The 210896-nt window shown below is 41.1% G+C and overlaps 2 protein-coding genes across 20 annotated transcripts; both read left to right on the forward strand.

Annotated features, from left to right (window-relative positions):
- The first annotated feature begins 35808 nt into the window (after positions 1-35808).
- On the forward strand, positions 35809-165732 carry PLEKHA6 (pleckstrin homology domain containing A6). 19 transcript variants are annotated; one of them, XM_072137562.1, is made up of 29 exons: positions 35809-36040; positions 64332-64466; positions 114920-114991; positions 115072-115180; positions 116189-116290; positions 118557-118629; positions 119213-119313; positions 121509-121684; positions 122394-122810; positions 123350-123836; positions 125520-125606; positions 129149-129202; positions 132396-132473; positions 133340-133408; positions 133527-133607; positions 150276-150425; positions 150710-150805; positions 150885-150996; positions 151469-151608; positions 152188-152325; positions 157378-157507; positions 157592-157701; positions 159033-159215; positions 159303-159467; positions 159680-159697; positions 159925-160058; positions 161578-161720; positions 163248-163404; positions 164550-165732. In XM_072137562.1, exons 4-28 carry the CDS (start codon positions 115079-115081, stop codon positions 163394-163396), a joined length of 3495 nt encoding a protein of 1164 aa, XP_071993663.1. In that variant the 5' UTR covers positions 35809-36040; positions 64332-64466; positions 114920-114991; positions 115072-115078; the 3' UTR covers positions 163397-163404; positions 164550-165732. The 19 variants fall into 19 exon arrangements, 18 of the variants coding, with proteins under 18 accessions (XP_071993663.1, XP_071993665.1, XP_071993664.1 ...); XM_072137564.1 differs by lacking the exon at positions 64332-64466; XM_072137563.1 differs by lacking the exons at positions 35809-36040; positions 64332-64466 and adding an exon at positions 91023-91187.
- A 5927-nt stretch (positions 165733-171659) lies between these two features.
- On the forward strand, positions 171660-178279 carry GOLT1A (golgi transport 1A). Its single transcript, XM_072133128.1, has 5 exons — positions 171660-171752; positions 173220-173311; positions 173399-173577; positions 176845-176908; positions 178141-178279. The coding sequence occupies exons 1-5, from the start codon at positions 171728-171730 to the stop codon at positions 178180-178182; spliced, it is 402 nt and encodes a 133-aa protein (XP_071989229.1). The 5' UTR covers positions 171660-171727; the 3' UTR covers positions 178183-178279.
- The last annotated feature ends 32617 nt before the right edge of the window (positions 178280-210896 follow it).

Raw genomic sequence — 210896 nt, forward strand, 5'->3', positions numbered from 1 at the left:
TTTGTTTCTAGGTGCTATGGATCCAGAGATATTCAGGTTTAAAGTGAGAATATCAGGTGCCATTTTTATATATAAATATCTCCGTTTTCCTACATTTTAGAAACACAAATTTAGATTCCTATAAAAGAGGAGACTCTCTTCTTTCATAGGAAAAAAGGAGTGAGGTTCTATGAGTCACAGAACCAGAGATACAGCCCCCTGAAGTGTCTCCCCCATCTCCAGATTCTTAGCCATCAGGCTGCAGGGAGCATTTGCTGCACACAGGAGCTGCTGCACCTCACAGATAATGGAAATATTCACTTTATATGTTACTAGTACTACATTTTGAGAAGGGATAATATCAACTAATATTCATGTTTTTAACCCTTCTCTATGCAAATCTAAGAACACACTTTGGGCCACATGTATCAATCGTTTTTTTCTGTTGTTTTTGCGCCTTTTCATTCAGGCGCACCGTTTTTGTGCCATTTTTGCGACTAAATGCCAAACTAGCTGCGCAGCAAAAATAACCAGCTTTCCCTCATTTATCCTAGCAATCCAGATGTTTTGATGCGCCTAATGATATTCATCACTTGCGACTTTTCATTTAGGCGCAAAAACACTCCAGCCCGAAGCTGGCGTTAACTGAGAAGAAAGCACTGAGCCCCTTTGCAGAACAGCTAATTTCTAGCAGCAGAGCTCATCCAGACACTGCAGACACTAGAACAGATCATACAGACATGAGATACTCTGCAGACACTAGTACATATAATACAGACATTAGATACTCTGCAGACACTAGTACAGATAATACAGACATGAGATACTCTGCAGACACTAGTACAGATAATACAGACATGAGATACTCTGCAGACAGGAGCTGCAGACTCTATTTACAGTTCATCACCTTCTATTTAGAAAACATTCTGCAGAATCCTGAGCTCAAAGCAAGAGAGAAGAGAACGTTACAGAATGTTGCACATAGTACTGACAAGTGTCCCCAGTGTAATTCTGCACAGTATCACCAGTGTGTCTGAGGGGGATACTGTGCAGAATTACAGGGGTGCAGCAGGAGACCAGCATTGGGGATCCCCTCCAGGAGAAGCCCCTGCTGAGGAGATCACTGGGTGCAGGGTGTCACACACCTGGGTGCTGCTGTGAGTGTTATCTTCATTCTGGGCTGTGGGAGAAGCAGAGAGGAGCTTGTAGCAGGATCACATGTAAGTGCCTGAATCTAACATTGCGCCTAAACTGCGCCTAAACTGTGTTAAAGTAAAGTGATTAATAAGAGGCAGGAAATTACCTTATCACAGATGGTTGTAGCTTGTGATAATTCTGGAAAACAGTGCGCCAGAATTTAGGCGCAACTACTACACCTATGCGCACAAAAGTAATAAATGTGGCCCTTTCTCTCTTATTCCCTTTTATTTTGTGATAGTTATTTTTTGTTGGGAAAATTGACTGATACGATGAACATTCAATCCTCTTTGCTTAATGTGACTACACTGCGACCAGAACATGTCCATAAAGTTATATGTAACACCAAAAACACACACATGTCCTGGAATAAAGTTTTTATTTCCCACCATCCTCCATTATTTACACCTATGTTATGACGTTCTCACTCTCATTCTTATGAAGCGCGGAGGGTTCTGTTATTGTGCGGATAATACAATGGCGCACATCTAAAAGTGACTTTTATTATCTCATTAGCTTGGTTTATGGATATATAGTTATTTATTTGGGTTACCATTGTGTAAGGAACAGACAATGATACATCTGTGTGAATTTTCTGCAGTTCCCTTTGCTGCATATTTTGGTGAATACTGTATATTGGAGTGGGGTAGGTATGCTCTCCTCACATCTTACTGTTTTAGGAAAGTATATTTTCTTTATATAAGTATCTGGATTTGTACATACAGGCGGTCCCCTACTTAAGGACACCCGACTTACAGACAACCCATAGTTACAGACAGACCCCTCTGACCTCTGGTGACCTCTCTGGACACATTACTATAGTCCCAGGTTGCAATGATCAGCTGTAAGGTGTCTGTAATCAGGGGCGTAACTACAGCGGTAGCAGCCATAGCAGCCGCTATGGGGCCCGCAGTGTCAGGGGGCCCCGTCATCTGACCTGACACAGTAAAGAATGGAGGATGCGCACCATTATATCTATATTGTACTGCACATGTCCAGCATAATATGTATATAACATATACTGTGATGTATATATGCATTATCTGTGATGTGTATATGGTGTCTGTCTACACTGTATGTGAGTATGTTGCATATGGCACTGTATGTATGTGTATATGGACTTGAGTGTATTTATATGTGTGAGTATGCTAATATGTATATTTTTTAAATGGGAAGGGAGGGCCCCATACAGTAGCCTGCTAGGGGGCCCTGTCACTCCTAGTTACGCCACTGTCTGTAATGAAGCTTTATTGATAATCCTTGGTCCAATTACAGCAAAAAATGTTTAAACCCCAATTGTCACTGGGGCCAAAATTCTTTTTGTCTGGTTCTACAATTATAAAATATACAGTTTCGACTTACATACAAATTCAACTTAAGAACAAACCTCCAGACCCTATCTTGTACGTAACCCGGGGACTGCCTGTATTTTAGAGGAAATTTTGAATGTTAATTGCCAAATGCATCGCCTGGTTGTCTGCTTTCAAAATTCTATAGGTTTTATGGCGCCTTTACTTTTTATTCTGTTTTATTGATATATTTTGCAGGTTGTGACTGTCTAAAAATGTCTAGCTGAAAAGCAGATATCTAGTTATTACAGTTTTAGTGATATTATGTGGATTTATTCATGTGAACATATCAATAGGGCACATTTGTGAACTCTACAAATGTCCTTGTTTGGATTTTTTGCCATCAAAGTCAAATTTTAAGTATTTTTAATAAAATGTTTCAATTTGAATCAAAATTGCATGAAGGCGCCTATGTCTATAAAATCTTTGATGCAATTTTGAAAATGGGGCAAGTGTCTGCTTTCAGAAAATATCGGTCCCTCTCCCCAATGGGCCTCACAGTCTAATCAACCTACCAGTAATTTTTTGGAGTGTGGGAGGAAACCGGAGGACCCGGAGGAAACCCACGCAGACACAGAGAGAACATACAAAATCTTTGCAGATGTTGACTAGCGCTGCAAGGCTGTAGTGCTAATCACGGAGCCAACATGCTGCCCATAAATCTCCCTATCATTTATCTATCTCCTATAAAATTCTCCCATATTACAGTTTGTTTTACCATACTAAAGGAGCCCCTTGCTGACTGTGACTGGTCATAAAATAGTTTTATTTTGGGGCCCCACTTTTAGTTTTGCCCAGGGCCCCACTTTGTCTAGAACCGGCCCTGACGGGCTGAGCCCTCTTCATACAGAGATGGGCTTTGCTGCATGTTGAAGCAAAGACCTATCGCTAACACCCACGGTCGGTGCTTGCACCACAAGTCTCACCAGCCACTGAAGAGACTCATCGTGCCAATCAGAAAGTGTCCAAAACTCCTGCTGTAAAGAGTAAAGTACCATTGGTGTAGACGGCACTACAAGTACCAGAAATCACTTTTGTTAGTCCACCATTGCTATTTGTACCAAGTGCTGTTGGAGTATGGCCTTCCTCCACGTTTTGTCCAGTGGCTACAGGTCCTCTATAAGGAGACAATGAGCCAGCCTTTAGTTAATGGTCACCCTGGAGACCCTTCCCGGATCATAGGGGGCTGTGTGGGGGCACATTACTTACTGGGGGGCTGGCTGTGTGGGGACATTACTTACCGGGGGGCTGTGTGAGCACATTACTTACCGGGGGGCTGTGTGAGCACATTACTTACTGGGGGGGCTGTGTGGGCACATTACTTACTGGGGGGGCTGTGTGGGCACATTACTTACTGGGGGGGCTGCGTGGGCAAATTACTTACTGGGGGGCTGTGTGGGAGATATTACTTACTGGGGGGCTGTGTGGGGGATATTACTTACTGGGGGGCTGTGTGGGGGATATTACTTACTGGGGGGCTGTGTGGGCACATTACTTACTGGGGGGGCTGTGTGGGCACATTACTTACTGGGGGGGCTGTGTGGGCAAATTACTTACTGGGGGGCTATGTGGGAGATATTACTTACTGGGAGGCTGTGTGGGCACATTACTTACTGGGGGGCTGTGTGGGGCACATTACTTACTGGGGGGGGCTGTGTGAGGCACATTACTTACTGGGGGGCTGTGTGAGGCACATTACTTACTGGGGGGCTGTGTGGGCACATTACTTACTGGGGGGGGGGCTGTGTGGGGCACATTACTTCCTGGGTGGCTGTGTGGGGCAAATTACTTACTGGGGGGGGGGGGGGGGCTGTGTGGGAGATATTACTTACTGGGGGGCTGTGTGGGGGACATTACTTTCTGGGGGGCTGTGTGGGCACATTACTTACTGGGGGGGCAGTGTGTGGCAGTGTGTATACAGGGGGAGGGGGGCAGTGTGTATACAGGAGGAGTGGGGGGCAGTGTGTATACAGGGGTAGGGGGGGGGCAGTGTGTATACAGGGGGGGGGACAGAGTGTATACAGGAGGGGGGGGCAATGTGTACACGGGGATGGGAGGGGCAGTGTGACTACTAGAGGGCGGCCCATATGACACTGTGTACAACATTGTGGTGCAGGGAAACCCTGTACGTGTTTCATGTAGGGTGAAGGAGTTGCTAAAGACGGACATTGCATGTGATCCTGGTAATACAGGGTTAACTCCAGCAGACTCTGTGTGCACTGTGGCTGAAGGGAATGGCTCTCCTATGTGTGACCCTGAGGGCGCGTTCACACGCTCCGCAGAGGAGACTCTTCTCCAATGTCACCAGGCCGGCTAACCCCCCACCACAGAGGATGAACTCTGTAAGGATTAGATACACTGGCCCAGAACAAGACATTCCCTCCAAACTCTACATTGGAAGAGATCTACTGAAGGACTTTATGGGGTTTGAAACTTCTGACATCTATACCCTGATCCATGTTCCCTCCAGCAGGATATTTGATATCAGCTTCAAACTTCAGTACAATCTGGACTTGTTCTGGAGCATCTGTAACGACACCAAAAATAATGAGATCTGGGAACATCTACAGGGGATCCCACTGTCCAAACCAGCCACCATCTTATTCCAGTCTGAGGTGGTGGCTCTGAAGGATCTGGAGCTCTGGCTGAGTGGACAGTGTATGGTGAGGAGTAACCCAGTCAATATCTATGTTTAGGAGGATCTCTGGAATGGAGGCCACACTGTGAGGATCACTCTGCTGTGCCACAATGGTGTTACTAGACATCTGCCTCATTCTTTCTATCTGGGATCAGACAGGGGGATTTGCTTCTACCGTGGGCAGCTACGTCTATGCCATAGATGTGGGGGCAGACCTCGCTATATACTGTTCCCGTATGAAGTGCTCCTTATGTGGACAACTGGGAGATGTGAAGGAGGAATGTACAGGACAGGATTTCTGTAACCTGTGCTCCCAGTGTGGGCATACTTTCCGTGAGTGTCCACAGGTTTAACACTATAATGAGTCTTCAGAGACCAGTGAGGATGCAAAGGCACAATAACATAGCGAAAGGTAAAGGAATAGGAAACCAAACAGAACTTTTAAATATGGACATTGTCCACAACTTTCAAATTCTCTGTTGCTCCAGGAATTTGAAACAGCGGGACCATCCAGTAAAGGAAGAAACCTGGATAAACTGAAACTTCATAATACCGAATGGACTTTCAGATTGGAGACAGTAAATCCAAAGGGAATCAATGACCATATACCTTTTCCTGTCTCACTGACTGACAGACTGACCTATCTTGTTATATAGGGCACTGTTGTTGTTCTGTAAGTACATGCCCATCCACACCCAAATGTACTGGACATGTGATCCAGAATTCTTCATAGACTAACAACATGCCAAGTGCTAATCACATGACTCACAGCCCCAGCCGAGTCAGTGCTGGCGCAGTGATGAAGTGTGTCTCAGTAGATTGGTGGATCTTCCACTTCCATAGCAGTGACTGGCGCCCCCGATAGCGGTTCGGAGGGGGGGGGGCAATCGCCGAGCTGACCGTGGCATTTAACGGGTTACACATCCGCGATCGGAGCCCACTCCAATCGCGGGTGTTACACTGGGGTGCCGGCTATTAGTTACAGCCATCACCCCGTGTTTCCCGATGTCGGTTCGGCTCTGATCCATAGCCGAGCCGGCATCAGCTCCATGGCGGATATATCTGCCACTGAGCGCTAAGGGGTTAACACCTCAGTTGCTGCAGAACATCATACCACAAACCTCAACTGCTGCAGAACCTTATAATACACATCTCAGCATAGAACGCTGGTACGGAGTGAAGACACCGCTGGGCTGGAACCCTGGAAGGCACAGCAGAAGCAAAGGAAGGCAGGAAGTCACCACTGGGCTGGAACCCTGGACGGCACAGCAGGAGCACAGTCGTACGGGAATGGACCACAGGATACGGACCACAGGACCACCGGACACGGACCACCGGACACGGACAGGAATAGGACCTTGGGATACCCACAGGAGGATTTCACTTCAGTGGGAAGACTTGCAGATCCGGCAGGGAGAGAAGGGGGCTGCCGGGTTATATAGGAAACCTGGATGTGACCAGCGTCAATCGGAAGGACGCTGGCCCTATAAGTTCTGAGAAGTCAGCGCACGCGCGCGGCCTAGAAGGCAGGATAGGTAAGTCCGAGGATGGGGCAGACACGGCACCACTGAGAGGAGTGCGGGTGTGCCCGCGATCCGTGACCAGGATCGTGGGGACACCTGTGACAGTACCCCCCTTAGGGGCCTCCCTCCTCTTCTTCTTCGGTCCTCTGCCAGAGCATCTGTAGAGGAGAGCCTGGGCAAGTGGTGTCTTGTCGGAAGATAACTGTAAAGGAACTGGTGACTTACCAGCGAAGTCCGAAAAAGTCAGGATGGTTGGTGGAGAAGAAGTGCATCTTGGGTGGCATTCTGATCCCCAACTCAGGATCTCACTAGTTCTCCAGTCGAGGACTGGGGCATAGAGTTGTAGCCATGGAAGACCTAGCAGAAGAGATGAGGTGGAACGTGGCAGGACGTAGAAGGAGAGTGTTTCTCTATGACAAACTCCAACCTGGAGAAGGACTGACTTAGGGCAGTACTGGACCAGATCAGGCAACATTCGTCCATCAATGGAGGATATGGATAAAGGGTTCTTGGGGGGAACCACCGGAATGTGATGCCGGGAGACCAGGGCGGCATCCACAAAATTCCCTGCAGTCAAGGAATGCTGGGACTTGCAATGGAGCATTGTTACCAACACTGAGGTGTACGGGCACTATAAAGTGTAGAGATCCCGTATTCTCAGATCCCGATCCCGTATAGGGAAGTTTGTCCTAGAACTCCAAAGTGTTGGTGTCTCATAGACGTTGAAGGACGGATAGGACACATCCCGATGAGATGCTGGGGACTGTTACAGTAAAGGCAAAGGTTCTCCTGGAGACGTCTGGAACGTTCCTCAACGGTGAGACGGGTACTGTCGACTTGTATAGATTCCAATTCAGACTGTGCAGCTGTGCAGCTCCGTGAACCGCAAGTCTATCCGAGTGGCCAGAGTGATGAGACCACTCAGAGTAGCACCAAGATCATGTGCAGCCAGTGCGTCTTTTACCTTGGAAGATAGTCCTTTCTTGAATGCTGCTGACAAGGAGATTCATCATTCCAGGAGAGCTCATGGTGCGGAACTTGATGGCATATTCGCCCACGAACAGGTCTCCTTGGCGCAAAGTCAGCAGCGCCACCTCAGCTGAGGAGGCTAAAGCAGGCTCCTCAAATACAGACCGAAATTCAGCCAGGAAGGCAGCAAGGGTGGCCGCGACTGGGTCACCCTTGTCCCATAGAGAAGCAGCTCAGGCCAGGGCCTCCCCGGAGAGTAGACAGAGGACAAACGCCACCTTGGAACGTTCAGTGGTGAACTGGGATGGCATTAGTTCAATGTGAAGTGAGCACTGGGAAACAAAACTCCGGCACAATTTGGGGTTGCCATAAAATTGGTCAGGCATAGTAAGCCTGATTTTTGGCTCTGCTGCCGGAGGAGATGCCAGGGTGGAGGGAGGGGGATCAGGAGCAGATGTAGAAGCCTGTTGCTGGGAGTCGACCAGCTGTTGAAGTTTGGAGGCAACTTTGCCTAGTAGTTCCCCATGATAAGCAATTTGCTGGGACTGCTGGTCAACAATACTGGAGAGCTAAGCCAGAAGGCGGTGTGGTTCCTTGGCAAAGTCGGACTCCTTGGCGGGATCCATCTTACTGTCACGGTTCGTGAGGGGCGAACCGTCTGAGAGTCTCTTTGGGAAGAGTCTGTGGACCCTCTGGACCCCTGCAGGTATGAGACCCGCAGTGGCAAATGCAGGAAACAGTCACAACCTGAGATGACAGCAAAAACGCAGAGGAGCACAGATAACACTGGTACAGAGTGAACACACCGCTGGGCTGGAACCCTGGAAAGCACGGCAGGAGCACAGTCGTATGGGAACGGACCACAAGATATGGACCACAGGATATGGACTACAGGATACGGACCACCGGACACGGAACACCGGATACAGGACCACTGGATACAGGACCACCGGATACATGACCCCGAGATACACACAGGAATGGGACCTTGGGATACACACAGGAACGGGACCTCGGGATACACACAGGAGGCTTTCACTTCAGTGGGAAGGCTTGAAGATCCGGCAGGGAGAGAAGGGGGGTGCCGAGTTATATAGGAAACCCGGAAGTGACCAGCGCCAATGGGAAGGACGCTGGCCCTTTAAGTTCTGAGAAGTCAGCGCGCGTGCGCCCTAGCAGCCAAAGCGCACAGCCTAGAAGGCAGGATGTGTGCGGCCTGCAAACCGGAACCCGGAGCGCTACCAGGAGCCAGGATAGGTAAGTCTGGGTCCGAGGATGGGGCAGACACGGCGCCACAGAGAGGAGCCCGGGTGTGTCCATGATCCGTAACCAGGATCGCGGGGACACCTGTGACACCATTATAGAAGAGAAGAATAGAAACTGAATATAGATAGTGAGCTGAAATTCTTCCACCCTCCATTCCCCATAGTGTTACATGTATAAACGGTCTCCATTTGCCCTCCATTCTTCATAGGGTTATCACTCTACCGGGCGTAATTTTCCACTATGCTCTTCTGTTATAGAAGAGCATAACAGAAACTATAAATATAAGGTTAACGGAAGTTCTGCACTAGTTTTGATAAATGTGGGACATAGGGTAAATTTATGATAGAGGAGATAGAAAGCACCTGTAAGATAGTTAGCCATGCCACCTATATAGGAAGAGTAGCTTCTTGAACTTCAAAGACATTTAAAATGGGGCAGATCTTCAGCAATTTTTCTCACTAGATAGTACTGCTAGACAGTCAGGTGAACTAATGCATCACCTATTTAATCATGCCCACAGAAGAAGACATTTTGTCGAAACCCAGGGTTGGGCATGGATGACCAGGCTGACACATCTATTTGGTTGTAATGCATTTTTAACTTCGGTTAAAGGGGGTTTCCGCTTTAAGCACATTGTAGCAAATAATTTATATTGTTTGTGTAATGAAAAGTTACAAAATTTTCCAATATACCATATATACTATACTACACTCACCGGCCACTTTATTAGGTACACCATGCTAGTAACGGGTTGGACCCCCTTTTGCCTTCAGAACTGCCTCAATTCTTCGTGGCATAGATTCAACTAGGTGCTGGAAGCATTCCTCAGAGATTTTGGTCCATATTGACATGATGGCATCACACAGTTGCCGCAGATTTGTCGGCTGCACATCCATGATGCGAATCTCCCGTTCCACCACATCCCAAAGATGCTCTATTGGATTAAGATCTGGTGACTGTGGAGGCCATTTGAGTACAGTGAACTCATTGTCATGTTCAAGAAACCAGTCTGAGATGATTTCAGCTTTATGACATGGCGCATTATCCTGCTGAAAGTAGCCATCAGATGTTGGGTACATTGTGGTCATAAAGGGATGGACATGGTCAGCAACAATACTCAGGTAGGCTGTGGCGTTGCAACGATGCTCAATTGGTACCAAGGGGCCCAAAGAGTGCCAAGAAAATATTCCCCACACCATGACACCACCACCACCAGCCTGAACCGTTGATACAAGGCAGGATGGATCCATGCTTTCATGTTGTTGACGCCAAATTCTGACCCTACCATCTGAATGTCGCAGCAGAAATAGAGACTCATCAGACCAGGCAACGTTTTTCCAATCTTCTACTGTCCAATTTCAATGAGTTGCAAATTGTAGCCTCAGTTTCCTGTTCTTAGCTGAAAGGAGTGGCACCCGGTGTGGTCTTCTGCTGCTGTAGCCCATCTGCCTCAAAGTTCGACGTACTGTGCATTCAGAGATGCTCTTCTGCCTACCTTGGTTGTAACGGGTGGCAATTTGAGTCACTGTTGCCTTTCTATCAGCTCGAACCAGTCTGCCCATTCTCCTCTGACCTCTGGCATCAACAAGGCATTTCCGCCCACAGAACTGACGCTCACTGGATGTTTTTTCTTTTTCGGACCATTCTCTGTAAACCCTAGAGATGGTTGTGCGTGAAAATCCCAGTAGATCAGCAGTTTCTGAAATAATCAGACCAGCCCTTCTGGCACCAACAACCATGCCACGTTCAAAGGCACTCAAATCACCTTTCATCCCCATACTGATTATCGGTTTGAACTGCAGGAGATTGTCTTGACCATGTCTACATGCCTAAATGCACTGAGTTGCCGCCATGTGATTGGCTGATTAGAAATTAAGTGTTAACGAGCAGTTGGACAGGTGTACTTAATAAAGTGGCCATTGAGTGTATATGACAAAAAATGTGCTGAAAAACCATAATTTGGCTTATACTCAAGTCAATGAAAAAAAACCTTTGTACTCAACTTTTCGACGCCCCCCGCCGGTCCTCTTCTATCTTCATCTCCGTCTTTAGCTCCCCACGCGGTCCCGTCACACACACCATGACGTCAGCCCATTGCAAACATAGTGGGGCACATTTACTAAGGGTCCGCAGCCGCAAATCCGTCGGGTTTTTCCCGAATATTTCCTCTTTGCGCTGTATTTCACGGGATTGTGGCGCACGCGATCGATTTTTGGCGCAGTCGCGCCGACTTTCACGCGACAGAAATCGGGGGCGTGGCCACCGGCCAACCCGAAGGATTCGGAAAAATCGCGGCATTTAAAAAGCCATTTGTGTCGCAAAATCAAGCACTCACATACACCAGAAAAAAGGAGGTGAACTCCGGCGGACCTCAGCGCAGCAGCGACACCTGGTGAATATCGGAGCACGGACCTTAGTGAATCCCGGCAGAACCTGAATCAGCGCCGGAGAACCCGCCGCTGGGTCGCAACTGGACCGGGTAAGTAAATGTGCCCCAGTGTGTGCGCCGTCATCGGCACACACTATGATGTCAGGAAGCGGCTTAAGTGGTGTTTGTGCGATGGGATCAAAAAGTGATCAAAGGTTGTACAAACCCCAAAATTGGAGCAATGAAAATGTTGTCCGCCCTGCAAAAGTTGACAATTTACATAGCTCCATACGGCAAAGTATGAACAAGTTATTAGCGTCAGAATATGACAAAATGAAGAAATGTTTTTTTGCATGAATGGTTTAAATGTTTTAAAACCTACTCAAACTACATAAATCCTATATAAACTTGGTATAAACTTCCTACAGAAATAATAAGAAAATGTATTTGTAAAGCATTGCGGAATAGGTTGGCGCTATATAAATTAAGATTATAATTATTATTATGAAAATGTCTCCTAAGCATTTTTTTCCCGCTTCCCAGTACACTGCATGGAAAATGAAATAATGAAATAATGCCGCTAAGAAGTACACCTACATAATTACCACTATTATACCACTATTTAGAAGGGGCAACTACATGCATACCTTATTCAGTCATACTGCATATATACACACACATACATACAATATCAATATATCATATACAGACATACAGCATATGCACCAATACCCCACTGTGGGTCCCATAGCAGCTGCTACCCCTGTAGTTACGCCCCTGACTATAGATTCCTATCTTCCACTGTCACTAATACCTGTTTTCAACAGTTTTCTCTTTTAATTCAAGAATTTCCCATATTTTTACAAATAATGTTGATGATAATAATGATGTAGCTATATGGAGCATCATTATCTCTCTGTATGAATATAACTATAATTCTCTACTAACCGGTAGTTTTTATTCTGTTTGGAGAAAACATTTTGAAAATTTCAAGTTATTATAGTTTCTAGATTGGCCACATGGGGGAACCAGTTTCCACTGTATGTTTGATATGCGATAAAGGGTAACCTAGGACATTGTAATAACCAAGATATGTCCTTTCCATAAACTCCCCTACATTTAGTATGATTGCCAAGACAGAAGCAATATTAAAAAAACAGTTTTTGCAAGTATTATTATTATCTACAGATCAATAAAATCTATCAACGATAACTTTTGGTTTCAACCCTTAGAAAATAGGCATTGTACTCTCTGTGTGGTATGCCTGCATTTGTAACTTTGTAACACAAACAATCATAGAAGCATAGCACTTTTTTAGGCTTTCACTGTCACGGCTGCTCCTGTGACCCAGGATCCACTACCTCTGACCCTGACATTCACCAAGGCTATCAAGACTGTCCATTTTGTCACATATCCCTCAACCCATCATCTAAAGTAAATTTTCTTTCTCTCTTGATTTTTCCCATTTTGTTTAGCCCCACACATGTTGAAGCATAACATACACACACACTTTTTTCTTTGCATTAAAACAGAAGAAAATGATAATAGTGGTTGGATTAGTTGGCTTATATATATACTTCTATAAGTAAATTCTTAGATAGTGTAGAGGTGTATAAACGTTATCACTCCGAGGGCCACATTGTCTTGCTCCTCAACTTCAAGGGGCTGTAACCTAGAAGCACCAACAACCATAGTACAGCCCAAATATCACCTAATAAACCAAATACTGCATTTGTGCAATAACTAATACAGACACAAGAGCAGACTATAAATACAGTGCACAAACCAGACAATAATTATCATGGAGATTGTCCAAAGCAGATGATAATAGAGACCGACCCCCCCCCCCCCCCCCCCCAGAGAAGAAGTTTAATGCAGGATACCCCAAAACAGACATATAACATGAGAGGTCCCTAGAGCAGACGTATAATATGAAGAATTCCAACGATACCTGTATCATACTGCTGGATTCTTCCTAACCTGAGATATATCTGATATATATAAAAATAGATTCATATTCAGCTAATTCTGATGTGGGTGAGCACTTCCTGGTTGTGACATCAGCTCACCCCACTAAACCCAAAAGAGAGCATGTTTGTAATTGGCGCATCTGAGTCTTGTTTTCTGCAAAAAAAAAAATTGTACTTCATAGTGACTGTATTTAATATTCCATGCAATTTACTGGGAGGCGGGAAAAAAATTCCAAATGCAGTGAAAATGGTGATAAACGTGTTTGCGCCAAATTCTTTCAGTCTTGGATTTTACATCTTTCACCGTGCGCCCCAAATGACATGTCTACTTCATTCTTTGGTTTGTGTTAACCCTGTGGGAGATATATTTCTCTACAGATGTGCAACACCCTCGCCGATGCAATGGCGAGGGAGTGTTTGCGAATATGTCCCACCTGCATGTAATCACATCACACTACATGGTCCTTATAGGACATAGGGGATATTGCAGTGGTGAATCCTGCCTGGCAAGGCAGAAGTTAATCTGTGTATGATGTAAAATCTATCATCCAATGTCTTGTGTTACATCCTGTCCTCTGTAAGCTGAGATGTGATTGGAGGAGCAGCCACCACCTGACCAAAGGGAAGTAATAAAACCCCCTGGCCAGGAATGTTCTAGGTCTCAGATCTCAGAGCAGTCTCTCTCAGGAGAGGGATCAGATCAGTTTAGTCTGAGCTCAGCTCAGATCAGGAAGACTTATAGCTCAGTGAGTGAGTGAGTAATCTCAGTCTAGCCCATACCAGAGCAGGAAGAGCCTAGCCCCTGCCTCTGAAGAGTGGAGCATGAAGACTAGAGTTAGTATAGTGAGGAAAGGGGTATCATCTTACCTTTAAAGGTGATACCTGAAGCCCTACAGGACAAGCTAAAGCTTCCTACCAGGACACAGCTGCCCCCCCAGCCTGCCCTCTACATCCAGGCTGGTGAACTATCTCCTGAGGCTCCCTCCAAAAGCATCTCAGCACTCCATCTACCTGTTAAAGGCACGTTGCTGCGGTTCCTGCCGGTTCAAATAAAGAACTGTAAGTTGTTTTCTTCAACTTCTGTCTCCGTCTGGTCCCTGCTAATACGGCTGCCTTCATCACCGGCACCCTGTCCATCACCCAGAGACTCACACTCGGAACATTAAGGGGTTGCCCCAGGGAGATCCGCTATAGCAGCCTCTCCCTCATCATTTCTTGCCAACACCACCCTGCTGGAGACCTGCCAGGCTGTAGGACAGCCCTCCGGTTCCCCATACCAAGCACCGTGACACTAGCGTGTCAACCGCCAGCCACTCAGGTACTGCGGGCCCCGGCTGACTCCAGGCCCCGAGAAAAGGCTAGGCCCCGGTGGGGGATGTTGCAGATGCTATTTTGTCCAACCGGAGACCATCTTGTCTTGGCCGGGGGTCATGTTGTCCACCCAGAAGCTATATTGTTAAATGGGGGGCATTATTCTATCTATGTGGAGCTGGCAGACGGCATAAATTCTATGTATGGGCAGGGAGCATTATTGATATATTGGGCTGGCAGGGGGCATTATTGATATCTGGGGCTGGCAGGGGGCATTATTGATATCTGGAGCTGGCAGGGGGCATTATTGATATCTGGGGCTGGCAGGGGGCATTACTGATATCTGGGGCAGGCAGGGACATTAATTATATGTCTGGGGCGGGGGGGGGGGCATTATTGATATCTGGGGCAGGCAGGGGCATTAATTATATGTCTGGGGCGGGGGGGGGGCATTATTCTATATCTGGGGCTGGCAGGGGGCATCAATTATATGTCTGGGGCGGGGAGGGGGTGCATTATTCTATGTCTGGGGCAGGCAGGGGCAGTAATTATATGTCTGGGGCGGGGGGGACATTATTCTATATATGGGGCTGGCAGGGGGCATCAATTATATGTCTGGGGTGGGGGGGTGCATTATTCTATGTCTGGGGCAGGCAGGGGCATTAATTATATGTCTGGGGCGGGGGGGACATTATTCTATATCTGGGGCTGGCAGGGGGCATTAATTATATGTCTGGGGCAGGGCATTATGCCATGTCTGGGGCTGGCAGGGGGTATTAATTATATGTCTGGGGCAGACAGGGGGCATTAATTATATTTCTGGGGCGGGCTGGGCACATTATTCTATGTCGGGCAAGCATGGGGCATTAATTATATGTCTGGGGCGGGCTGGGCACATTATTCAATGTCTGGGGTAGACTGGAGGCATAAATTCTATGTCTGGGGTAGGCTGGGGGCATAAATTCTATGTCGTCCGGGGTAGGCTGGGGCCATTAATTCTATATTCCTGTACATAGGAGGCAGTATCAATCTACTCTTTCTCCGTATTGCACATGTATGGCACAGGGGAAAGTTATATAAGGCTGATCGGGTTGTGTGTTTGCATCATTTACTGATCGACAGGTCACATTCTTTGCACATTAGATTCACTTACTAGCAAAAGATGTTCTTGTTTTGCATTAAGGCCATCTACCAACAATTTGTCTGTTATAACCCCACCCACATTATCTGACCACACCTACTTGTTTTGAGTCCGCCCATAAAATGGGGCCACTTTTATAGTTTTTTCCAGGGCCATTTTAAATTCCCAGTCCGCCCCTGGGAGAGGGGGATGGTGTGGAGGAGAAGAAGAATGCATGAGGAGACACAGGTACACAAGCAGCTGCCCCTCTCTCCCTGGGACCCACCACAGGCTGCACTGCCAGGTAACGTAAAATGAACTATTATAAAATACTGAAATTAGTCAAATGCTGATAAAGGCATTTTTAAAAGCAGCATAGCATAGGCTATTGAAACCTGTAACCAGCTGATCATGATATTGCTGCTGAAAGGTTCTCTTTAACCCCTTACCGACAAAAAAAAATTATAATAAAAAAACCTAAAAACTCAAATCATCCCCCTTTCCCTAGAACTGATATAAATATAAATAAACAGTTAAAATGATAAACACATTGGGGCAAATTTACTTACCCGGTCCATTCGCGTTCCAGCGGCGGCTTCTCCGCTCTGGATTCGGGTCCGGCCGGGATTTAATAAGGTAGTTCTTCCGCCGTCCACCAGGTGGCGCTGCTGCGCTGAAAGTAAACTCATCGCGCCGGAATGCACCGAGCTGGACCAGGTGAAGGTAAGCGGTCCTTATGCGACACATTTTCGGGTTTTAAATGCGGCGGTTTTTCCGAATACGTCGGGTTTTCGTTCGGCCACGCCCCCCGATTTCCGTCGCGCGCATGCCAGCGCCGATGCGCCACAATCCGATCGCGTGCGCCAAAATCCCGGGGCAATTTAAGTACAAGCGGCGCAAAACGGAAATATTCGGGTAACACGTCGGGAAAACGCGAATCGGGCCCTTAATAAATGACCCCCACTAGGTATCACCGCATCCGAAAATGCCCGATCTATCAAAATATGATAACGGTTTTTCACTGCGTTTAACGGAAAATCGTGCCCAAAGTCGAAAATGGCACTTTTTGCCATTTAAAAAAAAAATGACAAATTCTATAAAAAGTGATCAAAAGGTCGCACGGACCTAAAAATGATAACATTGTAAATGTCATCAAAATCTGCAAAAAACGACACCTCCCTCCGTACACCAATGTATACAAAAATGTAATTAGCCCCAGAAGATGGAAAAATCCCCCAAAATTTTTTTGTACAGGTTTTAATTTTTTTTAAATGTATGAAAACATTATAAAACCTATACAAATGTGGTATCCCCATAATTGTACCGACCCAAAGAATAAAGTAGATATGTCATTTGGGGCGTACAGTGAAATCCGTAAAATCTAAGCCTACAAGAATACGGCACTATTGCGGTTTTTTTACCAATTTCACTGCATTTGGAATTTTTTTCCCACTTCCCAGTACACGGCATGGAATATTAAATACCACCATTTTGAAGTGTAATTTGTTACGCAGAAAATAAGCCATAACAGAGCTCTGTACATGGAAAAATAAAAAAAGTTATAGATTTTTGAAGGTGGGGAGTGAAAAATGAAAAAGCAAGAACTAAAAAAGGCTGCGGCGTTAAGGGGTTAAGGATTTCCTGCCACCATTTGATAGCCAAAGGGTTCCTTGTATCTGTTCTTGTGCCACTAGGAGGCAACAACTTACATGCTGTCCTGAAGACAATTTTGTATTCTTCTATTACAATAACACTGTTATTAAAGTATCATCATGGATTGTTGCTCCAATCTTTATTGTATTCTTTGCACATAGATACCTACTAGCAAAAGCACTCCCCAAATTTTAATATAAGTCTATTTGCATTTATTTTCTAAAATGTCTTATGGCTTAATTGGGCTTATTTACTAGGGGTCCGGGGATCTCACTTTCGTCTGGTTTTCCGACGTTTTCGGGATTTGCCCCCCTGGGGTTTTAACTGGGGATTGTGTTGCACGTGATCGGATTTGCAACAGAAATTGGGGGGCGTGCCGTTGGACGATCTAAATGATTCAGACTAAACGCGAGGTTAAACATTCAAATTGTGTCGCAAGATCAAGCACTTAACATGCACCAGGAAAAAGAAGGTAAACTCCTGAGCCGGGAAGCGACACATGCAGGATATCAAATGCAGATTAAAGGAAGAAGCGGCACTCACCAATCCAGTGAAAATGTCTTCTTTATTCACGTAAAGTGGTACACAGGGAGGCATGCAGTGCCGCAGAGCCGACGGGCCCTGCAATACAACAATACCTGCAATACAACAATTTAAATGGTACACGGGTACTTGAACAAGTACATCTATCCTTTTTACATGTAAGAGTGACGCAGGCAAAAGCAGGTAAGGGAGGGGAGGATCGGGGAGGGAAGGGGAGGGGAAAAGAAAGAATAAGAGGGAGAGAGATAGGAAGAAAAGGAGAGGAAATAGAAGAGGAACAATACCTATAGGAGACGAATACAGTATCATACAAGTGAATAAAATACGAGTGTGTGATGCACATACACCTGTCATATTAAAAGCACATAATAGGGAGACATCTTTAAAACTTTGTATATGCAGTTGTGGTTAAGGAAACATCATCACATGATCAATTTACAAGAACACCTTTAGTTCATTGCGGTCATTCAGACCGGAGGGTCCCAAATCTCATAATGCACCTACTTTCTCATCGCAAAAGATTAAGGGAGCGATCGCCTCCTTCTGGGCCATGTTCTATTCTCTCTATGCCAGCAAATTTTAGCACGTCCGCATCTCCATCGTGCTGTAACTTAACGTGTCCGATGAGGCGGGGGCAACCCACCCCAGTGGTGATTGACCTCCTATGCTCCTATGCTATCCAGGTGAAGAGGCTCCTGACAGTTTTACCAATATAGTATCTTTTGCATGGGCAGAATACAACGTATACAACAAAAGTGGACCTACATGATATGAAGCCGACTGAGTGAACCCTCCAAAGGTAACATGTTTCATTTGGCTGTTAAAGTGGCAGTACCGACATGATCCGCACTTGTAGTTCCCTTTTGGGTGTCCCCTTTTGGAGCCAATTCTCGCGGGGGGAGGTGTATCTGCTATTAACTAGCTTGTCCCGTAGTGTGATGCATTTTCTAAATGTCACTATAGGTCTACCGATAGTCAGTCCCTTCAATTGGGGGTCTTGTTCCAAGATATGCCAATGTTTGTTTATGGCTTTACGGATAACTGTCTCGCATATAGCGACCCTCAAAACAGGCCAAAAAGAGATTGGCAAGGGTGCAGGCGACGGGGGTACCCATGGCCGTGCCAGTATTCTGGACGAACCATCTGCCGTCAAAAGTAAAGGCATTGTTAGATAGCAGGTAAAAAGGAAAAGTTGCCAGCTCACCTCCCCATCAGGCGTCGAGTCCGGCACGAGCCACCCTTCTGCTGGGGTACAGCAATAGCGAGAGGAAAGGAATGCACGATCCAGCCAGGCTCCAAACACCGAAAATTTCTTTATTTAGTGCATATTCATGAATCTAACACTCCACTCAGATAGATAGATAGATAAAATTACCTACGCGATTCGGACAGTTACCCTGTCTTTAGTCATGGCTACATTACAAAAGCATGATCGCACATTTAAAGCCCAGTAGAAACAAAGGCACCTCCCCTCCCTCAACACCCCAATCACTTCCTTTACCGCCCACAAACAATAAAACATGAAACATGGCAATAGGACATAATATTCATAGCCGACATTTAGTGTTACATCGATCACTAACCGGGTTAAAAAATGCCTACAAAACACCATGTCTTGTCTTACAAATTTAAGCGATCCATCTGGAAGAATGAGGCAGTCCCGGCGCCATAGATAGATCGTATTCGGTCATGTGACTTGGATAACGTGACAGGCCCGGATCACATGGTCCTGTCACGTGTCATACTTTGGGTTGCTTGGTAACCCGTGAATGCGTTAGTCTGGTTGAGAGTCCCGGACATAAAAAACTGTATACCAGGCAAAGGAGTTTTTTTGGGAGGCGGAGGGACCGGGGCGAGGAGGAATCCTGTCGGCACCGCAGCGGAGATCCCGGACAAGGACCACAGGAAACACAGGAGGTACAGGCGGCATCGGCGAGGATCCTCGCGGCGCAGCCGAGAAAACTCCCCCGGACGTCAAGGTAGGTGTCAGTAGATCTGGGGCAAATAAAGTAAAGTAAAGTAAAATAAACAATGTTAGAATATCAGGGGAATACAAACTGATAAAACCAACAATTAGGTAATTGAGAATTTAAAAGAAAATTTTTAAACGAAAGAACATGGACAATGAACCGCAAATGATACTAGCCAGACTGCAATTATTGGGAGCAGTGCTAGCCACGTATCATTTTGGCATGAAATACATCAGAGCTTAGGCATATCATAGAATTAATAGTGATACATTAATTCCCTTCTCATATTGAGACCTTGTGGGTAGCAAGTTTCCAAGGAAAAAATCCAGAAGGCCTCTCTATTGGCCAAACGGGCTGCCATGTCGCCGCCCCTAATGTTCACATGAACCTTTTCTATGGCATAAGCTGTAAGTGATCGAACATCCCCATTATGAATTGTAACAAAATGTTATGATGCACCAGATAGATTCCGGCCCGTAGGGTTCGTGATATCCCGTACATGTTCCAAAAGTCTAATTTTGAACTTGCCGGAAGTGTGTCCAACGTACATGAGATTGCACATAGTGCAGTGTATGATATACACTACATTATCTGAATTGCAGTTCAAAAATTTTTTAATAACAAATTTCTTCGTGCCATCACTTGAGGAGAAAATTTTCTTTTTGTTTTCTACAAATTTACAAGTTTGACAACGGGTGGCTCCACATTTAAAGAAACCCTGGGTGGAAAGCCAAGTTGGTTTGGGTTGTGTGGAGAACAGGGAAGGGGATAGTAGATTCCCCAGGCTTTGGCCTCTCCTAGAAACTATCTGACAACCATTTTTGAGGATTTTCTCAAGTATAGGGTCTGTTTTCAATAAGGGGATATGTTGGTTCACAATATTAGAGATGGCTTTAAACTGGGGGCTAAACTGCAGGACCAGCGTAGGGGTATAGGAAGACGGAATTCCTATTACGGTTATGGCTTGAGTCATCAGAGTGTTGTGGGTGTATGAGTTTATGCCTGTTTCTATTAAGGACTCTATTGTAAGCTCTCTCCAATGTCCAGTTTGGGTAACCCCTACTCCTTAACCTGTTGCATACTAGTGATGCCTCCTTATGAAAGAGAGAAATATTGCTACAATTTATCCTCACCCTTGTCAACTCCCCTGCAGGAATGGCCTGGATGGTATGGGGTGGGTGTTGGGATTTGGCATGTAAGATTGTTTTGCCCGCCGTAGGTTTGCGACAGGTTTTGGTGATGATGTTTGTGCCGCTAACGCCATGTAGGGATAAATCAAGGAACGAAATATCATTTGGGTGAGTAGCATATGTGAAGCTCAGATTGAACATGTTGTTATTAAGGTAGTCGATAAAGAGTGGTATGGCAGGTACATCGCCGCGCCAGACGATCAAAATATTATCAATGTACCTGCCATACCACTCGATGCAGTCCAGAAAGGGATTGTAGGGGGAGTAGATTGTGAGTTCCTCCCACCACAACATTGTAAGATTGGCCAAAGATGGGGAAAATTTGGCCCCCATGCTTACCCCTTTTGTCTGTAGGTAAAAGATATTGTCAAACATAAAAAAATTGTGCGTAATCAGAAATCTTCGTTGGGGATCCGGTGGTACCTATAATTCATGGTCTCCCGAAAACTCACAAAGGGGTCATACCACCCCCCATGCGTCCGATTGTGTCGAGCATCGGGTCCTTGAGCGAGAATCTGTGTAGTTGGCTCGATTGGGTACTACAACCCTTGGTACGACGAGCCCCAGGTTTTCTCCAGGACTCACGCGATGTCCTCCAATAATTGGACAAGATTTGTTGGGGAGACGATTTCCATTGGCTGAGCTGTGATGGGGTATCATTATATACCTCCATCCCCCACAACGTTGCCCTTAGGGCACTCCAATTTCACTTAGACAAATATACTGTATATACGTATCAAAGAGTTTGTCATTATGACTTGCCATTTTCTGATTACGCACAATTTTTTTATGTTTGACAATGTCTTTTACCTACAGACAAAAGGGGTAAGCATGGGGGCCAAATTTTCCCCATCTTTGGCCAATCTTACAATGTCGTGGTGGGAGGAACTCACAATCTACTCCTCCGACAATCCCTTTCTGGATTGCAGTGGTATGGCAGGTACATTGACGATATTTTGATCGTCTGGCGCAGCAATGCGCCTGCCATACCACTCTTTATCGACTACCTTAAAAACAACATGTTCAATTTGAGCTTCACATTTGCTACTCACCCAAATGATATTTCATGATTTATCTCTACATGGCGTTAGCGGCACAAACATCATCACCAAAACCTACCGCAAACCTACACCCGTCCCATACCATCCAGGCCATTCCTGTAGGGGAGTTAACAAGGGTGAGGAGAAATTGTAGCAATATTTCTCTCTTTCATAAGGAGGCATCACTAGTATGCAACAGGTTAAGGAGTAGGGGTTACCCAAATTGGACATTGGAGAGAGCTTACAATAGAGCCCTTAATAGAAACAGGCATAACCTCATACACCCACAACACTCTGATGACTCAAGCCATAACCGTAATAGGAATTCTGACTCTTCCTATACCCCTACGCTGGTTCTGCAGTTTAGCCCCCAGTTTAAAGCCATCTCTAATATTGTGAACCAACATATCCCCTTATTGAAAACAGACCCTATACTTTAGAACATCCTCAAAAATGGTTGTCGGATAGTTTCTAGGAGAGGCCAAAGCCTGGGGAACCAACTTGGCTTTCCACCCAGGGTTTCTTTAAATGTGGAGCCACCCGTTGTCAAACTTGTAAATTTGTAGAAAACAAAAAGAAAATTTTCTCCTCAAGTGATGGCACGAAGAAATTTGTTATTAAAAAATTTTGAACTGCAATTCAGATAATGTAGTGTATATCATACACTGCACTATGTGCAATCTCATGTACGTTGGACACACTTCCAGCAAGTTCAAAATTAGACTTTTGGAACATGTACGGGATATCACGAACCCTACGGGCCGGAATCTATCTGGTGCATCATAACATTTTGTTACAATTCATAATGGGGATGTTCGATCACTTACCGCTTATGCCATAGAAAAGGTTCATGTGAACATTAGGGGCGGCAACATGGCAGCCCGTTTGACCAATAGAGAGGCCTTCTGGATTTTTTCCTTGGAAACTTGCTACCCACAAGGTCTCAATATGAGAAGGGAATTAATGTATCACTATTAATTCTATGATATGCCGGTCTCCTAAGCTCTGATGTATTTCATGCTAAAATGATACGTGGCTAGCACTGCTCCCAGTTAATGCAGCCTGGCTAGTATCATTTGCGGTTCATTGTCCATGTTCTTTCGTTTAAAAATTTTCTTTTAAATTCTCAATTACCTAATTGTTGGTTTTATCAGTTTGCATTTCCCTGATATTCTAACATTGTTTATTTTACTTTACTTTATTTGCCCCAGATCTACTGACACCTACCTTGACGTCCGGGGGAGTTTTCTCGGCTGCGCCGCGAGGATCCTCGCCGATGCCATCTGAACCTCGTTGTTTCCTGAGTTCTCATCCGGGATCTCCGCTGCGGTGCCGACAGGATTCCTCCTCGCCCCGGTCCCTCCGCCTCCCAAAAAAAACTCCTTTGCCTGGTATACAGTTTTCTATGTCCGGGACTCTCAACCAGACTAACGCATTCACGGGTTACCAAGCAACCCAAAGCGTGACACGTGACAGGACCATGTGATCCAGGCCTGTCACGTGATCCAAGTCACATGACCGAATACGATCTATCTATGGCGCCGGGACTGCCTCATTCTTCCAGATGGATCGCTTAAATTTGTAAGACAAGACATGATGTTTTGTAGGCATTTTTAACCCGGTTAGCGACCGATGTACCACTAAATGTTGGATATGAATATTATGTCCTATTGCCATGTTTCATGTTTTAATGTTTGTGGGCGGTAACGGAAGTGATTGGGGTGTTGGGGGTGGGGAGGTGCCTTTGTTTGTACTGGGCTTTAAATGTGTGATCATGCTTTTGTAATGTAGCCATGACTAAAGACAGGGTAACTGTCCGAAACGCGTAGGCAATTTTATCTATCTATCTGAGTGGAGTGTTAGATTCATGAATATGCACTAAATAAAGAAATTTTCAGTGTTTGGAGCCTGGCTGGACCGTGCATTCCTTTCCTCTCGCTATTGCTGTACCCCAGCAGAAGGGTGGCTCGTGCTGGACTCGACGCCTGATGGGGAGGTGAGCTGGCAACTTTTCCTTTTTACCTGCTATCTAACAATGCCTTTACTTTTGATGGCAGATGGTTTGTCCAGAATACTGGCACGGCCATGGGTACCCCCGTCGCCTGCACCCTTGCCAATCTCTTTTTGGCCTGTTTTGAGGGTCGCTATATATTTTCTCTGGGCAACCCGTATGCTGTGAGAATAAAGGCATTGCACAGATATGTGGACGACATCTCCATTGTATGGGAAGGTTCAGAACAATCTTTCTTTGAATTTACAACATACCTAAATCAGGTGAATCAGATGAATATGAAATTCACAGCTGTTTTCAGGGGAACTGAACTGGAGTTTCTGGATGTTAAGGTGCGGGTGAAGGATGGTGGACTATGTACTTCAGCTTTCAGGAAGCCGACAGCTACCAATTCACTTCTCCATTACAATAGTTATCACCCCCAACACACAAAGGAAGGCTTACCTTACAGCCAATTTCGGCGACTCAGAAGACTTAATAGTGAGGACACACATTTCCATACACAAGCAGCAGAACTTACGACTAGACTCATGGATTGTGGATACCTCTTACCCCTAATAAAGAGAGCCCTGGACAGAGCAAAAAAAAGTACCCCGGGGTAACCTTATTAAGACCAGGAGTGGGTCACATCAGAATAGTAGTGATAAAAAAGATAGACGTTTTGTCTCCTCCTTTGATTATAACCCCTGCGAGACAGTTATCCGTAAAGCCATAAACAAACATTGGCATATCTTGGAACAAGACCCCCAATTGAAGGGACTGACTATCGGTAGACCTATAGTGACATTTAGAAAATGCATCACACTACGGGACAAGCTAGTTAATAGCAGATATTCCTCCCGCCGCGAGAATTCTCTCCAAAAGGGGACACCCAAAGGGAACTACAAGTGCGGATCATGTCGTTACTGCCACTTTAACAGCCAAATGAAACATGTTACCTTTCGAGGGTTCACTCAGTCGGTTAACAGCTTCATATCATGTAGGTCCACTTTTGTTGTATACGTGGTATTCTGCCCATGCAAAAGATACTATATTGGTAAAACTGTCAGGAGCCTCTTCACCCGATTTAGGGAGCATAGGAGGTCAATCACCACTGGGGTGGGTTGCCCCCGCCTCATCGGACACGTTAAGTTACAGCACAATGGAGATGCGGACGTGCTAAAATTTGCTGGCATAGAGAGAAGAGATTATGGCCCAGAAGGAGGCGATCGCTCCCTTAATCTTTTGCGACGAGAAAGTAGGTGCATTATGAGATTTGGGGCCATGGGACCCTCCGGTCTGAATGACCGCAATGAACTAAAGGTGTTCTTGTAAATTGATCATGTGATGATGTTTCCTTAACCACAACTGCATATACAAAGTTTTAAAGATGTCTCCCTATTATGTGGTTTTAATATGACAGGTGTGTGTGCATCACACACTCGTATTTTATTCACTTGTATGATACTGTATTCGTCTCCTATAGGTATTGTTCCACTTCTATTCCCTCTCCTTTTCTTCCTATCTCTCTACCTCTTATTCTTTCTTTTCCCCTCCCCTTCCGTCCCCGATCTTCCCCTACCTTACCTGCTTTTGCCTGCGTCACTCTTACATGTAAAAAGGATAGATGTACTAGTTCAAGTACCCGTGTACCATTTAAATTGTTGTATTGCAGGTAACTTAGGAGCATTTTTCGGTGTTATTTACAGCACTTACCTTTTAAGATTGTTTGTATTCAACATGATGACGCACGCCTATCTTCCATTTCATATCCGGTGGAACGCGCGCATGCATAGTCACTGCCTTGAGAAAGCGCCGAGCGGCGTGAAACGGCCCGTCATCTCTGCGGCACTGCGTGCCTCCCTGTGTACCACTTTCCGTGCATTTGGACCCCTGTATTGTTCTCAGAAGCTGAAGCACAACCACAGTGATCGCTACTACATCCTCATCTCCCCACTACCTTTTTAGCCGTGACATGCTGTTCGGCCCATATATTGACTGTGCCTGCACCGTTTCTGCTCTTATTCTTTGACATGCAGGAAATCGGGTGCATGATCTTAGTGAATCGGCGCACAGTGCATTATGATTGGAACAATGCACTTTGGGTGAACTCCTCCGAACGGGTAAGTAAATGTGCCCCAATGTATCTATCCTCCTATAGTTTGTCAGGGTCAGGGGTAGTGGATCCATTGAACCACCGCAATTGATGAAGTAAGCCAACACCTGCAGCGGAGTCGCACCAGGTTTTCATCAGAAACTGCCGCAAAGCGGTTTGGACTTGCTGCAGCTGGATACCACCAGGTCGCTTCACAGGTGCAATTTTGTCTGTGGTGGCCGCCAAGGCAAAGTACAGATTCATGGGCAGGCAGGAGGTCAGGATAGGCGGCACAGGATCGGAGTCACGCACAAGGAAGAAGAACAAAGTCAGGAACGGGAATCAATGTCATAACGGGAAATCACAATAAGCACAAGAACAACGGGTAGGAAGCTTTATCAAAGGCACAAGGCACAAAGATCTGGCAGGGAACACAGGAAGGGGCCGACAATTTATCAGGAAAAGCCAGCTGGAAGGTGAAGGTGAGTTAGCCTGCATCCGGGCCCCCGCGTCACAGGGAGGCACACGGGTATGCCTGTGACCCGGGACACAGTTATAGTTGAGGAAAGAAGAGGGTATAAATGCTATTTTGGAAAGAGGAACAGATAGTACAGCAACCCGATGTGTGTTTGTTTCCAGAGAGTCAAGTATAGGGTGGAGAGAATATTAGTAAATAGAGGAGATAATTGCCTGTAATTAGCAGGAATGGCGTGTCCTAGTGAGGTATAAAACACCCCAAAGTGATATGCAAGGTGAGGATACAAGCCTTTAGTGTCAGATGTCATTTACCACAGAAGACAACACATTATAGAGATCACTTATCACTAAGTCATCAAGTCTTTGAGGTAACATACAGTAAAATGAATACGAAGGCTTGTGACTAAGTTTTGATGCAGAGGACACTATACAGGAATTGGGTGGAGTGAGATTTTAAATTGAAAACATTACTGTTGTAAAATCTCATTCTATTTAAATGAAGAGGTTTGAATACAGATTAGAATGTATTATAATTTTCATCTTGACACATAATTTATTGTTTAGTTCTGTGTAATGACAGTGTTACTTAGGTATTGATGGTGTCTTATTATGAAGCCCCAAATATTTAATATGCAGTTGTTCACCATTTTCAGCTTTGTCTCTTATGGAAATGTTTTCTATAAGATTTTGTCATTTGCCATATAATTTGAGGAGCATTAATGGGGGTCAGACACTTGTGAGGGGGTCATGTACCAATATCTATTTTAGTTAATCATAAAGTGCTTGGTTGAGGTTTGTTTAACAACAAACCTACTCAACCATACCTTTATGCCGGTATGGACCTTACATTTGTGCTCTTGGGCACAGTCAAGCTGGAACAGAAAAGGGTCCAACTGTATCCACAAAACTGTAAACAATGTCCAAAATGTCTTTTTAGTATAAACATTTCTTTTTACTTGAACTAAAGGGTCAAGGTCAAAATCTTGAAAAATAACCGCAATATAACCCCTCATTATGCCTCTTCCATCAAATTTGGCAGGTGATACATTGACCCGGGCTTATTATAGGGTTGGCATCTACAGCGAAAGCCCTGGGTTCCTCACCAATGAGCAGGAGGAGGCGGCCCCAACATCCTGCATGACCTGTCTCCTGCCACAAAATCAGCAGGGTGGACTACAGGGGAGTCCCTTAGAAACAGGGAGTGATACACACCCTCTGCTATCCTAGTTCCTGGTCTTGGAACTGGTTGCGGTGACTCATCTGTGTAGTAGGCTTGATTCTAGTACCATATCTATGTAGTAATCTTGATTCTGGTAGTGTATCTTTGTAGTAAGCTTGGTTCTGGTACAATATCTATGTAGTAATCTTGGTTCTGCTGCCATATCTACTGTATGTAATAAGCTTGGTTCAGGTGTTGCATCCATATAGTCAGACTTCTTTTGGTACTGTACCAATATATATTTTTTAATTATGTTATAGTTCATATGCAAAATAAATGGTTAAATATCTGTTTTTGTGCACTAAACATCAGATCATCTAAAACTGTTGGGGGGACCCACAGTTTCTTTAGAGCCCAGGGCCCATGAGTCTTAACCTCATGTTTGGTGTAGTTGCATAAGATAGGAAAATAATGTGTGATGGGTGGGGGCCCCAATATTCCTAGTGGCAGTCCTGGTCACTGAAATGGGGTGCAGCTTCATGCAGAAATCTACTCATGTTTTGTGGCCCATGTAAAGGTGCCTATTATAACCCAACTATTTATCAGCATATTTGCATTCCACTTTTAGACATCTCTTAAAAGAAAATCAAATGAATAAATCATGTGTTCATTGCCATAAAAATGTGTCCAATTATAGTTCTGTTCTCAGCTGGGAAGGAGTCCATGTTAATCATAGGGAGAGCTTGGGCTGGTGACTTGGAAAACTCTTTTTTGGTTAATCTATTAATAATGTAGTATGAGGCTGACCATAGCGGTTGTATGCGATTACAGTTGTTATAACAAGACTGTGAGAAAGTAAGAGGTGTTGTGTGGGAAAACCGCTATCTGTCTTACAGGCAGATAAAATGCAGGCGGTAAAAGCCCTGGATTTGTCTGCAGTAATATAGTAAGCAGGAATAGTCTTTTTGGTCCATGTTGGCCTAGCTAACATGGACACATTGGTAATATCCGTACTGGGCCTGCTTATTATGGAGTAGGGGTAGGCTGGTAGTGGGACTCCTACTCCACCCGGGCTTCGGTCCTGGGCTTTTGTATAGCCCACAGGTGTGGTTCCTAGGCCTCGTTAGAGCTTGATTTAGTCTGCAGGCCAGAAGCAGTAGGGGAAGGCACTACCTGGAGAGCTGAAGGCTGGACCATGTTCACACAGCAAAGGTAACTCAGTTCCTCCCGATATTCTGCTGGCCAAGAGCGTGTGCCAGGCAGCCTGGTACCCGTATAGTTAGGTGCTATAATTGTATTAGGCAGTGCCCAGCCGGGCAGGGTTTATTTTTGGTGTTTTGCATGTGCCTAAGCCAAGACTGAATTTTGTGTTTTGTCAAGGAAGTGTGAATAAACACTTGATTTTTTTTGGATGTTAACCCTGCGTGTGTCCCTGCTTCCTGCACTGCTACAAAGCATCTACCATAGCAATTCCCCACAGAGACATTGAAAAGTAGAAGCTCCCTTTGTTAATAGCACAGGTAAATCAAGAATCAGAGAAAAAAGTAGTGTGTCACTGACATGATTTGATTCAAAAAACATAACAAATTTTATTAATATTAAACACTGAACACAAACATGCATATAAAATCAATTAAAACTGTACCAAAGTACATACAATTGTCTACCATGTTATGCACTATGGTCGGTGCAAAAACAAGATCCCTCCTGAATGGGTGGTATCCACCCAAAACCACCCCTAAACAATGAAAAGACACATATAAAGTGCAAGTGCATCTGTCAAGCTGCCATGGAAGTAAGGGTTAAGTGAATTAATGCCTACAATGTAAACATGGTAAAAAGTCGATAAAGGTAGAAGGCAAACCCTAGTACATATAACAAGTGACCTGGCAAACAAACCAGAGAAATAGCAGCATGCAGGCGGGGTGGTGGAATGATCAGGAGGTGGAGGCCTCCCCACACGTTACGTCTCCAACTGGAGACTTCCTCAGGGGTAAAGATGCCCCCTGTGTTGCTAGGCTCCCCTTATATACCCCCCATATTGCACTCACCCTCAGCTGTAGGAACCAGACGTTTGAATCAGGCGCCATGTCCATCAGAGACCGGAAGTCTCCGGGTTAGTCACATGGCTCGCGTCACTGAAAACCGGAAGTGACGGGTATCACATGATCGCAAGTGAGTATGAAAACCGGAAGTGACGGGTGTCACATGATCGCAAGTGAGTATGAAAACCGGAAGTGACGGGTGTCACATGATCGCAAGTTAGTATGGTTGCTAGGTAACCAAGAGCTACTATGCAGCGCTTGGTTAGTCACATAGAAAAGAAGTGGCGCAACATAGAAGAAGACGCTTATTACATGAAATTCAATATTGTAAATAAAACTCATCTAAGTATAGTACTATTTATAAGAATGAGATGATATATATATAATTCATAATAATAGCACAGGTAAACACAACATGTGCATATAAAAAAATTCTGACCTACCTGTTTCAATTAAATGTATGGCTCAGAAAAAAGCAGGACAAATACAATGATGTAAGCTACATCAACCCTCACAAACCCTGAAAGAGATACTGGGTAAGAGGAAAGGTCCATCTGATTCAGGTTAAACATCAAACAACTCTTTTGAATAATGTATCTGGACTTTATTGCAGAACAAACTCCTGTAACAATTCAAGAGCAAATCAATGAAACTGTATAATGCCATATGTCTGATAAGAACCCAATGCTCCATTGTTGTTGGAAACCAAAACAGTTTTTTATGTTTGTATTGACACTGTAGTGTTTAAAATAATAAAAACTATATATATATATATATATATATATATATATATATATATATATATATATAGAAAAGGAGAAGTCCAAGGCAGCACAACCTGTTTGTCTGGGTGCAGGATCTGTATATCCGTGGCAAGGATCCGGTAATATATTCAAGGAAGGCAGCAGCACTCCAGTAGGTGAATTAAATCAGGGTGATCTTTATTTCAGATGCGACGTTTCATGCTTGAAAAAGGTGGATACACCGAAACGTCGCATCTGAAATAAAGATCACCCTGATTTAATTCACCTACTGGAGTGCTGCTGCCTTCCTTGAATATATATATATATATATATATATATATATATATATATATATATACATACATGTGTTGATAAATGGGAACAAACACCTGCCACAGGTATTGGACAGAGCATCTTCTATGACCTTCTATAAAAGCAGGAAAACATACCTCTAGGCTGTCTCAGTCTTCCACTCAGGTATTATAGTGGCGCTCACCGATGGGAGCCGCTAGGGATTCTCCTAGCACTCGTGATTCCCCCTGGCATACAGAAATAATAATAATGTCTGGTGCTATGAACTGTGCATTGGTACACCTCCAATATCTGTACATTTGGACTCTACATCAATCCAATATACGCATCAGGGTGGGATTATGTGGTGGTGTTTTGTGTTAGGGTACAGTCATTGTTACTGCCCTTGTAAGAGCACGAGTTTCTCACAGTGGGTGAGAGGGCAGCTGGATTTAGCATCAACCCCCCCCCCCATCCTTCAATGGTTTAACAAGAAGCTGGTAAATACATTATATTTTTCTGCTTTTAAGCAAGGGGATAGAAGCAGCTCCGTCTGATACATGTGACCAGCCCTTGTTTATGTTCCCGTTTATTAACACATGGCCCACATTTATCAAAACTAGTAAAGTCTGTACTATGTGCAGTTTGCCTGTGCAGTTTGCAGAGTGCGCCAGACACGCAGGGGGTCATTTACTAAGGGCCCGATTCGCGTTTTCCCGACGTGTTACCTGAATATTTCCGATTTGCGCCGATTTCCCCTGAATTGCCCTGGGTTTTTGGCGCACGCGATTGGATTGTGGCGCATTGCCGCTGGCATGCACGCGACGGAAAACGGGGGGCGTGGCCGAACGAAAACCTGACGGATTCGGAAAAACCGCCGCATTTTTAAAAAAAAATCTGTCGCGGAGCTTGCACTTACCTTCACTCAGCCCGGCTCGGTTAACTCCAGTGCGTTCAGACGCTTTTCAGCGCTGCAGCGCCACCTGGTTGGCGGCGGAGGAACTACCTTAATGAATCCCGGCCGGACCCGAATCCAGCGCAGAGAATGCGCAGCTGGATCGCGAATGGACCGGGTAAGTAAATCTGCCCCGCGGTCTTCATTAATCTGGTGCACCCTGCACTGATCGGGAAGTGTGCACTATTTCCTTTCTGGTGCACTTTATTTATGCTGCAGAATTGTGACGCAGACAGAATTGTGGCGCACGTCAGTAATAAGTGTAGCCCTTTCTGCCTTGTTGGACATGTGCCACCACAACACAAAACTGGTGCAGACACTTTATAAATATATGTACAAGCAGAAAACTGTTGCAAACACTTTAATAAATGTTGGCCTCAGTGTTTGCAAATGAGAATTTTGTTTTTGAAAATACATCATGATTGCTGTTCTATGTGCTAAAGGAATAAAATGTGATCTTAATCTGCAGCTTTCATTCCCAGATACTGCCTGTATGTTCAGTTTTAAAACACACAGAAACACAATGATCAAATGATGTGTTTTAAAAGATGATAAATTTATTTTAACATTGACACCAGAATAATCGTTCTAACTGCTTTAGAGACAAATGAGGGCCTTCTTAAAAAGAGGGACTTCTTCTCATCCCATTTGCATATGACTTTGGAGGTGATTCTATTTTTATACAGGTGAACAGGCAAGTTTTAGGCACATGGTAAAAGAAAGGACATGTTCTATCTTTTCCCCATGTACAGAGTGCAGGTGTGAGGCACTGTATCGCTCTGTGTGCCTATTGCCATCTATGGGGGCCATATATATGTCCCCTATAAGTTTGTGTGAATTCGGCCCAAGTGTAATATAAAAAGTAGTATAAACGAAAATGACAAAAACTTTGTCAAGATATCAGTGCTATAAGTTACACGTTCAAAGATTGCAGTACCTCTTTACTATGTATGCATGAGAACTTCTCCCTGTGCCAGGCAATGCCAGAATATATGTCTAATTCTCCTGTATCTAATCTTATATGGCTGCTGACAGACAAATAATTTTGTCAATATGAAATAGGAAGAGGCTTATGTTAAAGTGACATAACTAGTTATGCCAAACAAGTTTTTCCAACATGGGTAATACATGCCATTTCACTCAGTCACAGAATCACACCCAGCAGACTGGAACATTTTGCTGTCACTGAGATATTAATCAGAATGAATTGTATTTATAGATCAAAATGTCTTTGTGTATTAAGACCATATATGGTAGTATATTAAATTTGATTTGTCCTGTGATTGTAAAAGTTTCAGGTATTGAACCAGCGACCTTTGGCCTTTCTAGTCAGTTCTCTACCACTGTGCTTTGCAGCCTGATTGTTTTACACCTGTCTTGTTGTTGCTGTTGTTTCTGCATTATCTGCTGGTGTTTTTAGGTCTCAGGTGTGTTCATTTGTATTATCCTATCAGGAGTAGTTGTGGTTCATTTAAGTATTCAGTATTGTCATTCAGTATTTGCTAGGTATTGTTATTGTTGTATCTGCAGCTTATTCCTGGCTATGTTCTGTAGGAATAGCTATACTTACTAAGTAGCTTGTCTCTTTGATTGTGGTGAGAGATTCTGTAAAGAATCCCCCTGCCAATGTGCAGACAGAGGAGTGTTGCGAATAAGCCCCTCAGTCTGTGTCTCTCCCAGCAGGTGAGCCTGCACAACTCACCTCAGGGATTTTACAGTCATATAGAGGTCATTTGCAGTTGTAGACCCTGCCTGTACAGCAAGGGTTAAGATATGTAATGAAGTTATCCAATGATATTCTTCCATGTGAACTGGAGTGTACTTGGAGAGTGAGCCACCACCTGACCAGGGTTAAACAAAACCCCAGGACAGGAAGGGGCAAGGTCTTTTAGGCCAAAGCTCTCACCACATGAGCAGCTCTAAGGCCCCAGGTCCTGACAGAGGAGCACGTCTTGGAATCCAGCTCTCCTAGAGAGCACACCTTGCAGATTGTCAGTGACCAGAGACATAGTGTGACGCACACCTTCAGTGCTACACACAGAACACCCAGGACAAAGCTGCAGCTTCCATATCTGGACACTGCACCGGGCTGGTGAATCTACTCCTGAGGATCACTCTCCATGAACACTCCAGTAATCCGGAATCTCCAACAATCCTGCATCTGTAACACTATGATCCGGCCCTGGCAACAATAGGGAAGAACCTGCACTGTGACTGTGATCGCTCACTGTCATCTTTTGTATCTTTTTTGGTGAATAAGCTAATCTCATTTAATTGGAGTGCTGCTTCCTTGGATTCCTCATTTGTAGCACATTATGACATTAATAATCAGAGAGTCAAAAATAAGCTCATGAAGGTGACACTTCAATTCAGTGGCCTGTCACTAGCATGTGACATTCTGGTTCTGATGAAAGGTACTGTGGTTTTCCTGCTGGATGATCTTATTTTTTCTTTCACTTCTCTGTATATTTTTTGAGTAGCTGTCCAAATGAAAAATATAAATAACAGGATTTTTTGAAAATGAATTCCATAGTTAATAATCCAGGGTGTCCTGATAAATGGAAGAGGATAAATATCCAAAGGTATGTCTAGATGATTTTCTGGGCCATTGAATGGTTTATACTTTTGGACTGTCTCAAATGACTTCTGGGAGAGCTATTTTCTGCAACCTGCATGGCTCTGCCATAACAAATTTAGTATGGATCCATGGTGTATTTCCTATATCTGAACTGTCCTAAGAGGAAGATGATTATTTCGTAAAAACTTGCCTTTGGCCTGTGCTGCATGCCAAAGTTCTAAACTATGTGCCTCAACATCACATCCATAGACACCACTTTGGCCCATCCACTCTGCTGTAAATATAGCAGATTCTCCTTATGCTGTCCTTACTCCATTGAAAATGCTGACAAAAGGACAGCTGAAGACTGACATCATGTAATGGGCAGCTGTGAAATAGTGATGGGTCGTTCGCGAACGAGGCGCCACAAAGAGACGGCTCATTTGCGTGAACGGCGTGAGCCAGCTCGCTAAACCCTGCCCCTAAACGGCTCACCACGCTCCTTTTAACCCAATTAAATCAGGTTAAAAGTGGAGTGGTGTGGGGTGACTAGCTGGTTTGCGACTCCCGATTATATATTTAATAGGGAGCCGTTCTGGAGCCAGAAGAGCCGGCTCTTCTTAGTCAGCGTAGCCTAATGAGCCAGATCACTAAGAAGAGCCGATATACTCCTTCAATAAATCCTAATGATAGAAGATATGATAGACTCCACAGCCCTGACTGTCAATGCGTCAGCATATTTTATAAACAGGACACCATTGTATATGATTAAAATATCTTGCATGCTTGTAAGATGCAGGAATGTAAACACACAGCCTGACATACAGGTGTCTGTATTTCATGCTCTGCCAGTCTTGCATAGTTAGGATGGTTTATTGCTTCTTACTTCATCCCTGATATTTTTTTTAGCTTTTGTCATTTCATTTCTGTCATCCTTATGCTTGAATGAGAGTCAGGACACTCTCTAGGCCTGTGCTTTCCTTTTGTTTTTTTTTCACAAGCCACAGAAAATAAATGCAGATGTTTTCTTTATTTACCAATATGGCAGATTCTGCTCTCAGGATAGAGATGATGATGATGTACACTACAGTCCACTGATGCATTCTGCAATGCACCAGGAACATTTGAGATCTAGATACAGCAATGTAAATATATTATGAAATCATAAGCAATTCTGTATTATAAACAGTTAAAATAATCCAGGTTTATACTGATTATACATTAATGCACATTCTTAGAGACATCAGCAATCATTCTAATGATATATTTTTTTATTCTTAGAATAGAAGTCAATATTTCCTTTCTATACAGTTTCATCTGTAATGTGATAGGCAGGGGGTTAAATCTTCTCACTCTGCCTGACAGACTAGGGTCACGTGGAAGGATTTAAAACCCCAGGGATGCTGCGAGCATGCTCAATGCACACTCAGTATACAGCCAGCTCAATGTAACCTCTGTATACAGCACCAACCTGCATCTGGGGGAACTCAGTGGAGGCACACTATATTGCAGGGGAGAAAGGAATGCAGCAGAACATAGCAAGGGAAGGATTCTAATTCACCATCCATTTTCTAAATGGAGATTAGGAATGGATTCCATGGAAAAATACATAGCACATCAGCACTACTTTGGAGGATGAAAGGTAAGGTGTCTTGTTAGCATGCCGTGCATTGTATTGGGGATATCATATAATGGAATATTGGTCTTTGGTGACAGTGACATATTATATTGCATTCTAATCTGGGTCACTGAGATTGCACCACCTGCTTCTATCTCCTCCTTATTGACATGCAGTGAATTAAGTCTCATTTCCCTGCTAAGCTTACAATCCCTGCAGAGCGGCAGTAGAACATTATTATTTTCCAGTGCACATTTCTGAGCGTGTTATCTGCTTGGCTTTAGTCCCTGCATCTCTTTCTCTCCCCTTCCTCCCTTCCTCATGCTCTCACCCTGGTCATATTCTCCATCATCACTCATCCCCCACCCCTCTCCTATCCTTCCAACATCCTCTCTTCTCACCCTTTCCCAATGTCTTCACCCAGTAGTTGATTACATTACATTATATTTCCTCAGATTTAGCTGCATAATTCATGGCGTTTATAAAAAAAATTATAGCGTTCATTTCTAAAGACACAGACTTTGCTGGTGTGCTGTGGACAGGGCTTAGATTCTTGCTAAATCCAATCTCTAGAATTACAGTGCGCAGCAGTTGCCTGTAATGTAGCAGCTATGCCTCCATTCATTGTGTGTAATTATTTTTTATTATTGTCTATTATAGTAACAATAGAGAGCAGGCCATTGGTTTCTCCTCTCACTAAATAGTACAGGCTTACAGTACGTGCAGCAATGCTGGAGGAGTACACATAGGTGGCTTCCAAATATAGCTGCAGCTTTATAAGAGTGGGTTTATTTCATGTATACAGTTACTATTGCTAATTTTGTCCATGACATTGCTTGCGTCCTTTTTAAAAGCAATAATAATAGTTGAACCTAACCTATGTGTTAGTAATAAGTTCTATCTGTTATATCAGTTATCTTAGATCTTGACTATTAGATGACACAATGTTTTATCATACTGAGCCAGTGGCAGGCCTGCCTGCATTCCATTCATGTTAAAAATTCATTCCATTCAATCTTACATTATAAAACATTATTAAAAATAGCTATATCCATACTATAAAGAATAAAGTCAATTTTCTATTCCAGCACATACAATTTATGTCCATGTATTACAGTATCTGTGTAGTGTTTTTTACCTTTTTTCTACGCCTAAACAGAACCCATATACATTGGTTAAAAAATAGTTCAATTGTTGAAAAATTGACTAGTGAACCATTATTATGCCAAAGAAGCCATAACAAGTTACTGTATGCATGTCTTGAATTATTCAAACTTTCTACATATTTTGCAGAAATTAGTAGTCCAATGTGTACATGAGGAGTAACACTGATTCTGGTCATTGGGGCAGATTTATCAAGCTGTCTGAAAGTCAGAATATTTCTAGTTGGCAACCAATCACAGCTCAGCTTTCATTTTACCACTGCTCATGAATATTTTAAAGGGGAGCTGTGATTGGTTGCCATGGGCAACTAGAAATATTCTGACTTTCAGACAGCTTGATAAATCTGCCCCATTATGTGACTTGTTATCTTTGTGTTGCCACAATTCATCTCTGCAGCTTGTCTGTGAGTTTGCAGTGCACTATATATATATATATATATATATATATATATATATATATCTCACTTGCTTGGCCCAAGTTAAAAATGATATATTTACTTACCATTCTATGGCCCCTAGTTCCAGCAGTTGCTGTTATTATGAGTTTTTCTATGAGTTACTTTCTGATCTTCTAGACTCCCTCTTTGGGCTCCTGTACATATAAGATACCTATGTGTTTTGAACCAGCTGGTTCTTATTCATGGTACCATAAATAAGAACCAGCCAGTTCGAAAGATGTAGGTCTAGTCCAGTGTTACCATGATGTCTCAACAGCTTTTTTAACGATTATGAAAATAAAGTTTTGATGCTTTTAATGGGAGTGTCACAGCCTGCCACATTTTTTGGGTAAACCACTAACATGTGCACCTTGCCCCAACTGGTGCTCTCTAGATGCAAGCAAGGTATGTGAGTGCGTTTGGACTTTGTACCTATCTATCCAACTCCCTCATATACATACACAATCAGCTCAGCCAACTGTGCATGTGTAATAAATAGACAATGCTACTGCCAGAAATGTCTGAAAGAGGCTTATCTTCTGAGAACAAAAGGATTGGAAAGTTAAATTCCAGTCTGGCTAATTCTCTTCCAACATTTGCCACTTAGTTGGGATGCCACGTGCAAGGTTGGGTAATTTTCAATTAATGTATATAAGGGCATAGTTCTACAGAACATTCAGAGCGCACACTATGCAGGATTGGCCTTTGCAACTCACACTTAAGAATGTTTGTTTGGAAATGCAATTTTATTTTAAAGGGGAAGTTCTTAAATATTTACTATTACAATATTAGTAGAAATAAGTAGAGCTAAAAGTTTGGAATAAATTACTAATGAATTCTGGAGTTAATCCAATGTAGCAAATATTAGTCCAGTAATCCTCTGTTTCCTGTGCATGTTTGTTTCATGAATATCACAATAAGATCTAAGTCAAGAGAAGTTAAGCATCCATCATACCACATATCTCAGGGAAAGAATGAAAGGCTACTTTAAATATGTATGCATGTGCATGAGCAATTAATATTCACCCATTAAGGTTGCATGTAAAGCTGGCAGATCACATCATTTTAGTGTGGCACATTAGTATAGCTGAAAGGTGACTATATGCTAGGTATAATATATATTAATAGATAAATAGATTGCATATATGTTTATTTACTAAAAAGATAGTGTACTGTTGTTAACAACCTTTATCAGTGTAACATGGAAGTGATATGCTTAAACAGCTTCTTTTCTTTGGAGCTCATCACCTCTATGTCCCTGAGGACCTGAAAGCCAGTAATGAACTAGTCACATACACTTCCTACCTGTGCCAAATGTAGGATCTTATTACTCACAGTGGGAATGCAGCCAAATCTTTGCTACCATTTACAGTATTCTGCAAAAACAGACAGCACATACGTTAATAGTTGATTCAATAATAGGCCAACTTTATTAAATCACTGTTACACTGCGTTTTAAACGCTTGTACTAATGTGTATGACTGATGTCCCAGGCGCATGTTTTAGCCGTGAAAATGACATGTAGTAGGCTGCAGATGCAGACTGAGTTTTAATTATTAAAAATAAACACAAAGGGCTTGATGATGTCTGTAAATCTAATTCTGGCAACCCTGATATTACAAGCTATTGGTAATTTATGAGGTTTAATACTCAGCATGTGTATTCAGATTTATCAAGCTGGTCTATCAAGTTCATTTATAATTCATGCAATTGTTTAAAAGATTTTATTTCTTTTATCACTATGTTGTATAGTTGATGTGGCATAAAGCTTCGTATGCAGTCTTGTGCTTCAGCTATAATCAGACAAGCACTATGGCACATTGCCTTTGCCTACTTGGCCTACAGCCGTGCTACATTTTTGCCCAGTGCAATCAGCACGGTGCCAGGGCTCTCTTCCGGGCACAGGGAGGTGGCTGACAGGGACATTCTGTGACCTGATAGGTGTCATGGCAACAGTATAACGATTATTATTCCTGTCTGTGCTAAATGATAAGACATTATAAAAGCCAAGGAGATCAGGAGAAAAGGGAGGGCCTGGGAACAGAGATAGAAGGGAGGGGAAGGAAGCTTTAGAGTCTAGTGAAAAAACAGTGATGTCCCAGTATAAGCAACGTTTTATATCGTTTCATACGCACCTCTCTACATAAACCTGCTACTTAAATGGTTAATCCTAACAATGAAACAGCCTATAAATGACTAGCTCTACAGATCCCTGTGCTGTCACATTTAGGTTCCTTTATCTCGTTATTGTTGCTTTTGGCGTCACAGGATGTTGTTCTGTGATTGGCTGCCAGTGGTTATTATTGTCTTTTTATCACTGTTGCTAATGTAAATTCCATGGGTTTCACCTTCCCCGCAGTCCAAAGGGCGGTAACATCTGTCTCATATGTTTCCATGGTAACTGTGGTGACCATATTGAGAAAGCTAAGGAGAGAATGAGGAAGCAAAAAAAGAAAGAGGGGTCATAAATGGGGCAGCATCCATTTGTATCTTTCATGTATATGTACTATTTATATAAATCCTGTATGCAATCCTGTAATGATATTATAGATTTATAAAAGATAATTTTTTGCGATAGGTGACAATTTTAGGATTTGAGAAAAGGAATTTCTGCTTACATAATTTTTAGGTGACATATAAATATTTAATTCATTAGCTAATTGTATTGTTGTTTGTACATTGTGGTGGCCAGGAGGGGTTGTTTGTACATTGTGGTGGCCAGGAGGGGTTGTTTGTACATTGTGGTGGACAGGAGGTGTGTGCAGGAAAATCATCTTTTGCTTGTGCCTCTATTAGTAAAGCAAATAATGCCCCATTAATGTAGCATGCCATAATGCGTTCTACTGTTATGTAGCTTCCATGCAGAATAAGTAACATCTCCTCTGAGTTATGGAATGCCACAAGGCTCTTGTTAAATTCAAGTTATTATATCTGGCTTGTCTGGCTTGTTTTTGGACAAGCACCCAACTTTGCTGCAGTGCATGTGTTGCTCCACTGCAAATCTTTTGTTTGTCCATACAGCAGTTTACCACTACATTTTGGCATACATCCATTTAGCCAAAATAATAACAATTTCAAAATTGCACCCGTGTTTTAACCCCTGTGAAATAATGAAAGGGTTAACAAACTTCATAAAAGTTGTGTTACATACGTTGAGGTTTGCCGTTTCTAAAATGGATTAATTTATGGGGTTTTACAATGTGACTTGATAGCTGATCCCTCAAAAGTATGATTTTGCATTTTTTTAATGAAAGGCATTAAAAAACATGTCAACATAAAGCAAACATTGGGTAAATTTTAGTTATCAAGTTATTTTGGTGTTATGACAATGTGTCAGAAAAGTTGAAATTTTAGAATTTCGAAATTTGAGAATTTATTACAATTTTTGCCAAATGTCCGTTATTTTCAAAAAAGCAAAACATATAACCCAAATTGTTTAACTACGTAACATAAGTGCAATGTGACACGAGAAAACAATCTCAAAATCACCTGGAAATGTTAAAGCGTTACAAAGTTTCAGAGGAGGGTGCCTTCTGCACCACATTTTGAGAGATTTATTTTTTTACTCTTTCCTTCCTTCTAAATGTTGTGAGCATGGACACTTCAAACCTCTTCAAAACAAAATGATTATTGTGCAATGTAATACTCCCACCGATCAGTTGATAGTAGCAACAGTGGAACCAGAAATTAGAACCAGACTGCTCCATACATCCTGATTACAGAAATTCAGCTTCAATTCAATAAATGCTGCTGATATCAGCTGAATGATGGGTGGTGTCATGTGTTGGTACCACAACAATATAAAATTGTTCATAAAGATAGGCACTCCCTACAGTCAAACCCTAGAAATGGTAGGATGATACAGTATTCAAATTATAGTTCCATAGAATCCTAGTGCGGTGCCAATAGAGTAAAACTACTACAATTGTTTTAGCAGAAACCAGCAACACTGTAGCAAATATGTGATTTACTAAAGTGAACAAATGATCCAAGTTATACCATGTAATTAGGGGACTATTGGAATAAGTACTGTACCACCACAATGAAGGTGTTGCCTACTGTTTTGATTTCAGCAGAATTGTCTAGGAACTTGCAAAACTTATGCAGGTCAATAATCATGTCAAAAAGTACATCATGAAAATTGTTCATGCATTTTTGCAATCAGACCTGAAAAAATTAGAAATATGCTGTTGGTCAATGGAAGTTCATACATTTCACCTGCTATTGATTACAAACAAAGTGTTGTTACAGCTTCTTTAGACACAAGTATCTGGAGCTTGTCTTGTTTGACATTATTTTCTACACAGTTGTGCTATTTGGTCATTTGGGACATGTAGGCAGAAGAACCAGTCACTTAGTTCAGAGATGGCTCTTCTGAAAGTAGGCATGTAAAAAATGTTATCTGTCTGGCGTCTTCTTATAATGGCTTACTGCAGCGATAGGTTACAAAACTGACCTGGAATAAAAGGTTTTTGATGGCTGTCATTACTTGCAGACAATGCAGCTGATATTTTTTGAAATAATGGGGTTCTTTGTCACAGAGCTACCAGATTTTCATACTTTTGAACTTCATCTCCCACCCAATTATGTTTTTTATTATATTGGATGGAGTAATTGTTTTTGTCTACAATTATATCAATAAATTATTGCACATTCATATCTTATTAGAAGAGGAGATAGGAAACTAGTGAATAGATCAGCTCTCTACTGCAGAAGTATACTGGTATTTTACAGACACTTGAAAATCAACATGGAAAGAACGAGTGTAAGCAATCAACTTTGTGCAACTGATTGTGAAATTATGTCCTAGGTTGGCCATACATAGGCATTGGAAATGTAAATTTCATTAATTATTTTTCGTTTGCGATTACTCAGTAAAAGTTTACATTTGAGCAACAAAACTATAAGTTCACTTGAAAAATGGACAACCAGTCTGTGGCCAACCCTGGGCCTACCTTGATCAGCAGGGGCATAACTACAGCAATAGCTGGTGGCAGTTTATTGGTTTGATTTATTGTTGTGCCATATCCGGAGGTTATGTGACAACACTAAATCACTTCCTGCGCCTCTCAGAACCTGTGCGTTCTGGTAGTGTCTATAAAAGGTTAATTAATTGTACTTGCATACCCCTCATGGGTCCGCAACATCAGGTTTTCCTTTACATCAGCCTTTGGTTGTCATCTGTAAAGCTTGATTGTGTCACGAAAAAGTGATATAGTGGTGTATAGCCATAAACAGTGTGGTAGTGATTCTAAGCACATTAGTCGGACACATACATTAAATTAAAAGTTGGTGACCATGCTAAATGTAAGTAGACAGCTTACAGGTTAAGTGGGCTCATTCAAAGAGCTGTGTCATGCTGTCAAAAGCTTGAATATACAATATGGAAAGCTACCCTTATAAACAGGTCTGCCCTGTTTTTCGTCATATAGGTGTGGTCTGGGATCTAAGATACTGAACCCTACTGATCACCACTATTAAGTGACCCCAGTACTCTAATAGCTCTGTGTGACACTTCCATTCCCATCAACTTCTCATAATATTACTCAAGAAAAATAAGATTAGATCCTTAACCCCTTCAGGAATGAGCCTATTTTGGCCTCAAGGACGCAGCACCATTTTTTATATCTGCCATGTGTCACTATAAGTGGTTATAACTTTGGAACATTTTTGATCATTTCTAAATTATATACTTTTTACACAGATAGTCATACTACGCAAATAACTTCACAACTTAGATTTCCCAAACATCTGCTTTATGTTGGCGTGGTTTTTAAAGCATCCACTGATTTTTCTAGGATATTATGAGACTTAGATTTTGGGTGCGATTTTTAAAATGTTTTGTAAAACCACCAAAACCTATATTTAGTGGCACATACTTAGCTTTCAAGTAACTTTGAGAGGTCTAAATAATAGTAAAACCCCATAAATTACCCCATTAAGGAAACTACACACCTCACTGTATGAAAAACACTTCTAAATCCTGACATTTACATCACCAGCTCTCTTAAAGGGAGCCTGTCATCAGGAGTCCTTTTTCTTGCTCCCCCATGTCCCCACAGAGAATAATGTACACAGTGCCAAAGACTTTTTATAGTAAAACTAACTTTTATCTGAGAAAATAAAAGTTTCTCGGGGACACGGCTCTGCATACAGAAAGGTAAACTTTTATCTAACGTACTGTATATACTTGTGTACAAGCCAAGTTTTTCAGCACAAAAAAATGTTATCTGCTTGCTGGCGCATACTATTACCTCAGCAGCGGCTGCGTCCTGGCTGCTGGCTGTTACAGAAGACAGAATAGGAGCTGTGGGCAAGACAGAAGAGGAGGGGGCTGGGTGGGCTGGCTGCATGATACAGGGGGTTGGGTGGGCTGGCTGTATATTACAGGGTCTGGCTGTATACTACAGGGTGCTGGCTGGGCTGGCTGTATACTACAGTGGGACGGGTGGGCTGGCTGTATACTACAGGGGGCTGGCTGTATACTACAGGGGGCTGGCTGTATACTACAGGAGGCTAATATATACTACTGGGAGCTGGGTGGGCTGGCTGTATACTACTGGGGGCTTGCTGGCTATATACTAGGAGGCTGTGACCATTGCATTTCCCACCCTCGGCGTATACTCAAGTAAATAGGTTTTCCCAGTTTTTGGTGGTAAAATTAGGGGTCTTGGCGTATACTCGGGTCGGCTTATATTTGGTATCCCTGTGATCACACCGACCCAAAGAATAAAGTACACATGTCATTTGGGGTGCACAGTGAAAGCCGTAAAATCCAAGCTCACAAGAAAATGGCGTTTTTTTCACCATTTTCACTGTATTTGGAATTTTTTTCCTGCTTCCCAGTACACAACATGGAAAATTAAATACCATCACTATGAAGTGCAATTTGTTACGCAGAAAACAAGCCATCACAGAGCTCTTCACGTGGAAAAATAAAAAAGTTATAGATATTTGAAGGGGGGGGGGAATGAAAAATGGAAGTAAAAAAACTAGAAAGGGCCTTGTCGTTAATGGGTTAGAGGAAATCTACTATCAGCTATACAGATGGTAGACTCCTATACTCGCTAATCTGTCATCTTAAATGCTTTTTATAACATTATATAGTATTCATATTGCTGAAATATGAACTTATACTCTATATGCAGGGCCAAAAATGTATTCACACCCTGTATACTTTAATTGTAGCCCCTCCTGTCCTGATATTGCTCAGACTGCCGGTGACGTCACCCGGGGGTGGGACGGGACCAGCTACAATTAAAATATATAGGGTGTGAATAAATTTTATGTCCTTTACGGGCTTATTATTTGTGAGAAGAGTAGTTATCTGTCTTATTTTGGGGTGCGTAACATTTTTTAATCACTTTTTAGAGCATTTTTAAGTGAAGGGTATTGATGAAAAATCGTCTTTTTCAGAAAGTTTTTCAGGAATTTTTCAAAGCATTCACTATGCAGGTCCAAAGGTCTTACGGTTGTGGTGATACCAAACGTGTGGGTTTTGTTTGTGTATTTGTGTTTTTTATATTTTATTAGGTTTTTCAATGGGAATGTGTTATTTTACAAACTTTAACTTTATTTTTTTTATTAAATGTTTTTCCACTTTCTTTAACTTTATTTTACTTTTTATGGACCAGCTCTGATCGCTGGTTCAAATCCAAAGCTACAATTCTTGTACTCAGAGTAGGGAAAGTAGACAGGTTGCCTGCTGCAGGGCCTGGAAAGTAGGCAGGGACAGAGGATGTTGATGAATTCAAGACCTGCATCTCTATCTCTCTCTTGACAATTAATTTACAATAATGTATATCCAGCATGATGTGAACACAAGCATTAAACATACAAAGTCCGCCAGAGAACTGGTGCACAGTCCTTAGTAAATGTACCCCATAGTCTTTGCACAAAGCAATGATTCCTGTCTCAGATGAACCAGAAAATTTCCATGCACAAAAAATAAGTGTTTATTCGAACAGATGTAAACAAAACAACTCCTCATTTTTCATATTTAAGAATCAAGTGCTGCACTTGTGGGTTACCAGATGTATATCATCATAATTCCACGAAAGAAAATGCAGTGTACTGCTGACATGTGCTGACTGTCTACCAATGATGCACTGGATTCATTTCCTTTTTATGGCATCCAATGTCTATGGATTATGCAGTGTTGTAAACTGCCAGCACTGGTTTAATGAGGTTGTCACACAGAATAAATGAAACCTTCATTATCTTAATCAGTACAGTCTTTTATACAAGAGGATTTTGGGTAGTAGGAGGGCAACCCATATTTAAAGAGACTTTATTTACATATCTTCCCAAGCTACTAATTAACAAATGATCGTCTTGGTGGGTTCCCAGAGCAGACTCTCCCTGAAGGCATCATCTTACTTAACAGGAAATAGTGTTCAAAGTCCAATATCTGATATGTTTCCTTTATGGCAATGACATAATGGCTCTCAGCCATATAACATTCTTTACAATTGTATATTTTGTGACTTTGCACTTGCTATTGACTGAACTTTGTTTTATTCATTTTTAATGCAGGATCATAGTCGAAAAGTGGTGTTTAGCTTTCTTCAGTTGCTACCCTTTGCCTGATATCATTGTTTGCCGATACACCTTGCATTTGCACAGACAAGACCCCTCCCCCATTTTATCTTTATGAACTTTTCGATAAACATGAAAGTTGATAACAGAAAACTGCACAAGAACAGCGTAAAGAAGTCTAGACAAGGAATTGTTAGCAAGGTAAAATGAGTAAGGGGTGGAATATGGAAAAGGGTATGTTTTCTCCACGTAAGATATGCGCTTGGTAGGTTTTCACATTCAGACTCTGTCAGTAAATATTTAGAAAAATTCATGTGTAGTAATTGTCATGCATAGCGTGTAAGAATGTAGAATGAAATAGTAATAATATAAATCAGCTTTCCGCTTACCATGCCGTAGGCAAATTATATAGCTGAATAGTCAGTAAAGGTTACAAGTCAAAGACCTGTATTCCTAATTAGACAAATTTATCCTGAAAATTTCAAGCTTTCTACATTTCTGAGAGTTGTTTTTCTCACCTGTCCTTGTAATAGTTGTATATAAAAACATAGCAATTTTTAGAAATTTAATTGCTAGTAAATAGCAAGGAAAAGGTTTCATCTTAGAAATGGTCACATATAGAGCTATATAGATGCTATATTATTCTACCACTGTATTTTTATATTTTGATTTGCTTTTATCTTTTTAAATTATTATGGAGCAGCTCCAGAGATCTGCTTCAGAGCAAGCACCTGGAAACAAAAGATCCATTCCATCCATAGTGTAGAGTATAGGAAATATAAGCCTAGATGTTTCCATCACCTATTATTATTAACTAGCTTTATAACTGACATTAACTTTCACTGAAATATAACCTACCCCTGTTGCAGCCAATCATTTGCCCTGGGGTATACAGTACATGACGGCAGAGGGCAACGACTGTTCATACAATGCAATGCATATGGGCAACACTGTAGTCAAGAAATTCACTCCAGGATTGGCGTAGTGCCGTACAATTTCAGCACCTGATCTGACAGATTAACCCCACCTATAAACTTTTTGTAAGCCAGGATGCAGTCTGGCTTGGGGGCAGACGTGGTGGTACCTCGTACAGGGGTGATGGTCCTGCAGTCTGCAAAAATAAGGACATCCCTCTTGACAAACACCATGTTCTCATTAGAGAGTGCCTCAATGTGCCCCTTTCTAAGTGGCTGCTTAATAAAAGAGGCAGGCCTCTTCTTTATTTGTGTACAGTGCCACACACTACTATGCCTTTGGAATTGACGGATTGAAATAGTGGAATGCTGGGGTGTATGCCTCAACAAACTTAGTACCAAAATTGTTGAGGATAGGCCTCAGTTTTTATATGATGGTTCCCTTTGAGACGGGCACTATGAATTATCATTGTAGTGCAAAAATGTCAGAATGGCCTCAAAGCGTGTTTGCGTCATCACTGTGTGGTATATTGGAGTGTTCTAGAAATATCACCACTCCAATACTTATTATTATATAATACAATTATACAATGCCCATATGTAGCACAAGACCCCAAAACTTCTTCTTCTCTATTGCATCTACAGGGGTCCACCTATCAAATGATGAAGTGGGGTTTTGTGCCAGAAATTGTTGGGCGGACAAATTAGTTTGGGACACCATAAGATTTGTCAGATCTTCAGAGAAAGACATTGACCAGCTCATTGCAACAATCGCAACAATCGTGGAGGGGGAGAAGGACCAGGAGGGGAGATGGTGTGCTGTCACAGACAGCAGCCATCTCCCCAGTACACTGCCAGCACTGAAGTGCAGGCATGTGATTGCATGCTCTGCACAGATCTGACAGGTTGGTCTGCACAGATGAACTGCCAGATCGGTCAGGGTGGTGCCATTATGGCACATCCATTATGGGGCACCAGAGGAGGATTGGTGCTCAGTGGCGTAACTACCGCCGTAGCAGCCATAGCGGTTGCTACGGGGCCCGTGAGGTCCATGGGCCTGTGCTCCCGGGCCCAGACTGTGGTGCCTCTTCACTTAAAAGATCCACCAGAAGAAGGGAGTGCGGGTTCTGGTCTCCGCGCCGCTGCATAAATTGTACTGCAGGGAGCAGAAGAGGAGGCACAGGTCCGCGGGGCTGTCTGGACGCTGGAGTTCATGCAGACGCCGCTCCTCCTCCCCAGGGTACGGGCCCGCGCGATACCCACTGTGTCCCCCAGTGCCCGCACAGCAGCAGCAAGGCGCGGGCTGCTCCCTGCCATAGCGTCTAATTATAGCGCTGCTGAACCGACAGGGCCCAGAGGAACGACAGCCACACAGCGCGCAGCACAGGCCGACCAGGCCCCAGAAGAAGGAAGATACTGAAAAGCGATCATCGATCAGTCAGGAGGCTGCAGAGAAGATACATCTTCTGGTAAGTATATATATATGTGTGTGTATTTATGTGTATGCTGTATGAGTATATATGCTGTAAATGTGTGTGTATATTATGTATGGTGTGTAAATACTATATCTATGTGTGTATGGTTTGTATATGTGTGTGTATATGATGTATGGTGTGTATATACTGTTTGTATGTCTGTATATGCGTACGTATTTTATGTATGGTATGTATATACTATATTTCTGTGTGTATGGTGTGTATATACTGTATGTATGTCTGTATATACTGTATATGCGTGTATATATGATGTATGGTGTGTATATAATATATGTATGTGTCTATGGTGTGTATATACTGTATGTATGTCTGTATATGCTGTATATGTTTGTGTATATGATGCATGTTGTGTGTACATACTAGATGTATGTGTGTATGGTGTATATATCCTGTATGTATGTCTGTTTATGCTGTATGTGTGTGTATATGATGCATATTGTGCATAAACGTATGCGTGCCTATGCTATATGTATATGTATGCACTATGTGTGAATATGGTGTGTTTATCACTGTATGTATATATATATATATATACACACACACAGACAGTAATAAATATAATGTAAATATAAATAGGGTTTGCATGTCTAACTATATTATGTATATATACTATATGGAGAAGATTTATAATAGCTTCTATGCCAGTTTTCTGGCGTAGAAGCAGTGACATAATCGCAAATGCTTGCGCAATGCAAGAATTTGCTATTAAAATTATGAATATGCCACATGTTGTGGAGGGGGCACAGAGGGGCATGGTGGCCTGTGTATTAATCTACCTCTGTATTTATAATGTATATGTGCTATACATAATGTGTTTATATAATGTGTATTTAACGTACTTGTAAATGTATTGATGTGTATATACTTTATGTGTGTGAATATAATGTAGGTATGTGTATATATATATATATATATATAAATGTATGTATGTATATATATATATATATATATATATATATATATATATTTAGTGTGATATATAAATGTGCATAATTTTACAAATATATTTATATATTTTTTTTAAGGGGAAGGGGGGCCCCATGCAGTGATCTGCTATGGGGCCCAGCCTCTTATAGTTATGCCACTGTTGGTGCTGTATAGTACAGCACCGATCCCCAACCCCTCTCATATTTTCATACGGCCATAGTGGGCGAAAGCAGCTGAATTTCTGCAATTGGACGATCTGCATTGACCGGTCAATTGCGGCAATTGTGTACACTTCCTCTGTTGAGATGGGGTTAATAGAACTGTGGATGAGGAAACCTCTTACTATGGTGGTAGTATTCTGTCTTTACTAATTAGTATTAACCACTCCACAGCCATGTTATTTAGTTACAATATGGTGCCATTATTTGGCCACTGTACTACTGCATTAACATGTTAATACTAGAAGGAAACTAGACATAATGTATTTTCATAAAGTCAAGAGTTTGTAATTTGGTGAAAATTATTTTTGTTTCTGACCATCTATCCCCAATAGGTATGCTAGTTAATTTAAACAGTATATAAACTTTCTATTTGTCTATTCATCAATATCTTTAGTTTGGTGTGTGCATTTTATATTTTTTACCACTTTTACTTTATGAACCTGATCTGATTAGTTTAAAATTCTCCTTGATTAATAAATAGCTTTTATTCCACACCACGATCCAGGCACAGAAGGACTGTACTTTAGACTTGGATCCAGGACAGTTCATAAGCTAAGGCGTTAGGGACAGTGTTTCAAAAGACATGTGTTTATTAATATTAATACTATCAATGTGGAGTTTAATAAAAACATAAAAATTTGCAATGCTTTTCTTGTAAAGTAGTCAGGTGAATTCTTTTGGGTAGTCAACCAGGAAGAACATGTTCTTTTGGCATACAGAATTTCTTGTCAGCCCCCAAAGGGATCATTAATTGATTACTGTTTGTGAGATCTGACACAACATAGTAAGCAATCTGCCAATCTAGTACTGTATTGTACTAAGAATGCTGTCAGAGTCAGCTGTGACCCGAGATCACACCTCCACCAGTCTTCAAAGTTGAATCAATGACATTCCAAAAAATCATTATGATTAAATTTCTACTTTTCTGTGTTGTAAATTTCCAATAGAAATGAAATTTCCACATAGTCCTCGGTGTAACATGCCTGGAGCACCTGAACCTTATTAGCATAATTTTAAAAACAAGTTTTTTGCCGAAATCACTGAATTTTAACAAGATAATGGGGCAGATTTATCTAGCTGTCTGAAAGTCAGAATATTTCTAGTTGCCCATGGCAACCAATCACAGCTTAGCTTTCATTTTACCAGTGCTCATGAATATTTTAAAGGGGAGCTTTGATTGGTTGCCATGGGCAACTAGAAATATTCTGACTTTCAGACAGCTTGATAAATCTGCCCTAATATCTTGCCTTAGCATGTCTGTACCTACCCAAAAGTATATGTGGTTTAAAAAGCTGTTTTTTGGGTAACACAGTACTACAGTACTACTCCTTTTCCCTAGCACATAGAATAAAAATCTGAAATAGGGTGACTTGATGCTCATGGTATATCACCTATTACACCTAGCAAGCTTTACTTGAGTATGCTTGTGTATTGGTATCTATATTTATATGATGTACTAATTCTTTATATATAAGTGTTTGTTTCTCTGGGTGTGTACTGCGTACTAGTTGAGTATGACAAGATTCCAACTTTCCTTTTATAAATTTGTCAGGCTCACCCCATCCCCCACCCACACAAATACATTCTGTCTTGTAATCTGGCATAGACCATTTCAAATTGTTTTGTATTAACTATTCAAGATCCTATTTTATCATAACTACTGTATGTGTATGCATAGCCATACAAATTCATATCTAAATGCCACCTTTTTTACAAGCTTTCCAGTAGGACATAAACAATGTGATGACTTGTCCACACTTGTAAGTGCTGGAGTTGCTTATCTCACTCTGTCATTCCTTCAATTGCTCACTCTATGGTTTTGGGAGGTGTTTTCAAAGTGTCACTGATCAAACCTACAGCAAGATCAGAGCTTTCTGTAACACTGGGAGGATCAGCATGTGTGTCAGGATTTATGGCCTAAGCTGATTTATGATACACTTTGACACCTGGTCTTTCCAGACTCAAGAACATGGCGCCTCCTTAGCTACAAATGTACAATTTAGCAGTGGAAATGTTGTGCTTTTATACAACACAGTTAGAATAGCAAGATAAATAAATGCAATTAAAATTACTTTGGCTGCTGTCAAAGGATTGGACCCCCCAGTATGTGGCCAAGGGGTTTCCAATCCACATCAGAAGCCCCTCACAAGCAGGAGAATCTCTGTTCCGCACATCAGAAAATACATTGGGAATACTTGGTGCCCAAATAATTATTAACCCAAGGATCATTCCCCACAACTTCTCATACAGTAGCACAGTTGCTTTGTCAGTATCTTGAGAAGACCATATTTTTTAAAAATTTAACACACCTGACCTGTTTTCTGTCACATTTGATCTATGGATGTTGCCGAACATCTAATACATTTGTTTAGTTAATTCCACCAAAATCAGAGTCTCTGGACAACCATTAGGGCAGGGGTCCCCAAACTGGGGCCCGCAGACCGTTTCTATGTGGCCCCCTGTCGCATCCGGCCTCCGGCAGTTGGGCGGGTGCCTCCGTCCGTCCGGACAGGAAGCTCCTGCCCGTCACTGTATAGTGCTCGATGCGGCCGTTTTCGGCCGCTCGAGCACTATTACTGTAGGTGGAGCGATGTGGCCGGAAAATAACCCCGGCGCACATCGCTCCATGAACCTGGATTCGCGGCCGCGTGATGACATCATCACGCGGCCACGCACCTTTTCCTGTTCGACAGCCGCAAGAAGAAAGAAGACGCGGGAGCCAGAGGTGAGTATATGATTTTTAATTTTTTTTTAAACAGCAGTAAAAACATTGCGCCGGCCGGGGGACCCTTATATATGAAATAATTCATTATGGGAGCATCATATTAAATAACTAACGGTGGGGGGTATATAAAACAACTAATGGTGCGGGGGGGGACATATAAAATAACTAATGGTGGGGGGGTATATAAAACAACTAATGGTGTGGGGGGGGACATATAAAATAACCAATGGTGGGGGGTATATAAAACAACTAATGGTGCGGGGGGGGGGGGGAATATAAAATAACTAATGGTGGGGGGGTATATAAAATAACTAATGGTGGGGGGGTATATAAAATAACTAATGATTGGGGCGGTATATAAAATAACTAATGGTGGTGGGGGACATATAAAATAACTAATGGTGTGGGGGAGCATAGGAAATAACTAATGGTGGTGGGGGGAAGCATAGGAAATAATTAATGGTGGGGAACAATCTGGTAATTAATGGGGGGGCAGCATGGGAAATAATTAATGGAGAGGGGTCCCAGTATATTTAATAATGGACCCAATTAATTAATTCTTTGGGCCAATATATAAAATAGTTCACAAGGGGGTGCAGTATATTAAATAATTAATTCAGGGGGGCCCAGTGTATTACGGATGCAGTCACATGTACCGCTATTTATCCGGCCCTTATGTAAAAAGTTTGGGGACCCCTGCATTAGGGTAATGATGATAAAATGTGATGAGTATAATTTTTCTGGTTAGCCAATAATGGTATAATTTCTTAAGCACTTTTGTAATTTTTACACAAAATTAATTCACATTACAGAAGATTCTTATCTAACTTGGTACTTCTACACCTTCTCAACATGAAATGCCATTACAAATTGATTATTATGAGTGCCTAATTTATGACACCTTTCTTATCTAGATCAAACATTCGTGCTCTTCCTCTTTTCATACAACTGAGTACACTCATTGTTTAAATACATTAGAGGATAGCGTCAGTATTGTTCACGGTTTTCTTTGGAATTAAGCCAGCTGAGTTACATGACTCTGAAACAGTTTGTGTTAATGCACTTATTTCTAGGAGAATTTTTAAGTTTGATTATCTTTTTGCAGGATGGGGAGAGAGACAGTCAAAAATACAATTACTATAGAGAAAATATTTAGTAAAAATTGCTGTTCTTAAAGGGGTTTTCCCACAAACTAAAGTTAGGTCCTATCCATGGGAATACGACCTAACTTGCTGATCAGTTTGCAAAAATGAGGAATCCATCAGACCCCTCGCCACTCCATCAGACTGATGGAGCAGATGTTCTGCTCCATTAATCTCTCTATCCTTCATTTTCAGGATCTGTGGGTATCTAAGCACTGAGACCCCTACTGAGCAGTAAGTTAGGCCCTATCCCGTGGATAGGGCCTAACTTTAGTTTGTGGGAAAACCCCTTTAATGCAAAGTAGGTTCAGTAATAAGTGTGCTTCTAGCTGACCATGTCTTGTTGGGTTGTTAAAAGAGGACAGTAGTGTACAATACTATGCAAGAAAATAATGCTTAATCTGCAATTCCTATAGTTTATATAATTCAGGTATATTTTGCCATCTTTGCAGGCTTCTTTATAGGCATACAGAGTCTTCAAGGTCTTGTATGTTTAGCTGTGAATTCTGGGCAAGGAATATACAAATACATTTTCAGGGTGGGGCCTCCAATGCTCCAAAGGCAGTTCCCTCTACAGTGTCATAATGTGGGCCAAACCATTAAGTCCTCTCCAAAAGGAACAGACTCCCAACTTTAGACAGTGCTGGCTGTTTCCATGTCATTGCATCTTGTCAGTACAGTATATGAAATTGGTTTGGCTAGGTGAGAGGACATAGGCATAGGTCAAGAAAGGAGTTATTCTTCTTATGGTGATTACCTTTACAAGCTACCTTTACTTCCCGACCCTAGTCATTAGCCTCTCCCTTAGCCAAACCAGTTCACTGCACTGAAGAGATGTAACAACATCAAAACAGTGCTGTCTACAAGAATCTGTTCCTTCTGGAATAGAAATACTGATTTTGCTTTAATCCCACATCATGTCATAAGGCTTCCTGAAGGTCATGCTTGATGTCAATAGTGCTGCTTTACAAGGTAGGCCGTGCCAGCCTTTTTCTTGGCTTTCTAACCCCATTTTATTACAAGGTATCCTGGAATTCTTTGCATATTTTCCCAGAATTCCCTAGTGGAGCATCAATGGCTATAAGTCTCCACGCATCTACAAGGCGGCATTAATTGGCAGTCTTAGTAGGCAGAACTCTTACTTTCCATTAAGAGCCACCATGATCATGTTAACTGTGGGCAGGGACTTTGTAATTTCTTATTTTCCTTGTACGGATTTCTTCATGCCCCTCATCAGCACAGTGGATGGGCACCAGTACATAAGACTCTGCGACATTATCCGCAGAAGAACATGGAGATGGCTGGGTGTAAGGGAGCCCGGACAAACAGACAGATCACCAGGATGGCGTGTCACTGAATAACTTCAGGAGACCCAGCGCCAGTGGTCTGCCCTATGTGCATTTTACCCAGAATCACGTGTTGCTGACTAGCAGGACAACACTTTTAAGATATTCTTGGGGGGGGGGGGTCAGAGTGCAGCACTTTCTGTGTGTCAGCCGCCAAACACTAATAGCTGAGCACTTCTCTGTTATACCAGATATGGGCGATGTCTCTGCTATGGGCAGCTGTACCCCTGTTGTACCATGAGAGATGAGCTGCACATTATGGACCTATTAAAGTATGTTTACATATTTAGCTGTACACACAAATGTCTTACATACAATTTCAACTCAAGTACAAAATTACAGGACTTGATCTCGTACTTAGCCCGGGGATTGTCTGTACAATCGTCTTGTGACTACAATGATTTTCCCTATGAAATAGAGGGCTCCACCAGAACATATCTGATATATTAAATGGCATCTCTGTGCATGTTACACGGGATAACCAGTTTGACTACATCAATATTTGTATGTTTGGTTTTAAGTGAAATTATGCTTTATGTGACAGCTGTTCAGTATATTGTGCTTGGGTACTTTAAATACAGCTTAAAATGCCATTAAGTACTGAAATGTCAATAGAGAGAACAAGAGAATGCATTTGTTCTACTTCTGTACCCTGTCATGATAGCTAATGTAAGAAACCTGCTTTATTTAGGCCTATGACAGAAACAGATCCTTTGTGAAATTAACAACAGTGATATCTTTGTGCCATATTTCTCAGTGAAATTCATTATTCCAGTGTAAGTAATTGTGTATCTTAAATCTTGGTGGGCTCTTAAAATATGCTATCTACTGTGCATGTCGTATGTCCTAAGCAATGCATGTAATCTGTGTGTGTGGGTGCAGACGTGCTACGATTGTTATTTCAGGATAACTGTACATATTTCTGCATACCAATTCAGTTTGCTATATATTCATCACTCCAAAGATACATGCACACAAAGGCTGTTTTTGGCCTTGTGCTAGCCATTGTTTCAATGTGTAACACACGGCCCCATGTATTGCAAAAGACTCATTCACATGACCGTGATTTCCACAAAACCAAAAACGAAGCTGAAAGTTGAAACTTGGGTGAGGATGCTCTGCCTATTGGTTTTTATCTGTCACAAAGCGGATGTTTTAAATGTATTCAAGGCCCTTTTATCAGCTGGAATCTGAAAGTATAATACATTTCTTTTTAACTGGCACAACATACTGTAGTATACTATATACAATACTTTTATTTAACACCTTAACCCCATGTGACGAACAGGTATGCCACATGGCCATTGTGGATGTATGAAGAGGTTTTTGTTGCATAATGCAGCAAACACATACGGGTAACACCGGTGTCACTGCAGTATTGGCAGTGATCTTCAACCCCTGTGTTGCTTTTGGGGGGTTGAAGATCAACAATTTTACCCTGTTTGGAATTACCATGTTACTTCTAATAATTGAGTCCCAAATGTTGGTTCTTTCTTTGTCAGCAAGGCCCATCTTTGTCTATTCATCTCCATATGTAGAAAGTTGAGATACGCTTTTTTATATCATGGCTGCCGTAAATTTTTTCAGCAATTTCTACTTCAGTTGCTCTTTTGAGGAATCTGACCTGGTTAGCCATTTTTTCTGGGGGATGATACAATATGAACTATTTGTGCAATGCATGTTTGATAATGGTTTATTGGTTTTTTTTAAAAAATGGATTAATCAAGATTAATATAAACACAATATTTTCAAATCAATAATAATGATGAAACAATGCATTTAAAAGACTTGGTTTCATATGTGTGTTATTCTTTCTTCACAATGTGACCCACTTTCTATATTCATTTAGTGTTTACAGGACTGTATGTCAGGTCAGATTAATATTACAATGGCAGTTTTGCATTGCAAGAATTTTAGGGTAATATTTGAGACTTTATGCATTCAAGCAAGACATAACTAAAAGCTCCTGATTCCTTGCGCAAAGTCTGTAAATGTGATTTCCCTAGCAGAGGGGTAGTTCGGTGTTCAGGCCTGGATGCATTGGCAACTTCTGAGGCCACCTAGACCACTCACCAAGTTTCATCATGCCCTGTAAAGATAATAGAGACAGACCCCAGACCTAGTTTTCCTCATACATGTTTGCAAGTTCTCCATATACATGTCTACAAGATGCTTTTCAGGAAATTTGAAGGTCATCTAAAGGTCCTTAAACTGCAGAACTAAAAGCTGACAGAAGGGACCTTCCATCCTTTCTAAATAAGCTTGGTCCTAGGGACATATGAATTCTGTAAATCTTGGCCTACTAAAGAAAGATTTTATTGGTGGACCCATAATTTTCATAGAGCCCAGGTACCATTGTAGTCTTAATCCACCCCTAGTGGGAGACAATGGCACATTCATTCTACAGCAGTCATTAAGGGTATTGCTTCTGAAGTGACTAGCAACTGGGATGGAAAAACTCAGATCCCAGGTGTTTAACCCCTTACACTCTGTGGTAAAGCATGGCCGCGGCATGTAAGTATACCCACCATGGATCGGACCCCCTCCCCCGGTGAGCTTACCAAGGGATCCGATCCCTCCTGCTGCAGCCTGGGGTCCGGCGAGTGCGCGGAAGCCGCTAGCTCCTCTTCACGCCGGGTTACGCCTCCTGGCAGGACCCAGCTGTATGTAACTGAGCATGAGCAGCATGCTCAGTTACCTACACTGTACACTGCAATACAAGTGTATTGCAGTGTAAGGGCTTGAAGAAGTGATCAGATGAACGCTTGTTCAAGCCCAAGTCTGGAATATGTAAAACAAAGTTTAAAAAAAAATGAAATCATTTTATAATAATTAAATTAATAAATAAAATAAAAAACCATCAAACACCATCACAAAAAATATCCTAAAAGGTGATCAAAAAAGTTAGGTACCCTAATATAATATGGCTGAAAAGAACAACTCTTTTTGCAAATAATAAGCCCTCATCCATATCTGACAACAAAAAAATGGCCCTGAAAAGTAGTCGATAGTAAAAATGTTGCGATTTTCTCCAATATTGGTTTTGCTCAGTAAAATTCTGCAAAGATTAGAAAAACTATATAGATGAGTTATCATCGTGATCGTAGTGAACCAGAGAATAAAGATAAAATATTATTTTTACATTACGGTGAGGAAGGGGGATGAAAAGTGCTAAAAATCCAAAATAAAAATGGATGATTTTTTTTGTGTCCCCCTTGAAATAGTGGCCGTATTCCCATACAGCAGATTACCACCACATATGGGGTACACTTTGGAGAAATTGGGCATCAAACTTTGCAGAGCATTTCATCATTTTATTCATTATGAAACTGTGTTTTGGTCTAAATTAATGTATTTTCCCCAAAAATTCGAAAGTTTCTAAATCGCAGGTCCATATTGTTTTAAACCATGTGAAACACTTAAAGGGTTAATAGACTTAATACATACGTTTAGGGGTGTAGTTTATATAGTGGGGTAATTTATGGGATTTTACTATTATTGAGGCCTTTCAAAGTCACTTGAAAGCTGAGTTGTCCCTCAAAATGTGAGTTTTGACGATTTTCATGAAAATTAGAGAAATAGCACCTAAAGTTCTAAGTCTCATAACATCCTAGAAAAATTAGATGATGCATAAAATATCATCTCAACATAAAGAAGACATTCTGTAAATGTTTAGCTTTTTGGGTAATTTTATTTCCTGTCTGGAAAGCAGAATATTTCAAACTTGGAAAATGAAGAATTTTTACGAACTTTTGCCAAATTTTCACTTAAATTTTAAAACTAACATGAAGTACAATGTGTCACAAGAAAACACTGTGTCGCACGCCCCATGTTGAAGGTGCAGCACCTGAAATAAAAGTTCATTTTCCTGCAAATATATCTCTATCAATGCTTCCAAATCTGCTTTTGATCATCCATGCAGCAATAGTTCTACAAAGCTTAGACCTGCCATTCAGGAGAAAAGTTAAGAGTGTAAATCTACATTGTGTATCTAATAAGTTGTCAATCATAAAGCAAGGGGATACAACTAAAAAGTTAGCTACTGCATACTTTTGATTATCCCTTAACTTTAAAGAGGCTTAGAAATTGATTTTTATTCTGCAGGTTTATTTGTAACACTGCATTAAAAGTTAAACTATGAACTTTAGAACAGAATAATGACTTAAAATAAAGTGTATTGTCTTGCTTGTCCAGTGATTGCAGGGACATAGGAGAAATAAGAGTATTGTGTAATTGTTATGCAAAAAGATAAAGGATATGGAGGAGGGACAGTAAGAAATACAATGGTGATAAAGACGATGGTCAGAGAGCAGAGACAATGGAGAGAAAAGATTTCTTTGTATAAGATGTAATTAGTGAGGGATAAAAGTCTTGAAGAGATCAACTACAGATGCCACAGCAGCTTAAAAGATCCGGGTCAGGTCTCTGGATGACAGTACAACTTTCCCTTTATAATATGCTAGTGGTAAGTACACGTTTTAGCATGCATGTTCACTGTGCTTTTTTGATACTATGGACTATTTACATATTGTTTCATTATTTCGTAGCATTTATTATTTATATATTATTTGAAATTTACATTATTAATGTAGAATTAGACAGGACTATGGATGAAGTGAGTCATTCTTATTGTTTCATATATTTTTGTCAATACCTGAGGATCTAAGTTTTTGGGACCCAGTTAATAAGTATTCATTTATGTTATAGGTAGGACTTAAGGCCTTTTTATTATGGAATGAGTATGGGGTGCCACTCAATTTGGTGTTGGGGGAAAAAAGAACCTGATTGTTTGTTCTATCTGTATGTAATCAGCTACCAGAATTGTCTAGCAGCATCTTACGCCTTTGAAAACACTGAAGAAAGTCAGTCAGGGAGGAATAGCTTTCAATGCAGACAAAGTTCTGCCTTAATAGTAATAATGCCTTTATTTATATAGCGCACACAGATTACGCAGTGCTACACAGAGCTTGCCAAATAAATCCCTGTCTAATCAACTAATCTAATCAACCGACCAGTATGTTTTTGGAGTGTCGGAGGAAAGTGAGGGACCCAGAGGAAACTCATGCAAACCCTTGCCCCCAGCACGCGTCCCTGCCTCCTAGGGCGTGCACGTGCCAGCTCTGTAAAATTTAAAGTGCCAGTGCGCCACTAATTGGCGCTGGCTGGCTGCCAATTCTGTTAAATAGCCTGCTCCGTCCTGTGTCCCCTGCTGTATCTTTGTGCTTCTATGCCTAAGAGAAAGCTTTGTTCCATGCCTTTTGCGATTATCCTGATTTCCAGTTGTAACCTCAATTCTGTTCCTGACTTCAATCCCGTGCTGCCTGTCCTGACCTACCTCTATGTCCTCGACTCAGATCCTGTGTTGCCTCTCTAGACCTCCTGCCTGTCCACAACCATGAGTTTGCATTATGATTCTCTTCTCAGCCTTGGCCGCCACCGCAGACAAAGTCGCGCCTGTGGAACGACATGGTGGTACCATGCTGCAACAAGTCCAACATGCTTTGTAGCGGGCTCTGGTGAAAACCGGGTACCACTTAGACTCTGGTCCCAGGTGTCAACTTAAGTCATCGTCTGCGGCGGTCCAGTGGGTCCACTATCCCTGGTGCTTGACATCTATTATTGGTATTTTAAAAAAGTGAGAAGATAACTGTACAGTTTTTAATAGGATTCTGATACATGGTCATAATATTTTCACATGAACAAGTAATTTGGTAATAGTGTGCCTACAATTCTGGAGACAAGTATATGGTAGGATATACTGTCATTAGGATTCTGGAGTGTATTCATTGTGTAATACACAATAACAATAAACATAACAATTAAGTAATATAGGTATTGTTAAGGTAAGGATTTTTTCAGCTGTATTGTTCATTCAGGGCAAGCAACTTAGGCCAGACAATGACTGTAAAGGGTCCAATTAAGATTCTACTAAATAAATTAATACAGTAGGCAATAATGCATCCAAATTGTACATTATTTCAAAAATACAGTTATTCTTTACTCTTTTTTTGGGTAGAGAAATGATCAACCCCTTCAGAACTAGATTAGTTTTTGCCTTTCCGTTTTTCACTCCGCTCCTTCCACAAGCTATGTCCTCTTGTTATTTCAGTTTACAGTGCTATATGAGGTCTTTTTTTTTTTTTTGTAAACTGTACTTTCTAGTGGCACCGGTTATTACTCTATGCTATGCTATAGTAGGAAAAAATGTGGTGGAATTGGCAAAAAACTGTTGCTCCATATTCTGATCAGGGGTTTGTTTAAACGGATTTCAAACTGCAGTCCAGTACCATCGCCTTTATTCTTTGGGTGAGTATGATTTTGGAGATAGCAAACACCTTAGAGGACATCTACCACCAGGATCAAGGATTGTAAACCAAGCACACTGACATACTGGTGTTTGCCCCCTCTGGAAGGATCAGCTCTTCTTTAAGCTTCCTAAGCTCATTTGTTTAGGAAAAAAAAATGGTTAAAAAATATGCAAATGAGCCTTAGGGGCTCCCGTTTCTATAAACATATATGGAGCCTGGAGCCCCCCAGGCTCATTTGCATAATTTTAAATGACTTTTTTTACATTCAGGACATAAGAAGCTAAAAGAAGAGCTGTCCTGCCAGAGGAGGAACACACCAATATGTCACTGTGCTTGGTTTACAACCCTTCATCCTGGTGATAGATGTCCTTTCGCTCTCAACCTTCAAAAATCCATAATTTTGTAATTTTTCCATGTACAGAGCTGTGTGGGGGCTTCTACATAACAAATTTTACATCTCAGTGACATAATTTATTATTCTATGTCGTGTACTGGGAAGCTGGAAAAATTTTTCAAATGTGTTGAAACTGGTAAAAATAAAAAACATTTGTGTCACTTTTTTGTGGGCTCAGTTTTTAGAACTTTCACTATGGGGTTCACCAACGGCAATAACCGGTTTTATATTTCGATAGATCGGGCATTTTGAGACCTGAGGATACATTGTGATTTTTACTGTTTTTACTGTAGGGAAAGGGTTGTGATTAGAATTTTTAGTGTTTTTTTTATTTTTTAAAATTTTTTTTTTTAGGGTACTATAACCCTAGATGGTCTGATTATTCCTACCATATACTGCAATGCTACTGTATTGCAGTATATGGCACTTTTTACATAGTAAAAATAATAATAATAATCTTTATTTATATAGCGCCATCCTGTTCCATAGTGCTTTACAGATTGTGGGGATATACAAATAAAATAAGACATTACAGACACACAACAGTCATATGAAACAATAGGATTGAGGGCCCTGCTCGCAAGAGCTTACAGTCTATGAGGATAAGGGGGGTGACAAAAGAGGTATAAGAGTTTGTATAATGGTTCAGACAATTTTTAAAAATTGTTTTTTAAGGGAATTAAGTAAAAATAATAATTCTTATTTATATAGAGCCATCAAATTCTGCAGCGCTTTACAAATCCAAAAAATAAATACATTTTGCTGTGTGAACCAGCCATCAGCCGCCATCTTTTATACAAAGTCCATGGCACTGCAGAGAAGCATTCTCCAGATAACAGACAGGGTGAGTACCCGAAATTGGTTAATAAAGAGTTAAAGTCTAAATAAATGGGGTTTTAACCCCTTAACGACTTGGCCCTTTTTAGTTTTTTCACTTCCATTTTTCACTCCCCACCTTCAAAAATCTATAACTTTTTTATTTTTCCACATAAAGAGCTCTGTTGTGGCTTATTTTCTGCGTAACAAATTGCACTTCGTAGTGACGGTATTTAATATTCCATGGCACGTAGTGGGAAGCGGGAAAAAAATTCCAAATGCAGTAAAAATGGTGAAAAAACACATTTGCGACGTTTTATTGTGGGCTTGGATTTTACAGCTTTCACTGTGTGCCCCAAATGACATTACTTTGTCTACTTTATTCTTTGGGTTGCTACGATTACTTAGATACCAAATTTGTATAGGTTTTATAATGTTTTCATACATTTAAAAAAATTAAAACCTCCTGTGCAATTTATTTATTTTTTTATTTTGCCATCTTCTGGCGGCAATAACTTTTTCATACTTTGGTGTACGGAGCTGTGGGTGGTGCCATTTTTTGCGACTTTTGATGGTGTTTTCATTGCTATCATTTTTAGGACTGTGCAACCTTTTTAACACTTTTTATTATGTTTTTTATATTTTCCAAAATGGCAAAAAAATATGGCAGTATATGGGGATTTTACTCCTCATTCATTACTCCTCCTCATAGCACATTGTAATGAATGGGTTAAAACGAGACAGCTTCGGGCCTTCGTGAGACCCTAAGCTGTCATGGCAACGGATCACCGCTCCCCGTGACGTCATCGGGGAGTGACGATCCGCAGCAAGAGGGCCTTTTTGAAGCCTCCGGCAGCATTGCCGGCGGCGACCGCCGTGAAAGCACCCGCGATCGGTGCTAGCACCGATCACGGGTGTTACCGGTAAGCCTTTGCTGCATGCTGCAATATGCAGCAAAGACTTACCGGCTATGGAGAGGGCTCGGCCCGCGAGCCCTCTCCATGCACCGGGACTCCATGCGTCGGGAAGGGGTTAAAGCACGTTTGAAGCTTTGGAGGTTTTGTATTCGTTTGATAGTATCCATTACAATAAGCAACTGGCTCATTGTAACGAATCTTCTTAAGCCATGAAGAAGCTCTTCAACAGAACCAAGGACGATCGGAATAAAGATGGCAGCGACCATGCACCACAGCCTTTTTAATGCGGCTGGCGTCTTTTAGTACAGGGTACTAGCGGTGGGCCTTCTCGCCTTAAACCCCGATAAAATGTGTTTAGACTCTGCTGCTTTGCCTCTTCCATCCCACTGTGACTCTCTCACTAGCCGGAGAGACACAAACTTTGAACATGGTTTGCACCAATTTTATAGAGCATCAGACAGGAGTCATAAAATTTACTAACCCTATTAATCCTGATTCAGATAACTATAAATCAGCAGAAACTTTCCCTGGCAATATTATCTTCCATGACTCCCATGTAAACATCCCTGTTAAACTTGCATGCCAGACACCTCTTCTGTCTCAGACAAGTTCATATCCAATATATCTTAAATTAATTTCCTCCAGTGTTCACTGATTTGTACTCATACTGTTGCAGATTTATACCATGTTGATGAACAGAAACTTTGACTTGTATGTAGAAATTACATATTTGTAATTCTTTTTCATTACTATTTTAGTTCATCCTCTTGTCAAATTGTAAACACATTAGTCTGACTGCTTTATACACAGGAAGTCTAAATCCGAAATGTGCACTGATAGTAACAAGTATGTAAAGGGTTACGTTTCAAGTGTAACACTACAGGTAGATATAGTCTAACATCCGGCCACAGTCTGGTTGGCTAGTTTAAATACACACACCCCTTACCCCCCCTACCTTCTTACTGTTTCAGGTAACTAAGCATGTTTGTGCGAGAGGCGGAAGCATAACCTATGTCTGCAGAAGCAAAGCAAGTCTGTGTCTGAGGGCTTTCTAGTATCCATAGTAAGGGATCACAGTCCAAGCGCAAGAACAACGGCTAAAACAAGTGAGTCCTTTCCCTGTTTATTGCAGATAGTCTGGTTGTGTACACTGCCAAAATGACAAACAAGAATGTATGCAGTGGATAACAGATGGAGCAGAGACAAGTGATGTGTAAGCTGTAGATGACAGCAATACAATACATACAGTATTAATACTGATCATAAAGTTTCACAGGATGTCTGTCATAGATCAACAAAACAATAAAGTCGAGCTGTCCGTATAAAAAAAAAATCAGGAAATAAATAAAAAGTCATATTTTGATCAAGACTAAGATCAACAAAATCAGAACAATTTATTATATAATACGTCTGTAGAAGTAAGCAATGGAACCAAGTGGGATATGAAATAGACAACGGCTTGTTATTATACCTTACAGTCCTTGTATAGTTCTGATTATTTAATAAGCATCCATTACAACTAAGTTCTTCAAGATCAATTTATCTTTAAATGTGTTATTACTTGAGTATGATTTTGGGGTAGATTTATGACCAGTGTCATAAACATTCTAGTTGCTTATAATATGCTCTGCTTTATAGTTTTGTGTTGTATTGAAGACCAAGTAAGTCAATTTTCTTATTTGCATTGGAGGTTCTATGAGGAGCCTACATTGCATATTCCAGCCGGAAAAGCCCTGCATGACCTGAATGCATTTTTGTTGAATTACGAAATCCAAATTGAAATGTGAAACAAACATAAATGTCTAGAGCAGGTAGGGTCTCTAGGTACGGTGAATTAAATAGTTTAGAGATGTTGTATTTTTGTCCAAATCATTCTGCTTAATAAATGTGATTATAGGATGATTGCAACCTGTTGTTCACTGTGCTATAATAGCAAGAAATGAGTTGGCAAAATGTTCTGTCATATCATACCTTGTTTTCTGCTTCTTTAAGAATTTGTACTTCTTTCACCACCTGGATGGCAGTTGTCCTGTATATTTGTGCAGTTAGGTGTGTTATCGTGTTATGTTGCTTTTACAGATTTGCTATGCATCTTGGGTGGAATAATGCTGGCTGTCATCCAGATCATTGTCATTATTGATTTTCACCACTCACATAATGTACAATAGTGTTGTATTTGGAGCAATAGATTAAGACTGCTTGGCCATAGACTGCATTTTCACGACATTTTATAAATAACAATATTGCCTATAGCTGTACTCTTTATACAAGACATCTAATTGTGTATGACAGTCTGTCTAGTCCTATCCATCAAATATTCTTACCTGCAACATACCTTGAATTTTTCTCTTTGTTTAGGCTGTGTACTGCTTGGAACTAGTGTTTATATATTTCCTGGAGATATGTTTGGATGTTATCAATGCATTGCAATTTGTTATAAAGTAGTGACTAGTAAGTATTAGTAAGGTAGTAGCAATTGGAGTAGATAAAAAAATAAGTCTCTAATATGCATAATCAAGTGAAATACAGAAAAATGAATGCTACTTTGTTACGTTATGGCACTATATAGTCTTTTTTTTAACTCATTTTATTGTAACAGTAGTGTACAGTAACAATACAATATTGAGCATCTGGTAATGTACAGTTAGTCATAAGATCAATGCAGCAGAATAGTTGGGCAGGAAAAGGTCAGCGTTTCAGGACCATGTATGCATTCTACTGAGCATGGGGTATTGTACAAATATTTCAGTGTTTACAGACTGGAAAACCCGACATGAACAATAGTAAAAAACTAAATAAAATTGACAAAAGATCCACCGGGGGGGGGGGGGGGGGGCAGTTACTGGACCCCCTCCCGTAGCACCGCTCCTGTGTATTTACATTCCATCAACTCAGTTGGTCCCAGGGGCCACAAAGGTCACTGCTTAGGGGATTAAGATAAGGCACGAATGGCATCAGTTAGGTCGTTTGAGGCATAGACAGTTAGATCGGATGTGCACCACCAGTCTCAAATCTTAACAAATTTTTTTGGGCGCTTCCTGTTCTTATACACTACACTACTGGGATTATGTTGTTAAAGAGGCCCTTCCACATGTTTTATGATTGGGGTCTTGGATTCATCCATCTAAGGACTATGGCCTTTCTGGCCAGGAAGAGAGTGGACATTAAGAAGGCCTTGATGTATTTTGGCCATGTTTCCTCATCTAATAGTGCAAATAGGCATACCTCCAGTCATAGTGGGACTGTCAGTTGGAGCACCGAGGAGAGTAAGTCTACTACCTCTGACCATTATGACTGCAACACTGGGCAATCCCAGATCATATGCCAGAATGCAGCAGGGGTATGACGGCACCTACAAACTGTTATGTAATTGGTACAAGCACTCTACCGATTTATTACATGAGCACCATTTGTATAGCACTATGTCAGTACACATTATTAAAGTTGTGCCAGCTGTGATTTACAAGAAATTAGTTCATCAACTTTTCTTTCCTTATAATTTTGCATTTGGTCCTACTTTTCATATACTGAAATAACGTTAATTCTATATACCTCACAGGCAAAAGTAGAATAATTTAATAATAACCTAATAATTTTAAGCAGAACAAAAGTTAATATTCATGGGAATCTGAATTGAAATAGTAAAATTGAAAACAGGGCATTATAAGATGCCCATAAGAGTTATTCTATGGTACAGGTATGAAGAGCCTCAAGTCCCATGGACTATAAATCAAATAATAGGGGATATAAATGAATGCAGCAAGAAAGCCACCAGCAATTGAATATTTGTGTAGATATGTAATAAATGTATTTGAAGCCAACCCTTTGAAACTTGAGTTAGGGTTTCAGCTAAAAAAAGACTAATAACATTTATGAAGCAATCTACACCAGAATTCTTTTTGCACATGTATTTATGAAGTGTCTGCGCTAGTATTGTGCACGTCGTGACACAATACTCTGCACAGAAAGGGGTGGAAGTCCGATGTGTTGCATACCCCTTAAACTGAGTGCACCAGAAAGAAACTGGTGCACTCAGTTCATGCACTTTGGGGGCCCACAGCATGCGCCAGATTCATGAAGACCGTGCTCAGTTCTCCATGAATCTGGCGCACGCTGAACGATAGTAAGGCAAACTTTACTATAGTAAGTTTTCCTTACTATTAGTAAATGTGGGCCATTGTTTCTATAAGAACAATATAATTCAATCATCCAGTATACTTTTTAAATTTTTTTATATTAATTATTTTTTTGTCATAGTAACCCACATTATTTCCTTCTAGTGCAAATAAACCTGGTGTTTAATTGTGTAACATTGGTCTTGGGTTTGGCTCTTTACAGGTAAAGTAAACTTATAGTTCCTTTAAGGCCATCTGTTGACTTAACCCACTGATTTAAGAAGGATCTTCTGACTATCTTATGAGTATGGGGCAGTCCAAACTCTTCCCCAATAGCAGAAGATGAGTTACATTAAGATGCATGACTCAGGATGCTTCGCTCCGTTGGCCTGAAGGACACTGTACTCTCTTGGTTTTCTTCCTATTTCTCTGACTATACTTTCAGTGTCTCCTTTTCTGGATCTCCCTCTTCTCTGTTCAGTCAGTCAGGGCCTAGGTCCTATACTCTTTGACCTCTATACTGCTCCCATCGCAAAAACCATCAGCAGATTTCGTTTCCAGTTTTATTTTTATGTTAATGATGCCCAACTATATACTTCTGCCTTACTTCACAACACCAGTGATTGTCTCTCTGATGTCTCTAACATCATGTCCTCTCTATTCTTGAAGCTTAATCTTTCTCTTTCTACTAACTGACCCAACCTTGACCTCTCCATCTCTGTCTGTAGAGATGTCTATCGCTGTCTTGGGATTCTGCTGGACTCTTCTTTGCACCGCACAGGGCCGGGGGGCATCCACCACTTTGCCCTTAAAGGGGCCCCCACCAAATGAGCGGTCGCATGACCACCTGATTCGCCCACTCTGTATTTTGGTCCCCGCTGCCCGGGCTGTAACTATTGGGGACATGGGGCAACCCAACTTAAACCTATGGCAGAGCCAGGGAACAATAAGTTCCCTGCTCTGCCATTTGTCTTTCAAACTAAGATGGCGGCGCCCTGGTGGTGGCACTGGCGCGGTGTGTGAGTTCACTGCGCTGGCTTCCAGCAGGGCGTCGCCATCTTTGTACACCTCCGAGAATAACCGCAAGGGAAGAAAACAAGGATGGCACGCATCGAGGGAACGGAGGAAGGTGAAGTACAATGATATTATATTGCCTTGGACTGTATATATTTAGTTATTATAGGAGGTGTTTTGTATATATTTATAATAGGGGAACTGTATATAGTTAGTTATTATAGGGGAGTGCATTTAGTTATGGGGGTATATAGTTAGTTATTATAGGAGGTGTTGTGTATATATAGTTATTATAGGGGAACTGTATATCGTTAGTTAATATAGGGGGTGCATGTAGTTATTATGGGGGTAAATAGTTAGTTATTAAAGGAGATGTTGTGTATATAGTTATTATAGGGAACTGTATATTGTTAGTTAATATAGGGGCTGCATGTAGTTATTATGGGGGGTATATAGTTAGTTATTATTGGAGGTGTTGTGTATATAGTTATAGTAGGGGAACTATATATAGTTAGTTAATATAGGAGATGCATATAGTTATTATGGCGGGTATATAGTTAGTTATTATAGGAGGTGTTGTGTATATAGTTGTTATTGGAGAACTGTATATAGTAAGTTAATATTGAGGGGTGCATATAGTTATTACGGGGGTCATATAGTTAGTTATTATAGGAGGTGTTGTGTATATAGTTATTATAGGAAAACTGTATATAGTTAGTTAATATAGGGGTGCATATAGTTATTAGGGGTGGTACATAGTTATTATAGGTGTTGTGTGTGTAGTTATAATAGTGGGTCTGTATATAGTTAGATATTATAGTGGGGTGCATATAGTTATTATGGGGGTATATAATTATAACAGGGGACTGGATAGTTATTTATAGGGTTTTTTTCTAGTTATTATGGGGGTCTTTATATACACTCACCGGCCACTTTATTAGGTACACCATGCTAGTAACGGGTTGGACCCCCTTTTGCCTTCAGAACTGCCTCAATTCTTCGTGGCATAGATTCAACAAGGTGCTGGAAGCTCCTCAGAGATTTTGGTCCATATTGACATGATGGCATCACACAGTTGCCGCAGATTTGTCGGCTGCACATTCATGATGCGAATCTCCCGTTCCACCACATCCCAAAGATGCTTTATTGGATTGAGATCTGGTGACTGTGGAGGCCATTTGTGTCCAGTGACCTCATTGTCATGTTCAAGAAACCAGTCTGAGATGATTCCAGCTTTATGACATGGCGCATTATCCTGCTGAAAGTAGCCATCAGATGTTACAGGGTACATTGTGGTCATAAAGGGATGGACATGGTCAGCAACAATACTCAGGTAGGCTGTGGCGTTGCAACGATGCTCAATTGGTACCAAGGGGCCCAAAGAGTGCCAAGAAAATATTCCCCACACCATGACACCACCACCACCAGCCTGAACCGTTGATACAAGGCAGGATGGATCCATGCTTTCATGTTGTTGACGCCAAATTCTGACCCTACCATCCGAATGTCGCAGCAGAAATCGAGACTCATCAGACCAGGCAACGTTTTTCCAATCTTCTACTGTCCAATTTCGATGAGCTTGTGCAAATTGTAGCCTCAGTTTCCTGTTCTTAGCTGAAAGGAGTGGCACCCGGTGTGGTCTTCTGCTGCTGTAGCCCATCTGCCTCAAAGTTGGATGTACTGTGCGTTCAGAGATGCCCTTCTGCCTACCTTGGTTGTAACGGGTGGCGATTTGAGTCACTGTTGCCTTTCTATCAGCTCGAACCAGTCTGCCCATTCTCCTCTGACCTCTGGCATTAACAAGGCATTTCCGCCCACAGAACTGCCGCTCACTGGATGTTTTTTCTTTTTCGGACCATTCTCTGTAAACCCTAGAGATGGTTGTGCGTGAAAATCCCAGTAGATCAGCAGTTTCTGAATTACTCAGACCAGCCCTTCTGGCACCAACAACCATGCCACGTTCAAAGGCATCAAATCACCTTTCTTCCCCATACTGATGCTCGGTTTGAACTGCAGGAGATTTTCTTGACCATGTCTACATGCCTAAATGCACTGTGTTGCCGCCATGTGATTGGCTGATTGGAAATTAAGTGTTAACGAGCAGTTGGACAGGTGTACCTAATAAAGTGGCCGGTGAGTGTAGTTGTTATAGGGGGACTGTATATAGTTAATACTGGGGGTGCATATAGGGATTACTGGGAGCTGTATATAGTTATTGTTAGGGGGTTGTATATAGTGATTATTGGGGGAGCTGTATATACTGATTGCTGGGGGCTGTATATAGTTATTGTTAGGGGGCTGTATACATTAGTTACTGGGGGCTGTAAATATTTATTGCTGGGGAAGCTGTATGTAGTGATTGCTGGGAGCTGTATATAGTGATTGCTGGGGGAGCTGTACATAATGATTACTGGGGACTGTATATAGTAATTGCTGGGGGGCTGTATATAGTCATTGCTGGGGGAGCTGTATATAGTGGTTGCTGGAGGAGCTGTATGTAGTAGTTGCTGGGGCAGCTGTATGTAGTGGTTGCTGGGGGGAGTTGTATATATGTTACTTCTACATTCAATGGGGCCCCCACCAGATTTTACGCCCAATGGGCCCCCACCAACCTTAATCGGACCCTGGTACCGCATATTCAATCACCTGCACATTCTTGCCACATGCATCTCAGAAACACCTCTAGAATCCGCCCATTTCTTACAATTGAGTAAAATGCTAATTGTTACTCTGATTCACTCTCAATAGACTACTATAAATCCCTACTAATCGGTCTTCCACTCACTAAACTCTCTCCTCTCCAATCTAGTCTTAATGCAACAGCCAGACTTGTCTTTCAGACCAAACACTACATGGAAACCTTCACTCTTTGTCAGTCATTGCACTGGTTGCCCATCTCCTTCCAAATACATTTTAAAATAATAACCCTCATAAACAAAGGTTTCATAATCCTGCAACTCCCTATCTCTCCTCTCTTATCTCGGTCTATCGCCCAACCTGTGCTCTTCGATCAGTGAGTGATCTTAGATTATTCTCTATCTTAATTCAAACCTCTCACGCACGTTTCCAGGACATCTCCCAAGCTGCACCAATTTTCTGAAATTTTCTTCCCGGACCATCAAACTAATACCTAACATCCAAAGTTTCAAACATGCTCTTAAAACCAATCTCTTTAGGAAAGTGTATTACACTCGCTAACTGCATGAAATTTCAACTCTGTCTTTACTATCCCATCCTGGATCCTCCTCCCCTCATTTTTATTTATTAAATTATTTTATTATGTTCCCTTAAAAAGAATGTCTGAACCATTATACAAGCCCTTATACCTCTTGTGTCACCCCCTCATCCTAATAGACTGTAAGCTCTTGCGAACAGGGCCCTCACTCCTATTGTTCTATATGACTGTTTAAACTCTGTATGTATTATTTTATTTGTATATATATCCTCTATGATTTGTAAAGTGCTATGGAATAAGATATATAAAGATTATTATTATTGTAATATTAAAATACAACCCCTTGAAAGGATTCCCCCCCCCCCAAAAAAAAAAAATAATTCAGAATCCATGCTTAGGAGGGTGGGATAGCCAATAGTGATCTAATGTGTATGGTCAGATTTACAAGTACTTATTTATAATACACTGCACAAGAATAATGATGATTGGACTGACTGCAGGAGAGATATTGTAAACCAGGAGGAATTGATAGACAAAGTATATTGAAAAATTGTATAACTTTATTAAACTATTATTCATTGCGCAAAACTTTTTAAAATGCTAAAGTTATCTAAAAATGCTAAACTGCTCACTTCATTTGGATGGCAGATTTCTGTCTCTTAGGACCAATATGTACACTTATTCTTTATCTCAGATGAACTCTAAATGTAATAAGCAGCCAATTTCTAAAATGTTGTTTTGCAGTTGTAGAACCTCCCTCTTCATAACAATATATGAGTATTCAATTTCATGTTCCCTAGTTGCCCTTTGGTGTTATCTTTGTTTTGAAATACAATAGATAACAGCACAATAGAGTTTTCATCTTTTTTTCTGAAATATAGCATCTCACATTTCTTTCTAGGCTGTTATCATGCCTTAAAGTGCCAGTAAGAAGGGCCACATTAAAGCATCCCCCTTTTGCTGCAGGATATTTGACTATTGTATTTTTGTATATTGATATTTATTTTACAATGAGGTGCTTTCTTTTGGATAGTTTATATTTCTTTGACATTAGTCTCAGGTTTACCGAAACTGCTGCGTACCATCAGGTATTCTCCCCTGGATTTTTGTAAATTTTCGTCACATTATATATTACATTCTTTTGCTTACTCAGAATTGTTTATGCAGAGATAATATATTCTTGTCAATAGTGTCCATAACCTTGGCATACTACAAATGTTTGTAGCTTTTATACTGTTGATGTTGAAAACAAAAAAATTAATATGTAATACCATAATTAAAACATTTCGAACTATAGAATGTAGAATTTTATGAATATAAAAGTACATACTGGGGCACATTTACTTACCCATCCGACGGAGTTCACCTAAAGCGCATTGTCAGACGATAATGCATTGTGCTGCGATTCACTAAGATTGTGTGCCCAATATCCTGCATGTGTTGCTTCCACACTCAGGTCCGAGGGAGTTCACCTTCTTCTTCCTGGTACATGTAAGTGCATTGGATTGCGACACAATTTAAATGTTAAATCCTGCGTGCGACACAGTCCCAGCCGAGACACCTTGTTATGTGGCTACTGGGGCGTGGAGTAGCCACATCTGAGGTTACGCGGGGTGGCTATTCCACGCCCCGGTAGCCTCTTTTCTCCTCCTACTCACTATCTTTGGCACGCAGCTCCTCTTAGCTGCGCGCTCTCGTCCGACGATCCTACCGTCTGCGCATGCCCAGAACAGCAGGCCCGCGCCTGTGCAGCTCCGGCTTAGGAGCAGTGACCGCATGCGCAGACGGCAGGATCGTCGGACGAGAGCGCGAAGCTACGAGGAGCTGCGCGCCGAAGATAGTGAGTAGGAGAAGAAAAGAGGCTACCGGAGCGTGCAGTAGCCTCCTTGTGTAACCTCAGATGCGGCTACACCATGCATCTTAACTACTTAACTACAAATTACAACCTGTTCTCATATTACCTAATAGTTCAGTGTGTTTCTAGATTGATTGAATCAAGGAGTAGCCATAAAGAAAATTTCCCGAGAATAGAGAAATAGCATTAACTGTCTCATGGATAGTGGTCTCTCAGGAACTCACTGTATAATGTGAGTTCCATGATGCAGTTCTATTGGGAGAATATGAAATTAGGTCCATCCATCTGTTTTAAAGCAAGAATGTGGACGGCATGGAAAAATATCAACAAGTTGGCTTAACACAAAGTCTGTCAGTTCTGATGCTACAAACATGGTAACGGAGGTTGCTTGTAAGCTTCATAAAAGTCAGGTCAGAAACTTCCATTCAAGCACCATGCAACCCGCATTCATTGGAATGGTGGCCTGAAAAAAAGGTAAAGAAGCCTCGAATGTAATATTTTTGTCAGTTTGTGCCAAAAAGAACAAAAAGTGCACAGTAAAGATGGTGCAGATGCTTATAGGAGAATCAAGGGGAAAGAGGGACTGAAAAATTGAAGGAACAGTCAAGTTCAAAGAAGTAAGTTTGATAATATAGCATCATTTCACAGGGGGGTGAAATGGACCACATAGTGTTCCAGCAGGACAACGAACCTATGCATACATTGGGATTGCAAAAAATAGTTAGTTGACAATAAAGTAAAATTGCTGGATTGACCACCAGACTCTGTACATGCTCTCTTCCCCAATACAGAGGGTTGCATCTTGAATCTTACCTCAACAACCCAATCAAACACTGTGGGTAGAGTTGAAAAAAAGTCAACCAGTCAGCACATTGATAAAAATAATAATAATCTTTATTTATAATATTCTCTAGTTCTTTACAAGTCATGAGAAGAAAATCATGCAGATGAGGCCTGGGGTCGCATTGCAGTTGAGAAATATTTGAATCTGATCAAAGGCAGGACCAGAAGAATTCAGGCATGTTCAAAGCTAAAGGTGGATTTACAAAATAGAAAATAATAAAAAGTTAAATTTAGATTTTTAGGAGTAAAAGAGTAACAATGAAGTTGCATGACAAGAATCTGCATAACTAAGCACATACTACATATTTGGAAGCCAAATTTAAGGATCAGAAAGCCAAAGTAGTTTCCTGTAAAATGAAGATAGTTTTATGAGTTTATGATCAAAGTTTTACCCTTTTGCTTATTAATGTATGATACAATACATTCCACCTTGTGTCAAAATGGTTAAATGGTTTGTACCATCCAAAACAATTTGAGTTATAGATGCACAAGATAGATTGACCTTTTTCATTCATGTAACCTGGGCAGTTTTCAGTCATTTAGTCAATCAACTCCTTTGTAAACCTAAGTATCCTAGAGTTAAATGTGAGGCCATCAATGTCTATAGCTTTGCCAAAGCTGAAGGACAATGACATCAAGAGCACCAGTAATTCTACAACAGACAGCCTAAAAAATTAACTAAAGTAACATTGTAATCATTGTTACAAACGGATGTGAATTTCTCCCCAACAATGTGGGCGACTAATAAAGTCTACAGTCAAGTTTTTCCATTTTTTCATTTTGGCTTTAATTATGTTTAATAAATTAGGGCACACACATAATCTGCTGTGGGTGTTGTTCATATTAAGTTCTAAATGTTTTTATATTATTGTAAATGTTTTTATTTTATATGTAATGCCATATACAATAGGGTATACTGTACATTCTTGGGCATTGTTCTGGGCACCTTTGCCTATGGAGAGTTTGTAATGTAGTATTTTTATTTTACAATATTGCTGCATGCATAAAAAAGGTGATCAGTTAACTTGACAATAACCCTCCTCTTAAGGCTTTTCGTACAAATTTCCTCTTACTATTACAGATCTCCATGATTTCTGGAAGTGTAATCAACCTTTTTTTTAAATAAAAACTCTATATATACATGGATAGCATCCGAGTGATATTCATTATTGTCACATTGAAGGAAACATTGAAGATGTGAACATTGATAACAAAAAATTATTTTAAATTAGCAAAGGAAGGCTTGTTATCCATAGCACTGTGGTATTTTTTTCTTCTCTTTTTCTTTTCTCATTGTATTGAAGCAATACTTATCCTGAACTTCTTCCCTAAAATCTCTAATGTGTCAAATTTGCCTAACAATGGTGCCCATAGCTTCAAACATACTATATATTCTTTACCCAAAGAAAGAAGCATTCATGTTTTTGTTTGGGAGTGAACCATAGAACATTTCAATAGATGTTTTGCTGTGTGCTGTGGTTTGGAGACAACCTCACCCTCTGGTTGCAGCAGTAAGATAAAACAACATGTAGTGTAGGATTTCACATAGATATGTTATTATACAATTGGCAGTACTAGGGTCCTTTTTTGTTTCCAATATATTTTAGGATACTGTAGTATCTGATGTAAATGCCCAATTTTCAGCATTTCATTTCTTAAAGGGAACCTGTCAGTCAAGTTAACTCTCAAAACAAAATATATTTCCATAAACTGCCATTACAAAGCTGAGCTGAGTCTGGTTTATTGATAACTCTCCTGCATGGCTATGCATCCCAGTCCTTGATTTACATCCCATATGATGATCTGATACATTGTGCTGAGATGAGCAGAAGGTCACTGACCACTCTCCTCCTGGTGCGTTCAGAAGGAATATCTGAGATGCAGCCCTCTGTACTTTGGGAAGCTGCTGCCTTAACTGTGTCTTTAGCAGGCAGCAGATAAAGCAAAATAACTACTATTGCAATGCAATGCTTTACTTTACAGCAGAGCCCCCCTTTAAAAAGAAATGTCCAGCAGAGCCCCCTTTCAAAAAAAAAAAGTCCAGCTTTGCCCCTTTCCAAAAAAAAGTACAGCAGTGCCCCCTTTTAAATGTTCAACAGTGCCCTGTTTTAAAGAAAAGTCTAGCAGTGCCTCCTCTTAAAGAAAAGTCCATCAGCGCCCCTTTAAATAAAATGTCCAGCAGTGCCCCCTTTAAATAAAGTGTCCATCAGTGCCCCTATAAATAAAGTGTCCATCAGTGCCCCTATAAATAAAGTGTCCATCAGTGCCCCTATAAATAAAGTGTCCATCAGTGCCCCTATAAATAAATTGTCTAGCAATGCCCCCTTTTAAAGAAATGTCCAGCAGTGCCCCCTTTTAAAGAAAAGTCCAGCATTGCCTCCTTTTAAAGAAAAGTCCAGCAGTGCCATTTTTAAACAAAGTGTCCAGCAGTGCCCTCTTTAAACAAAGTGTCCAGCAGTGCCCCCTTTAAATAAAGTGTCCAGCAGTGACCCCTTTTAAAGAAATGCCCTGCAGTGCCCCCTTTTAAAGGAAAGTCCAGCATTGCCTCCTTTTAAAGAAAAGTCCAGCAGTGCCCCCTTTAAATAAAGTGTCCGGCAGTGCCCTTTTTTAAAGAAATGTCCAGCAGTGCCCCCTTTTCAAGAAATGTCCGTCGGTGCCTCCTTTTAAAAAAAAGTCCAGCTGTGCCCTCTTTTAAAGAAATGTTAGCAGTGCCCCCTTTCAATAAAGTTTCCAGCAGCGTGCACTTAAATAAAGTGTCCACCGGTGCCCCTGATAAATTAATAATCTGTGCTCTCTTCCTGCACGCACACACTGTGTGTGTATGTGGGCAGAGAACATGGATGCGCCTCTGCCCGCACTATCCGGAAGCCGGAGTGGGGCTTTTTCAGCAAAAAAGTGTGCTGAAAAACTTGGCTTATACTGAAATATATACTGTATATAGCGCCATCAAATTCTGCAGCACTTTATGCCAGTTGCAACAAAACTCAGGTTTCCGACATTCAAAATTTTTCAATTTGGAGACTTACACATTGTGGGGAAACCGTGCCAACGTTCCAAATCCTGTTTAGTATATCAACAGAATAATAAGGCAAATCAAGACAATTGGAATCAAATAAAGGTGCGGCTTATCTTTAAAACTTAACTTTTAATAATACTGCATTAAAAATCGATAAACCAAAAACTCCTCACGACAATACACCAAGTGAACATGACCAAACAAGTCACATCACCACTTAAAACCAACATCTTTAAAAAATGTAAAAAACTACTTGTTTGGTGGTATGGTGGTTGAAAGTTGAAATAAAGTTGGGATGTAGACCCTATTGTACCCTCAATTGCATAACTATACCCTTAACAATTCCATAGACTCCCGTCATGACAAGTACCAAGTACTCACACTGTATGAGAAGCTAGTCACCTTGCATTCATCACAAATGCAGGGGCGTAACTACAGAGGTAGCAGCCATAGCGGAATCTTACCTGACACAATAAAGAATGGCAAATGTGCACATTCTACATCATAATATGTATATAACATTGAAACCTTCTACAGTAAACAGCTGAGTCGGAAACTCGGATAAGAAATGTCGGCTACTTCCCCCATGTGGTCTGCAGTTACTGGGACAGAGATATGCCTTCAACCCCCCTGGGAGAAGAAGACTGCCTGGCAAAGGGGGCTCCAATTCAGAAGTCTGCTGTAGGGACCAGCCTCTCCTAGTTACTCCCCTGCACAAATGGCAATCCGACGCATTTCTGTAAGCATATAAAGCGACTTCTTTCTTTAGGGGATGTATTAGATGCTTTCTAATACATCAGCGGCTATCGTCCCTTTTAGAAGTGAATGTGGTCAATAAATATACTATCTCAAGGTGTAGTGGCGACCAGGAATTAATTAATTTTAATGCATTATTATTAAAAAGTTATGTTTGAGAGATAGACAGCACCTTTATTTGATTCCAATTGTCTCTCATCTCACATTTCCTGCACTTGTAGTTTCCCGACACAAAGAGTAAGTCCACCAACTTATAAAACCCTTCCTGAATGTGGAGTGTAACTTCTGACTCCCATCTTTTCTTCTTGTGGCGTGCCAAATACATGAAGCCCTTGTGACACAAATAATAATAACAGTACAAAACACGACTGAAGTTGGGTGCCAGAGAGCAGACCTTTCACCACACATTAATACATGCTCCCCATTGAATTTTGTGCTAGTAATGAAGCAGCAATTTCCAGATGGAGCACGGGAGCATGGCAGGACTGGGGCAAGGCATGTTGGTACAGACAAAAAGAATTTGGTGCAGACAACAAAGATAAAGAATTGGTTGTAAACCAGTCATCAGATTTATGGTGGTCTTACCACAGTGAGTAAATAATACCAAGTGGTTACCTCATTTCAACCATATTTAAAATAGTTTCAAACCACAATATAAACTCCACAGTAAATATGCTCAGATTTTTAAAAAATACTTAAAATATAACCATCTGAACAGAATGCAGAGTATGTACTTACCCAACAAAAAAATACCCCTAATACCCCTATAATACCCCTTATAATCCCTATAAGTAACTGCATGCTACAATACAGACCTCAGAACAGATTGAAGAGTAAATATGTATACCCCTAAAAATAATTGCATCCTAAAAATACAGATCCTAGACCAGACAACAATATATTTACAGAGTCCAAAGAATTCTACACCCCAGACCCACTAAACAAGGGCAGATGCAGAAACAACCCAAACAGAATATTTTTTGAGGCTGCCTTACTGCTAACCACATTATTAGTTTTCGCACCACTTCTACTGTGTGAGTCTTTTAGAGATTAAATTCTGTCTGCTCATAAGTGTGAAGGTGCTGGTATGCAAGCAGGGTTAGCATGTATATGCAGGCTGTGCGTGAGATACAGAAATATGCATTGACTGATAGTTATCTGGGTGGCATGCTTGTGGATGTAAATCAGGCATACTGCGTTTTATTATTTGTGACATTTTAATGGTTAGTACTCCAAATGTATGTTAGATGTCACAGATCCTTGTGGCTGTGCGTTTCTATAATTGTTATCTACACCTTATGTAAAATTGTTGATAAATAGTTTGCACATGTGTCTGTTCATTTATTTATTTTCATATTTTTTGTTTATTTTCTTTTACATCTTGAACTCTTTACTTTGTTCTATCCCTGAAAAAACTGAACTGGTCACACTAGTACAACCTGATCTCTGTCCAGGTGCATGAACATAATTTATTTAAAAAAAAAAAAGATGCCCTGCAAGGGACTGAAAATGGGATACAAAAATGTACCCTGCTGTGAAGATGTTTACTCATTTGTTGATGGATTGGGGCATATTTTTACTCATCTGGCCCTTTTCTGGTTTGTTAAAAAACTAATAAAGGTACATCCAAGTTTCATTCCATTTTTAATCTAAGCCCAAACCTTGTGTGTCCCAAAAAATAGATGATATATTAATAATACATTATCTGTGTACTATTCATGTTTAATTTATGTGTACAGCCCTTTTTTATGTCGTGGCCCCCTTCATTTGTGTTGGTAGACAAGAATATTAATTAAAAAAAAGCATGCAGCATGAACTTTATTCATGCTGCAGAATAGTGTCACAGACAGAATCGTGGTGCGCGTCAGTAATAAATGTGGTGCAAACTCCGACTAGGCAGTAACACGCCCCTTTAAGTGTCTTGTTGGACACAGTGCAACTGCAACAGAATACTGGCGCAAACACGTTATATATTCATATGCAAAATATTTGCACATACTTTTCAGTGCAAAGTCAGACAGAAAACTGGAGCAAACGTTTTAGTAAATGTGGGCCTATGTGTTTGCTATTGCATTACCTATGTGTTTACTAATTTTGTGCCTAAATAAGGCGCATTGTTGTGCCTGAATTATGACAAACTACAATCATCTGTGATAAGTTGAGTTCCTATATGCTATTAATCATTTGTGAGTCCCTACATGACTGCACTATAGTTTAGGCGCAAAATAGGCACAATTCCTGTTTCTGACAATTACAGGTAAGCCTCCCACATGCTCAACTCTGCTTCTCACCCAAACCACAGCATGAAAATAACACTCACAGCAGAGCCCAGGTGTATGACAAGCTGCACCCAGTGATCCTTCTCAGTAGTGGCTGCAGAGGATCCTCCAGTGCTGATTTTCTGCTGCCTCCTGTAATTATGGGCAGTATCCCTCTTCAGAAACTAGTGTGGTCATCCTGCTACATGGGGACACTTATCTGTACTGTCTCTCGTCCTCTACCTGCTCTTCTATCCTGCTACATGGGACACTTCTCTATCCTGTCTAATCCCCCTTTCTGTTCTATCCTGCTTTGAGATGCAGCTTATATACAATATTTGTAAACAGAAGCTCATTAACTGTAAACAGTGGCTGCTGTAATATACAGGTGATACACCACTCTACAGAAGACCTCAGGTTCTTGCTTTTCATTCTCCACCACCTTCCGGCTGGAGTGTTTTTGTGCAAAAATAAGTAGGTGCACTAAAACATCTGGTTTGAGAGGATAAATTAAGAAAACATGGTTATTTTGATTCACGGTTAGATTGGTGTTTAGTCGGAAAACTGGCGCAAAAGTAATGCAACAAAATAAAATACTAGAACAACAAATTAAGTGATACATCTGACCCTATGTACCCAATTTAAATTAGTAAAACATTATTTGTATACTTATTGATTCTAAATTTCCAGGAATTTCCAACGATTTCCAGGAATTTCCTAGTAATCTGATATGATCTCTTAATAACTCTGGCTTCTGCGCCTATTATTATGACTGATGCACAAATCGATACATAGGCCCCCTTTGGCCTGTATTTTGGTATAAAGTAGCTAACTAATAGGTTATATAAAGTTACACACATGTCTGCAGATGCACCAAATCTGGCATCAGCTACTATTATAAATCTGGCACAATTTTGGACTGCCTTGTCTAAAAATACATTTCTAAATATTTAATATGATTAGTCTTCCCTTAATCTTAATTTATACATGTCATTCTTGTAGTGATTGAAGTTGATAGCTATATAGATATCCTCATGCTGGCATGTTTTTTTCTTAGCTAGAACTGCCCACCCTGTGCAAGTATTCTCCTACAAACCAACTCTGTTGGCGCATACTACTCTTGATCTTTGGGAGAGTTAAAATATGTCTTACAATGACATCATAGGATTCAACAGAAACTACTAAAAAAAAGTTATTCCCATACGATGTGATATTATTGCTTTCTAGAAAGGCATCCACCCCTCTTGAATATGTTCAAATTATCAGCCATTACAACTTGTGGCAGAGAGTTCCATAGTCTCACTGCTCTTACAGTAAATAACCTTTGTCTATGGCGATGGTAGAATCGCCTGTCCTCTACAAGTACATAAAATTATTAGATTAATGCTGCGTAACTTTCTACCTCCATTGGATCCTCCCTTAGCAAAGTGGAATCTGACTTCACAATAAGTTTCCTATGTTAATCTTTCCATGTGCCACTTACAACCTTCCTGGGGTTGATCATTTTATTGGGTTTATGCTAAGGAATCATGTTTTAGCTTGTATGAATGCCAGTCAGACAAAAGATGTGCTTAGCTATTCAATATCAACAAGAAAGCTTTATTCTTATTGCTGCACTGTCACACCCTCAAGAAATGGGCTCTCAACAAATGTCACACATAAACTGGGAGTGGGGCTGCTACAAGCTGCTAATGTCAAAGAAGACTGCAACACAATCTAGAATGACAATGACACCATATTATAAGATGTATTACTGGAGTGCTATGGACAGCTGCATCAGGTGACAAAGTAATCCATTTGTGCGTGACTTGGACAGAAGTTATTTTTACGCTATCTTCTTCTCTATATGCAAAGATCAGACTGCTTCTAAAACATAAATCTGGTATTTTTACAGTATTTTTAGTGGAAAGTATGTGAGGAATCTGGAACCATGTCACCAGGATTCTCCATTCCTAGTCACACATTTTTTGTCACGAGATGCTCTCCACAGTGAAATATGTGTCCTGTCCGAAAATGTCATATGTTGATGATAACCCTGTATGATTACATTGGAGGCTTTCAAGAAACACCAAAGGGGTGGGAGCAGGGATAAACAGAAGAAATGAAGTGCACTTACCCTACTCTGACTCTTGCTTCCAGCAATGTGGTGGTTCTCTGTAATCTGTGGCCCCAGCAGATACAGTTGATGTAGAAAAGGTGAAGTCACAGGGTTCACCAAGGCCATGACTATTACTAATGATGATAATAATATGACTAAGAAATTCTGTAATTTTCAAAAGAAAATACAAATCTGTAGAGATACATATGGACAAAATATTCAACAAAGAAAAGTGCTGGAAAAATGGCTGTTGGAAAATAATAAATATGGCATAGAAGGAACAGGAAAAAATGTGGCTGCCAAAAAAACTGGTGCAAAGCAAATAATGCCCTGTGTACTGTCTAGCCTAGGGCTGCATTCAAAGAGAGTGTGATTTCTCCAGTCCTGTATTCCAGTGCTGTATGAATCCGTACATACGTGTTGATTTTCATCCGTTTGTGCACGTATGTCACTGTATCCATATAAAACACAGCGGGCTGGGAAATGATGGATGGCTGACTACTGGCCGGCTGAAAGAATGCACCTTCTAGATACTGCATGTATATACAGAAGAATTCGGTGCATAACCATATGCAACCTGTATTATATACGTTCCCATAAACTTCTATGGGGCATACGGAACGGAAAAAATAGGACATGCTCTATATTTTATACTGCCCACTTACAGAACGGTACAGTACATTGGGCAAATACGGCCACATAAATGGATGTGGATGAGATACAACTATTTTATCATCACCCAACAAAAGAGCATTCTCATTTTACAGCTAAAACTAGATATCAAGAAATTGTGCTCCGTGTTTTAAAAGGGGATACTGGGGATCTAAGAGACATTTCCATTTGTAAGAGATTGCACCTCACTAGGCAGGGTTCCTGTGGATAGCACCTGTGTGTGACTCAGAAGCAATGCTGTATAATATTGTTGTTCATCTTTTTGTGAATTAGTACTAACTACTGCAGTGGTCCCCAAACTACGGCCCGCGGGCCACATGCGGCCCGCGGACCGTTTTCATCCGGCCCCCGCCACTTTGAGCTCCTGCTGAGGAGTGCAGGTCGCGGCAGTCGGGCACGTCCCTTAATAGTGCTCGATGCGGCCGATGTGTCCGCTCAAGCACTATTATTACAGGTGGAGCGATGTGGCCGGAAGACAACCCGGTGCACATCGCTCCTTGTACCTGGCTGCGCGGCCGCGTGATGACGTCATCACGCGGCCGCGCACCCCTTCCTGACCGACAGCAGCCCGAAGAAAGAAGACGCGGGAGCCGCTGCCAGAGGTGAGTATGGTTTTAATTTTTTTTAACCAGCAGCAGGGTACTATATAAAATGATTAATGATGGAGGGGCAGTATGGACAATAAATGATGGAGGGGCAGTATGGACAATAATTAATGATGGAGGGGCAGTATGGACAATAATTAATGATGGAGGGGCAGTATGGACAATAAATGATGGAGGGGCAGTATGGACAATAATTAATGATGGAGGGGCAGTATGGACAATAAATCATGGAGGGGCAGTATGGACAATAAATCATGGAGGGGCAGTATGGACAATAAATCATGGAGGGGCAGTATAGACAATAATTAATGATGGAGGGGCAGTATGGACAATAATTAATGATGGAGGGGCAGTATGGACAATAAATCATGGAGGGGCAGTATGGACAATAATTAATGATGGAGGGGCAGTATGGACAATAAATCATGGAGGGGCAGTATGGACAATAATTAATGATGGAGGGGCAGTATGGACAATAATTAATGATGGAGGGGCAGTATGGACAATTAATTGACAATTAATTGAGGGGGGTCCCAGTGTATTACGGATGCGGTCACATGTACCGCTATTTATTTTTAAACTTTAGTCCGGCCCTCCAACAGTCTGAGAGGGACCGTGAACGGCCCCCTATGTAAAAAGTTTGGGGACCCCTGAACTACTGGATTGTGTACATATTTTTATCAAGTATTTTGTATTGTACCGGGTTCTAATATTTTATTTCAGCCATGCCCACTTCATTATAATGAATAACATACTTTCACTCCCCTGTCACTTAACTGGCTCTAATTTTCAGACATTTGTGTGAAATGCTTTCTACATGAAGTAATATTAACTTGTCAGAGCAATGTCTAACTGCTAAACTAACTCTAGATTTTGCATACTGGAAAATCTGGGCAAAGCTTAAAGAAAATGTACCATTTGATTTCATGCCTTATGAACCAAACATATCTTCAGAATACTGTAGCTACACTGATGCAGAAACATATCTTGTTTAATCCCTGAGCTGACTGGTTTTCTGAAAAAACAATTATAAAATTTAGGATAATGAGTCTTTGCCTGACTCAGCATTTTTCTTACACTGCTCAGGACAATGACATAATCACTGACAGGTAGAAATAATCCATTGCAGCACCATCCCCTAGCTGCTGTGTATCAGTGATCCAGCTCAGGTTGATTAGTCCTGTCTGGACAGTACAGACCGCTGTTTATGTACTGCAAGAAGCATACAATTCATCTTTCCCAAGGTCCGGAATGTTACAATTGTTTTTTCAGCAAAACCACTCAACTCAGGGATTAAACAAGATCTGCTGCTGCATCAGTGTAGCTACAGCATTTTCAAGGTATGTTTGGTTCATTATGCATGATATCAAATGGTAGATTTCCTTTAAAGGAAAACTGTCACTTCCTAAGTGGTAGATTAATCATTAACTATACTTTTATGCAAATTACTTACAAGTGCTCCAGGGGATGTCACCAGAGCTCATATGTGTGCTGCCCTGAGATTTCTGGCAGATAGTGGAAGAGGGAGAGAGAGCAATAGCAGGGAGGCAGGGAAAGAAAGGCTCACTTGTGAGTCAGTTACATAAAAATAAAGTTTTTTTTTTAGGAAGTGGTACATTTACTGTAAAATAAATATACATTGATTAATGCAATGACCCATGAAAGAAAAGTATGCAATGTAACTCATTTCAGTTAATCTAAGCTGCTTCATAATGACATCTTTCACAAGCCATGCGCCTGTGCGTTAACGATAAAGGTTTGAATTACCGATTGTTTCCCCATCACAGATCTCCAAGCCCAAATGGGCAGCACGGTGGCTTAGTGGTAGCATTACTGCCCTGCACCGCTGGGGCCCTGGTCTCAGGTCTCAGGGTCAACATCAGCAAAGAGTTTGTATGTTCTCTCCTTGTCTGCGTGGGTTTCCTCCAGCATCCTCCCACGCTCCAAAACATACTGGTAGGTTGATTAGATTGTGAGCCCCATTGGGGACAGGGCCCAACTTGGCAAGCTCTGTGCAGTGCTGCGTAATCTGTGTGCGCTATATAAATAAAGGAATTATTATTAAGCCCAATGGGGCACATTTACTAATAACACTATATGCAGTTTGCCTGTGTATAGTGCGAGTGCAAGATTCTGGTGCTCTCTGCACAGCTATGACAGAGTGCAACCCTTTTTTGGTGCACCTTTAACATGGGGCGTGCAACACAATTCTGTTGGACTTTGCATGTTAAATCTGTTAGGTCTGAGCATCAGAACGCCCCCTAATTTGTGTTGTATGAAGCATATCTATGATTTGTAAAGCGCTACGTAATTTGATGGCGCTATATAAATAAATATTATTATTATTATTATTATTATTATTGCAGCTGCGCATAAAAATGGTTGCTTGTGACAGAAAATGTGGCGCAGACACTTCTTAAATACCTGTGCAAGCAGTTTCTACTAAAAAGAATGTGCAAAGACTGACAGAAAACTGGCGCATGGCGCTTAGTAAATGTGCTCCAATGAGTGCAAAGGTTGAAATCTGCTGCAATATCTGCAGCAATACTTAGCACAAGGCACTCTGCTCTGTGGATTTTATATGCAACATGTTGATAGGTTTTGTTGAAATCATATCATCTTTACTGAAAATCCCGATACTTGCAGTGATTACTTGCCAGCCTCAAACATGAGTGGTTTTTATGGACATTGAGGTGCAGCCAGAAGGAAACCAACAGATATGACTCCTTGCTTTATATGTTTTACTACAAACTTCTATTTTGACTAAAGAAACTGGTTCAAATACTACACCAAAAACAGCTGCTCAAAAATGTTTTGCAAAGCAGTAACCATATCTGAGCCAAATGATAGGTCTCAAACAGAATTATGTTATACCCACTCCTCTGCCATGCTTCCTTGAAGTTGAAATGGTGTAATGTGTACCCAAGAAAAGGAAATATTTTATAGAGTTTCTCTGTAGTGAAACATTTTTGGTCAGTATTTTTTTCTCCTAATAAAGGCAAAAACAACAAAATTATCTAGGCTTATTTCTATATCCTACATTATTGGAGATATTTCATACATATACATACTGTACAGTCATATAAAAAGTATGGCAGCTCAAATCTGCAAAGACAAACAGTAGAGAGTTCTGTAACTTTTTATGACACCAAGAATTACTGGATTTACACTGCTCAGGCGCTGAGTACAAATACCAGAAGGTAATATGATGCCTCAATTGGCACTCATTTGCATTAGCCTTAAGCCCAGTTCACATGACTGTATGGGTCCCCCATAGAGTTCTATATATCTCACCATACCATGACCGAGTGGGCATTTCAATGGAGGGGTGAGAAGCGCACACTACCCTTCCCTATACGTTCCAGGTGAACACATTGCTGTGTAAATGCAACCTTAGGTCAGTTGCAGATGAAAGTGTTCAGCCCATGGAGAGCGGGCCATGTGTTGGTCCGATCCCACATACAGAACACATTGCAGCAGGATAGGAGTTGCTTAATCATACACAAATATCTATTGGCTGAATTGCAGCAGAACTATCATATAATTTTCTTATAATATCATCACTGCAGTGGGGCCAGCAGACAGGGAGTCCTTGCATCATATTTAAGTAACCCCATCCTGTGCAATGTTCAATCCTGTTCAGTCCATTGAATCAGACCAATAAACAGGTCCGTTTACACGAGCTGTACAAATTCATGTGCAGACGGCCTTATCCAAAATCCTGAAATAAATATTGGATAGATTAGTATACGCTACTTCATATAGTTGTAATACTCACACAGGGCAATGTGCCAACAATCTTGGTCACGTATTCTGTATTAGACAATAAAATAAAATTTACTCTGCAGGCTGATTGGGAGGATATTCCTCTGAATGCTTACTCCTGATAAGTGATAATAGACCTCTGTTTGCTAAGACTTGAAGACCCTTTAGATTATGTTATCTGAAATGCAATGAAGATGATCAGTTGATACTTTGTGCCCTTTGCTTTACATACAATATTTATTTGCACAATTGTCCACAATTATCAGCCATTTCAGACGAGGGAAATTGACTTTTACTTTACTAAATTACAGACATGAACACCATCTGATCCATCACCTACAGGTTTCCGATTCCGAGAACATTCACAAACATTTCCATCAATGTGTGATGTGAATATTAGCAGCTCTTTTTATACTTTCCTTTTATAGTCTGCATATTTAGTGCTTCTTTAACACCATCACAAAATACTTTATGTTGTATTCTATTGCCTATGATATATCCCATAGCATGCTAGCAACCAGGAGGTTAATCTTGGATCATATATGCCTTAACACAGGCCCTACAAATGAATTGCTGACCCCTGAGATCACTAAGCCCTAGGGCATAGAGGGGGAAGGGGATACCTGCACACGCTCTTCTTCTAGCAAGAACCTGTACAGCGACTCCAGTCAGTCATCTGAATGTCAGAACTAATTTATGTATTCTTTCACACACACATATATACATTCATATTGATTATAATTAAACTTTCAAATTGAGTTATGTAATATGGTAGAAATGTAATTCCATGAGGCTATATATTGCATCTCCAATTATTATCATGCTGCACTTTTTTTCATGTTTTGGCTTTCATTTTTTCTTCACTTTTTTGACTTTAGCACTAGTCACTTTTTGGCACAATTGCAAAGCACTTATCACTTTATTTAAATACCGTCTGTGCATCTTTTATGCTATAGCGTGCACTGACATACATATATTATGATAATGCATATTCATCAGCACCTGTTGCAATTATTGTTGTAATAATTATTGGTAAATATATATATATATATATATATATATATATATATATATATATATATGGAGTTTATTAGGGTCCAGATTTGTTTAAAATGATCACAATGCACTTTATTAATCATTGTATTATATGTGATCATGCTATATATGTATAGCTGTATTGTGTTATTATTAATTGATTTTACAACATTTGAGTATGATGTCATTTTCTCATGGACATGTATTGTGTTCTTTACAATAATCTTGCCTGATAGGTTTAATGCACTAAGACACTTTTTCATCTATTTATTTGTATCTTCATATAAATTTGTTCATTTGCCCTTACTTGTGCCCATACCTGAAATGGCCGGATGAGCGCATCGTTTCGGCGCGTGTGCGTTTTCTGTAATGTAAAATATTATATTACAGAGTACAAACAGTCATATGGAACAATAGGAGTTATACATGAATTATTAGACATTTTTGCTAATAATTTATCATGTTAAAATCATCTTTTGTATTCCTACTGTGCGCACTGACTCCCACCTGACTCTCACTAACATGTGCATGTGTACTTAGCTGGCAGCAGATTATCTTCTCAAGAAAAAAAGGAGTTAATATCTAATTTCCGGATCCTTTTTCTGCACCTTAGCCATAAGGGGTGAGTTGCCAGCCCCCAATACATATTACTAAAGCCACCAAAATATAAGGACTTGGCCTATACTTATATGAAGTGTTTGAGAAGCTTAATGTCCCCTGCTCACAAAAGATTTTTTTGGTTGTTTCAAGGGCACACAGCCTTGTTTATTTCTATGGGCACAAACATATGGCTGCCCATGCTGCAAACTTTGAAGCTATTCCTGCCCATCTTTGCAGCTCGGGGAAGTCCTTTTCTATTGCCTTTTTCTGTTGTTTCAGGTATTATTCAGGTATTATTCTATTACATCATCTTGCCCATCCTTTATAATGAGGTCAAGTTACCAAGTTGGGTCTTGGCCATTGACTCTACAAGGAGAGAACCCTTGGACTATTTGTTTCATGGACCTGTGCATTCAGTGGATGATATATGTGATGACCCTAAATGATTAGTGGTGCCATTTATTATTCCATTAGGTGAAGTTGACAAAAAACACATTTATGCCATCTTCTTGTTGGATCTGTTTTCACCTCTTTCCCTATGTGCTCCAATTGTGTTTTAGGGAAATGGGGGTGAATTAAACATTTATATTTCTTAAATTGTTTTGAAATAATTTATATTTAATTTTTTTTTCTCACTATGATTTCAGCACCCCTCCCCCTAGGGTACTTTATTCCTACGGGGTCTGATGGCTCATACAATATACTGCAATATTACTTTATTGTAGTATATTGTGTAAATACTGGTGATCTATCTGTCATGTCTGTCATGACAACTGATTGGTGCACTCCAATGACGGTAGCACTTAATAGCCCTTATTGGTGCTAGTACCAATAGGGGCAGTTAAAGGCAGGTGTCACCTGTGTAATACAGATTATACCTGCTCTGTATGGAGAGAACTTAGTCACTGTTGCGGTGAGACAATGCATGCTCCCCGCACAGTGACCGAGTGCTATAAACATCAATGGGGACCAATATGCGTCCGCAAATGGTGTGGCCGCATATCAGTCTTCTTTACGTTCGTGTGCATGAGCCCTAAGGTTCAATTCACACCTGTCTGGGTTTTCCATTATACTCTCCATTTTAGGAGAATGTAAGAAAGTAAGAACAGAAGGTGAATGGAAAGTCTCTGATCACCTTCCGCTGCCCATTGACTTCTGGGTATGGAAGGTTGCTTTCCTTTATAATTCTGAACGCAGGTATTAACTAAGCCCAATTGATTCAATGCAACCAGTTTATAATTGACAGACCTTACCCACTTGTATTGACCCTGATTGGCAGCTTGTACACTACTACACAATAGGGGCACTTTTCACACATTAGGCTACATCCAAAGCTTTGTTCCCAATGTCATTGCCTCTTTTGTTGCTCTTAGAAGATTCTGTTCTAGTCAAGTTAAGCGTTTTATATTTTTCCATTGTAGTTTTTAATAATATAAATCAGAACCAAGGTTCATTGTGAAGGACAGAGGGTCTGTGCTAATAGCCCCCTTTTTTAGATAATCCTTTAGTCCACCGCTCCCACATCCCATTTTTGAATTGAGCTGAGGGATTATTACATGGCAGCAGCTCCTTCAGCTTCTGCCTGAGGTATAGGGTGAAAAAGTTAGAATAATATTTGGTGAATATCCTGTATCAGCCACAATGCGGTTGTAGAGAAGGGGGTGCATGGCAGGGCACAGAGCCCTGGTGTCTGAGGGTGGATGAGCTGGAGCTGTGTGGGGAGGGCACGGCCTCTGTGTGCTGAGGAGAGGACAGCAATGGAGGCAGGTGACTGAGGAGTGTCCCTGATAAGAGCGGGGAGAGCCCAGGGCTGCGGTGGGTGGTGAGGAGGAGGACATGAGGCGGGGCTCGGCTGCTCGGGCTGTGCTCAGTATCAGTGTGGAGGAGCTGGGCTTGTCACTTGTCCCTGTGCTGTCCCTCCCCCGGGCACAGGTGAGATGGCCGCAGCGAGCTGCTCCATGGACGTGTAATGTGCGGGTCTGCCTGTGGATATCACTTCAGCCCAGAGCTCGGTGCCCGGGTAAGTGTCCCTGGCCGCTAGTCCTCCTCGTGTTATTATTGCTGCTGTGTATTATTTCTCTGAGGTCGGTGCCTTACTGTTTCACAGCTGAACTCTGACTCTATTCACACTTCACCTATGTGCCCGGTGCTATATATCCAGATGTTCTTATTAACCCTCTTTGGTGGTATCTATGGGAGATGGATCCCAAAATATGAGATCACACTGATACTAAATTGAGAAACGGGACCCATATGCTGACTTATTGTTCACAAGAAAGGTCTTTGGTAATACAGGAAAACCAATTTTAGCAAAATAGAGTGAGGTGTGGGGCTGCAGCCTGGAAGGAGGAAATGGGCATCAGAGGGGGCACCTACCTGTGTGTAATATGAAGGGTAATACTTGTCTCACAGCCATGTAGGTAGGATATTTACACAGCTTTAGCCTGGTCCAAACTGGTTCTGGGCATGAAATCTGGAATCAGTTTACCGATTTCTGAAAGTAATGTGTGGGTTACTGACATCACTCTGCCAATACCCAAAGAGGAATAACTTATGAAAATGACAGCAGCTACTTTTTACTGATGTGAATAGGTAAAAGGTCCGCTAACGGGTTAAATGATTCCACAGCAGAACCTTACATATAAATGCTGCAAAACAAAGGCAGTTACATCAAGTTTCACCTGTGTAAGTCATGGACCTCACACAGGTGAAGCTTCCCTAGCTGTTTCTTTTTTATGAGGTTTGTCACTTTCCAAGAAATAAAGATATAAATGTAATAAACAAACGCTTGTCCTGGTATAAGAGGCGCAGAATATCCTTTAGACATCACTCACTATGGACCTAGCCATCCACTGCCTGGGACATGCGCAGTATTAATATCTCCCCCTTCCTTATTCCCAACCAGTCTTCCGCAAATTTGGGTGCTTGCTGCTTGTATTCGTCTCTTATAATCATCTTTCTGTAAGGACCTTCTTGTAGATGGCTGTCTGGATGGTGAGGGGCCTCCCTGACACAGGGAGCAGGGACACTGGGTGAACTGAGTGGTGTTCAACATTCTACGGTGTATTGGGGCTAAGGCTGTGGAGTCAGTAAGCCATATCTCTGACTCCAGCCCCTCAATTTCCCAAACTTTGACTCTGACTCAAGCACCGCCAAAATTGTTACCAACTCCACGACTCCAACTCCACAGTCCTGTTTTCCTGGTCCCTCTAGCAGTACTGAGAAAAATGCAGACATTCCTTCCCAGTGCCTTATTCCTCTAAACCAGTGATGGTGAACCTTTTGGAGACAGAGTGCCCAAACTTCAACCAAAACCCACTTATATGTTGCAAAGTGCAAACATGACAGTTTAAGCTGTAACTTATTGACCCCTGCCATATAACAGGTTTCAATCGTATTGGCATCCTGAGTTCACCAATATAATAGAAATATGATGGAGAAATTTGGATTGTATCATCCCTCCAGGGTCCCCTGAAAAGGAAGAATCCGGGTTCCCAAACCAGGAGCTCCAGAAATAATCTCTTTCCACACTTTCTTGTTTCTCCTGTAGCCCTGGCAGCCAAGTATGTTGCTTTAAAATGTCGCTGAGCATGGCATGTCCTGAGCTGTACTGGACTGGAGGAGGAAGCCCTGAGTCCTGCCTGGCAAAGTCTGTGTTGGGGTGATGGCCTGAGTGCCCACAGAAAGGGCTCTGAGTGCCACCTCTGGCACCAGTGCCATAGGTTCGCCACCACTGCTCTAAACTATAGCAGAGGAGCTTCACTCCTGAGCACTAACTTAAAGTGCAGCCAGATTCATCTCAACTTAGAGGGGGATCAGGGGTACACAGGCCACATGCAGCCTGTAAGGCCTTGAATTGTAGTCTGCACGCTGCTGACAGTCAGAGTCCAATGAGCGCTTCCATAACTGATGTAACATAACTGATGGAAGTGTTCACAGGTGCATGAGGCCGTGTAGCAGTGAGTGCAGCCGAGAAGTTCTCATTGCTCCAGGGTCCACTCCGCTCTGTGTCCTGACTTTTGACACTGGTCAAGGTCAGGACCAAGGAGAGGACCCAGGAGGGATAAGTACTTGTCAGCTATACTGTACTGCTTTCTTGTCCTGTCCTGCTCAAGGCACAGTTCTGCTTCGGGTCTTAATGCCGCTGCAAACAACCAGCAGGAGAGAAGAAGCTCCAGTGTTGAACAGGGAGGGGAAGAAAGAAGTTATGGAAAGAAAGTTATGGGCGTCTCCAGTATTATAACTTTTATGCTCTAGGGGTCTCCAGTATTGTCTTCTACAGGGTTTCTAGTATTATTATCTGCTATGGGGTCTCTAATATTTGTCTGCGTTAGGGTCTCCAGTATTATTAGTTTTATGCTCAGGGGGTCTTTAGTATTGTCTTATACGGGGTCTCCAGTATTATTGTCTGCCCTAGGGGTCTTCAGTATTATTGTCTGCCCTAGGGGTCTTCAGTATTAGTCTTCACTGGGGGGGTCTCCAGTATTTTTTATTTTATACTCTGGGGGTCTTACGTATTTTATATATGACAGTATGGCCACTGGACCAATAAATGTTGTTCACCCCTGGCCTAAATCCTAAGATCAGGAATAGAGCAGCCATTTAAATGAAATGTCAATATTTTTATAATTTAATCATATGTTTGTAGAGTTGAGTCTCATTTTGGCATATTCATATCATATGAACTTATTTAGGCAAGACAGTCTTAAATGGGTTGTCCAACACATCGAAAAACTCAAAGTGTGGGCTTTAAAAAAAAAAACATTTACTCACCTCCTCTGGCGCTTCCTGCATCCTGCGATGTGGTTCCTCAGAGCTGTGTCCTTATTTGTTTACAGTGACACAGCACCTCCCTTTTGACAGTGGCCTGACATGCCCACTCGTCCCTCTATCCCAGCGTTGTATCAGGCACTGGGACAGGAGACAGATAGGCGTATTTCGGTTTTGCTTCTTTCCTGTGGTGATGAAGGTTTTTTTGGCATTGCAAGGGGTAACACCTGCAGTGAATATATGCAGCATAAATTGGCATGATATGTATTCCACATTCAAACCATGGTCAACTTGTCTCATTGTTGGCTTCTGAGGCCATTCGTTGGCATAAGTAATGACCTTACACAAATGGCACATGACTGACTCAGCAGGGACAGTAATTGGCTGTAATTCCCTGAACAGCATGTCCTATGATAACAATCGGACAAGAGCATCAGAAGCTGACATCAGGCCATGGCTTTGGAACAGAAGGTGCAGGTGAGTTGATGATTAAAATATGCTCTGGTGATGGCTCATAGTCACTTCATAATAGAGGTTGGAGACCTTCAATGCAAATAGGTGGTTCATAATTATCTCTAGTGTTAGGACCTATGGGAGCAGGACACCCCTCCACTTACTGGTTGTTTTTGGAATCTCTGGTGATTCCCAGCTGCCTGATCCCACTGGCTCGCTGTCAGTTCATTCATCTTTTTCAGCTAATTCTAGTTGTGAAATGACTCCTCCCTTAATAGACGCTTTTATTAGGAATTGTGCAGTTGCTTTCTTTATGCCCAGCCTTTATCAGATTTATCATAGTTTCTCTACTAAGAGCCTAGGGATTGCCAGTGCTCACTTAGAAAATCGAATAGATATCTTTGTAGTATGGATAGAAGCTGGTGGTAGCACCATGGCTGCAATGGTTAATAGGACAGTAAACACTGCTTGTTTGTTTTCCTCTGCAAACATTGTTCCAAGGTCTCTGGTCCCTTCAGAAGTGAATGGAGCCTGTGATAGCACTCTGTACAGCTGCTGTGAGCCCTGGCTGCCCCCTCTGTGTGGCTATCCCACTAGTTTACAGGCTATGCATACTTGTTTATCCTGTATTTGTTGAAATTGTCACATTTCATTATTTGCATTTTATTACAATGTAAATATTAAAATGTTCTTTCTTTATCACAAGAAGAGTTTCTACTTTACAACAGAGTTAACTTGTTTGGCCCAGGACATGCAGCCATTGGCATCCCATTGGTATGTCAGGAATGGGCAGTGTTGTGGGATGTAACATGATTCAAAGACACCTTGACATACTTAGTAGTGTATCTGACATGAGACCAAAACACAGCTATCTGTTGCACTCACATTCTTGTACTCCCGTATAGTATGACACACTATCATGCTGTACAGTCAGTGTAATGCACATATTTGCTTTAAGCAACCCTGACTGATTCACAGTTTCTTTTGTTACCTGTGTTTGGTAGTAATTGTAGCATAACAGTAGTACCGTGGGGAGACGTCAAGCGCCTAAAGCCAGCAATTGAAACTTTAAAGAACAGGTCTATTATTATTCTTCCAGAAATAAAATTACACATTTGAGTAGTGTTATCCGTGTCAAAGGGGATGTCCCTGATACTGTTATTATTTATCAGTCAGTTTGCAGGGGCAAACACCAAATTGGTAGCACATTATTCAAAAATGTTTAGGAGAAATAACAAAATAACATTATGGGATGAAATATAATCTTATTGGCAATAAATCTTAAATATTTTTTAGGTAATAAATGACAAAATATATAGCAGGAGAGTATGCATAAAATTAAGTAAAGCAGATAGTAAAGCATTTCCATTTTGCTGCCAGAGAAAACCTAAATTATAGAAGTTAAAAATCATGTTTTAAACTAATACTAATGATATTCAGTGTTTTTGGTTTAGTTCCGATAGACATATTTTTTTGCATAACAGTTTAATTTACAATAGAAGAATACCATTTTTTATTTTAAGTTATCTTGTGAATTATCCACCATCGGAAGCCAGTGCCTAGAGTCAAAGTCTTTTTTTTCTATTTTCTATTTTCCTCAACCACAAAAGTAGATACCTGGCTCACAGAGAAAATGCCACTAATGATTATAAGTTCCCAGATAACTTCATGAAGAATGGTACCCCAACTTAAAGCTGCCTAATAAAATAGGAGATCACAAGAATATTGTCAGAACCATTGGCAATCCTCTAGGACGCCTTTCCTATATAAGAACTTCTCTTTTCTCTTCTCTTTGAAAACTTCAAAACATCCACAATGTTTGTTTCTATTATCACTTACTTTGGCTGGACAGGCTAAGTTGTTTAATATCATTATTGAATATTTATAGCCATTTCCGGTACGTTAACACTATTGCATATCTGTGATTGGCTGTCAGCTATTTATGGTCCTCCTGCCAAAGTGTATGTTTGTGTAGGGAGTGGTGGCTATTGATGTTAAATATTTGTCAGAAAAATTCGCGGTTACCCAATCTTTCTTTAAAATGTGGAAAATAAAAATGTCTTCAAATCTTCCTGTTCAGATCTGTCCAAATAATTGTTGGAAACTTTTACCCCTCCCCCCCCCCATCAGTATAACCTTAGCCTATTGTCATGAACATTCACGGCAACACATAATCAGAAATACGTTGGGTAATAGATAAGAGCAAGTAAATATATAAAAGAGCTACTTTATTTACCCAACTTAAATAGGGCCTTTTACTACCTTCACTGACCCTAACCCTTTGCACCCTTTAATAGGCTCTTTCCCACTGATTCTGGTTGTGATCTTCTCTCAATAATTTCTGAATAATATCACTGTTCTCAGATGGGCAGTGCCAGGCTTTCTGCCCCCTTCCACAATACAGGACATGTGTAGAATAGTTGCATTGCCCAAAATTCTAATTTTTCTCTACTGTCACATTGGAGTTCAGGAGCCAAAACAAATATGCAAATACGTTTTCCAGGATGTGATAAAGAAAACATTGCCTCTTAGCTACCTTGTAAGGCATCCCCCTTAACATCAAGTATGACTTTCAGAAAGCCAAACCAGATTCCTAACTGTAGACAGCCTAGCTCCACCCACCTGATAAAAGCAACCTGAAAATAATAGCATTGATAATTATCAGGGATACAGAGGAAATTCCAACTACATAAGAACCAGCAGAGTGGCACCTTTTAACCCCTTCCCGACATTTGACGTAATAGTACTGCATGGCGGGAGGTGCGTTCCCGCAAAATGCAGTACTATTACGTCAAGCTTCTGGCCCCGGCTCCTGAACGGAGCCAGGGCCAGAAGCTGCGGGTGTCGGCTATATATTATAGCTGACACCCGCCTCTAACACCCGCGATCGGAGATTTCTCAGATCGCGGGTGTTAACCCCTAACACGCCGCGGTCGCGCAAGGGGCATTTCAGAAGAATCGGACCCCCCCGCGGCGCTTACCGGGGGGTCCGCTGCTCTGATCGCAGCCCCGGGACTGCCGGTGCCCGGGGCTGCGCGATCCTCCTTCCTGCAGCCGGGTCCCTGCCTTCTGACAGGACCCGGCTGTAACACACTGAGCATGCGCAGCATGCTCAGTGTGTTACATTACACAGTGTAAATACATCTGTATTACACTGTGTAATGTGAAGAAGAGCTTGAACAAGTGATCAGTGGATCACTTGTTCAAGCTAACCTGTAAAAGTTAATAAAAATGTTAAAAACATTACATAAAATAATTTTTTAATAAAAATAATTAATTAAATAAAGTTAGAGTCCCCTAAACACAAATATTCCCTATACACATGCAATAAAGTGCAAAGAAAAGATGGCGATGCAAAAACAAATGAGATTTCCTCTATATTAGTTTTTATCCAGTAAAATTGTAAAAATAAATGAAAAACTATATAAATGAGGTATCACCGTAATCGTAGTGACCTATAGAATGAAGATAATATAATATTTTTAGTGTACGGTGTACGACCCCCAAAAAATACGAAAAGAAAGTAAACCAAAATTGACAATTTTCTTTTCACCCATACATTCAAGAGTTAATAAAATCTCATCAATAAGCTAATGACCCACTAAAATGAAGTATTTGTAAAGTGCATCTCATGTCGCAGAAAATAAGCCCTTATATGTCCAAATTGCCAAAAAAATAAAGATTGTATAGCCATTATAAAGTGACAATGCATAATCTGCTCTGAATGGCGCAGCTCCCTTCGATGCCCTGGCGTGTGCCCATACAGCAGGTTACCACCACATATGGGGTATTATTATACACGGAAGAGATTGGGTATCAAATTTTGTGGAGCGTTTTGGCATTTTATCCACTGAGAATTTGTACATTTTTTGAAAAACATATTAATTTAGCCAAAAAAATTTTACTTTCAAAATTGCATCCGATTTTGTTTTAACCCCTGTAAAACAATTAAAGGGTTAACAAACTTCATAAAAGTTGTTTTACGTACGTTGAGGGGTGTAGTTTCTATAATGGGGTAATTTATGGGGTTTACTTTTATTTAGGTCTCTCAAAGTGATTTGAAACCTGAGCAGGTTCCTCAATAGCAGGATTTTGCGTTTTTTATGTAAATGTGAAAAATCGCACCTAACGTTCAAAGGCCCATAACATCCTACAAAAATAACAGTATGCATAAAAAACCATGTCCACATAAATTAGACATTTAGTGAATGTTAGTTATTATGGTTTTTTGCGGTTATGACTATGTATGGAAAAAGTAGAACTTTTTGAAGTTCAAAAATCAAAAATTTTTCCAAATTTTTGCCAAATATCTGATTTTCTCATAAATAAATGCAAAACATACCACCAAAATTTTTCAAATAACCTGAAGTACGATGTGTCAAGAAAAAACAATTTTAAAATCACTTGGATATGTTAAAGCGTTCCGAAGTTCTAACCACTTATAGTGACACAGGGCAGATTTGAAAAAATGGGCCGTGTCAGGAAGGTGAAAAGTGGCTTCAGCGTTAAGGGGTTAATGATGAAAAGAGTTGGACAGTTGGAGTTGGTAGAAATGGTGAAGGTTCTCTCAATGATGGTGACTCCCTCGGGAAATCAATCTTCTAATTATTAAGTAGAAAACAATTGGTTGTGAGCTCATAGTCAGTAAGCTGAGTTTTCTACCATTTGGCCTCTTACATGACCTCATGAAGAACATGACCCCATTTGTTAGTAAAAGTAACATACTAAATGAAATCAGAATAGAACATGAAGCATAGAAACTACAAAAATAAAAACACCAAAAATTGGATGACTTTTAAATTGATTATGTGTTTTTATCCTTGGGATGTTTAGAGCCATAAAACCCCAAGTAAGCTCAAGGAATGTTAAATCTGCAAAACATCTCTGGTAGAAACAAAGATGTGATGCATTGTATTTAACCATTAATTTGTTTGCTTACCTTACATTTGGGGAACATATCATATACTTGCAGCTTTAGATGTTAATGGCAAAGACTGATATAAAGCAAAGATTTTTTCAGGTTAATAAACATTCTGACCATTCTGATTCTTCATGCCAAATACTGAAGGTGACTGATTTTATACTGGGGTCAATTAGCTTGTGGTACCCATTACAATTTACATACAGATACCCCCTAAAGAATTAGCATGTCAATATTGAATTTGAATTATATTAAAAATATTAACTAACATTCACAGCACATATTTCCAATGATTGTGGTGCTTATAAAGTCGCGTAATGTGGGCTTTGCCACAAAAAATTCCATGAAATTGGTATCATAAAATCTCAGGGCGAACATGCCCTTAAAGGATTTGGCCACCTATAGGGCAATTTTATTCATTTATTTTTCTAAATGTAAATTATTTTGGGTTTAAATGGATAAGACAACCTCAAGGTAAACAAAAACTAAAGGGCACTTAGATATTTATGTAAATTGTATCTGTGGAATGTAGTAAATTGATATTGAAAAGCTGAGTTTCCTTTGACTGTCAGTAGAGACAGGGCAGATGTAGATGAGACAAGCTCATACAAGCTTCTTGTCACCGTTCGTCTCTAAGAATTGTATCTTCTCTCATTTTCTCTGTGACTTTTAATATCCTGGTTCCATAATCTCACATCTACATTATTTCACCTAGTAAGGCTACATGCACATGACCATTATTGTGGCCGAGCTCTGGCCGCACTAGATCATGTCCACGATAGAGGTGGGTATAGGACAGGTCCTGTCTTTTGCCGGATTGTGACCGTCACTGCTTGGCTTTCTATGCAGAGGGGAGGGATGAGGAGCTCTTCTCCCCTCTTCTGCACCTGGCTTTATTTGTGAGTGTAGTTTTTGCCTGCATGCCTATCACGCTTGCTAATGTAAATCAATATGTATTATCTATGATATCACGTATAATCTATTCACTTAATTATTATTTTCATAATTATATCAGAAGCACGGCTGCTTAACAAATAAAATACCACAAATCTCTGGACGACTTTTAATATTCCTGATGGTCTTGCAGTCTTTTGGAGATGTAATAAAGTGTCGGTAAATAGACCTATGCAGAGTTAAACTCCACAGCCGTATTCTGCGTCAAATAAATCATGCTGGATGATGTGCCTGGAGTAGTTTAGAACTGTGGAGTCAGCGCATTGGTCTAGCTTATATCAGAATTTTAAGGCCCTGGGCTATGTCACACCTCCTTTCCATGCCTCTTTTTGGGCAAGCCGGAAAACTGCTTGAAAATTGTATAAAACCCTCATAAAATGTGGCTCAAGGGATATCAGGTGCAAATAACTCCAGAATTCCAGCATTAGCATATTGATATTACTCGAGCCCCAACATAACATTCCCTGATGAATGAATAAAGCAGTGATGCCAGTGTGTATGGCACATGATGTTTAAAAACATTGGGACCAATAGTATTGTGCATTGTTCACCAGTCTTAATAATCAGAACACCCACCGCACAAGATACCAGAAATACTAAGCAGCTCTAACATTTTTGTAATTACAACTCTGCACTTGTGTACTGGAATTGAAAAGTATACCAGGTCTTGCCTGGTGAAAATATTGGCTATAATATGCGCCAGTTTTTGTGCATGGGAATGGAATTGTACACATGACACCTGCCACACAAGGTGTTAACTATTTTACATCTTTGCTCCAGGCGACAGATGACAATCATTGATAAATGAAATGTAATGTATTCTGGTAAAATGATACAGATTAAGTAATATACATGTAAAGTCTACAGAGCCTAAAATTCATGGCTTGTGTGTAGTCTATTCTGAAGACAGAGGAAAAGACCTGGAAGAGTTTTGCTTCTCTGCATTTGGCTCATACATGGGGCTGTGTTAACCAAAGAATGAGACCATTGCAGTACATGGTATGGTGTACTATCCGTACAGCAAACATAAAAAAAACAATGTTTGTGTTAGGAGTGTATTACAGCAATCTTTGTAAAATAGCCTTGCTGATTAATAGGATTTCAGTACATTCTCTATTACGACTCAGTATTGTCATCTACAAATAGTGAATGTAGCAGCAGTAACGGGTTCTGTGCATTCTTGCAATGGAGAGCGGTTTCTTTTAGAGACACTCTGCTAATGGAGCGATACTCTACATGATTGCTCTAGCTATACTTCTTATGCTTTGTCTCTACTGCAGAGGTGGAGGGGGAGAGTGGCCGGGCAGGGTGTGGTTGGAATTTGGCTGGATGAAAAAGATTCTGAACTACAACATCTGTCTCCAGCTGTGTAAATTACAGGACTTTTCTAGAGCTTGGGTTATCATCAGGCATTTCACAACTAAATTCAGTAGGACATTTGTTGGAGGAATGAAACCTTTGGGCAAGATAAAGCGCATTCTGCGTAATACGCCTGCTGTCACATAGCATGCAAAGTGATACATGTGCTACCGTCCCGTGGTGATTTTTATTTTGATATATGTTTTCATTTATAAACTAGCTGTAAGACTGCATATTCTACACATTTAAAGGGAAGACATCACCAGAAAATGATTTTTAAACCATGTTTTTATGTTAACCATATGTTATTATTTTAAAAAATCTAGACAGATGTCTTAAAGGAAACCTATCACCAGGAACCTACCTATTAACTTAGACCTGATGGTAGGTTGCTACTAACATGCTTAGTCCTAATTTATCTTTCGCTAATCCTATAACACTTTCTAACCTACGCTTTATATATCTAATATGCAATTTTTGGCAGAGGCTACTGGGACGTGGAGTAGCCTTTCCAGGCTGTGGGGAAAAAGGCTACTCCATGCCCTAGTAGCCTATGCAGTCCCTCCTACCTCCATGCCCTCAGCACACTCCTTCTCACCGCTGGGTTCTTTAAGCTCTCTGCATGTGCAGTAGCCCCTCCAGCACTCAGCGCGAAGCTACTGCGCATGCACAGAGCTTGAAGAAGCTGGTGGTGAGATGGAACACGCAAAGAAACAACAAGGACCACCAAGGGAAACGCAGGTAGAAGGGATGGCAAAGGCTACTGGGGCATAAAGTAGCCTTTGCTCCCACAGCCTGGAGAGGCTACTCCACGTGCCAGTAGCCCCTGCCAAAAATTAGCATATTAGTAATATAAAGTGTAGATCTGGTTAGAATGTGTTATAGAAATAGCAAAAGATAGTTTAGGACTTTTACTAAAAAAACTACCATTAACTCTACCTTAAAAGGTAGATTCCTGATGGTAGGTTTCCTTTTATAATAAACAGACACTTTTTAATTTTGAAGCAGTCGCCTCATCTACATCACAAACAAGAAGTTACTATGAAACAGCTCTATAGAAAACACCATTGTTGCATCCACTACTGACAATAGATGTTACAGATTATTTACATCTCCTATCTGCACAGAGCATGTCTACAAAACTCTCCTTAGACCTGAATGAGGCTAAGTTCACACCAGGTTTTATGTTTACACTGAGTGTATACACCAGGAAAGCTCCTGATGTATATGCTCAGCGTACACATAGACTTATAGAGTACACATAGACTTATACTGGCAGACAGAGGCATAGTTTTTTCAAAGATATCATAAATAAGTGTAGCACAATCCTGAGTGTGATCCAATGTTAAACGAAATTAAATTCTAATAAATTCATGGTTCACTGTTACAAGTTATAAAAGTATAAAATAAACCAGAAATTATTCTGTATCAATTTACAGACAAAACCAAGTTTGAATACTTGACATATTGTGTATAGGGCTGATTTAAAGGGGTATTCTCGTCTGGGCACTCACATTCAGTTTCACTAATCTTCCATATATAAACATTTCTTCAATTGGATGTTATTAAAAAAAATGTTCCTGTGTGAAGATAATTTCCTATAAACATAGCCATGTTGTCCCTTAGAAACCAGATAGCTTCCTCGGTTACGACCACATCACACTCTGGCAGCGGTGGCCAGACATGCGCTATAGAGTCCTGCCGGACCACCAGGATTCAGCAATCATTACTACAGTACGGGTGTAGGACCTGCAGTAACTCCCGGACATTTCATATACAAAAACTTTTTGTTTATCTGTGCAATCTCTCAGGCAGAGGTGGCCGTATCCGGGGAAGCCATCTCGTTTCTAAGGGACCATACGACTACATTTATGAGAAATTATCTTCACACAGGAACATTTTTTTTAATAACATCTAATTGAAGAAATGTTTATATATGGCAGATTTATAAAACTGAAATGTAAATGCCCAAACGAGAATACCCCTTTAAGTTAGAAAAGGCACATCCAAAAAATCTATATATTATATACACTAGCTTTTTAAGGGGTTTTATGAATTTGATGATCTTTAATAAAATTTGTCTTTTCATCTGACATACACATCCCACTTTTTTTCTTTCTTTTTGTGGTTAAAAGTTTGAGTACTGAACGGTACATTAAAAGCCTTATGTCAACTTTTATTCTATCCTTCTATGAAGGATAAAAAAAAAACACATCACATGATCAAATAGCAATCTATGATACCAGAATACTGACAATACAGTAGCTATATAGAGTATAATTACTGAACGTAGTTTTTAATTTAAAAAATATAAATAATGAGCTCATATATTAATGGCTAAAGTATATGCAGATTAATATGCAAAATATTAATATAGCCAGGCCAGTGTATATTACCACACTACTGTATTTTTACAGATGTCAAAGAAAGCAGACTTGTTCAGTGAATAGCAAATGTAATGAATGATAAAATGTTACTTGTTAGTGCCATCTATTAGAGTCTGATGAATAAACAATTCATATTCTCTTGCACAGGAATATGCAAGGTGAAGATAGTAGAAAAATAATAGCTGTTTAGAAGTTCAAAAAATAGACTTGATGTCATCCAATTGTAGTTTGTTTCTTGCTTTCCGTTTATCCGCGTTGTGACCGCGTCCCGACTATAGCATCTCCGTAGTGAAGATGCACATGCGCATGTGTGTTACTAGTAGTCGCAGGAGATGTAATATAATTCACAACAATGGTGAGTAGATTGAGTGGGTTCTCTTCGGATTCACTTGCTGTTAAAGAGTTGGTACAGTTGTTAGTACTTGTATCTAAAATACGCAACATATCCATTGTGGGCAACCTATCCCACTGTCCTTCCCAGGCTTATACAGTGAGATACGTCTGTTCCATGTCACTATGTGCCCATGGCTACAAGGTTTCAGTAAAGCACATAACTAAATGCTGTTACTAGAATTCAGACAAGATGCCAGACCCAATATTCATGGTCAGAAAATAGAAAAGAAAATTACTCCATTAAGCAGTTTTGCTGAAATTTTACATCTAAAGAACCCCTTCTTCCAAGTGTAATTCATTTTTTGGCTTGTGTTGGGCTGGTATATGTGTTCCACAGCATCACCTTACTACTGAAACTAGAATTATAGGCTTATGGTGTCTTGTAAATAATATGCAAAGAAAGATGTAAATACTAAAGGATATGAAGCCAAGCTAGGGCAGCTCTAAAGATACCAGCTTCCTATTTTTGAGAAACAAGAATACATTCTGCATTGCTTCTGACCCTCTGAATATCATATATGACAGCTAAGTTGATTTCCCTTTTACCAGTATCTGTTCACTTTTCACCACCCAGGTTTTTCAGGCTTCTGGAAAACAAATCTGGCAAGTTATTTTATGGTGATTTATTTTTGTGGGTCTCATTTCTATTTTCTTCACCCTCTTTTTCTTTCTTTTTCTTTAAACATATGTGTTAGTTATTCAGTTATTTAGAGTCAAAACCAGGATTGGTCAAACTTACAGAATAGGTGTAAGTCTTTTAGCAACTCTTCATAGGTGGAGGTATAATGGAAGGACCTGTACCTGTTCTGTGTTTATGACCACTCTTGGTTTTGACTCAAAATAACTGAAGACTTAAAGGAGATGTAAATTGGTCCCTACATTTCTATTTAATCTTCTGTGTCTAATGTTATATGTTTGTTCTATATGGATCTTGATAACCTACTAATAATTTGACACTTTCTTACTTTTTGTGCTGTCCCTGGCATCCCAGTATGTGGTGCTTTAAAATAACAGTAATCTCAGCGCATCCTTAGCTGCAGGGGACGCAGAAGGAAAAGTTGAGTCCTTTTAGGTGAACTCTATGGCAGGGCAACGACCTGTTTACCTACAGGGAGGACTTCAAGTGCCACCGGTTTGCCACCATCTGCATAGGACATAATGAAATGTGTTATGATTTTGGGGTATGCTAACCCCTTAGTCTGTTTATATTTTCTCTTGTATATTTGATTCTGTACCTCATAAAAGGCTGGGACTAATGGATTTGTGATAGAAAACAGAGAGTTGTCTCTAAAGGTATATTCTCAGATTGAGTTAAATTTATCAGTGGAGTGCCATTTTAATTATTTTACTAATGACCTCCACAAGATTTACACAGCGTTTTAATATTTGCAGATGATAATAAGCTCTGTCAAGCAATAAATACAGAGGCAGATAGTAAAATATTACAGAGGAATTTGTGGAAGCTGGAGGATTGGGCAGAGAAATGGCTAGGGAAGTTTAACCTTTTCAAGACTAAGTTTCCATTTTTTGTTCCTTCCACAAGCCATAACTTTTAGAATTGTTTTAAGGGCTTGTTATCCACGAGACAAATTGTATTTTCTAGTGGCATTTAATGTGGTATTTAATGTTTATTTTATATAATTTTTTTAAATACAGTTAAATAAATGCATTAAGAGGGCTCGGTCCATGAGTCCTCTTCATACAGCCCTTCACGACAATCCAACGTATAGTTATGTTGGCCAGTCGTGAAAGGGTGACTGTGGATAAATGTAAAGTTATGTACTTTAGCCATGGAAACAAAACATTTACCAACAGAAAAAGACTTTGGATGTTGCAGAATGGTAGAATTTTTAATGACCAGTACCAGGCAGCTGCTAATAAGCCAAATAAGATTATGGGGTGTATCAAGAGAGGTATAGATTCTCATAATAAGGACATAGGGGGGTATTTATCATATGCTGCACCTTGTGGGCTGGCATATGATAGCCCCTTCAAACACTCTGGCACAGCAGGATACATCAAGTTGCTCCAGCCTCTTCTACCAGCGGCTTCTTACATTTGTGATGTCTCTGACTGCAGCAAGTGCGCTGGTGCGGGGAAAGGAACTCCATGCACTGGCCCACTCTGACTTTTTAATTCCACGCCTCCCTGGAAGGGGAAAATAACCACAAGTGCTAGCAATATCATTTGTGAGTATTTCACGACTGATAAATACCCCCCATAGTTTTGCTAATATACAAATCACTGGTCAGATTGCACATGGAATATTGTGGACAGTTTTGGGCACAAATGTATTAAAAGAACATAGTAGAACTGGAACGGGAGCAGATGAAAGAAACCAGGATTAAAAAGGTTATTATGGACTAGACTACAATGACAGATTACTAAACTTGGAGTTATTCAGCTTAGAAAGAGACCTCATTACAATGTTCAAATACCTGAATGGGCAGTCATGGATCTCCCCAAAGATCTTTTTTTTTCCCTAGGCCTGTGATCAGGACAAGGGGGCATCCTCTATGCCTAGAGGAAAGGTGGTTCTAACATTACCATAGACAAAGGTTCTTTACTGTAAGAGCAGTGAGACTATGGAACTCTCTGCCGCAGGAGGTTGTAATGGCGGACTCTATGTACATGTTCAAGAGAGGCCTGGATGCTTTTCTGGAGAGAAAAAATATCATGAATTATGGGAAGAAAACATCTGTTTAATCTTACAGGTTGGACTTGATGGACCTGTGTCTTTTTCCAACCTTATTTACAATGATACCCTGATGAAACGGAATACAAATCATCAGAGCAAAGAAGTTGGATATTATATTACATTTTCCTCCTTAGAGATAAGAGAACTATGATTACTTTGTTTGTAAACCCTACCGCTCTTGTCAGTCTGCTAGGTCTGTTATTGGAGATTTTTCCACATCAATCATCTATCCACATATACATAATGGGGGAGATTTATTAACCCCTTAATGACCTGGCCCTTTTTTTGTTTTTTCATTTAAATTTTTCACTCTCCACCTTCAAAAATCTATAACTTTTTTTATTTTTACACGTTGCACTTCATAGTGACAGTATTTATTATTCCGTGCCCCAAATGACATGTCTACTTTATTATTTGGAACGGTGTGATCACGGGGATAACACATTTTGTATAGGTTTTATAATGTTTTCATACATTTACAAAAATTAAAACCTCCTATACAATTATTTTGGGGATTTTGCCATATTCTGGTGCTAATAACTTTTTCATTCTTCGGAGTACGGAGCTGTGGGTGGTGTCATTTTTTGTGACATTTTTAATGCTACAACTTTACAACCTTTTGATCACTTTTTATTGAAGTTTTGATATTTTTCAAAATGGGAAAAAGTGCATTTTGGGCACTATTTTCTGCTACGGGGTTAAAAGCACTAAAAAAAGTATATTTTTGCATTAAAACATGCAAATCGCACATTTTGCATTAAAACATGCAAATCGCACATTGTAATGAAGGGGTTAAAACGAGACAGCCTTGGGTCTTCGGAAGACGATGACGTCACTGGGAACGATGGTAGCAATATGCAGCAAAGACTTACCGGCTTACTCCAGGCACCCGCACCCGACGGCGCGTCGGGAAGGGGTTAATCTGTCCACAACAGAATTCTGTCATACTTTGCACTAAAAAACTGCGTGCCCCACATTTAAAAAGTGTTTTAGACAGTTTTCTGACTCCCCTACGACCAGCTCTACAAAAGGGGTGTGACCTATGAAAAGGGGACGTGGCCTAGCGCCAGAAAGGTCCGTGCGCCAAAAATACTGCTAACCCAACAGTCTTATGCTAGGACAGATTTATCATCCAGCATCTGACACTTATTTGAATCTTGTGCAGAATAATACTGTCTAGTCTAACTGTGCACTGTCTAACCTTACCACTTTGTTTATAAATCTGCCCCAATGATTCCATCATTCTCCAATATTCTGGGACATGATAGAAAATGCTTATTGGCTAATGATTAACTGTAGTAAAATCACATCTGCCATATGTATATTTTAGTAGTACTTTATACATTTAGGTGTTTTGTTCTTACAGAATGTTATAGCAAATATATCAGAATGAGGATAATAACTCAACAAATCCTTGTCTTGCTGTCTGTTTCCTTCTAGCCCAGCTTCATTATTATTATTATTATTAATTTATAGAGCACAATTTATACCAGCTGTCCATCCTGTAGTGGGTTCACATATATTAACACAAGAACAAACAAATGCAAATACAAAATGCAAAAATACATAGATCTGGAACTAGGGAAGGATTTTGAATAGCCTACCAAATTTATGATTTTGCTATCTTACCTAAGGTACTTTAGAGGAGAAATAGGAGTAATGAAAGTATGGGACTACAAAATTGTACTGTTATGGTAGTCCTGCTACTGCCTGTTACCATGGAAATGCATAGCTTGTTTTGGAGCTGAAAAAGCAAAACATTATGAAGGTTTTAATAAAAACAGGTTGCAAAGTTGTGATTTTTTACAAAATTTTTAGTTGCGAAGATTTATATGGCCTTTAATCACTAGGGTTAGCTTAAAGTAGCTTTCCATCGGTGTTTGTAACAGCTGCTCAATGCTGTCATCATAACCACATGAGAGTTGAGGATTCCTTGAGTCTGCATGGACATGTTTGTTTATATGTCCCCATCTAATCCCAGCAATAAATGTGCTTTGTTTAACCTCATGACCCCCCTGCTGTTTTTACCTTAGTGATAAGATAAGAACATATACAGGGAGAACAGAATGTGTCTGGCAGGCTGTCCCCATGTGTGTTCTGTCAAGTTACCTTTGTCATTTACTTTATTGACTAAAACAATGATGAAAGAAAACAAAGACGACTTGAGTTGTTACATTTATACAAATATACCGTAACATTTTATCAAATTACCTCATATGAATTGATGGTTAAAAGCTATTCAGGTAGAATATGATGTTCATTTCCTCCCTTAAAAGAAAATAATCATGTGCAGAATTCATCCATACCCAATAAAATCATTATTTTTAAAGGGTTTAAACATTTTATAGCAATAACAACCTTTCCAGCTCTAGGCAGTGAGTGAGAAATTACTGTCCATGTGCGTGGACAGGCTGAACAGCCGAAAAGCACTGCAGGGACGCGCTGGGAGGTAGGACCTCAGAGGCTACAGGAGCGTGGTATAGCCTTAGCCCTGGCGCTTGCCTGTGCTACTCCACACCCCAGTAGCCTCTGAGGTTCATTATGATACACAAATGATAAAGGTTTTATTGAGTTAGTTGGGGGGAAAATATCAGTTAAATACAGTGTAGGGCTTAGAAGCAACAAAGGAATCTTCCATCAGGAATAAATGTTAGGCTGCATTCAGACAAATGCATTTCCGCACGGCTAAGGCTGGGGGGGGCATACCTGCGCCACGATGGAGAGGAGGAGTGGTGACCCCTCCCCTCTTCATAGAGATGCATGGCATACGGGCCGTAACATGGGGAAAGATAAGACATGACCTATCATTTTCCAGTATACAGAGCACAATACGTTCGTGTGAATGCAACTTTAGTGTATTCTTGATGGTATGTTTCCTTTAAATGCAGGATTTACAAACCTCAAAAAGTAAATATAGACTGATTCAAGAGAAATGCTTAGTTATTGAATAGATGGATGTATATATTTAGAATAAATGCATGAATAGATTATAGATGTTACATATTTATACAAGAGATTGTTAGATAGGCTTGACAAAGGTGGTAGACTTTGAAATGTTGCAATACTTCTAATAGACTTTACCTTTAATTGAGACTTGGATCCATGTAATGCTGCCTGTGTTTTTACATTTGGAGACTCTCCCAGGACCTGTGGGCACTGCAGCCCTCTTTCTTAAGAGCCACCACCCTGTGCTGTACTTTGTACTTTCTATCTGTTATATAGGTAGATAGATAGAGGCAGATAGTAGAGAAATAAAATTGACAGGCACTTTTGACATAGACTCTACATATGGTAGATAGTGGATAAATAAGAGATACTTGTGGTTGAAGCAGGTTTTTTTCTTGTGACTAAGAATTCTGTGGTAGGTAAAAGGTTAAACTGTTTCTTTACTCCTCCACCTCTAAATTGTAGTAGTCTTTAAGTCACTTCTATGGATATTGAGGGGCTACAGATCCATGTATTGTGTGTCTGGAGGGGGATGAACATTCCTGGAGCTATTATTAACTCCAGATGTTTCTTCTCTCAGACTCTGGAATCCGGGGAAACACCTTATCTGCTGCAGCTTGTTCCAAAAAATACACTTAGGCTGGTCCTGATGTGAGTGCAACCCGGACAAAAGAGGAGGGGAAATGCAGTGTAGAATAAAGGACTTTGTATGGGCAGAATCTACTGAAATACAAAGAAACACATGACTAGGCTGTAGTCTGTATCAGTTTTCACTGGTTCATTATACAGTGGGTAGGGAAACTATGACCAAGGGATATTTTAGTTTTTCTTGTTTAATAAATTAGCAAAAATATCTACATTTCTGTTTTTTTCTGTTGATGTAGGGTGCATAGTGTACATTAATGATAAAAAGAAGAACTGTTTTTAATCTTATCAATTGGCTGCAATTAAATAACGAGTCAAAAAATGTAAAGGGGTCTAAATACTTTCCGTACCCACTATATATTATTCTGAACGTTTTGCTGCACATTTAGAAGTTTTTATAAGCTCAACTAACTTGTTCATGAGTTTATTTCACATGGTCATGGGTGCTACATATATTCTAGAAAATGCATTACAGATAGAAGCTTTCAGAAATCTATAGATAGAAATGTATGTTTACACCAGTCCTCCATATAGAAGAGACTGTTGCCTATTTAAGCTGTTTGTGCTGAGCATAGCCTGATCCATGATATGTGAGGTTATAGTTTAAGGGATTTTCTTGTTTTAGAACATGATTTTAGATGAAGACGTTAATTGAGGATATCCTAAGACAACCCTCTAATGAAAAGATTAAGGTCACAGGAGCCTCAAAATGTGAAGGAAAACCACCCCCTGCTGGTAAGCCGCTGGCTACACGTGTTATCCAGTTAGATTTATCAGACTGATGAATGGAAATTGTCTGAAAAGCCTGCAGTTGTTTCTTCTTGATAACACTAGGCTGAAATGATGCCAGATGTGTGATGTATGACACTTATTATGAGCTTAATGTAAACTACGTTATTTTTATCCAGCCACAGCATTTGATTTCTGGTGTGTGTGTAATGAAAAGTTACACTATTTTCTAATATACTTTCTGTATCACTTAGTCACTGCTTTCTCGAACTCTGCTTGCTTTTTAGTTTACTGTTGATATAACGCTCGTTATAGCACACAGCTCTGATTGTTCTCTGTGATACTTATGAGCCGTGTACCTGTGAGACATCACATGACCATGGACCGTTTTTTATCCACAAGAAGTAAACAATGATGCTTCCTGTTGAATGATAACAAGCAGAGAGCTAGAAAACAGTGAGTAATTGATATAGAAAAGTATATTGGAAAATTGTATAACTTTTCATTATACAAACAATATCAATTATTTGCTGAAAGGTGACAATCCCTTGGTTTGGCTGCATGCATTTTTTACTGCAAAGTAATGTGGCACATGGTAGCCTGGTATCACTCTGATGCTTAAAACCAAAGCTTATTTTACCTTTCACCTATTATCTGCTTATCCCCTACATCAAGTGACCTGCCCTCCTCCTATTTATCCCTTGCTGTGTCTTCTTATGTCCATGGCACAAGTATGTGTCTTCTTCCCATCTCCAGCCTTTTCTTCATCTCCTCTAAAGGCTTGAGTTAGCTAGACCATGCTTAAGTTTCGGGTCAACAGTAGGGACAGGTATGTACCATCTCCGCTTTTAACTATTTCCATGCATATCCAACACATTCGACCGACTGTAATGATTTCTGTGGCATTGCAGTATTTATACAAAGAGAAAGTGTTAAGAGTCATTTTTAGGGTTTGAAGTTATAGTTTTCTTCAGGAGAGTAATAAATGTATATGATACATATAGGTTCAAGCATTCTTGTTCTCATCTGAGGAGGTGCAACACTGGCATGACAAGTAGGCCACATCAGCCAGGTGTCTTCTTTTCATTCCTAGCTTTGAATTGAAAGTCACTCATAGATCGGGAACAAAGCAGTCAGGAAATATGAACAACAGAAATAGAAAACTGTGAATGGACAGTTCATGCTTTTTGTTAAATATATTTAGTCAACCGCTTGCTGCAAGAACCTGCTCACTAGTGACATGGAAAGGTGATGACATGACAGCGTGTCCACAAAGCTCACAAATCCTGTTATTCTCTATCATATGCAGATTATGCAAAGACTTTCAACCACAATTATACAGTGAACACTGAGTTAAACAATCCAGGGATCAGCCTTAGTTGCATCATGATGACAGCTTTAATGATATATAATATACGGATGTTCTGTGTATTTATCTGATGTTGGATGTCTTCATTATAGGGGAAATATATGCACATTACTTATCATGTTTAGTGTTGGTAGAAACAGGATTAATGATTCATCCTAGGCGCTGTTTTCATTTGTGACATTCCTGCAATTAGAATTTTAATGAAGCTGAGTGCATGTAATCCAGTCACTTAGAAGAGCCGGGAGATTACCAGCAAGTGAATGGCAACATTGTGATACCACAAAAATATAGTATGCAATAAGAGATATTTTGGGTCTTATAAAAGTGGAATGGGGGAAAGCTATGTATGGTGTTAGGTTAGGTATTATGGTATATCATAATAATACAAATATGTATAGTGCCATCAGATTCTGTAGCACTCTACAAATCGTGGGATACATATACAAACAAAATAAGAGATTACTAATAACACTGTCAGATGAATAAACAAGGCCTCTGGATTAAATCAATCATTATTAAAAGGAACCTGAGGAAATTGATGTAAATAATATTCTAGGAAAGATTTTAACACCCTTTTTTCATTGTAGTCTATAGGAGAGTGAAAATCTGCATCAAATCCACATCTAAACCACAACATCATGTGGATAGATAGTGGATTTTTGCTTGAACTGACGTCCGACCGGCTTAAAAAAAAGTGAAAAAAATGCATGCAGAAAAACTCATGTAAATCCACCTCCACTAAACATGACACAAATCTGCATAAAAATCTGTACAAAAACCGTGCATATTTGACGTGGATTTACATGCAAATTTTCTTATTCATAGATCAAGGCACCATGAACCCTGAGGTGCGGTGTAGAGACACATGCGCCTGTGCCAGGTCACCTTTGAACTGACACAGGCAGACACGTCATATGCCACATGTGCCGGATCTAAAATCTAAAAGCTCCAGTGCTCCGCTGCAGAAAGCAAAAGTGGAGAGCCGTCTCACTGACCTGCTTCACACTGACTGGGGGAGCCTGCCATGATTTTAACAACCAGCTTGCACGAGTCGAGGTGAACCGATTGGAACCCACCCCTGGGAATAAATCTACTCTAATGGTAGAAACAAAATTAAATAGTGCAAAGGAAAGGATAAATCTGTACTCTGTGATGAATAGCCTTAGGTATATGGGTTACTACCATTCTCTTGTAATGAACCCTGCTTTCTTAGGTGTTTTTATTTCTGTGTTTATTTCTTTTATTTAACTGATTATTTATTGAAAAATGTTTAAAACATGTTATGAACATAAAACATCAGGCTCATGTCATTATATATACAGATACTAAGCCAATCATAACCTATAAACTACAAATTACATTACGCTGCTTTGTCAGTCATGTGTAACAATAGTTTACAGTAAATACAGTAAAGAAAATCTACATGCATTATGAACCAAACATGCCTGGAGAATCCTGTAGCTACACTGATGCAGAATCATATCTTGTTTAATCCCTGAGTTGAATGGATTTGCTGAAAAAACTATTATAAAATTCAGGACATTACACACCAGCTTTATGAACAGCCAAGACAGGACTAATCAACCTGAGCTGGATGACTCATAGACAGCAGCTGGGGGATGGTGCAGAAATTGATTATTCTGCCTGGCAGGGAGAACAGTGATTGCATCATCCTCGGGAGCTGTGCATAACTAATGTGAAATTAAAATCTCCCAGGCACAGAAGTGATAGAGCTTCATTATTATAATTTAATAATTGTTTTTTCAGAAGGGCCACTCGGGCACAGGGATTAAACAAGATTCTGCATTAGTGTAGCTACAACATTCTCAAGGTATATTTAGTTCATAATGCAGGAAATCAAATAGTAGGTTTCCTTTAATAAAACCAATGGGTCTCACAGTTACTCATAGCAATAATAGATGCCTGAGGCCATAAGCCCGTTACCCTTAATAATATCCAACATAGACACATAGTACAAACATAAATAGGAAAAATACAAGGAGTATTCCCTATAGTAGGAGGGCTACTTAACCATCCCTCTGAAGTAATAGTGTATCCCAATATGAATCCCACAGAGCCCAAACGTGTTGTGTCTTTTTTAACACCATTTATTTTTTAATTTTTTTAGCCGCAATGCTCAGATTGCCACTCTTCTGCACCCAGTGACTGGACTGATCCCAAAGAAAACTGGGCGACTCAGGTGAGTTTGGAATATATTTTATAGGTCTCTCCATGACTGATTTAGTGTTACAAACCTAATTTTCTCTATCATGGTGGCAGGTTTGAGATGAGCTCAGAAGCAGGAGGAAAGCGCATTACTAACCAAGCCAGCGAAAATACCACATTCAACATGGTTTCTGACACCACTCAAGAGGGCCCCAGCATAAAGGTGAGATCATTGTATTCAGAGAATATTAGAAAATCATACAAAGCTGCAGACAACACAAAAGATTGGGCTACAAATACAAGAAGGGGTATGAGAGTAGTGTGTTTAATATCCATTATACCATAGCCATAGTGCACTAACTCAAATGAATCCCTTTCTATTGGTTAATCAAATCATACAATTGGCTTTTTAGAACTATACAAATACAAGCAAAACACTATTCCAATTTAGCCAAAAATTACATGGAATCTTTATTGCATAATTAATTCAAATACGATATAAAATCACAAATTCGACAGGGGGGACAAAGAACGGTCAATGAGGATATCACATGGTAACATCAAAAACATGAAAGACATGGAGAAGCAGAGTATACAATGATCTGAAGTCATATAGCATAATTCATAAACCATATCTCTGATAGTGAATTGTTTTGTGCAAAAATTTGCAATAAGGTGTATCAAATGCTAACAGTATCAGCCCGGGGTATCATTACATCCCTATTGGCACATAAAGTGCTCAGTGCATGTGCAAATGATGCAATGTTAACATACCCATAGTTGTGTTGTGCCTCCCGTCTGCCATTGATATATTTTTTCATTGCTAAATGCTCACATCCACATTCTAAAGACTAATTATGCATCATAATTTTTAATATTTACAATGAATAGCCAAAAAATATATTAAAAAACATATTAAAGGAGACAGTTAATCCAGTAAAATAGATACAGAAAAAAGCCCTGAAACTGCATAATATCCACCAGTAGATGGCAGTGCATGGTCAAGGAAAAAGACTCTATGTAAGTATAATAAAGCTGAATAAAACTTAATAAATACATATAAATATATGACAGATGAGAAAAGAATATATATATAAAAGACTATATGATATTCACAGCATAAATTATACAATAGGCAAAGAGTAAGCCCTTTAAAACTGAGAAATATTTTGCATTGAACTTCTATATTGATCATTAAAAAGAGTGACACAGTGTATTTCATTTTATAAAGTCACGACCCTCCAAGAAAGGAATTGCTTTCGGCAAACGCTCCAACTCCATGAAGAGGAACCCCAATGCAGAAGTCACAAAGACCGGCTGGTTATATAAACAGGTGTGTAAATGTTGTGTTACAAACAATAAAAATGCATTAAAAAATGTATGTATAATGAATTATTGAGAAACTAGAAAAAATATATAAATCTCTTAAAGCTTGGAGGGTTTGTATCACAAATGTTGTACCGTTATCTTAAAAAAAAATCTACCATCAAAACAAGCATAGTCAACCACTTATTCATAAATACAGGCACAATGACTGTGGTAATCTTCTTATATTTGTTATAGCCTCAACCTTTAAAATTATGCTAATGAGCCTGAGGGAATACCCTACCCTCTCTGTTTACAGGCGATTATTCTGTCTCACCCTTGCTCCTGCTCACGCAATAATAGTGCAACGAGCACTTCCTGCTGACTATGCCACAGTATAACAAACCAATAAATAAGGCCACTCGGTTTGATAACTCTAGAAACTGGTCAGGAAAAGTGTGGGCTGGTGCGGGCTTTTTATCTGCAGCTAGGGTAATATGTGGGTACTGTCCTTGTCAGGATGGGAGTTAATATATGGTGGATGCTAGGTTCAGTTGCACAAACTGTGGTGTGCAGTTTACAGCTACCGGTGTTGGATTATACCTGCTGAATATAGCCCCACTATCCTCACAGCACCATAAGCGGTAACATCCATCCATTTTGTTTAAATAGGTTGCATGTTGCACTATATGGGTCTACTATACCTACCGCATATTGACTAATAAATAGATGTTTGTTTGTGATAGCAATAAAAGTTATGTTTTATTGTGTTATCTTGCTGCTCACAATATTTCCTGCACACTGCACAGGGAGGGTGAGACCATGTAAGAGCCTGTGAAGCCAGATCACAGAGAGGTTAGGGTAGCCCTTCTGGCTTGCTAGCATAATTTTATAAGTTGATTTAAGAAAGAAGGAGGTCATGAATAACAAGTATAAGAAGATTACCAGAGTCATGGTGCCTGGATCTATGAGTAAGTGTTAAGTGAGTAAGTTTATCCATGCTTAATTTAGAGTTTAGATTTACTTTAAAGGGAACCTGTCACCAGGAGACCCATTTTTAGCACTCCCACAGTCCCTACAGAGCATAGTACATACACTGCCAAAGTGTTTTTGTATAAAAAATTGGTTTTACAGAAAAAAAGATATGTTATATTGTACCTTTCATTAGCATCTGTTGTTTGACTAGGCAGTTGCCTAATGGGAGGGGCTGGAAAGGAGCAGGGTGGCTCAGGGTGCTGAGACTTTCTCTTCGGCTAGGCTTTTCTCCTGTGAAAGCCCAATATGATCAGTTAAAAGAAACTAGAGGAAGCTGAGAGACTGATGGAAAGCAGCCTTTGATTTCAACCACCAGGAAGATAAAGGACATTTCTATAAGTCATTATTCCCTGGGGAGTGCAGAAAAGACAGTAAATACATAAATTACAAATTTTACTTGATGAAGGGCAATTCCGCAAGAAATGGAAATTGGAATAATGCCTTGAACCATTTTTGACTAAAGTCATTTGGAATGGAAGTCTGCAAGCACTGTTCTAGCAGTGTTTATTTGTGGTGGTATTGCGGTCATTTCCTTAATATTTTTGCATGTAACACTATTTTAAATAGGGTGAGATCTGTTTACATGCCCTAAAATAAGAGCAGCCTGAAGCTGCAGACCTACTGACTACACTGGTTGTAGGACAGTTCTTTATACTATAGAAACAGAAACAAGAGTGAGGGAGATTGCACAAAGGAAGTACACGCAGGGGATAATGAGTCATATAGGAAACTTCCATCAAGTGTGAATGCTCTGGATGCTTCCACTTTCTCTGTTGCAGAAATAACCAAAAAATTTATATTTGTTTAATAATAACCTTTACTATCCACGATACAAGTATTTAGGGAGAATTTAGGAATAAAGGCTATCATGGAATAAGCTTTGGCTTCAGGAAAATATGTATTGGGTATAGTTAATTTCATTTCCCTATCCCTGTATATAATATCCCTATAATACCTATAATATCCCTTCTGCATCACATAGACACTTAGCAGAACAAGCTTGTTCAGCCAACAACTATTAAAGGAGCGCACCTTTAGGCGAGATGCACTCAAATAAGCTGATTCTAACCCATGAAAAACATCACATTACCTCACTATTGCATTTTTTTTTTTTTAAAAACTGTTCTTCTTCTATATATACAAGTTTATATTACATTGCTTCTGCTTAATATGCACCAGTTTTTTTAATCTGATGTACAAATGCATCAATGCAATTGATGATTTTTTCCCTAACTTTTTGGTTGTCCACATCTCTGCAGGCCAGTTCTGGAGTAAAGCAGTGGAACAAGCGCTGGTTTGTCCTTGTTGATCGTTGCCTCTTCTATTACAAAGGTAAAGCGAAAATGTCTAAATCCCAGTACCAGGTTATTATTTTCATTTTTAAGACACCCACTGCCAGAACAGATGGTTTGAGGATCTTTGCTCCCATCTGCCTACCGGATCCCAATTCACCTGTGCTTAGCCAGGGAACAGGTGGAGTCTAAATAATTTATCAGCGCCCTATTGTGTTATGTGTGCATGTGAAAAGCCTCCCACACATTATTATCACTGGCAGGCAAACACGTACTAGGATTAACTCTATGGGGAAGATATTTACTGTGGCCCGGTCAAAGAAAACAGCATCAGTGTTGGAAAAAAACTTGGCAGAGAAAGAGTTACACGTGCATGACTAAAATTTTGTCACAATATGTCCCCCTCCTACTGTTTTACAGTCCATCTCTCTTTAGTAGGTTTTTCCCCTGCATATTGTTTTTCCGCAGGTGTTTTTGTGCCTTTTTGTGTTTCTTCCACATTCTGGTTCTATATGTTACATGTACACACTGCTGCTCTGTCCTCCTCCGGCATCACCCTCTTTATTTCACTTCTCCTCACTTGCCTCTTTCTTTCAAGATTCTTTTTGTTTTCTTAAATTCAGATGAAAAAGAAGAGGGGATTTTGGGAAGCATTCCCCTGCTAAGCTTTCGCATCGCCCCTGTTCAACCATCAGATAATATCAGTCGGAAACACACCTTTAAGGTTAGTAGGATTGCAGAATTATTTTAAATATCCTAAATTAACTGCATTTGATTTTATAATAGAGAATATAGTTCTAAAATGTTCACACAACTACATTTTTCCAGATTGCCTAAATAGGGGGTTATCTGTAAAACACAGGTGAATCGATTAAAAATTGATATCATCCAATACTTATGACTCTGTTGAAGAATTGCTCTTTCTTAGGGCAAATACTTACTGATGACAGTGACATGTTGAAAAAGAAAATGCAATTTTAAAGCTAAAAAACTAAGGAGTACTTTATAAACTTTGTAATAGTTATTTTGCTATTTGCTGTAAAATATCCTTTCTCATATTTCTGGGGCTTTGTATTCTAAATCCAACAAGAATTTTTGGATCATTATTTTAATTGTTCTGGATAATTTTGGACTCTTTAAACATGAAGCTGTCTTTAGTATATTTTATTCCTAAGAGATCCATTTTTTTTATTTTGTGTCATATAAATCGTTCAGTTCATTTGAGCCACATATGGGGGTTTCTGCTAGCCCCCAGTGTATGCTGCCTCTCTCACCTGTTCTGTCTTCCCTCCTGTGCTGGTGAGAGGATTCCATGGAACGTACCCCCGCCAAGAGCCTGTCCCCTGCAGAGTCGCTGTGCTAGGTAGTAAGTCCTGCTGTACCTGCTGCATGCTCACATTATCCACTCCCTGCTTGGCAGAGGCCAAGCATGCATGTTGCATAAGCACTGGTTTCTCATATAAACACATGCATGCAGCCACTTTCAGTGTAAGTTGTGCCATGTGCTTGAGGATGGCTGGGAAAATCAGATGCCCTTTCAAAGATCTTTACTGTGCATTGTGAATTCATGCATGGGGATCCATATTTCAACATCTGGCAACGTTAATAAGTATTTGGTGAACTAGAAACAAAAATGATGTACATCAGTATCATTACTTCTTCTTACTTAAAGCAGGTGTCCAATCTTATGTAAGTAAAACAGAATCAATTCATGCAACTTTCTAAAATAACTTTGTATTTCAGTTTTTTCACCATTTCGATGATCTTTTCTTGCTATCATTGAATGAAAACATTATTTTCATACTTGCAAGATTAAAAAAATCCACCCTGGCCTATTGCTGCTAACATAACTATTTTGATGCTAAGGCTGTGCATACGTTTGCTGGAATTGTGCAGAATGCCTGTAGCTGAGGCTGTAACTAATTTTAGATGGTTTGTCTCTGCCACTGGTTTCAGCCTCGATATCCCAGCATCAGGGGGCAATATTAAACATTTCTTATCCTCAATTCTGAACCAAAAATTTACTCCAATAATGAATATTCAAAACCTACAGCAATAATCATTTTCCACTGAATCCGTCTTTTTTCATACAGTATTTAGATATGATCCACTGTGCAGTTTATGTAAATCTTACAGTGTTACCCATCCGGGATTCCACCTCAGATAACCTACACCCATTTTGGCACATTTGTTCTTCACCTAATGCCCCCTGCAAACGAACATGCTTAGTCTGAGGAAACAGACCTGTGTGCTGACTGGTCAGATCTCATGGAACAGTACTGGACAGAAGTTCTTGCTTCATAGAGAAATATGATGCAAGGAGTCTCTGCTTGCAGGCCGAACAGCAGCACCAACATAGTTGATACAATGTTGGAGCTTCTGTTTGGCCAGCAGACTGGTTCTCCTTGTATCATATTTCTCTATGATGCAAGGACTCTCATGGGATGCACTGTGCTCAATATGTGGAATCTGACTAGTACACGGATCCTCTTCCATAGACTGAGCACATTCATGTGCAGGGGGCCTAATACAAGATTGTCTTGACTGATAAAACTCCTGCAGGCCTTATTTCATAGCTTATTTAAGTCCATTTGATGACAGCAAATTTAGAGACTGGAAACTGAAACACAAGGTTTATTAGAAATGTACATAATTTTTCATTATACTTTGACTGAGCTTTATTTGCATAATATTGGACAAACACTTTAAGTGTTGTTCTATAGAAAGGGATTTCTTACTAATAAGCTCCAACCTAGATAACACAACATATAAATGAATACATGTTTGTGTGGTACTCTTTCACAAAAAATAGGTGGTTTTCTTGGGATTCTTCACTTGTACCTGTCTCTACACGTCTAACTGCTGCTGTGTATTCATTATTTTGTTCTTTCATATCTGTTCTTGTATCTTGTCCCACAGGTAACAGTGTGCTGGGTTGGGGATGAGACTCTACATAATGAAGCCCAAATGTCTCGACAGGCAGAACACGCTGGGATTCGCACTTACTATTTTAGTGCGGAAAGCAGGGAAGAACAGGAGGCTTGGATACGAGCAATGGCAGAGGCATCACAAGTACAGAATGCTCCCACCCCCAGGTCAGTAAATGATTTGTGTGCATACATATAGAACCCCCAGTAAACCCAGCTGCTTGCAAAGAAAGCTTTGTTCATTTTTTTCCACACTGCTAAACTATAAGAAGTGGGAAATGACGAATTTAAATATAATCTACCATCAAAATCAAGCTTAATAAAGGATAAACCAGGGACTTTTACTCATAAATCCAGACACCTTGACTGGTGTAATCTTATATTTGTTATCCATGGCCTCCTTCCTTCTGAAATCAACTTTTACAATTATACTAATGAGCCAGAAGTGCTATGTGGGGCGTTACCAGAACACCTCCTTGCTGCAGCTTCACAGGCTTCATAGAGAAGCAGAAGCTATTTCCCCTCCCACTGTGTGCTGAAACCTGCACTGCTGCCGTGAAATTAGAGCAGGCAGAGGGAGGGGGAGGTGCTTCCAGAGCAGAGGGGGAGGGCACTTGTGTGGAAGTTGTTTTAGCGATGGCAGGCTTTTGTTGGTTAGTGATGAGGGGTTTTACCTGGGTTGCCGCAGCTACCCCTGCATACTGATGAAGTGCTGGACCTCCCTGTCTGTGGTGCTCCTGAGGCCAAATAATCCCTGGCTTGGTCCAAAGGTATGTGGTTAGAGAAAACAGCTTTAGGGATAAATATACCCAATACCCAAAGCGCACAATTAATAGAATACAATTTTTAAAACATGACTTTATTTGTGTGTTTTCAGATTGGAGAGGCATGACAGTGAAAATATACCCCCTGTGAGGGATCGTGATCCAGAAACCAGAAGCCGTGGTGAAGGTGATGGAAGAGGTTCTGAAAAGCTGGAGAGGAGGTCAGAGTGCAGGAAAGAACCTCTGACCAAAGTAAATGGGACAGGGACAGCTTCTGAAAGGCCTCCTGACTTGGAACCTCCGAGACACTTACCAGAAGGAGAACGTCCACCACACCCCAATGGTTGGGGGTTTGTTTCTTCTCCAGGCCGCCCAGCAAGTACTGCTTTTACAGAGGGTAATGGACAGCGAAGAGGAAATTTTCCACGCAGCCACCCAGAGAAAATTGCACAGAGACAGAACTCCATGTCACAATTACAACAATGGGTTAACCTGCGTAGGGCTGCAGCCCCTAATGAGGACATGCAGAGGTAGGAAAATGTAATGGTTTCAAGAAGTATATACAGGCAGTCCCCGGGTTATGTACATGAAAGGCTCTTTAGGTTTTTACTTAATTTGAATTTGTAAGTTGGAACTGTATATTTTATAATTGTAGTTTTTTGTCCCTTGGATTTTAAAAATTTTGTGCTGTTATGGAAAAAAGCATTGTCAATAAAACCTTATTACAGACATCTTACAGCTGATCATTGCAGCGTGAGACTTGAGTAAAGCATCCAGATAGCTTCACCAGGGTCAAAGTGGGCAGAGAGATCCATCTGTAATTAGGGGTCGTGTGTAAGTCGGATATCCTTAAGTGGGGAATTGCCTGTATACTCTAGCCTAATAAAAAACTAGACTGATAAAATATTAGAGATAACAAAAAATATTAATACATATTGAATTAGTCAAGAAATCTACTGAAGTCCAGCAAAATCAATTTTGTTTTTAGTATCTTTGTGTGCACATAGTATACTATTTGTAATGTTGCATGAAAGAAGGTGCAGTAAATTTTCATTTTATTTTATTACAGTCCCAGCAGATACTTCCCAGGATCTCACCGCATGCCTGATTACTTTCCTCAGTACGCATCCCAGTACCCTGAGGGTTATCAGTATTACAGTCCTGCAGGATCACGGCCAGACAGCATTTGCTCTGTGTCAGCTTTTCCACAATGGGCATTGGAGGAAAAACACCAGGCTCTTCGAAATGGAGTACCTTATCAATCTCGAGACTGGAAGGAGCCTGCTGTTTATGGACGCCCAGCAGAGTTGTGGGGCCCCCGTCCAGCTTTATACTATCAGGAGGTAGATGCTGCTTGTGGATCTCTCAGACGCCTTTCTATGCAGCCACGTTCTCGTTCAGTACCCCGTTCTCCTAGTCAGGGGACCTACAGTTCTCGTCCACGGGTCTACTCTCCAGTACGGTCTCCTAGTGCACGTTTTGAAAGCATGGCACGGGATGAAAGCTTTGGTGAACCAAACGCATACACCATGAGGCGTTCAATCAGTTCTCCAAAAGTAAGTGTCTTGTGTGTAAGTAGGGTAAAAATTATTTACTGGTTATAATTCAATATATGTATATATATATATATATATATATATATATATATATATATATTGTGGGGATTTGGCCCAGTAGAGACCGTGGTAGCGGGGTGCTGTGATGCAGTTCAAGACAGTGACACCAAGTTTTAGTCTCGCCTGTGTTTATTTCAGCAGGAACAAAATAAAACAGCCTTCACATTCAGGCATCAAAAACAAAATAATATCCTACCCATCAGGGTGCTAACTAAACAATGGTTCTCTGACTCACCACTAACAAAAATACTTTTGCTGCTCCAGGCACAGAGGTCAGGGCTGTGTGCTCTCCAGCCTCCACTCAGAGAGAACACACTCTCAGCTCTGCTGAGCGGCTTTATGCAGGCTGATTGGGCTGTTCCCACCACCTGTGTCCAAGGTGCTGGACAACCCAACCTCAGCTCTAAGGCATTGCATAATAGCAAAACCTAGGGGAAACATACCGCCCATCCACAGTTAACCCCTTCAGTGTCTCACAATATATATATATATATATATATATATATATATATATATATATATATATATATACATATATTGAATTAAACCAGTAAATAATTGTATAATTATTTATAATATAAATATATAAATAATTATATATATATTAAGTGACAAGATTAGATTTTAATAAGAAGCTGAGAATGCCACTGTCATTACTCCAAATATTAATGAAAATATTAATCCACCCCACACAGAACCTTTCTTCCCCTAGAACCTTTGTACTCAGCAAAATGGAGGCTTAATTTTTTTTTTTAGGTTTCTGTTGTTCTTTTGTTGCAATTGATGCTGACAGTCAGTCTTCTGTGGACGTTCTGCAACATTTTCCACCAGTGTGACCCATACTGCGAGTGTGATGAGGGCCCTATAAAAATATAGTAATGAGTATTTCTTAGCACAGAAACTTTTTTAATGCTGATTAAATTGGTAAAATATACATTCATGTGTGTTGTAACTTGTTGACCTACACTAAAGCCACTTTGTTAATGTTTACAATTGTTTTGTAAAGGTTGTCCAGATGTATACAGCTATGTGTCTTTACAGTTGCATTCAGCTATCATAATCCCAATGTGTATTAAACCAAGCATACATCATAAGGATAACTTTAGAGAGGACCTGATATTTCTCATGCTATGTCTGTTAATTGCATCCTCCATAATATAATAATTATGAATCCCCTTTTTTACAACCTTTGGTTGAGCTATTCCTCTGTTTGTTGCCGATATGGGGTGACACTGGCAGCTATGATTGGACACCATCAGACTGTGTGAGTTATTACATGAGATGACCCACAATTGTTATATTATGGGAAATGCTATACTTTGAGGCCAGTCTTTGGCTGGAGTGGTAATATGTGTGTATATAGATATCTCTTCACTACAACCATATCAACACTGCTGAAAGGGTTTTATTTCCCATCATTTTTTGCTATTGTCAACAGATTTCTTTTAGCGTAAAGTATACATTTATCAATATATTGGCATATACATTGGACAATAGCGAACACTTCTCCTCCTTATCAAGGGCATGCAGAATAGATGCTACATATCGCTAACAAAAATTACTTTGTCTACAAGGTATTTTCATAACTACAGAATAATGCTTACTAAATGTCTCTTTCCTCAGTATGATTATTTGGGTGACCGTAGACCAATGCAAGCTGGAATGTATTCATACAACTACCCATCATCCCCTCCTCTTCATGATAAAATGGTAAGGCTCTAAATAAAAAATTACATTTATTTAATTAAATTAAAGTGTGCATTGTGATGGGATAAGACACCGTGGGGTCATTTATCTTATTTCTGTTTGTTTTGGTTTGTTTTGTCTTTTTGCCGTCTGCTACTTTGGTAATTTAGTGTTAGATGTTCAGATCTCTTTTTGCTACATTTGCTACAAATCTTTCAATAATGTTGCACAAATGTCACAAATCACTACTTTTCATTTTCTAAGTTTTCCTTAAGTATGGTTTTGTCTAGAGTTTTTTTGCGCCAAAAAATGTTGCCAATTTTAGACAAAAGATAAATGTCATTTGCAACAATTAGAACTTCTGGAATAGAAGATTGTTGACGATAAACAAATGTCCGGCGGACTTCAGTGCACATTTCAAAAGGTCCCCAAAAAGTTACAAAAGTTGCAATGCGCTAAAAAAAAAGTCGAAAAGAAGTAAGAAAAATAAAGATAAATGACCCCCTATGTCTCTTCCAAACATTTCTTGTGTATCTGTTCTGTGTATTATGTCCCTTTGCTATTTCCTTTCCCTTGTTTATTTTTTTTATCTTATTACCCTTATATTACCTTTTATTATATTTAATAAAAAACATTATACTTTTATACCAATTTAATCATACGGGTCAGAGTGAATGTCCCATAGGTCTACCATTTAAGTTCATTATTATCCTATAGTGTAGCACCTGTCCTTCTCACTTTTGTTGAAGTGAATGGAAGCCATGGCTGCAGTCAGCAGGAACCACCTCTACACTATGGATGGAGCTTCTGGTTATGTCTTCATTGGGATGCCAGTTTTCACACCTCAACTAGTCAACTATTAATATCCATTAATTGTGAGAAAAAATTCACTACATTTTTTGATGATTTAAAAAAAAATATGGTACCTTGTTGCATATTTAATAAATGTGAAAAAGTCTAAAATATAATTATATAGTCTTGATTCAGAGGTAAAAAGAAACCCTTATAGAGTGGACCCTAATTATTCTATATAAGGAGAAAAATCCAATCCCACTCCAGATGTGGCCATCAGAACATTTTTTGGATGAACCTTTTACCTCCAGAACTCCAACTCCCTTAGTTTGTTACAAAGAACCCTAAAGGAACCAATAACCAGTTTTGGATTCATTATAAGCATTAATGTCATTTGTCATTAGACCCTTTTTCATAGTTTTTTGCCATAGTACCTTTTGGGAGAATATGAAAACACATGGTGCACCATAGAGTAGTCTAATGACATAATCAGTATGTGGCTTCTTGAACGGTGGTTGGTCATGGTGTTCACCTTTGAGGGTAGTGTTTGATTATGCACAACAATAATTACAGTATGTAAAAAATTGCTGCGTTTCCTGTGTGCCCCACTGTTTACCAACCAAATGTTGAAACACAGGTAGGTTTGAGTCATGCTGTTTTGAAAGTAATTAAGATGACCTGATATTGATTTGTGCATAACATCATACTTAATAGGACTAGATAAAACAACATGTTATCTACACTATACTACTTTTTGTAGATATTCCATAGTTTAACTACCTTTACCTATCATAATCTCCTTTCCTTTATACTAAAGGTAGCCTTCTCACAGTTCTTGGAAAGAATACTTCATAGGCTATATCCTTGTACTGCCCGCACATATATTTGTATGTGTAGATCAAATCACCTATAAGGACCAAGCTGCTTAATTACAATTTATGTAGTCTTTTAATTGTTTAGTGATTTAGGGTCAATATTACACTAGGATCAGTTCTGTTTTTGTCATTAGGCACCTGAGGGCCTCTGCCAGAGGACATGTAGCACAGAACAAATATGTTGCCACAAGTACAACTTGTGCCACAGTAGCAACCCATGGCTCTGTAAATGGAAAAAATAAAAAAGTTCTGACTTTTAGAATGCGGGATTGGAAAAATGAAATGAAGAAAATGGCCTGGACCTAAGTCAGGTTAAATGGTACAAAAGAAAATTTCCAATGTTTGTGGTTGTACATACGTCCCCCTACTGTCGTGTGAATGTAGTTTTATAGATAGTCCTGCATCCAGAGAAATAAGTAACTTTGTACATCCACCTTACAGTAGGCTTGTTAGCTCAATTTCAGCTGATAGGTTCCCTTTAAGTCACTTTTGTTTTTGCTAATTCCTAGAATATCACAGCACTTGAGTTTAAAAAAAAGAGCTCTAACAGAAACATTAAACATGATCTGAGATTGACAAAAAATAAGTTCTTTTTCTTGCTGGAATTTCATACTGTATATTCTTCATCAATTAATTTGGATATGCTACAAATGAGTTCTGTGCTGTCCTTGGATTTGGAGTTTTTGGCAGTTACAGGTACTCTATTGGGACCAAGCGCATAACATAGAGTGCAGGACATATCTTTACACTATTACTTTACTTTTGCAGCCCTTATCTCCAGTGTCATTTTACATAAATGTTTCTGTGGTTTTTCCCTTTGTTTTGTCTGCTTTTCCATAGTCTCAGCTCCACTTTCCCTTCATCATTCTCTACCTGCTGTGATCACAGTAATGCACAAATGTTACAATAGAGTGTGACAAATAAAACACCAATCACATATTATAACTCACTTTAGGGTTTGATTTGTAACCCTGGGATACCTGTGCTTTCAGTTAGGCTTGGTTTCCATTAAACAAAGCATTTTATTGGCCTCAGCATTGAGTGTTGTACTCAATCAATAATATACCAAGGCTACTCATATATTTGCCAATGGATTGTTGGTTGTTACATTTCTGTTGATGTTGATAATATAAATGATTTTCCTGTGAAAAGGGTAATGTAAGTTACTAAATATCTGTTCTGTTTGGAAACCTGTAGGGTTGTATTATTGTACAATTGAATTAACAAGTAATGTATCGATCAGGTGGAAAGTGCATCATCTGTTTTCATCCACAAAGTCTATATAAAACAAATTATATTTTTATGAGTTGCTAGATGTTAGGACTCCTCTTTCATATAAGAACGGATAACTATTGCCAACATCACCTAAAGAAAAGATATAAAAGTAAGCTTACTACTAGAGCACCATCTAGGGCTGCAACGAAATAGAAATATACTTTCAAACACATTTGCCACAGAAAATGGGGCATTAATGTGATTTCCGTATGGAAAGTTCACTGGAGGCCTTTGAGGACTACATGAACATGCATTCTAGGCTTGGAATATTTTAGTATTTAATTGTCTCCTAAAGCATAGATTCTCTATGTAACATGCATTCTTGGGTCTTACCAACTTTACAGTTCACTGGACTCTGTATGTGTTGCATGCATTGTGTTTCTTATGTTTTGTACAGTAAATATTGTGCCACATGAATGAAGTATGGATTGCCATAGGTGTTGCATGGCATGTCATCTTTCCTTCCCTGCTTTAGCGCTATATTGCACTTACCTCCGCAGCCCTGCCTAGTAGTTCGTTATTTGTAAGTAAATGTGGGGTTGGAGGCTCCCAGCCCAGCTTTTGCTTAGCTTTGCATTTTTAACCCTTTGTTTGTCTCCTGCCGCTGCTTCCCCTTCCCCACAGGATGAAATGTTAGATCTTCAGTTACAGAGGCACCTTGATTTTTTGGACCAGCAGGTAGGAAGCCACAGAGCTATGTCCATCCCTCCTTACATTGTGTGGGTGTCACTGTGGCACAGTGTCTGACCTTCCTTCCCTCTGTTTCTTAGATTGTACTTTTTGTAGCCCTTACCTGTCCCCTGCTTGAAAGCATCTGTATTTTGTCAGCGTAAACATAAAAGTTGTCTTTGGAACCAAGCAACACAGAATGAAAATATACAATAAATCCTGTCCATAAACTTGATCAAATTAATACATAATTATACCGCATATACTCGAGTATAAGCCAAGTTTTTCAGCACAAAAAATTATAATCCAGTCAAGAAAAAATAAAGTCAAAACTCACCTATCCGGCACCACCCACAGGTCTTCCCTTCTTCCGCCAGCAGCAGCAGGTTCGTGTGCAGAGGCCTCTGACATCATAGCGTGTGCACAGACCTGTCGCTGACCTGGAGCTGAAGCAAGAAGAGAACCTGCTCGGGGCGTCGGAAAGGTGAGCAATTTATACTTCATGGGGCTGACTATATACTAAAGGGGGCTGTCTATATACTACACGGGACTGGCTATATACTAAATGTGGCTGGCTATATGCTATATGGGGTAGCTGGCTATATACTTAAGGGGGTGGCTGGCTAAAGGGTGATGGCTAGATACTAAAGGGGAATGGCTGGCTAGATACTACAGGGGGCTGGCTATATACTAAAGGGGGCTGGTTGGCTATATATTATAAGGGGCTGGCTATATACTAAAGAGGGCTGGATATATACTACAGAGGGCTAGCTGGCTATATACTAAAGGGGATGGCTGCTATATACTAAAGGGGGTGGCTATACACTAAAGTTGGATGGCAGGCTATATACTACAGGGGGCTGGCTAGCTATATACTGAAGGGGGTGGCTGGCTATATACTACAAGGGGATGGCTGGCTATATACTACAGGGGCATGGCTATATCTATAGGGGGCTGGCTATATACTAGAGGGGGCTAGCTGGCTGTATACTTCAGGGGGCTAGCTATATACTAAAGGGGATGGTGGGGGCTGGCTATATACTAAAGGGGGGTGGCTGGCTATATACTAAAAGGGGATGGCTGGCTATATACTACAAGGGGCTGGCTGGCTATATACTACAGGGGGCTGGCTATCTATATACTACAAGGGGCTGGCTATATACTACTGGGGGTTTGCTGGCTATATACTAGAGGGGGCTAGCTGGCTGTATACTTCAGGGGGCTAGCTATATACTACAGGGGATGGCGGGGCTGGCTATATACTAAAGGGGGGTGGCTGGCTATATACTAAAGGGGGATGGCTGGCTATATACTACAAGGGGCTGGCTGGCTATATACTACAGGGGGCTGGCTATCTATATACTACAAGGGGCTGGCCATATACTGGGGAGTCTGTGACCAATACATTTCCCAGTTTTTGGTAGTAAAATTATGTGCCTTGGCTTCTACTCGGGTGGGCTTATACTCGAGTATATACGGTACATATATAACAAATTTTTTGTTAAAAGGGTTGTCTGATGGTAAAATGACCAAAGAATTACCTCTGGCAGTGAAATATAATCTGTAGAAGAAAACAGCCTGTTAAGGTTGAATTTCAATCTATCCATATTTTACACAGCAAGTACAGTGAGGGTTATTTATCATTGGGACATTTTCTTGGGACAGTTCTATTACTGCACAAAAAAAGTTTGTTCTAGCTCACCACCATATACTATGCTGAGTACCCGGACCTATCCACACCGTCATGGACGTACAAACAGCAAGCAAGGAAATAATTGCTACAGCTCTCGTCTTCGGTGAAGTCAAATCTTCTTTATTGGCGCATCTTTATTAGACAAAATCAAATTTAAAACTGGCCAGCGCGTTTTGGTGCATGTATGCGGCAGAAACGCGTTGAAAGTTTTCACTGTTTTTCTTCCGATCAAGATGTGCCAGTAAAGAAGATTTGACTTCACCGGAGTCCTGAAAGCTAGATTGATTACAGGCGGTCCCCTACTTAAGGACACCCGACTTACAGACAACCCATAGTTACAGACAGACCCCTCTGACCTCTGGTGAAGCTTTCTGAATGCTTTACTATAGTCCCAGACTGCAATAATCATCTGTAATATGTCTGTTATGAAGCTTTATTGATGATCCTTGGTCCCATTACAGCAAAAAATGTTTAAACTCCAATTGTCACTGGGGCCAAATTTTTTTTTGTCTGGATCTACAATTATAAAATATACAGTTTCGACTTACATACAAATTCAACTTAAGAACAAACCTCCAGACCCTATCTTGTATGTAACCCGGGGACTGCCTGTATTTTCTAGGTTAGAGTTCAAAGAATGCCTTTGGAGCTCTGCTGTCTGTCAGATTTATTATAGTAGCTTTGTTCTGTTTTTGCGGCTTTTTGTCAAAAACTTGCATAAAAAAAAATCACATGTGCTTTGCATATACAAGGTGGGGACTGGAGTGAATTAGCAAATTTTTAAAAGGTCGCCATATATAAATCTGGCACTGCACAGCCTTGCACTAGCCGGCATATTGATAAATCTGTCAGGTAATGCTTCTATGTTACTTTGGTGAGAATTGCCCTGTGTGACTTTTTGAAATAAAAAAGTCAAAAAATCCAAGCACAACCAATGATATATAACCCTGAGTGTGTTTGAGGACTAACACTATTTATGTGACTTGCACTCACCTGCTACTCATTCTACCCTCTACCCTCCTCATATATTGCTATTACACTATTTCTTTAGTGTCTGTCAGAGGTTTCCATTCGATTTTTCCATTCAGTGATATCCAGGTGGATACATGGTAAACAAAAGAAAAATACGTAGTAAAAACAAATGGAAATCCTGATGTATATCATCTAAAGGAGAACAAAAGAGCACCATCTTCTATGGTCAGGCTTAACATATGTGCCAGGATCCTTTCCTAGAGAATACATTCAGCAGAAACACGAAATATAATGATTGAAAGTATGAGATAGGAACACTGTATTTTGAATAATAGGTGTATAATGAATTCATAACAGTGTTATTGAGGTTGCTGTAACAGCAACAGAGACTCGCTTTACTTTCTTATCTTATACTCAGATGCAGACCACTAGGTGTAACATAGTGTAGAACACAGTGAATGGCTCATAAAATGTCAGTGTGAATGCTATGACTGGAATTATTCTTCACCCTCTGTTTCCCCCCACCTACTGCTGCAGATGAGTGAGAGTGAGACTTTGATCAGCATGGTGAATAATATGGTACACTCCTCACCCAGAGCACAGATCTTCATGCAAGTAAGAGAACACAAAGTGTCACTTTCACTCTGCATGACACAACTCATTCCCATTCCCACATGAGACGTGATACATTGTAACTACCCACCATGCAGTAAATGTGGATTATCTCGGGTACTGTCCGTATAAACAGATTAATCTGTGCACATTTGTTGGTAAGAGCCATTTATAGCAAAATCACTATAATCAATGTGCCATCCACATGAGTGTCATTTACTTACATACATTTTGAAATATAATAAGGGAAAGAGGCTCTATATTAGGGCTAACACTGGGAATAAACAGCTTCTACAACTTCAGATGTCATAAAAGTAATAAACTCATTCATCCCTTCAAGCCTTTTCAGGAGCTGAGTGACCTTATCTTGTTATTTCTATGAGTCTTTTAGCTTAAAACATTTTGGATTTATTAAAGCCTCCAAAACCCTAAAATGTGGCTCAGCAGTGCAGGTCACTCAGTTTTTGAACTTAAAGGAAACCTACCACTTGGGTGAGCTCAGGGTGAGCTGGTGCCGGAGCTTATTTTAAACTTTATAGCCGGCGCAGGCAGGTACGCGCTCGGCGCTTACCATGCGCGCGGCTCTCATTCACTTCCTATGTAGCCGCGCGCACGGTAAGCGCCGAGCGCGTACCTGCCTGCGCCGGCTATAAAGTTTAAAAAGTGTTTTAAACCGCGATACCGCGGTTTAAAACACTAACTAAAATAAGCTCCGGCACCAGCTCACCCTGAGCTGGTGCCCGGTATTGCCATCGGAAACCTGCCACTTCAAGTGGTAGGTTTCCTTTAATGCTAAAAGTTATTTTACATATTTGATACCATAGATATTACTTAATGCTAACTTTATTTGATTTGGATTCCCTCCTTAGGTCTCTCCTTATGCAGATCCATACAGAGAGGCTTTGCAAAGCTACAAATTTAATGAACAGGACACAGATGTAAGTTGTCCTTATGAGAAAATATATGTATGTGTTCATATGTAGACACTATTTTATACTTGTGATATGAGAACAGAGTAGCAGTACATTATAAGGACATTATATTTCTTTTAACCAGAAACTCCTGGGTAGGCTGTGCGAGCAACACAAGGTGGTGAGGGAGCAGGACCGGCTAGTGCAGCAGCTACGAGCTGAAAAGGTAAGAGAAAATATCAAATCAAATAATAAGACATTTACAATGTCAGTCTATAAAGTACACCCACTTCTGTCCAGACAAAAAAGTCCAACTAAATGAATGATTGATTGTAATCAATCAAGAACATTTTCCTCTTGTGTTAAAACATTGTTGAATAAATGATGCTACTGATGAAGGAGGCGGAGCCTTTGAAACACGTCTATTGAGACAACACTGACAAGCTAAAGATCAAAGCTAGAGAGGTTTAAAAACCCTTTTATTGTTATCTCCAAATTGGAGTGGAGTGAAGTGTTGAGAAAATCCACAGGACCGCACAGAAAGAAAAGTCTCTGACAAATTACCTAAGCCGCATATTGAGATCACGATCCGGCCTCTGCCATTCTTACACCCATGGTGCGCAAGGATTCCAGTGAGTAGAGTAAGATACAAACACACTACTTGTCCCCGGGATGCCGGTGGTAAGTTGATTATATCTCTTTATGTACCTACTCACTCAATAAGAATCTACTACAACTTTATCATTCTATAAAAAACAAATATCTATAGTGGTGAAAAGAAATCAAAACCCACATTATATAGCCAAATGTTTATTCAACAATGTTTTAACACAAGAGCAAAATATTCTTTATTGATTACAATCATTCGTTCATTAAGTTGGACTTTTTTGTCTGGACAGAGGTGTGTGGACTTCTTATTGATATTTTTTTTATATATTAAGATTTTAAAAGTGTAGGCCCTGCACAATAACATGTATTGACATTTTATGTGATGTTATAATATCTGGTTATATACTTTTTTCTATTAAAGCAATAATCAAATTTCCATTGAGGGAACAAATTTATTAGGATATTTACAGTTCGTGCATATTGCAATTTTTTTGTACATCATATATGCTAATAGTATCCGATGTACCCGGGATAAGCAGTATTGCACATTTGGTTATATCCCTTGATCCTATGATGATACCATACTAATGTTTAAATAATTCTCTAAATATTGTGAGACACTGAAGGGGTTAACTGTGGATGGGCGGTATGTTTCCCCTAGGTTTTGCTTCTATGCAAGGCCTTAGTGCTGAGGTGGGTTTGTCCAGCACCTTGGACACAGGTGATGGGAACAGCCTAATTAGCCTGGATAAAATGACTCAGCAGAGTTGAGTGGGTTGTCTCTCTGTGGAAGGAGGCTGAGAGGACACAGCTCTGACCTGTGTGTCTGGAGCAGCCACGTGATCTTTGTTTAGTGTGAGCTAGTGGACTATTTGTATAGTTAGCACCCTGACGGGTAGGTTTTCTTTTGTTTATTCAAATACCTGAATGTAAAGGCTGGTTTTATTTTGCTGCAATAAACGCAGGCGAGACCTGTTTGGACTGTACCCTGGTGTCCCTGTCTTGAACTGCATCCTAGCACCCCGCTACCACGGTCTCTACTGGGCCAAATCCCCACATATGGTGCTTCGGATTGCGGGCAGTTCAAAAAGACATACACCTGAAAGGCTTGATACATCCTGCAACATTGCATGGCCTGGGTGAAAGCAGCAGGCAAATTGCAGGATACAGCCAAGATGGAGGACTTTATTAAATACCTGCAAGAGGAGGCCAGAGCTAATCGGCAGCAGCAGCAGGAAGAGTCCCAGGCTAATCGGCAGCTGCAGCAAGCCATGCTCCAGCAGCAGGAGGAGAGGTCCCGTCAGCAGCAAGCCATGTTTCAGCTGCAGGAGGAGAGGTCCCGCCAGCAGCAGGAAGAATCCCGAGCCATGTTCCAGCTGATGATGGAGAAGTTTTCTGGCATGATGGCAGCACCGCAAGCGACGACTACTGAGGGGTCCCATACTGGTCTGCAAGGGTACCCGGTTGTCCAGCATTCCGCACGGGCTGCAGTACAAAAGGCTTTACAAAAAATGGCGACGACCGACGACGTGGAGGCGTATCTCACTGTGTTCGAGCGAGTAGCTGAACGAGAGGAGTTACCGGCTGAGCAGTGGGCAGATGTCCTGGCACCGTTCCTGACCGGCGAGTCGCAGAAGGCTTACTACGACCTGAGTGAAACGGAGGCCCGTAAGTACCCCCAGCTAAAGGCGGAGATTCTGGCTCGTCTTGGGGTCACCGTTCAAGTTCGCTCCAGCCGGGTCCACCAGTGGGCTTACTCAGAAAAATTACCCCCACGCTCCCAAATGCATGACCTGATCCATCTTGTCCGGAAGTGGCTACAACCAGAGGACTGCACCCCAGCACAGATGGTAGAGAGAGTGGTCCTCGACAAGTTCACCCGTTCTCTGCCCTCTCGGCTCCAGCGGTGGGTTGGACAGGCCGGTCCCACAAAAGCTGAGGAGCTTGTGTCCCTTGTAGAGAGGTATCGGGCTACGGAGGACCTTCTACTTACCTCTCCCACACGAAGCAGTGCCAGTGACAGGGTCACCAAACCAGCTGGTAAGACTGCTACTACGGAAAAGGGGAGACATGTCAGGTTGGGAGGGGGTTCATTGGGGGGCGTGGATACCCAGAAACCCAGTGAGGCTCGTGACAGAGGTCATGGCCGTATCCAGTGCTGGAGGTGCCATGAAATGGGCCATATTGCTGCCAACTGTCCACTGTCAGTGGAGCCAATGGACTGCAACCAGACCCGGCGAGTGTCACTGTTTGCCCGGCCAGTTCTGGCGGCAGAGTCAGTCACGGGTGCAGAACCCCAAGTATGCATGGTCACAATCGGTGGTCACACAGTGGAAGCCTTGCTAGACTCAGGGAGTCTGGTCACCCTGGTGCGGGGAACTTTGGTTGATCCTGGACTATACAGTGGGCGGAGAGTGGGAGTGTTGTGTATACATGGGGACACTCGCGAATATCCCACTGCTGTCATCAACCTACATACCCCTTGTGGTACTGTTACCCATGAAGTGGGGGTGGTGGGGACCCTTTTTCATGAGGCTATTATCGGCAGAGACTTACCGGTGTTTTGGGACCTCTGGAGACGAAGACCCACCTCAGGTGCTGTTGCAGATAATGGACATCAGGTATGTCCGGCCTTGGCCCCTGAACCCTTTGAGGCCGATGTACACACACCAGCAGTAGGGGTGACCCCATGTGATGAATTCTCTCCCCTAGAGGTCCTAGCTGGTGAGGTCGAGGGCCACGAGGAGGTGGCCGACATGCTGGACCTTGAGATTTCCCGTGACAATTTTGGGGCTGCACAGCTACAGGACCCTACCTTGGTTAAAGCACGGGAGAATGTCAAGGTGATAAATGGGGTACTCCAAATACCAGGGGCTGATAAAATATACCCCCGAATGGTGATTATTGGGGAACTGTTGTACAGAGTCGACCAGATACGGGGTGAGGAGGTTGAGCAACTTGTAGTACCCCAATCTCACCGTAGGCTGGTGCTAGAGTTGGCACACAAACATGTGCTGGGAGGGCACTTAGGTGCTGAGAAGACCCGAGAGAGGATCCTGCAGCGATTTTTCTGGCCCGGGGTATGGGAGGAGGTAAACCGGTATTGTAGCTCCTGCCCTGAGTGTCAACTTACTGCCCCGGTCTCCCACTTCAGGAGTCCTTTGGTCCCGCTACCGATCATAGAAGTGCCCTTTGAACGGATTGCAATGGATCTGGTTGGCCCCATAGTCAAATCCTCCAGGGGGCACCAATACATCCTAGTTATCCTGGACTACGCTACGCGGTATCCCGAGGCGATTCCATTAAGGAACACCTCCTCCAAAAATATTGCTAGGGAGCTGTTCCAGGTGTTCTCACGCACAGGCCTCCCCAAGGAAATCTTGACTGACCAGGGTACCCCATTCATGTCTAGGGTAATGAAGGAGATGTGCAAGTTACTACAGGTAAAACAGCTCCGCACCTCTGTGTATCATCCTCAGACAGATGGCCTGGTCGAGAGGTTTAATAAGACCTTGAAGGGGATGCTTAAGAGGGTGGTCAGCAAAGATGGGAAGGACTGGGATTGTTTGTTGCCCTATTTGATGTTTGCCATACGTGAAGTTCCCCAGTCCTCCACGGGTTTCTCACCCTTTGAGCTGTTATATGGCCGTTCCCCACGTGGGCTTTTGGATGTAGCCAAGGAGACCTGGGAGCAGGAGAGGACCCCCCACCGTAGTGTGATAGAACACGTCTCCCTTATGCAGGACCGCATAGCGGCGGTAATGCCCCTTGTAAAGGAACACATGACAAGGGCACAAGAGGCCCAGTCTAGGGTCTACAATAGGTCAGCCAGACTCAGGACCTTTAACCCGGGCGACAGAGTGCTAGTTCTGGTGCCCACCGTGGAGAGCAAGTTCTTGGCCAAATGGCAAGGGCCATATGAGGTCATGGAGAGAGTGGGGAAGGTAACCTACAGGGTATCTCAGCCGGGGAGGAGGAAACCCGAACAGATATACCACGTGAACCTCCTAAAGCCATGGAGGGAAAGAGAGTCCCTGATGGCCATGGGAGTAGAGAAGGCGTCTGTCTCCAAGAAGGGGACACCGGAGGTAGGTGTACCCGATGCCAAGGTGCCTGAAGTACGGATCTCGGAGTCCCTCTCCAGGGCCCAGATTCAGGAAGCGAAGGAGTTTGTGCTCCGAAATATGGATGTGTTCTCTAAGTTACCGGGACGTACTTCAGTCATCAAGCATGACATCATAACCGAACCCCACATCCGGGTACACCAAAAACCTTACCGGGTCCCTGAAGCGCGCCGGCTTGCCATATCCGAAGAAGTCAGGCAGATGTTAGACCTGGGGGTTATCGAGGAGTCTAAAAGTGACTGGTCGAGTCCTATTGTGTTGATTCCCAAACCTGATGGTTCCCTACGGTTCTGCAATGATTTTAGGAAGTTGAACGAGGTGTCCAAATTTGATTCCTATCCCATGCCCAGGGTTGACGAGTTGATAGAACGACTTGGACAGGCTAGGTTCTTCTCCACCCTTGACCTGACGAAAGGGTATTGGCAGGTACCCCTGACTGACAGGGCTAAAGAGAAGACCGCTTTTGTTACCCCTGATGGGCTTTTTCAGTACGTGGTACTCCCCTTTGGGCTACATGGGGCTCCCGCCACATTCCAGAGGTTAATGGATCTCGTGCTAAAACCTCACCGGAGTTATGCCTCGGCCTACTTAGATGACATTATAGTCTATAGTAACGACTGGGAGAGTCATCTAGCCAAAGTACAAGCAGTGGTAGACTCCCTGAGGGCAGCAGGGCTGACAGCGAACCCCCAAAAGTGTGCACTGGGTCTGGAAGAGGCCCGTTACCTGGGGTACCGTATTGGGCGAGGGGTCATCAAACCCCAAGTAAATAAAGTAGAGGCGATCCAGCAGTGGCCACGACCTTTGAGCAAGAAGCAAGTGAGGGCTTTTCTGGGCATAGTGGGCTATTATCGCCGATTTATCCCCGATTTTGCGACAATAGCGGCACCTCTGACTGACCTGACTAAGGGTAGCAGGGCGGTGATGGTAAAGTGGAGTGAAGAGGCTGAGGGGGCGTTTCAGCGACTTAAGACGGTTTTGTGTGAGGGACCGATACTGATCTCCCCTAACTTCACCAAGACCTTTATTGTGCAGACTGACGCTTCTGACGTGGGCTTGGGGGCTGTCCTGTCCCAAGTAGTGGAGGGTGAGGAACATCCTGTAACATTCCTGAGCCGCAAGCTCACACCTCCTGAGAAGAACTATAGTATAGTTGAGAGGGAGTGCTTGGCGATCAAATGGGCTCTGGAATCCCTGAGGTATTATTTGGTAGGGCGGCAGTTTACACTGGTGACCGATCACTCTCCCCTCACCTGGATGAGTCAGGCCAAGGAGAGGAACGCCAGGGTCACAAGGTGGTTCCTAATGCTCCAGAATTTTAAATTCACGGTGGAACATCGAGCAGGAAAATTGCATGGGAATGCCGATGCCCTGTCCCGTACCCACTGTCTGATGGCCAAAAGTGTTCGTCCCCACAGGGTCAAACAGAGGGGGAGGGTATGTGAGACACTGAAGGGGTTAACTGTGGATGGGCGGTATGTTTCCCCTAGGTTTTGCTTCTATGCAAGGCCTTAGTGCTGAGGTGGGTTTGTCCAGCACCTTGGACACAGGTGATGGGAACAGCCTAATTAGCCTGGATAAAATGACTCAGCAGAGTTGAGTGGGTTGTCTCTCTGTGGAAGGAGGCTGAGAGGACACAGCTCTGACCTGTGTGTCTGGAGCAGCCACGTGATCTTTGTTTAGTGTGAGCTAGTGGACTATTTGTATAGTTAGCACCCTGACGGGTAGGTTTTCTTTTGTTTATTCAAATACCTGAATGTAAAGGCTGGTTTTATTTTGCTGCAATAAACGCAGGCGAGACCTGTTTGGACTGTACCCTGGTGTCCCTGTCTTGAACTGCATCCTAGCACCCCGCTACCACGGTCTCTACTGGGCCAAATCCCCACATATGGTGCTTCGGATTGCGGGCAGTTCAAAAAGACATACACCTGAAAGGCTTGATACATCCTGCAACATTGCATGGCCTGGGTGAAAGCAGCAGGCAAATTGCAGGATACAGCCAAGATGGAGGACTTTATTAAATACCTGCAAGAGGAGGCCAGAGCTAATCGGCAGCAGCAGCAGGAAGAGTCCCAGGCTAATCGGCAGCTGCAGCAAGCCATGCTCCAGCAGCAGGAGGAGAGGTCCCGTCAGCAGCAAGCCATGTTTCAGCTGCAGGAGGAGAGGTCCCGCCAGCAGCAGGAAGAATCCCGAGCCATGTTCCAGCTGATGATGGAGAAGTTTTCTGGCATGATGGCAGCACCGCAAGCGACGACTACTGAGGGGTCCCATACTGGTCTGCAAGGGTACCCGGTTGTCCAGCATTCCGCACGGGCTGCAGTACAAAAGGCTTTACAAAAAATGGCGACGACCGACGACGTGGAGGCGTATCTCACTGTGTTCGAGCGAGTAGCTGAACGAGAGGAGTTACCGGCTGAGCAGTGGGCAGATGTCCTGGCACCGTTCCTGACCGGCGAGTCGCAGAAGGCTTACTACGACCTGAGTGAAACGGAGGCCCGTAAGTACCCCCAGCTAAAGGCGGAGATTCTGGCTCGTCTTGGGGTCACCGTTCAAGTTCGCTCCAGCCGGGTCCACCAGTGGGCTTACTCAGAAAAATTACCCCCACGCTCCCAAATGCATGACCTGATCCATCTTGTCCGGAAGTGGCTACAACCAGAGGACTGCACCCCAGCACAGATGGTAGAGAGAGTGGTCCTCGACAAGTTCACCCGTTCTCTGCCCTCTCGGCTCCAGCGGTGGGTTGGACAGGCCGGTCCCACAAAAGCTGAGGAGCTTGTGTCCCTTGTAGAGAGGTATCGGGCTACGGAGGACCTTCTACTTACCTCTCCCACACGAAGCAGTGCCAGTGACAGGGTCACCAAACCAGCTGGTAAGACTGCTACTACGGAAAAGGGGAGACATGTCAGGTTGGGAGGGGGTTCATTGGGGGGCGTGGATACCCAGAAACCCAGTGAGGCTCGTGACAGAGGTCATGGCCGTATCCAGTGCTGGAGGTGCCATGAAATGGGCCATATTGCTGCCAACTGTCCACTGTCAGTGGAGCCAATGGACTGCAACCAGACCCGGCGAGTGTCACTGTTTGCCCGGCCAGTTCTGGCGGCAGAGTCAGTCACGGGTGCAGAACCCCAAGTATGCATGGTCACAATCGGTGGTCACACAGTGGAAGCCTTGCTAGACTCAGGGAGTCTGGTCACCCTGGTGCGGGGAACTTTGGTTGATCCTGGACTATACAGTGGGCGGAGAGTGGGAGTGTTGTGTATACATGGGGACACTCGCGAATATCCCACTGCTGTCATCAACCTACATACCCCTTGTGGTACTGTTACCCATGAAGTGGGGGTGGTGGGGACCCTTTTTCATGAGGCTATTATCGGCAGAGACTTACCGGTGTTTTGGGACCTCTGGAGACGAAGACCCACCTCAGGTGCTGTTGCAGATAATGGACATCAGGTATGTCCGGCCTTGGCCCCTGAACCCTTTGAGGCCGATGTACACACACCAGCAGTAGGGGTGACCCCATGTGATGAATTCTCTCCCCTAGAGGTCCTAGCTGGTGAGGTCGAGGGCCACGAGGAGGTGGCCGACATGCTGGACCTTGAGATTTCCCGTGACAATTTTGGGGCTGCACAGCTACAGGACCCTACCTTGGTTAAAGCACGGGAGAATGTCAAGGTGATAAATGGGGTACTCCAAATACCAGGGGCTGATAAAATATACCCCCGAATGGTGATTATTGGGGAACTGTTGTACAGAGTCGACCAGATACGGGGTGAGGAGGTTGAGCAACTTGTAGTACCCCAATCTCACCGTAGGCTGGTGCTAGAGTTGGCACACAAACATGTGCTGGGAGGGCACTTAGGTGCTGAGAAGACCCGAGAGAGGATCCTGCAGCGATTTTTCTGGCCCGGGGTATGGGAGGAGGTAAACCGGTATTGTAGCTCCTGCCCTGAGTGTCAACTTACTGCCCCGGTCTCCCACTTCAGGAGTCCTTTGGTCCCGCTACCGATCATAGAAGTGCCCTTTGAACGGATTGCAATGGATCTGGTTGGCCCCATAGTCAAATCCTCCAGGGGGCACCAATACATCCTAGTTATCCTGGACTACGCTACGCGGTATCCCGAGGCGATTCCATTAAGGAACACCTCCTCCAAAAATATTGCTAGGGAGCTGTTCCAGGTGTTCTCACGCACAGGCCTCCCCAAGGAAATCTTGACTGACCAGGGTACCCCATTCATGTCTAGGGTAATGAAGGAGATGTGCAAGTTACTACAGGTAAAACAGCTCCGCACCTCTGTGTATCATCCTCAGACAGATGGCCTGGTCGAGAGGTTTAATAAGACCTTGAAGGGGATGCTTAAGAGGGTGGTCAGCAAAGATGGGAAGGACTGGGATTGTTTGTTGCCCTATTTGATGTTTGCCATACGTGAAGTTCCCCAGTCCTCCACGGGTTTCTCACCCTTTGAGCTGTTATATGGCCGTTCCCCACGTGGGCTTTTGGATGTAGCCAAGGAGACCTGGGAGCAGGAGAGGACCCCCCACCGTAGTGTGATAGAACACGTCTCCCTTATGCAGGACCGCATAGCGGCGGTAATGCCCCTTGTAAAGGAACACATGACAAGGGCACAAGAGGCCCAGTCTAGGGTCTACAATAGGTCAGCCAGACTCAGGACCTTTAACCCGGGCGACAGAGTGCTAGTTCTGGTGCCCACCGTGGAGAGCAAGTTCTTGGCCAAATGGCAAGGGCCATATGAGGTCATGGAGAGAGTGGGGAAGGTAACCTACAGGGTATCTCAGCCGGGGAGGAGGAAACCCGAACAGATATACCACGTGAACCTCCTAAAGCCATGGAGGGAAAGAGAGTCCCTGATGGCCATGGGAGTAGAGAAGGCGTCTGTCTCCAAGAAGGGGACACCGGAGGTAGGTGTACCCGATGCCAAGGTGCCTGAAGTACGGATCTCGGAGTCCCTCTCCAGGGCCCAGATTCAGGAAGCGAAGGAGTTTGTGCTCCGAAATATGGATGTGTTCTCTAAGTTACCGGGACGTACTTCAGTCATCAAGCATGACATCATAACCGAACCCCACATCCGGGTACACCAAAAACCTTACCGGGTCCCTGAAGCGCGCCGGCTTGCCATATCCGAAGAAGTCAGGCAGATGTTAGACCTGGGGGTTATCGAGGAGTCTAAAAGTGACTGGTCGAGTCCTATTGTGTTGATTCCCAAACCTGATGGTTCCCTACGGTTCTGCAATGATTTTAGGAAGTTGAACGAGGTGTCCAAATTTGATTCCTATCCCATGCCCAGGGTTGACGAGTTGATAGAACGACTTGGACAGGCTAGGTTCTTCTCCACCCTTGACCTGACGAAAGGGTATTGGCAGGTACCCCTGACTGACAGGGCTAAAGAGAAGACCGCTTTTGTTACCCCTGATGGGCTTTTTCAGTACGTGGTACTCCCCTTTGGGCTACATGGGGCTCCCGCCACATTCCAGAGGTTAATGGATCTCGTGCTAAAACCTCACCGGAGTTATGCCTCGGCCTACTTAGATGACATTATAGTCTATAGTAACGACTGGGAGAGTCATCTAGCCAAAGTACAAGCAGTGGTAGACTCCCTGAGGGCAGCAGGGCTGACAGCGAACCCCCAAAAGTGTGCACTGGGTCTGGAAGAGGCCCGTTACCTGGGGTACCGTATTGGGCGAGGGGTCATCAAACCCCAAGTAAATAAAGTAGAGGCGATCCAGCAGTGGCCACGACCTTTGAGCAAGAAGCAAGTGAGGGCTTTTCTGGGCATAGTGGGCTATTATCGCCGATTTATCCCCGATTTTGCGACAATAGCGGCACCTCTGACTGACCTGACTAAGGGTAGCAGGGCGGTGATGGTAAAGTGGAGTGAAGAGGCTGAGGGGGCGTTTCAGCGACTTAAGACGGTTTTGTGTGAGGGACCGATACTGATCTCCCCTAACTTCACCAAGACCTTTATTGTGCAGACTGACGCTTCTGACGTGGGCTTGGGGGCTGTCCTGTCCCAAGTAGTGGAGGGTGAGGAACATCCTGTAACATTCCTGAGCCGCAAGCTCACACCTCCTGAGAAGAACTATAGTATAGTTGAGAGGGAGTGCTTGGCGATCAAATGGGCTCTGGAATCCCTGAGGTATTATTTGGTAGGGCGGCAGTTTACACTGGTGACCGATCACTCTCCCCTCACCTGGATGAGTCAGGCCAAGGAGAGGAACGCCAGGGTCACAAGGTGGTTCCTAATGCTCCAGAATTTTAAATTCACGGTGGAACATCGAGCAGGAAAATTGCATGGGAATGCCGATGCCCTGTCCCGTACCCACTGTCTGATGGCCAAAAGTGTTCGTCCCCACAGGGTCAAACAGAGGGGGAGGGTATGTGAGACACTGAAGGGGTTAACTGTGGATGGGCGGTATGTTTCCCCTAGGTTTTGCTTCTATGCAAGGCCTTAGTGCTGAGGTGGGTTTGTCCAGCACCTTGGACACAGGTGATGGGAACAGCCTAATTAGCCTGGATAAAATGACTCAGCAGAGTTGAGTGGGTTGTCTCTCTGTGGAAGGAGGCTGAGAGGACACAGCTCTGACCTGTGTGTCTGGAGCAGTCACGTGATCTTTGTTTAGTGTGAGCTAGTGGACTATTTGTATAGTTAGCACCCTGACGGGTAGGTTTTCTTTTGTTTATTCAAATACCTGAATGTAAAGGCTGGTTTTATTTTGCTGCAATAAACGCAGGCGAGACCTGTTTGGACTGTACCCTGGTGTCCCTGTCTTGAACTGCATCCTAGCACCCCGCTACCACGGTCTCTACTGGGCCAAATCCCCACAATATATAAACGGATTTTGCAATTGTAAACTATGGGACAAACAATGAAGCTGTGCTCAAATTGTAAGTCATTTCAGGAATGGCATTACTTGAACAGTTTATTGTTTATTTGTTGACTGTGGAACGAGGGGAGTAACTAGGAAAGGCATGGTCCCATAGGTAAATTGTGGTCCTACCCCCAGTCTCATGGTTATACTGTTAACTAAAGGTGTTGGTAGTGTTATAATGTTCAAAATAACTTAAAGGACATCCAACATCAGTTTACTGATGATAGACATTTGTAACTAAGAAGTAACTGAGAAACTATGCTCCTCAGAACTTCGTTTATTACAACTTTATACACCACAATTTAGGCAATATATGATAAAAAATTATGCTAATCAGTCTGGGCCACTCAGGCTATGTCACCGGAGCTCCTCAGAGTGCCTTGTGTTTAATTCATTCACTACCTTGTATGATACAAGTCCTGCTTGGTCCAAGCTGACATCCGAGACTGGATGGGGTTAGGGTTTGCAAGGGGGAGTGAATAAATTATAACACAAAGTTCTCCAGTAACATATAATTTTTTTAAATCAATATTTGGCTTATATTGAAAAAATTTGCATACAGGATATGCCATTTACAGTTACAGATTGTCATAGAGGATGTACAATGGTGATGGCACAAAACAGCGAATCAAAGTCACTACCAAGGAGCGAGCAACGTATATATTATCTAGATGGGAACCGGGCTCGGTAGGAATCGGGCTTAAAGCCAATCTGAAAGAACATTTCTGTAGTATGGGATGTAAATAATTGGAGTTTTATACAAACTCAACAAACAAGGGGGGAGTTTGTGGGGAAGATGGAGGTTTCGATTGGGGGGGGCTACAAGATGGTCAGGTGCAGTGTTTCTAGAAACTGTCCCAAGGGGGAAAGAGCCTATCCTTCAATGGAAGGTGGTAAAGGGGGGAGAGTGGTGAAAGTCGAGCCATGGTCCCCAGGTCTGGAGATATTTCTCTACTGTGGAGTGTGAGGCAGCGGTGAGTTCCTCCATCCTCTGGAGTGATAGGTCCGTGGCAGAGGGGATCCTCATAGTTTTCCAGAGTCTGGGGACCAGTGCCGCTATGAGAAAAAAGCCTGGGAGGAAAGCGTTTGGCAGTGGGGGTTGCAGTAGGTAGCATTGAGAAGAGTAAGTGTGCTTGGCCTTTCTGCAGTACAATACGCGTAACTTTGTTGATCAGCCTAAGGACCATTTGCCAGAAGGACTGAAGTATCAGACACTCCCACTATATATGTGCCATTGTCAGGATCAGTGGATCCTCTGGACCACCGCGGGAGGTGGAACTAGCCAACACCTGGGATCGGAGCCTAGCGGCACCTGGTATTCACCAGAGCCCGCCGCAAAGCGGGTTGGACTAGCTGCGGCAGGATACCACCAGGTCGTTCCCAAGTGTGACTAGCTGGCGGTGGCAGCCGAGGTCGAGATACCTTAGCGGATGACAATCACGTAGTCAGGTCCAGGCACAGGGTCAGGGCAGGCGGCAGAGATGCAACGTCAAGTCCAAGTCCGCGTTCAGCAACAGGAGGTCCAGGCAGGTGGGAACGGGAACACAGGCACACGGAACACAGCAACACGGAGGAACTTAGGTAACACGGCAACACAGGACTCAGGAGCGGGGACACACAGGAATCAGGAATACACAGGAACGCAGGAATACACAGGAATACTCGCTTGAAAGCTTTCTTTAAGGCTATGAGGCAAAAAGATCCGGCAGGGAATGATGGGAGACATAGGGTTAAATACAAAACAGGAAATGACCAGCGCCAATCAACTGCGCACTGGCCCTTTAAATCTGGAGACACTGCCGCGCGCGGGACCTAGTCCGGACGGGAGCGGGAGCCAGGAGAGGTGAGTGCACGGGGGTGGGACCGGGGCAGCGGAGAGAGGCACGGGTGCACCCGCGATCCATAGTATGGATCGTGGGGGTGCCCGTGACAGCCATGGTGCCAGTTGCCTGTCTATATCTCCATAATTCTGCTGGGCAGGAGTGGGGGATTGCATGGAGTCTGGCTGGGACCCAGAACCATCTCGAGATGATCTTAAATTTGGTTTCTTGGGCTTTGTTGGCGATGGAAATTTTGTGGCATAGTTCGAAAGATTTATCCCATTCCTCTGGGCTAAATGTTGTGTTCTGCTCACGGTGCCAGGACTCAACATATGGTGCCGTGGGGTCTGTGCATTTGTCTAGATATCAGGTGTAAATCGCTGTAATTGGCCTTGGTGTATATTCGATGGGGCAGTGCACATCTGTTCGAAGGGATTAGTGTCTCTGTGGGCACTTTCTTTTAATGGACTTGTAAAAGTGTTCCTGTGTCTATTGTGTATTACCATCTGGAACGTGCTGTTATTTTTTTTTTTTTGTTTGGGAGTATATCATCTAGAGGGAAGATCCCTGCGTTTTGTATAATTTTTTGAATGTGAGTATGTTGTCAGATCTGAGTAGGGAGAAAAAGGTGGTTTACTTGCCTGGGGGAAAATCTGGGTTATCGGTAATTGGTGTGAGGAGACCGTTGCTGTCATAGAGCCGATTTGGGCTTTTTCCGCAGGGCTCTCAGGATCTGTTCCGTGATGTACAGGAGTTTTGTGAGGTGGTGTTCATGAGTCATATAGGTGTTCGTCCAGGGAAGGGATTGGAGCGGGGCAGGAGCTTGAGCTGCTTCTTGGCTGATCCATAGCTTGCCGAATTTATTTTGGTACAGATCTAGTATGCAGGCTAGGACAGTTGTATAGTAGTAACCCTTGCAGTTGGGAAGGCCCAGGCCACCCTGTAACTTTCTACGGATCAACGTGCTTCTTGCTATTCTAGGGGGCGAGGATGACCAGAGAAAATGATTCAGGATACCTAATAAACTATTGAAGAAAGATGTGGTGAGTGACAGGGGGATGGTCTGAAAGAGATACAATACAGGCGGTCCCCTACTTAAGGACACCCGACTTACAGACAACCCATAGTTACAGACGGACCCCTCTGCCCACTGTGACCTCTGGTGAAGCTCTCTGGATGCTTTAAAATAGTCCCAGATTGCAATAATCAGCTTAAAATTGTCTGTAATGAAGCTTTATTGATAATTCTTGGTCCTATTACAGCAAAAAAATTTGAAACTCCAATTGTCACTGGGGCAAAAAAAAAAAATTGTCGGGAACTACAATGATAAAATATACAGTTTCGACTTACATACAAATTCAACTTAAGAACAAACCTACAGTCCCTATCTTGTATGTAACCCGGGGACTGCCTGTAACCTGGAAAGGACAGTCATCTTAAGGCAGCTTAATCTGCCTACCCAGGAGATCTTCTTGGACCTCCATTTTAATAGATCCACCTGCAGTGTTCGTAAAAATTTGCCATAATTGAGTGAGAAAAACAGGGAGAGGTTTGCGGGAATGGCTGTGCCTAGATAGGTAATGGCCTTGTTTTGCCAGGTGAAGGGAAAGAGTTGACTAAGTGATCTAATTAGGGCAGTTTGTAGTCCTATGCTCATTGCTAGAGACTTTGAGATGTTAACCTTGTCATTGCTAAAGTGCTCAAAAGTTGAGAGTGAGGACTTAATGTGGGGATTAGAGGAAGTGGGGTCTGTGACGTATAGCAACACGTCATCTGTGAAGGCTGAACATTTGTGATGTTTATCGCCAATCCGAATGCCCTCTACAGCTGGATTGGCTCTGATCGCATTAAAGAGTTGTTTGATCACCAATGCATAGAGGAGCGGGGAGAGGGGGCATCCCTGCCTTGTTCCATTATTGATGGTAAATGGGGGGGACAATGTACTATTTACTCTGACCTGGGCTTGTGGGTGATCATATAGAGCCTTAATTCGTGCAAGCATTAGGGGGGCCAGACGGTCAAAAGCCTTCTCTGCGTCCAGGGAGAGTAACAGCGTAAGGACATTGGCTTTTTTAGCATAGCGAAGGTCTTTCATGTATTGTCCCTGGCCTCCCTGGAAAGAATAAATCCCACCTGGTCCGGGTGGACTGGGGGCCCCATAAGTGGTGCTAGACAGTTTGCAATGAGTTTGGTGTAGATCTTTGCATCCACATTAATGAGGGATATTGGTCTATAGTTGGGACACAATTGAGGGTCCTTGCCTTCTTTGGGTATAACTGTGATGTGAGCTCTAAGGAGGGGAGGGGGAAACAAGACATTGTCAGATATGTAATTGAAAGCCTTAAGGAGACAGGATATGATAGTGTCATGTAGCGTTAGGGCATGTATAGGGCGGTACAGGCAGTCCCCGGGTTACATACAAGATAGGGTCTGGAGGTTTGTTCTTAAGTTGAATTTGTATGTAAGTCGAAACTGTATATTTTATAATGGAAGTTCTAGACAATTTTTTTTCTTTTGCCCCAGTGACAATTGGAGTTTCAAAATTTTTGGTGTAATTGGACCAATAATTATCAATAAAGCTTCATTACAGACATCTTACAGCTGATCATTGCAGCCTGGGACTATAGTAAAGCATCCAGAGAGCTTCACCAGAGGTAACAGTGGGCAGGTGGGTCCGTCTGTAACTATGGGTTGTCTGTAAGTCGGGTGTCCTTAAGTAGGGGACCGCCTGTATATCCATCCAGGTCCGGGGCTTTTACCCGATGGGAGATGTTTAATAACATGCAACAACTCTTCTGGGGTGAACAGGGCTTCCAGAGAGGCTGTGGTTGAGGATGATAGGGACGGAAGGGCGGTTGCCCTGATGTATTTGGATAATGATTTTGAGGGAGCTGGAGCTGGAAACGCGATCGAGTGGGGGTAGGTTATATAAAGATCGATAGTTGGTGAACGCTTTGACAATGTCTTCTGTTTTGTGGACCTGTTCTCCTGCAGAGTTTTTCATCGCTGCTAAAACGTATAATTTTTAGCATAATTTTAATAACTCTATATTGCATAAATTTTAAAGAGTTATAATAAAAGAAGTCCTGAGGAGTATTGCTCCTCAGGGAGTTCTTAGTAGAGCACATCCTATAGCAATGATTTACACCTGTTGTTCTGGTTAACTAGTGTACTGCATCTTTATAGGTAAAGATAAATCCACTGCTGTTTTGGGTTAAAAAACTGCATGCAAAAACACTGAACATGTGAATGTCCCCTAATATCCAATTTAACTTTTTGAGGTTTGAGAAAATCCTTGCAAATTTGCCAAAAACATCCTTATTCCCTATAACCTATATACTGCCGATTTACAGTCAAAGGAATATCTCTAAACAAGCTACAAAACGGACGTGTTGCAATAAAAAAACAAATTACAACTGAAAACAATAAGAGAATTCTACTTGTCCATCTCTATAGGAGAGCCTTGAGAGTGCACTTATGGGAACTCACCAGGAGATGGAGATGTTTGGCAATCAGACAACATTTCCAGAAAAATTACTGCATCGGAAGGAATCTCTCCAGAACCAGTTGATCAGTATCCGTGTGGAGCTCTCGCAGGCCACCACGGTAGGGCATAACAATAAGTGATTTTGTCATTTAATTTCAATTGATTCTCTTGATATAACTTGTTTCTAGAATGTCAATAGCACAATTTAATTTGCTATTAATTATATGGTGCTGTCAGTTAAAGGGTGAAAACATTCACATCAAGAACTTGTTATTCAGAAAGACAATAAATCCTATTTTATTACACTCGTGCATCTGAACATTTTTGAACCCTTATTTACAATTTGTAATGTTTTGTTATGTTCTTTATTCAAGATGGTATAATGAGTCTTAATGTATTCTAGGCATTAAATAATAGCAGCCTGGAGTATGAAGTGTTGGAAGGGGAAGTCTCAGCTTTACATGATGCTTTGTGGGAGCAACTGAACCTTAACATACAGGTATAAAGCAAAAATGTCTTAGGAAGACAAGTCATGTGTGCCAAGAAAGCAATTCATGTCTGGTATTCCAATTTTTTAGAATGAATTGATGAATAGACACATTCAAAGAGAGATCTGGAGGATTCAAGATGTAATGGAAGGACTTAGGAAAAATAACCCCTCCAGGGGTACAGACACAGCCAAACACAGAGGTGAGATTGAGATACCAATATGATTAGACAACATGCTAAGAAAACTCATATTGTAAGTAGGTGGCTCCTTTATAAAGAATATGATCAGAAAGTACCAACCTGGAAGCATTTTCCCTTAAATAGTGGCCGAAATGTATGAAAGTTTTATTTGTTAAAGGACATCTACCACCAAGATCAAGTATTGTAAGCCAAGCACACTGACATACTCTTTACTCGTGTGTGCCCCCTATGGCAGGATCTGCCTTTTAGCGTCTTATGCCCTGGTTTTTACAAAAAAAGGCTTTTAAAATAATACAGATGAGCTCCTTGGAAACTAGGGCATAAGAAGCTTAAAGTATAGCAGATCCTTCCAAAGGGGACACACGCCAGTATGTCAGTGTGTTTGGCTTACAATCCTTTATACTGGTGGGAGATTTCCTTTATGATCACATACTCATTTTGTGTATTCCTTCTTTTGTTTTCACTCTCATAGTTGTTGCAGGGCCTTCAGCATCATTCACATCTAACAGTCCAGCAAGCCCTTTGAGCTCGGCCAGTCTCACCAGCCCCCTCAGTCCATTTTCGCTTATCTCAGGATCTCAGGGATCACCTACCAAGCATACTACAAGTGAAGTAAGTGGTTTCCTCTTATTATTACAAAGAAGCCAGTGATTTAAGAAATTGACTTTCTGTGGTTCATGTGGACAGAGGGCAAATCATAAAATTTCATTTTCTTTTTAAAAATATATTCTATTGTCTGAATATCTTATAATTTAAGTATTTTTGCTTTGATATTATACAACTTCGGATAAAATTCAGATTGTGATTACATTTAATTCATTGCTTAATCAATAGTGAACAAACCTGAACAGCATTAAGTTCAATACCCAGTAATTATCTTGAAAAGAGTGTCACAAATTCTACTTGGTTCAACGGCATTTACTCCACATCTAAATAAAATTGACATGTTCTTGAGTGACTTTGAAAATCATTACAAATGTTCACATTAATTAAATATTATCATTTTTGAAAACCTTTTAGTCTTTTATTATTTTTGCATTTGCTGATCCATTTTTGGACCATTTACCAGTAAACCCGTGACCTTAGATTTCTTTTCTTCACTTTTAATCCACATTTCCTGCTTGTTTTACCTTTATTATTTACCTATTCCAACCCTTGCTGCTAATGCTTTCTGGCTTCCTCTTTGCTCAGGACTCGGGCCCACCTCGGCCCCCTCTCCCTCTTTCGTACACTCCCCTGGATTCTCCTCCAGCTGTTCCTCCACCCCCAGGGGAGGGCCGCTTCCAGCCTTGGCCTTACCCTATCTCTCCCTGCTGGCCACACAGTGAGGTAACTAAAGGGAAAGAAGGGAAACCTAGGGGAGGGTTTAATTTGCATGTCTTAATGCACAAAGGATAATTTACCTTTAAGTGACATTTGTTTATTCAATTAATTGAATTTTTTTTTTCTAGCGGGCAATTTGAATTTATTATATCCCAAATTGTTCCCAAAACATGTTTCTTTCTGATTTCCTCAAAGGCTGTGTTCACATCTCCATAAGGATATTTGTTTTCCTGAAAATAATGGGCTCCATAAGGTTTCCAATTAGAGGGCTGTCGTTTTGCAGAAGGAAGAATGTTGCACACATAACTTTTGCATCTGAATTTGCACCTTATGGAAACTCCAGTGGAGATTGTGAAATGCCTTAAAGGGAACCTGTCACCAGGGACCTCATTTTCAATAAAGACAGGTTACAGAAGCCCAGCACACCAGCATTGCAAATATACCTTTCTGCATCCTCTAAGAATCTGCATTACAATAGAATTGTGTGTTATAACTTACCTTGCACTTTCACAAAATCCTCTCTGTAGTCCCAGGGGTTGGGCTTTGGTTTGGATGCATTTCAAAAAACAGCACTTGACTTGTCTATGCTGCAGACTGCTCAGCTGTCGACCCTCACCTTGGTGTTCCTGTACACCTGCTCCCTCAAGAGTCTCCCTGGGTCTACACAAGAGATTTTGTCAGGGTGCAAGGTAAGTTATAACACACAATTCTATGGTAATGCAAATGCTTAGAGAAAGTAGAAAGGCATATTTGCAATGCAGGTGTGATGGGCTTCTGTAACCTGTCTTTAGTGAAAATGAAGTCCCTGGTGACAGGTTCCCTTTAAATGAAAGTAGACAAGCAGCATTACATGGACCTTACTTAGCATGATTCAATCCATTTACCTTTTTTAAGCCCAGCCAGCTCTCAGAATGTACCAATTCTCTTGTTTGGCTTTTTTTTTCTTAAAACTATAACTTTAGAGCTTATTTATTGTATAGGAACTTGTATTTTTGACAACATAATTAGTGATGGAAGCACTCATTGGAAATAGGGCTGCGCATAGTGGTGAGTACATGTGACAAGTTATCTCTCCAGCCAAGCCTGTTTTCCCAGTTGTATATGACTCTGGAACCATTACAGAACAGAAAGCAGGGGAGCATGAGTAGCTGTGATTACTCCACATCAAAACAGTGTGGTGCCTGCAGAAGAAGAGTTAACTATTTATTTAATTATTTCTATATGATCTAGGGTCTTTACATTTAGCCATAGTCTGATCAGGGGTCTAATACAAAACATCTGCACAAACAGCCATTGTCTGTTTTTTTTTTTAGTCAGAACCTTTTTTTAACAAGGCAGAGAAAAACAAAGCCTTAGGCCCCTTTCACACTTGCGTTTTTCACGCGTGTTTTCTGCGCGTGCTTTTGACGCGCAGAACTTGCATTGCACTCTGACCCATTGTAATCAATGGGTCTTTTCAGACTTGCATTTTTTTTCACGCGCACACGCACGTTTTTTTTTAACGCGCGTTTAAATCTCGACATGCTCTACTTTTGCAAGTCACGCGCGTGAAAAATGCACCATACAAGTCTATGGAGATGCATCAAAAACGCAACGCACTCTGAGACACTTGCAAGTGCAATGGAAGTGCAATGCGTTTTTCATGCATCAATTGCCATAGAAAAGATAGAGCTCAGTCCTGAGTCGATTTCACACGCATTTTCTGCGCGTGAAAAACGCATTGAAATTGCATCAAAAACGCGCGTGAGACACTGAACAAACTCTGACTGAAAACTAATTGCACTCTGATGCAAAATGTGCGTTTCTCACTGACCAAACTCTGATCGCACCCTGATCACACTCTGACGTTATCTGCAACGCAAGTGTGGAAGGGGCCTTACATTTTCCATTTTTGAATAGAGAGACACAACATGAATGTAAATTGAATAGCAAAAGCAAGTGCTTACAAATTGCCGCCTGTTTCCCGGGAGCAGTCTGGAGCATTATTAACAATAGAATAACAGCCCGGATTACCCTTCCCACCCCTTCCCTGGTCTGGCGCCTTATCCAGCAAGTGCATCTTCTTCAAAGAGCAAAGGTGGTAGATCAGTGACAGCTTTTATTTAATAGTGAGGAGCACCCCTGCTAACCAGCGACCCCAGATCGCCTCAAATGTCTTGGTGGTTTTTCTTTTCAGATAGACTCCATATTCTAGTCTAATGATATTATTCATTCGGTTTTTATACTCTCTCATGGTGGGAGGAGAGGTTCAAAATCCAATGTGAGAGGATCTCTTTCCGCGCCTGGTACAAAGCCCATTTATACCCAACACACATAGTTGAGGCTGAGCACTCAAAGAGGTTTGAAAGACCTCGGACAATAGGCGCATTACCTCTTTCCAGTAGTCACCTAGTTCATGACATGCCCATAGCAGGTTAGAGTTATCCTGCTGGTATCGGGGACATTCATAGGTCCGATCTTGAATCTAGTCTTGGGTCTGTATTATCAGCCATTGTCTGGTGTGGGGTCTATATTATCAGCCACTGTCTGGTCTGTAGTCTGCATGATCAGCCATTGTCTGGTCTGGAATCTGAAACGACAGTCATTATCTGGTTTGGACTCTGCATTATCAGCCACTGTCTTTTCTGGGATCTGAATTATCAGCCATTGTTTGGTCTGGGGTCTACATATTCATCCTTTTTCTGGTCTGGGGTTTGAATTATCAGCCATTATCTATTCGGTTTTTTCTGTATTAATAGTCACTGTCTTATCTGGGTTTTGTATTATCAGCAATTGTCTGGTCAGGAATTTGAAATGTTTAAAATTTTGCTCATAAACCTGTTGGAGATTGAAAGTGTTAAATTCATAAATTTTTGCATTTACTTTTTTTTTTAAACTATTGGTTACTTCTAAGGGTGCGGTCACACATAGGGGCAGATTTACTTACCCGGTCCATTCGGGATCCAGCGGCACGTTCTCTGCGCTGGATTCGGGTCCGGCCGGGATTTATAAAGGTAGTTCCTCCGCCGTCCACCAGGTGGCGCTGCTGCGCTGAAAAGCATTTGAACGCGCTGGAGTTCACCGGCTCGGGCTGAGTGAAGGTAAGTGCAAGCTCCGCGACAGATTTTTTTTTTTAAATGCGGAGGGTTTTCCGAATCCGTCGGGTTTTCGTTCGTCCACGCCCAGCCCCCCCCCTCCCCCCAATTTCTGTTGCGTGCACGCCGGGACCGATGCGCCAAAATCCCAGGGCAATTCAGGGGAAATCGGCGCAAATGGTAAATATTTGGGTAACCCGTCGGGAAAACGTGAATCGGGCCCTTAGTACAAGACCCCCATAGTGTTAACACATGCATTTTCAAATGCATCACAGCGATGAGAAGTGCAGATTTGCAACAAATGCATTAAAACTGTGTTAACATATATGTTAACACATTGTTAACAATGGAATTAGGCAGATCTCCTCTTCTCAGCTGTTGTGATGAGTTTGAAAATGCATGCGTTAACACCATGTGTGACCGCAGCCTCATATGTCGCCATCTACCTGGGGTGTTACTAGAGTGCTTAAAAATGCAGGCCACTGCCTCAAATGCAAATTTTACAGTATAAAATTTACTCCTGTATATAACCACCTCATATGGCTTGTGTACACATTATCAGCCACTGTCTTTTCTGGGGTCTACATAATCAGCCATTGTCTGCTCTAGGGTCTACATAATCAGCCTTTGTGTGGTCTGGGGTCTAAATTATCAGCCATTGTCTTGTATGGAGTCTGCAGTATCAGCCACTTTCTGGTCAGGGGTCTGAAACAGCAGCCATTATTTGGTTATGGGTCTGCATTATCAGCCACTGTCTTTTCTGAGGTCTGCATTTTCAGCCAATGTCTGGGCAGAGGTCTGAAACAATATGGATCTTAAATTACATGGAATACACATTTTAGTGCATTCTCTTAATGTTGCAGCTTCTTTTCAGAACCTTTTTAGGTTGTGTACTTGTGTACAGTAATAATGCGCCATTTTCTACAATTGTTAAAGGGGTTGACCACTCTTTTACATTCATTGCCCATGTGCTTTTACTGCCTCAAAGGGGTATTCCCACAAAGACAAGTTTCTTAAATAGCACATTCTCTAATTCACTGTTATTAACAAAATACAGCATTTCACAGATATAATTTCAACCTGTCTCTATCTGTCCTGGTGTACACAATCTAAGTTGCCCATGGACACAACCCTGTAACTTCTTACTTAGGGTCAGGGAAGCCATCTTGGATTTCTGTGTGTTGGCTGTGGAGCTGAGTTTCTCTCTCTCTGGCATATCTCTTTCTATGTGTACTAGTACAATGTTCAGAAGCTAAATAACAGTGTATATAGACCTTTACCCTGATAATCTTCCCAAACTGTCAGCTCACAAAACTAGCTGGATCATAGTGTGTCTGCTTAGAGAGTTCCCACACCCTGGAATCTTGCACTGATCATCACTGAGTGATAGGAGTTGAAACAGCAATAAAACTGAGTAAAATTGTGAGGTAAAGGGTTAAAAATTATCTTTGTTGTGTTAACATCACTAGCAGATTGAAATGTGAGTATTTTCTTTCATGAAAAACCCCTTTAATAATAATCCCTGGATGCTCACCAAATGACTGATCATCCCTGATGCTTCCTTTATTGCTGTGTGCAGACTCTCTAAACATAGATCCTACACTGATAAATAGAAGGGACCCGCAGCAGAAGATTATGACTTATCCTGCTGCTCCCCTCCCCCCACCTCCCTGAGTATCTCAGTGAGACGGAGTGAGAGAAAAAACACATACTAGAGACTGCCATTACAGACAGAGTGAATGAGAAACAGAAAGTTGTGTAGAAATGCAAAGTGCAGCATGTGGATAACATGTGAATAACAGGGAAAGGCTGAGGCTCTCACCGGAGGCAAAGACACAGATACATATAAATGCTGAGACCTGTCTAATGGAAGAAATGCAGTAAACTTGTCAGTGTTCCCTTTTATTCTCTCCCTTTTTGCTACTTTTTATTTTCCTACTAAGTTCATTAATGTTTGTACTTAGCAACTGATTTTATTTTGCAGTTAAAGTCAGGCTTAGAGTCATACAAGAGAGAGTCCCCTCATCTCTCAACATCTCTCCCTAATGAAGGAATTAGCTCCATGCAGACAAAACCAGACCAGGAGAATGAGAAACAACAGGCCATCAATAAAGGTAATACAATATGTTTACAAGGAGTTTTTATTATATGGGAATCCAGGGGAATTTCTTATTTATTGTCTTATGATGGTTTTTAAGTTGGAATTGTCCCTCCACGAACTAAGTCACCAAATGACGAAGGAACAGTGACAAAACCCACAGTGTTGAGAAGAGGAGGTAGCCATGCACCAAATGGACAAATCTCACGGGTAGGAGACTTGTAACTTTGTTTTTGTTTTATTTTTATAACCTTGTATGATTCATTTTTCGCTGTGTTAGTGGGGAGTTCATAATAAATGTCCTACTTTCATCAGAATATTGTTCTTCGGTCTAAGATTTGACATGATGTTTTAGAGCTGTCATGGCTCCATCTTTATAGAATAGATCTTCAAATACTCTGCATATACTACCATTAAATCATTCTGGCTGCACTAGAGAGATCTGAGAAGCCTTCTGCACTTATTATTGATTTAAATGTGTTACTTTTAGGCAGAAAGCTACTACTCTCCTCTAGTGGGACTGAAGGTACACAATATTTTTTTTATTTAGTAAGGCCGTTTTCAAACAGATAACTTATGGCCACATTCATTTCGTTAAAATTATAGAGCATGTCCTATTTTCTCATGTATAGTATTTTCCTTATATATTTCTCTAAAAAGTCTATGGGAATGTTTAAAAAATGTGTTGCATATGTGCCCCGTATGTTGCCGTATATATGTGCATAATCTAAGGAGACCAGAACCAATGGGAGGTGAATCCTGTCAGCCAGGCAATAGTCAGCCATTCATCATTTGCCAGGCCATTGTATTTTATACGGATAAGGTACAGATAGAGTGTCATATGTACATATATGGATGAAAAATGTCACATGTATATGAATTCATACAGCACAGAAATAAAAGACTGGATAAATTATAGGCTTGTGTGAAAGGGACGTAAGGTTGCTTTCACACAGCCGTTGTGGGGACATATATCCGGCTGGAAGTGTGCGGACTGATATACGTCCCCATAGACAGCTATGGCACCAGGCATGTTTATGAGTGGGCACTTAGCTTCACTTTGGAGAGGCTGCTCACACTTCCTACTCTATAGCACACTGCTGTATGCTTACATACATGTGTGTGAAAGGAGCCTAATACTGTATCTTGGCAATAGAACCTAGAGGAAGGTTCACTGTTGTTACCTGGTAAAGAAAAAGTTAGTAACTCAATGGCTGTGTCCCATTGTTACTGAGGTTTTTTTTTGGCTCTTTTAAGGTAGTAATGTTGTGAGAGGTGATGAAATAACTAATTGCACTAATGTACAGCTATAGTCAAACTTATGAAAATACAATTCTTTTTTAATCTGCTTTATGAAAACTGTGGAAATGCAACTATTTTGCCGTCAATATTGGAAACCAGGATAGCAAATAACTGGTCGCAGTGAACACTTGCCCTGTATTTGCTGGTTTACATTTTTCTAGGCCAGAGTCAACGGGCTCAATCTTGTCTGTGTTTAGCCAAATTTATATTTATAGATAATATATTGATATTTCTGATAGGAGCGTCCAAAAAGTGCACTTTTTCCCAGTGAGGTAAAGTCTAAAATGAGTGTTGAGGAGCAGATTGATCGGATGAAGCGCCATCAAAGTGGCTCAATGAAAGAAAAGAGACGGAGTCTTCAGCTTCCATCTGGCCAGCAATCGGAGACCAGCACTATAAAACCGGTGAACACATACCGAGTAGTGAGTCAAACTTTACCTGCATAGTTCTAGCTACGTAATGCAAATTCAGGAACACATTGATCAGCACACATCACTCTATATTAACAGGTTCGGAGACATCGTAGCATTCATGAGGTAGACATTTCAGACCTTGAAGCTGCCATCCGTTCCCAAGAGTCCCAAAATGCATATGAATCTCCTCGAGAAGAAATCGCCCGTCTGCGCAAAATGGAACTGGACCCTTCAGGCTTTGAAGTGGATATAAACAGAGAGGTAAATACTTAAAACACAACCATATTAAATTCAGTCACTCTTCTTTAACTCACCTGTATAATTCCTACCCCTCTTTTCCTTTTGTCCCCTCACCTGCCACATTCATTATGTTGCCATCACTTACATTATTTTTCATGTCCTACAACGTTTATCTCTTTACCAGTTAACTTTTTCCTATTTGACCAATATAATTGTTCCCCTCTATGTTTCAGATCAACACACCAGACAAGGTGCCACTCCCTGAATTTTATACCAGATTATGACACTTTGCCATATACAGATCTTTGTAACATAACATTCCCATAACTTTGTGTCATATATGTTATATATCAGTCCCCATGATCACAATGCATGTCATTACTAACATCCTACATCTGTGACACCTTGTACATTGTGTGCAGGCTGCATCCTTTGCACTGTATGTATCACACTATGTATGTCCGTCTCTGTGTCTCAGCTCTCCACCCCAGACAAGGTGCTCATTCCAGAGCGTTACATTGATATGGAGCCTGAAAGCCCTCTGAGCCCAGAGGAGCTGCAGGAGAAGCAGAGGAAAGTGGAACGGATAAAAACACTTATCGCCAAATCAAGGTTTGACATAGTTATATTTCATATAATTTCATGTATAGAACATAGTGAAGTGATTGTGCAGGTGCATGTCTGCTATGACTGCTATCCTACCTACACAGGAACATGTGCTTGGACCATTGTTTGCAGCCTGATGAAAAGACAGCCTACTATATTGCATTGTATGGTAGAAACAATCAGACCTCTTGGGTTAAAATACCCTGCAAATACAGAAGAAGAAATGTAAAAAAGAGTTAAATAAATATAAAACCCTAAAAGTCTAAATATAAAAATAAACCAAAAAAAATCATTAATATGTTAGTTATCGCCATGTCCCAAATGTTATTCCCGGCGGTCAACTCTACGATGGAAAATAGCGGCTATATGTCCGAATCACCATTTTGAAACTGTTCTGAAAATGTTAATAAAAAATGTTCTTAAAGTTATACAGTCCAAAAAAATAGTAGAAATGATTAGCATAAGAATACGGTGAAATAAAGATTTTTTTTTTTGTACATAAGGTTTACATTTTTTTAAAACTATTAGAACCTAATAAAACCTAAAAAAAAAAATAAATAAAACTAAAAAAAACTAATATACAAATTTTTGGTATTGCTGTGATTGTACTGACCCAGAGACTAAAGGAGAAGTGTCATTTAAAGTGCACAGTGGGGGACATGTATCATAAGTCCGGTTTTGTCCATCTGTTTTTTGGGACTTTTCTTGACTTTTCTGCTGCTCAGATGTATCTTATTGGTTTTTCCCTATTGATACATATGGCGCCTGGTCTTTATTAAATTTGCAGCTTTTTAAGACAAAAGTCGCAAATAGTCTACAAAAGTGGCAATCACATCCAATCTGATTTCTATGCCTGGTCAGGGGCAGCCATAATTTGCACCAAAATTTGGTACTTTTTAAAAAAGTCACAACTTTCACATCTGGATTCAGGTGCTAACTTATGGAATACTGCAGAAAACTAGACAATAGTGAACTTTTAAAGGAGACTGTTTTAGGTGCAAAAAAAGCCGCAAATGAGCACAAGCACCATATAAAGGGAAGCCAAAAGTTTGATACACGTGTCCCAATGAGTCATAAAAATAGTGCCCACAAGAAACTGACGGAAGTGCATGTTTTCATCAGGATTTTTTTTCCTACTTCCGACTACACGGCATGGAATATTATATAAATTGCCACAAGGAAGTACAATTTGTTATGCTGGAAGCAAGCCGTCATGAATCTCCTGACATGGAAAAATACACATACACAGCAAAAAATGGAAATGCAGAAAAAGAAAAGGACATTGACAGGAAGGGGGTTAAACAGCAGCACCATTATATCCACCAATGATCCAGTGCTGGTACTCCTTCAGTTCTCTTGTACTTTGTTTACAAGCACATGACCATGAAATGACTGTGCTTTAAAAAATCTGCTTATAGATTAATCTACATATTTTAAACCTTATTTTGTAAAGTGTGGTTATCTAATAGTTGATTGTATTTTGATGTTATTTTACAGCATTTTTTCTTTTCTTTACATTCCTTAGTCTGCAAAATGTTATCCCATTGAGTGATTCTGAAATGGAGTTGCCTCCAGATCCTGAATCTCAGCTTCAAGAGCAGGAGAAGCGCATTGAGCTATCCTGTGCTCTGGCAGCAGAAGCTTCTCGTCGTGGACGTCTGCTGTCAGGTGAACAACCCGATTAAGCTTTCATCAGATCATACTGACTACAGTTATGCTGTAAAGGGATAGTTAAGAGATTTTTTTTTAATATTTAAGAGATTTGGGACAGATGGAGAGACATCTTTTCCAGAACTGGACTAAATTTAGACATCATTGAAAGCGGAAGAGCTTAATAATACTACAATACATCATATACATAAGGGTTTCATATTGAAGTGTGAAGAAATTGCATCAGACTTACTCAGTACTATAAGTGAATTGAATAACCCAACCTCTGCATTGGGTTGAAAGTTTTGGGTGACGGTACAATTTAATGCAACCTTTTACAAGGATAGAGAGGTTCAGATGGATGCACAGTCCAGTGGCTTTTACTTGTATATCACTGGCATTATACAATAGTCTGTCCTATAGATGTTTCTCTAAATTAGCTTTTCTTTTGTCACAGACATGAGCTCATTATCTTTCAGGAACATAGAGCATGAGGGGTCTCTTTGGTATCAGCTGCAGTAACTTTACCTGTAATTTTCTCTATCGAATACCTCAAGCACTTGAGTGTGCAACTCATAAGATTGCTGAAATAGTTCTTTTCCATCAATATAGCATTTGACGTTACTTTACTGCACATTGGTTAAGTAGCATCAATGTGCAAAAGTATTTTATAGCTATTCCAATGATTCATAGTTTAAAGGAATAAACATCCAATTCTTTGGAGGGAGGGAGACTCGCCCGATGCTAAATCAGTTTTGATGCAAACATTGATGTTAATGCAATAATTGTTTTTAATAATATTAATAAGCTACTAAAATATCATCATTACCATTTGTTTGGTATTTGATCCTTTCCTAGAAAAACATTGGGTAGGTGTAATTTAATACTGTCTTGTTAAATTACATTATGCTTCTGCTGTGCCAATTGGTGATCAATCCTTTTTATTATTTTCTATAACAAGACTTTAGCATGAAGAGAGAAAATTCAGTTTCCAAAAATCTAGCAAATATACCACAAATACCATGGGAAGTGGCAATAAGTTAACATTCCAGTACAGGCGGTGCCCTACTTAAGAACCCCTGACTTACAGACGACCCCTACTTACAAACGGACCTCTGGATTTTGTTAATTTACTTAACTTTAACCTAAAGCTACTATAAACAGTTATAAACATTATCAACGGTGTCTGCAAATAAGCTTTATTGTTATTCCTGGTTCTTATGACAACCCAACATTTTTAAAATCCAATTGTCACAGAGACCAAAAAAAATTTGAATGGAGTTACAATTATAAAGTATACAGTTCTGACTTACATACAAATTCAACTGAAGAACAAACCTAAAGAACCTATCTTGTATGTAACCCGGGGACTGCCTGTACTGAGAACATATATATTGTCTGCAGTTTTGATATTTTATTCTCATAGGTTTGGAGACGGTATTAGATTCTAATTCCCTTTTCTCCTTCTACCTAACATAGACACAGATATACACACTAACCCCTCCATGCTTGCTGCATCATCTCATTCTCATTTTCTGTTTCCAGCTATGTGTGCCACCCCGAGCCCCCCTACGTCTCCCACGTCCCCAGCTCCTCAGACCCTCCCTTCCTCTCCTGAGCTCACGACTCTAGGGGGCGGCAGCAACAGCAGTGACAGCGCTGGGGAATACAGTGCGAACATCATGTGTGTCTGAGCCACAGTGTAAGAACCTACTTCCCCTTTATATATGCCAATGATATAATATATATTAATAGACATAGTTTTCTGCAAGGGCTCAGAAAACTTTAGGAAAAGTTTAGGATTATATGCATGAAACATGTTTTTATAATGTATTAGGTTCTTATGTTTGAGAATAGAGTTCATGTGAAATCTCTGATTTTGAAGACTTTGTGAAATCTTTTATATTAGCATTTTTTATTTGGCTCCAGGGTTATTTGCTTGATTTAGTTCTTTTCGCAGAGCTACTTATAATAAAATCACCCAGAATCGTATCTTTAGACAGTATCTACTGTAGCGACTGCAGAAGTTTAACCTTTTTGAACAGAAATTGAATTACATGATTCAAAAATTGAGTGATAGATGTTCTAGTAAATAGTCGTGTGATGGCATTCCTGCCAGAATTGGTACATCTTAGAGAAGTGGAAACAGTAAGACATCTCAACAATTTTATAGGTGACTTTGGAGACTACAATATACCACTAGGTGTTATTATAAAGCAGGTCAATCACAAATAACCTATTTTAAGATATTAATACTATTCTTTTTATCCTCATTGTTAACAAAAATTACAGTAAAAACTAGACCACCAGACCAGAAATTAAAGGGATTGTCTGTTGTGTCCACAGCAAATGCAGTTGGTAGAAGCTTGAACCCCCAAAAGCTAGGTTAGCTATGGTAAAGTTGAGGACCATCCCTTTAAAGTTGAACATTGGTTTGTAGGGGCAACAAGGCAAGTTTTTCTTTCAGATATTTGATAAATTATATTAAAACTGCTTTATTATTTTTTTTTTTTGGAGGTTTAGATTTCTTATATGGATCCCTCCAAAAAAAATCTGGCAAAATTAAAGAAAGCATAGAGTGAACATTTCCCTATGCCTCTATAGGCTTACTTTTAAAATATCTTCTCTTTCATTCTTTACCTATTTTTCCTTACCATCACTCTTCCCTTTTTTTAACTTTTCCGTACTTTTTCCGTCTTTGATCCTCTCCTCTTCCACTTTCTACTTTTTGAACTGAGCTCTCCTTCCTTTTCCTTTACTATACCCTTTACTATGTCTTTATTTTACCTCTCTATCACACAAATTGAATATTTAAGCTGAATTTCTTTTCTTTACCATTTTATACAGCTCAGGCAGCCGCGGCTGCAAGGTTACACAGAGCCTAGTTGTTGTATAGGCATTCCTTATATGCTCCCACCTGATGCCTGATGATTTCACTTCAGTTGTCAACCTTCAACAGAACCACACCTGCCATGGAGAGAAGATCTTGGAATGAATGGAGACAAATTGCAGCATTAATGGAAAAGTAGTCTCCAGCTTTACTATTCGTATCGACCTTTGGTGGATGGTTAATCTCGGCAGAATATTCTGGTATATCCAAGAACACATGCTATATGAGAATCTGCATGATAATCACCAAGGTGTTCTGCCTGAATAATTTATTGCTGTTGTCACAAGGATCACTATAGCTTTATAGGAAATCACTTATGAAGGATTAGGACACCAACCTCATTCATATAATGACTGATCTTTATGATTTCAGTGACTTTATGGCTTATATAATGCTCATTTGTAACAATGAATGCCTGCAGCATCCCCCAAGCTTAAGCTGCATTTTCTTTGTAAAGCAATAACCACTTCTGAATATCATTCCCATAAACCTTCAGCTATATTCTATGTATATATTGTGCCAGGATAACATTTAGCCTGCCACAGTCATTTTGCATAGTGTACAAAACATATCATTCTCTATATATAGCTATATATATATATAAATATATTTTACTTTATTATACAGAATATTTATTGTATGTATATAATTATGAGATGTATTGGTCGTATTGTTTATGAAAGCTACAGATGTATGGGCCCCATTTTATTCTAGGAGTCAAGTCACCAGGACCTGAATGGATGAAAAAATATTGCATCGCAACGAAATGCCTCACATCGTCTGTGGCTCATTTCTGATTCTTTTTCCTTTTTAGTTCCTAATCTATGTGTAATAAACACATGTAGCTTAACTAACTAAAATTGAAGTATTGAACTGGAAAAAAATGAGTAAGGCAGATACTTATGATACTTGTGCTAAACAAAAATGTATAGGCTTTTGCAAAATATCCTCTTTATCTTTTCATATAACTCTTAAATTTGTACAGTGCATAACATGTCTGCCCAGAGATGGTTGAACAATGGGTTCAGTTTCTATAATATTGCTCTGCTTTAATACCAGACATTTGTCGACCATCGGATCCATTAGTATGGTACTGTTTTTGTATGTTCGTCAAGCATTGGAAGAAAACCAGTTTATATCTTCAAAATAACGACATTACTTGGGGCCTATTTCCACATCAACCTCACAATACTGATATATTGTCACAGGTACCAAATGGAAACATCTGGTAAACCACTGAGTGTATAGTTTATTCCTACGGGTGATAAAAAAAGAGTTCCTGGCTGAATAGTGGAAGAGGGAACATGAATGTGTGGTATAATTTTGTAAATACAGAGAAGTCTTGTACATGCAGGTTTTAGCTTTGTGTTCTTTGTCAAAAATGCCTTGTATATATACCCAAAGGTTTGCTGTGATCTAAAGGGAAAATATGGGTAAAAGGATTTTTTAAATATTATATTGAAAATTTTGACTGTGGCCTTCAAAATTGATATTCATATGTTCATGCTAACAAGTGTGTGAGGCTGCTTATGTTATATATGAAAGGAAAACTCCAGTCTTTTTTTATAGCTTTACCTAAATGATGTTCTACCTGTGATGGGTAGTATTTAAAATTGTTCAACCAAAATGTTCCTATCTCTTTATTTAATATTTTATTTAGAACAGAGTTTCCTACTTTCTAAATCTTTTTTTTAACCTGGATAGAACATATCTGGTATAACATTGTTTCTACCTGTAATTCTACCCTAGCAAACCACTGACAAGTTTGAAGAAAAAACTGCTGCAATGTTTTCCTTCTCTACAGCGTTAGGCTCATTTCACTCTACCATTCCTTCTTTCCTCTGCCCAAAAAGTAAAGTATAAAGGTTCAACGAGGGCTTAACAGAGTTTTAATGTATTACTTAAAAATACCATTGACATCAATGTAAAATTGATGTCGTCCATTATGTTCCGTTTAGGCAGGGCATTTTCCAAACTTTTTTTGGACTGAAAAAGCTGCAGTGCTTTTTTGATAAAGAAGCCATGCCAAACTGACCATAGCGGATGACATCAAATTTGCATTGATGTAAATGGGATTTTTAACTGACACATTCAACCTCCGTTGAACCTACATTCTAAACTTTTGTAACAGAGGAAAGAAACGGTAGTGTGAATCTAGCCTTAGCAGCTTTTTCACATGAAATTTTCAATCAAACGAGGTCAAAAAAATTGCCAAATACTAAAAAGTCTACAAAAAACTGTGCGGCTTTAGTTTTGTTAATAATAAGACAATAGAGCAGCATGTGGCCACAATATTTAACTTTGAATTCAACCTAAATGTAAATACATGTAGTTATACAATATACAGATAGCCAAGCTGTATAATGACTGTATTTATTGCAAGACATATTTTTAGTTACATTTGACTGGAGTTTTTACTTACATAAAATAGTCCTACAGGAATGTGAATGATAATAATATAGGAAGCCTCAGACAGTGATATCTATCTTTAAACGTTGAATGGTGAAATGTATAAAAAGGGTTGTCCCTTAGTTTAATGTCATACACTACCCATGGTCAAGGGTGGAGCTGTTTTGGCAGAAAGCAGCCATGTTTTCCAAATATTGAACAACTCATTTAAAAACTACTTTGAAAGTGAAAAATAATGCACTTAAATATCAAGAACTGGTAGTATCGCAAAGTCATGGCATACAGTGTATATTATGAATTCAGTCACATTTTAAGGGCTGCACACTATTCCACAGAATAACTGCTTATTCACACGACAGAGAAAACATCTCCCCTTTTGTCAAGTACCTGTGCCTCTTGGTCATACATAATTGTATGTCATGCAATAATGGATGCAAGCATACAGCAAAAAGGGAATTCTGTATGTTGGATGTTTCAGTGAGGGTTATTGTTGGGTAAGGACAACAAACATGCTAATAGACTATGTGAAATCTTTAACATTGATCCTGTAGTGTGGAAAACAATGTATCTTACAAGTAACTTTGGTGGTAATCATAATGACAAGCAGATTGGGTGACTCCAGTATTCATGAATTTTATTTTTACACTCTATTTTCCATGACATCTGCTTTTAGGTTTGTCTATGTTACTGACTTTACTTGTACTAGAAAAAAATATGTACAAAAATAAAAAAATCAGCAATATGAAATGTTTATGGTATTTATTGGTACAAAACTGGTAGCAGAATTCTGCAGCATTACAGGATTTAACTCTGAAATAACATTAAAAGTAAAAACAAAGCAAAGTTTTGACTTTTGACCTCTTGCAGTTACTATCCAAAAACAAAAAGGACAAAATAATTTAAAAAAATAGATTTTTAAGAGCAAACCAGTAGTAATGCAGTTACAGTTAGAATATACACAACTAAGCATATGCTAAATAGTTGCAAATCAAATTTATTTATGAGACAGCCAAGAGTTTTTTCTAGAAATTGATAGTAGTCTCACTTTAAAATCTGTAGTGGATGTTGAGATATAAAGCTTGAAAGTCAAAATATCAAAATTGTTACCATTTTGCTCATCAGTGTACATAATCAAAAGCCACACTGATGAACTGGGAAGGAAGGGTGTCTTCATTGTAAAAAAAATTTGCAAATTCACCTCTGTCCTAAAATTGTTGCAGAAAAGCTTCAATTTAACAAGCAAAAATGTTTCCCCATGATTCCAGGTGCTGCTCGTGACACTCAAATGAGTTGAGTAGAGAGAGGTACCGTTTATAAATGTGACTTTTCAAAAAAAAAAAAAAAAGCAGGTATGTTACATAAGCCTTAGATACCTTACTACAACCTTCCGTCTCCATCTCTAGGATCCAGTCCTTCCTCTACCAAGTTGGACATCAAAGGGTCCTCCAGAATAACGTATGCGCTGGGCGGGTCTGTGGGGAGAGGTGCAATACACTGCATTCCTTCCCCATAGCCGTCCATTGCCTCCTCTAAGCACAAACGTCGCTCTGGAGGAAGATTCAAGATGAAAACACATAGATTGCTACGCCTTTCCATCTGGCTTAGGGCCAGAACGCACAGAACGTTTAGGGCCAGACGGAGGTAACAACTATGCCTCCTTCTGCCACTATATGTCAATGTTTACGAAGCCGGGTGCTTTCCCGATGTATACGCTTAGCCTCATGGGGGAGAGGAGTTAGGCGATGAACTCGCATCACCCTCACAACGCAAGCTGCCGGGAACGCACGGCCCGAACGCTGCACACCGGGAGTGAACTGACATGCTGAGTTCACTCCTGCGGTGCAGCGTTCGGGCCGTGCGTTCCCGGCAGCTTGCGTTGCGAGTGTGATGCGAGTTCATCGCATCACACTCGTAAGTGGGGAACGGGCCTTACAGGTTTGCAACCCCGACGTGCGTTTCAACCGCAGCAGGTCTTTGTCAAGGGATGACGCCAGGTATAGGAAACTGGTACATATCAGAAATAATGGCCAATAAGGGATGAGGAGTGTTAACATATGGCAGGCTCACCTGATTGTATGGCACATGTGCAGGAGCCACATTCCAAACAATGGAAGGAAACAAAGTGATGTCAGAAAGGGGATGATAAAGAAAACCAAATGGTAATAATACAAATATAAATAAGGATGATAATACAGACACCGTGTACATATGAATGATGATGAATATGCAACATAGCAGTGCAATATAAATATATAGCCAATATATGGAGAGTAATACCATTAGCATTACATATATAAGAAATGAGGTAGATGAACATATAAAACCAAACCTTGCACCAAACCTTGATATAAACAATCACTTCATACTACAATAAATACATAAAAAAATGAATATATACAGTGAAAAATATTATAAAATATGTATGTTGCTAATGTGAAGACATGATTAAAGAGAACCCGTCATGCAAAATAACCCCCCTAAACTAAATATATTTTCATAAACTGCCATTAGAGAGCATTGCATCTATCCCTTCATTGTCCCTCTACATGCCTGTAAACTTAAGCAATGAGGTCCTAAAGCTGTATGCAAATGACCTGTGAAATGTCCAATGAAGCATTAGCATATTCAAGCTGTCCACTCTATTCATGAGTGGGAGGCACAGCCACACCCCCAGTGCATGACTGACAGCCTGTATAATGATGTGAGGCTGTATAATGAGGTGCTTTCTGGTGCTGGTGGCCACGCCCCCTGCAGCCTGTGTGTATAGGAGAGATACAACAGCTCCAGGCAGCCATGTTACAGCAGAACATGTCAGATTCATGTGTAGCTGATGTCTGTGTCTCTCACCTGTGTATTAAGAGGATGTAGCATGTCAGCAGATGCACTAACTATGCTTTACTATACATTACACACAGACATGAGCAGGGGGAGGAGAGGGGAGGGGTAACAGGGGTGACATCACTGCCTCTGACCATGTGACCAGCCTCATTTACATGATAAAAAATAGATGATTTTACAATGATTAATGTATGAAATAACTAGATAAAGGCTGGGATGCGATCCTGCTCCAACAGGTAGTAGTGACAGGACTAGTGACACAGACCTGATGACAGGTGTCCTTTAAGGAAAGTACTTACATAAATAAATATTAGTGATACAAAGTGAATACATGCAAAAAAGTGCAAAGTGTGAAGTGCAAACTTATAATAGTGATCTAAAAGCTATATACAAAGCTATGTACAAAAGTTCAGCATAAAATATAGACACACAGCATGAAGAACGAATGGTAAAATAATAAAAACTAAACTAAGCAAGACACACAAGCTCCACTAAAAGGGATGATGGGAAAAGAATGCCACTGAGACATACGTAAGAAAGTAATGAATGAAATAAATAACACATAAAAACACACATAAATAATCCTGAAAATGAAGAACATAAGAAAAACTATAATGGCCATATAGTCCAATACAGGAACACCTAATATACCAGATAAAAGATAAAATGGACAAGATAAAAACATGAAAAGACAACATACAAAAATAGAACATAAAAGAAAACAGACGTAAGTGCAAGAGGCAAGGCTGGAAAATGGCAATTGTGAGATTATAACTTAAAGGAAACCTACCACTTGAAGTGGTAGGTGTAAGATGGGAATACTGAGCACCTGCTCAGGGTGAGCTGGTGCCGGAGCTTATTTTTGTTAGTGTCCTAAACCGCTGCATCGCGGTTTAAAACACTTTATAGCCGAAGCTGCTTCAGCGCACGGTGGTACGCGCTCCGCGCACCATGCACCATGATTGAATAGCAATATTTCTAAAGCCAGATTTTTCTTTTGTAAGTTTTGTAAATTTAATATAAAACCTCAGGATTGGATGTATCCATTTTGCTATAATTTAGTTTTTGAAATCGATTTGTTGATCCAGATAGAGTGTATGTGATTTATTTGCCCTTATGGCAACTGCTAATATGAGGGATATGAGGGATATCTAGATCATCATCAGTCATCAGTCTTAATGGGATACTTGGATGCTCCCTTGCGACATAGTACCTCACTATCAGCCCCAAGTCCAACCAGACACGAACTCACCTTGCAATTTTTGTGACCTTCAATATAGATCCAAACAGAACTAGTTATAATTTGTATTGCATCTTCAGTTATTTAAATTTACCAGGTTAATTACATAGTAAAATATTACTGGGCTCAGCACCTCTCATGTTGTTCCATTAATGACCATAAGTTCTAATCAGCCTCTTCTTGACAGCATGGGTATGCACTGTGTATGCAAACTATACCTAAGCAGCACCAGGTTATTCTTGGGCCTAGTTACTCCAACAAAGGTCCTACTGATACTGTTTCCACAAGGTCCAACATAGTGCAACATTACATCTATACTGGCATTTAGTTATTTAAAAAATCAAATATCTCAGTCTCAACAACATAACATTCATTTAAATTAATTTTGAATTCAATAAATGGGTGCATTTCAAGCCACTACTTGCAGATGAAGGTATTTGGGTAGAATGTGATATGATAGCTAACGATAGATTGTATTGTGTAGCATAATTCTCAAATTATGCTCTAGTTACATCACTGCCTATGCTGCTTTAGGAGTTAACATTCCAGCTGATTTCTTCATATTCCAAGGGTCATTTTGGATAGAACACGTAAACTAGGAAGTGGAGGAGAAGACAGTACGTCTCCTACATGCGCCCCCTTCACTGAATGACAATGATCAGCGAAATACAGAGTGAGTGTGATGGCAAATGATTGATTGATCTTTTTTAACTATACTTCTTTTAACAGCATGACAAAAAATGAAAGCATGAAGCTAATCCCTTGTCAATAAACATATGACAATATACTTTCTATTTGATCTTCCTACTTCTTTACTATCCTGATATCACCATCAAAGATCACAGTAAGCGGAGGTGTCTCCTTTAAAAGACCTAATGAATGAACAGTAAATTATGTTTTAACAATATTCAATATAGATTTTATAAAGTCTCACTGTGCTCAACGCTTTATAATATATGCTCCAAAGACACCTAACCCATTATAGAAGTTAGCAGAGCAGATGTATCCTATGTGGCCAGAATATCTCTTTAACACACACACATATATATATATATATATATATATATATATATATATATATATATAGTTAAAAGGAATCTACAATCAAAATCGCCTTCCATTCTATAATCTAGTGTTAAAATTATTCTAATGAGCAAAATGTAATATGAATGGCCTTACCAAAGCACTTCTGAGCTATAGCTTTGCAGGCTGTTACAGTGTGCCGGAGCACCTCCCGTTCTGTGTTGAAACTTACTCTGCTGAAGTGAGATTACATTAAATTAAATAAGGTTAGGTTTCTCATATTTGTGTATGAACTGCTGTTTTTCATAGAATCTAAAATTCTTAAAAGCCAGGCCAGGGAGAATAATATGGAGGTCAGCTTTCCACTCTTTCCTACCACTTGCAGTTCTATGTCCTTATTTTTTTTTATATATATATATATTTTGGGAAAACTCTTTAATAAATGATTAGGCTATCCAGGCTTGCCTGCTTTATGAGTACTGTTCTGATAACTGTCACGGTTGATCCGCGACCCACGTCCCAGGATGTTGGTTGCAAACACACCCGTGCCTCTCCGCAGCCCCCGGCTCCCCACCCTGCCTTACCTGTCCATGTTCCTGCTTTGGCAGCCCAGCGCGCGTATCCCCGCCTCCTAGGGTGCGCGTGCCGCCACTCAAAGATTTAAAGGGCCTGTGCACTGCTAATTGGTGCTGGCCATTTCCAGGAAATTGATAAAAGCCAGCCTCTCCCAACATTCTCTGCCGGATCTTTGTGCCTAGTGCCTCAGAGAAAGCTGTTCCATGCGATTTACTGTGTTTCTGTATCATCGTTGTGACCTCGGTTACGTTATTGACTCCGATCCCGTGCTGCCTGTCCTGACCTTCCGCTATGTCCCCGACTCCAATCCTGTGCTGCCTGTCTTGACCTTCTGCCTGTCCCTGACCATGAGTTTGCCTTGGCTGCCACCGAGGACAAAGTTGCTCCAGTGGAACTACCTGGTGGTACCAAGCCGCAACAAGTCCAACCTGCTTTGGGGCGGGCTCTGGTGAAAACGGGGTTCCACTTACATCCCGGTTCCAGGTGTCGGCTTATGTCATCGTCCGGACAATAATTTTATTTTTTCTCATTTCTCTTTCAGAGCTTGGTGCCGGTTTGGTAGGATTTGGTATTTTCTTTCTAATATTCGGGGTGTTACTTTATTTTGACAGCGTTCTCTTAGGTTTTGGAAATGTAAGTTATTACTTTTAGATCTTTCATTAGCCTACAATAATAGGTTTAAAAAAGTCTTTTGACAGATTGTCTATGTTCTATTTATAGATATTGTTCCTGACAGGCCTTGCACTGATTATTGGCCTCAGACGGACTTTTAGCTTCTTCTTCCAGCGACACAAACTGAGGGGCAGTTCCTTTTTTTTAGGGGGAGCAGTGCTGGTCCTTTTCCGTTGGCCACTAATAGGAATGGTGTGTGAATTATATGGCTTCATCAGTCTTTTCAGGTAAAAATCATATGAAAGCATTTAAAGATCCAAGAAACAAGTACATGAACCATTTATTACAAGGATAACTGTATTGCTAACTAACTAACACACAAGCAATGGCGCTGTACTCTCTGGGGAATATTTATCAGGGCCTCTGTGCCACGGTAGTGGCGCAGAAGCCCTGAAATAATCGCAAATGCTAGCTTATTGCTAGCACTTGTGATTAATTAGCCCTCTCCGCCACCTTCACACAAGAGGGCCGTGATGGGAGGCGTGGCCAGCTGTGTGGAGTCGGCATGGGGCGTTACTGCCCCAGCGCTTGTGCACTCGCTTAGCCTTGGGTAGAATAAATGCTGCGCAGCAACCCTCTTGATGTATTGCGCGAGCGCCGGCATATAATAGATATCCCCCTTTGTGTCCATTAATGGGATTGGCCTTTACCTGATGTTTTTTGCAATGTGTGCATAAGTGTGGGAGGGGGGGATATTAGGTAATTTACCAGTATACATCTATTAAAAGTTCTGTACCACTTTATTGCTATGCAAATTGAAGCCTCCTGTCTTTTTCCTCGTCAGCTAGACATTCCTGACCATAAAATGGCCGCAGATGGAGGGTCATGTTATCTCTATCTGTCAATTAGAAATTGCCCTGCCAGGACCTTGACCTTATACCGTATATACTCGTGTATAAGCTGAGTTTTTCACCACAAAAATGGGCTGAAAAACCCTATTTTGGCTTATACTCGAGTCTATGAAAAAAAACTCTGTCCTCACCTTTCCGACGCCCTTCCCGCAGGTATTCTCTTCTGTCTTCAGCTCTGGATCTGTCTCCAGGTCCTCGTACATTGCTTTGCGCACAGCATGAAGTAAGGGGGCAGGCACTAGCTATATATTGGGGGAAGGCACTAGCTATATACTGGGGGGCAGGCACTGGATATATTCTGGGGGGCAGGCACTAGCTATATATTGGGGGAAGGCACTGGCTATATACTGGAGGGCAGACACTGGCTATATACTGAGGGCAGGCACTGGCTATATACAAGGGGGTGCTGGCTATATACTGGGGTGAAGGGGGCAGACATTGGCTATATACAAGGGGGGTGCTGGCTATATACAAGGGGGGCAGGCACTCTATATGCAAGGGGGCTGCTGGCTATATATTAGGGGACAAAGGGCTGGCTATATACTAGGGGGCTGCTGGCTAAATACTGGGGGACATGGGCTACTGGCTATATACTGGGGGCAGGGGACTACTGGCTATAAACTAGGAGGCAGGCGCTGGATATATACTGGGGGCCAGAGGCTGGCTGTATGCTGGTGGGCTGCTGGCTATATACTGAGGGGGGGGGGCATGTGCTTGCTGGCTATATACTGGGGAGGATATTACCAATGCACTTCCCACCTTTTGCTTATACTCCAGTCAATATGTTTTTCCAGTGTTTTGTGTTAAAATTAGGTGCCTCCGCTTATTCTAGGCTTATCATAAGGTCCTGACAGAGCGATTGTCCATGAACAGATATAGAGATCACATTTATGGTCAGGAATGTCTGGCTGATGAGGAAAAAGGCTTCAGTTTACATATGAATAAAGTAAGACAGAGCTTTTAATAGGTATATTGGTAAAATTACCTAATATCCTACCCCCACACTTACAAACATAGTACAAAAAACATGATTGGCTAACCCCTTTAACCTTCTAATGCCATGGCCCTTTTCCATTTTAGGACTTCCGTTATGTATCCCCTACCATCTAATTTGGGGAAATTAGCAAACATTTGATCAATTTCTATTAATATTTTTATTGGTGGTGAAAAAAACATGGGCATGAGAATACTTATTGGGGCTCATTTACTAAGGGTCGTCGTGCGCCCTTTAGTCGGACTGTGTGCCTTTCAAAGGGTTAAAACGGCTTGCACAGGTATATAATAAGTGTGTGCACTGGGATTGTGGTGCACACAAACCATTTGTGGTGCAGCTGCGATGGCTTCCATGCAACACAAATTAGGGGGCATGCCATCGGCTGGTCCGACTGATTCGGACTGAGCGCGGTATTTAACTTTTAAATTGTGTCGCAAGCCCTATTTTTAATATGCACCACAAAAAAGATGGTGAACTCGGTCAGGTCTGAGCGGGGAAGTGACACATTCATGATTTCAGGCGCATGATCTTAGTGAATCGCCACACGCTACATTATAGATGGACAATGCACTTTCAGTGAACTCCGGTGACCGTGTAAGTAAATGCGCCTCAATGGGGCAGATTTATCAAGCAGTCTGAAAGTCAGAATATTTCCAGTTGCCCATGGCAACCAATCACAGCTCAGCTTTCATTTCACCAGTGCTCATGAATATTTTAAAGGGGAGCTGTGATTGGTTGCCATGGGCAACTGGAAATATTCTGACTTTCAGACTGCTTGATAAATCTGCCCCATTGTGTCTATTGAGATTATTGAGATTTTTATTATTTATTATGAACATGTAATGAATAGATCGCTCGTACTATGTACTGCGAAATAACATGGTGACAAATTCCGTGAAATATTAAGATGATACATAATATATAATTTTTTTTCTTTGATTTAATTTTGCCTGATGCATAAATTCATTTGTGACACTATAATAAAGTGATTATTTTAGCTGGTAAAATAAAGAACAGGGTAAACTTTATACCAAAAGTGGTCCCATAATGCTCCATCTTCCATAATGACCATTTACTAATTGCTGTGGATCATTGTGCAGAAATCAACCTTAGTAATGTAAAGGTCTGCCGACTGGTCTATGCGGAATTGCGCTGGGATCCACACCAGAAACAAGATAGTTTCTTCTTCTTGTGGAATGGCTCTGGGATTTCTACTGGAGTAAATCCTGCAGCCATTCTGCAACGTGCGCAGATATCCTTAGTCTCCAGGCATGAGAGAATCAGAAGGTAACAGTTCTCCTTATGGAGAGGTTGCCAATTAAGGCCTCCTTATAGGTCTTACCTTCTGACCCTAGTCAATAGCCTCTCACACAGCCAAACCAGTTCCCTATGCTGAACTGAGGAGACCCAACCGGGTCGAAAGAGTGTGGTCTACAGTTAGGAATCTGTTACTTCTGGAAAAGATATACTGGTTTGGCTTAATCCCACATCATGTTATTAGGCTTCTTGTAGGTCATACTCGGTATTAAAGAGGCATTGTTTTCCATTTAACACCTTGTAAAACATATTTGCATATTTCCCGGCATGAAAGGATAGGAGTTGCAATTATTGCAAAACAATATCTTCATTTAAGGTAATTTTTTTTTCAGAGGATTCTTCCCATTAGTTTTTGGATTCCTGGGATCACTGGGCAATATTCCTTTTCTTACCAAGGTAATTATAATTACATAGTAGTGAATTGTACTTTATGATGACCAAAGATATAAAACTTACCTAACAAAAAATAAAACCATTCCTAGATAATAATATTAAATATTTTGTAATTGAATTATGTTTACTGTATAGCCCATTGTCCTAGTTTCAGTGAATGGTTTGTTGTTTACATCTTAAAAATCTCAACAGGTCTAATATTTCGCGTAGCTAAAAGTTTGCTAAAGTTATGTTGAGAATTAGCAATGCTCTGGAATAGATCCCAGCAGAGGATAGTACTTGGAGCTTTAACAAGGGAAAATGTTGTGTTACACAATGGTATTTAAACCACAATGTGATCAAAGAAACAAGGCACAGTAAATAACATACCAAAAAATACATAGGAAGGCATCATGCACATGACCATGTGGTCTTTTCTGTACAGGACGTATAGCAACGCATTGCACCATATCTGTATAAAATACATTGGGCTGGCAAATCACTGATGAATGAGTATTGGCTGGATGACAGAATGCACCTCCCACTGGTTCTGGATGCTGCACGTATATACGGCCGCATACTGTGCACAGCCGTATGCAGCACGTATTTGGCCTGTATTTTATACATTCCTATTGACTTCTATGGGCTGTACAGAGCGGAAATACGGTGGAAAATAGGACATGCTCTATATTTTTATACAGCTCACTCACGGTACGGTGGACAATACGGCCATGTGCATAGATGGCCGTATTGCCATTGAAATGCATGGGGCCTTATTCCGGCCATATATACGGCTGCTTTTATACGGTTGTGTGCATGAGGCCGAAAAGCTTTATTCATATAACAGAAAATATTCAGATATATATTTTCACTTATTGTATTATACAAAGTGGTTTGCCTACAGCTGTATACAGATGTCAGTATAATTTTTTTTTCACTGTATGTCATTAATATATCAGATAACAAATCGGGACAGATTTATCAAGTGTCTGAAAGTCTGATTATTTCTAGTTGCCCATGGCAACCAATCACAGCTCAGCTTTCATTTTCCAGTGCTCATGGATATTTTAAAGGGGAGCTGTGATTGGTTGCCATGGACAACTAGAAATATACTGACTTTCAGACACTTGATAAATCTGCCCCATCATGTCCATTTTCATGTTTTTCTTTTATTATGTATATGGAATTGCTTTAGAAAAGAAAGAAAACATAGGATGCGGTTAAAGCATTAACTATTACATTTGAATATTTTTCAGCTTTTTCAGAGCCTGGCAGGAGGTGATACAACCATGGTATAACTACAAATAGATGAGCATAAAACAACACGCACGTTCAAGCTTACAAATCTGTAAAAGTCGGACCTGCGGGTCAATCCATTATCACAGCCATTAGTTCCGTTCTATATAGTTATTATTATGAAAGTTAAACTTTTATAATTAATAAAAAAATATTTTGTAGACACTTCCTAGTCAGAAATATTTTTTACATCTCTTAAAAGTATTTTATCAGCTCTTGAGAGTTTTTACGTTATCTATATCAGTATCTGTCTATAATAAAAATAATAAAGCTTTATTTAAATAGTGCCATCATATTCCACAGTGCTGTACAAATCATGGGGTACATATAGAAAAAAAACATACCGTAATAGTTATTAGTAATAACATAATCCGATGAATCAATGGGAATGATGGTCCTGGTTGCAGCAAATTACAGTCTATGAGATTTATCTATCTTTGTGTTGCACAGATCTATAGCATTTTGAGGTAGTTAATCAAGTTAAATTTCCTTTTTCAAACTTAGATGTAGATCGGTGTTAAGGGCATATAAGCCCCCGCCCCCAACCTAGGCAGATCTCTTTGTCCATATGAGAGATATTAGGCAGGCGGCATACTTAAAAACCATTCTTAAAGATGAACTAGATTTTTTTAATTCAATCTGGGAAGAGGAAAGATCTGGGGCTATTACTCAATGAGGTTGTTCCCATAGCTACACCCCCATTATGTATCTGCTTCTGTAGTGTATAGTTTGTTCTATTTGCTTTTTGCTCCATTCTCTTCTCACCTGGATGCCTGTTTTCGCTGCAGAGGAATCCATTGCTGCCCCTGACTGTCCTCGGAACTCTCATTATGTGTTTTTTTTATACCGGTATGCATTACATGAAGCTTTGGTCCGTGTCTTAGTATTTTTCATTATTTTGGAAACTTATTTTAAATAAAAATATAGTTTAGAAAAGTGTGAATAAAGGAAGCAATAAATCAAACACAGTGGGAAAAGCTAGTAACTCCTCATCCATCAGGAAACCAAGGTCCTTCTCCCATCGTACCCTTGCTGGTTCAGGGGTCTGTTTAATGTGAGTGGATAGTAACTCTCTGCACAGGAATCCATTAACTTCTGAAATAAGCAGAGGACCCCATCTGGAAAGACATCCCCCATATAGAACACGCCCCCTAGCCCTCCATCTAGCCCCTTTAGGCAGTAGGGAAAGTTTGGAAAGAGCTGAGAGCAAACTCTCGCCCACAACAAAAAAGTTGGTGTAGCATGGGGGATATCCCCCTAGTCCTTCTGTCCCCTTCCTCTCACTCAGAATGAACAGCAAAAGGATGCTCCCATGTGCAGCCATTAATGGGCTACTACGCAATAGCACAGGATCAGAACAGGATCAGTCTCTTTAAGGGCAGCGCCGAGATGAGTGGCCCCAGTGTCCAACCACGTTGAGACTTCTTCCAGGGTGTCAAAGAACTGGGCTTGCTCTCCGTCCATAATGCGGATCCTAGCAGGGTAGAGTATGGTGTATTTTAAGTTTGACTCCCGTAGGCATTTTTTAACGTGCACATATTGTGCACACTTCTTCTGCATCTCCACAGTGCAGTCTGGGAATACCATGACCTCCGCACTCTAAGATTACCCTGCTTTCTGGACAAACTGAGAATGGTATCTCGGTCCCTATAGTTGATGAATTTAGCAATGAAGGTACGCGGTGGAGCGCCAAGTGGTGGAGGTTGAGGTAGAATGTGGTGCACCCATTCCACCACAAATTTTTCATACAACTTGCACACATACCACACCTGTAGAATCCTTTGAAATGTAGATTTGTTATTCTTCTTTCTAATGGTAGGTGCTATTTTGTTACCTAAATTTTCTTCATCTATTTATTTATTTGTTTATTTATAGGATTTTTTTTAGGTACAATGGGGGTCATTTACTAAGGGCCCGATTCACGTTTCCCGACGTGTTACCCGAATATTTCCAATTTGCGCTGATTGTACCTGAATTGCCCCAGGATTTTGGCGCACGCGATCGAATTGTGGCGCATCGGCGCCGGCATGCGCGCGACGGAAATCAGGGGGCGTGACCGAACGAAAACCCGACGTATTCGGAAAAACCGCCACATTTAAAAACCGAAAATGTGTTGCTTGGGAAGCGCTTACCTTCACCTGGTCCAGCTCGGTGTATTCTGGTGCGTTCAGATGCATTTCAGCGCAGCAGCGCCACCTGGTGGACGGCGGGGGAACTGCCATCATAAATCCCGGCCGGACCCGAATCCAGCGCAGAGAATGCGCCGCTGGATCGCGAATGGGCCGGGTAAGTAAATCTGCCCCAACATGTTTAATAAAAGCTCTGGTTAACCATTTTACTTGATCATTCCTGTTGTCCGCCAAATCTGATGTTGCCCACTAGATTTGGTTAAGAGTTCATCAGAAAAGCCCAAATATTATCCTCAACTCCTCCTGCATTCAGCTCTGCTTTCTTATACCCAAATAGTAATCCAGCTACGTATTAAGTGGAACAGCTTAAAATAGTCCAAAGACACAGCCTGCTATATAAATACTATGCTGTACACCAAAATGACTTTTGTAAAAATGCAAAAATCTTTATTTCATATAAGACAATTACACAGACACACATTAGTTTAACAAATTAATAAAAAATGGGACCCACAAATTTAAAAAGTAGGGCAGACCAACAAGTACAAACAAGTTACTGGGATTAAATACAGGATTTATTTCAATCATATTGGGGTAGATTTATTAAGGGCTTTGTGACGCACTTTAGTTGGACTGTTCACGTTCTTCATGGCTAAAACAGATTGCACAGGTATTTAAGAAGTGTGTGCGCTGCAATTGTGTTGCACATGACCCTTTTGTGGTGCAGCTGCTCTAGCAACACAGATTACGGGCCGTGCTGTCGGGCGCTCCGACTGATTCAGACCGAGCGCCATATTTAACTTTCAAATTGTGTTGCACTCCCTATGTTAAAGATACACCGCAAAAAAGATGGTGAACTTTGATGGACCTGTGCGGGGAAGCAACACATTCATGTTTTCTGGCGCACGATCTTAGTGAATCGCCGCACACAGCATTATAGACTGCATTCAGTAAACTGGAGTGACCTGGTAAATAGATGTGCTCCATTATGCATCAAAATCCTATTGCATGCTTTCCCTTTAAATCTAGCAGCCACAACAATATAATTACTTATCGAACATGTAGTCTCTAAATGTTGGAGAACCAATAGGAAGGAGGAAATTATAATGATATCAAGAGTTTATTGATAATTCTACTGATATTGGGAATGTATTGGTCTACTTTCACATTTCAAGTTTGTCAATGAGATGTAGAAACTCCATATCACTTCTGATGCACCCAAGCTGCCCCTGAATTCTGAAATAGAAAATCCTCTGATCTAGGTACACCCAATGAGCTTCTAGTAAACAGCGATAGGGGAGCAGCAGTAAACCAACATGATCACTACACAGTACTGTACACAGGACTGTCAACTTAACAAAAAAATGGTCTGAGTATTGGATTCCCAACAATATGATATTGAGGCCCTTTAAAGCATTGATCACACATTTCAAAATGCCCCTAAAGACTGGACACTCCCTAAATAAACAGGCATAATTAAACAGGCAGCAGAACATTTAGCAGAATTTCTGTATGATGTGTACATGCTTAACCAGTACCAGCTGTATGGCTCTGGTGTTGATCACCAGCTTTTGTTTCAAGAGCACCAACAAAGAAGTTATATCTCATTATTGCTACAGCTGTGGAAACAGAGACTAGTGGAAAGAACTGTGCATTGGGTCACAAATCTTAGTGCTACTGAAAAGACAATTAGTTCTCATGTTTGCTCTTACCATTTCTATATGTAGTAAGCTTGGTTCTGTTACCATATCTATGCAGAAATATTGTATAGTAAATTTAAAGTATCATCTGTACAGTAAGCTTGGCTCTGTTAGCATATCTATACAGGAGCCTTGGATCTCTTAAAATATCTATACAATAATCTTGGTTTTGTTACCATAATTGTACAGTTAGCTTGGTTCTATTACCATATTTATACAGTAAGCTAGATTCTTTTACTATATCCATAAATTAAGTCTGGTTCTTTTACCATCCCCATTTAGTAAGCTTGGTTCTATTACCATATCTATGAAGAAATATTTAATCTGTTGTCATATCTGCAAAGTAAGGTTGTTTTTTTCTGAATCTATAAAGTACCGTATATACCGGCGTATAAGACGACTTTTGAAGACAGAAAAATCTTCTGTCTTCTCTGGGGTCGTCTTATACGCCGGTAATCGTCTTATACGGCGGCATGGAGAGGGCTCACAGGCTGAGCCCTCTCCATAGCCGGTAAGTCTTTGCTGCATATTGCAGCAAAGGCTTACCGGTAACACCCGCGATCGGTGCTCCGTTGGCCCCGTTGGCCCCGATGTCCGCACTGTGCTGTCTTCAGTCTTCCGCGCCGTCTTCTTTCTTCTGCTGGGCGCCGCCATGTCTTTCCCCGGGTCGGCCCGGCAGAAGAAAGAAGACGGCGCGGACATGGGGGGAGCATCGGGGTGAGTATATGTTTATTTTTTTTTAATGCTGGGCTCTATACTACTGGGGGCTGTGCTGTATACTACTGGGGGCAGTGCTGTATACTACTAGGGGCAGGCTGTATACTACTGGGGGCTGTGCTGTATACTACTGGGGGCAGTGCTGTATACTACTGGGGCAGTGCTGTATACTACTGGGGGCTGTGCTGTATATTACTGGGGGCTGTGCTGTATACTACTGGGGGCAGTGCTGTATACTACTGGGGGCAGTGCTGTATACTACTGGGGGCTGTGCTGTATACTACTGGGGGCTGTGCTGTATACTACTGGGGCTGTGCTGTATACTACTGGGGGCTGTGCTGTATACTACTGGGGGCTGTGCTGTAATGGTAATGTTGTTGTTGTATGCCTTATGTTTATGAGCGACAGTTTTCCTGCTATATACCTGCATGTCATAAGAATTTACATTTAAAAAAGGACCATGTTCAATTCAAATCTGTTTTTTTTTTTAAATTTTTACCGGTGTTTTGTATGCGTTGGAAAAGGGGTAGTCTTATACGGCGAATATATCTTAAACTCTATATTTTAAACAGGAAAGTAGGGGGGTCGTCTTATACACCAGGTCGTCTTATACGCCAGAATATACGGTAAGCTTGGTTCTCTTGCTGTATCTATACGGTAAGCTTGTAAACGTATCTATAAAATAAGCTTGATTTTCTTACCGTACGTAAGAACCAAACTTATGTAAATAACTGTCAAGGTCTGGGAGATAACTTCTATATAATTGTTGAGTCAATTTAGTTACTATGCCTAAGTAACAATATTTTTTCTATCTTTAAGTGACGATCCTTATAAAAGCATTGTGCCGATCAGGATGACTGTTGGCCACTTTACCTCATGTTTTTAATAATGTATGTGTAAGTGTGGGGGCAGGATATTAGGTAATTTAAAATGGCTGCAGATGGAGGCTCATGTGATCTCTAACTGTGCATGAGCAATCACCAGTGATCATAGACATAGACATTTAATAAAGTACAAAAAACACTAAATCACAAAAAAAAACTCCCACATATTAGGTGTTGCCACGTCCATAACAATCTGTACAATACATCAGTAATATTATTGGACCTGCTTGGTAAACACTGTAAAAAAAACTTGCCAAAAATGTACACTTTTCATAGAATATCTTTACAAAAATGTTCCAAAAAGTGATAAAAAAAGACAACTCAACACAAATTACAAATAAGCCCTAAACCAGCTCTGTCAACCAAAAAAAATCAAGTTATGTCTCCAAAAAGTAAAATAAAAGAGATTTTCTCTATATTAGTTTTTCAGTAAAAATGGTAAAAATATATAAAATACTATATAAATGAGGTATCACTGTAATCGAAGTGATCTATAGAATAAAGATAATATAGTATTTTTTATGGTATCGTGTATGGCCCCAAAATAATAATGTAATGGGTCATACAAACAACAGGAAGGTACCTGGGAGTACCCGGGAGTAAAGTCTCTATGGGAAGAGTCTGGAGGGAGGAGTTTGTGGACCAGTGGGCCCCCTGAACCACCGCGGGAGATGGTATGAGGCCTGCAGTGGCAGCCAAGGTACAGGGATGTGCAGGAAACAGTCCAAGCCTGGGATGACAGCAGGAACACGGAGGAACACTGGAGACACTGGCACGGACTGGAGACACCGCTAGGCTGGAACCCTGGAAGGCACAGCAGGAAGCATATGGGAACGCTGGAGACAGGAGACACGGAGGCGTCTGGAAACGCTGAAAAACAGGACACACCAGGAGCGTATGGGAACGCTGGAGACAGGAGATACGGAGGCATCTGGAAATGCCAGATGAACATGGAGGCGCCTGGAACCGCTGGAAGACAGGAGCGTCTGGGAACTCTGGTGGACAATCACTTCAACAGGAACCACTGTGGGAACCGAGGTGTGGAAACCTTGGAAGTTCTATTAGAATGCTGAAGGTTCGGCCAGGAAGGAAGGGAGGTCCACATTATAAAGGGTGAGCCGGATTAGCCAGCACCAATCAGGAGGCCTTTAAATCTTGAGAAGTCTGCGTGTGCGCGCCCTAGCAGCGGGTGTCGCACATCCTGCAGGGAAGGAGGCGTGCGGCCTACATGCTGGGACCTGGAGCACAGACAGGAGCGGGTAGGGGGACGGGGACCAGCAGACAGCAGAGCACCGGTGTAACCGCAATCCGTGACATGGATTGCAGGAGCACCCGTGACAAATAGAAAAAGAGAGGAAACCAAAATTTACGATTTTCTTTCCTCCATACATTCAAGAGTTAATAAAATCTCATCAATAAGCTAAAGACCCACTAAATGAAGCCTTTGTAAAGTGCATCTAATGTCACAGAAAATAAGCCCTTATATGTCCAAATTGCCAAAAAAAAAAAAAGATTATATAAGCATTCAAATGTGACAAACGCAAATGTGCCATGGTGTGTGTGTAAGGGGTTAATATTAGCTTAGCTCCTTGCATGTAGCTGATTTGGGCAGCCTTTTACTGGAGTAGTCTGAGAGCTGGGTGGGTTGACTGCTACCATGTATCCAGGCAAGGGCTTGTCTTGCACTTATTAGCCAGGAGATTAAGCAGAGCTGAGATGTATGTGGCTTCTGGATTGAAGTGTTGGTCTCGTGTCTTTCTCCTGCTGTTGTCTCAGGACTGGGTCAGAGACGCTGGAGGGCTGTAACCTTAAAGATTGTATGTGAGAATAAGCTATCTTATGTTAAAGACTTTTGCTTCAGGGAAAAGTCAACTTTATGTTATACCTTCATTTTGCACCATGCTGAAGAGAGCTGCTTATTTTCATAAGAAGCTTAGTTTAACCCCTTCAGGACTCAACCTATTTTTGCCCCATGTTTCAAATCTGCCTGTGTCACTGTAAGTGGTTGTAGCTTTGGAACACTATAAGATATCCAGAGGATATAATTTCAAAGGATCATTGATAAATCTTAGACTCTTAAGTATAATAGGAAACAAGAATACAGTAAGTTTTTATGAGATGGAGACAAATCTCACTGGTGTTTTAAGATTAAAACTAATGTCCCGATTGTCACCACAAAATTTCAGTATGGTCATTTATAAGGAACTGCTGTATCTAGAATTTCTGCAGTCAACAGTCATTACAAGGTTGCATATGGTAAGAACTCGGTCAACGCTATCTGAATAGATATGAATTAACAATTGTGTCAAGTTGTGAGATAAAACTACTTAATTAATATCAGTACTACATACAGGAAATATGCAAGCAGACGTTATTGATCGTAGATATATTTGGTGCAGAGAGGAGTTTTATCTCATCTGCTAACAATATGCCACAAATCTGCCAAGTGCACTGGGTGTTGTGAGTAATACATGCAGAATGGTACAGCCATCAATTGAGACGGATGTGTAGAATTGGACAGGTTATTCACAATATCTGGAGTATGTCCCAAATTCTGGAATACCCTTGGGAAATGTGCAGCCTCATTGGAAATATAAGTTAAATATAAGTTAATAGTTATACATTTCAAAATCTACTTGTGGTCACAAAGATTTGCCTGAATATGTCTTTAATTCTCCTGCACAGTGGTATTAGCTTGGTAGCCATAAAGCATTTGAACCAGTTTAGTTTCAAAACTTCATTTTTTCTTTTACTTGCATAAAAAAACAAACCCAAGAGCATGTGGGGCTGCTGATGTAAAAGACTTATGCTACTGAGTATATATTCTGGAATGCATTACCCATTTGTTCAATTGGATTATATTGTTCAAGTGCCTGTCTGCGAAGGGGATGTCTCTTCAAGTGCTGATGTCACCTGGTTAAGGTATATAAGACAGTTATTTAGAGTGGAGAAGAACTCAGGGGTATGAAAGAGCTGACATCCAGTGAGCCTGCCTTTCACAGTAAAGGGGACATCACCAGGATCCAAACCTATAAGAGGTAAGTGATTTAAAAACATTGTTGATTGTTGAAATTGTATGTTGAAAAGATAACTTTAGTCCTCCAACTGTCAGAAGAAAAGTGGTTCATGATTACTAAGAATTAATAACAAAGTACATACAGGGATATAAGCAGAGAAAGGAAATATAAATTAATTAGTGAAAATGGTTGAAGAAACATGCATTTTTCTCTCTTCCCCACATTTTCCAGCTCCCCCTATTTCCATGAGTAGAGAACTGAAGGATGCTTTGTAGTTAGAGAACTGATTGATTTGTCAATGATGCTTCTGTTCAGTTTGATGTTGTCTTATTTTGATCCAAACTTAAAAGACCAAAAGGTTAAGGCAAACATAAGACTAAAGGTTAAATGTACTAACAACAGTATTTCTGCCGTACCGTAAACTAGTCATTATCATAATGTCACTTTTGGCATTCTGTCTATAAGCATTTACAACTCCAATATTTCCATCATTAACTAAATAAAACAAACTTTTCACTAGATAATTTCAGTGTATATTTAACTGCAATAGATATGCCAGCAATTTCATATACGTTTACTACATGGAATCTTGGGCTTTGTGGTGTCAAATCCATTCAAATCTGGAGTATCCACAAATCATTTCATAATCTTTCTTACTCTTTATGTTAATGAGGCATAAAAATGGAGGTGACTAACAAGAATACATTTTATGTTTTGGTGTCTTTAGGATCAAAAGCACAGTATGATGATATTTACTGCTTTCTATCTGCTAATTCTGGTGGTGGGGATCAACCTTGGAGAGCCTGCTGAAAGACCCTTATATGACTCCACATCCACAGGTATTAACTAATTAAATTCATCATATGGATATATGCAATTCCGTTTATGTACTGAGAAAATATACATTAGGCACCAGAGTTTGGATCGGACCACCTCAGCTATACCCCACATGGTTGTACTAATTTTTTATGCAGGCCATTAGTCTATAAAGCAGCCCAAAGATTTTCTTTGGTTAATTACTATAAATTTACTTTCCTCATTTAAGGGTGATTTATTATGGAAATTACAGGATTAGAATTCTTTGCTAACCCACACCACACTTTGACTCTTTAGCTTTCCTTATTCTTTGTCTGTGTAGGGCAAGACTTCAACACTTTAAACTGTAAAGTTATAATGATTATGTCAAATGTTAGTTTGCTTACAGATCCCATGATGACTTGTGTTCTCTCTCAAAGTAGTGTATCATTAAATCGATTTAGTTTCCCACTATGGTAAATCTACTGAACACTTTGACGTACACATATAGGATTTATTTGGCGACATCCTGGCAGCTTCCATCACATGGAGGAGCAAGGGACATGTAATAAGTGAATGAAATCATATATAAATCAGATACATGAAGTCTATAGCCTGTTCTGTGTGAGGGTTAATAGCTTATCTGCACAGAACTGATACTGTCGATGACAAGGTGGGGGACAGGCTGCAGCGTGAGGTGTAGAGACAGACAGAGAAAGTTATGTAGAATCACAGGCTGGGTTGGAGGAACTGATAGGGAACAGGGGAGATCTTGTACCTCACTATTCTGTGCAGGAGACATCTGCATCCACAGTCTTAAACATGTCCAGCTCTGTGAGCAGGGTGCAGCAGCTACTCCCTTCCCAGGAGTCTGTAAAGTTTGTTTATACTACAGACTCCAGGGCTTGTCAGCAAAGGCAGTGGAAGCAGCCACTGCTGCACTGAGATAATCGGAGGCGTATAGCAAAGAAACTGGTGGATTTAGGTAGCAAAGATAATAGGAAAAGTTGTTGTACATCCCAAGAGCTATTGATTTGTGGGAAAAAAAACCTTTAAAGGTACTCTTTAAGAGTGGCTGATTCGGAAAGGTATGCTTGAACATAGACTCTATTCATTGGCATGGCAATAAAGAACTGATACTGTATTGCAGGAAGTTTCACTTTGTTAGTCACTTTAAATTTTGAAATTACTTTTTCATTATTTAAAGAGTATTCAACCTTTAACCTCCATAGAAAAATTTGGATTACACTGCAGGGAAAACAATTTTCGAATTTGTCTAATTTCAGTGACAACTAACCCATGTAGGTCAAGATATGCCAGCACATGGTACTAGAAGGAACGAACAGAAGTCAGGTTTTGTGCATGAAGAAAATCAAGCTAGAGGTTAGGGCAGGTGGCATGGTCAAGACAGCAATATTCAAGACAAGCGAAACAGGGTTAGAAAAATCCTCAAGTTCATTAGCCAAATCTGAGGTCAAACTCAGACAAAACTATGATAAATCCTTAGCTTGAAATTAGATAACTTATTGCCAGGACACATTCTCCTAGGTGTTTTTAATAGCCAGGGATTTGTGATGATTGTTGGACTTGAACCCAGGATATATTCTAGCTCATTAAGTAGGAGGCCGGGTACATGGCTAGCATTCGGGATGGGCACAATGTAATACAAATAACTGAAATGCAGTGGATCTTTTGTTTTACAAAATTAAGTAATTATATTCTATATAAGTATTCATTCAGTTTTTCTACAGTTCCATTTCATTTGCAGAAATTATGTTAACTGTTTAATAATTACATTTTGAAAGCTTGAAGTCCAAAGAGTGTACAGCCTACTGTCACATTGTATTATTTTTATTTCAATGTATCATTACTATGCATCAATATGGAAAGCTTCTTTAGTGGTTGCTTCAAGCACTTAAAAAGTTTCCATTTATTAATTTATTACATTTTGGAACTTTATATTAAAATTGAAGCCTGATCAACTGGAAATATAAATGAAGAAGCTATCAAAGATCAGCAAAGGTGGTCATTAACTTAAAAGTTACATTGACAACAGCAAATAAAAATTTATTTCGTTGTTCTTTTTTGTAACAAAGAATGTTATATAAAATGTTAAATTCCAACTGATCTGCTATTTGTCTTACAGGCGATGAAATCACTTTGGTGCCTAGGCTCAGTCCGTTACCATGTCCAGACAAAATACCTCCTACATGGAGAGTGGAAAAATCTCCCATACTTGCCCTTTTGTGTAGAAGGAAGAAAATGTTCCCTTCTAGTCAACTATGGCCTTCTGATCTACAAATTCCCAGTCGAGTAATTCCTGCACCTGGAGGGGCTTTTTTGGTGGAAAGAGAAAAAGATCTGTCCGCTTATAACTGGAACTCATTTGGCCTAAGATATGGAAAGAGGAGAGTGGTTCAGTAAATTCTAAGGTTAAAATTTGGTAAAACCTGTATATTGTGGTGGTGGGGGTACACATTTTTTTCATCTTTCACCTCTGTTTTTTAGGTTTTCTACAATGCATTTATCAATGATGTTTAGAAAGTTGCGTAACTTCGATGAACATAGTGTTACCTGGTTCTAAGTTACAGGCCATGTTAGGATTTTCCAAATGAAACACGGTTTGCAATGAAATGTATCAGTGAAAATATCTCAGCTTTTCTGTCTGTAAACTGCTATGGAATAGAAGGTTAAAAATAGTCAAAAGAAAAGGTAAAACATTCCACATAATCTCTAATGATGGCACAAGAGGAGATCACAGGAATCCTGAAATGGATATTCCCACAGTATAATTCCAACCTGTCTCCATCAAACCCCTTTAAAAACTTTAGCATGCTTGGGGACTATTAGTTTTTGTTATTGCTACCCAGATTAGATCAGTGACCAGTAAAATATTATTGGCACCAATTAGTGAACATAGTTTAGGATGATTACTTCAGGTTGTTAGTTATTTTAGACATATTCAAATTCACATACATTTAAGAATTTTCTATATGCCAATCCTGGGGAATGGACCTGGTATAGAGTGCCTAAAAATTAGAAATAAGGGTCTGGTGGTTTCTGCTTTGAAGCTTGAAAAAATGTGAATGAAGCCCTGGATTAATATTCTTGACTGTAAATTAGTTCCAGTGCAAAATATGGAGAGTGATGTATTGTATGTAACTCTGTGTGTAATATGCGACACATTAACTAATTATAAACCATTCACCTGAACCATAGTATGGATTTAAACAGTTCTAGAGGTTTCCAAATATTCAAGCAAATGAAAATAATTATCTATTCTTCGGCTGACACCTTGAGTGTGCACCGTCAGTTGTTCCAGATGGCCACCTACAACTGAACTATTGAGGGGAAAAGATCCAGAAGCCAAAGAGCTCCTTTCATTGTAAAGCGGTTGTGCTGGGGTACTGCTCCTATTTAAATAAATGGGAGTGGCACTGTAGTGAGGCTGGGTTCACATCACGTTTTGTGTCATACGTTGTATGACACAGCTTGCTATGTCTTTCCATTCTGCTTTTTTTGATGGACAGAACGTTTAGTGGTGAGACAACAATGCCTCCATCTGCCACTATTTGTGAATGTACACTTAGATTATACAAAAAACGTGATGTATACCCAGTTTCACCTGGCATTGACTTTTATGCTGTGTTATACTTAATGAATGGATCCAGGCACTGTGACTGTGGTAATCTTCTTATATTTGTTATCTATGGCATCCTTTCTTATTAAGATCAATTTTTAAAAGTATGCTAATGAGCCAAAAGAGCTCCTGGGGTTTTGGGTGCTGAAGCTTCACAGGCTATTACTCTGACTTGCCCTCCCCACTGCTCCCTCAGTACCTCCCCCTCCCTTTGCCAGTATCACCCATGCAAGGTGGGTTTATTTAACTGAAAATTAATTCTGGCTTTTATTATGTTCAAAAATATAGCAGTGATGTGCATCAATGCAGAATTCACTAGTGTGTTAGAAATGGTAAAATACTAATAATGTCATTGTGGCTCTTATGTCACTTCCTTTGGAATAAAAAAAATGCTTTTTCATGATGCTGTGGTTTCATTTTTTCCAATCTAGTAAAAATATGAGGAGGTGATCTGAGGCAGCTCTGCTGGGGGGACTTGCTATCCGCTACCATCCAGTCCTTTGCCACCCCTACAAAGTGCCCACAAAACCCCATTGGGCTGTGGAGACCCCCAGCTTTTTGCCTTTCCGCTCCCGATCCTGTCAGGTACTGGGTGTCCCAGGCCATCTCTAACCCTCCAGTAGGCACATCAGCAGAGTCCCTGTGAATTTGAGGCCTTTGGAAGCCTTTTGGGGCATTTTTAAAGTTGTGGCCTACTGACAGGCCGGATCCGTGGCTAAGATTCGCAGCCATGGCCAATGGTACTCCATCCCCTGGACCGGAATTGGGCAGATTCTGGACTGCTCCAATCCACAGGGGCTCAGCATTTGGGCACCATTAGCCCTGAGTCCCTAAGTGCCCCTACAACGGTGCCCTGTGCTGGGGCCTGTCTGGACCTGGGGCCTGGGCCGGGATTTTGGGTGGCTGGCCATGTGAGACCTCCTTGGGGTTGGTGCTGGGCTCTGAGACCTGGCCCTCACCGAAGACATCCCCCTGTGTTGCCCCTGCTTGCTATGGCTGACTCTCACCAGTGACAAATTGCCAAGTAGCTCCGGTGGATGCTGACCTACTGGCGGCACCCCTCTCTGCTGCACTCTCTCTGAGGACTATACGGCATTATGCAACCGCTGTTACCCCCCAATACCCGTTTTGATACTGCTGCTAGACCTGCAGCCCTGTGTACCCCCAGGTCACCTGGGCCCACCCCTACACCCCTTCCTGCCCTGCATCCCTTTTTTCTTTTGCTTTAATGCTGTTTTGATAAACTGTGTGGACTGTTCCAGGGGGAATCCCCATTCGTGTTGCAGGTATAACGTCCGTATTGTGGGCCTCAGCACTCGGAGGGTTGAGATCCAGTTACGTTCCTGGCAAATCTGCTTACATCTAGCTACGGGTGTGATAACTTCTCATCCTTTGTGGTGGAACTAGCACACTGAATTCTCCCTAAACCTCCTCCACCTGGTGCACCTTCACGCACATTCATTGCTGTATTCCTTAACTAAGGGACTGAGATGCCATTCTCCGCTTGTCCAGAGAGCAGGGTAACCATAAAGTTAATAATGCAGAGGTCATGGTATTCCCAAACTTCTCTGTTGAGGTGCAGAAGAAGAGGGCACAATATGTGTCTTAGTGGTTAGCATTACAGCCTTGCAGCTCTGGGGTCCTGGGTTAATGTCCCAGGGTCAACATCTGCAAAGAGCTTTTATGTTCTCTCCATGTTTGCGTTGGTTTCCTCTGGGTCCTCCAAATTTCCTCCCACACTTCAAAACATACCAGCAGATTGATTAGATTCTTCTTCTCAGTGCATGTAAGTGCTTGTCTTGCGACACAAATTTGAATGTTAAATCCCACGCTTAGTCCGAATACGCCGATTTGTGTCGTGTGAAAGCTGGTGCGAGTGCGACACAATTCCCGGCGCGATCCCTGAAAAGTAGGCGAAAATGCAGCCACGGGACCCTTAGTAAAGAAGCCCCTATGTGTCTGCAGGAGACCCACCTGGAGGAGACTGGCTATACTAGCTCAAGAAGCTTGGATTGGTTGGGCCTACCACTGTGTTTTTTTCTCTAATGCTAGGGGAGTATCTATTTTTGTGTGCAGAAGTGTGTCTTTTAGGCTACATTCACTCTATGTATGCCCGTAACACATCGGCACCGGGGAAAGGAAAGGGTTGATCAACCCCGCCCCTCTCCATAGTAATATATGGCACATGGCGCCATATTCCGGGTATGGAACTGTACGGTGCCGCACTTCTGCTTCCCACCTATTGTGATTCCTATAGGCCCATCTCCCTTCTTCAAGTATATATAAACATTTTAGCTACAGTCTTGGCATGTACTGTTAATATGGCTATTGTGTTAATCATAGGCCCCAACCACAACGGTTTCATGCCAGGTAAAGCTATTGCTCATAACCTGCGCAGACCATTCCTGAGTTTCCAGGTGTTTCATGACAATGCTGTGTCAAGGGTCCTGATCACATTTGGATGCTGCCAAGGCCTTTGACTCAGTGAAGTGGCCTTACCTTTGGCTGGTGTTGGAACGGTTTGGCTTCCCTAGGAAGTTTGTGGCCTGGGTTTGCATGTTATATAAAACACCTTTGGCCTGTGTTCAGGGAAACTAATTCCCCTCCTGGTAGTTTTTGCTGACTAGAAGAACCCACCGTGCTTCCTACTATCCCCCCCACACAGGCCTTAGGATTAATTGGACTAAGTCGCATTTACTTTCTATTGACCAGTTAGTTCCTATGGCTGAAGCTGCAGCTCAACCTCTTCGTGTGACATCCGAGATCACATACTTAGGAGTACGGGTGGACTACTACTCGTTGAATGTATTCCCTCTACTGGCCTTGGTGCTTCACCACATGGGGGAAAAGTCGAAACTTTCCCTATCCCTTCCTGTCCGTGTTAACTTAGTCAAAATGGTTTTCCAACCTAAAATCCTATACATCCTGCTTCAGTCCTGAGTGTATATACCGTGCCAATTATTTCAGAAGCTTCATAGTTGCATACCCATATTTGTTTGGGGTAGAGGGGAGGGTGAAGATAGCCATCAGCTTGCTGTTTCGTTCCTGGGAGAAGGGGGGGGGGTTGGGCCTTCACAATTTTAAGCTATATTATTTGGCGGCCCAGTTGTCCCACTTCTCTTGGATTTGGGTGCAAGGTTGGGTGCTTTGTGTTATTTGTTTTTCAAATTTGAAAATTTTATGTTCCTATATGTTGTTTTGAATATTTCCTGTGGAGACGATCAGTCTATGGTAGTAGACCAAGTATGCATACTTACCTGTGCTGTGTACATTGAAGGGATCTACAACAGCATTGCAAGTCGAGATACAACTCTGGAACATAAATTTGCAACAGCCTTGCAGCTACTAACAACTGCTTCTCTTGTATTTAATCTGTTGCTTTGTAATGCTGATGGGTAGGCACAGTCTCACTATATGTCAGTTACAACCTATCTCATTCATGTTGGCAAAGTAATCAAACCATAGATGTTCTGTATAATAATGAGAAATAACATAAATAATTAGAAAAAGTACCAAACAGGTTTACTGAAATTTTTTTAATACTTTGTGCAAAATCCTTTGTTGGTGATGACGGCTTCATATCTCCTATATGTAGGAACTAGTCTCATGCATTACTGGGTGGTAGTTTGCCTCATTCTTTCACACAAATACACTTCATATCCTAAACATTATGTGAACTCCTTCTATGTACTCTCTAGTTCACCACACGTGTGTGGCAATGCATCGCTCCGTGCAGTCATTGCCGTCTATGGAGGACGTATGTATGTCCCCAATACAGTTGTGCCAATGCAGCCTTAGGTGGAGATTTAAGTGTCTGAGGGCAGAACTGTACTAGTTGTCCAGCTGCCAACCCCTGTAGTACACAGCCAGCCCCCTGTTGTATATAGCCAGACAGCCCCCTGTAGTATATAGCCAGCCAGCCCCCTGTAGTATATAGCCAACCACCCCCCTGTAGTATATAGCCTGCCTGCCCCCTGTAGTATATAGCCTGCCAGCCCCCTGTAGTATACAGCCAGCCCCCTGTAGTATATAGCCAGCCCCCTGCAGTATATATCCTGCCAGCTCCTTGTAGTATATAGCCAGCCTGTAAAAAAATAAACTCAGTACTCACCATTCCGATAGCCCAGGCAGCTCCTCTTCTATCTTCCTGATGGTTGCAGGTCAGTGACATCTCTGTGCGCATGGCCGCCACACTCTGTGATGTCAGCAGCGGTTGGGGCTATGCACAAGGAGAGACTGTCATTTTATGTGCTTCCCCGTTCTATGTCCGCCATTCTGTTGGGTCCCCCATGGTTGCAGCAATATGCCCCGGTGCTCGACTGGCAGACTGGGAGATTCTTCACTGGGGCCCAGAGTGCTAGTCTCGCTCCTTATATGGACTTTGCCGATGTCTTCTCGGAGAAACTAGCAGAGACTTTGTCACCATACCATCCTTATGACTGTCCTATAGAGCTGCTGCCGGGCACGTCTCTGCCATGAGGTTGGTTATATCAAGGAGAATCGACAGAAAGGGTTCATCCGCAAGTCTTCGTCTCCTACTGGTGCTGGATTCTTTCTTGTGGCCAAGAAAGATGGTTCTCTCCGCCCCTGCATAGACTATCATGGGCTTAATAAAGTTACCGTGAAGAACCACTAGCCCCTACCCTTGATCACAGAACTCTTTGAACCGCCTCCGTGGAGCGGAGGTTTTCACTAAGTTAGACCTTCAGGGGGGCATATAATATCATCATCATCCATTAAGGGGATGAATGGAAGACTGCCGTCAACACTCGAGATGCGCACTTCGAGTATCTGGTCATGCCGTTTGGACTCTGCAATACGCCTGCCGTCTTTTAAGAATTTGTCAACAACATTTTCAGAGACTTGTTATATACCTGTGTCGTAGTCTACTTGGACAATATCTTGGTGCTCTCTACTGACCTGGAATCCCATCAGGCCCACGTACGACAAGTTCTCAGGCGTCTGAGGGCCAAACATTTATTGGTCTTCTGTTCCACGAGTCTTCCGTTCTACGAGTATATCATTTCTGAGAAGGGTCAACATATGGATCCCACCAATTGTCTGCAGTTCTCCACTGGCCTTGCCCAGTAGGGCTACGAGCTATATAGAGATTCCTAGGCTTCACTAACTACTTCTGTCAGTTCATACCACATTTATCTACATTTCTCCTCCCTCATGTCGCCTATTGTGGCACTAACAACGAAAAACGCTGACCCTAAGCTCCAGACTCCGGTGGCTGAAGAAGCATTTTCTAAATTGAAGTCTGTGTTTGCCCCAGCTCCTCTCATGTGACCTGATACTTCGAAACCATTCCAGTTGAGGTTGATGCTGCTTCCTCTGTAGAAGTTGGAGCCAAAGGCTAACCTGTACTTTCTTCCCAAAGACTTTTTCTGCTGCAGAGAGGAACTACTCCATTGTTGATCGGGAGTTTTTGGCCTTGGAAGGGTGGCGTTGTCTGCCGGTCTGTATCTACATGGATCACAAGAATCTCCTATACCTCCAGACCGCCCAGCGTCACAATCCTTGAGAGGCACGTTGGTCCCTCTTCTTCTGCTGTTTCAATTTTATGTCTAGCAGAGAAGAATGTTAAGGCCGATGCTCTCTCGTGCCTCTGATGTCATTGGAGAAGAGCCGTCTCCTCGTCATATTGTTCCTCCTGAATGACTGGTTGTTGCCTCTCCTGTGGATATCCGGCAGCTTCCTCCTGGCAAGACTTATGTCCAACCTGTCCTGTGGAAGAGGATACTAACTTGGGGATATTGCTCTCATGTGGCTGGGCACCCTGGGGTGCAGAGGTCTGATGCACTCATATCTTGTTACTACTGGTGGCCGGATCTGGTCAAGGACGTTGGAGATTTTGTATGTTCCTGCGCTTCCTGTGCCAATAACAAGTTGTCACTTCTCAAGGCGGCAGGTCTGCTCCTGCTGTTGCTTATACCAAGGTGCCCGTGGACTCACATAGCCATGGACTTTGTTACCAATCTCCCATCTTCTTCCAGTAATACAGTCATCTGGGTGGTAACAGATTGGTTCTCAAAGATGTTCCACTTTGTGCCTCTGCCAGGTCTGCCATCAGACCGTGGGGTCCAGTTTATTTCCGGGTTCTGGCATTCCCTCTGCAATCAACTGCAGGTAAAACTGGACTTCTCTTCTGCATATCATCCTCAGTCTAATGGGCAGGTGGAAAGAGTCAACCAGACTCTGGGCTGTTATCTACAGCACTTTGTCTCTGCTCAACAGGATGATATGTCCTCCCTCTCACCTTGGGCGAAATTTTGTTATAATTCTCTAGACTCTGAATCAGCAGGCTCCCTTCTTCATTGTCTACAGACGACTTCCACGCCCTCTTGCTGTTCCTTCTGATGTTCCTGCTGTAGAAGACCTGGTACAAGATTTTAAATCCATCTGGGAGCAAACTTGCCATTCTCTACTTCAGGTATCTGCCCACACCAAAACGCAGGCCGACAGGAAACGTAGGCATCCTCCAGTCTTCTCTCCTGCTGATAAAGTTTGGCTGTCCTCCAGGTATTTCCATCTGAAGATCCCCAGCTACAAACTCGGTCCTCATTTTGTGTGCCCATTCCAGATACTAAGGCGCATCAATCCCGTGGCATACAAACTTCGTCTTCCTCCCACCATACGCATCCCGAATTCCTTCCATGTCTCCCTCCTGGAACCAGTCATCTTGAATCATTTTTCCTGGCAAATAGCTCCTCCGTGTGCCTCCGTGTGCCCCCTATCGCCAGCAGCCTCACTTACCTAGCCGTACTCCATCGGTGGTCTCCTCGCTTCAGTGCGTGCCTCCCCACCTCCTAGGGCACACGCTGGTCGCCAGAGTTTAAAGGCCAGCTCACCACTAATTAGTGCTGGCCATCTGACAACCTATAAATGCTCATCCTTTTCCTGTGACCCCTGTCGGATCTTTGTGCTTCTATGCCTAAGAGAAAGTTTTGTTCCATGCCCTTATCCTGATTATCCTGATTTCCCGTTGTGACCTTGATTCCGTTCTTGACTCCGATTCTTACTGCCTGTCCTGACCTACCGCTATGTCCCCGACTCTGATCCTGTGCTGTCCTGACCTCCAGCCTGTCCCCGACCACGAGTTTGCCTGACGATTCTGTGCTATGCCTTGGCTGCCACCGTGGCCAAAGTCACGGCTATATAACAACCTGGTGGTACCACGCCGAAGCAAGTCCTACCCACTTTGCGGCGGGCTCTGGTGAAAACCGGGTTCCACTTAGACTCTAGTCCCAGGTGTCGGCTTACGTCATCATCTGCAGTGGTCCATTGGCTACACTACCCCTGGTTCCTGACATGTATTCAGTATACAATCAATCCTTACATAAATAAACAGTACATGAAACATGATTCAATGAAAACATGGAGGACCTAATTGCATCAGTATTTAATGATGGGGAGCTCTAACTTTTCAACAAGTTCAAGCAGGCCGGTTAGAGGGCCAGAAATGGCCCGTGTGCTGTACAATGCCCAGGTCTGCCCTAGACGATGGATGTTTGAGACACCACAGACCTGCCCAACACATTGTGATGGGGGAGTGTCTTGACCCCAAAAGGATAAAAATTATCTAAAATTATCTGAAGTTTTATATTTTTACTAAAGAATATCTCCACAAGACACACATAGCTTTCTACCCCTGAGACCAGTGTTTGCAGTGAAGCCTGTCTATTTCTTAAAACTGATTTTATCTGGATCTTTAGATTTCTTCTGCTCTCTCTTCTTCTTTGTTTCGCCCTCAGTCCAATAAAGCACTACATGATAAGTGACAACTCCATCTCTGACTGCTGGGTGTACACTTTGATTACTCTTTTCTTTGAGTTTTTCTGACCAATATTTTAAGTTTTAAGTTAGAGAGGCTGAGCTTAAAGGAAACCTGTCACCAGGCGAATCGATGTGAAAACACAATAAGTACCTTATATGGCCGGTTGCCTGTGTGCTGGACATGTCTTTATTTAGTGAGAATGTTGTCTGTAGCCAGAAAAATTAACTTATATTCATGGTCAGCTTCCAGTCAGGTGGGTGGGTTTCTGGGCACATCAGTCAAGGTCTGTGTTTACCATTCCTTAGTAACTTTCTTAGAAATTAATGAATGGGTAGCCAAATGAGTGTTGGCCATTTGTCAGTGTTTGTCTGACTGAGGCTTATTGGTAAGTAGAAAAAACTCAACTGGTAAAACCCAGTTGGTGATTTGGTTATAAATTTCTGGGTGGCATTACATGGGAATACACAGAGTAATGAAAAAATGAAAATAGCCAGGGCAGGCCTGGCTATATACAAGGGGGCTGCTGGGTATAAACTAGAGGGCTGATGGATATATACTAGGGGGCAGGGGGCTGGCTTTATATTACGTGGAAGGGGTTTTCCTATATACTAGGGGGCTGCTGGCTATATACTGGGGACATGGGGCTACTGGCTTTATACTAGGGGTAGGGGTTGACACTATACTGGGGGGCTGCTGTCTGTATACTGGGGGGCATGTGCCTGCTGGCTAAATACTGGGGAGGCTGTGACAAATGTATTTCCCACCCTAGGCTTATACTCGAGTCAATAGGTTTTTCCAATTTTTGTGTTAAAATTAGGTGCCTTGGCTTAAACTCAGGTCAGCTTTTAATCAAGTATATATGGTATATTAAAAATAATAATAATAAAAAAGCTTACTGAACGATATTGAAAAATGTTGAGTTAAAGTTGTAAACATCTTTGTATTTACATCTGGGTTGTACATCCTGTCTATGAGATGCTCTTTATAAATCTATTTCTTTAGTCCCCTTACAAGAGCCACATATACAGCTATTGTGGATGGCTGATGCTATCTATTTTCTTTGTCTCCCAGTTGGCCACAGCTGGTGACATGCTCTTTATGAGATGACAGGACAAAGATTCAAATCATTGAAAAATTCCTTCCTCATGTGCACCTGAGCCTGACTGCAAGAGGATTAAAATGTCTTTCCAAGTTACACATTCAGTAATTGTCAACTTTCTTTGTTTTCTGTGCCACCCTCTAAAAATGGACATCTGGTAAGTGCTATAAGCTATGTATACTTCCTGTGTTGGATAATGATATAATTATATCCTTTTAGAAACTAAAGATTAATATGCCTATAATATGGAGCAGGTATACCTATGTGGCAAATGGTAAAATAACCTTTCCAGTGCCTATGAGATACACAGCTGGTAATAAAAGATAACTAGTTTTGAGTTACCAATACTCACACAAATCAAATTATATAAATCAGAACATAATTTTAAAAAATCTGGTCTTGACATAAAATTATAGAAATACAACCTGAAATTAACAACAAGAAAAGTTTATTTAAGAAAAATAAAGCCTAAATATAAAAGCCAATAGTTAAAGATGTTTGGGCCCGGTTTAGCAAAGAACATGAATGTGTAAAGTGGCTTTTAAAGAAAAGATAAGTATTTGGAGGAGTGTTAAGAGAGAACAAAGTAGGTAGCCCGCGATAAAACGTTCAGGGGGGTGTCTTTCTCGCTCACACTTGGTTTGGCACAGAATGGGACGTTTCTAAATCTCCCAAGTGGAATGCGATTATCCTTTATATTCTTCCGGGCTCCACATACGCGAAACAGGCGCCAGGCTATTTCACACCCACTCACAGGCATTTCACTATATGGAAATAACCCCTATCAAGCTTCCATAGAAGAGCACAAATATGCCTCAATTGATAAATAAATCAGAATCTTTATTGTAATTTCAATCGACAGTATATTACAGCAAATATATAAATACTAAAAAAAAAACATTAAAAAAAGGACATCTAAGGATAATCACTATATGGGTAAGCACATAAATTACATTCTCATATTTATGATTTAACATGTAGTTTACCCTGATGCATGTAGCACAAACATTGTTTTAAGTCTTGTGGCACTAGCACTTTATGGATAATAGTTCGACCTATGGTCTATGATATTAGGTGGCTACAATGCATAAATTGATATACTCATGCAATGTTTGTGGTGTGGTGAATATGGACTTTTGGAAACATCTGACTTATGATTTTGGACCAATATATACTCATATTTTTTCATTTGGTTTTAGAAGTAGGAAGTCAGGAGCCATGTCCTTTTTTCTAGTGTACTGGGCAAAGTTGGTACTGGGAAAAATGAAGAACCAGAAACAGATAGTCAAAAAAAAGTACATATGCTAGCATGGAGAAATGTTTGTGAGAAGTTGAATTGGATGAATTATAGTCTTTTAAAAACTGTAGGAACATTGAAGGAGGAAATAAATGTTCTCAGGACTGATCTCTGTAATATGAGAGAGAGTTAAGGAAAGGTCACCAGGAGCACAGAAATAAAAAAGAATATTTTTTAGCCATTTCTAAAAAAGCTGATTGAAGATAGGTCAACAAGGTATAACTTGAAAAAAGTATTGCTCTTTGCAAATGATTTGCTATTAATATTATCAAAAGTATCAGATTCCCTGATGGACGCTGTGGATATACTTAAACAGTCCGACAAGTTCTCTGGATTAAGAATAAACTGGTTCAAAACTGTTATTTTGCCTTTAGATGATAAAACTGTGATACCACTGAAAGATTTGCAAATATTAAATACTGAAGAAAGCTTTAATATTTGGGTTTTAAGATTAATCATAATATTAATAGATTACAGGCAACAAGATCTAAATTAAAGTATAGAAAAAATATGTACAAATTAAAGCAAGAATTGCTCATATAAATGTGGGGGATATTACAAAGATTTATGTATGTCTCAGATCGCGGGCACACCCGTCCCGGACTAACCTCTCCATGCTTCTGATCCGGCGTTGGTCCCGAATAGGCCATGCGCGCGTCCCCGCTCCCTAGGGCATGCGCACTGGCTCTCTAGGATTTAAAGGGTCAGCATCCTCCTGATTGGCGCTGGCATTTCCACCTCTGCTATATAATCCGGCGGCTCCCACCATTCCCCCGCGGATCTTCAAGCTATTTCCTCTTAAGTGAAAGCCCTCCCATGTTCCTGTGTTCCTGAGCGTTTCCAGTGTTCCTCTGTGTTCCTGTTCCATGTGCCTGCAGTGAGTTCCAGGGTTCTCTCCAGCGCTGTAGTCCTGGTGTCATCCCGGGCACGTGCTGTATTTTGAATCTCTACCTTGGCTAGCACCATGAGCTAGTCGCACCTGTGGAACGACCTGGTGGTACCCTGCCGCAACAAGACCATCCCGCTTTGAGGCAGGCTCTGGTGAAGACCTGGTGCCACTTAGACTCCGGTCCCAGGTGTCGGTTAGTACTACTCCCGCAGTGGTCCAGAACCCTGACAGTAAGATCTGGAATGGACCCCACCAAGGAACCTCGTCAAGTACTGGCAGGGCTTTCCAGCATTGTCGCCCGGCAGTCTCAACAGATTTCTTCTCAAGGAGAACTTCTAGTCAAAGTTGCCGGCGCGCTTCAACAGCTGATTGACTCCCAGCAACAGGCTCCATGTGACTACTACTGCGACTTCTTCAGACCCCGCTGGCATGTCCTCCAGGAGCAGAATCTAGACTCAGACTTTCTATGCCTGACAAATTTGACAGCGATCCCAAATTATGCCGGGGCAGTGCTCACTGCACATAGAACTGATGCTATCCCAGTTTGTCACCGAACGTTCCAAGGTGGCATTTATTGTCAGTTTGCTTTCCGGGAAGGCCCTGGCCTGGCCTATCGGACAGAGGCGATCCTGTGACAGCCACCCATACAGCATTCCTGGCTGAATTCTGGGCTGTGTTTGAGAAACTCGCACAAGCCTCCTCAGCTTGAATGGTGCTTCTGAACCTGCGCCAAGGAAACTCGTCTGTGGGTGAATATGTTGTCAAGTTCCGCACCCTAGCTTCTGAGTTCTTCTGGAACGACGCAGCCTTGTCAGCAACTTTCAAAAAAGGTCTGTCTTTTCAGGTTAAAGACCCACTGGCTGTTTGTGATCTGCCGGCTACTCTGAGTGACCTCATCATCCTGGCCACTTGGATAGACGTATGGTTCATGGAGCTGGCTGGAGAATCTCATCACGAGCAACCCCAGACTTAGCTTTCAGCCGCATCATCGGAAACAGAGCCTATGCAAGTCGACAGAGCCCATCTCACCCTCAATGAACGTTCCAGATGTTGTCAAGGGAAACTGTACCTGCACTATGCCAGTCCTGAACACACCTTTGGGGCATTTCCTTTCCATCCCCCCAAGTCCAGGAGTTGCCAACACCTTGGGCTCCTTGGAGGAACATCCCTTGGTATGAATTCCATGTTGCCATGTTTAACAGTTCCTGTACTCCTCGAAGTCGGTGCTTGCCCTCCGGTGCAAGTCTCTTCCTATTTGGTTCTGGGGGAATTTTGTTGATGCCACCCTGGTCTCCCAGCATCACATGCCAGTGGTTCCTCTCAGAAAGCCACTCTCCATATCCTTCGTCAATGGACAAGTCTTATCTGATCCAGTCCGGTACAACACTGAGCCAGTCCATCTCCAGGTTGGAGCTCATCATCAAGAAAGAATCTTCTTCTATGTCCTGCTACGCTCCGCCTCATCTCTTCTTCTAGGTCTTCCATGGCTGCAACTTCACTCTCCGATCCTCAATTTGAAGACTGGAGAGATCCAGAGTTGGGGACCAGAATGCCACTCAAACTGCATTTTTTCACCACCCCCTGTCCTAACCTCTTCGGACATTGCTGGTAAGAAGCCAGTTCTCCGGAAGAGTAGGAGGCCGAAGAAGAAGAAGGGCCCTAAAAGGGCCTACTGTCACGGATGCACCCGCAATCCATGTCACAGATCGTCGGCACACCTGTGCCCGTTTATGTGGCGCCCACCCCCTGGCCTGGACTCACCTCTCCACGCTCCTGATCCGGCTCCAGCACCTAGACTCCAGTCCAGGATGACGGCTAGTACCATCTCAGAGGGACTACAGACCCAGAACCCTGACAATGTATCTTTTTATTAATTGTCTGGTTTGGATTATGGTGTGCATATTTAACCCCTTCCCCCACCCTCACATAACTGTATGTTATAAGGTGCAGGTAGTTACCACACCATGATGTATAGTTACATCATGGTGATCACTTGTGCTCAGAAACTGAGTCCGGGCAATCACTGCTGGAACCCGGCAGCATGTGAAAGCCGTGTTCCTGCGGTTACAGCTAGGATGGGGACTATCGACATCCCAGTTGTTTAACTCTATAGAAGCTGCAGTCATAGTGACCGCAGCGTTTATAGGGCATAACTGGGACAATCGTAACCCTCGGTGCAGGGAAGTCCTGAGGTCCAAAGAAGGACCACAGGGTTGCCTGCAGAAAATGCCTGTTTGATCATGCTTTCAGCATGATCTAACAGTTTTGCTGTCAGCCTATGCATTCTATACATTAATATTGCAGTTTATTACAGTGAACAAGGGATCGAGTGATCAGAGCCAGGTATTTGCTGCTAAAGTAAATAAAATTATGAGATGTATCAAGAAAGGAATAGATTCTAATGATAAGGTACGCCTCGAAGATTGGTAGTTTGACCATCGCCATAGACAAAGGTTATTTACTGTGCAAGCAGTGAGACTGTGCAACTCTGCCACAAGGTGTTGTAATGGCTCATACTTTACATATGTTCAAGAGAGGTCTGGATGCCAATATCACATGGGAATAAAACTTTTTGTTAGTAGTTTCCGTTGATCCAGGGAGTTATTCTGACTGCCATATTAGAGGTCGGAAAGGAATTTTTCCCTGCTTTGGGCCACTTGGCATCATCCTTGTAGGGTTCTTGCCTTCTTCTAGATCAACGCAAAATAATGTATAGGTTGGACTTGATGGACTGATGTCTTTTTTTAACCTCTTTTAATAGCATTCTATGTTGATATTATGTCCCACATATGGACAAAATAAGTCAAAATAAGTCAAAACTGTTTAAAATATGTGTAAATAAAAAAAATTATTAAAAAAAATAAAAGTCCCCAGATGCCCCATCCAATATAAAAATCAAATGCCCAATAAAAAAGTGAAAACCACCAAAACACATTGCATGTTTGGTATCACCACATGTGTAACAACCCATTTAATAAAATAAAATTGTCACTAAAACCGTAAGGTGAACGCCGCAAAAAAGTTTTAAAAATTATTATATTTTCACATTAGACATAAAAACAAAATAACAACAGGGTAACATTTACTCAACATGATACCAATAGAAAGTACAGCTTGTCCCACAAAAAACAAGTCCTTAAACATTGCTATATTCTGCAAAATAAGTCAACTATTAAAATAAAACTTTAAAAATGGGTATTACCGTAATTGTGGTGACCCATAAAATAAAGATAACATATTATTTTTAGGGAAAAAAAGCTAAAAGCCTAAACCAGAATTTGTAATTTTTTTAACCATTAAAATCTCATCAATTATCAATTGCCTCCCTCTAAATGATGTACTTGAAAAGTGGCCTATAAAATTACATAGCCTGTAAAATGTGACAATGCAAATCTGAATGGCTCTGAATCTGCTCTTAATCTGCCAGTGTCAGTTTACCAACAAATATGGGGTATAGGAGATTTGATTTGATGCATTATGAATCAAACATACCTTGAGAATTCTGTAGCTACACTGATGCAGGATAATATCTTGGTTAATCTCTGTGCTGAGTGGTTTTGCTGAAAAAAAACAAATAACGTTATGATAATGAAGCTCTATCACTTCTGTTCCTGGGCAAATAAGTTATGCACTGCTCAGAGGGTGATGTAATCACCATTCTCCCTGCCAGAGATAATAATCAATTGCTGCACCATACCCCAGCTGCTCTGTATGTGTGATCCAGCTCAGGTTCAATAGTTCAGAAAGCTTGTGTGTAATGCGGATCCAGACTTTCCAAGGTTCTGAATTTTATAATTGTTTTTTTTTTTTTTAGCAAAACCACTCAACTCAGGGATTAAACAAGATATGATCCTGCATCAGTGTTGCTACAGCATTCTCAAGGTATCTTTGGTTCATAATGCATGGCAGCTTGATGGCTGAGTGGGTAGCACTTCTGCAGCGCTGGGGTCCTGGGTTCAAGTCCCACCCAGGTCAACATCTGCATAGAATTTGTGTTCTCTTCGTGTTTGCTTGGGTTTCCTCCAGGTCCTCTGGTTTCCTCCCACACTCCAAAACATACTGGCAGGTTGATTAGATTGTGAGTCCCATGGGGACAGGGACCAATTTGGCAAGCTCTGTGCAGTGCTGCGTAATCTGTGTGTGCTATATAAATAAAGAATTATTATTATAAATCAAAGAGTAGATTTTCTTTAAAGCTCAGTAGCTTCCTCTTAATACAGGTTTTGGCGATTTTCTTAAAAATTGCACCCAAAATTCTGAACTTCCTAGAAAAAATAGAAGATGCATAAAAAGCCATGCCAATATAAAGAAAACATTTGGGAAATATTAGTGATGAAGTTGTTTGAGTGCTATGACTATCTGCATGAAAAGCAGAAAGTTTAGAAGTTTGAAAATGAAGAATTTTTAGAAATTTTTGTCAAATGTATTTTTTTTAATAACTAAACACAAATATAATCCAAATTTTCAACTACTTTGAAGTAAAATGAGAGACAAGAAAACAATCTCAAAATAACCCTGGATATGCTAAAGCATGCCTTCAATGAAGACAGGCAACTCAACTGTTACAGAGCCCATAGGCCCCATACATTAGGACCTTACTTTTAACAAGTTCATAAGATTATTATTTCAATAAATAATAAAAATAATTAATAAATAATAATGCATACATTTTCTTGGGGGGGGGGGGGCGAAGTAATACAAATTTAAAAAATTCTAAATAAAGTAAAAGATATAACTGGACATTGAATGTAAGCCACTGTCTTAGTAGGTTTTCCTCTACAGATCAGTGTTGCATATATTCCTGACATGGGACATAGCAAAGCAGTATAGAAATGTTTTTTTCCCGGGAGAACAGGGTTCTTTGGGGCCAAGCTTTGCGTAGTAAAGCATAAATTATTTACTGCTGGTGACAGCTCAACGTCAAGAAGAGATTTAACTGAACAAATGTGTACTTCAACTGTTATCTCTTTTCATCTTTACTTGTTGCTCATTTAGTTCTATTGCTACATAATTTATGTGTTTTTTTTCCTCATAAAGTAAAATGCTAGCATAAGATAAACTGCTCTTACGACTAACATGTCGTCATTAAAATACTACTGTTTTCTCTGAAAGAGCATGAACTATTGAAATTGTTTATCAGGAAGTCCTTTGGGCTTCCCTTTATTAATTATGTTTCTATTGCCTGTGTTTCCCTAGTGGTCTTATTGGACCTAGTTATCTAGAAATACAACAGCAGATGCAGTGGACTAGATACCAGGCAGTGCTTAAAGGGGTATTCTCATCTGGGCATTCACATTCAGTTTCATTAATCTGCCATATATAAACATTTCTTCAATTAGATGGTATTAAAAAATGTTCCTGTGTGAAGATACTGTAATTTCTCATAAATGCAGTCATTTGGTCTATTATAAACTAGACTTACTCCTCGAATACGGCCACCGCTGCTGGAGAGATTGCACAAAGAAACAAAAAGTTTTTGTATATAAAATGTCTGGGAGTTACTGCATAACCCACAGCCGTCCTGTGGTAATGAACACTGAAGCCAGGTGGTTAGGCATGTCTGGCCACCACTGCCAAAATGTGAGGTGGTTGTATCCGAGGAAGCAGATCTCGTTTCTAAGGGACAACATGGCTACATTTATTAGAAATTATCTTCACATAGGAACATTTTTTTTATTAACATCCAATTGAAGAAATGTTTACATATGGCAAATGAATTTATTTAAATGTGAATGCCCAGATAGGAATACCCCTTTAAAGGTTGTTGGCTTTGCAAAGAAAACAATATTTAACTTGATATATTTATGAAGTAAGTCTGTGGATGGCTGAAAAGTGTTTACGTGCCAAGCTTTGTGAGTAGAAGTAGATGTATAAGGCTACATTCACACTGCCATTGCCCACCGTAGCACGTATATCGGCCCCCTTGCGGCAGTGTGAATGTATCCTAACACTGGCAGCAGTATATAGATTAACAACAGTGGCATCAGCGATCTTAATATACAAAAGTGGCAGCAGTGATTTAGATAAGCAACTGTTGCCACAGTGGTCTAGAAATACAACAGTAGAAGCAGTTGTCTCATACAACAGTGGCAGCAGTGGTCTAGAACAGTAGTCCGTAGCCTGTGGTATGAATACCCCAGGGTGTACATCCCATTATCTCAGGGTTAGTCCATTCTCAGTGCCACCAATATAACCAATATTTGGCTCATCCAACTATTTCTATTTATTGTAACCTTTTGTACATGTTACTCCCTGATTTCTTCATGTGCATCAGTGAAGCAGGTTAGAGAGCCTCTGGAATTAGCCTACTTTACCTCCTCTGTGCCAGGAATTAACTATTAGATTTAGAAATAGTGGAAGAGTAAAGACAGCTTCCTTTAGCTATAGTAAGATGTACTTGATAAAGGTTAGCAGTGTGAGCCAACTTACAACAATCCATTACATTGGGTGTTGCCAAATTGCTTTCAAATGTTAGAATGGTACTCAGTGCCTTTAGCATAAATTGGCAGCCCATTGTGTCCCAGTCATAGTGCCCCTATTACTGCGTTTCTTCACAAGTTTGGTCATATAAAGGCCAGCATTAGCCCCCCTAACGCCATGAAACCTAATGCTCTGCATTAGGAGTCTTCAGAATTATATCATGGTGCTGAATGCTTAGATAAAAGCAAAAACTTTTTTGGAGGGTGACTAAGCAGTAAGGTACAGTGGGGGCAGTATTTTATATGAGCACCAGTGGCAGCAGTGGTCTATCTTTACAATAGCGGTTTGCATATATAACAACAGTAGCAGTGGTCCAGATTAACAGTAGCATCAGTGGTTATGGATGGGGTTAATGGATATGTTTTTCTATAATTTAAGGATACTGTAGTGGAAGCTATTATACTGCATATGTTATTTATTATGTTTACATATAATAATTAAAATATCATATGCAGCAAACATCTAGCGATTGCATGAAAGAGTGATAATATGCTGTATTGTATTTTTATTACCACTATTATTTACATCTTTAGTAGACTCCACTGAGATGCCCAGAATGCCAGGGGTTAATCATGACAATAAGTTATTCCTCATTACATATTGTCATTTCAGCCCACTGTGACCTTTACCCCCTTATGTTTAGCATCACAGCTCCTGTCCTAGCCATAGTTTGGGAACAATTTTTGTTACGTTTATAATGAGAACCAAGCAGTGTGGGAAAGAATTATGCACCCAATGAGAAGCAGTCATAGCCTCTTGACACAAGGTTTAATCTCCTAAATCTGCAATGATCAAACCATGATGGGAAGGGAGGACAAAAGGGTACAGACAGGTCTTTAGGGCTAAATGGTTTCACACAAGATCCGGGTCACTGAAAGATGCAATAGGCTGAAAGAAGAGAGCAGACTCTCCACTGCCATGACTGCACAACTTATAAATAATCAAGAAAAATATTGTCTACCAAATAGAAAGTGTATGGGAAAATTGTATAACTTCTCACTGCTAAATAAATATTCTTTCATTGCTCAAGCCATAACACTACTTTAGTCATACTTTATCTTGTCATAAATACATACATCGCAGTGCCAAAAAGAGAAGTCCCCCAAAATGAAAGTTCAAATATTCCCTAAATTGTCATGGTAAATAAAGCTTTATCCCTGAATAAATTAAGTTTTACAAGTTTCTAATATATTTAACATATGTTTCATTTCCTTCATTTTCTGGAGACTCAGCACCGTGTCACCAACAAAATGTAGGTGACGTACTATGCACCATAAACAGATTAAAAAAATGTTTTTCATTTAGGCACCAATACAGTTTTCAAAGGGCTTTTATAGCCATATGTGGTACAAATCATACATAAGTTACCATATTTTAACCTCTATGTCATCCTAGATCCATGATATCCGACAAAGGAGACTTTGATTTTGTCTATTGTGAACACAAACTTATAATGGTTCAGTGATGAGACCCCCACAGATCATGAAAACGAGGGGTCCGATGGGGTCCCACGTACCTCCTTCGGACGCCTCGTCCCGTGGATAGGGCCTAACTTTTGTTAGTGGGAAAACCCCCTCAAGGGGTTAAATCTACCATGGAGAGTCTACTTTCTGAGCAATTCACCATGGTAGATCCCCATCCAGGAAGAAGCTGCATCCCGTTTTTCATATGATCCCTTTATGTGTAATTTAAGGGGCTGTCCTATACGTAAAAAAAAATTAAATGTGGCCGGGAAGGAGCTTCATACAAAAATAAACATTTACTTACCTCCTAAAGGACTTAATCACAGAACGGACACAATGTATTTATATTAGGTAGCTTACATGTACTTCTCTTTTTATATCTACGTTCGAAACGCGTAGGTCGTCTGCCATCTACAATGTAACACCCCATTTTTAATGGATATGAAATAAAGCCTTGAGTTTTAAAGCAATTTTGAGTGCCGGTCATACTCTACCTTTCTTGGACTCGTGCACCGGGACTATGCAGAAACTCTCACCCTCTAAGAGCGGCACACGTGAGTGAGCGGACAGCTCTGTAAACTTTTTTATTTACTTACCTCTACTGTCCCTCCCGGCATCCTGTGATGCTGTCTCTCTGGTCCATGCCCCAGTTTCCCAGCGTGCTGTATCACATGATCGGAATAGGGATGGGTGAGCGTGGCTAGCCAACTCAGCCAGCCAGAAGCCGAACTCGGGCCGGAGAAATGGCAAAAGGTAAGTAAATGTTTATTTTTTTGTGCAGCCTCCTCTCGGAAAGCCCCTTAAGATGAAAAATGTTAAAAAGTGT

This window comes from Engystomops pustulosus, chromosome 2 (genome assembly GCF_040894005.1).
Source record: "Engystomops pustulosus chromosome 2, aEngPut4.maternal, whole genome shotgun sequence".
Lineage (NCBI taxonomy): Eukaryota > Metazoa > Chordata > Amphibia > Anura > Leptodactylidae > Engystomops > Engystomops pustulosus.

Excerpts from the sequence above, each read along its gene's own strand:
- PLEKHA6 (XM_072137555.1), top strand. The coding sequence starts at position 112,220 with ATGCTTAAGTTTCGGGTCAACAGTAGGGACAG. Across the intron at positions 150,806-150,884 it reads AACTGAACCTTAACATACAG|AATGAATTGATGAATAGACA; the intron begins GTATAAAGCAAA and ends CCAATTTTTTAG. Across the intron at positions 160,059-161,577 it reads ACACTTATCGCCAAATCAAG|TCTGCAAAATGTTATCCCAT; the intron begins GTTTGACATAGT and ends TACATTCCTTAG.
- GOLT1A (XM_072133128.1), top strand. The coding sequence starts at position 171,728 with ATGACAATGATCAGCGAAATACAGA. Across the intron at positions 173,578-176,844 it reads GGCTTCATCAGTCTTTTCAG|AGGATTCTTCCCATTAGTTT; the intron begins GTAAAAATCATA and ends TTTTTTTTTCAG. Across the intron at positions 176,909-178,140 it reads ATATTCCTTTTCTTACCAAG|CTTTTTCAGAGCCTGGCAGG; the intron begins GTAATTATAATT and ends AATATTTTTCAG.